This window comes from Harmonia axyridis, chromosome 1, assembly GCF_914767665.1.
Source record: "Harmonia axyridis chromosome 1, icHarAxyr1.1, whole genome shotgun sequence".
In the NCBI taxonomy this organism is placed as follows: Eukaryota; Metazoa; Arthropoda; class Insecta; order Coleoptera; family Coccinellidae; genus Harmonia; species Harmonia axyridis.
Window position 1 is genome coordinate 67,962,900 of NC_059501.1, and position 273,898 is coordinate 68,236,797.

The window sequence follows — 273,898 nt, forward strand, 5'->3', positions numbered from 1 at the left end:
TATGGCTGTTTTTATCCAAATGGGTACTTTTCTGACAAAATCAAGTTTGTCAATTCTGTTAAGAAATCTTCGATATTGCATTACTTAGTGAACAATGGCAATTGTTTACGTGCGAAAATATTACTCGCATAATTATTCACCTCAACGAAATTCAATTTTGCAGGCAAATTTTGAGAAAACATCATGCAGATCCAGATTTTTTCAATAAGATCATTTGGAGCGAAGAGTCTCCCTGTACCAAGGATGATAATAGCAATAATAGCAAAAAATTGATAACACAAGCGATCAAATGTGATTGTTGTTAGAAGGTTGAAAAAATATTCTGTCTTCTCCTAGGCTAGGAATAAGAGGTATGGTATGTGATTTATTGGTATATGTTGATAGTAAATGCGCGGACAAACCTAAACAAATAACTCACTGAGTTGTCATTCACCAAATAACTATTACAATCGAATATCGATGAATATTACCTAATATATTCGTGACTTTGAAGTTGAGATTTTGGGTATCTATGTTAAAAACAATTTCCAGCTATGTACATGCGTCAATTGCGAGAGTAAACATAATCCGACAGATTATCTTTCCAAATTAACACATCGATTTCTCCAGGACAAGAATTTATTAATTGACGTGTCATATTTAATATTATGAAGTTTCTGGTACTGTTGAAATACTTGACTGAACTGTATTGAGCTACTGTTGGAAAGTAGGTTGATAATAAATTAATTAAATTTATTAGATATATTATTTAATCATTTATTAACATATAAAACAATATACAATATTCAACATAATACAATTTAATACAAGATATGTTCATATATGAACATATATGTTCATAGTAGGATTAAAATTAAAAATTAAAACCAAAAACCCATCACTATGCCTGACTTACTCTAATGAATAATAGTTTTTTTCGTTTATTATCGTTATTTTTGGTTTTAATTTATTTATAATTTCTCCTACTTGTTTAATCAAATCCTCAGTTGGAATGCCCCTTGACCTAAATTTACGTAGTAAGTCAGGCATAGTGATGGGTTTTCTATTGAAATATTTTCGGACATCATCCATTGTAATGATTCTGGAAAAAAAAACAAATAATGAAGTGGAAATAATTTTCTCTTAAATGCTTCCACATTCTTTTAATGAATGTGCTATCATTTTCTTACCTTCTCTGATCTGATTGCGTCCCTGAATTTCCTGGCATTGTTGAAACCATGCTGAAAAATAATTACCGCTTATTAGATCTTTCAATAACCTTAATATGAATAATAATTTCTTCAATATTATGAAATTTGATGACTATGATGAAATAATTCTTCTATGCTGTTATTTTTGTAACTGTAGATATATTATATATTGTATGTCATACACCAGTTTGTTACTCGTTGGGAATCTTAGGCTGTTTGATTTTTGCGTGTGCAATTATCAACTTCCTGTGAAAAATAACCAAACTCAGAAGGTCTTCAAGCATTTCGAAACCTCATTTTTTGTAGGTACAACTGTTCTCTATATATCCATAAAGTTTCAGCGTAGTCATATTGGTTCTAACTTCTTATGGACGATTTGGTGATGTTCGCTGCAGACAGTGGTATTTTTCAGGATCGCGGAAATTCAGATATTCCGTAACAGACCCTTCCATAAACCAAAAAAGGCCTTTTTCTCGTCAATCCCATGGACTTAAAGACATATATTCTCTCATAAGTTATTCATTCTTCTTTTATAATTGTGAAACTGACGTTTTATTAGTACGTTTACCAAAATAAAACTGATTTTTTTCATCTTCTACGTGAGTAACTAGCAAAATCACAAGATCTTGTCATCGGCATTGCCAAATGCACCTAATATTAATGCAACTTTGTACATTGAGAACCACTCATTCGGTGCCTCGCGAATACATTTCAGATTATCTTTTCTAGCCAAAACTTTTTGATTTTTTTGGATGATATATTTTCGATTCTTGCTTCAAGTATTCTCCCAGCTCATGATAATTATGAACACTCATATTCGTATGTAACATCAAAGTCATCCTTAACATTAAATAGTTAGAATATAAAAAAATGTTTCAGAGAGATCTCTATCTGTGCTATCTGCGCTATCTGTGCTAGAGAGTATTTTGATGAGCCGTTCTCAACCAAATTCTACTGCTACTTCTCTATCTGTACTTTTGGGATAAGTATCCCAGAAGTACAGATAGAGAAGTAGCAGTAGAATTTGGTTGAGAACGGCTCATCAAAATACTCTCTATATGTATATTCTCAAATCGAATGAAATACTTTTTTTCCTGATTCTAAATATACGAATTAAGTAGTAATTAACTGGTATGACATACTTAAAAGTTTTATCACCTGGAGTATTAAGAGATGTTGATGCCCTCGTGCGATCTACAAACTCTCGGTTTTGCGAGTTGTCGCCTTCAGAACATTTATATCTGTTTAATACTCTGCTACATAAATAACTATTGAATCCTTCAGTGAATTATGAACAACATACCTTGTACTCGAAGATTCCTTATTATGAATTTTAGCCAAGCACATTTGAAGAACCTTTTCTTTAGCACTTAGCTGAACTTCTTCTTTCACAACTTTGAGTTCGATTTTTTTCTTACTGTAAATGAAAAAATTATTACATCAGTAATGTATATTGTGACCACGAACTGTCCAAAATACTATGCGATGGACTCACCCCTTAGAGTTTCCTTGTTTTTTTGGTTCTGTACCCTCCTTTTCTGTGCATTCCACTTTTTTATCCTTCCCTTCTTCTTCATCGTTAGAATCATCACTAAACATATCAAATATATCTGAAAATGAAAAAGATACATTCATTATTTTATTGATTGACTATTGGCGAAATTAAAAATATATTAAAATTATCTTCGAAAGTATCAAACACTCACCACCATGCTTTTTCTTTTTTTGTTTCTTTTTATTCTCTTTCTTTTCATTTTCCTTCTCTTCTTCCTTTTCATTTTCATCCTCTTCTTCCTTTTCATCTTCCTCCTCTTTCTTATTCTTCTCATCTCCAAATTCCTCGTCCGAAGATTCGGATTCAGATTCACTGGATAAGAGGTTTTTCAGACCCTTTTCCTCAGCGACACTAGTTAATTTATGGTCTTCAATTTCACTGTCCGAGCTATCGCTAATATATTCTTTCTCTCTACCTTCGTCATCTCCATCGTCAGAATCTTCTACCGCTTCTCCATCTCTTTCCCACTTCCTTTTTTTCTTTTTAGCTTTGTTTTTGTCGTTGCATTTTCCTAAAACAAGGTCAAATTTGTCACATAATATCTATATATAGGAATGTATACCTAGAGTTTTACTGATGACATGATTTTATTACCATTGATATATGAAGGAAAGGGAAGTATACCATTAAATAGTTTCTCTGTTTACCTACAATAAAAAATCTAGAAAAGTACAGTTTTCCTGTCAAAAGCTTTTGCGCACTTGTTCGGTAATAGTTCAACAAATTTCAATCATTAATTTGAAGAAAATGATAATTCTTATAATTAGCAACTTGCCAGAAATCGTGACAATTCTTATCCTTTTTTTGTATATACAGGGTGGGCAAATAAGCGAGGTAAGCGGCTATATCTCAGGATCCACTCATCGTAGAGACTTGCGATAAAAAATTTTAGCATTAAAGTGTACAAGAAAACACACTGGAAATTGTTTTGAAGTTTATACCTCTACCGCTAGGGGGCGTAATGACTATCGTCTAGTAGAAAAATGAATTTTACTCGAAAATATTTCATATAAAGTTGAAGAAAAAATATCAATCAAATCCTTGGAAAATTCTCTTTTTGAATCTTTTTGAATTGTCACTTTCGATTTTACGACATCAAACAAGGGTAGGGGGAAGTCGATAGTTTCAGCCGTTCTGAAGTTATGGCCGACAGAAGATATTCTTCAACTGATGCACTGAGAAACCAAATTGTGTCTTCTTTCGACCATAACTACAGAACGACTGATGCTATTGCTTTGCGATCTTCTGGGTTTTTCATACAAATTTGATGGGGCTTCTGTTTCTGTCCGAACTTAAAGACACAATTTGATTTTTCAGTGCATCAGTTGTAGAATATCTTCTTTCGGCCATAACTTCAGAACGGCTGAAACTATCGCTTTGCGACCTTCAGGTTTAATTTTTTATCAACCTGATGAAGAATCCAATTGTTAGCACCGAAATAAAAATGTAACTACATAACAGATGGTTGTTTGAATTGAATAGCCTTATTTCATACCATGTCCTCAAATTAAAGCTTGTTATTTTAGAATTTACGGCAATACACCTTATAGATATCTATAATCTGATTTATATATACTGTAATGAATATTCATATACGATTTTGACAAAAGTCTCCGGTAGGATTTTCTAAAGTGATTTAATAAACCTCAGTGGCGACAAGTGTGATCTCGTTTTTGATTGGCTGAGCCTAAATATGGCGGCTTTTTGTTTACATTTTCCATTTACCTGATTTCTGGAATTTATTCAAAAAGTCAGGGCGATTTTATTAAGTCACTGTAGTATTCTTCAGTTAAATGAATTTGTTCTATATACAATAAAATACTATCAGGCCTAATAATTTTTATTTGTGTGTCAGTTCAGTCCATTGTATTCTTGAGTTCTATGTCCCCATTAGCCATTTTTAGGCTCAATTTGAACGAATTGGCGCCAATATGTTTAATTAAGTCACTATAGGATTATCCACACTCGTGTCCCTACTCTCAAAGCTATGTTAGAAAGGTGATTGTTCAAATGACCTTGTCCTAATTTATTTAATCAACAATTCAACTAATAAAATTTTATCACTCTTTCCTCGCATTAGATATCTACTCTACGTATTCTTGCCAATACTTTACAACCTACTATTGAGTTACATATATCATCAAAAATATTGCTATTCAATTATTACTACTATTAAAATACCTCTCTTTTTATTTTTAGGCTTCTCGTCTAGATTATCTTGTTCCGTGTTGTCTTCCTCAGATGATTCATCGTCACTAATGATCCACTCGTCCATTTCAGTCACCTTTAAGTCCTTCTTTGGTCTAACATTTTTCTCCTCATCTTCTTCCGTGTTCACCTTTAGACTATTTTTTATTTTCAAAGCGAAATAATTGAACGTTTGATTTCTTTTTTCGTACTCTTTTTCTGCATCTTCAGATTCCATATGTTTAAAACGGTTGTGGGCGCTGAAATTGTGCCAGTCCTGTACTGGAAATGCCTCAATACTGCCGTCTTGATTTTGACTGAACAAATAATAATCAATTTTTTCCAAGGCCCCAGCTGTTCTTGTGCTCTTGAAATGCCTTTCTGTGTCGTCAGAACGGACTTTCATCAGAAACGGCTGGTTTTCCTCCTTATATTCAATTTTGCGGCTCCTCATGTTGGCGAGTTTCTTTTCTTCCCTTTCTTTTTTGAGGTATGCAGAACCGGCACCATAACTGGTCAGAAATAGAATAATAAAAAACATAACAAATTTCATACTACTGTTTTCTCCTATTCCAAAGATCAAGAGTAATATGATAAAAACAATTTTTTTTTCAATTTCTACAATTTTTACCATCCTGTATTTCAAAAGGTGGGACATTTAGGACATATGTTGATATGAAGTTTTTTTCTTAGAATGGGTCCAAAAATTACCCCTATAAATATTGACCTTCAATTAGGAACAACCCTGTATATACGCCTCGAACAAGCTAAGGAATCTGGAAACATTTAAAATATTTCTAGCCTTTCCTAGAATTTGCGTACTAACCCCTTAAATAATCACAAGATCAACAAAACTTTAACGTAAGAAATAATATAAATATGGCTATGTTCAATCTAGTCATGAATATTAAGGTCGCGCGTCGGCATGTGTGCTTACCCCTATTTTCACGTGTTTTTTGCACTTAATCAAGCTGCTTGTCGGTATTTCTTCTACCAACGGTACCATCTATTTTTGTGAAGTACGGCTTCTTTTTCTTTGATATAATATTATAACAATCGGTTTTTTAGATCTTCTGGAGTTATCTCTTTATATGTACAGGGTGGCCACTTTTTCAATGGGATTGTATTGGTAACTTTCAAACCATAAGAGTTAGAAGGTCGATCAAATGGAGAAAAAGTTGCATGCATAGAAGCATTATCAAGCAGTTAAAACAAATCGAAATTATCAGGGCCGGTTATTGAGATATCATAAGAAAAGTAAATTCCGTCATTATAATTTTTCTTTTTTTCTCACTTTATTTCAAATATTATCAAAAAATGTTACAGGAATTTTTCATTCGACAGTAAATTGTTCTCAGTTTGACGTAATCAGATTTCGTATCCATTGTTTCGTGCTCTCTGGGCCACCCTCAACCTCATTTTTTTCAATACGGACCTGTATATTTTATGAGACTTTTCGAAATAACTTTAAACGCTGAATTCAACGATATATCATACAATGTCATTCAAAGTTGATGTTCAGGTGATTTTGACCCTTATCCAAATTTCTTCGGGTCGGATCTGTATTACATTTCGGTACTCATTACTCATCTTGAACTAAATGGAACATATCAGAATCAAATCAAGAAACAAGTAATAATTATTTACATATTTCAATTCATAATAATTAAACGAATTATCATTTAATGAAAGAAAAATCGAATGATTATTCGAAAGTAAATGAAAATGAATGAAGTAAGTGTTCGAAATGTCCACCATTTTGTAAAATGCACTTAACGGTTCTGCAACCCATACTTCTTATACATTTGCATTTTCGTCTTCTTGAATACCTTCCGATACATTATCAATCTTCTCGCGAGAAATCACTATTGTTGGATTTGTCATTTGTTCCGTTGAAACAAATTACAGAATCGAACTTTATTTTGATATCATTACGATATAAGTTTTGCAAGGCTTGCTATTCAAATTTAAAATCATTGTATTCGCGTCTCTTGACTATTTTATTAACAGCAGTTTTTGATAAATTGCATTCACTACAGATCTGACCATAGTATAAGGAATTATACTATGATCTGACCAAAGAAAATTGGATAAGGGTCAAAATCGCCTGAAAATGACATTGTATGATATATCGTTGAATTCAGCGTTTAAAGTTATCTCGAAAAGTCTCATAAAATATACAGGTCCGTATTGAAAAAAATGAGGTTGAGGGTGGCCCAGAGAGCACGAAACGTTGGATACGAAATCTGATTACGTCAAATTGAGAACAATTTACTGTCGAATAAAAAATTCCTGTAACATTTTTTGATAATATTTGAAATAAAGTGAGAAAAAAAGAAAAATCATGATGACAGAATTTACTTTTCTTATGATATCTCAATAACCGGCCCTGATAATTTCGATTTGTTTTAACTGCTTGATAATGCTTCTATGCATGCAACTTTTTCTCTATTTGATCGACCTTCTAACTCTTATGGTTTAAAAGTTACCAATACAATCCCATTGAAAAAGTGGCCACCCTGTATATGAAATGTGTATTACAATGGTTCCAATAAATACCTATGAGAAAATATATACAAGGTGTTCATGAATAGTTCCGAAATAAATTAGGGGTTGATTCCTTGTCAAAAAATCGGGTGGGTCCTTCATATTACATTAATTTTTGAGCCCCCTTCCGCTTGTTAGAGCCTTCGGAACTCCCTCCTCCGAAATTTTTCAGAAATACAGGATTCTAATTTCAATGAAAATGATCTCCACTTTTTCTATTTTATTATTATTTTTTTTAGTTCAAGTCAACAAACACCCGAAATGTTTGTCTAGCTACGGCCTGACCGCAACTGCGAGTGAAATTTAGCAGCAATCAAAATAGTATCTTATAAATCAAGGTCGTGAACATAATTTCTTGAGTCTCAACTCGTAAGAAAAAATATTTGAAATTATCATCGAAAGAACTAATAATATAACAAAAATCTTTTGAGTTTTATAATATACATCCCCCTATCAACTATATCGCCTCGTGACCTAACAACGTCCGAGCATTTCGAATCACATATTATTCGAGTTGTACCAACAGCTATTTCGGTGATATTTTATAATGTTTTTTCTATTGTGCTCCATGCAGGCCTTTAGGAGAAATATTAACTGTACTCACCTTGGTTCTTCTTCTTTCTCCTTATATAACCTTTCATTATTTTCCCGGCATATTTGAACACTTTTCCATTGTTTATATTCAACATCTTTATGAAAGCTCAACATTGTGCACTTTTCATTTTTCCTTCTACGCAGTGTTATAGGGTAAACCTGAAAAAAATTATAATATTGATTAAATTATTATGAAAGGGATGAAGGTGGCTGGAATCTACTGGATATCATTTAAATTGCTTATGATCAAATAGACAGTTTACCAAATACTTCAAAGATCAAGAAAGATCTCCCTATTTCGCGGTTTACATATTCGATTTCAATTAGATCGATTTTGGGTAGGCGGGTCAATAAGTACATAAGTACTTTTAGGCAGCTCTCAGATAATTCCCTGCCAATCTCACTAAACACACAGCAAAACCTTTTCTTCACCGCGTTTCGACCACGACCGTTTTTGCTTGACGTTGTCATAAATAATTCACTTTTCATCACCAGGTACCAAGCGTTTCAAAAATGGGGCGATTTTATTGCGATTCTGCAATGATTCGCAGTGGAAATGCGGTCCATGCGGTTTTTTGCGTTAGCTCGTGTGGTATGCATACATCTAGCATGCATATAGTGTTCCAAAATAGTATATTCTAAAACAAGTTGCAGAATGGGCTCCTATTCCAACACGAATGCGAAATTCGAAAACGAGCGACGAAGGAGCGAGTTTTGGAACGCATGAGTATTGGAATTGCCTTCTGCAACGAGTATTAGACGATATTTTCTCTATTTCAGTCTAGTTTTATGAAATATTGTCGAAATTCAATGGAAAATTCAGATCATATATCCTAATGACATTTGTATTGTAGCTTGGAAGTTGGTGTGACAGTTACGAAAATTGACAGATTACAGAATTTCAATTTGAGTCGTACGTCTCGAATTTCGAAATAATTTATAATTACGCATTGAATTCGTGAATTATGTCTGACGAAATCGATTTAACACCAACAGAATTGAGAGAAATTGCGAATAATGTCGCGATTTTTCAGGATACATTTTTATATTCATAAGGTCTCGAGGAGGGGGCCATGGCCCCCATGCCCCTCCTCCCTGTATCTGCCCCTGTAGAAAACGAAGGACGAGGAAGCGTAGTGCCACACCCAATGGCATTGGCGAAACAACAGCGACGTTGTTGAAACCGCTACTTTTCAAATGCAGCAAAATCTCTCTTTCCAACAATCTTCTTCTCTACAAGTCCACCATTCGGCAGGTCACGTGAGGATACGCTACAAAGTTTTTTCTACAGAGACTTCAAATCGTGCAGAATGCAATCATGAGACGAGCTTAAGGGTGTAAACTGCCTTTCTCACTAGCCCCCGGTTTCTGAAAGACTGATTAAATCTTTGTTCAACTAATACATTTAACTTAACAGCGATGTCAAATCCATTTGGATTTCTGAAATATTGTACAGTGTAAAATTAACTAATCTATGTTATCTGGAGCTTTTCAATAAGATGGAATTTCCAATCCTTCAAGTAAAATTTTTATTTGTCGCTTCCCTATTTCGTAATATTTCCAGTTATTGCTATTCTGAATTATCAAATCGAGCTAGCCAATTGTGTGCGAGAGTCATAGGTGTGGAGAATCCTGATTTGATTGTTGAATGCTTCATCAGGAATCCTTTTCTCTTAATTTCACAATAGCTAAATCATTAAACTGAGAAAAACATTGACCTTTTTAAAACACGAAAGAATTTTTATGAATGAATCACATTGTTAACTATTTTTGAGCATGAATTGATAATTTAGAAGTTAATCTAATTATGTCACACTTCTGCTATAGTGTCCAGTCAGACAAGGAGTGACGAATGTTGGCATCAAAACAAATGCATTAGTGACAAGGCGATTTTCATTCCTCTTTTAATGTTCTAAGACGTGAGCTTATACATTTTTTTTTTTGAAGAACGATATAATTTTTTTTTTGCCATCAGAATATAAAATTCCAACAATTTTGAAATTCATCATTGAAATAATTTAGATCCGATTGAAAAACCTTTCATTGTCAAAGTGATATAAAACAAAATCTATATTTTTCTTTGCGAAAAAATCAATGATTTTTCTCTAAATTGGCATCCGACAGGAGTTTCTTCCCAAGATTGAAAGAATCGATAAAGCGATTTTCGGACAGAATAAAAATGAAATCACATTGAAGAACCTAGTCGGAAAGGAAGTATACGATCTGTCAATGCACTTTAGTACAGGGTCCTAAAATAGTGCGTTAGGCATCCATAATTGCCAAACCAGACGTTTTAGGAATTTAGTTGAAAAGCGCTTTGTACTTTCAATGCTGCATCTCAGGAAATTATTTCCTGATATACAAGGTGTTCCCAAATAAAATTATTCAACAAATGGATGATTATTTAAATGGAACACCCCTTACATTTTTGCATATTTAAGATGCTCTATCATGATGCAAAATATCAAGGATATTTTTCCAACGGTACGGATCTTATTCAGAAAAAACTGCAAAATTTCGACGAAACAGTAGTTCGGTAAAAGCCCTTTACCGATTTCCAGAAGCGATAGAAACACGAATTTGATCAGAATTTCTTTCAACTTGAGAATTTTCCTAGTCATCGTTCCTAAATGATCAACCTCTCTTACACAGGGTGTCCGTTATCAATGTCCAAATATGAAGAATTTCAAATTGTTTTTTCTCGATTTTTTCAAATTTAACACCTTGCTTTTTTTTCCATGATGATATACACAGTTCAAAACCTTACATTTTTTCGGAAGTAACCTTAGGATTATTTTCATTCCTGCGTCCAGCAGACACGAAAAATGACGAAAAATGAATTCAGATGGTTTTCAAAATCGCTATCGGTAAACACATGGTGCATCTGAATGTGGTAGGCATGATACCTATTATTTTTGAGGATTCTTTGATCTGAGCTCTCACTTATACTACAGGCTACACCAAACTTCCTTTGGCTTGTGTGTGGATTTTCAGTTACATGCAGTAAAGCCTCGAGCTCCCTGTCTTCGTTAGTGACCGATTTTATCCTCTCTTCTTTTTTATGGATATATGATATATGGATGTCTTCTTTTCGGATATTCGACAGCATAGGATCTACTGGCTATTAAACCGTTTCTGTGGCACTGCCCCAACATGAAAATCATATAAACCATTTCATCTTTACCAAAATTCATCTCAATTTATCGTATTAGGAAATCACTTTGAGCTCTGAATAACAATATTTTGATCAATACTTCAAAACAGTTTCTGTGGCACTGCTCCGACATGAAAATCATATGAACGATTTCATGAATAATATTTTTTTTTGGTGCCGATAAAACTGTAATCATTAGAATATACACGTTACCAATAATACCTATGTATGTGTTACTTATTCGGTCAAATATTATCATTTTCATGTCGAACTTCAAGAATTATGATTTTGGAAGGGTTTTGGAGGTTTTCAAGAATTGGTCATTCAGTTTGGTTTCATTGTGTGACTCATTTAAAATATCCGTTAGTTATTATGTTCATAATTCCTGAAATTTTTGGTTGGATTGTCATTTTTCGTGTCTGCTGGACACAGCAGTGAAAATAATCCTACGGTTATTTCCGTAAAAATGTTAATTGTGTATATCATCATGGAAAAAAATACAAGGTGTTACATTTGAAAAAATCTAGAAAAACAAAGATTTAACATCTGATATATAATTTTTTCATTCCATGCTTGGGCTACAGGTTTTTAGTCCTACCATTTTTTTTCCGAGTGGAGAGATATTTTACGTTAAATAAGAAAATCAAAAACATTGTAAACATGTAAAATTTGCAATGTTATTGTAACCAACTGCATCCAAACAGCTCAAATAATTTCCAAGAAAAGCTGTAGACAACACTTCCAAAGATTATTATTTATTACTTTGTAATAAAGGGAGGTTATTTCTCAATTATCTCTCAATGAAGAATAAATAGCTGTCATCTAATTACGATAATATATTATAGTCATCGCCATCCCCGGTTCATTAGACAATTCGAAATTTTATGGTTGTTACCTACTGAAATACACGATAATTAGAAATGAAATACAATAACAGACTGAGTCAACACAGTATGGTAAAAACTACCTAGAATTGGAAGACGTCTGACCCAAACAATCTACAATCAATTATTATCAGGTAGGTAGTTATTAACTTACCAAGACTGAATAATAGGTAAAGTACTTTCTCCAGTTCTGTTTAAGTACTTATCTTTCATCTTATATTTACTACAATATTATTTTCTCGGAAAACTATTCGGTAAGTATAGGTATAATAAAACGCTTTTGAATTCATATTTAATTACGGTTATTCTAATTCCACTTATTCCAAAAATTAAGGGAAAATTTCATGATTATATTCCATCAGGAGTATTTAGTAATCCGAAATGAAAAAATATGAAAGAGCGATTGTGTAGCGAAATAATCTCTAATAGATCTTCATTGGTGCATGTTTCAATCAAAATGACCCGCTTTATAAGACCACCATTGTGCACCTCTTAAAAAATACTCCTAGAACCGTCTGTGATATCTAACAATAATTATTATTTACCTACTGACAATACTGCGAATAGAAAAATCGTGATTTGATATTAAATTAATCAATATTTAATTTAATATTATTTTTAATAATTATTTGCCTTTTTCGGTAACAAGAAGTAAATGTGAATTTGAATAGATTTCCATTGCGTGAAGTGTGAAGACAGAGTCAATCAAATATTGGAAAAAGCTTCAGCTTCAAATGTAATGGATTCTGTTCAAACAAAATAATGATTTTTTTTAACCTAGGGAAATAGAAAAGCGGTCATTTAATAATTTTTAAGGACAACGGCGTTAAACTCTCAATAATAGAATATTATTTATTAAATATTCATTCAAAAGTTAAAAAAGTGGTTCAAATATATCTTATCAAATGTATACAGATGACACTATACTTCAGAATAACAATAAGAAGAGATTTTAATTGTCAAGAGCTCCGTCATCCACTATCTACAAACTATTAAAAAATCATAAACAGAAAACTAAAAGCAAATTCGATCCAAAAAAACCAAAAATAAAAAACAAAATTTGTCTCTCAGAATAAATATATCGCGGAAAAAAAATTTATTAAAAAAGATTACATTAATTATAACGCAATGGAGGATGCAGAATTTTTTTCCACTTACCTTTACATTTTGGCTTGACATTTTAAAACAATAGTATAACAGTCAATATTGAATACAATAATCGTTAGTAGATTCGAGCAAAAAACGTGTTCACTCACAGAACGTTATATTCATTCGCCAGTGGCTTATTCACTAATGAACAACATAATAACAAGGGTGGGCATAACATATTTGAATTTGAGAATCTATAGAGGTAAAATTTTTCTTCTTCTTCAGGATAAGACCACATTGTGGTTATAAAAATGAAGAATATATAATTAAAACGAGAAAATTTACGAACACTCAGATGTAGCCCCATCTTTATAGATTATATCCTCATTTTAGTAATTGCAATATCCTCATTTTAAGAGAAACTATAGCACTTTATATGATTTCAGTATACTGAAAAAAAATTGTTCATTGTACCAAAGAATGGCATCAACTTGATTTTATTGATACAATGTATTTTTTCATCAACGTAAAGAACTTCAGTCTCTAACGTGTATCCCTATTATTCATTGATATTATGATTCCCCTTTTCGCGAATATCACGATTCTGAAGTTCTTGAGTCAATTCAATTCAATATTTCTTTATATCAAATCAAATTACACTTTTACAATTATGAAATGAAAGGACGTCAAATTAGAATCCCACAACTATTTCCCATGAAAATAACCAATTCAACACTTATGACTACCTAATAAAAATCACAGTTTATATATTCTTCTATACTGTATGGTTCAAGTTTCATAAGTAACTGTTTTAATCTCTGCTTAAATTGTTTTTCTGTGTTAATATTTTTATAACTCTTAGAATAAATACCTATATCACGGAAAATTCATCTATGAACAAAGATTATATTAATTAGAACGCAATGGAGAACGCAGAATTTTTTTCGATTTACTCACCTTTACATTTTGGCTTGACATTTTGAAACAATTGTATATTCAATACACTAATTTTCAGTAGTGTCACGCAAAGGACTTTTTCACTCGTCGAACGTTATATTCATTCGCCAGTAGCTTATTCTCAACAACATAATAACAAGAGTGGGTATAGCACATTTGAATTTAAGAATCTATAGAAGTGAACATTTTTTTTTCTTCTTCTTCTTTAGGATAGACGAAATTGTGGTTATAAAAATGAAGAAAATATAAATAATATTTACTTCAACCTGTCCTTAGATCAATTTTTAAACGGTTTACTGAAAATAAATCGCCTAACTACTCCATTCGAATTGTTTTTTTTTTTAAATAATAATTCCTGGGAAAAGCTCTCACGAAAGAGTTTGGCAAATCCACACCGGCGCAGAGCATGCGGTGTAGTGTCCGTGAAGTTAGCTCCCACTTTTTCGAAAATGAAGATTTTTTTTTGCATTCGTTAGTAACTATTTGTAACACAGAAATTTCCGTTCGTACCTCAAGGATACTGGTAGAAAAATACCACATTCCGCTAGGGTGCCAACTTCACTTTTTTTTTCGATTTTTCTCGAAAATAAAATTTAGTTTGAAAGAACATCGTTAGTAACTGTTTGTAACACAAAAATTTCTGTTCGTAACCTAACCTATAATGAAAAAATATCGCTCCTAAAATGCGAAGTTAGCACCCACTTTTTAGAAAATCAAGTACATCTTTAGTAGTTAATTGTAACACGAAAATTTTGTTTGTAACCTAACCTATAATGAAAATATGACACCCCTAAAATGCGAAGTTGCCACCTACATCCTCTGAAACTCCCAATTTTCAATTTTTCGGCTCCCAATAGTTCTTCGTTTATAATACAAAAATTATGTTCCTCACAAAATCTGTAGGGGAGAGTGAACCATACGGGCCAAGTGCGTCTTTCACAATATCTCCCTTGACCGGCAATATATCCGGCAACAATTAATGCAGTTCACGAGTAAATCAATTACTTCGTGATGTCAATGAAAAAATTCATGAAAAATAGTGAAACTTCAATAGATATGGAGATTTTTGGTAATACAACTCTTGTCTTGTTATATTTCAGGTGAATTAAACAAGGATTTGTTAGCTTTATATATTTTTCTCAACTCAATAATAAAGTCTAATAAATTAAAAAGGTTTTATTCTCAACTCGCTATTCACATCTCAATAATCTCAACTACACAACAGCTTCTCCAACATTAGGATACCCTAATCTCACTTCCTCAACCATAGATTAATATTATACAAAACAAAAAAACTTATTCTTTCTTATTAGAATTTTCTATATAACACTCGGCCTATCCTGATGTTAATAAAAAATTTATTAAATGAAATAATCTTGCAAATATTTCGGTGGTCTTCTTCTTCTAACTTCTCGTCCTCTGTGTACGTCATCATTTGGTTCTTGGTCTTCATCTTGGTTTACTATAGGGTCTTCCTTCCGGTTTTCGTTCTTGTTCTCTTCTGGGTCTTCTGTCTTCTTTCTTCTTTCTTGGTTCTCGTTCGCTCTCTACGTCTTCTTCATCGTAGCATACATCTTCATCGCAGTCGTAGTTTTTCCATAATTTGAGCTGACTCACATGTGCTGTAGTTCTCGTCTGGTCTTGTTTGTCTTCTAAGTTTGTCACGCTATAGGTATCTGATGGTAATACTTGGGTAATCACTAGAGGTCCTTTGAATCTTCTTTGTAATTTCGTAGATTCTCCTGTACTGGCTCGATTTGCTTTCATATAAACAATATCTCCAACTTGGTATTTTATACCTGCATGTCTATGTTTGTCGTATCTGCCTTTGGTCTTGTTTTGTTCATTCCTAATCTTCTCTTGAATTTCTTCTTGGATTTCTTGCGGTGGTCTATAATGTTCATTTTCTTCTGTCAATGTTCTCATAAGTCCATCATTGAATCTAGGTAAGTATCCATATAATGTTTCAAAGGGAGTTTTATTTGTGGTCTTATTAACTGAAGTATTCATCTGTTTCTCGATTTTCTCAACCACTTGGTCCCAATCTCTACCTTCATTGTCTTCAACATTCATCTGTAACATAGGAATTAAATAATTATTAACTCGTTCTACCATACCGTTCGCTTGTGGGTGCCTGCTGGAGTTCAAGGTGTGTCTTGTGCCATGATTGTTACAAAATTCTTCAAATTTCTTGGATGTAAAGCAAGTTCCTCTATCCGTTACCAGTCTAATTGGTGCACCGAACTTATCAATGAACTTTCCGAGTCTTGTTATCGTAGTTGTTGTATTAACGTTTTTAGCAATCTCCAATTGTACATATTTTGTCAAGTTATCGATTATAACTAAAATATATTTGTTTCCTTTACTGCTGGTCACAAAAGGTCCCAAATGGTCCCAAATAGTCACAATGTACTACTTCAAATGGTCTCTTCCCGGGGGGTATTGGATTCAAGTAACCTTCCTGTTTTCCTACTTTATGTTTGGCTAAAATACATTCTAGACACATTCTCAAATGATTTGATACATACGTTCTCATTCCTGGGAAATAATAGTATCTCTGTATCTTTTCTAAAGTTCTGTCTAATCCTCCATGTCCATCTAAGTCGTGATACTTGATTAATATTGATTTTCTCATTGTCGCTGGTACAACATATAAGTGATTTTCTTCATCGTGTTTCTTCGCAATCTTGTATAATATCCTATTCTTCAAAATGTAGCTTTCAACTTCACCATTTTCTGCTTTGGTTCTTTCGTATGGTTTCATTTTTAAAATTCTGATTTTCCTACTCAAATTGTCATCAGTCCTTTGGGTCAACAGAATTTCTTCTTCTCTGGATATAATTGAATAAACTGAAAATTTATCATCAATTAGGTCTTCTACATCTCCATTTGGTTCTTCTGTTGGTGCTCGTGATAGTGCATCCACATGTTGCATTATTTCTCCTGGTTTGTATCTAATTTCGAAATCGTACTCACTAAGTGTATATTGCACCATCTGATTATCTGACTATTGTTGGTCTTATTCTTATTCAGGTAACATAGTGCTTGGCAATCTGTAATAACTGTAAATTTAATTGGCAACAATAGAAATCTAAGTCTTTCAATTGACCATATGATCGCTAACAGTTCTAATTTTGATGAATGATATGATTTCTCTGCGTCAGTTGTCTTTCGGCTAACTGCGTATACCATTTTCATTTTTCCTGTTTCATCAGATTGGAGTAAAATTGAAGCTAACCCATCCTTACAAGCATCAGTGTGTAATTCGGTTCTTCTAGCTTTTGGATTGAATATCTGTAACACAGGTTCTTTCATTAGAATTGATTTCACCTCTGTAAAACTTTTCTCCTGTTTCTCGTCCCAATGAAATCTGCTTTCCTTCTTCAATAATCTGCTCAATGGTTCGACTATCAAGGCGAACTTTGGAATGAATCTCCTAAAAAATCCAAAAAGTCCTAAAAATCTTTTAATTTCGTGGTTATTAAAAGGTCAACAAGGACAACATAACCATTGTCAAACAGAAGATTTGAAATTGTACTTCTTTTTCTTTTCATCATTCATTTCCAAATATCAGCCGTTTTATTTATTATATTTCGTGATGAATGTCGCTTAGGCTGAAAAACGGAAGATTTTCCTGGTTGACGTGGGAATCTGCTTTTTCGAGGTACCCGTGGAGGAAGTAGTTAGGTTTTTGTCCGCTGGGTGGCGCACCGCAGTAATCATACTGCGTTCAATAAGGTGCCTGCTATTTCGTTTGTTTGTCATCTTGGGTAGAGTTATGCGGTACTGATGATCCCTAATGAGGGTGAAACCGGTTTATTGCTATTCTCCCTCGATGACATGCATTGATGGCATTTTGCTGATACATTAACCAGATAGTTAATTAATGTCGTTTAATATTATTACACACTTGGAAATTGTACTTTTTTTTCTTTTCACGTTATTAAGCTTGATATTTAGAGCGTTTCCAAACATAAGCCTACTTCGCAAAACATGAATTTCACTTTTTATGGCACATTGGGACAAGTGAGTCTCGAGTTCTAAAATGATCACAGATGCATTCTATAAAGACCACCTCGAAGAAAAAGCAACAACAGCGAAAGCCCAAGCAGTCATAAGGACTTTGAGAAGGCTGGACCAAGTTTTTTCAATAAAAAAGAAAATTAACAATATCAGATGAAGAAGAAAACACAATATAACGAAAGATATTGCTGAAACTAAATTGGAAAACCAATACGTTAATAAACTGGGAGTATAATATATGTACAACTGAGCGCACGCAAATAGAGTTCAAAGCAGAAAAAGTAATAATACACGAGCTCTATCCAAAAAAGAACCCATATTACGACATTGCCCTAATTACCCTCAAAGAAGATGCTTTACAATTCACCCCCTTATGTCTACCTAAATATGGTGAGTAAAAATTACGTTCAGTTTTACTCTAACCTGATGGGAATTTATTTTCAACTAAACTTTTTATCCGCAAGTGTTCATTTTATTAAAATAGATATTGTTTCACCACAGTTGGAGAACATCTTCGACTTATTTTCGTATGAATTCATGAAAAAATTAGAGAGAAACAAAATAGCAGAAAACAAAAATGTATTTTTTCATTTTTGTCTGTCTGTACCTGACACCTGTACGTGGTTATCTCCGACAATACTGCATGATTTTCATTGCGAACTCTTGCACTAAGCTTGAAATTGTTATTTATACAGGGTGACTGGTGACGTAAAGGACAAAGGCTCAGTGGAGATAGAGGGCCTCAAACATAAGGATATTGGTTTCAGAGTACACAGGGTGTTCCAAATTAAGTCGGCACCATTGCCAACTCCATTATTATTGATGCTACGATGTCGGTTAAATGGGCAAACTGGTAGCAATTTTAGTGGCCTTCTCGATGCCGAAAACAAAACAAAAATGGACAGTCGCGTTGTCATGGCCCCCCCTCGCGGATCTTCTTAATAAAAAAGTGTATCCTGAATTACCGAAAAATATGCACTTATTTGGTTTTTAATATTTTTTTCCAATAAATAGCTTTAGTAATCTGCATTTCGTGTTTAATAAGTCCGATCGTGTTCCACTAAATGGCGTTTGAAAGATGAGATTTAGTACTTAATAATCTTTTGCGACAGTTTTATGATTAGTTTACTCAGTTAAGTTTGAGCGCGCGTTAAAGATGGACACTATAACAAAGAAAAAATACGTTATAATTGAATTTTTCTTCGATAAAGGCGAAAATGCAAGCCAAGCGGCTGAAAATTTAAATAATGTTCATGGTCTTGATACTGTAATAGCCAATCACGCGCTATTTTGGTTTCGTCGATTCCGTTTCGGTAATTTCTATGTCAAAGATGTATCACGCACTGGAGACCAATTGTCGGAAATATCGACAATATCATTGTCGAGTCCTGTTTCCATTGCTCAAGAGTTGAAGATTGCACAAAAAACCGTTTGGAACCATTTGCATAAGGCTAGTCTCAAGAAGAAGCTAGATGCATGGATACCACACGAGTTAACGCAGAAAACCTCATCAATCGCAACAAAATCACCCCAATTTCGAAACCGTTGGTGGCTGCTGATGAAATGAAAAGTGGATCACTTACGACAACGTCAAGCGAAAACGGTCGTGGTAAAAAAAGCGGTGAGCTGTCGTCAGGTTTTGCTCTATGTTTGGTGGGATTGGCAGGGAATTACCTACATGAGATGCTCCCCTAAGGCACAAATGTTGACTCGGAACTGTACTGTCAACATTTGGACCATCTGAAGGAAGCAATAGCCCAGAAGTGACAAATAGGAGAGGAATTGTGTTCTATGGGGACAACGTAAGGCCACACACATCGATAGGGACTGCATCCACCTTATAGTCCAGACCTGGTCCAAAGTGATTACCATCTCTTGCTGTCCATGGCAAACAATGTTGCTGGTAAAAAATTCGTTTCAACAGAGGCTTGTTAAAATCGACTGTCTCAATTTTTTACCAATAGCGACGAGGGTTTCTATGAGAAAAGCATACACACACCTTCAAAATGGCAACAAGTTATAGAAAAAAACGGTGTATATTCGACCTTAATCGGATCAACTGTGGTAATTGAAGTCTTGATTTTTATGCAAAAATAATATTTTTTTTTCTATACCTCATACTTCTTTGTGCCCGAGTTTCTGATGAAATAAATCTACATATATTCTTGAAATTGTTCGAACTTGTTTTTGTACCACAAAAATGTTTGAAACTGAATATGATATCAGTTACTAAAATACATCTTTCTATAAAAAAACACTTGACTCAGTAGGCACCAACAAAAATTCCGCTATTTTGCTAATCAATATGAGCCTTGACTTTCTATGCCCCCCCCCTCAGACATCGCCTGGATCCGCCCCTGGTCAGTGGAAGAATTACGAATATCCTTATAGCTGGCAAGTTTTTCACTAAATCAATTGAATTTTGGTTTGTGGTAGATATCATTTACCCAATAGTTGCTTTTGAATATTGATTATAAAATAACTTTTGAATATAACTTTTGGTTTAATTAAAACTTATTCTCAAAATTATATTTTGTTATAACATTATATTCAAATACTATACAAGAGCAGGTAGACGTCAAGCATCACTATTACTATCGACTATCTTAATTTTGTTGGTAATATCATTGTACAACTCTAGCGCACCAGCATATCTGCGGCAGATGGTAATGTAGATGGTATCAGGATGTATTCTACATAATGTCTTCATCCTGAAAGAAAATAATCCTGAAGATATTGTTGATGAACCACTTATCGAAGAAGTAGGAGATTTTGTAGACATCAAAAATATACATAGGTAATGAATGAGCGAACCAATTAGAAGAGAGTGAAAGGAATTTTATAATGTATTCCTTGAACATGGATGTAAGATTTATTCGCTGAGATACAGAAATTACAAGAGAACCTATTCATTAAGAATGAATCAAGCTATCCAGAACTGATTTTTTTATTGTAAAATATGAATATGGAAAAAGTTTCTTCCGAAATAAGGTTTGGGGATTGATTTTTCTACCCCTCTTGCAATCATAGAGAAACATCATTGAGTATGGATGCGTGGTCTGGAGCCCTAGGTATAATGTACACATCAGAGGTTTGGAAAATATAGGTACAGAGGCGATTCTTGAAGTACGTTAGTTTTAGGCTCGATGGTATTTATCCAAACCGTGGTGTACCACATGATCAGTTGTTGAGTAGATTCCTATCCAGGTTGATTCTTTAGAGCAGCGTCGTCGCTACTTACTCTTTCTTAGAAATATATTTCGCTCACTAATCGTCTGTCCCTATTTACTATCACTAGTTGATCTTCATGTTCCTAGACTGCCTGTACGCAGCCCAACTACATTTTATCTACATTTTCCACGCTTTAACGTCCTCCTTTTTCGCCTCTGTACCTATCGTATAACTCATGACATGACTACATGACCATCCCGCATTTTGTTGATATTTGCTTTGTTTTGGGTTTAATTATGTTTTTTGTTTTCAGTATATAACTTTTAAGTTTCATTTCTTGTATATTTGTTTTCCCATTCTGTAATTGGCCTAGGCTGTAGAATGGTGTAATTATTAAATAAAAAAAATAAATAAAGAAAAAATAAAAAAACATCACCAAAAATTTTTAAATGCTTTCTCAACCGCATAAAATGTCTGTTTTTCATTCTTTGTCGATGATTACACCCAGGGACCCATCAGGGCCCTACCAACCGATGTTTTGATCCAATCGAAACTTCACATTATTATATATATTATAGAAAAAAAATTTTTGTCGACATTGTTTACTCATATCTATAATGTGAGAAGAAGAGGTTTGAATCAAATTATTCGAAATTTTTTTTATTACCAATTGATTGTTCTTATCTTATACTGGGTGTTCCTGAATTGTAGTTACGACGCAAGATGAGAGATTCCTTGGATAATTTTAAAAATGAAATAGCCTATAAACATATGAGCCCGCAAACGCTTTGTTTTCGAGATACAGGGTGTTTCTTGTAGTCCTACTTTTTTGTGATGCTCAACCAGTTTATCGAATCTTCGCTACAGAGTTGGTAAATAAGTACCAAAACTTATAATTCATTTATTTATCGCAGCTACCTAACTGGATCCTTACATTCCTTACAATAATTTTATTTAGATTTTCCTGAGAATTCCTACTATATATATTCCTTACGTAAGGATTTCGAGAAAATAATTCAAACATTATAGTACTATAATGTTTGAATTTTTTCTCGAAATCGATTGCAGATACGACAAAACTACAGCAAATATAAAAAAAGTGTAGTACTGAGCCAGAGTTTAATTTTAAATGTTTCTAATTAGAAACATTTAAAATTAAACTTAAAGGTATTTAACTTGAATTGGCATAGATATTCCAATTTGAAGTTTTTATTATGTGATATCCTAATTTTGAATGCAAATCTACGGGCAGATCAAGAAGCGCGCCCGCTTCTTTCCTCCAGAATTATTTTTTTGTGAACCACTGGTAGTTTAAACTACCAGTGGTTCATTATTGGGTGGGAATTATTTTTTGTGTATTTTTTATTTTTTTGTGAACCACTGGTAGTTTAAACTACCAGTGGTTCACAAAAAAATAATTCTGGAGGAAAGAAGCGGGCGCGCTTCTTGATCTGCCGTAGATTTGCATTCAAAATTAGGATATCACATAATAAAAACTTCAAATTGGAATATCTATGCCAATTCAAGTTAAATACCTATCTTGTGAAGGGAAGGTGCAGCTATGAGAGAAAAACTTGAACTTAAACACCTCGCTATCTCAAAAACAATGCGTTTACTCATGTGTTATAGGACTTTTTTTCTTGAAATGATCCGAGAAATCTGTCATTTTCTTTAGTACCTCCAATTAAGGAACAGCCTGTAGATATAGTCAATTCAAAACTGATGTCATAAAAAAAATTGAAATTTGAATGAAACAAAATTTGAAAAAAACAATAAATTGTACAACACAGCCCAGACAATTTTTCGATGCGAATTACTCAGTGATCATCAGTTCTTTGATAACTACAGTATTGAAATTTTGTGACGAGAATGATACAAAAACCGAAAACTACGGGTAAGTGTATATCGATGACGAAGACGAATGCAAAAATCACAGATGGTAAATAAGGGGCGATATGGTGAGAAAGCGGATTGACGAAGGAAAATAATAAACCTTGCACAAAGACGAGCTCGTAGTACAACTCATCTTGAAAGCCATAATAAACTCCATAAACCATAAAGGGGTCTGATTTTTTACTGACATGTCGATTTAAAAGGAAAGTAAAATGATAATTATGGGTTCATTTTATGTAGAAATTTTCGTTCTTCGTTTTTGCGAGATTTTTTAAATTTTATATTTTGAAAATCTTGGGGGTAATTACCCTCAGTACCTCCTATTTCAACGCCCTTGAAATAACTTTTACCGAATTTCAATAAAAAGAATTCGTTCGTTTTCTTATGTATTTTCATGACTCATTATACTAAAATTCGATGTTTTTGATTTTCATTAAGTATTGAATGAGAGTTTATTGAAGCTCCCGTCCTTGAATGATTTTGCAGGAAGAATTTTGCGTTTCATGTTGAATCATATGAGATATCTCAGTCCTGTTTTTTTTTTCGAACTTTGTCCAATTTTAAAATTTCATAAGAAAAAAAATGTTAAATGTGACAATTAACTTTGATTGAAGCTGAATTTATATACTTATTGAACATATAAACAATGATTTTAAATTCGAAATACAAAGTGATATTTTTTACCTGAACACTTTAAATGAGAAATAATGAGTCCAGTCATGGAATATTGAAATGATTAATATCTCTCTGACTCGATCTCGGCATGTGTCAATAACATCCAAAGTTTCAATAAATTCCGCTGATAAATTTGGTTCTGATGATGATTTCATTATTTCCATGAATACGCAAACACACCCTGTAGCTTTCTGGGCAAAAGCAGAAATTAATTTTTTGCAGTCAATCTGTACTCACCTAGTCCTACCCTACCTCTAGTAAGAGTATGTACAGTTACCCCTGGGATACCTTTATACTTTATTGAGGTTATCTTTGTCAGTTTTCAAATCCAGAGAAAGAGCTCTACCGATTAGGGAAATAAAATAAAGAGTGTTCGGTTTAAAACATATACCAGTTCACATAAAATTTTTATGTTTATATTGCTTTTTCGCATTTCCTATTACTAAACCCCCTTAAAAAAACTTCATATTTGCCCATTTAAATGTTTTTGTAGAACCAATATTAACTGAGATAGCTATTGAGTAAAATATAAACAATCACCTGATACATACAAATTATAAAATATAAATTTCGTTTTTTATTTCACATTTTATCCAATGCATGCAATAAGTTTGGAAAAGCCATCAAATGGACCAATAAATATTTCCATATTCAACAGAAAGAATTTTAGATCATTACAAGCATAATACTATTACGAAAATAACCCTTATAAGCAACAAACCAAAAATATTGAAACAAAATTTTTATTTGTAATGATCTATATGTGAACACATAAAAACTTTGTAATATTTTCAATAATTGGTCTAACACTAAATGAAATATAACTTAAATATCACTTTTATTGAAGAAATGCAAACAATGTAAAAAGTGTTCACTCTTAACATAATTTAAATGTATTTACAATGATATTTTTTTTTGTCTGAAGCATAACTTGAATGAAATTTGATTTAATAAATCACATGGCTGGGGTTTTTGGTAACCGAAGATGAAATGGCTTCTTCAAGGTTGCTATCTAACTTGTGATAATTAGCAGAGTTTGGTCTTCTTGTACGTTGTGGCCTTCTTGAATTTCTACCTTCTAGAAGCAGTGCTAGAACCTTGAATTTAAAAAAAAAGGAAAGAAATTATTAATGTATTGATACAGAAAAATTTTAATACTAATTTATAAAAACTCTTGAGTATGTACAGTCTTGGCACTCTTTGATATTGTTAACATCATCAAAGATGAAATCCCATTAGTTAAATAGAGATAGTAGTTGTATTCTGACAATGTTGTTCACTGTTGAATTCGAGGATATAATACAACGAGAATTTTGAATAGCTCTAAAATATCATACAATAATATGAATTTTTTGTAGATAAATTTTTTTGAAATGACAATTCTTACTTTGCAAAAGGCTAAGTGGAAATTAAATTATGTGCTGCTACAAGTATTATGACAACATGTTAGCCTAAAGATTTGGAGAGATAGAAGATGTACTATTCTCTCCTTTCTAATTAAAATTTCACTATTTATGGAAGGGGAGAGAAATACATGTTATTTCTTTGTTTGACCCTTGGCATTCTTCATGCATTTCTTTCTAACACAATTATATTAACCTCCCAAGCTACCGTCTTACCAGCTTTATATATATAATTATTGGCAAAAATATGCAATACTTCTTATTTATTCTTTTTGACAACTTTTTATTTTGATGAAAACTACATACCTTCTGTTTGTTGTGATATAAAATATATCCAATCACAAAAACTATGCAGGTAAAGGAAAAATAACCAAAAAAATTGGAATTGCCATTTAAGTCACCATTATATTCGAAACGATCACTCAATTGGCCTAATTTTGGTGCTTTAACTGTAAAAAAAAAATATATAAATCTACAGTTTGTCTGAAGAAATCTGAATAAGTTTCATTGGAAATTATGTTAAGAATAAAAAGTCAAAAAAGATGATTTTTCAAACTTGCATCTATCTGGAATGCCATCATCGTCTTCTTCATTCACATTATCAGGATCGATCAGAGTGTTGGACTGTTTTGCTTCATTCTCTTCCACAGGTTTGTCTTGAGTTTCTATATCAGTCTCCTCATAATCACCTTCAAGAGCAGTATTTTGATTAATAATCTTAGGAGACACATTTTGATTGTTCAAAGAAGCGTTATTTTTATTATCTGTATTAGATTTTGGTTTTTCTTCTTGACTGTCTTGAATTAGGCTTACTTGGTTACTGGGTATCGAATTTGTTATATTATCAGGTGAATCTATTTCTTGATTTTTCTGTGCATGTTTTTTGTCACTTAGATTTTGAAGTAAAGCATTTTCTTTATTTTTTTCAATAGCTAAAGGGTATTTGTTTTGATTTAGATTTCCACTAAACTCATCTTTGTTCAATTTCTCTTCAACAGGAATGTTAGAGCGGGCATCTAAATTTTCATCATTTATTTCATTTACATTATCCTTATTTCCTTTAGGAGTTACCATGAGTTCCTCTTCACTTTTAATTCCACTAGTACTAAAATGGTTCTTTTTATTAATTTCTGGATGAGTTGTTTCCTCAAAGGAGTTTGGATTTTCTACTAAAGGAACTTGAGCTCTAAGCATTTCATTATTGAGAGAAGTTTGATTTTGTTCCATCTCTTTAGAAAATGTGATGAAATTGTAAGATTTAATACACATCATATCCAAAACAAGTGCTCCTTTTTGTAACTCTTGACATAGGTACTTACACTGCTCATAATTTTGAGTTAAGTTGTAGATAACTTGCGATTTTGTTTGCACATTTGGAAAAGAATTATTGCAAATATCTTTCAACGATCTGTTAGTAGGTGAATTACTTAACATATCATACATATCAATCTTTCGTTTTTTCAAATCTTTACACACAGAAACAAGTGATTCATGGTACAATAAACATCTTATATTATTTTTATTATCCTCAGATAATTGTTCTACTGATTTTATTGAGCTTATAGCAGCCCAATCCTGACATTTTTTGAATTCTGGCAGCTCTTTGAGAGAAGAAAGTTGAGATTCTTTGAGAACATCTTTGAAATCACATTTCTGCGAAATCTCACCGAACATGTCTTCACAAGATGCACTGCTTACAAGCAGACATAAAACTATAAGGAAATATTCGTAGTGATTCATCTTGTTTGAATCAGGTAGTGATTTTGATATCGAATATACACGAAGAGAAAATTCGTATATTCATCACTGAAAGACGCAATGTTAATAGTGTGTTGAAGAACATTAAATATTCGAATATGGTTAACAATATCTGTTTATGTGCAAAATACCAATTTTTCTTATTATTTTTTTAATCATAAAAATAAATATTTGACAAACAGTGTATAAAACTTAAGCAATTGAAATGGTGTCAGGTGTGACAATATGAGGGAAATAGGTACGAATAATTGTACCGTGATTGTGTTTTCGTCCTCACTCCAGAGACGTTCATATTTTTGGATTTACATCCAGGAATGTCATTTATTAAACCAATGATTAGAATTCATAAATTTTGATGATACACACTAGTTTAGTATTATGTGATCTTCTAGATATCGAAATAAACTGAAATCTCGCGCATAGGCATGGAGATGGTATAAAACATTATGAAAAAATACTCTGAGTAAAATATATATAGGCGCTTAGAACATTAATAATATTAATCTATCTATATTCTAAGTATAGACGTGTGCATATTTTTGAAATGAGACATCTGGTGGTGACTTTCAGCTAAATCATTAATAAAACATTGGAGACAGGTTATTTTAGGTGTAATTTTATAAAATGATGTGGAGTTTATTCAAAAAAGGAGGACTGGTTTCATTACTTCTAAATTATTTCTATACTAGAAAACTGAAGTCAGTGTCTGATGGCCAATTTTTATGAGAAACTCATTGGCAACAACCGCAACTTCACAGCTATCGCCTATCACCACTACAAAGTTGGTGTTTTTCGATAATGTTCATTTTCGAAATATTTTTATAACTTTCCTTCTGTTGAAAATTTTTACTATGAAAACATTTATGTAGCAATTCTTTTAAGCAAAATCAATGACGTTAATTGAATTTTCAGCAAACTGATATTTTATGAGATATCACTAAGCATTTTTTTCAAATGAGACACCCCGTATATTTCTACATATTTCGATGGAGCTCAAAATTACCATTCCAAAAATATATAACATACTTGATATTTTTCTGAAGTCATGTCCGAAGCCCCAACAGGTGACCGGTTCGGTTGCCTGACCTAACGTCTATGGACTTTTATCTTTGGGGAATATTAAAAGATATAATCTTCCCTATAGACGTTATATCAAACTACCTAACCGGCAACCTGTTGGGGCTTTTGTGTTAACAAACTACTCAGAAATCATTAATTTCGTGCAGTGAATGGTCCATACCTTCAGAATTATTTTTCAATATTATAAATCAGTTATTGAAGACAAATTCAATTCAGAAGTTCTTAGAATAGCCAAAAAAACATTCATTTTAAATTTCAACACCACTTGTTATCAGGCACGAAGTAAAAGTGTAATGCATAGTCAGAAGGTAGAGATAAGGAGAATAATCTTCCAGTTTCAAAAGTGTCCATTGAACTGACCAAAATTAGTGGTTCAAGTGTAGCTAAACAGTGAAATACTGAGAGTATGTTTTATGTTCTACAAATAAAATTTGCTAATTCTGGAATCATCTCATCCAAGGTATCATTTCTGAGAAAATTGTGTTAAGAGGGATCACCACCACGTATCAGTCAAACATACGTCACATATCAAACATACGTACCAGTACCCAATCATTTCCCCTCTGGCGCTCGTGCGATGACCAAACTTTGTACGGTGTACGAATTTGATCCTTCACTTAGTATATAAGTAGAGGCACTGTACGACGGTCGATTTTTTTTTTCACAGAATTATGGTTTTCCTTTTTCTTTGTTATGAGGTTTTTTAAAAATATATCAGTGCTTTGTACATTGAAAACATCATCGATTCTTTTTCGAAAAACGAAAAATTATCAACATTTTCTCATTCGCAAATTAAAAATATTGTCCTTCTACAATGTAAATTATTGTTAGAAAAAATTATGTGAAATTCCTATAAAGTCGGTGGTTGTACGAGGTGAAATCTATAATATCGTTTTGAACTGAGCAGTCACGTGGTGGTATCACAGATTAGTCTGTGGTGGTATTCCCTCTTAATATTTCCTGATAACGGTGTCATAATTGAAATTTCCAAATTACTACCCTCTTTTCAACAACATCAGGAGCTTGTTATAAAGAATGCTAATTGTTTCAGGTTTTTCTAGATCTTTATAAGTCCCCCAGAAGCTAAAGCTTCAGTTCATTGATGATATAATTATTATGATAAAACATTACACGTCGAATTCTAAAAAAAAATAATCTCTTTAAATAATTACATTTGATTCAGTTGAAATGAACATTTTATTGGTTACAATTGCTCAAACAATTACAATAATAATCCTAGTATAGCAGATAACTGATAGTATGTTCCAACATAAGTTAACAATAATATATGCGAAAGTTACACAAATCTGAATGAAAAACAAATGAAGATTGCAATGATAACATTGTAGACATAAAAATATCTCCAGTGATGTGAGTTGACATTCTTTTACAGATGTTTTGTGGATAATAAACTTTTTACATGGTTTAAGGAAAATACTTTTAGGCAGTTTTGGTTGCCATAACTGAATTAATTCAATGAAAAAATCTGCCGTAATTCTTAGAAACTATGAATACTGAATTGAATTGAACTTAACAAAAAAATTATTAATTTCTATTTGATAATAATCTTTCAAGTTTTATTTGATATAGTGATAAATCCGAAAAATTTCTTGCCTTTCCATTAGGTGAGTCCAATAAAAGACAAACTAGAATAAAAGAAAGAATGTAGTTCATCAGGAACTAGAAATAATTAATATTCTATATCTACATTATAATCACCAGAAATCGTTATCTCATGTTTCTGTGATATAATACAATCATCTTCAAAAAGTCCGGGAATTGGTCAATGAAACCAAAATATGTATTATTCATTCTAATTTATTTTATCCGCTTCAAAATAGACTAATTTAATAATCAGACAGTTTTTATTTGTCTTTTTAGAAAGGAATTAAATTACATGCCCTCAATTATCTGAAACAGTGGAAATTTGAGTTTTGAACAATGCAGTAGTTAGTTCCTGGATTGAAATTAGTTCATAATAATAGCTTTTTGAAGTGATATGTTATCATGGTATAAATTCCATGAGTTTTTTTCTACACATATTGTCTTTTTCAACGAATTTGCGTCCTCAAATTTCTAATAGAAACCAGATTATTTTCTTAAACACATAATATGAACAAACTGGTACAATTGAATACTATGAACAAACTGAATTATAGATGTTAAACTTTGTATGAGTGTAGAGGACAAGTATTGTGCCAATTTAACGCCAAAAATAATTTCAACAATTCGTTTAATTCCCGGTATGTTTTTTACTTAATGTGTTCCATCTTTCACTATTGTTAATATTGCTTAATGAATAAATTGTGTTTAGCTCTCATATGACTTCTGAGTGTATCTATTCTGCTGTAGGATGCTGGGCAATAAGGACATGCTGATCTCTGTGGAGTATGGGAATGGTAGTGATGCCACCTATTGGTCACCTGCTTTGAGCAACATTTACATCTCCATAGAAGCACACTGGAACCAGATGCTTCAAACATTCCATTGTACGATATTTGAAGGCTAGTTATTTCTGTGAACATCCAAACATGAAACCTTAAAGCTATTTCACGAGATAATCTAGTTACCTGACCATTTTTGAATGTGGATAATTCAAGAGCTATTACTACAGGTCTTCACAGAATTGCAATCATGCATAGCTCTACATAATTTGAAAAAAAATCAATTTTTTTCGTTCCAAAAAAGGACTAGAAAGAAGCAGAAAATTCCATTTTTCTTCAAATGTGTCTAAGTACTTACTGATTAGGAAAATCTTATAAGTTTTTGTCAGACGTTATCCACGCAGTATTATTATTATTGTAGTCAATATTATACAGATATAATTTTCTTATTACGAAAAGTGGTATTTACATAAGTGTCATTAATGTGAGTACAATAAATATTCTCTTCAACTACAGATCTTATATTTTAATAATTCCTAACTACCTGGGATTGAAAAAAGGTTCAAATAATCCACCAAATTTTTTTCAACTGCAACAGCGTTTATTATCAAAATATTGAAAAGTAGATAATATTGCCTTACTTATCCAAAACACAATCAATTAGTTTCGAAATTGATAATCTATAAATAAATATTTGATATATTCTTTCTTGACTATACAGTGAGTATATTAAAACCTATAATCGATGTAAAGTTTTGTTAAATTATTTACAGAACTCCCCACTACTAAAATCGAAGTTTCTGTGAAGTATAAAAATACATTCTTAATAATGGCACATATATTATATATACATGATCAGAGATTGTTTCAAAAAATTACACCATTTACAAATTGAAAAAAGCCTTGGTTTTCTAATATGGTATATAATTGGAGATTTGATGAGAAGGATAGGAAGGAACTTAAAAAACAGAAGATAGAATTTCATTACACTGCAGTGTTCTTTTCAATATTCTTACAACTGATCTCAATAATTTTATATTAGAAAACCTAGGTTATATAATGAATGAAAAGCTCTGAAAAATGTAAAGAAAAATCTAATTCACAGCCTATAAAATTGAAACTCGGGGATTAATATCAAAAAGATTTATATTAATGGTCATGCAAAATATGATCAGGAAAACTAAAGGCCTCTGAATTAGATTCTTACCATAAAATGTGATGAATTAAATCATCTGAAGACATGCAGATGTCTTTAACTTTGGCTCAATTGAAATATGGTTTAAATAAAGGTCAATCTGAACAATGTCTGCATGACTCCATCGCATGATCTAATTCCAATATATATATATATCTATATATTCTGTACAGAATGATATATGAATGTGAGGGATCTGCAACATACATAAATATGACTAGTAAGATTTGGTTTAACATTTTGGCAAAAACAGTACGGTTTGCTTTGGCAATTGCCTGACTTGGAAATCAAATTTTCCAGTCAGAAGAATTGTAGGAATTCACACTAAAAAAGTATGTACATTACCAATTCACAGAAAGATTAAGGTAAATAACTTATTTTTTAAAATATGGCAATAATCTTTGTACTCAATAAATGTTCATCTTAGGACTATATTACAAATTTGAGAGTATTTAGATCAGAAATTGCCCAACTTCAATCGCAATAAAATTACCCTTCAAATTTAAGATATAAATAAATTTGATGTATAAAAAAATTTTTATGCAATATATTTACGTATTTTGTTCAAGCTGAGTTTTAAAATTATATGTAACGAAATTATATAATGAAATGAAAAACTTAACTAATAAAATCTTATAAATATTATTTTTTTTTTATAATAAAAAATCATTTGACACTGAAATTCACTGGTTTTCATTTTCTATGTTTGAATAATTGAATTGCACACACTAATTGTAAAAAACGAGCAATTAACATTTGACTAGGTATCATTGCATAAACACAGATCCACAAGACTTTTATTTTCAAAAAGATACTCCGAATAAAACATATTAGGACTATTATTATCTTTCATCAATTTCATATTCATAGCTTCATATCATTCAAAATTGTTTTAATATGTTGAATTATTTAATTTGTAGATATGTGTTAACTTTGCAAAAACACAAATAAAGATTCTTCAGTTTTTGGAGAAACGATCATTGCACTTGAATCTAGATATAAAAGATAATCTAGAGAGAAATTCTAAAATAATTAAATTAATCATTTATGTGATTATTTTGTATTTCAATTTTTAATGGAAATCAGTTATAACATAAGCATCTATCTTTCAAATGTTCTTCAATGGAAGTGGTTCATGGTAAAACCGGTACTTTGAATTGTCAAGAGTATCAAGAAGGAGGTGATATCTAAGAGAATATTTTGTTCTTCAAGCTTGGCATTAAAAGTGATCTTCAGTTTCTCGAGATACAATAGAGATTTCTTCTTTATAAGATATCATAATTAGCTGCCTGCATGTTCTTTCCCTATTTTGACTTCTAAATCAATGTATATCTCCTCCTCCATTGTCCTCAATAACTTTTTTGTTTTTTGATGATTTTCCATATCTCAATTTTTCTCAAGAACCATTATAACGGAAATAATTATGATAAATTGGTTGGATTGAAATACCTACATTGGAAATTAAATCAAATATTTGAAAATTATAACTACTTGACGGCAATTTTTATGGACTTTTCTTGTAAAATTTCAGTATTTTGAATTCATATAATTGATAAAATATTGCATTCCCCAAGGTTTTAATGAATATTAAGTTGAAAGATTACAATCTTTTCACTTCGAAAAACTACTTCTTGTTAGAAATATTGTAATTTATAAGAAATATTTTTTGTTCAATCATTATTTTGTGATGTAAAATTCCCTTTGATAATTCGATAACATTCTCAATTTATCTTTTTTTTAAGATTTCACCCTGAATTAAGTTTCTAATGTTTTCTCCAGTTATATGAGTTTAGTAACGATAAAAATTATTTCTTTAAGTGAACTGTGAGGAAAACTCGAGAAAAAAATATTAGATTTATTAAAACAGGAATAACCCAGGTTTCAATTAAAAAACAATATCAAGAATCTGAAATATCGAAAAATCATGATATGGTCAAGAAGCTCATATTTACTAAGCTTAGTTCAGTGTCAAGTTCAATTTCCCATGCTGTTCAGTTACAATCACCGTTTTCATCTATCATAAAGTGGCATTCAATAAAGTTCAAACAATAACTGGAAATTTAATAAAAACAGCAACTTTAATGGGAGAAATTTTGGCAACTTTCCACATTTTGTAGGTTCAACCCCTATGATAGATTTAATAGGATAAATGCCTGGTGATGCATCATTGTAAAGCTTAATACATATTCTTCAAAAACGTAATGATTTATGAATGTAACGAAAATAATAATTTTTCACTATGTCCATATATTTTGGCGTCGTAACAAATTTTTACCATGTTTTGCACGTTATGAAACTTGAACTACTAATATCTTCAACCTTTACGAAGAGATTTAACAATAACTAGGTCTTCTGTTTCCAACATTGAAAGAAAATCCACTCATATCACATATAGTATTTAGAAATAGTTGATGATCCTGAATTCTAAAGGAGACAAAGTTTTTAGCTGCACATGAGAAGAAAACATTCATAAAAGTGCGAAAAGTATTGAAAAAGAATGTTTAACTGTTATGAGCTCTGAAAATGCCAATGTCGATATACTACCTCCGATATAATCTTCAATTGAGAAAAAATACCTAAGGAGTTAGCACTAAGTGTTCGAGAAAGGAGAATGGATGGATGATTGATTTAAAATTTTATTACTAGTATGTATCACTCGTGGTTGGTGAGCAAAGATCAAGCTGCCAGTAAGTATTTCTATTTATAGATCATCAATCTTCACATTTAACACTCCATGGCCGTCAATTTTGTAAAGAAAAAGGGGATCATTCTCATCGCTCACTTTCGAATGAACTCACGAAAAAGAAAATACTGAAAAAATAAAAAGTGCTCTCTGTGACAACGTCCAAATTTTGGCAACAATATCATTAAAAGAAAGAACAACAAAAAAAAAGTAAGAATACAAAAAATAAAAAGGCCTCAAGAAAAAAAAGCTAGTGAAATTTTAAAGAAACCTGTTTGCTGATGAGAAGAAATCAGCAGAAATTAGGGAACGGAAAACCATTTATTTGAAAACTACGTCAGAGGAAGCACCTTCTGGAAACAGTAGAAAGATATTAGTTGGTTCGATGTGGATAATAATAGTGTATTATGCAACAAGTGGGGAAAGTCCAACTTTTCTCGTGAGTGTGAAAGTTTGTGGCACGAGCCTGAAAGGCGAGTGCCGGAAACACACGAGCGAGAAAAGGACTTTCTCCACATGTTGCACACTATACTTTTCCTACAAATGCATAAATTTCAATAATTCAAGTAATGAACTTGATTCAAATCAAAATGGCCTTCGTTGACAGTATGTGCTAATTTATTGCGTTTCCATAGAAACGACTCAAAAGCCCAATTTCTTTGGTCTACCAAGCGGTGTGGGCAAAGTGCCGTGAGAAATAATATTTCCCACAGTATGAGCAATACATAGTTTTGAAATTGAATACGCTACTTTTCATAGCAGTTGTAGGAAAACAATGTTTACAATTTGCATGATTAGGTACATTCTGTTATTCAACTAAATTTTGTACCTCTATTAAATTAAAGTAGATATGTCTATTGACGGATACTTTCATGTCAATTAGTGGTTGTTCGCACCTCATGGAGAAAATCGTATCAAATATTCAAACTCAAATCACTGGAAACTCTTGGTAATTATAAAAAACGGTGAAAACCCTATGATTTCAAAGAATCTTTCAATTACGAAAATTAATGGTTTTATTAGGAAAATTTGTTTGTCATTATATATGTGTATCTTCGACAACAATTTCATTCCTTTCATTTCATGTGGTGCGTGGGTGATTTCTATGAAATAAAGTTTATTATTATTATTCATAATTTCCCAAAAAAAAAAAATTAATCTAGCTTCAATTTCCTTAACATACTTGGTTTGAGGCAAGATGTCAAGAATAGGAACCGTCCCTATTAAATTTCTTTATTCAAATAAATTATTTTTAAAGATTTACACTGGTTCCGATGGCAAATGATTAGGACATCCTGTATAATAAAAAAAAGGAATATTTATTACTATACTCATTTTGCAAGTGAATAGAATGTATTAAACTTAAACAACAATGCATCACTCGGAACATGTTTCCTATTCAAATTGTCGTAAGAGTTGAACCTACCAAATTGCGAGTAACAAAAATTGTTCCTCCTCGATTCTGAAGTCACGCTATTTTCTCAGAATATTCTAGTTATAGGACATGCATTGGAAATGCCATTCAATGTAATGGTATAAAAAACTCCAAAATCTATTAGAAGTATCTTTGACGAACTGAAAATAAAATTTGGGAGTTTTATGGTCTGGGATTGTTCATTTGTTGCATCAGAGAGGGATATAATCGGACCTCTACCACTTCCGGTTATACCGGAAATGGCTACCAATTTGTCATCAGGGTTTTTGTTAGCAAGATACCAGTGGCCACTAAGAAAGTATCTTCCTAGAAGGGTATTATTTCAAGTTTATGAATTGTCGCGTACTTATACCATATTTTTTGGTCCAACGCTAACTAGATCGTACCAAATGAATCATGAGAACGCCCATAACTTATAGCTGTTTAACCTATACGCCTGTGGCGCCATCTATAACCCCATAAATCTTCTCAAATTTTTCTCACAGTCATCACGACCCCCACTAGGCCGAGAGAACTAGCTAAGCCAGTCCCGGGTGTTTGGTCCGCATATGTAACAGCAAAGTGTCACTTCTGGTGTAAACCGCGGGACACTGAGTGCACGAGTACTGACCCGGAAAATGTACGTAATAGTGGTTCCTGGTATTGCTTACGATTTTGCCGCACAACACGCATCTGCGCCTCTCGTCCATGCTACCGACCCTCTCGAACAGCTGGGACACCTTGTAACATTTCATATCTGAAAAGAAAAATTGGTAGATTAGGCGTTTGAAGTGTTAGTAAACGGTTTCATTACCGTCATTTTATCGTGCAGTTTCGTTAAACGTCACTGCAAGCCGAGTGGTTAGCTCAGAATTTGAGGTATGAGTTACCTTGGAGAGTTTCCGTTTGAGCATTGAGCTCAATAGGAACTGCTCGAGAAGTGGTTAAATGATGAAAAAGATGTGAGCATGATGCTTAAAATACCCAATGCATCGGCTTGAAATAATGGTTTGAAATCCAAGAATTTGGATGAGATTGGTTTGTAAATGGATTTAACAAGTGGCACTCCAGAGAGTAATAAATGAATGGAACAAAACAGTAATAATGAAATTTTATACATTAATTTATTTCGTTTACTGCAGCATCAGAGAGAAGAAAAAGTTTATGTTTCATTGCTACGAATCTCTCATAAAATACAGAGCAAAATCACAGAGCTACCAATCGTTACATATTTTCTGATTTACAAAATTTGTCATACTGAGCAATATTAATATTATTCATAAATTCAAATGTTTTCAAGATATAAAAGAAAATTGGAAAATGGCTTGAAATGGAAAGTATTCATAAGTTCTTTATTACTGGTGCTATAAACATGAAATAAAAATATTCTAGAGGCATTTTTTTCAGTAGAATCCATTAGTGTAATAAGTTGGTTTTATTGCAATTAGTTCTGAAGTTATAACACATATTCGTGTTTTTAAAACATAAAAAATACAACCGCTTTCATTTCCCCTTAAAAAATATATAATATGATTTATAATTTCTTATCAAACAATAAAAATAATCAAAATTTTCAGATTCATACGCCACATCAAGCAAGTGCCTATCTATGATAATCTGTGAACTAATTAAAATTTTCGGTGGCCACCAAGGTCTCCGAAATTAACACTGTTAGATTTTTTCCTTTGGTTGCATTCAAAAAACAACATTTATCAGTTTGAAAATGTTGAAAAAAATCTAACAGTGTTAAATACGAAGACCTTGGTGGCGACCGAATATTTAAATTATCTGAAATTCACAGATTATCCTAGATATGCACTTTGAGTTGCCGTGTGAAATAGAAATATTTATGATTTTAACTGTTTGATAAGGAATTAATATATCATGTTATATTTTTTCTAAAAGGGAGAAAAAGCGATTTTATTTGTTATAAAAATTTTCATGGTTTACATCAAAAAAACACAAGTTCGTATTATAACTTCAAAACTAATTGCAATAAAACACATATGATTACACCAATGGATTCTACTGAAAAAAAGTGCCTGTAGAATATGTTAGTTTCATGTTTATAGCACCAATAATAAAGACGTTATGAGAATTTCTCATTTCAAGCCGTTTTCCAATTTTCTCTTATATCTTAAAAACAGTTGAATTTATGAGGTTGAAGTTTTCACCAAATTAATTCTCTCAAAAATCGAACCCAGAAATGTGCATCCATTTTTTTCTAGCTTAAAGGGATTCTGAGATCCATCACTAGACAATGAATTTGGGACAACCGATATATTTAGCACCTGGTATCCGTAAATTGACCGCCAGCCCAAATTATGTAGTATAATACATACAGGGTGGGTTTTTAAATATTTTCCATTGGAATGTCTCCGACGTTGTAAGAATTATGAAAAAGCAGTTTCAAGAGGAAACAATAATGATACCTGTAGGCACTCACCCCAACACAAGAAATTCTAATGGCAACCCCCTACTATTGACACATCATTCAAGAGGTAGTAAATGATACCTTAATATAAAATTAAAAATTGAAATGTAAGACCAATCATGAGTTTATTTCTCGGCGATTTATGAAAATAATAACTTCTATATATATTGTTCAAAATTAATGCCATTTTGTTCTAGGCAATAATAAAGCTTGTTCTCAATCTCTTCCCACACATATTTGAGTGTCTCGACAAGCCTCTGTAATTTTTGTCACAATTTAATGATTGTCTCTGATGGCTTTCGGTAGTTGACAGATTTCAAGTGTCTCCACAAAAAAATCGAGCAAAGAAAGATCAGGTGGCATTGGTGGCCATTGAATTCATACTCTGCTGGCAATCCATTGGTTAGTGTAGTGAGCATCTAACCATGGCCGAACGGGGAAGACACAGTAGGGGGAGCATCATCCAGTTGATAATTAATCAGATTTTCTGTAAATTCTGGGTTTCCTGTTCATCTTCTTAATTCTCCTCTAAAATTTGCAGATAACACCAAATTACCCTCAAGATAAAAGGGACTGATAATTTTATTACCGAATATTGCAGCCCAAAGGTTTATCTTTTCAGGGTATTGTGTATGGAAAACACCGCTCCAATAATGTCATTCAAATAAAAACGACATTGAAGCAAATATTAATGTGTTCTTCTGGAAGAGAGTTGAGAGTTTCTAATGAAACTATGGGATAGGCCGTCACAGCTCTTGTTTTTCTAGTTGACATATTGAGATCCATTACAAAATTATTGAGTATTTCAACATGTGTAGCTTCGTTGAGCAATCTTGGTTGTTTTTTTCTGTTAGAGATGAACTCTGTATCTCTAAATTTTTCGTTGTGCAAAACTCAATACTTAGAATATTACTAAAAAGAAAACATTACATGTGAATCTCCACAATGATAACTAGAAAGAAACAATGCGATCACATCTGGTGAAGATGATGAGATTACTTGTCCATGATCAATTAAATTTCCTGTAATTAATTACTGCAATACCTGGATGTGCACAACCTAAACAAATTGTCTGCCTTTTCGATTTATTTTCACGTGAATGCTTAAAATCCGTTATCTATGACATTAGACCAAAAACTATTCACTTGTACCACTGATGGCCTACTAATAAAGTGACGATTGATCATGCATTACCAATTTTACGAAATAATCAAAATCTTTTTCTAAGCTTTACCTTTCATCATTGTACAGAAATCTTTGAAAGCTCTTAAACGATGTATCACAAGTAGGAGTTTGCCATTATTGTTTTCTCTCTATACTATTTAAATATTTTAACTGTTCTCTCTTACCTTTTATAATTTGGCAGATATGCGAAATTTTTCAAAAACCCACCCTGTATATAATGATACTACTCTATACGACAAATTTTGTTGAACGTTTAGCAGCTCTTGAATATTGAACTAATTGGGTTTACACCACAAAATACTTTCGATACATGAAACTTTCATGAAAACTGAATACACATTCTAGCCAAAATCTACAGAAAAATATTTCAGAATCTAAAATAAATTGGGAACAAAACACAAGCAATAACTTCAATGAGTAAATTCCAATTGAAATATTATCATGCTGTCTCAACTTTCAAATTGAATATGATTCTCCAACGTCAGAAGAAAAAGTATTTGTATGATCTACGATAGCCATATAAGGTTCTACTAATACCAAATACATAAGACCATTGCACAAACCACTCATTCTATGATTTCATCATCTTTGGTTACTTCAAATCTACATAGTTATCAAAACATTTTTAGCAAGAATTAGCTAATTACTTCATAGGAAGCCACATATTTATTCATGACATTGTTCACTATAAATATAAAAGTTGAAGGTCCTCCAATAAAATTACAATTAAACACACCATTTTAATAAAAATTAATGAAGTACACACAAATAAGTTTTTGTTCATCCATAAATCAATAATCATAAAAACTTTTAATATTAATTGGTTAAAAATGCAGAAACAATAGTTCGTTACTTTGAATAGTAATTGAGCAGATAAAACAATTCATTGATTCGAAACAATTAACTTCGAAGAAAGTTTCGAAGCCATAGTAGATCCTTTGTGAAAGTTGAAAAGTTCGAAAATATATCATTCTATGCCTCATTTTTGCTTTCACAAAAGATCAATTAGTGTGATTAAACTCATGTAAACCCTATATGATCATCTCAATATGCTAACAACATTGATTTGGACAAACACTTCTATAATAAATCTTTCAATTTGCTGATTCTCCCCTAATTTTACGGAAATGCATTATTTTGAAATTTTAAAAATAAATAATAAAATCAAATACCAAATAACAAATATGATAAATAAACAAAGCTGATGATAACAATTAAAAAGGATATAAATATATCAAAACAAGGGGGAGATTTTTATAGTTTACCCAATTTTAACAAAGAAATAATTCAGAAATTCATTCGTCACATTTCAATTGTATATGTAATATTTACTGAAACCAATGATAATCCTTACCTACGATTATAAAATAGTTTTTGAATAATTAACTTGAAATATTGAAGAAATTCCCATAAACTTAAATTTTCAGAATTCTAGTTAATTTTAAATTACATCAAGAAGATGAAATGTTTTGATAGATATTTTGTAGGTAAGGAAAACAGAATTACTCTATTATTATTATTAAATTATTTGATGACTAACAGAGTGATGTTAGACTTTTTTACCTCTACGAATTGATGAAGAGAAATTTGTAGACAGTACAATGTTATGTTTATGTAGTATTTAAAAAACTTCAATTTGAACAGAAAAAATGGCTTTGATAGTGACTGAAGAATCAGAAATCATAATATCATTAATTATTTTTGAGAATCTTAATGCTCAACATCACCTTGTAGAGGTAAACAAAAAAACAGCTATTAGTCACTCTGAAAACAGTATCATAACAAAGATAAAACTAAATATTGCACATTTCAAATATGATAGAAAAAGTTGCTTAGCACCATCCCTATATTATCACAATCTTTTTTTAATTTTCTTGATCCATCGGATTTTTGAACCTTCTTAATGCCAATATATTATGATATAAATTTTTTTAGTATAGTAGTATATTAATATAAAAACTAACAACAAATGTATTTCAAAGTTCCTAAAATATACTTTATAGATCCATATTATGTAAATAAGTTTTTACAAATATATTAGAAGCTTCTTCTTCGTACGAAACATAATCTTATATGAAAGAACCACACCGTATCAACACCACAAATTACTTATTTACAATATATAAGGTACCAACATTGAATAAAACATATCACGCTCAAAAAATTAATAGAATTACAGGCAGCCATTGTCATGGACATTTCCATGACACAGTAAGCTAATTTGTTCCCAGAACAAAACAGTTTCAACTATATTGCTTGCTGGCAATAATAAATAGTAAGCTTTAATTTTATATATCGTTCCAAAACTTCCAAAGTTCCATATAAAATAAAACAAGATTCGAAAACGAAATTTTAGAAAAAATTTTATCAAAATTACGAAAAGATAAAAATAAAGGCAGCATATAAGTTAAAAATACTTTTAAACAGTAACAAGGAGAAAGATGAGGTATTACCAATGTGAAAAAATTGCACTTAACTTTACCATATTTTTCGTTATTAAATCTGATAGATTTAATATAAAAACAGACTTTTTACAGCATCAGTTGCCAATGATCATTATTCAAAATGCACTTTTGGACGGTTAACATAAACTACTCCAAGGTTTCTGAATAAATCCCAAAGACATCACAGACTCTTTTAGCTTATGATGCATAGATTTATCAAATGTGGTTCAATTATTGCACTTTGAATTACAAACTATATAGTAATAAAAACATTAAATTCAAAAATTTTCATTGAATAAATTGATAAGAGAATGATTAAATGCTTGGATTTGTGGTATAGTTAAAGACAATCTTGAACACTAAGAATTCAGATAATCTGGTTTTCTGATGTTGGCCTATTTGATAATAAGTACCATAAACAGTGCCAACGTGACTATTAAATTCTCCACTAACTCTCCAGATGTTGAACAATACAATAAAATGAGAACCATAGCAAAATATTAATACTTTTATCATTTCATTTTAGGACGGAAAGATTCAATTAAAACAGATCTATTGTTGCTTCTTTGTCGAATTCAAAGTACAATCAAAGCACATTCCATGCTTTCGAGAAAATAAGCATTTTGAGGAATTGACCTTGAAAGACTTGGACAACTATCAAATATAAAAAGAGCAGATAATGCGACCCCCTTTACAAGTAAATAATAAAACACGAGAAACAGCTACAACACAATCACTCAAAAAGTCAAAATAAGTTTTTAACCAAAAGTATCAAATTTACTGAAGAATACTGGGAGAAAACATTGGGGACTCAGTCTTTGATATTTCGATTTTTTTTTCAATGTGATGTATTGCAATGTCATTGGCTGGGGCTTGGTTTCATTTGAAGAGGCCACAAATTTTTTAGAATATATCGGCGATCGTCATAGTCGATTTTTCTCAATATCATCAAGGAATAATAATTAATTTGAGAATATTTTCATTGAAATTGTGTCTTGTATAGTTGCTAAACTATCTGGATACTACTAAACTAGTAACAAGAATGAAACACTACAAGAGGAAAAAGTATAAGTTCAATTTATTAGAATTTTCAAATTACTCCAATTTCCAGTCAATCTTATTATGATAGAATTATTTTTTCTAACAGCACGTTCTAAAAATTTGAAGATGTTGGTCAGATTAATCACTTTTTACACAACTTTAAATTACCAACAAATTCAAGTTGGTCCAACCTAACATGGAACTAGTAATAGAAACCAAAGAATTCATTCTAAACCGCATCATCGATTGATTGATTCTAAAGAAATAAGTTGAATAAAAACAAATCGGACACAATTTCACAGAATCTTAAATTAAATAGACTTCCTTCTGAACCTTTTTTAATAGGTGTTTTTTTTTAGGTTAGATCTAACCTCTTTATGGATGGAAATATCGACTAATACTCTCGCTCATTGAAAGGGGACCAGATTGAAGGGGGCCGCGAGCTAGGAGCACATGGCCCAATAGTGGAAATAATTATAGAGCAACAATCAGTCGGCCGCGGTCTCATTGACGATAGATGGCGTTGAACCGTCGAATTTCCTCGTGTCGGGATTATAACGCGGATGTTTGAATTTGCAGTGCGTGCGCAAGTTGTCGCTTCTCGTGTAAGTGGCTCGACACAGAGGGCACTCGAACCTGCCCGGGAAGTGCACATGATAGTGGTTTCTAATGTGCGTCACTATTTTTCCACACAATTTGCACCGGTGCAGATTGCAGGCGCCTGGCAGTTTGTCGAAAGTAAGTCGCATGTGCCAGGTTTTCGAACCTGCAAACGAAAACACTGTTTTAACTCTCATCTTGGACTCTCAAGGATAGGCAAAAAGGTGTTAATGTTGATAGTGACAGCATAGTAGTGAAAGTGCACCCCAGAGCAAGTATTAAATTCGAAGTACCACAGGTTAACCTCACACCTACATACAACAAGTGCTTCGTCTTCAACACATAGATAGATAAAATGTATCGATATCACAATATCAATAACTTTCAAATCGACGCTGTTTTATAACATAACCTCACCTTTTCAATAGTTACTTACGCAAAAGAGAATAACAGTATTGTAAGGCTCCGTTTCACATAGATGGCGCTTATTAAACATTCGTTCTCGATATGTAATGAAATCATTCTATTCTGACATCAAGCATAAAATCAGTTATTGTGTTACTCTTTCAAATGAAAAAATTATAAGAGATTAAATTGAATCTGTTGCAAAAATCATTCGATATCGGTGCTGATGAAATTAATTATAACTGTGTAACCGAAGAATGCTACAACATGTACTTCTTCGATTCTTATCAATGAAATTCAAAACACCGATTGAATATTCTAAAGGAAGGTTTCTACAAATAAACAAAAAATAACATATCACAAGCGAATTTTTTGATAACCTATATTATCGAATATAAGTAGGAGAGAACTGGAAAGGTCGCGAAAGTTTCAAGAAAACACTTCTACAATTTGGCCACCATTTCTGACTATTTATATGTCGAAACGTCGGACAAATTGAGAAAGCGTTTTCTTGCAACCTTTGCGACCCAAATATCCAATTATTCCCTACTTATAACATATTACCGGTATGAAACTTTGAAAGAGCGCTAGTCTGTACAAGAAGTGAGATAAACGTTCAACAAAAATATCACTCTCAAAACCGCAAATCAAAATCGAAACAAATAAAAAGAATATTATTCAGAATGAAATTCATGATTTATGGACAAAATTGAAATTATTGTCTCACAGACAGAAGCACTTGTAGGAGACTGTGCATTTGTGGCACCCGAACAAGATAAGCGGTCGAGCCAATTTGATTTTAGTCGTTTTAAAGTGGCAGAAAAATTGAAATTACCTTCTCACATGCAGAGGAAAAAGGTTATGGAAAATTGAAACCTGCACCAGCCAATGAGTTTTTTCAAGAAATAGAATAATTAAAGTACGTTATTCGTAAGTCGGGTTATTTACATGGTTTATAATACAGTATGCTCCTCTCCGAATTTTTATGGGTATTATTGGAGATTACACATCATGATGAGTTCCAGTTTTTCTGTAAGGGTGTAGTTAAAACTGTATGCAATTATTCTATCATAAAACAAAAAATGTCGAAGATGAGGAAAAGAAGAAAATATTAACTATAATCTCATTTGATACACATTAACTAAATAATAAACTATGTAACTTAATGTATTTTAAATTTTCACATAAATTTGTTCATCCCTAAATATATGTAAATTATTTGAAGTTAATTTCAATTGATGTATTTTAATTTTTTACAAAAATACATATATCCCTTAATATGTTTATTATTTAAAGTTAATTCGAATTATTTCTACTGCTTGAAAAATTTGAAGAAAATTCCAATGTGCTATTCGACCCTTTTTCCTTTTCAACTTAAAGGTTCCACTTATGTAAACTGACTTGTGCAATACATGTCTACAATATTTTGATTAGAAACCACAAGTTTTTTCATTCAGTTACCCTTTATTAGTAATAAGTAGGCTAAAATAAGAAATCGTCTAATAACTTTTGCTTGTTGATATAATTTGATGCAATATCTACTATTTTGTTCATCTTAATAAATTTAATTTATTTCAGATTAATAATTCAATAAAATCCTTAAGTATCTTTGTTGAATGAGCTTAGTTTCTTCATACAGAAAGAATTATTTCAATTATCTGATTATGGGTTTCATAAAACATGCATTATCACGATAAAAATATTTATGTGTTCAATTTGAGTTCATTTTAGTATCACCTTAGATTTTAAATAAAATGAATAAGATGATTGATCAATCAGTTTTGTGAAACCCGCGATGAAATTTTCAGGGAAAAAATTCAAAACCTCACAAATCGAGAGCATATTATTACCAAAATGATTTCAAAATATACTCACACTATGTAGCATCCTAGAAACGGCGACTGAAGTCAACAAGATCGTTTTTTGAATGACCCGAGCTTTAGATAAGTTTCACATGCGAACGGAAAAATAAAAAAAATTGGCACCAAAAAAATAATTGCTTAGTGAAATGAAGAAAGACTGAAGAGAAATTTCAAGAGGATTGAAGAAGAGAAGTTGCATCACATCTACTCATAATTAATTGTCTACTGAGAGCAAAGCTGAACATGCATGCACTATAAAGAAGGAACTCACCATCGATTGTATCGGCCATTTCTGGTGGAGGTATCGTTGGCACACCATCGTTATCTCCTTGGTCTGACAAACTTTGCAGTTTCATTTCTTCCGAATGAACACTTACACTGCCACCCTGAGAAAAAAGATGTGAACATTAATCCTTAAGTTTACGAGGTGATTGTGGGGCAGGTATAGATTTAATCCACACCTATCAGAGAAAATCTTTTTTGTAGCAAACTTTCCTCCTAAAATTAAGACATATTGAGTTTGAAGTAATCATATCTCATTAAATTAATTTGAAGATTAATTGGTAAGAGTAGTTTTTCCTCCATATACTAGTATACCTCAATAATTGATGATGTTAAAATTATTCCTAATAGTATCATCAAGCTACCAATGTTGTTCAATCTTGAGGTTAAAACTCTTATACTAACCGTTTGTAGTGTTTCCGACATCGAATGAAAAGAATCTACTAGAGGACTTGAATCTAGAGAAGGTTCCTGTTTTATATGAGGTGAAGTTACTCTCATATCCTCGGGCCCATAGCCATCTCTATCAGATGGTGATATAGGGTTTAACTTTGGTAGAGTGGGACTCGATTTAAAATTACTTTGAGGTTGGGCCTATAAACAAATATTTTCCTTTTTAAAATATTCAACAAAGATCAGCACAAAATGAGAGAATTGAAAGTCATATAAATTGAATTGACAAAGCATGCTAATAATCAAAATTCAAAAATGAAACTCACCTGAGACTCACTAAACCTGTCAGAAACTGAATTAGAGTTATCACAGCTTGCAGACTTTCGTTTTCGTTTTTCACTTGGGGGAGAGTACCTTTCTAATGATTTATCTTGTTCTTTTTCCCTCTTTGGCACAACACCTATTTCTTCACTCTTATTATTGAGGGAATTGTTATCCGTAAGACCCCTTATTTGTAAAGCTTCGGCCGTCTTTAGGAACATTGGCAATAGATTCTGCGACACATTTACTTCACCTTTATACATAAAATCTAACAGTGCTTTCATTTCGTTGTAATTGACATCTTTGAGGAAAACTATTGGATGTGGATGAGCATTTTCTATGAATATTGTTTCAAAATAAGGACTACATGCCGACAGTATTGTTCGGTGTGCTTTGAAGGTTTCTCCATCGCACGCTAATGTAACATCACATAATGCCTCTCTTCTTAATAAACTACTCAGCACATCAGTTAAATTTGTAGGATGATTGTTCCAACGCAAACAAAATTGTTGATCCATTGCTTTTTCAACCTGCTGAAAAATAAATTTGTTAAAATTCACCCAACAAACATCAAAATCAACAACTTAAAAAAGGTGACATGCTTTATGCAATTGGGATATTGTACAGCTACCTAGATTAAGTTGTTGACCTAAAACTGTATTGAGTATCTAAAATACAGTTATTTAATCTCTATGATTAATAGAGAATATAAAGAGATGACCAAACTCTTCATCTTGGAAAATAATAGGAATTATGCATTATTACTATAACAATTTTGTAAAATATTCTCAAAAGTTCACGTACTAAGTTCAAAATAAAATTAATTCTTTAATCCTCATAATTGTGTGGGTTACTTGTTTCTTATAAGAAGGGAATGACATTTGCCTTTGAATGGCCGATTTTTAGGAAATCGTACCTTTTGTTTTTCCGGTCATAATCAAGAAAAATAAATCAAATTTGTTGAATTCTTAAGGAAATTTGATAAGCGAGTCAAAATATCACCGCCATAGTGAATTTCAGCTGATAGACGATGATTGATAAATGAACAAATTAAAGGATTATCCCTAGATATTGTTACATAACAACGTGGAAATGGAATTTTCACAGCACCTTTTCCTCCATAACTGCCTAAGAAGCGAACCATTTCCACAGAAAAACTCACCTGTCATCACAACGCCACCCAATTTTTCACCTCCTGCATGTATAAAATGATTAGAATGGAATCTAATTGTACAGTTACTTTTGTTGGTTCTCTAATCGGTTGAGTAACTTTATAATTGTTCGAGATTTCGTTACTAATATTATACCGTATAAGTGTTACAAAATATCAATTTTTTGGATAAATTTGGATATACTTTTTTCCAAAAAGGGACCAAGGGCAGGGAATTTTGTTTTATTTATTTTGTGCTATATGTGTTGTTATGAATTGGAGAGCTGTTTTCTGTGGTCTAAAAAAAGAGGTCTATCAGTTTACTATTTCTATGAGTCAAGTACCATGAGGAGCAGATTTGGATTTTCACTGTCATAAGATTTAACAACTGTTTTCAGTGAATTTTGTTTAAATTGTACAAAATCGTTAATTTATATTTGTACTTTCCTTATTGCCAAATAATGAGAAACTTGAAAAGTCCTCTTTTAATTGACTATTTTGCTCCATTTAGTTTCGGTAGATGACATTTAAACAGAGTTGGGTTTATAGAGCCTTTACACTACAGGGCAGTATTTATGAAGTTTTTGAATGAAATTCAAGAAGTGATTAAAAACAAAATTTTTCCAGATTATTGATCAACGAATCATTCGTGTTCAATCAATGATTTATTTACTTCACTAACATATAAATAATTATCTATATCGAAAAAGAATAGATTTATTCATGTTGAGACCAAATGGTTTACACTGGTCATAACTTTAAAAAGATAAAATTAAATTTCACATCAAGAAAAAACGTATATGTGGAGATGAACTGAATTTTACATTAATCTGATGTTGTCCTCTGTTTTTCAAATGTTCGTTCAAATCTACCACATGATCCCCAAACAATATTTTACCCTGCATGGGATTCAAAAGGAGCAAAATAAGGCGTTTTAGCAGGGATAATGAACAGCGAATGACAAATTCCTAATAAACTAATATGCCTCCTCAACTTTTAACCAGAGCCCTAATCTGAGAAGACCATCTTTCTGTTATTAACACACAGAGTATTACCTTACTAGACTCCTACAACAAACTTAAATACTTCTTAATATAAACAGAAAAATAATTCATGAATAGAAGGCAGAATAACGGACCTAAGATAGAACCTTGTATGACATCCATTGCAACTGGTACTATTGCTAACCCACAAATATTCACTGAGATCATCTAATACCTGTTTGATAGAATAGATTGAATGAGTTGTGCACATAATATTTCAATTTTTGCAAAAGAATCTTATGAGATATCTAGTCAATGATCTTGTTCAAATTTAAACATTGAGTCAATGAACACTTGATGTTATGAAAAATTAGTTGAAGGCTACAAATTTCTTCATACTGTAATAGAAATGATTGAACTGAAATTGAAAAAATAATTTATTGACTAAACAAAACAAATTAATGCAATAATAAATATTCTTGAAATTATTAATATATTTACATAAGACTTGACATTTTAATTTTCTTCCTCACTGCATTACTATAACCTTCCTTATACTTATACCAAATATCTCCCTGCAGTTGTGGTCCTTTATTACTTTCTGTTGTAGTTTTGATAATTCTACCAAAAAAGTCTTTGGTAACAGCTGGTTCAATTTTTTTCAAGGATTTAATTTTCAACCTCTGCAAATGATTTGGAAGCTTCTGGTCTTCTGGAGATTCCTTAACAGGCCTATCTTTTTTTGTACTAGTTTTAGTAGTGGGAGTACCTGCATTTGTAGACTTTTGAATTTTCCGAATTTTTTCCATTTCTACTTCTCTAGACAATAATTGTTTGTTAAAATAGGATAAAACATTCCTACTCTCAGACACATTTGGAAACATGACTATTGGCATAATATCTGGATCTAACTTGAACTCGTAGATTCCAGCTGCATTCTTCTCTTGTATATAATTCAGGTTGTAATCTATCATTATATTGACCACCTTAAGAAACATACCTTTTTCTTCATTAGTGAATAAATGAAAGTTCACAGGGCGAAAAAATGGATTTATTATCCTAGTTAATAGTGGAAGAGTATCTAGTATCATATTTTTGGCATTAACAAAAACTCTTACTGTAGGTTGTACACCTTTAATTACTTCTTTTACAGTTCCCAGGTTATTGATTCGTTTTTGCCTCACTTCAAACCCTTCATTTGGATATTTAAGTTTTGGCCAAACTAAGGATGAAAACTGGAAGTGCCACACGACAAAAGCATATGGTAGATAGGAGCTTAAACTGAAGTTTTGTTGGCTCATTATGAATCGATTGATTTTATCAGTATAACAGAACCAATTCAGAGCATGACAAATTCCAACAAAAGACGCTTCTTTAATTTGCATATGGGGGAAATTCTCGAACACACCTTGGGCCAACCTCTCATAATCCCCAAAGGACTGAACCACATCTAGAACTTTCTGCATTCGAGCTCTGAAACTCATATCATAGTTCTTAGAATTATTTTCTTTATCATTTTGAATACCAGAAAATTTCATTTTAGCCCTCTCTATGCTGAATATGTCTGACCATACAGAGAAAAGACCTTTTTGCATGTCCTTTTGGCCAACACTGGATTGATAAATGTCAGCTAGAGTTATGGTTTTCCTTTTTGTCTTGAAAAAATGAAGGATACTCAAACAGGATCTGATATCATTGTTAGATTTTTCTGCCAAGGCAAGCATTGAACCAGCATCAGTTTGTAACAGTTGTTTTTTACATATTTCCATAAGTCTCTCTGATAATCTTCCTGAAGAAGTAGGGGGAAAGTTTATAATGAAAGCAATTTGTCTCAAACTTCTCAAAGCTGGGACATAAGCATCATTACAAATGCAAATGATTGGTCTTTTCAATATGGAATTACCCTTCTCCTTCTTCTTCTTTTTTGCCACAGTTCCACTGACAAACTTGACTAAAAATTCAACAGAATTTACAGGGGCTCCATCAATTTCATCGAAGATTACACAGTTAGGACGTTTTTCTTCACCTATTACTGATCTCATTTGTGTTGAATTCTCCAAAGAAGTCTTGAAACTTTCTAAGCTCCGGTCATCTGATGCATTTATCTCTACAACATTGTAGCCAGCATGTTTGGCAACCACATGAGCTAATGTTGTTTTTCCTAGACCTGGTCTTCCACAAAGCAGTGCCACCTTATACAGAGGTCTACCATCTTCATCTAATTTCAATTGATTGTCTATAATATTGAAAAAATTAAATTTGGAACGTCCTTTATTGACAATATCAAGAGTTTCAGGTCTTACTTTAGGTTTGCGATTGAAAACAACATTATCCCAGAGCTTTAACCACTTCAATAAAACTCTGTTTGTTGCTTCATCACTAAGGAGCTCCAAATATCTTCTGGGTTTATACAAATCAACCCAAAGATTATTATTTTCTTCAATTTCTTCCTCTATATCCATTGGAACATCTTCATTTTTTTTGTTATCATCCATATCTCTATTCAGAATTTGTTGTGCTTTTTCCCAGGTTTCTTTAAACATGTCTCCCATTACACCTACTAAATTTATATCATTTATTACTCTGGTCACATCTTCTTTTTCATAATCATCTGAATGGCATCTTATAAAAAATGTTTCTTTATCAGGTCTGGTTACTTTGATGAAAGGATATGTAGGTACACGCCATGATAAATTTAATTTATCCCTATCAACTGATGAGATTCTAATATTTTTGCGGAAAAGTATATTATCACTTTCCTCTCTCTGCTTTCTGAGTTCAAGAATTTTATCGATCATTTCCATTTGTTGTTCTAATTTGGTATCAGGTTTGATTTTCTTAGCTTTACGTTCATTTTCAAACAGGAGATCATCTATGTCACCAAATAATTCTTCAATCGTACGTTTTTTTGTAAGTGGCTCAGTAGTAACATCGAGAGATGTTGATAAAGCTTGGCTTTGGGAAGCAGCACTTTCTGGAACATCTCTAGTGATCTCAGCATTTTTATCGGTTATAGGATGAAAATCGTTATCGAAGGAATTGTTTAAATTGATTTCAGCGCTGTTACTTTGTTGTGTTTGAGAAGAGAATAAATCTGATTGTGTATTAGATTTAGATGTAACTGGTAAGCCATAATCTAAGCTTTTTCGGGATTTATTGTTTCCCGCTCTTTCAACAATAGGTTCATCGAAGCTTTCTGCTTCGTTCAACAGTTCAAGTTCATCTCCATACTGAAGTTCAAACTCCTCATCGGAATTTGGATAATCACTCATTTTGGAGTTGAATGAAAATACATTTATATATTTATATTCATTACAAAAATCGCATTGAAATTTGTTTTGGACACATAACCTCTAAATTTGACAACAGTTTGAATCTTGAAACTTTTTGATATCCCATTCATCAGTGTCTCCAATAGTTGAATAATTATCTGGTAATATATAACCACAGTATAGAAACTATAGTTCCTCTACTGTGATATTACTTTCTGAATTGAAACATAGATTATTTTGCAGATATAAAAACCTAAGTAGAGAAATAATTGGCATAGACTATAAATTTGTCTTTTAACAGTTTTCCAAAACAATTATAATAATTCATTGTTAGAATTAAAGTAATCATTAATTGTTCCTTTTTTTAACATTACCTAAATCACATCCAAGTATATATTTTATTATCGGAAAATTGATCATCTTCAATAATTTATTAATGGTTTTTTTAAGTTATATGTAAGTGAAGGGTACTGTTCTTGAGGACCTATATTTCATCGAATTTTCACGGTTTGCGTAAGTGTTTGCAAACACTACATTTCTGAAAAACTCATCAACTTCATTGTCATTTTCGTTTGAGTTTAAGTGCAGACGAAAATCCAACAGAATTCGAAATAAAACCAGCGACAACATCCCTATGTGATCTTCTTAGATAGATTGTAAAAACGGCCCGAATGCCTATAAAACCCGATATTTTAGGGCCTAGAAGTAATGGTATATTGAACAGAGGAAAAAGCCGAAGCTTTCGCAGATAACCTTGAAAGCCAATGCAGTTCTAATTACAACAATGCGGATTTGGACTATATCGAGGACATCAACCGCAAAGTTAGAAGAGACTTGGAAAAAGAAGCAATGGAAGCTATCGGTTTCACAACCGTTCACGAAACCCAGAACAATATAATGTCACTAACTTGATGTTTCGAAACCTCCCTCGGAAAGCTTTAGTTACACGGACGAATATAGTCACTGCTATGCTACGACTAAAGTACCTATTCCCCTATGGACTGGGAAAAAACCCAGGCCGTCAAAGTCGCCAAATTCCCGCAGAACTACCGCCCGATCAGTCTTCTCACCCGCATAGGAAAGATAATGGAAACGGTAATTCTGAAAAGATAGAAGGCAATATTGGAAAAACAGAATATCATACAGTTGAAACAGTTCGGTTTTCAAAGCCAACATTCCACTGTGCAACGAGGGCTCCGAGTAGTGGAACAAACCTCGCAAGGATTTAACCGAAAACAAGTTACAGGAGCTGTGTTCTTGGACGTTGCCAAAACGTTGCTATACAAACAGCTTTACAGTTACACAAACATTTTTCATTGGCTTATTGTCAGCTGCTAGAGCAGAACCCAATACTTCACCAGAGGTGAATTACATTGAGAAGAAGCAGTAAAAGGTTAATGGCCTAACTGAAAAAAAGAAAGAAGTTGAAACTTCCAAGAAGTAAGTCAGTTAGGTCTGTTCAATACCTCTGAATTTCGACAGTAACTCACCTCGAGCTTTCTACAACCATCTGCTGTACCTGTACCTACATAACTATCTCCGACAACGAGAGGATCGAATATTTAAACATCTGTTTTATTTCCCTTATTTGCCTTTCGATGTGTACTTATCGTTAGTAATAGTTCAAGAATACTCAACCCACAATCAATAACAATTTGCTGTTGTTTTTCATTCTTCTCCCAATATATTGCTGTTGGTTTCTATGTTAACTCCTAGATATTTAAGATATTCCACCTTTTTAATTTCTTAACCATCAATCTCCAACTTCAACCCCTTCCCGGCCCTCCCAGGGTTGTCATTATCATTATGACTGTCATATCCATTTTTTTTCATTTAAAAATAAGATCAAATTTATTCAGCTTTCGTAGCTTGGGCGGGGTTCATAAACTGAGCTCTTTTTAAGCAATTCCAGATGTCTTTCTTTGAAATCCTTGAAGGAATTCTTACAAAGTAACTCTAGCATGTTTATTGTTAGTTATGCTTGATATTATTGGATATGGAAAATTTATAAAGAAACCGTAGAGAATTTATTATGTCGAAAGCAATTCCACTTCAGAAAACCTCATAATTCTTAATTATAATATCTGCTTCCTGCCTAGGCCTAGTGTACAAAATTGGATAAGCTATCTGCCCAAGGGTGTCCAGGTGTCGGCCAACAATTTCTAAGACTTGAATCAACTTCTTGATTTGAAAATCAAGCTCGTAAAAAATTACATACTTGAACTTGACTTGATTTGAGATATATTGCTTGACTTGATATCAAGCTACTTGATATTACTTGAGCTTGATAGCTCCTGCGTGCTTCGACAAAATAAGGGGGTTCCCCGAGCACTGAGATGACTGAAGCGATCGCCAGCAGTGGCGTAACTAGAGTAGACTCATGGGGCACTTTGAAGAAGCAAAATCTTAAAAATTTTTATAATTTTTTTTTAAATTTCACAATTTTTTTTAAAATTTCTTCTGATTGGGCGATTATGTCCCCAATAACCCCCCTCGTTAAGATAATGGTAGTCAGTGTGACTTTTTTAGTATTTCGATTTTGGAGATGTTTTGATTGAAGTATGATATTGTCATACTCATAATCAGGAAAACAAAATATTAAATGAAATCTCTATTCAGATTTTGTCCATCAACGAACTTAACCGAGAACCGAAGCTACCCTGAAAATTCCAAGTTTCTAGGTGTTTCCGTTCTAGAGTTATCGTGTTTTCGACTAACCGGACAGAAATGAATTTGACAACGGATTCGTCTTCAGTGATTCCTACGTTATTGAAACCATTTACGGCTCAAAATGTCGAAACAATAAGCGCTCTCTTCAAGGAACGAGCTCTCAAAAATCATAAAATTATCTCTCAATGGGTGTGGCACTATGTTTATTGTCTTTTGTTCCTAAAAAGTCAAGCATTTACAGTATAGTTATTTCGGTTTTTAACACTATTCCCTGAAAATATCTAATTTGCTCCACCAAAATTTCACCGAAATCAGATGAGTATAAAGCGAAAAATAAGTATTCTGGGTAACTGTCCAGTCGTAAACACAATAACTATCGTATGAAAAAATCACCAAAATTTTAAATTTTCCGGGTAGGTTCTAATCTCGAATGCTGCAGTTTTTTTTCAATATCCTTTTTGAATTTTTCTTTGTTCTACTTACGCGTTCAACATGAAATTTGTTGGAAGTAACTAGTTAGTTACTTCCAACAAAGAACAAAGAAAAATTCAAAAAGGATATTAAAAAAAAATATAGTCCATATTTCGTTGACAATATATACGACCGAAATATGAAGTAGCAATTCAAGTTTCATGCGAAATTTTTCGTTGATTGCTTCATCAGAACCAAAAAAATCCAAGAAAAAAAATGGAAAAACCTAATATTTCAGTGGAAACAAATCTAATCGGGTTGAAATAAAATGTGTAAAAATAATTTCCAGCTTTTTGCAAAATTTATATTGATCGCGTCACTAGAATCATAAAAAATTCAAGGAATCTAAAAAATGTCAAATTCTTCTGCAAATACGACGAACTTAAAAATCAATAATAATAAATAATAATGAAATTATTATTCCACTATTTATGGTAAATTTCATGGGGGAACTTATCATTTAGATGAAAATAATGGACAACGATGACATCATAATAAATTAGGGGCCTAATGTACCAACCTACTTTGCAACTTTTCACTTTGCATTTGTTAAATTTGAAAAGTAAAAAATATAATTTATTAGTCAATTGAAAATAAATATTGCAGAACAATATGCGTTAAGCTATGCTATAGGTCTTATTGCAGCAAAATACTTTGAAACTTTTCCATAACTTTTCACTTCACACTTTTCAATTTTGATTGTTTTTCGTACATTATTTGAATAGTGAAAAGTTGTAAAGTAATTTGGTCCAACAGGCCTCATATCACATATAATATTTATATTACTGTTCTCTGGTTTACAATAGGTATAGAAATTGAGAAGGGCTCCTTTGGTTCTTTTCTGAAATTTTACTATGCGAATCCATGACCAAAAAAATGATTTGAATCTACGTGAATTTTGCGGCGTTTTCAGAACAAATATTTTTAACTATTAATATCATGTAGAATATTTTTCTGTCGTACTTGCAATATGCAGGATGATGATGATTATAATGAAGTATTAATTTCCATTTCAAAAAAATGTATTTGTCTGATACCTATTATTTCAATTTACCTGAATTTTAGTTCTTTACGCTTGAAATTTTCACAGAACTTACCATGACCTTCTCCTAATTCTTTTCGTCTTCATTCTTCTTTTTCTTCTTTTCTTCATCTCTAAATATTTTAATTTTATTTTGCTTCCAATTTAAACAGCAGTGAATCTAACAAAACTAAAATTAATTTTTCAAGTGAATTTCGCATGCATTTTCAATCTACCAGTGAGATACTACGTCAAAGACAAAAAAAAAGATAATAGAGTTACATCAACCACAGAATAAAGGCATGCAAAGTATTGCGTGATCTTTTGATCTTTTCCGCCAGCTGCTTTTCCAACTTTTCCGAGTTTACCCCATTTGAGGCACCATCGATTTTCTTTTACCTTGAACTTGAGCGGTGAGACACGTGCGGGCGACCTGTTGAGCCGAGTTCAAACCCGTGTGGGATCGGGCCTGAAAAATTCCCGAAAAAACCGGCCGTTTTCGAATAGGCAACTTCGGGGACACGGAGGACTCTTGCGGTTCGGGTTCAAGAAGTCGGTCAGAGGTTTTCCGGCTAGATGTTCTCTCGATGTCTGTCACTAAGAAACTAATGAAGTAATTTTGAAATTGTTTCAACCCCCGTTGCCGACGCAGGAGCATGTGCAGTGGAAATTATGCAATTTCACACCTATTCGTCCTGCATAACAGTGGTGCAACTGTTAACATTAATCCCTCCCGCTGATGGGACTGTCAACAGCATCGGCTGAAACTGACCGATTGGGGTGGGGGTTGTCGGATGGGGTTTGTCCGTTTTATTGCCCTAGTGAGAATCGCAAAAAAAAATTGATTAAAACTGTAATTCGGGAAGGAGAGGCATTTTTTTCGATTCGATTATCAATCGATTGAGTTTTTATACAGGGTGGCCACTTTTTCAATGGGATTGTGTTGGTAACTTTTAAACCATAAGTGAGAAGGTCGGTCAAATGAAGAAAAAGTTGCATGCATAGAAGCATTATCAAGCAGTTCAAACAAATCGAGATTATCAGGGCCGGTTATTGAGATATCATAAGAAAAGTAAATTCTGTCATTTTGATATTTCTTTTTTTTCCACTTTATTTCAAATATTATCAAAAAATGTTACAGGAATTTTTTATTCAACAGTAAATTGTTCTCAATTTGACGTAATCAGATTTCGTATCCAACGTTTCGTGCTCTCTGGGCCACCCTCAACCTCATTTTTTTCAATACGGACCTGTATATTTTATGACACTTTTCGAAACAACTTTTAACGCTGAATTCAACGATATATCATACAATGTCATTTAAAGTTGATTTTCAGGTGATTTTGACCCTTATCCAAATTTCTTTGTGTCGGATCTGTATTACATTTCGGTACCTTTAGTTTAATTAACAACAAGCAATACATTTCGATGAGAAAATCAACTTACTCATCTCGAACTAAATGGAACATATCAGAATCAAATCAAGAAACAAGTAATAATTATTTACATATTTCAATTCATAATAATTAAACGAATTATCATTTAATGAAAGAAAAATCGAATGATTATTCGAAAGTAAATGAAAATGAATGAAGTGAGTGTTCGAAATGTCCATCATTTTGTAAAATGCATTTAACGGTTCTGGAACCCATACTTCTTATACATTTGCTTATTTCGTCTTCTTGAATACCTTCCAATACATTCTCAATCTTCTCGCGAGAAATCACTATTGTTGGATTTGTCATTTGTTCCAGAATCGAACTTTATTTTGATATCATTACGATATAAGTTTTGCAAGGCTTGGTATTCAAATTTAAAATCATTGTATTCTCGTCGCTTGACTATTTTATTATCAGCAGTTTTTGATAAATTGCATTCACTACAGATCCGACTCAAAGCAAATTGGATAAGGGTCAAAATCACCTGAAAATCAACTTTGAATGACATTGTATGATATATCGTTGAATTCAGCGTTAAGAGTTATTTCGAAAAGTGTCATAAAATATACAGGTCCGTATTGAAAAAAATGAGGTTGAGGGTGGCCCAGAGAGCACGAAACGTTGGATACGAAATCTGATTACGTCAAATTGAGAACAATTTATTGTCGAATAAAAAATTCCTGTAACATTTTTTGATAATATTTGAAATAAAGTGGGAAAAAAAGAAAAATCAAAATGACAGATTTTACTTTTTTTATGATTTCTTAATAACCGGCCCTGATAATCTCGATTTGTTTAAACTGCTTGATAATGCTTCTATGCATGCAACTTTTTCTCCATTTGACCGACCTTCTAACTCTTATGGTTTAAAAGTTACCAATACAATCCCATTGAAAAAGTGGCCACCCTGTATGATTGTAATTCAATTTTGTTTATGATTTTTAATGATAAAAAAATTCAAGAAGAGCACTGGTTTATCGTCAGATGCTTTTAAACGGCTGTTCATTCCTGCGGTTATTGCGTCCTTTGAAACCAAAGTCTTAAATATACAGGGTAAGTCAAATATGAATACCGAGCTTTCTCAGGGCCGTCGCAAGCCAAACTGCCGCCCTGGGCAGAGACCCATTTTGCCGCCCTAACAGAAGCTTACTCTGCAGAATGCTATAAATTAATTATGGATAATCGGGGTCCTATCACCCCGGCTAAAATACAAAACGAAACCCATTCAGGTTTGGGATTTTGTACTAAGCAAAAGAGGGGGGGGAGTTTGGGCTGGATGTTGGTTTGGTGAATTTGTTTTCAAAGATTCAGGGTGGAAGTGTGAAAAACTCCACACTTTTCCATAAAAAGTATTTTAGGAAGGAAAAAATGTATTTTGAGTATAATTATTTTTTATGGATTCAAATTTTAATCCAATAGATGATTTAGGATGAGTGGAATGCAATAAAAAATACAAGTGCTCAACTGAATTCTGATGAATAAATGATAAAATATATTAATTGATTTCAGGTTTCAGATCCTTCTGCTGAAAATTTCGTTTTTTTTTATATGATTGAATTAAACAACCGGATTATGCGAATGAATGATTATTTTAAATTCGAATAGATGTTATAGATATTCACGATGCAAAGACAGTGCCGTATCTAGGGCGTGGAAAAGGTAGCACTTGCCACAGGCGCAAGGTCTGCAGGGGCGCCCCAAAATATCAAGAGAAAAAAATATTGGATCACCAGACAAAATAATTCGAAAGATTACAACTAGGTTCATGTATACACCTCGCAAGGAGCAATGCCGAGGAATCTGGAAACCAAGGACGGAAATCTTTTTTTTTTCTTGAGGGGGGGGTTCTTGAAAAAACAACGTTTACTCATATCTGTAATGTGAGAAACAGAGGTTTGATAACGAAGTTGGAACTTAATTACTCTTTTTTTTATTACCAATCGATTGTTCTCACCTTATACTGGGTTTTCCTAAAACGGAGTTACGAAGGAAAATATTCTTTGGATAATTTTAAGAAAAAAAAGACCCTTAAACATGAGCCCGCAAACGCTTTGTTTTCGAGGTACAGGGTGTTTCTTGTATAGTCATACTTTTTAGTGATGCTTATATTTATTAGTTTATCGAATCTTTATTAATCTTCACTACAGAATTTGTTTATAAGTACCATAAGTTATAATTAATTTATTCATCACAGTTTGCTAAATGGACTTTTATAATAATTTGGATTTTCCTGAGGATTACCAGAGAGCTGTTTGAATTTTTTTTTCCAAATCGACAGCAAATACGACAAAACTACAACAAACCAAAAAGTGTTGTACTAGACCAGAGTTTCTTTTCACATTTTTCTATAGAACCAGTGCTAAACCAAAAAATAGTTCTGGTGGAAAGAAGCAGGTTCCCTTCCAGAAAAAATATCACCAGGTAGATTTGCATACAAAATAAGCATTTCACAAGATGAAAACTTTAAATCGGAAGATCTATGCCAATTCAAGTTGAATATCTTGTGAAGGGAAGGTGCTATGAGACACCGGTATCTCAAAACCAAAGCGTTTGCAGATTCATGTTATAGGACTTTTTTCTCAAAATGATCCGAGAAATCTGTCATTTTCATTTGTAGACATTAGGAACACCGTTTAGATATAATCAATTCCAAACTGATATCTGCACAATTAAATTGTAATTTGAATGAATCACAATAAATTGTATAACACGGTCCAGACAATTTTTCGATGCGAATTACTCAGTTCAGTACTTTGATAACTACAGTATTGAAATGTTGTGACGAGAATGACACAAAAACCGAAAATAACCAGTAAGTGCATACCGATTACGAATGCAAAACTTACAGATGGCAAATAAGGGACGACACCGACAATGCTGATAGATAAAGGAATAATCCTCGGACATAGATGTGCTCGTAGTGCAGTAAAAATACTCATCTTCAAAGCGATAATAAACTCATAAACCGTAAAGGGGTCCGATTTTGTACTCAGTGTCGATTTCCGAGGAAAGTAAAATGATTATTGGTTCTTTTTATGGAAAAATTTTCGTTTTCCGTCTTTGCGAGAATTCTGAAATTTTATATTTTGGAAATATTGGGGGGGTTTAATTACCACTCATTTCTACTCCTTTGCTGAAAACATTGAAAATTTTGCTAGCGCTTTCCTAGAATTTGCGTACTAAGCATAAAATAATTACAAAATTTATGACTTAAGTTATGAACAAAAAATACCATAAGAAAATATAATCGATGAAAAAAAAATCTTTGAAAATGGGGGGCGCTGTTTCAGATATTGCCACGGGCGTAATAGTACTTATATACGGCTCTGTGCAAATATGTTTAAGATTAGTCAATTTGATAAGAATATTCATTTGTGAAATTTGTTTGAATAAAAAAAATATTAATTCGTTCTTCCAGTAATCCAGATTTACCAGAAAAAGTAGATAATGCCGCTCCTCTAGAGAGGGCCCTGAAGTTTCAAGCTCTCAGCTCAGTTTCGCTTTTAGAAAAAGCTTGAGAATTTGTTTTTTTTTTGTTTAAGATTATCGAGTTAAACAATCGGATGATGCGGATGTACCATTATTTAATTCGACTAACACTGGATAAAAAATGAAGAATATTATAAAATAATGAAATGTGGTATGAAATAAATGAAACTTCTAATATTTCTTAAGAAGGATCAGTTGGAAATGATGAAATGGAATTGTTTTCTTATATTTTCCATTCCATTCTGAGGAACCACCATTGAAAAGAAAATGATCCAGAACCCCAAGTGGCAATAAAATTCGGCAACGTAAAGCAAACGCCGACAAGCCTGATGAGTGCACGTGTTTTTTTTTTAGCGTCAATAACTCGTAAACAGCACTATGAGGGGATCACGCCACATCTGGATATTTATGAGTATAATGTATAATGCGGCACCTTTCATGGTTTTTGATGTTAATTAAATTTGTCGGTATTCCGTCGTGTTGTTGCTGACTGTATTAAATCTCGTTCGGTCTTTTGAATTTCTACTCCTGTAATTTTTGTTGATCAAGCTTGAAATGCCGCCCTTGAATTTTGCCGCCCTTGAATTTTGCCGCCCTAGGCGACCGCCTACCCTGCCTACCTCCTAGCGACGGCCCTGAGCTTCTGGGGTTGAGAGTACATTAAAAAATGAGTATAGTTTGATGGATGACCTAAAAGTTATATTATGGGAGATATATCCTTCCAAAGTTGATAAAATTTTAAAAAACTCTCCGCATCACTTCTTAAACGGTGAATGCCATTAGATTGAAATTTCGTGCATAAATGTATGTTATTAAAACACATTTTTTTATTACACTTCTACATTTCCGATATTGTTATAAAGAGTGAGTCATGATTTTTTTGTGACAACTTCTTTCGTTGTATTCGTTTTGGGAAAAAATGTAAGCAGTCGATGGAGCGAAGAAAATTACATGAAATATGTACTCTTGTCTAAATACAAACAATTGAACCATTTTCGAGATTTGAGTTTCTGTAGTCTCATGATGTCAGCAGATTCATTTATCGCGAGATTCATATTTGACGATATTTTAGCAGGCCATAAACAATTCTGTTCTTAATTTTGTCGATGATTTATCTTTTGTGTGCCGTTGATAAACAATAGGTAAGTACATACATTTATGCACGAAATTTCAATCTTGTGACATTCACCGTTTAGAAGTTATGCGGAGAAATTTTTTAATTTTATTAATTTTTGAAGGATATATCTCCCTTAATTTGTATTTTGAACCATAAATTTATTCATCGAACAATACTGATTTTTCAATGTACTATCACCGCCAGAAAGTTCGGTACCCATTTTTGACTCACCCTGTATGTATACCGGGTGCTGAAAATAAAGTTTGGGAGCTGATTATAGACCTCAAAATAAGTAAAAATTGCATTTAAACATGGGTTAGCAAATGAGTCATGTTGGAGATATAAGCAATTTTCGGTTTTCAAATTAAGTACTATCCCAACCAAATATTATATTCGATTTATTTTCATCGTTCAGATGTCTTGTTTACTAAACTTACAATTAAAATGTTTTTCAGTTGGTACCTTGAAAAAATACAGGTGGCATCAAACATTTGGTTTTCATATGACATTTATGTTCTTTTATTTAGTATTTTGCATCCGATTCGAGTAGTTTACTTTCTTTCATCTTGTTGTTAGGAGGGATTACCACCACATGACTTTCGGCGTACCGGTCAAACATTAGGATCCATTCATTTCTCCTCTGGCGCTCCTGCGATGACCAAACTTTGTACGTTGTACGAAGTTGTACATTCACTTTATCTTCTTTCTCTTTACGAATCATATAAGTAATACGACGTTCGATTATTTTTTTTTTCACAAAACTTTAGTTTTACCTCTTTCACTGTAATGATTTTTTGTAGATATTTCCAGGAATATTTTGAAAATATCAGTACTTTGTATATTGAACATATCATCAATTTTTTTTGCGGAAAACTAGGTATTACCAATATTTTTTTTTCATTCGCAAATTAAAAATATTGTTATTCTACAATGTATATCAATGTTTATTGTTATGTAAAGAACCCTTCAACATCGTTAGTTGTAAGAGGAAATATCTCTAATTTCGTTTGAACTGAGCAGTCACGTGGTGGTATCCCTCTTAAGAAAAAGTTAATATTCCTGAATTTGAAATGCCTTATTTTTTAATTGAAGTGAGTGATATGGTTTCCTTGTATGGCCTTGCCAACGGAAGTGATCCTGAAGCACGTCGCTTTTATGAAGATCTGGACACAACCAGGTCTTTTCAAAAGAGTAGGTACTGTTAGGGAATATTTAGATCAAACATTTCCCAGAAGATGGCTAGGTAGGGGCGCCGCCAGGAGCGGCATATCGGACATTTTACCGGGGCACCAAATTGTAGGGGCGCAAAGTCCGTTAATAAAACAAGACTTTTGCACCTTTAAGAACTACGTCGTCTTCTTACTATAGCCTTTAAATAGAGCGTCTTACAAAATGTCGTTTGATAAGTTTGACATAATGATTTTAAGTTAAAAAATAAGATTTCATATGAAATCGAAAAGATGTCTCAGAGGAATAACAGAGGCTCCTTTGAGAGTGGTCTTTACCGTCTCAGCGATCATTTGAAAAATTAGAACGATTCATTTTACACTAGAGACCATCGATTTATTTAAGGTTTTCACTATTATTGATTTTAAACAGTTTGTCATCGCAGAAAGTACTTATTTATTAACTTTTTTCGGAACGAAAAAAAATATTTCCATTATGAAAATCGTGAAGAATTTTAAGAATACATTTGAGCGGTCCTTCTACATGATCAATTGCCGGTTGCATACTTTATACTTACCTCACCCTTCGAGGAAGATATCAGAGGAAGTTGATTTTCCTAAAGTTTCCTCAGTATCTAACTGTAAGTTTAAGATTCAGATGGAAAAAAATGATTACATAAACAAATTTCAAAATTGAACTTTGAATATTGTTATGAAATTTATGTTTGATGAAAAAATATGGACCAATCTGGATTAACACCTTTTCAAAGAAAAAATACTTCTTATCAATATATATTTACACAATTCAACCAATTCTGTCACTCTCGCATTCACATCTTACACTATTCCACATAACTTCTACACCACTGTAATGTCCAAAACATAAATAAATAGTAATAACAAAAATAAATGGAACTAGGATTACACTTCAATCACAAAGTCAAGTTGTACATTATTCGATGGTGCGGTGGTTTCAAATCGGTTTTTCTGTATTCGCTTCCGTAGATTCTTCCGTTGCTTCTTCAGAAGAAGAGTCTTCTTCGCTCTTATCTTTTCCTTTGCGTTCCTTCTTCATTTTCTCCTCCATTTCCATAAATTTGATGGCCAAATATCTAATAAGAAACAAACAATAAATAAATGATAAATAAATGATAATAGGTATAGTAAGACATTGTTTACATTAAAAACATATTAGGCTTATACAACCAGGCCTGCAATTTTTTTTGCCATTCCTTTTTTTCTAGTTTTTCTATATACATAGATTTGACAATTCATGCAAACAATTTAGTTCAAACTCCTTATTGAAGAATTTTGTATAATTTGTGATAATGAATCTTTGGAAACATTTGTATGTCTGATCAAATTTCTCTCATGATTCACAAATTAGCAGTGATTTTGCTCAACAATTTTTGAATGTTGTGGAAGCATCTTTCCATGTTTGAAAGACAAAACCTATTCAACACAAATGACATACAACAAAAATAATTTTAAATAATAATGAGAATAATTCATAATTATAAAAAATAACACGATAACAGTGAATTTCAAATGTTCAGTGATATTTCTTGGAATAAGAATTTTATTATTCAAGGTTACAAAGAGACGTTTTTCGCATAATATGCTTCTTTTATTTTTGGTATTCGCAAATGGGTAGTTATCAAAAGGTCAATTACCGCTTTTTGTTCAAATTTTTTTGAAAAATTCTTACTGAAATAGTAGTCTGAAGTTTATTCTTGAAAAAAGATACTCTTGATATATTCAAAAATTAAGTAATTAATGGATTAAGTTATAACAAATGATATTCGTAACAAATTTCATCGGAGAAGGAGATCTAAACATGGTTTACATATAATGGCAGATATTCTGATACTTTGTGCCAATTTGTCACTAAGTAATAATTGCGTTTCTATAACTTACTTGTCCACCAATGGGCCAGTGTAATCCTCTGGAAATTTAGGTGCAAAAGGTAAGATGTATTTGTACAGCCTCTCATTCAAGACATACAACTGTGGTGTCGATGAACACTTCACATTGTACCACCAATCACAAGTCAGTGCTACCTGACTGAATATTGTCCCATTTGGACACAAGAAAGATGCTTGTCCACCATTCAGATCGCAGTAATGCCAGACCTTAAAAAAGTGTGAAATTTTAAAGTTGAATTGATGAATAATTCTAAAGAAGCAATTTAGAAAACATTTTGATACTAGACTCACCTGACAATTTGTATCTGGATCACCAAAGAAGCCCTTATACCTTTGCGTCTTACAATTGAAGCTGGTAGGAGGAATCGACGACAGAGCAGGATAATCAACCCCTGGAGTGCCAGGAGTACCACCTTCTTCAGTATAAGAATGGGAAATGGAAACTGGATCCACAGGAACAGGTTCTATTGGTTCGATAACATTAGGATGTTCTGATGATATTTCTTTACTGCTGTCATTCTCAACACTTGAATATTCTTCATTTTCATCTGCCACAACTATTGGTTTGAAAGAGGTACGATGTTTCTTCAGGGAGTCCAGAATTTTTACCAAAGTTTTAATGCTATTGTCGATGTTGTCAACTGTAAGAGTCTGAGGTAGAGCATTCGCATCTTGGAGCTTTTTCAAAAGGATACCAAGCGACCTTGGGTCTTCATGGCTGAGAAGATTTTGCTCGATATGTATTGGTTCCGTAGACGTAGGAACTGGAGATGGTGTTATGGGCTGGATTGGGTACTCTGGTTCGTATTGGTAATAATCAGGTTGGTATGTTTGAGGTCTGGAAGGAACTTCTTCATATTTAGGGTAGTTTAGGTACTTTTGAGCTACATAGTTTTCTTGAACAACAGGTGCAGAGTATGGTCTGTAATTTTGTTGAGGCCTGGCTTGAACGTAGATCACAGGGTTTGTTTCTGGTCGTTTTCCACCTTCATCATCGTAGTACACTGGAGGTTTCTGAAGTATTATAACTGGTTTCCTGTAACTGTTCTGTTTCTGCTTAGGCCTGGAGGTGTAAAGGTTTTGAGGCAATTCCAACGCCACTTGTTTGTTGCCATATGGTTGCTGTATGTGTTTCAACTCATTTCTATAAGTTGATATTGAAATTTCTGGGCTATAGTTATTAGAGTATTTATCGCTGGAAGGGTTTATATCAATCTGGGTTGGTGTGTACGTCTGAACAACCGTTTTACTGTTGTGGTACTTGTAGCTCGTTGGATGTTGCTGGGGCCTTGCCTTGTATTTAATAGGGTTCTCGTAGTTCTCCACCTGAATCGGTTGTCGGTGTTGTTCTTTGGTTTTCAAAGCGTATAGTTTTCCATAAATTGAACTGAAATCTATTGTTGGTTTCTGAGTTTGCGGTTTAGTTTGAAGGGTTATGTAATGGATTTTTATGTTCTTGGGTGGGTTTCTAGATACCATTGGTACGAATGGTCCGGGTAAAGCATTGGTTTCCAAGAAAGGAGTGTAAAGATTTTTATCCTCGGGAAAATAGTTAGTTTGTGAGTCACTCAAAGGGTTATTTTGCACGTATACATGATATCTTCTGGGTTTTCCAGAGCTGGGACGTGTGTAGGTTTTGTTTTGTGCTACGTAGTAGTTGAGGTATGGTAATAACCTCTTATGTCTTTCGGGCGTTGATAGGGTAACGTCTTTACTGGCATTTTCAGTTGGTGTAACCACAGTAGTTATTTCTGCTGACGTTCCAACGGTGCTTGCTTGTTTTGGTTCGCTATGGATTGTGATGGAGATGCAGAATATGGGTGATAATACTGAAAAAAAAAAGAAATTATGAGTAAAAATTAGACTTGACCGTCTCTCTGGAGAAATACATTCATGTGAGCTGTATTATTATTGTAATGATAATAATGAATTGAATTCGAAAAAGTATTTTTCAACTCTTTCAAATTATCAAAATGAAACCAAAGAAGTTTAGTGCTTCGATTTATTCGAAATATTTTTCATGAATTTTTTGGTATAATTTCTTATAATTTCAATTATTTGACCTTCCTTATTATTCTGTTCAAGATGTTATAACTATTAACCAATTGAAATTGCATCATTCACGTTTAGAGGAGAGTATAAAATAGAAATCGAATACAAATACTCAAAAAAATGTCTGTCAATACTCGATATACAACACCAATTATGGATTCGTGAAAAATTTTTCGTACAAAACTTTTGTATTTTTTTCCGTAGCATACGAATTTGTAAAAGAAAAACAGGGATTTCTATTTGGGATGCCAAAGTTGACCCCTGTCCTCCCGTAAGGAAGAGGTAAATGGAGGTTTTAGTATAAGTAGACTTTCCAGGGCCGTCGCTAGGGGGTAGGCAGGGTAGGCGGTCGCCTATGGCATCAATTCAAGGGCGGCATTTCAAGTTTGATCAACAAAAATTACATATGGAGAAATGAAAATTAATTCAGTCAGCAACAACAGGAAGGAATACCGACAAATTTAAATAACATCAAAAACCATAAAAGGTCCGCATTATACATTATACTCATAAATATCCAGATGTGGAGTGATCCCCTCATTGTGCTGTTTACGAGTTATTGACGCTAAAAAACGCACATGCACTCATCAGTCTTGTCGCCGTTCCCTTTACGTTGCCGAATTTTATGGCCACTTGGGGTCCTGGATTATTTTCTTTTCAATTCCCTAATCACAATGTTGATTCCTCAGAATGAAATGCAAAATAGAAAAAAACGATTTCATTTCATCACTTCCAACTGATAGTTTTCAAGAAATATAAGAAGTTCTATTATTTCATACGACATTCCATTATTTTTTATTCTTCATTTTTTATATCAAATTAACTAGTGTTGGGCATAGGCGCTTTCTAATTAGATAATGGTTCATCAGCATCATCCGATTGTTTTACTCGATAATCTTGAAAAAAACAAATTTTCCAGCTTTTTTTAAAATCGAAACTGAGGTAGGAACCTGAAACTGAAGGCCCACTCTAGTGGGGCGGCAAATAATGGATTTTTTTTTATTTAAACGAATTTCACTGATTTTCTTTTATCAAATTTACTAATCTTTAACATCTTAGTATCGTGAATACATATTCATCATATCAAAGAAAAAAAAAGAAGGATCTAAAACCTGAACTCAATTCATATATTTCATTATTTATTCATTAGAATTCAGTTGAGCACATTTTATGTTTATTATATTCCACTTATCCTAAATCTATTGGATTAAAAATTGAACCCCAAAAAAATAGAACGGTAAAAATGCTTGAGCAGGCGCTGGACCTCGATTATCCAATATTAATGTTAAGCATTCTGCAGAGTAAGCTTCTGTTAGGGCGGCAAAATGGGTCTCTGTCTAGGGCGGCAAAATGAGTTTCTGTCTAGGGCGGTAAAATGGGTCTCTGCCTAGAGCGGCAGTTTGGCTAACGACAATGTTTCATTTTCAAGATTTTTGATTGATCCAACTAGAAAACTTCACTTGGTATACCTACTTATATTCACTTCTATGTTCTCCAACTGTGCATTAATGAACGAGTGTTCAAAATCTCCTGATCCAAGAGTAGGCTTGAAAATATCACGAAAAGAAGATGAAGTAGGACATAAGATCGATCAATATCAACCAGTTTAGAAAAATTTATTTTAAATAACCAAACACACACATCGGCAACATCCTTCATAATAATGAAAATATCACAAAAATACATGGTCAGATGCTAGCCCCCACATGATGGTTGATAGGTACAACAAACTGACTGAGGAAATTTTAGGTTTTCCTAAAATATGTGTGGTCTGCCGTCCACTGGCTCTTAGACTATACCATCAGAATAGCCAAAACGTTTAAATTATTATTCAGGTACCAATAGCTCTACACCGGCAAATCGTGATCTGTGTTCTCACGACTACCTCTTGTTCACGAATAAAATCACACGGCTTTAACCTTGCTATAGATATGCATTTCTTTCATGAGAGTCCAATTTGAGATGAATTAAGATTAGCTTTGTTAACTTCATTTGTACGGAACCGGTGTTGCATTTGACATTGACACTAATTGCAATACAATTTTAGCGGGTGCTGCTTTGGCAATCTGGTGAGAGAGAGTTTCGTTGAATTCAATGTTAATTTTTTTTATTGAATTTTTTTGTGACGTGGCTAACTAATTTGAATAATAAATCTTCAGGTTCGGCCAAGGAGAAATATTTTTTACTCCACATAAACTTGCATTTTATTCTTTGGAATGTCTGAAATCCTAAATACTAATAAGAAGAAACCGTTTGTCTAACAGGACAATTGAAAAGTCCCCGGTCTACCATAGTAAAACACATTTTTTCTCCAACCATCAAGAAATGTTGACATTTTTATACTATTATCAGGTGCAGAAGCCATCAATTCCCTTACCGTACAAAACTTTGCTCGTTGCTTGGCAACACTTTTAATCCTAGGATTAAAAACGCTACTTTTAATCCTAGGACTAAAAGTAATTGCATTTGAGCTCTCTAATTGAAATTTGTAGAAAAAAACATTGTCTCTTACAAATTAGTAAAACAAACTAATTGCTATCGCTGTTATAATTAATAGGTGTTCAAATTTATTACCAAATTATTGACGATTTATGAATAAAACTAAATTTATTTTAATTTTGACTTAGTTGGAGAAATAGTTATTTATTATACAAGGGAAAAAAGTATTAGATTTTAGCTCGAGGTTATGTTGACAAAAAACCGAGAGCTAAAATCTAATATTTTTCCCGTGTATAATACACTATTTTTTTCTGTGACAGGAAAAACGACAATTTAATAGTGAAAGAACATATTATTACAATATATTGAAGTCAGAATGTTATCGATATGAAATTTGAATTTTTAAACTAGTAAGCTGCAATTAGACCTGCGTTGCTAAGGGAAACTTCAAAGTAATCAAATATCTGTCAATTTAATTTTGTGATTTGTTTCAAAAATTGCGAACTCAGTAATAATTATTTAGTAGTTATTTTGTTGAATAATATGAAGTTAAAAAATGTCTGATTCCGAGTTTTCTCTGACTCCACTGGAGTTGATAGAAGCAGCGCGAGTAGCGTCACGAAAATTATTGCCAGCTAAATCACGGAAAATTTACGAAACCGCGTATTCAAGATTTATGGAATGGAAAATGAAAAAGACATGCAGTTCTTTCTCGGAAACAGTGTTATTGGCTTATTTTCCGGAACTGGCACAACAACAAAAGCCATCAACAGTGTGGTCGAATTATTATTATTCCTTTATATACATGTGGATAAATATATATCCGGGAAAAAAGTACTCACTTTTTTCCCGGGGAAAAAAGTAATTTCGTGAAAAGTCATATTTTGTTACCTGTCAACAGAGATAAAATGTCAAATTTTTTTCCCGTCACAGAGAAAAAATTGTATATATCATACGGACTGAAAGTGCCTATTTTTACTCGCAATTTTGCATTCGCTCGGTTGCGCTGCGCTTCGCCTCACAACTGCAAATATTGCTCGTAAAAAAAATATGCACTTTTAATCCTCATAATATAATATACTATTGTTTGGCAAAATTCGATTTTATTATTCAACATAGTTGCCTTCGAGGGCGATACAGTGATTATAGCGATCTTGCAACCTTTCGATACCATTATTGTAGTACGATTTGTCTTTCGCTTCAGAATAGGCCACAGTTTCGGCGATTACTTCTTCATTGGCGTTAATAGTAATTTACGTAACAAGTCCGGAAAAGAGGGTTTTTTTGGACGAATAGACAAAATTGTCTGTGAGTCCAAAAAAACCATTTTCGGGCGTGTTGCGTACAATATTTTTTCGGCAACCATTTAAAATAACACTATCGCTGCTGCTTTCCATATTTTATTGCAATTGCGATCAAAAAACATGCAAATTTTTGACAACTAATTTCATATGAACTATCAGCCGTTATCTCGGCTGCTATGGATTGGGGGAAATGCTACTTTCTCAGAGAAAAAGCGCCCGGGAAGTTCTTTTGGGGTCTGAGAGCAGGAAAAAGTCGCTGAGCCAGATCTGGCGAATACAGTAGACGCAGAAGCAATTCGAAGCCCAATTCATAGGATTTTGCCATTGTTTTCATTGATTTGTGACACGGCGCATTGTCTTCATGAAACATCACCTTTTTTTTCTTCAAATGGGGCAGTTTTTCAACGATTTCATCCTTTAAACGATCCAATAACGCTATATAATAATCGCTGTTGATAGTCTGGCCCTTTTGGAGGTAATCAATGAATATAATACCTTGCGCATCCCAGAGTACTGATGCCATAACCTTGCCAGCTGACTGTTGTGTTTTTCCTCGCTTTGGATTCAGTTCATCGTGTGCAGTACACTCAGCTGAACGTCGATTGGACTCTGTAGTGAAATGATGGAGCCATGTTTCATTCATTGTCACATATCGACGCAAAAATTCAGGTTTATTGCACTTAAACAGCTTGAAACACTACTCAGAATCATAAATACGTTGTTGCTTTTGATCGATCGCGGCACCTATTTTGCACACAGCTTTCTCATGTACAAATATTCGTGAATGATATGATGTACACGTTCAGATAATATCTTCACAATGTCTGCTGTCTCGATCAACTTCACTTTACGGTCATTCGAAATTATTTTGTGAACTTTTTTGATTTTTTCGTCGGTGACAGCCTCTTTTAGGCACCTACTTCGGTGCTCATTTCACCACGTTTAATCTTCAGCATACTGGTGCAGACCCCGGAAACTCTTCATCAAGCCAAAATTTTGCTTCAACTGTATTTTTTCCCTTCAAAAGGCAATATTTTCATCAACACACGAAATTCTTTTCTTCAATCTTTTTTCAAATAAGAAAAGTAGCTATACTGACAACGCAATATCTCACAAACTAATGGTCGGACTGCTGTCCAATTTTGATACGTATCGTTTGAAGGGTGGTACTAACTGAAAATCATATCTGTATCATATGTGCATCAGACCGAGGACTTTTCAATTGGCCTAATATTATATATGAGATATTCTACAAGAAGGAACATTAAAAATAAATAAATAACTGTATTCAAGAGAATTGACCTAAGTCCATCAGCCCAAGTAGTTCAAATTACAACTATCAGGTTACAAAAAAAAAATATGAACATATAGATTGAATCAATAGGTTCTGAGTTTTTCTAGCAGGTTGCAGGTAGGAAAATTTCTATGTAGCTGGCTTACTGGATAACAATGGAACTGCACAAGAACATTATCTGCATCCTCCAATCTCCTCCTAATCTTCCATTTAACTTCTTGATGCGTCCTCTGATTGGTCCCACTTTTGTTAACTTATAGAGGAGATTATTGAATGGATGTAGGTGGTTTCTTGGATTTCTTAACTTGGTTATTACCAAGTAAAGAAATCTCATCGCTTAGGACTATTGTCCTAAGCGATGAGATATCAGGCACATCTATTATCTTCCATATGAATTCTTTGCAGTTTGCGAAAATGGGATGACCATATTCAATTATTGGCCTACATATTGTTTTATATATTTTTGTTGCCGTTTTCTTATCACGTCCTAGTATGATAGTTATTTGAATTGTTTAGCTCTATCGATGGATTTTTTCTTCATGATTTTGGCGTGAAGTATCAGGCTTGCTCTGTTGTCCAAATGGATTTCCAGGTATTTTATGGATGATGAAAGGTTTAACTTTTTTATTGTTTATGGTAATAGATGGAGTATTATAAGTTGTAATTTTGCTGGGTTAACTTAAAGTCTTGATCTGGCCAACCATGCTGTGATGTCATTTATATGAGTTTGCAGGTTCCACAAGCAGCATTTAAGTGTTTTCTTATATGAGAAAGAGGAATAGCTATTGTGTCATCTGCATATTGTAGGATAGTTAGGATTTTCTCTGAGGGTATTTAACACCGAACGTCATGAGAGAATTCAGGTAACCAAAAATAGAAGAAATATTAACTTCTGATTTTTCATTATTGGATAACTTCCTCAACTTGCCACATCAGATGATTCTACCATCTCATTTCCTACTCAAAACCAAATAAAACGACTTCTGCAATTGCATTCTTACACGAATCCAATCAGAAAAACAAATAATGAATCAATCAAGACCACTCGCCTTCAAATACCCCGCTACGCACCAGCGGCGGCGCTTGGCCGGGGGGTTACGTAAAACCCAATCAAGCCAACGTTTAATGTGTGTGTTTTGAAAGTTATTCCTTACGTTATAATCTTGATAGCTCAACGTCTCATCAAGCAAATGCTGCGAATGCGTGTGCTGGGTTCAGTTTTCGCAATCGGCCATCGATTTCATTTCCAATCAGCGGAAATGCACCGGCATCTTGTGGACTTGGCCGTGTCGTTTCGATCTAATCGCAGTAAGCGGACCGGGCTGTGAAATTTGCATGATGGGATTGCATGGTTTGTAAAGAAGAGAGAGAAAGAGAGAGATTTAGAATGCAAGGTTTCAATTAGAACTCTCCTTCTTTGCTAAAAGCCAGTTTGGGGAAATGAGTTTCGTAAGTAGGCGCTTGTGAAAAAAAGGTGTTTAAATTTTTCATCTCGAGGATTTTATGGAGTACTGAAGTGGTGATATCTGTTATAATTTTAGGGTTATAGAACGATGAAGGCTCCTTTTAAATTTTGTTTAACTCTGTTTTGTACATAGGGGTACAACTTTGAATCTGCCGTTTTTTTTCGAAATGTCCATCGCTGGCCACTACTTTCTCCCATCTTTCGGGCAGCGTACGAATCCCGCGTTGGAAAAACTGGTCATCTTTTGAAGCGATCCACGAATCGATCCAATTTTTACTTCTTCATAAGACCGGAAGTGCTGGTCCCATTTCAACGCTAACTATGTGGAAGCATGGCCAGGATATCCCCATGATTTTCTGCGCTTGGGATTATAGTAATGAACCCGTTTTTCGTCTCCAGTCACAATGCGATGCAGAAATCCCTTCCGTCTTTGCCTTGCAAGCAGCTGTTCACAAGCAAACAAACGCCTTTCAACATCGCTCGGCTTCAACTCGTACGGCACCCAATTTCCTTGTTTCTGAATCATTTTCATGACTTTCAGGAGTTTTATTATGGCCTGTTGAGTCACTCCTAATAATCTTGATCAAGTAATGCCTCCAATTTTGTATCTTCGAAAACCTTCTCTCTTCCACCGCCATGCTGATCTTCGACATCAAAATCACCGTCCTTGATGCGTTCCTTCTTTTACTAATAGCGGCCTCACCATAGGTATATGAGAGCATGCGATGAGCCTCGGACGCAGATTTCTTCAAATTAAAGCAGAAAATTGAAAGCTCCCGCAAAGGATAAGAATTTGGCTCGTAAGCTGACATGTTCAATCAAGAATAACTTTATGATACAGACACAAATCGACTAATATTTCGATGGCGTTATGTTTACAAATTCGTAAACTTATTGTATTTATTTCGACTACCAATTACCGCTACAACCATCTACTGAAGAAGAAGAAGAAGAACCATCTATTGCAAAACGGCGGAAGCAAAGTTGTACAGCTAATATACCAGTAAAAGAACATTATTATTCGAAAATTAAACAAAATAACTTCGAAAGACCGAGAGCCAAAAAAAGGATAGGACAGAGATATTTCAGATATACCTATTGGGTCGAGTTTGTACACTTACAGAACACGAAAAATAGGGAAATGAACATGAATTAAAAAGGGAATTGAAAAACTACACAAAAGCCTCTAAGGCAAAAATACATATCAAAACAATACGACAAGATTTGACATTTTATTTTTTACGCGATATAATATTGGATTGGAATTTGAAGAAAAATTAGCGGTTAGAACTCCATGTTTTTTGGTTTGGTTTATTGACCTTGTTAATGATGCATTGTTGCATGAACTCATTATTATTAGATATTATATGATGTCAGATATTCTGTAGATTTAGGAGAATAATATTTAATCGTTCTTTAAACTGTGAAATACGCTACTTTTTTATTCAAATAATCATAGTACTAGCAGTTTCTTCAGACAATCGTGTACTCTTCTTAGATGACTTAACTCTGTACCGAAAATAATATTTCGAAAGATAAAGATCATTTGCTCATCATTCATAAAGCTAATAAGTCCAATCCAAAATCCCTTCAGGAGTTATTATGATAAGACAACTCTAATCCAGACTCCTGGCTAATTAGAACATCAATGGCTCCAACGCCCACTTGATTACCGATCGTGAAAAGCACAGGCATTAAAAGGTTAATTAACACATACATGTCTTTTTGTAATTCCCTATGATTGACTCGAACCAGTCAGAACACTCCTCTTTTTTTCCTTTTACCTGAGTTCTTTGTGCAATGAAGAGGGAAGTTTCAGAACGTTTGAACAATGCGTTCTCATATTTCAATTGAATTGGTTCTACTCTCGATGAAGTGAATTCCTACATCTCGAGTATCCAAGAAAAATGCGGATACTCGATGAAAAGGAAAAAAGATCAAAAGAGATTGGTTATCTAATCGCATCTCAATTCAGGGAAGAAATTACCAGAAATTGCTAATTGAAAGAATAATATTTGAAGGAAATGGAAAAATTCCTTATTTTACTGAATTGCTTCAAATTAAGCAGTCACTTTGTATCAAATTGAACGTGCTTTACTATATGCTGAATAGATGCAATTATCGAAAAAAATAGTTGTGCAGTTTATATTGGGAATGAATTTTACACCAGAAAAACAGTACCAGAATCTAGCCAAAATCATCGAACAATCATCTTATTCCCTGATATGACACCAGATTACTCATTTTCAATGAAAATTTTCCAGATTCCTTTGTAGAATTTATATGATCTTTCAGAACGAATTAGGAACCTACATTTTTTAGCATTTTTCTATAAATGGGAAGAATATTCTATTTTCGTATTTTCTTCTACTTCTAATGGTTTCCATGTCAAATCCTTGCCTAATAATAAAACTGTACGAAATTCACATGAGGAAAGCTATTTGAGTTAAGCCAGGGCTGTCGCTAGGGGGGTAGGTAGGGTAGGCGGTCGCCTAGGGCGGCAAAATTCAAGGGCGGTATTTCAAGCTTGATCAACAAAAATTACATGTGTAGAAATTCAAAGTACCAAATGAGATTTAATTCAGTCAGCAACAACAGGAAGGAATACCGACAAATTTAATCAACATTAAAAACCCTCAAAGACCGCATTATACATTATACTCATAAATATCTAGATGTGGCGTGATCCCCTCATAGTGCTGTTTTCGAGTTATTGACGTTAGAAAAAACACATGCACTCTTCAGGATTGTCGGCGTTCGTTATACGTTGCCGAATTATATTGTTACTTGGAGTTCTGGATTATTTTCTTTTCAATTCTCTAATCAGAATGTTGATTCCTCAGAATGGAATGCAAAATATAAGAAAACAATTCCATTTCATCACTTCCAACTGGTACTTCTTAAAAAATACATTTAAGAGGTTTTATTATTTCATACCACATTCCATTATTTTATAATATTCTTTATTTTTTATATCAAATTATCTAGTGTTAACCAAAAAAAAAACCAGTTTTCAAGCGTTTCCTAAAATCGAAACTGAGCTAGGAACCTAAAACTGCCCCTCTAAAGGGGCGGTAAATAATGGAGGGCGGCATTATCCACTTTTTTTTTCAAATCTGGATTACTGGAAGAACGAATTAAATAATTTTTTTTGATCTAAACGAATTTCACTAATGTTTTTTTTTTTATCAAATTCACTAATCTTAAACATCTTTGCATTGTGAATATCCGTAACATCTATTCGAATTTAAAATAATTGTTGATTCGCATCATCCGGTTGTTTAATTCAATCATATCAAAGAAAAAAAACGAAATGTTCGAGCGTTATATATGAAGTCAAAACTCAGTAGAAGGATCTGAAACCTGAATTCAAATTCATATATTTTATCATTTATTCATTGGAATTCAGTTGAGCATCTTTATTGTTCATTGCATTCCACTTATTTTAAACCATCTATTGGATTAAAAATTGAATCCATAACAAATAATTTTACTTAAAATACATTTCTTCCTTCCTAAAATACTTTTCATGAAAAAGTGTGGAATTTTTCACATTTCCAAACTGAATCTTTGAAAATAAATTCACCAAACCAATATCCAAGCCAAACCCCCGCCCCCTTTTTTGTTAAGTACAAAATCCCAAACCTGAATCCCAAACCTGAAAGGGTTCCGATTTGTATATTATTTTTGCCGGGGCGGTAGAAACGCTTGAACATTTTAGCTATTTAGCATTCTGAAGAGTTGGCTTTCTGATAGGGCGACAAAATGGGTCTCTGGCTAGCGACGGCCCTGAGTTAAGCCAAAGTCACTATTAGAATACCCATATTTTAAGAAAATGAAATTATTCTTCATCGTTTCTAACGAAACCTACTATTTTTTTGGTATTCCAATTAGAATGGAATCTAAAATCAGTATAAATCAGATAAATTACATCTCAATATTCATGGATCCACTTCTGGGCAAGGAAATGATTTGAACCTAAGGTAATTTTGCAACGTTTTTCATTGTATAAATAAAATCATAGCTAATTTATTTTCTTATAAGGGACATTTAGATTAAGAGTACAGAATCATTGATTCTAGATTGTAATTCACCTAATAATGTTTGTTGTCAATTTCTTGATATAGAAGAATAAAACCTTTTTTCGTAAGCAATTTGATTGTATTTCATCACATTAATTGATATGAAAAATTTTTTTCTGAAATATCCTTATTAACATTCTCATATTTTATTACGTGATTTTCATTTTGAAATAGTTTATTATCTACTGTTCCTTAAAAATGTATATATTTCTCATCATGTTATCTACTTTGAAGTAAAAGTTAAAAATAGATGTTGGCTCGCTGGATTATAATATGATCACAGCCGTTCGAGCCAATGCGCATCCTCTAATTTTATAATAATGTGCAAAATCTGATCTACCGCAAATTCAACCTCATTATTCATGGATCTGACAACGTTCATTCTGATAAATAATGAAATTCATAGAACTTCTATTTTCACATTGAATTAGTTCTGCGTTATATACCTAGGTGGTGTAGGTAAACATCGAAAGGACAGGAATGCATTAGTCCATTGTAAAACAAATGAATGCTTATATATTTTTACCAGAGCTGAATCTGGGATAATGGAAATGCAAAAAGTGTTTAATTTGATTAGAGGAATCTATAGTTGAATTTATTGTATAACTTTAAGACTGACCCTGTATTATGACATATATTGAAAGAACAAAAGTTGGTTTATTATGTTTATATGCGTTTTTGTTTTCTCAAGAAAATCGTTCCTTGAAAGTGATAATTCACATTGTATTGTCATCCTATGTTTTCATGGAATGTCAACATAGACAAGAAAGTGTTGACCTCAGATCTGCATTTTAAATTTTAAGACTGAATCAAGTTATACTGCTGAAAAATTTGAACGCAAAAATTCGTGCAAAAATTATATAAATCATTTGAAATTGATCAAGTGCGTTAAAGCTCCTAACTTTCACGTCAGTGCTTATTGTTGAAAACATCAATTCTCCCCTAAATCTCTAAAACGGCAATTGATTTCTATGATCAGTTATGAGTATTTACGTTTTAGATATTTTCGAATATTTAGAACAGAAATCAAGAAGTCGAGGTCTGAATCTGGTTTCTGATTTATATTATTATTTCAAAAATAGTTATTTTCCTAACAAGTGCGGAAAGTGGTACTTTCCTGCACGAAACTGTCGTTACCATAGTTATGTCACTTTTGACATTAATTAGGCGTTCGGTGCATAGAGGCATTACAGAATTTAAGTTATTTTTCAATACTTGAGTGCGAGAAAATCCCCTGCTATTTATTTCCCGCACGCAGTGCAGAAAAGAAATTGCACAGGATTTTTTCCCGCACTGTGTGGGAAAGCGACCCTTTCTGACTCAAAATGCGTGTGGAAAATGAGTTGAAAGCGCACGCTTGTAGAAAATAGTTATTTTCCTAACAAGTGCAGAAAGTGGTACTTTACGCAAGAGTTAGGAACGATATTTTTCTACAAGCTTGAAATAAATTGAAACTCGAAACATTTGATTCATTATTCCTATGCACATGAATGACAGACGTAATTCTGCATGTCGTTACCATAGTTATGACCTCCTTGACGTTAATTGGGTGTTCGGTACATAGAGTCATGACAGAATTTGATTTATTCTTTGATACTTGCATGCGGAAAAAACCCCTGCTATACCTTTCCCGCACGCATATGCGTGCGGAAAAGAAATAGCAGGAGTTTTTACCGCATTGTGTGGGAAAGTTACTCTTTGTGACTTAAAATGCGAGTGGAAAATGAGTTGAGAGCGCTCGCTTGTAGAAAAAAGAGATTTTTTTTTAAGTCTTACAGTTCTCAAGAGGCTTTCAGTGAGCTTCGAATTTGACCCTGTTCTTGTCGAAATTTGATGAAAGTTGGTATGGATTTTTGAATTGTAAGTGATCCTTTTGGATAAACCTAATGCTTTACCAATACATAAATTGTGAAAAATCCGGGATATTTCGATGAAATTTGATACTGTATTTAGTATTCCGGTTGGGATGTTAAACGTTAGGAATTTTAACCTCTTTTGAGTGAAGGGTGTGCGTCCTGCATGTGTAAATTAGAACTTTTAGGGAGACAATAGTGTTGCAATACCGAAAGAACGGAAATACTGTTGTGTACCGACTTTGTAGAAGCGAAGGACGAATAAGCATTGTACACACGCATTAGCACAGTTTTTTTCATGTGCTAGGTAATTCTATATTGGAATCAATTAAACGATTATTGGTTTCAGATCAATCTAGATCGTTGCGTAACAACCTTCAATATCTTAAGGATGAATGCCACTACCACAATCATTTTCGTCACTTAAGTCTAAATCGGACAGACTCTCAGATCAGGTACATCTACAAGGTTGGCTACATACCTCATCTATATCCGTGAATTAGAATGGTAATCACGTTTTGCAGTCTCGTTACCGTCACCTACCCCATTTTTATTTTCAAGCCGGTAAATCCAGCAGCGTTCGACCAAGCAGTAAAGCTAACGTAACACATTACGGGAATAATTGTAACATAACGAAGGACAAACGTTGCACAGTGAAAGTATATCGCCTTCTTAAAAGAACAGATCATGTTTCACCTCTCAAGCGTGCCTCGTATGGTATTGTTTCCTTATTTTATGAATCACGGATGGAATTGGGTTTGTTGTATGGTCGTTATGGTCTACATGAACCGCATAGCTGATGGCGATTATGAAATGCGTAAAAGAACACTTTGGTGATGCTAGTTGGATAGAGAGAATGGTCGTGCCTCAGCTAAAAAAATCGAATAGGAGGGTAAGTGAACGTAGAAGTCTTCAGGCCATACTTATTGGTCAAAAAAGATAATTAGGCAGGGTGAATCACGAGATCCTACCACGTAAAGAGGTTACCAAATTGAACAACAAATTATCAGTAGTAATATCTCTAGGACATTGATAAGGCGAGAGATAATTTCAAGATAATGAAAGCTCTTCCTCAGCCTTCAGCTTATTATAGAGATGTTACCAAGATACGAGCTTGAAAAATTTGTCATAAAATTTTGAGGCATTGTCAATGCCCGAGGGATATTCGGAGGAAATCGGATGAAAATATTTATAACTTTATTTAAATTTAAGTAAACATTAGATGCGTTTCTGTTCTCTACTATATAATATGATCTATTACCATTGCATCGTGGACATCTCGGGCTGATTTAAATACTATATTGTTAAACGGGTCAATCAAAATGTTATAGTCATTATAGTACTTTTTTGTAAGAGTTTCCACAAAACGTTTCACTTTGTCTTCACAGTTGCTTTTTTATATTCGGTCCTGTTTTTCTTTCTCGTATTGACCACCCAATCTTTCTTCTAAGCTCCAATGTTTATTCAATTCATATTCTCGTTCGCAGCAAAAATCCATAAATATTCCCCATTTATACTTTGTTATACTTTGAAAATACGCGTTGCCAAAACGTAATGTTTTGAAATTCATTTGGAATGAAGTTGTCAAACTCAATCGTGTTGTCATAGTGATTGATAATTGACTGAATGCAATTTCAGTGTAATGTTGATATGATTGGGTGAAATTAATTCATATGACACAAAATGACAAAAGTTAATTGCTGTTAGAACTGTTAAAAATTTTCATATAAGAAAACTGCCAAAAAATTCTTCCTAATATTTTGCAACATGACAATGCTCGCCCACATGTTGCACAGCCGGTGAAAACATACTTAGAAACGCTCAAATGGGAAGTCCTACCCCACCCGCCGTATAGTCCAGACATTGCTCCGTCTGATTACCATCTCTTCAGATCGATGACGCATGGCCTGGCTGACCAGCACTTCCATTCCTACGAGGAAGCCAAAAAATGGGTGGATGACTGGATAGAGGCCAAACCGGTCGAATTTTTTCGCAACGGGATTCGTATGTTGCCAGAAAGATGGGGAAAAGTTGTAGCTAGCGATGGCCAATACTTTCAATAATTCATTTGTAACCATTTTTTCACAATAAAGGTTCAAAATTTGAAAAAAAACGGGAAAGACTTATTCACACACCTTATACATTTGTAGGATTTTCAATTAAATAATTATATTCAGTTTTTCCTTTCCTTTAACTTAAACTGATGGAAGTAAGTGCCATCTCTACACATCATACAGCATTTTTATTTTTGTTATGTATCCAGGATAGAGCTATGAAATTTTCCCATGTTGAATTTGTTCTTAGGATTGGAACATCCTGTTTGGCGGTTTAGTTGGAACTCTGAATTTATTTCAATTGAATTGCTATTAATGATTTATATTCACAAGATGGATGCATGAACAAAATTATATATTCTTCGGAATTCCTTTTAGTCTTTTACTATCTTGAGAGAACATTCAGGTCGTTGAATTTTTTATTTGAACCGTAATGAGCGACATGAAATATTCAATTATTGGCTTCAAAGAATATTTTCAATTTTTTTCTAACTTTTGAAACATAACGAATGAAAGCCATGAATAAAAATATTGTATTGTTCTTATTTTTTGAATTTAGGAAGAAATCTGATATTTAAGTCGAGAGCTATTGAGAAAACTTATGAATATAAAATATTTTTCTCAATTTTTCAAACATTTTCTTCGAAAATAGTCATGATTCTATCGTTGATACGGTTCTTCCTGATTTCAACGAGAAATAGAAAAACATAATATGTAATTAAAAATTATACATATTCTGTGCCTGTTGGGGAATATCTCCGAATACCCAATCTCCAAACGTTCAAATCGTTGTTTAATTCTTCGAAAGAAAATGCATCCAAGATAAAATTGAATTCTAGAAAATTGTTATTTGAATTGTAAACTGATGATTTGCATATCTATTCCACAGAAGAGTAAGAAAGAAGATGTATGACTTCATCTGTTGATATCGCTTTCTCTTTAAAATGATCGAAGAACCTACAGAATCAATATAGAGGAAAGTCGCCTTATTTTGGATAGTTGCCTAATTTTGGATACTGCATTATCTCAATATCCGTTTACAATTTCCTTTGATTGAATACACAGAACGAAGCACCCCTAACATAAAATGATCCCGTGTGAAGCACATACTACTACTATTCAATACTAGGTGGCACACTAATATTATGTGTTTATTTGTAACAACGAGTTTTTTGTTTCACCTCGTATAAACAGTTATAAAAAGGTAAGTACTTAGCGTAGGATAGCGTAAGTTTACGGGGATGTATAAGAATAGCGGTAGAATAAGCCTGTGTATTTGAAATAAGAATTACTCTTATGGACATTTCGATTTTAATCACCTAACCTAGAGTCCAGTGGTTGCCTAATTTTGGATAGGAGAGGCTTCCTAAAATTGGATATCTAAAATCAGGATTTTCTTATAGAAAGACAGTAGAAAAGAATCCCTTAAAAAAAGGAAAGTCGCCAAAACTATAATCCTTTGGAAAAACTAAAAACAAGACGATTGTTAAAACTAAAAAGATAAAGAAGAGTCAAAAGGTTGAAGAAGAAAGTGACTCCTTACAAAATCTTGTTTATGACGATGACTCAGACGTGTATTTTCTGCACTGGAAACTTTTCAGCAGACCAACATGGAAAAGGCTGGATACAGTGTTCAGTTTGTTTCCGATGGACACACGAAGACTGTGCTGGTAGTGAGAAAACGAACGCTTATGTGTGTGATTTTTGCTCGGAAAAATAGGTTCCCAATTTTGGATAGGGTATCCAATTTTGGGAACCCTTTTTTTTTATTTGAAAAAGTGCTATATTTTACTTTGGTCCATTTATTATGTTCTTTTGAGTTAATATAAATATTTTTGTGAGCGTATACTGTTTTAATTGAGTTGATAACATATATTAGGCACAAAAAAAATAATAAAATATCTTTTTTTCACACAAAAGAAGTTGAATAAAAAAAGCTATCCAAAATTAGGCGACCTTCTTCTAAGTATTGGAATTTTCAAGGAAAGATTCGACGTTATTCAAAAAGACAATAAAAAACAAACAATATAAGATAAGTTGAGATAAGTATGATACTTAGTTAAAGTAAGGTTTGTTGTTCTGTTAAAAAATATAGTTCCAAATTTTGAATTTGTGACTAGATCCCAGCCCAAATCTCGAAATTTTCGAAAAACTGATAGAAATCATATAATAAGACACAACATATAGAAAAAATAAAAAAAAATTACCCACTAAGGGGTTAATTAAGTTATTCAATGCATTAGTCGTTTACTGAATTGTAAAGTTTTGTATAATTTAATTTTTATTGATTGGTTTTAATATAATGTCAGTTGGAATTATATTTGTTAATAAAAAGAATATACATATTACAAAGATGTATTGTAATCTGGATATTTAAATTACAGACTTCGTGACGAATTGATTCAGCGCTCTGTTTGGTGACGAGCACTAAAAACGAGATATTTGGTTGAAATTATATGTGATTCTTTTTGTTTTGATGGCTCACGACTGAGCTTTAGTATTATTTAAGATCGTTTTTAAAATCTGATAACAACATCGTATAACCAATTCATCTCCAGAGCGATTTGCTACAGTTGTCACAATCAACGACAAAATCGCAGGTACACACTACACAATCGCAATTCGGGAAAATCCGGAAAAGCGTCGTCATGACTACCTATTCCGTACCTCTCGATTAGCCAAATCAAATGTATTATTATGCTTGTCAAATAGATGAGCCATTTTAGATAGAAATGTTTGAAGATCAGACCGACGTGCCAGACACTGTAGAAAGCATTTTAAATGATAAAATATTTTTCTCAATCTTGTAAAATTTGTGAAACAGAAAATATACATTATATGATAGGTGTTTCCCATTTCGATTCCTGTCAAGAAATACTTTCCATCATCTTCATATTTTTTTCGTGGAGAATTTGAGGCGAGAATTCTTTAAACATTTTTTTTATGGATATATACGTACCTAAGACACAACTTATGAAAATAATTCTAAAAAAATGACCCGGTGTGGGGTAAGTTTAGTTATTCAATTTAGACGTTTACTAAATTGTTCAGTTTTGTATAATTTCCTTTTTTTTTTGGTTGGTTTTAATATTACGTCAGTTGGAATCATATCCCAAAAGAGTTATATATTACAAAGAAATATCATAATTTGGATATTCAAATAATAATAATAATAGGCCTTTATTGACAATAAAAAGAAATATTTGATTCACATTTTATCAAAACAAAATTTTTATATATATTTCATTTCAATCACAGGGCGGAGTTCAGGTGGGTGTGAACCCTCTGTTCTTCCACTCAAACCCTGAAGAAGATAATAGCTATTGAGTATTATTGTGCTTTAGGTAAAAAAAAAGTACAAGTACTCTGAAGAAGAAAAAATTAAGAATTAAAAAAATGGTGAAAATAAGAAATAATGGTGAAAATAAGAAATAATGGTGAAAATAAGAAATAATGGTGAAAATAAGAAATAATGATTTAGAGGAACCATAAACTTATCTCACAGGTGTACACTGTTCACTGAACAATATGTCCCAGACACGTTTTCTGAATTAATTTACTGATAATGATTTCAGATGGATGAATTGATAGTAAAATTTGTATACGCAAATAAATCTTTCGAAGAGGGTAAGCCTATGAGGAGGCTGATATAAGTCCACGAGTTCTGATATTCAAATTGTGAATATCAGATCTGTATTTGATCTTCCTGTGAAGATATGAAGGAGTTGCTGTGGTGACTATACGATGGTAAAGAACTAGAGCTGATAATTTAAACCTGTTCACCATATTGAGCCATCCAGCTTCCGGCAATTTATGACTTATCCTTTCCAACTTTCTTATACCGTAAATAAACCTCAAACAAGGGTTTTGAATTTTTTGAACTTTTCTAACTGCTTCCTGGTCTAAACAAGCGGAAAAAACTGGCGAACAATAAGTAAAATTCGACAATACTAGTGAGTTGCAGAGCAATGTTTTAATTTTCAATTACAGACGAATTGATTCAGCGCTCAGTTCGTTGAACGAGCTTTCAAAAACGAGATATTTGGTTGAAATTATATGTTTTGATGGCTCACGAAACGACTGAGCTCTGATCTTATTTGATTTGACCATAAAATCGTTTTTCTACATTCATGCAGAAAGCAAAACTTTATTTATACTATATTCAGTGGAAATAGAAATTGTTTATTGCACTAGTGCAATAAAGTTTTTATTGCACTCATCTGTCATACTGAAGTAGTATGACAGATGAGTGCAATAAAAACTTTATTACGTGCTGTCACAAATTGTTCATTCACTTTCAACATTGAGGGTAAAAATAAAGTTTGAGTTAAATTGTTCGTAACGTATTAGTTCCTGTTTCAATGCAAATCGATATTAATAATAAAGTATTCAAGTTGCGCTTTTAATTTTCCTACACCTAGTGCCGCACCTCAATAAATCATTTTTTGCTTTTTGCATGAACATAGAAAAAATGTTGTATGCAACTCGTGCAAAAATTGTTTATTGCACTCGCCGTGAAATTGTCCGACGAGGCCGTTAGGCCGAGTTGGACAACACGTCGTAGAAAAAATGTTGTATGCAACTCGTGCAAAAATTCACTTTTTGCATAAATAACTATTTTAAAATCTGATAACAACATCATATGACCAATTCATCTCCAGTGCGATTTGCTACAGTCGTCACAATAGCTCCCGTTATAAACCCAATAAAGCCCAGGACGATTCACAATCAACGACAAAACCGCAGGTACACACTGCACAATCGCAATCCCGGAAAATCCGGAAAAGCGTCATCGTGACTACCTATTCCGTACCTCCCGATTATCCAAATCAAATAGACGGAAAAGCTCGGTTTCGATAATTGAACGAAACTGTGTCCCTGCCGACACAAAATCGATGGTTGAGGAAACCGCGTCGTCTAATTCCCAACTTTGTTTAATGGATTTACAACGCAACGGGCGTCCCGACGCAACAGGCCCGAAATTAGACGATTAACGAACTGAGCGTTTAATTAATAAGTTGCAGCCCCAACGAGTCCTACGACCGTCTGGGACAGGCCTGTCCCGTTGGCCGACGCAGTCGGGGCTTTAGGAGTTTTCGGACGGGGGGTGGAGAAGGGGCCTTAGGACGGCACGTGGTTCGAATTACCGCCGGAGACGGGGGCAGGAGGATCTGGAAGTAATTGTGTCCTATCTTCGGATGCTGGTTTTTTTTTTCGTTTTATGTGGTGCAGTAGAGATGTTTGCATGAGAGTGGTTGATTTGATTCCGTTTGGTATTTTTCAAGGGTGAAGGGTGAAAATGCAAACAGTGAATTTTATGCTTTGTCTTTATTTATGTCTCTTCAATCCTTAATAATGTCGTATATATACAAGGTGTCAACCTTGGAGACATGACACCGTCAGCGTCAGGATTCGATTTTACAAATTATTTTCAACAAAATGAATCTATGTAAGATAATTTCAATGTTAAATTTACTTTTTTACAAAGAAGCGGACGACAGGTTGTGATATATCTCAAATAATATTTCGTATTAGGATTGTGAATTAGTTAATTATATATATAAGCTTTTCTGTTTCAAAAATGAATTTAATAATTCCGAATAATAATAAATAAAACAATTTTCAATGCAGATCCAAAGAGTATATGTCCTGTCAATGAAATGATGATGGTAACTGATGAAATACTTGAGAGATCCAAATACATTTGTTATTTATTTTCAAATGGCTGATTTTTATATATTTTGTAGAATATTATTCCGAAGTTATATCAAAAGTGTCAGACGCTTTCCATGGGCCAAAACTTCAATCAGACGTAAAGTTCATGCTTTTTTCTTAGAGCTTTAAAGCTTCTGACTAAAGTTTTTGTCATGGAAAGTGCCTGACGCTTTCTATATAACTTTAGAGTTATATTCTACAATATAAACAGGATGTTTCCAAATAACACGTTAACCTTGGAGGACGTATTAGTCTCAGTGTTAGTATGCTGTCGTTTGAGCTATATACCTATGTGATAACCAAAAATCAACCTTTTACGGGATATTTGAGTTCTTGTGATTTTTACCTTACTTCGTTTTTCTTCAATTTCTTCCACGTTGATCAAATTTGATTATAATTTTGGATTATTTTCATGGCCAGGGAGAAGTCCGGATTAAACACTGTTAGAATAGACGAAACAGCGAGAAAATTGACAGTAAATATCAGGCGGAATGTAACAATTGATGAAATAAGAAAGATGGCATGCGCTTGTATAAGGAGGTCATTTCAAACATAACTTATGAATACATTTTCTAATGAATTTTTGAGTTTAATTGCAATAAAAAAATTCAATTCATTATTTTCCATTTCTTTGCTTCTTTCTCTTTTCAAATCAAAATCTGCTCAAACAAATCTAGTGACTGCATTTTAACGAAAACTTTTTCAGGAAATAAAGAAAGAGTTTGGCAAGTTACTAAAATAATTTTGTCATACATAAATTCCAACTGATCGTTTAGTTAATAAGTTGCTGCCCCAACGAGTCCTACGACCGTCTGGGACAGGCCTGTCCCGTTGGCCGACGTAGTCGGGGCTTTAGGAGTTTTCGGACGGGGGGTGGAGAAGGGGCCTTAGGACGGCACGTGGTTCGAATTACCGCCGGAGACGGGGGCAGGAGGATCTGGAAGTAATTGTGTCCTATCTTCGGATGCTGGTTTTTTTTTTTCTTTTTATGTGGTGCAGTAGAGATGTTTGCATGAGAGTGGTTGATTTGATTCCGTTCGGTCTTTTTCAAGGGTGAAGGGTGAAACTGGAAGCAGTGAATTTTACGTTTTGTCTTTATTTATGTCTCTTCAATCCTTGAAAATGTGGAACATATACAGGTTGTGCCAGTTATACAAATTATTTTCAATCAAATAAATCTATGTTGGATGATTTTAATGTTGAATCTCTTTTACAAAGAAGAGGACAAAAAGTTGTGATATATCTCAAATAGTTTTTCGTATAAGGTTTATAAATTAGTTAATTATATATATAAGCTTTTCTGTTTCAAAGATAAATTTAATAATTCCGAATAATAATGAAAAATAAAATTTTTAGTGCAGATCCAAAGAGTATATGTCCTTTCAATGAAATGATGACGGTAACTAATGAAATACTCGATGAGATCCAAATAAATTTGTTATTTATTTTCAAACGGCTGGTTTTTATTTATATATTTTGTAGAATATTAACCTGAAGTTATATCAAAAGCGTCAGACGCTTTCATGGGCCAAAACTTCAATCAGACGTAAAGTTCATGCTTTTTTCTTAGAGCTTTAAAGCGCCTGATAAAAGTTTTGATCCATGAATAGTGCCTGACGCTTTTGATATAACTTCAGAGTAATATTCTACAATAGATACAGGGTGTTTCCAAATTGAACGTGAATTTTTGAGGACGTGGTAGTCTCGATGTTAGTATGACTCATTTGCTGTCGTTTGAGCCATATTTAGTCATAACCAAAAATCAACAGTTTACGGGATATTTGTGTTCTTGTGATTTTTGCAAGATTTCTTACCTTACTTCATTTTTCGTCAATTTTTTCTACGTTGATCAAATTTGATTATAATTATGGATGATTTTCGTGGACAGCGAGTAGTCCGGATCTAACACCATTAAAAGAGACGAAGCAGAGAGAAGATTGAGAGTAAATTTCAGGTGGAAAGTAACAACTGAAGACATAAGGAAGAAGGCACGTGCTTGTATAAAAAGGTCATTTCAAACATAATTTATGAATACATTTTCTATTGAAATTTTGAGTTTGATTGCAATAAAAAAAAATTAATTCATTATTTTCCTTTTCTTTGCTTCATTCTCTTTACAAATCAAAATCTGCTCAAACAAAACTAGTGAATGCATTCTAACGAAAACTTTTTCAGGAAATAATGAAGGAATTTGGCAAGTTACTAAAATAATTTTGTCATACATAAATTGTGGAATTCGAAAGTTGCAGGAAAATGTATATTAGAAATTTTCGAATCATTCTAATTCTTATTCAACATCAAATACAGCATTGTTTTGATTTTATCAAACATATCATATCCTTTTTAGATGAAAATAATCAAAAATTCATCAAACTTAGTCAATGCAGAAAAAATCGACGAAAAATGAAATAAGGTGACAAACGTTTAAAAAACTCAAGAACTCAAATATCTCGGAAACCTTTGATTTTCGGTTATCAATAAATATGGCTGAATCGACAGCAAAGGAGTGATACTAACACCTCCTTCAAGGTTCACGTCTAATTTGGAAACATCCTGTATATATAAAAATCTGACGCTTTTGATATAACTTCAGTTCAGATCAATATATACTTCAGATTAATATATACATATCTACAAATTATTTATACATATATAAAAATCAGCCATTTAAAAACAAGAGCAGTTAATGTTTTTTTAAGTTACCTTTCTCACCTGGTATCTATCCAGTTGTCATTGTGCGAACTTCACTAACTCAAATGTAGGTATTACAAGAACATAGAACTCTAATCAGAGGTTTTATCCTTCAGAAAATAGGTTATGTCTTACGGCTCTGGGATTTTGCTCTACATTGTGACGAAATAATGGGAGAATGAGAGCTCCAAAAGTCGTCCCAAACGAAGCCCTCTTTAGTATATTTAGAATGTTTTAGGTTATTATTTCTGTAAGGCAAAATTAATTTTTGAGCCAAATTTGTCGTCGCCTAAAATTTATCGCCATAATTTCCAACCTACTCAGCCTGTTGGTGAATCCGCCACTGGTCCTAAGAGATAAATTTCAAACTGAGACACCTCAAAAGCCAAAAGCCTTGAACAATGACTGTGAAACTTCGATACCATAATTTCGGAATTGTTCAAAAGCAAGACTAGAAACGGCTTATGTAAAAGATGAAAATTCCGACAAGTAGGCGAATTACGAAAATGACCTTTGAACTATCGCAAGCAGCAATGCGTAAAATAGAGGTGAAAACGGAATTCCATAGACGTCTCTATAACAAAAGAATTTTTCTTCGCCGAGGTTCCGAATAATTAAGAAAAAGAGAAGCATAACAACATCCTACTCGAATTCCGGTACGTTGTTACGGGAAACTTTCGAAATATTCCGAAAGGTAGATTGTGAGACTGATAAAAAGACGCGCTCGATTGATGTTTCTCCGTGTGAATTATGCAGATAGGACGTCATTTGCATTTAAACTACTTTTTTTACGCGGCCCCGCAGAATAACAAGAGTTCGAATCGAATTTGATGCACTATCGCTCTCCTATGTTGTGTGGAAGAAATTTCACGAAAATTTTGATGGTATTGAAAGTTTTCAATTACAGTTCAGCCACGCTAATTGGAATTCGTATGCTTGTCCTTTCAACTTAGTAGGTACATTGTTGATTATTTTTAGGGCTCGATATTTTTTAGTGAAATCTTTTCGTTTTTGTTCACTTTGTGAAATAGTAGAAATTCTAACAATGGTTTGAAGATTTATTTATTAGAATGGAATGCATGATAAAACCAACCCAGGTTATGCATTTATTGATGGATTACTACTACTACCAGTAGCTTGATATTTCAACTAACTATCATATAATCGACTTGAAAATCAAGTCCAGTTCCATGGGCGCCCGCAGAAATTTTTCTCAGGGGGGGCAAAATGAAAATTATTGAAAACGATAAGGTGTCCATAATTGTCATTGAAAATCGGGAAATTGTAGAGAATCCATTACTTCCCTTTTTTCCATGTCCTTTGGATTGAGAAAGTAATATTGAGGGTGTTGTGCTGAAAAATCAGGCAATCAAAATCTCAGGGGGGGGGCATGGCCCCCCCTGGCACCCCCCCCTGCGGGCGCCCATGTCCAGTTCGAGTATGAAATTTAACACGGGCTTGATTTTCAAGTCGGTTATAGTTAGTTGAAATATCAAGCTACTGGGCTAGTAGTCTTGATTTGAGATATTTATTGCTTAACTTGATATCAAGCTTCTAGATTTTGCTTGAGCTTGATATGCACTAATATTTCTGCAAGCTCGTGTGCGCTCAAAAAAAAAAGGGGCTTCGAGATGACTGAAGCAATCGCCAGTGTGACTTTTTTAGTATTTTTCTCGCATTTCTATGAAATTTTCAGTTGGCAGAAATCTGTTGGTAGATAGATTATGGTAGTTTTAGAAATCTAACTTTTTGAGTATTAGCTCCAGCGACGGAGAAACGAAGGTACAGAGACGGTTGGGAATTGGTACGCCCAAACTGTTCCCATGAATCACTTCATTGAGGTTCTGCGTGTTTCTAACGGGTGTTTTTTTCGAGGTATATCACTTTAAGTAGGCATTACTGTTCGAGATGACGACCGATTTCACAGCTGTCAAGTGATTTATTCTCAGTTTGGTTTGGCAATTCATCATGAATAGACTCACGCCTGAACAACGCTTGCAAATAGTACAATTTTATTTCGAAAATGATGGTTCTGTGCGAAATACGTATAGCGCACTACGTCCATTTTATCGTCGACAAAATCGTCCATCATAGCTACGTCAACAAACGAAACTGCCGCATTTGGAGTGAAGCTAATCCTCAAGTGTATATCGAAACACCGTTACATCCAGAAAAACTGACTGTTTGGTGCGCTTTATGGGCTGGTGGAATCATGGGTCCGTACTTCTTCAAAAACGATGATGGCCAGAACGTTACAGTCAATTGTGATCGGTATAGAGAAATGATTACTAACTTTTTCATTCCTGAATTGAACAACCATGATGTCCAGGAGCTGTGGCTCCAACAAGACGGCGCAACATGTCACACAGCTTGTGCCACAATCGATTTATTGAAAGACACGTTTGATGACCGCCTAATTTCACGTTTTGGACCTGTGAATTGGCCTCCAAGATCTTGTGATTTAACACCGCTAGACTATTTTCTGTGGGGCTATGTGAAGTCATTGGTCTATGCGGATAAGCCACAAACCCTTTGACCATTTGGAAGACAACATTCGCCGTGTTATTGCCGATATACGGCCACAAATGTTGGAAAAGTCATCGAAAATTGGACGTCCAGATTGGACTACATTCGAGCCAGCCGTGGCGGTTATATGCCAGAAATCATATTTAAAATGTATTGCCACAAGATTATCTTGCGGATACATAAAATTCATGTCGATTGAATAATCCATTGTTGTTTTATAGCAATTTAAAGTTTTATAGCTCTAAAAGAACCCCTTTAGAAGATAGTACGCATAATATAATAACATAACATAATAAAATCGATAAAACTTTTTTGGTGGCTCAGCTGCCTATTTTCGATCACATGTGGACAACAGAACCTAAAATTCGGCAATTCTGAAGATAAACAAATCCATCAAGGAGAAAATTGGCTTCGTCGCCAAGCTTTCATTATTCTTGAAATATTGTTCAAAAACGAAACCGTTGTTCTTTCGTGTAATGCTCCATATTTTGAATTGTACTTTACTGCATACATGGCGGCTAACGACAAATATCATATTTTTCCTATAACGAGATATCTATAAGTCCAGTAAAATACTTTAGTGGTAATTTATATCGAGGTGAATATTCAACCGAATATCGATCGCTTTTGAATACTCTGAGTCACATGGGCACATTTAAACCTTATGCAACATTTTCAACACAAAAAATTATATTTTCAATGAAAAATTTGAGAATACAAAATCTATAATGTATATCCATTGTGAAAATCGTGAAACACACTCGAAATTACTTTTCCTTGCGCCTCAGTTGTAGTTAGTTGTGTAGTTAATTTTTTTCTGGTTCAGCTCGTCGAGTAGGTGAGGAATAACTTGGTCTTCCTCTGTTCATTGACCACTCGCCAGAATACAAGTGTTTTCTTTGGTTCCAATCAAGGCCTTTATAATATATAGGGTTAATCTAGATGTACCAACTCAAGGAGGAAACTATCGATAATAATTATTTGGATCTTTATCATTTACAAGGGATGAACGGCTTATCTTGATATTGAAGCTGCTTGAGTTGGCTTAACTTGAAATCAACTCAAGTTCAAGTAAAGTAGCAGTTTTTCAATGTCAGGTCAAGTAAGTGCTTTTTTTAGAGCTATAGAACTTTGAATTGCAATAAAACAACGATGGATTATTCGATTGACATGAATTTTATTTATTCGCAAGATGATCTTGTGGCATTACATTTTAAATATGATTTCTGGCATATGACCGCCACGGCTGACTCGGATGTAGTCCAATCTGGACGTCCAATTTTCGATGACTTTTTCCAACATTTGTGGCCGTATATCGGCAATAACACGGCGAATGTTGAATTCCAAATGGTCAAGGGTTTGTGGCTTATCCGCATAGACCAATGACTTTACATAGCCCCACAGAAAGTAGTCTAGCGGTGTTAAATGACAAGATCTTGGAGGCCAATTCACAGGTCCAAAACGTGAAATTAGGCGGTTACCAAACGTGTCTTTCAAAAAATCGATTGTGGGACGAGCTGTGTGACATGTTGCGCCGGCTTGTTGGAACCACAGCTCCTAGACATCATGGTTGTTCAATTCAGGAATGAAAAAGTTAGTAATCATGGCTCTATACCAATCACCATTGACTGTAACGTTCTGGCCATCATCGTTTTCGAAGAAGTACGGACCAATGATTCCACCAGCTCATAGAGCGCACCAAACAGTCAGTTTTTCTGGATGTAACAGTGTTTCGACATACCCTTGAGGATTAGCTTCACTCCAAATGCGGCAGTTTTGTTTGTTGACGTAGCCATTCAACCAGAAGTGCGCTTCATCGCTTAACAAAATTCGCTTATGAGAATCGGGAACAACGGCAATCTTATTTTGGGCCCATTGCAAGCGTTGTTCAGGCGTGAGTCTATTCATGATGAATTGACAAACCAAACAAGAATAAATCACCTGACAGCTGTTAAATCGGTCGCCATTTTGAACAGTAATGCCAACTTAAAGTTATTTACCTCGATAAAAAACACCCATTATTTATTTATCAGGTATGTACTTCCAGTCAGATAGCTAGAATATCAAGTGAAGCAGTGAATCCTATTGATCTATTCAGCTCTATTCATCAGTTAGGTCGATCATCTGGTTTCCTAGAATTATCATTATTTCATAACAAGATTTGAATATTTTGGTTTCATTTCATATGAATTTTCACGTTCGTTAAATCCAAGTTATTAGGTTGATAATCGAAAATAATAGGTGTCCATTTCCTCCTGAACGTTTTATAAGTCCTTACATTTTTAAGACACCATCAACGTTGAGATTATTTTGCGAAAAAACCCTATTTCTCGAACTTCTCTAGGTATAAATGCGTTCTGGATAATTCTTTCCATTCAATTAATACCAGAGATCGAAATTGTGGATTCGAATCTAAGCAAGTTCATTCCGAATGTGTTCATATGATTCGATATTACTCTGCACTCTCCTGTAGAGGTTAGTTAACTGAACTTCACGTACTCAATATGAGTAGTGCATTTGTGCGGTACATTCAGAACTTTCCACCATCTATGCCTAGATGACGAACCTAAGCTGACAATGCGAGCAGAGACATAATCAAACTTCTTGCTTCCACAGGACTCATTTTCCTCCAAAACTTTCCAGAACGACTACCAATAACAAACACTTCCATATCGTCATTATTCAGATAACGATCTACGATCTACAAAGGCCAATGTTGCAGGTAGTGCCTCGAAATTTATTAGCACGAAACTTTCCCAAGCAGGGTCTCTTCATTCGAACTTAAAATGCAGGAAATGTAGCTTCCTAACTGCCAATTAGACGGCTGGAACTTAATGCTTTAAACACGATTCAGGCGTCAAAAAATACTCATTAAATCTGCAAGAGGAAGTAATCGGTCTTGTGCGTTGAAAATTTCTTACTTTTGCTATGGAAACGATTCATGGCTGCTGTTTGATTCAATCGGGTCTTCCAAGTTTCAAAATATGACAACAAGTTGACTTTACGAAGCTATGGCGGAAATAAATAAATCAATATTATAATGCGAAGACCCTTCAAAAATCACGCAATTCATATTTATAGTGTTACAGCACGATAAAGAATCATGATGGTGAAAAAAGTTCGAAAAAATGAAGAAATCGAAGCGAATTCAAAAATTTTAAACGCTTGTTCATACATGCGCTCTCGAATTAACGTCAGTGCTTTCCAAATTTTTTTTTATATTCCGGTTGAGTTTTCTATGATTATTATGACGTGATTCTTCTTCTTCGGGTGCCTATTCGTTCCGAATATTGGCGATCATCCTGGATATGATAACTTTATTCACGGCCGCTCTGAATAACTCGGTAGTAGTTTTCGAGAACCATGTCCTTAAATTTTTAAGCCATGATATACGTCTTCTTCCTGGTCCTCTCTTACCATAGACTTTCCCTTGGAGAACGGATTTTAAGAGGCCATATTTATTATCATTCCTCATGATATGTCCTAGGTATTCCAGTTTTCTTTTCTTGATGGTGTTCATTACTTCCAGGCTTTTGTTCATTCGTTCCAGTACTGATTTGTTGGTCACTTTATCCATCCATGAGATTCTCAATATCCGCCTATAGAGCCACATTTCGAAAGCCTCGAGTCTTCTCTCCGTTGCTTCTGTTAGTGTCCATGATTCCATTCCGTAAAAAAGAATTGAGAAGATGTAGCATCGGAGTAGTCTGATTTTAATGCCTATGTTTAGACTATGACTCTTAAATACCTTAGCCATCTGATTGAACGCGGCTCTTGCCTTCTCTATTCGAATTCTAATCTCCTGTGAATGATCCCAATCCTCATTGATCATGGTACCTAGGTAGGAGAACTGTGTTACCCTCTCTATAGGTTTATTATTAATTATCAGGTTGTACCTCCCACCTGTTTCCTTACTAATCACCATGAACTTAGTTTTGTTGATGTTAATTTTTAAGCCGTATTGATTGCTAACGTCATTTATCCGGTTGATTAGCTGCTGCAAGCTGTTCATGTTGTCAGCAAATATCACAGTATCGTCTGCATATCGAATGTTGTTCAATCGTTCCCCGTTCAGAAGGATTCCCATGTCGGCACTATCAAAGGCTTCTTTGAAAACTTCTTCTGAGTAGAGATTGAATATAAGCGGTGAAAGGATGCAGCCTTGTCTAACGCCTCGAAGAATATTGAGTTCGTTGGTTTGTTCCTCCACATTGATCTTTACCGTCGCTGTTTGGTTCCAGTAAAGGTTCCTGATAATTCTTAGATCTTTGTCATCCATTCCTGTGTTTCTCAGAACTTCCATCATCTTCTCATGCTGCACCCTGTCGAACGCTTTCTCATAATCGATAAAACAAGCGAATATATTACAATTCATATCTCTACAGCGTTGGAACAATACTTGCAGACAAAATAGGGCATCCCTTGTGCCGACACCCTTCATAAATCCAAATTGTGTATTCGTCACCCTTTCTTCACATACCTTGTAGATTCTTCGGTGAATGATCTTAAGAAACAGCTTCAGCATATGGCTCATAAGGCTAATAGTTCTATAGTCACCACACGCTTTGGCACCCTGTTTTTTTGGTAATATTAGGAATTCAGACATGAGCCATTCTTTTGGGATGTTTCCTGTATTGTAGACGGTATTAAAAATGCGTGTTAAGAATTTCACAGACTCATCATCAAGGAGTTTGAAGAATTCTGAATTCACCCCGTCTGGTCCCGTAGCCTTTCCGTCTTTAAGCGTGTTAATAGCGGCTTGGACTTCATCTGTCATAATTGTAGGTCCAGATTCAGTTGGGATGGAAGGTGGATTTCCTCTTTCATCAAAAAATATTAATTAATACGTAATTATGACGTGATAAACACGAAATTTTGCGCAAAGCTAAGCGCCAGTAGAATGGCGCTGAAGAATGGCACTGTACTCGGTAGAAAGTCACCGCTCGAAATATATTCTATTCACCACTACACAGGTTTGGAAGGTGTATAAGGAAGGGGCCACAAATTTGATTTGCAAATGAATCTTGGATTCCATTAAATTTGGCAACCAATATTATATACATGCAAAGGAACTGTAACACTCAGAAGGAGATGTTTAAAATTCAAATTTTTTTGGTAAAACATAGATAGTATAGCAAGGAATAAATGATCCAATTTGGGGCAAAAAATGTTGAAGGTTTTTTCATGAAAACAGTTTTTGTTACTTAAATATTGTAGTCGTTTTTTGCAAGTTTTTTAAATTTTACAAGAAACTAGCTGTTCGAGCAGATTCAAAGTCGATGTTTAGTTGTTTTTAAAATGCCTAGAGCACGTGTACGCGTAATTTATCGCCAGCTAAGTGAATTTGAAAGAGATCGAAATATTGGTCTACGGGAGGCGGGGTTGCCATTTCGAGAAATCGCTAACCGTACGAACAGAACTACTATTATGAGATGTTGTCAAGAATGGTTTGATAATGCCCAAAATCGAAGAGTAGAAACCGGACGTCGAAGGAGACAAAAGAAGTTGAAGATCGACGTCTAAGACTTATGGCCATTAGAGACCGATTTGCGACAACTCGATCTTTGGCTGATGAGTGGTTAGGAGAACAAGGCCATCCTGTAACTGTCCGAACGGTTTACCGACGGATAAGGTCTTTTGGACTGCAGCATTATCGACCCCATTTTATGTTGAACGTCATGTACACCAGACAGTAGGCGTTATGGTATAGGGTGCTATTACATATGCAACTAGGTCAACATGACAGAGGTAACATGACAGCACTGCGTTATTTTCAAGAAAGAGTGGAGTTCTCCCCTACATCAACCGGCTCGAGAATCCAATATTTCAGCAAGATAATGCCCGACCTCATGTTGCCAGAGTTAGCTTAAACTTTTTCGAAGCGACCCTTGTACACATTTTGCCATGGCCGCCCAGATTCCCCGATCTTTCGCCCATAGAGCATGTTTGGGACATCATGGGTAGAAGGCTTGGAAATTTACCCCAGCCCCCACGGACATTGGCGGCTCTGAGACATGAAGTACAGGTAGCTTGGGGTAGTATCCCTCAAGAAGAAATAGACCATCTTATTGCATCAATGTTGGGGAGTGTATAGATAATCACTTTGGACAAACACATTATTAACAAATTTATTAAAGAAAAATTGTAAAACCTTCGATTTTTCTATGAATTTCAATCATTCACTCCTAGCTATACTATGTATGTTTTATCAAAAAAAAATTAAAAATTTAACAGCTCTTTTTGGGTGTTGCAGTGTCTTTTATTTGCTAAACTAGTTGATAAAGATTGCCAAATTCTGTATCAATAGATATAGGTTTCATAAGAAATGAATGGGAATTCAGAGGTTGGATCCACAAATGCAATGTTATTCAAAATTCCCACCTGTCCTCACCAATATCCATATGTTCTCAACTGTTATTGTGAATAGCATACTTCATACTTGAACGATTTCAGATAGCAATAAAAATATAGGTAGATAAGTTTACCTAAAATGTTCTCATTTGAAATATGAAGATTTCTCCAAAATAATGAGACCATTCTCACAAATTCATAAAAGAGCTAACCTTGTACGCTTCAACTGTGTTCAAGAGCTATTGTGCCATCTACGCAAGTCGTGCAGAACGATTGTGTGGAATGTTTTTGTCTCTCGAGTTCGATATTATGAAAACTCATTACAAGTGTGTATGTCTAATTAGCGCTCCTGGTTGTTAGCGCTTTTGCAGATTGTTACGTTGGTTCGTTTGAGATCACGATTACGAAGTTTTCAATGTTCATAAAGTAGGTACATTTTATGTTGTATGTCCAACTTTGAAAATAATGAAACAATGACTTTTTCGTACCTAATTTGCGCGTATTTTCAAGGCAATTTCATCTAAATTGTTATTATGTTGAAGTTTCTTTCACGTTTGTTTCAGGTCGTCATTTCAGAGCTGAAATTAACATCAAATTAATTTAGAGGTTTGTGAGCGCTTATTCTCTGAAAAAATTGCTCTATTATATTAGGTATGTAATTTTGCTATCGCCGTTTTGCAATAGAAGTCTAGAGCGGTAAGTCGAAATGAACAGATCGTAGATGTCATACAATAAGCTTAGATATTTTTAAACATAACGCCATCGAAATATTAGTCGATTTGTGTCTGCATCATAAAATTATTTTCAGATGTCAGATTACGAGCCAAATTCTGGTCATTTGCGGAAGGGTTTTAATTTTCTGCTTTTATATTAAGAAATCAGCGGCTGAGGCTCATCGAATGCTCTCAAATACCTACGGTGAGGTCGATATTGATGAAAGAACGTGGCAAGAGTGTTTCAACGTTTCAAGAACAGTGATTTTGACGTCGAAGATCAGCATGGGGGTGGAAGAGAGAAGGTTTTCGAAGATGTAGAATTGGAGGCATTACATCATCAAGACTCGTGTCAAACGCAACAAGAATCATTGAGAGTGAAGCAACAAGCCATTTCAAAATGTCTAAAAGTCATGGGAATAATTCAGAAACAAGGAAATCGGGTGCGTACGAGTTGAAGCCGAGAGATGTTGAACGGCGTTTGTTTGCTTGTGAAAAGCTGCTTGCAAGGCAAAGGCGGAAGGGATTTCTGCATCGCATGGTAATTGGAGACGAAAAATGGGTTCATTACAATAATCCCAAAATCAGGGGGATTGATCCCGGCCATGCTTTCATCCCGACGACCAAACCGAATATTCACAGTTTTTGGTGGGACCAGCTCGTCGTAGTGTAATATGAGTTGTTAAAACCGACTGAAACAATCACAGGCGGTCATTATTGAATGTTATTAATGCGTTTGAGCTGAGCATTGAAAGACAAACGGCCGCAACACAACGAGAGACATAATGAAGTGATTTTACAGCATGACAATGCTCGACCCCATGTTGCAAAAGTGGTAAGACATACTTGGAAACGTTGAAATGGAAAGTCCTACCCCACCCGCCGTATTCTCCAGACATTGCTCTTTCGGACGATCACCTGTTTCGATCAATGGCACTTGGCCTGACTGACCAGCACTTCCGGTCTCATGAAGAAGTGAAAAATTGTATCGATTCGTGGATCGATGCAAAAGATGATCAGTTTTTGTACCAATAACCAGTTTTCACAAAAGAGCCTCGAATTTTGTAAAAAACGGCGGTAGCAAAGTTGTACGTCTATATATTTCGTCACAATGTCTGTAGTTTTGGGATTTGGAGATGTGAATGGTCTCAAACGATAAGATTAGATTAACTGATGACGTCTTCGTCCTCACAATCGGTTCTGTCGGCCACTCCATTAACACTAAAACTCTTGAACCGTTGAACGGAAAGACCTAAAACTAAAAATGTCTAGAATATGTTTCTAGGATATTCATAAAGGACATGTGGTGCTAAAGATTTGAACTATATAATCAATCTACATAACCTTAGACTATATAAGTCTAAGACCATAACCCATAATATAGGTACATAATAATACCCCATAATAAGCAAGAACCAACATATTTCAAATACCAATTTAAAAAAAAATATAAAATTATCTTTGTCGACGGCCTTACTTCCTATCTACAATTGAAGAAAGTAACTTATTTTATGCTTATTTGCAGAAAATGAGCTATTACATACACTAGGAAACAGATTGACCATATTCAGTGACTAATGGAATTGTTTTTCATAATCTCCACTAGAGAACGCTCGAAGTCAAATGTTTAACCGAAACATTGGATAACATAGCTTATAATCATAATGCAATACAGCTTCAGGACAACTCTGTGGTCGGTCGATTATCAATGCCGTTTCATAATGCAATGCATTAAAATATTTATGGATCTACCTTTATCTATTTTAGAGGATGGATTCTTTTAATTTATTCATGTCCTACCAGTTTGTGAATTTGATTTTATTGCTTAGTTACTAACCTCCACATTCGAACTTCATTTCTGCCCAGCGCATGAGTTTGAAAATACAAAGAAGTCACACGGTGCCAAATCTGAAAATGTTGTCTTCAATTTTTTTCATTCACAACAAAAGCAACCGAATCGAATAATTCATTTTAACCAATTCTTTGAAATTCCTACGTTTTGAAGATTCATTGGATTCATCGTGTCCCCTAAAAGGTAACTCTTGCATACAGAGGTGCATCGTAATATCTATCTTCTTTTTAGAACTTGTCGATTGTGACTCTATCATTAAAATTTTGAATCTCTATTTGACTCGAATTGTCTATTGCTGTGGTAATACAGGGTGGCCATTTGAAAACGAAACAGACGAGATTACAGACGAAATAAAGTTTTTCGATAGAAATGCTCGGACAGGTCGATTTCTGTTTCGAGGGGGACAACTTAAGATGTAGGTTACGGACGCATAACGCTTCAACCCTTGCTACTACAACCCTCACCCCCAAATTTTGAATAGGGAAGATGGGGTGAGTGATACCTCATTTGAAAGGTATTTTTATACTGATTTCAGCACAGTAATTGTTTTTTCATTTTATGCATTAGTTCTCGAAATAATCTTAACTAAGTATTTGAAAATGAAGTGGTGTTTTCATGGCACTTGTAGTGTTTTGTGAAAAATCGACATTTTGAGCTTCAAAACAACCATGACTGTGGCTTCCTTCCTAACTAACTAACGCATGAATATTTCGAGAACTAATGCATAAAATGAAAAAACAATTACTGTGCTGAAATCAGTATAAAAATACCTTTAAATTGAGGTATCACTCACCCCATCTTCCCTATTCAAAAATTGGGGGTGGGGGTTGTAGCAGCAAGGGTTGAAGCGCTATGCGTCCGTAACCTACATCTTAAGTTGTCCGACCTGTCCGAGCATTTCTAAAACTTTATTTCGTCTGTAATCTCGTCTGTTTCGTTTTCAAAAGGCCACCCTGTATATTGCTGTGGTAAGCTTGCAATTCGATGATAAACGTTGAGCAATTTTATTGTGTTATTGTATTTTATTGTAGACCCCTTGACAAATTTTAGAAACTTATAGAAGTGAGGAATTAGCCTCCTTGCAGCCATCCCAGATATTGGAGTTCATCAGAACTCTGGAACTGGAAGGCAAGCTGTAAATCACGTCATGGAGAGAATAGCTCTAATGGGGGTACAATAGATCATTAGGTCGCAGTGAAACGTTACCTCCTTAATTGAATATAAATCTAAGCCAGTCTTACTTTTCATACCATATATTTTGAAATACCCAATTTGATTTTCTGACCCAATCCATAGTCACAACACAAGAAATATACTTAGATCTTGAACAGATCGCTTTACTTCTTCAATGATGTATAATTTATCCTCATAGGAATGAAGGAAAATGTTGCTGATTCATCAAAAAATTCATGAAATCACAAGTACTTCGAATATTTTCATTTACCTTGGGAACTTGAGACGACTCATTCGGTCCCGCTATATCCATTTTGCCATCTGTTAGTAATCAAGTCGACTAATAAAATAAAAAGTTTTTTCTCAAACATTTCACTCGAACACATAGACAAACTTATACGAGACAGTCGAGACACGCTACCACCAAATCACAACAAAGCAAGAACCAACCCAATTTTCTGCTTCCCAAAGGACCCGAATAGGGCAGAATAATTACAGTCCGCCTTTAGCCCTCTCGAGGAGACGACCGCGGATCGAGGCATGCCTCAAATCTACCATCAGAAGCCGTCGTAGAGGCCTAGAAATATTCTCGATTTCTCATCCCATTGATCTAGATAACGCGTTAGACAAGGAAGCGCGTGAGGCACGAACTATTTACTTCTTAAAGAGGTAGTGAGATGAATAAATAAGAATCGCGAGATTAAGCATGGATATTATGGAAGAAAGACCCAGTGCCGTACCGAATGCTGTGAAATTGAGGTTGAAATTAGGGATTCACGGCTTGTTTTGATTTTCAAGTTACTTTTAGTAGTTTTTCAATCTCAAGTCAAGTGGATTATATATATATCAAGCTACTTGATTTTTAGCAGTTTTATTGTGTAGTGTCACATAAATAAAAAAATGATGAAATGAGAAGGAACCTTGCAAAAACACTTTGCTTTATTAAACTTTTTGTATAAAAGAAACAAAAATATCTACTTTTTTTAATAGAAACAAATTAAATCACTATAAATCATAACAAAATAAAACATAGATAATAAAAAATAAAGTTTCTCAATATTGAGAAACCTCCAGGCCTTGTTTGATTTCATAATTTTCTATCCAGTATCTAAGACACATGAAGCATCTTATAGATTTGTCGCCTAACCTATTGCGGGTTTTTGTAACTGTAAGAGCAGCTCTAGAAAATTGTCTTTCAACAGGAGCTGAAGATGCTGGCGTTGATAAAAAATCCTTGGCCATTTTGGCCAATTTTGAACAGATATTTCTGAAACCACCAAAATCTCTCAATAGATTTCATAGAAATGTGAGAAAACCACTAATAAAGTCACACTGGTGAATGCTTTAGTCTCTCGGCGCTCGAGGAATCTCCTTATTTAGTCTAAGCGCGCACGAGTTTGCAGAAATATATGCCGTGTGTTCATATCGAGCTCAAGTAATAACAAGAAGCTTGATATCAAGTCAAGCAATAAATATCTAAAATCAAGTCAAGCCAAGCTCAAGTATGTAATTTCACACGAGCTCGATTTTCAAGTCAGGTAGTGGGTTAAAATGTCAAGCTACCGGGCTTGATGAATCCCTAGTTGAAAAGGATTAATGAAATATTCGATTAATAGATGTATCTTCTAGAATTTATTTGGTGGGACACTTCCTCATCTGCCTCATAAGACCAGCCGCCCCTGATGTATTAGTGTGTACAGGGTGGCGAATAAGCGAGGTACGCGGCTATATCTCAGGATCCACTCATCGTAGAGACTTGCGGTAAAAAGAAAACACACTGAAAATTGTTTTGAAGTTCATACCTCTACCGCTAGGAGGCGTAATAGCAATCGTCGAGTAAAAAAATTAATTTTACTAGAAAATATTTGATATAAAGTTGAAGAAAAAATATCATCACTGTAATCCTTGGAAAAGTCTTTATGTTTTTGAATTATCAGTTTCGATTTTACGACATCAAATATGGATAGGGGAAAGGGAGAAATCTGACTGATTGAAATGTCTGTAACTTCAGTTTGGCTTAACATTTTTCAGCAAATTAGATCTCGTCTGAGAGATAATATCTTGTTGATCGAGGACAAAATATACTCATGATAAATTTGTTTTTGCTGCTTTCGATAGGGGGCGCTGAGTCAGAAGGTCATTGTTTTGTTCATTTTACTCCGAAGTTTCAAATGTAATGATAGGATTTTCTTGACAGAAAGAGAAGTTTCTGCATGAAAAAATCGGAAGGTCGCAAAGCGATAGTTATTATCGCTTATTTGGCCACCCTGTACATCATGTATGTATTAGTTCAGGTGAGGGAGGTTAAAAAGTGGCTATTAATTACAATTACAATTACATGAAGCCTATTAATTCAATCCATTCAGTGATGTTTATTGGCGCTTCGATTGTGGATTTTCATCAAGTGTGACCTCCCAATCCGAAGCTTATTGTTTGTTCACAGTTTGTTCCTGTTAACAACTTACCCACCCAATCCAGCCAGAAGTTCCAGGTTTACACTAATCGGGAACACGTATTCCAGCCGTCGCACAAACGTTATTTTGCATCGTACGCAAATAATAAACAATTTGTGTGTGCCGCAAATCATGATTTGGGGATTTCAATAACAATAATTACGTGTCCGTTATTCCCGCTGTTGGATATCGACGATAAGGAAGTCCGGTATAATTAAACAGGAAACTGACCGCGATTTCCGATTGAAACTAATCGAAATCAGAGTTAGGAAGATGTCAAATACAAGGCTCTGAAGAGTCTTAGGGTCTCACTGTTTGTTCGACGGAGGAAATGAGTCAATAGGTTTGACATGCGGAAAAGATTAAGTTATTATGGCCAAGGTGTTTTGGTTCATTTTCGCTTGATATTCAGATCCATTCATTTCGAAGGCTAAAAATAGGGGATCGATGAATTTCGATATCTTTGAATCTATCGTTCAGATTTCATTGGAATTCAATGTGATGGATATCACGTCATCAATAAATCCCGGGCCTGGTTCACTTTTTTCTTGTTAGTTCCAAGTAAGATGTCTAAAACACTGGTGTACTCACTAACTCTTAACCTTAAGATTGAATTGGCTACTTTTGAAGGGAGCAGCCTTCTTTGATTTCATTGGTATTGGTCCCTTTCCACTTGATTTCCGCATCTTTTTTTAAGGCGGCGCTCACGTCGTATTTCTGTCACTACCGTTTTGAGGTTGAATCAATAATAAACTACTTTTAACAGAAAAAAATTTGAAAAAAGGAAGTGACCGAAGTTGCCTTGCCACTTCAAAAATCCCTTCGTGAGGATTGAGATATCCTTCAAAATGATCAATACTGACAACTTTCCAATGACTGTGTTAGGAGAAAGAATATTCAAACCATTCGGTTCCGACAATCAAAGAAGAAGACCAAATGGTATCTTAACCTTACCAGAAGGGTTGACTTGAGTAGCCAACAAATCAATCAACAGAAACATTTGACCAAATCTAATGGACATCTCAATATACTGCAAAGCCTTCAACCAACAACTCTAACTTTCGCAAGTTGAGTATTTTTCTGTACCCTTCACTCTTCCCACATTCTCAAATTTTTATAAAATATCATAGTTCATCCGAATTAAGTGTAAGAACTCTATTCTCATTGTATCTCTTGTAATTTCTTGACTTTTTGCCAAACACGTAGTATGGAATCTGGCTCCACGTATTCTTCCATCGATTTTGGGGGAAGTAGATTAGCTATCTCGTAATTTACGATATTTCGCAGCCATAACTTCCTGGAAATTGTGCACTCCAATTACAGGGTGCTTCAGTTTTTTCCATAACCCTTAGGATTAATTTTCATCAGTGAAAAAGAGAATCAGGAAATCAATAACCAAAAAAACAGGGTAGTGGCAGAGAATTAACCTGAATCCAGGAGCTTTTGTCTGCTTGTGCATCTTCTCATTTTTACTCAAAATATAATAGGAGAAAAACATATATGTTATTCTTCAAAATAATCATATATAAACAATAGAATTTCCAGCATTGCAATATCAGAATAAATCCATTTTATTTTCATGAAAAATACTTATTCGCTTGAATCTTTGTATAACTCTGTTGATGACTAAAATTCCAGCAAAATTTGGTAAATAGTTTCTGAGGTAATAAAATAAATTTATGCCTCATATCATACGATATCCTAAAAATTTTGAATGGAATGTTATTGAACGAAATCGACATTTGGCCTTGTTTCATAAAAATGTTTCAAGGATGCTAGTGAACATACATTTAGGATCTGGTTTTTCCTCAAAGAAACTCAATAGTGAGACAATGCAACAATAAACAACTTTTACTGCATGTAATCTAAATATCACTGAAAGCATTCGAATTCCAAGATTAATGTAAACTCCACCAAAGAATGGTAGTATTACACCTGAGATTACACCGTTTAAGATAATATTGTGTATTATCTTTCATTGCTTGAATTTCTATTTTATATCTATATGAATCATCTCAAAAATATTCCTGTAGACCAAAAATAATTCGACTTCTTTCTAATTCACTTAGCTCTAGGCTTTTTATCAACAACTAAACATCGACTTTGGATCTATTCGAACAGATCTCAAAAAACGACAACAATATTTGAATAACAAAAATTGTTTACATGAAAAACCTTCACGATTTTATTCTCCAAATTCAGTTTACACCTTGCTCTACTATCTATGTTTTACCAAAAAAAAAATTAAAATTTTAACAGCTCCTTCTGGGTGTTTCTTGTCAGTTAGTATATACCTATCTGATAACTAAGCAGAGATTGCAGAAGAGATGAACGACTATAAAATGAAATTTCTCTTAAAATTTTTCTTTTCCTGAGAAGATTTTCGCACGACATCGTAACTATCTTCAACTTTCATGATAAGTAAAGAAAATAAAAAAAGAGATTCCTCTAATAAACATAATGACTGCATTTAAACGCTCCAGAGATTGTCAAACCGACACCCCAACTCTATTACACGCTATATCGAACAAATTGCACCGATTCCAAAAACAACTAAACAAAACCAACATTTAATTCAGCGGTTTCCCAAAATGAACGATTGTATGTAATGACCCTTGGCGGAAGATCAAACCCCAATAGACGAGAAATTGAATAAAAGCATACTTTCACTAATATGCACCGCATCGAAAGCGATATTGAATTTCTCTAATCAGCTATTATGGAGTTGGAAACCTTGAACTTGATCTTGATCGATCTCTATCGCTTTTATAGAGGTGTGGTCATGTCTATTAAGATGGATTAATTCGGTATAATTTGTGGTCATCTCGAATTTTGATTGCTTTGTTTTATTGTTGGCAAAGAGGAAGAGAGATATTACGGGTCAGAAGTCAGATAGAAACCGACAATTTTTTAACTGCTCTTGGGCAATTTTGGTAGAAGACAAAAAAAAACATCTAGTAGATTTCGTCTATCTGATGCGGCTTCTAATAATGTCTATATTTATGTTATGTTGCTTTTGAGTATGCCGGTGGTAGAAGAGCTTTATTATCAATTTCAGAATGAAAATCATTCTTTCTACGATCTTTTCATTTTATTCACTTTCCCGTATTCACACATTTGGATTTTGAAAGTGTCACTTTTCCGCACTTGTGCAGGTTAGTGAGAATGTGTCAAGTCAACGGTAAATTCCAATTCATTGATAATACTTCTGTTATTTCACATTAATGATTCTATATTTTATCTAAACGGGTCATTTTTATTTATTTCATTGAAATAGAACTTAACATTTATTGTGTAGATTTTATATCTTTAGTTAATAATCAATTCAAATTACAACTGAAATTGGACATCAGATAGTTTGATTTCGCGACAAAATATTTGGAAACTAAGGTATGTCAGTTTTCGATGCGTTGCATCGGTGGTTGAATTCTGCATTGTTTAAATCAGTGAATTAATAATATTTCTTATTGGTTCGTGGACGGAGAGGACCTTGATAATATTTTGCAGACCGTAAATGAGGGCAATTCAGACATATTACGAAAACAGGTACATTAAGCAATACAACCATTTTAGGATCTGGAGTACGGAAAAAGAAGTACCTAAATAGCATCAAAGAATGTCTTATTTTGACTGACAAGAACAAGAACATAAAAAAGTTTTACTTTTCCTCCGACGGAAGGTAGAGTGTTGCTATGGTAACGATGAATTACTTTTCCGTCCACCGAAGGGAAAAGCTTAGCCTAGCAATGATAACAATTAACTATTATACCGAATGTCAGTCAAAATAATTTAGCATGACAACCGTAACTAACCAAATTTTCCATTGATCAACTAATAATAACGATCGTTAATATAGATTTTATTCAAAGGTGAATCTACAGATTTTTATGTACTTCGAAACGTTTGAAAAAAAATGATATATTTTATGGCTTTACGCACAATTCATATTTAACCCGTCACTCAATAAATCTCAAGCCTGGCGCACACACTGCAGTACCAAGCTTCAAAGGATTTCGAAACATAGAGTTAAGTCTGGATCGTATTGAAGTGGCTCTACATTTGTTGTTGTTTGAAAAATGAATAAAAACTAGTTTCATATAATGACAAAATACTGTTTTTTGATGAAAAAAGTAATGTGCAAGCAAAGCTTGATGAGTGTTATTCGGACTCTGCTTTCTCGACAACAATGGTTTAAAAGAGTTCCAGGGAAAGGAATTTGGCTCTAACGATGAAGTGATTTCCGAGGTTGAAGCCTATTTCGAGAGCAAAGACGAATATTTCTACATAAAAGGTATAGAAGTGGAGCATTGAAGAACATGTATCACTCTTGAAGGTAATTATATTGATGAATAAAGTCGATTATTTAAAAAAAAATTGGTTTTTACTGGCTGGGCACGAGATTCATTGAGTGAAGTATTAAATAATCTATTTGGCTATTTGACTGCCTCTAGAACGGGAGTAAAGTGGGTGTTTTATCTTTTGAGAAAAAAAAATAGCCAAGTCAACTCGCAACTTAAATAGTGATTTTCCATTTCCCAAAGTTTTCCAACAAATATCTGCTTAGCAATACCTAATCTTTTTTTTTATCAATGAATTTTCAACATAACACTGTGCAACATTGCTAGATTTCCAGCCATCAAATTATGACGCTAATATGAGCACATACAGGGTGATTTACAGGGATGGTCTATTAGACGTTTATTGAAAACTAATCATAATTTGGAGCTGAAATTTTTCATATTGGGGTTTGAGGCAATGATCTTTCTCCCTGAATATTTTCAGATCTCTACAACTTCCGGTTATACCGGAAACAGACTACTACTTCCTTTTTTCAAATGACACACCCAGTATTATATTATTGCATCATTAGGTAGCTCTTTTTATGGCAATTTCGGGAATATCCATACCTTGGGTAAAAACTCAACGGTTCATGAGTTATTGGAATTCTTATTAAAAAAAATTGTAACGATGATCACTCACATTTTTTTTTATTTCAGCAGAAGAAGCTTTTTTCTGAATTTTTTTTTTCCTTTTCGATTCCGGAAATACGTAGTATTATAAGATTGTTTGCGGCTTTTACTAAAAGTGTACAGGGTGTTTATAAGAGGATTATGAACTTGGACAACTCAAATTCATCAAAACTCAAGATTTTCAAATTAGAACCTATATTTTTTATTATTTCAGTCGATTCTACGTAGAAAAATAGTGGGGGTTACTTAAGCGAACCCTATACCTAAAATGAATACTTTGAGAGTTATCGAGGAAGAACTTTAAATGAGGATAAACCGCTATTTATTACTGTGTTAATAACTGTCTGTGACTTCTGGAAAACACAGAAAGAAACTAAAATTATTATTAAAGTTATGACCTAAAAAACTAAAGAAAATAGGCGACATTTGAATCAAAATAAAACATAGAATTAGTTCTTGATAATGAAATCAACTTCACTTTCCTTATCAGGAAACAAAATGTCAATAAATCAAGGAAACATAAAACAACAAATGAAAGCAAATTAGTTGAATTTCTTGAACACTTGGTTTGATACTATTTCTTGTGAAACGTCTCAACAAAACCTCCAGATTTTTCAACATGAGACAATTCCTTCAATTCCCATCAACTTCATATAAATTTCAGAGGTAACAAAAACCTGTTGTTCTGCAGAAAAGTTTCTTCTCTTTTTCAAACACGAGCCCGCGGAAAAATACAATCACTTTCGTGGACATTAACATTTGCCACGGTATTAATTATTTCCATCATCATGCTAGAAACCAGCTTATCTGCAGAATGTAATCGATATAAATTACATCAGTACAGATAAATCCTCGTGTTAAGAGAAACGTAGGAAACAGACCCGGCAATATTTAATGTATAATAGGAAATATAGTTTATTTTAATAGCAACACAAGAACACGTTTAAAAAAGCGCATGCACCAGCATAGCGTTGGATAACAAGACTTATAATCAAAATGCAATATAGCTTGGGGACTACTCTGTGGTTAAGTAGCAATGCCGTATCTTTTTCATAACAGATTGATTTAAAATACTTGATGTTGGAGACTGGACGAACGTAAACAGTTATCATTAACACACTTATTATTGATGTTGGAAATGCTGCAAGTTCCTTCTTCAGATTCAAGATAATCGCTATGATTCAGAAGGAGGTATAGAAAAGGTGTTTACGATGTTGAGGTTGAAGTATTGCTAATGTTTATTTGTTTATTCATTTTTGAGATTATTGATCGACATAATTTTTTTTATTTGCCTGTGTCGAAAATCACAGGCAATAAGAAAGTCTATAGGTTTAACTCAATCCTTTGACTAGTTTTCGAGATACAGGGTGTCGACGTTGGAAAATGTTATTTCTTGTAGGAGAACATTTTGAATGAAACACTTTTGCGCGATAAATATTGGTTACCCGTCACCCGTCAGGAAATAACTCTAGACTGGATAGACAACGGGTGAGTCAAACATTCAAAATCAAATTCGTTTAGTTCATAATTCGCCCTGTAATTAAAAAAGGCGTCCGTTGAATTTTCCGATTTTTTGTCATTACTCTCAGCTCGAGTACACTATTATAATGGCAAACTGTTAAACAATATTTGCTTTGCTATGACCAGTTTTTTAGATACAGGGGGTAATATATTAAGAGATGCGACCGTTATTATGAAAAAACTGTCGAAAAGTTGTATGCAATAAAATTTCATAAAGAGTAACGGTAAGTGACACGATGGCGTTAACTTATTGTTATTTTGTAATTGTTATTGTGCAATGAAAGACATTGTACCGGGTTTTTCACCATAATTTGACCCCCCCTTTAACTTTGTTACTAGAAGAGGTACAAAAAAATGTTTTTTACAAAAGTTTCACGAAATCGACTAGTATTTTTTAAAATGATTTCACAAAACGAAATATATACAGAGTGGGCAACATATTGATTGCAACTTCATTTTTTCAAATGGAACATCTTGTATATTTTTCTATATTTACTAGCTCTTTTTCCCTTGATTTCGAATATATAACATATGTGTGGCCTATCTCTTTTATTATGAGTACTACAGAGTTTCAAATTTTAAGAACCACCTGACAATCTGAGTAATCAGTTTTCAAGTGGAAGGCTGCGATAACTCAAAATGCCGTTTTTTGAGTTCTCTCATAAGCAGCGATATACAATATTTGTTTGTCATATTCATATTCATCGAATATTCACTACCCAGAAGCGGAAAAATTTGAAATATTTATGTGAAGAACAATAAAAATAAGAAAGCTACAAGTAGAGAATATATGGAGTTGCATCCAAATCATCCCATTCCAATTTATAGTGAAAAACGTAGATCATATCGTTGCTTACGAGATAACTCAAAAAAGCATTTTGTATTATCGCAGCCTTCCACTTGAAAATTGATTGCTTAGGTTGCCAGGTGGTTCTTAAAATTTGAAACTCTGTGGTTCTCACAATAAAAGAGTTAGACCAAACATATCTTATATATTCGAAATCAGGGGAAAAGAGCAAGTCAAATATAGAAAAATATACAGGATGTTCCATTTGAAGAAATGAATTTGCCATCAATATGTTGCTCACTAGGTATATATTACATTTTGTGAAATTATTTTAAAAAAACACTAGTCGATTTCGTGAAACTTTTGTAGAAAACATTTTTTTGTACCTCTTCCAGTAACAAAGTTAAAGGGGGGGACAAATTATGGTGAAAAACCCGGTACATGGTGTCCCAAATTTCATGCTATATATTCAGCGGGTTGAACATTATTATTTGAGATTATTTCGATCCGAAAATTCAATAATCATAAAATTGTGACACAATAATTGAGAATCATTCGGCTGAAAGAGCGCTGTATTTATGAGGTTGTGATTTTCACCTTATTAATTCTGTAAAATCAAGTACGAAAATGTGTCATTCATTTTTTTCTAACTCAAAGGATTCTGAGATCCTCTCACTAGACAACGAATTTGGGACACCTTGTACAGTACAAAATTTTAACAGTTATCAGGGGACCCAGCCCAATTGTTTCGCAGGTTTTCCCTCAGAATAAATCTGCATGATAATCACAAGTAAATTTCCATTCACATGTCGCTGTCTCCTTGATCAAAATATAATAAACAACATCAAATCCCATATTCCAACTTTCAACACAAACGATTAGGTAAATAATCACACGGTATTAAAGAGCGTTAATAGCCTGTTTAAACTATTCATCATCATCTCATTTTTTCCATTTGGCCCTAGAACAATGGCGACCCACGCTCTTACACGTTGTCTGCAAAACAATGAAATTGTACTGTTTGATACCATTTTGAATCAGACATGTTTTGCAAGTTCTCTGGCTTATTAGATTGCAGGTTTCGTTTCGCAAAGTATGTAGTTGAGAAGTGTAAGTTTCATGGAACTACTACATGGAGTAATCTACTTAGTACAGCATATAAAACTCTCCCCAAAAAATAAAAAACAATAGAAATTTCGTGCAGGCCCACCACCAGACATTTTGGCGCCTCGGAAAAATTTTATTTTGCCGCCCTACTTTGCCTAATTTCGATCAATATTCGATGAAGGAGCCTCTGTAATTCCCCTCAGGCATCATTCAATTTCATATGAAATCATATTTTTTGAGTTAAACTTCCCTTGTCAAATTTATTAAAGGACGTTTTGTCGATTCCATCGAAAAACGTCCTGCACTGTTTAAAAGTATGACGCTCTATTATATAACTCTATAGTAAACAGACGACGTTGTTCTCAAAGGTGTATTTAAGTACCTATTTGTATTTTCATAACAATAGTTAGAGCGCCTATTCGATTAAAAAAAATTGGCTCCAGGTAATTTTATAATTTTACTACAAAAAGTGGAATTTTCACTAATTTTCCCTAAAATTTGGCGCCCCGGCAAAATGTCCGGTTTGCTGGTCCTGGCGACGGCCCTGAATTTGTGACGTCATCAAAATCTGTGAGTGCATTTGAAGGGTGATAAATTCTTTGTCCTTCTCAACCGTTTGGTCTCTGTTTTAATATACCAACTACTAAGTTTGAGAAGAAGATTTATTTGTGATTGATAACCTCGAAAGAAGCATTGACGTTTCTTTTTGACTGGATTAAAAGCACAAGGTATTTATAAATTGGAAATAAAAAAGGAAATCTTGGATAATTTGAAGAAAAAAAGCCATATAAACATGGGCACGCAAACGCTTTGTTTTCGAGATACAGGGAGTTTCTTGTTGTCCTACCTTTTTGTGATGATTATATCAGTTTTTCGAACTTTTATTAATCTTCGCTACAGATTTGGTAGATGAAAACAAAAACTTATAATTAATTTATTCATCACAGCTTATTAACTGGATTTTTATAATCATTCTCGTGATTCTCGTGAAGATCACTAAATAATTATTTGTTTTTTTTTTCAAAATCGGTATTAGATACAAAATTACAAGAAAACAAAAAGTGTAGTACTGGACCAAGGTTTTGTCCACATTTTTTTGAAGATTACTTATCCAACAAAAAAATTTCTGTTTCAGCAAAAAGCATCACTCTGTAGATTAGCATTCAAAAATCATGTTGAATAAGGTGCTAAGAGAAAGAGGCTTGAAACAGTATCAATCTCTAACATCTTGTATCTCGAGAACAAAGCTTACAGAACTTTCTTTTAAATGATCTGAGGAATCTGTCATTTTCGTTTGTAACTTCTATTAAGGAACGCTCTTGAAAATGGTTGTACAATTTAACGACAATTGTCAACCTATAATACACAAATTGGTGCTGGAATGAGTACAGCACCAATCTTGCATGAAAATTAAACATATTCTTGTATATCTTGATTTTGCAATGCTTTTATCATATTGTTTCATTTTTGATAGTTATTGCTCTTTGAAAAGTATATAAAATAAATCTTGTGAACTTTGCTTTTGAGTTGATTCGACTCAGTTCATCTTAATCTAGTTCATACTTATTACCATCATTATTGTGGTATGTATGACCTCAGTTGACAAATACATCCTTTTCTGAATCAACTCAATTTTCTTAGAATTCCTGTGCAAAACCAAAAAACCAAATGACTTATCTCACGAGACAGATAAAATTCTCAAATTAGACCTGAAATTGAATCGAAAGATTATATAAATTGTTTGTTCATGATCATAAAATAAAGAGTCTAAAACCAGTTGGAACAGAAAGAGAGTATGTGCAATTATATAAATATGAAATCAAGATTTGTGCAAAATCTTGACGGTGATTGGTCGTCATGATTTCTGGATTTTTTCAACCTTTAACCGGGTTAGTACAACAAACGGATTGAGTGGAATCTTACAGCGAAAATTACTTTCATTTTTTTTGTTCATCCGCATATTACAATTCCCTTCATCGTCTGAAGTCTGAAGACTCCATCTTCATGATCATCAATCTTTATAAGTTCAACCAACTGGCGTCTGTAAAAACCAAATAGATAAATATGACCACTATCGATAACGCAACTTGTAGTACCACTAGTGAAAGCAATATGAATGTAGAAGAATCTCTGAAAAATCGTCGCCAGATGTCTGATACTCCATTGACACGATTTTTTCCATTACAATATATCACTTCTTGGACTTCACTTTCTCCCATAGATAAAAGATCAATCTGATCAAAAATAACTTAATTGAATACCTCGAGTGATTTATTGTGTATAAATCGAGAAAGAACCGTCTTTCATAAAATGTCTTATGTTGATTATGGAAAACCATAAAGCAATGAGCGAGTTTCAGAATTATGTTGAAACGTTCTGGTCCAAGAAGCTAAGAGTGCTAGTTGTTGACTGTTGCATCAAACGAAGTGAGAATGTTTCTGCTCATAGTAGTCAATATCAATTTATTTGATTGATTTATGAAAGATATGATCTTCTAATGGATAGATGATATTCACAACGAATGAGTTATAATTATAATGATTTATATAGAAAATTCTATTTTCAACTGATAATCATATAACCTATTGGCTATATGCTAAAAGGAAACTTAGAATGGTGGAAGAAACAAAAAACATGTATTGTCCTTCCTTATTCATTGTATCAACAACAAATAATGCAATAATCAAAACTGTAAATATTCAGTAATCAATACTTGCTAAAAATTATTTGAATGGGAGTTTCTTTGGGATAATGATGGGAATCCTAAGATATACAGGGAGTTTCATCGATCTGCCGATTAATCTTCATCAAAAAAATCAGGTCTGTATTAGAAAATATGGGACTTTCAACAAGCTAAGAATTTGATGGGAATATTCGTAAGTATTTTCCAGAAACACATGGCTTATGTTGTGACAAATTAGCAACAATGAATGAATAACTAAACATAAATAAATGAATAAAAAATTTCAAAGAATCATAGATGTTGCTTGAAAGGAGCATCGTTTTGTTTGATACACATTTTCGCCCTTTTCAAATTATGCCTAATAGCCTTGTTTATTACGTCTGGATTATTACGGATCTTATTACATGCAACTTTGAAACGTTTTAAGAGAATTTCCTCATTTTTTTATGGGTATAACTTTGAAATTACTCGTCGACGACTGAAAATAGAAATCCTAGAATAATTCATTGAAAAAATCTATAGTCAATTTATTAGCAATTAATAAGTTCTATGTCAATTTCCTTCGAAAAAGTTATACATTTCAGTCGAAGGCTAATACAGAAATGGATATTGTTTCTATCATTGCACAGGTATGTGGACGAGGTTTAATTTCGAAACATCCTTAAAACAATGGGAAATACCAACCTTTCCGATAAAATATGGTTTCAAAATGGTTAAATCCTATGGTTTCTCTAGTTCCGTTTAGTTTTTTGAAACTCGGTTGAGTGTAATGTGATATATGATAGAGTTGAAATGACAATGGTATTGTTTTGTTATACATTAAAGCACAAGAGCTTCTTTTATTGGGTAAACTTTTATTTTTTACGAAAACAAGATTGGATATAATGGATAAAAATATCATAGCTTCCCAGTCGTGTGTTTTATCAGATTTGTTGTCAGAGTTATATTAATTAAAGTTTCTACAACCTCAAAAAAAAAAAAGAAAGTACTGCCGTGAAGTCTTCAGTTTAAGAGCACTTATTCATTCATGCGTCATCTGCACTTTTGGAGACCACATAACTGTACTCTCTTGCATTCATCCTGCGAATTCACAAAACAGCTAATCTCTTCTTGTAGAAGGATTTCAAGGTCTAAGGTGCAGTGCTACCGGTTTGTTGAATGTCAACATGAACCCTATGGTTAATATATAATTATGAGACTTTCCTATTTATGGAAACCTCAACTAGTGATATATCTAAGGAATCTAAAAAAAATATTTTTTTGAGTCTCTTTTTTATTCCATCAGTCAACATTCAGGTCCTTGATTGGGAACTTATGAAAATAAAACGTCATTTTTGTAATCAATGATTGTGATGTTTTTATTATATAATCTTAGTGTCCTGAGGAAGGTGCGAACCAAGAACAGGAACATCGTGTGATGGAATAAAAAGAAAACAACCAAAAGTTATTCTACACTTCTTGAACATTTCACTGTTTCAACATAATGAAGAGTCTAGATACTTTGTAAATTATGGGTTCCTTTGTTGAGACTTCTACAATTCAGGATTATAAGGACTTCATTATTCGATACGGTAGCGGTAGGTACAGGATCCGAAAACTTTATGTAGGACCCTCGTAGATTAGGGTTGAACAAAATACTGAAAATGCGGTATATTTTTGTTCATTTATATGATCTCTGAGTTTTTCAATTATTCATCAATGTCTAGAATTAGATACTTTTTTTTCATATTGAAAATAAATATTCATTTTCTTGTTAAATCTAATAATTCAGCTGAAAACGATAGGAAAACTAATGAAATTTAACTCCATGAGGAACTTTTTCCATTATTTATTTTGGATTCTGAAGGAGAATTTACAAAATGCAATTAGAAATTATTAGGATTTGGACTTTGTAGTCAACGAAATAGTATCAATGAACCTTATAGATTCTATTGTTTTCGACTTATTCTTTATTGTCCGAATATCTGTAATTTTCGGAGCCGAGTAGGGACTCATATGATTCTGTTCATCTCGCAGATGAGGTTCAAATCGATTTTGCCGGCCGCCTTATATACGATAACTCTCGAACGGAATGCTATAAAATTGAAATTTCCTTCAGGGATAATCCCGGGTCCGAATATCTCGGCTAGGTTTGATAATTAGTTAAGTTTGTAAGATGGTTTCAAAGTTATTAAACCCATATGAAATTTTTTTTTTCAAGAATTGAAAAAATTATCAACCATATGAGACCAGTTGCAAAATAGTGGAAAGGTTCAATTTCATGAGGATTGTGCCAGCTGTTCATCTTCTACACAGAAAAAAAAAGTGGATTTATTCACTCGTGCCTTACAATTCATATTTTTTTGGACTTGTCCGAAATTCTGCAAAAGGAAAAATAAAAAATATTTGTTAACAATAAGAGGTAAAAACCAGCTCACAACGAGCCCAAACTGATCTTACATCACAGTTCAAAAACTCATCAATAGCATAAAAAGCCTATTGAAGTAGCAGTCTCTTAATTATTTGCTTGGACTTACTTATATGAGGGGAAGTACTGAAAAGCCGAAGGATCCTATTAAGAAGCTTTATACACAAATAGGAAGCACCACTTTGAGTTTTACTTAGGCGACATTTTTCAATTCTAAATTGATGTCTTTCTCGCGTACAATAATTATGATAAGACTCGATAATATCGAAGTTACCCCTATTCTTGTGCGCAAATATAAACACTATATCAAGAGGGGAATGCCAGAATTCTCCTATCTATGGACATGGGCATTATATCATCGTGATAACCTGCAGCAGAAACTATCCTAAAGGCTCTCGTCTGCATCGCAAAAATTCGGTGGCGAGAGGAGCAGTTACCCCCGCCAATATGCCATATTTTAGATATGATTCTATGAGTGCGAAATAGGCCACCCTCAGGACATTCTTTTCAACAGAAAAACACCCTTGCACAGCTTCTTCGTAAGCTGATCAACTTGGACATCGTAACGACGAGTCAAGTACGACCCCCAAAAATTTTACACCACCAACATATTCTCATCACTAACGTGCGCTAGCATAGAAAGTTAGCTGTTTATAACGAGTCTATTACAGGTATTGAAGAAGTGTCAAAATTTAAGTGAATACAAAAAAGACGAAATTTTTATAGATACGATGTCTAGTTCAAGACAAAAAGTTGCAGTCTGTTTATTCCAAAAATGGATTGAGAGTTGATTATTTTCGAGTGATGTACAGGATTTTGACAATAATTCGTTCAGAAGCATTAAAAAATTTCTTGAAAAATTCATATCATTTATTTGAATTGATTTATTAGGCCAGAAAACATGAAACGATGGAAAAATGATTGCATCTTTGAATTAAAAGGTCCCATCAACCTAGATCTTATATACCATTCAATATCTACATATTTATTGTGTTAGTATTAGAAATTGAATATTAATTCTAATTCGTACGACATGAAAACTTGTACCTATTACCCTAAAAGCCTATTTTGAATCAGTTACCCCATCAATTTATGTCAAATGAACTAGTTTTTTTTTATTACACACCTATGTATATATACGTTATTGAAATTTGATTTTGAAATGGAGCAGCAAAACCTCAGAGTAATAAACATAAATAGAGGGGGCATATGTCATTTTCAGTAAAAAAATTTTGTCCCCAACATGATCTATCAACTTTGACATGAAGAGCGCGTAAATGAAAACATATCAGTGATACGATATTTCACTCAATTCTCGAGTTTCTCCACAAAGAACGCATTTCTTATGTCCCATAGTGAATAAACATTTCATATTTACTCGAAATATATCGAAATAAATAACTAAATATATCAGAAAATAAACTTCAAGCGCGCCAAACGATGGGAAACAACCGATGACAATAGGAGAGCAAAAGTTGGCAAACCTTGGATTTCAGCAGGTAGATACAGAGAATAATTAATATTCTGCTTATTATGAATTTAACAATTAGGAAAAATATCGGATTCTAAATATTCAAATTTGTATATTTGATCGGGAATCACTCAAATAAATATATTTTTTTCTGATCGAACCAATATTGAGCTATATCGCCTTAGTTACCATGTGTCATAACACACTCATATTTCCCAAGGGAAATATGAAACGTCAGTTCATATTTCCCTAGGGAAATATGAAACTATTTCTTTATTTAGTAACAAAATGGAAACTGCAATTGTTGAAATTTCCACTAAAAGTATTTCCACCAGATACAAAGGAAGAAGAAATATCTTGTTCATAATTATTCGACGACGAGACTACAGTTTTCTTGAGAACATTCCTTGCAGCAGCAGTCTCGGACGATTCTCCCAAAACGGTCTTCAAAGATTGTGATGCTGCAGATGGCTCACCCTCCACACCTGCTATCATCTTCGCTACCTTATTTTTGTGCAGCATACTGTCCGCCAGATAGCCTTCTGCAACAGACGAACTTTTCCAACCACCATGTCTCTTGAGTGTTGTCATTGAGGCTCCCGCATCGGCAACCAATGTCGCGGATGTTCGTCTTCCACAATGACCTGTATAGGTTTTCGGATTATCTAAACCCAACCATTCAGCAACCTTACTCGGAATTTTTCCGAAGGTATTTTTGCCGACAGGCTGAAGAGTACACTTCTTATTCCTATAAGCTACGAAGAACCTAAGAACGCCTTGCGGGCGCAACGCTGAATACTCCCTCACCAAACGAGCAGCACCCAGATCTTCTTCATCAATTATAGTGAATATTCTGTTTATATCATTCTTAGTCTTTGAGACTTTGATTATGATTACCGAACCACGATCTTCGATATCTGAAGATAGCATATTCACCAACTCTCGTGTTCTGCAGGCGCCAAAGATTTCCATTATTAAAACAACCTTCAAAATTATGAATGTAAAAATCTTATCAACAGAGGAAATCAAAATGAAACTTTTACCTTATACATCAAAAAAACGTCATTAGGAGCTTCACTCAAGAATGTCTTGAGCTGCTCCCGGGACAACACTGATGATTTTTTAGGAACGTATCCTTTATTTTTGTTCTTAACAAATGCTTCGACTTCATCGAATAATTTGACATCAGTTTTTTCCTTCAAATGTAGCATTGATCTTAACATCGATAGTTTCGGCCATAACGTGTTTGGAGAATATTTCTGGGACTGGGGATCGAATGAATTAATCATACATCAAGAATAACAAGAATCAGAGCAACATACCAAATCTTGGAAATATGCTAACAAAATACTATCGCTCACACCGTCCACCAATTTTTTTCTTTTCCACTCCTGAAAGCATTCGTACTCTTTACTGTAGGCAGCTTGAGATTTGGCTGGAACCAAAGATTCACGGGCCTTTGCCGCTTGAGTTTCGACGTAGTTCGACATTTTTTCATTAATTTTATTTTTGACAAGACGTCAAAATGAAACCAGTCAACCAAGATTCTCAGAAACATGGCCCATAGCAACGTTAAAAATTTAATTATTACAAAAATATACAATCTAATAATAATTTTTCCTTATCAGATTGTTTCAATCAGAAAAAAACTATTGATTACACCACGGGAAATATGAATACATTTCCCTCGGTTGTCTATACATCCCTCGGGCTCCGCCCTCGGGATGTAACTTTGACAACCTCGGGAAATATACTATTCATATTTCCCTAGTTGTAATAATAGCTATTCATTCAATATAATATACATTCATAATGATATAGTAAAATTGTGGATTTGAAAATATATCACAATCCGACAACGTAATCTCACTATGTTGGGGACATGTAAAAATTGCGTATACTCCATCTATCTAAGCTTATTACTCCATGTGAAAAAGCAACCAATATACTTCAGTTATTGAATTATTAGTTTTAGTTCCTAATTTCAGGGACTTGATTTTTAATGTTGATGTTTAATCCCTATGTATCCAAAGTGATTGACATCCCGTTACTAGGGTAATATCAATTCTAATTTGAAACGTTTTTGACAAATTAATTATTTGTTATGGAAGGTGTTATTTTTAATTTAATCATAATCCATATGATATTATATATTTCAAATAGTTTTCCAAAGTAGTTTTTCCATCCCTCGGCGAATTTTCTCCTTAGGATTGAAAATACCACTTCAGTCCCTAGGTTTATATATAATATATTATAACTCACTCTCATCAAATTCATTAAGTTCTGTAAATCTATCAGAAATACCAAATATACGCCAAAAAAATATGAAACTTTTCAGAACTCACCGGCTAAAATCACCAGTGCGACAAGAAAACCCCTTGTCTGTTCCATAGAATTGGCCATCTCATTCGTTGTATTTCCAACAAGCAAACAACCAACTTTCACATAAACAAACTAAGCTTATATCCGCATAAAACTATACGAGTTCATATCACTTTCATGTGCCCGCTAGAAAAACCGATTTGTAGCTATTTCCTCAAGTACCATAGTAGTCTATACGTCGTACTCTTCAACTAACCCCTCCAAGCAACTATCCCTCCACGATACCAGGCAATGTCAATGATAGTGCTTCTCGTTCTTGTCCAATTTCGAGTGCTTTAATTTGCCAATTCTCCTTGTGAAGGACGCCGGTATCTTGGCAATGAGGAACTCGGACATTTCAGAGGAGCATCCATGTATGAAGAATGAAGAAACGATAGGTTTGAACACCCACTGATCTTGATTTGCTATGAATTATGTTATTTAGTTGTAGAAGAACATCTTTATTGGATGTCTTAACGTCTTCATTCATATTTCTCGAAACCACTAATTCAACTGAAATTCGTAAACTTTTATGAACGTCGTTATTTTTTGAAATTGAATTTAAGAATGCCTATACTTTCTCGAAGTGAATTGGAACCACAAAATCGAGTATTCTAAATCATCGCCAAGCAAAGAACTTTTCGATGCCTAAAAGTTATTCTATCTAGGCCGTCAACCTTTATCACTACTGTCTTTTAATATACAGATACAAAGTTTCACTTTGGAAAATAGGAAAATTCACGCTCAAAACAATGAGGATTTTCATTCCTCATTCCTATTTGAAGCATTTAAACCTATTAGCGCAGCATTGACCGAAATTGTTCCTAATGACCGACAGAAACAATATCTTGTTTATTTATGCCTGAAAAATATTTAAAAAAGTTGCAACAACTAGTTAACAACTTGTCCCAATTTCAAAATTTTCCGGACAGCATTCTGTAAAGTGGCATACAAGTTGCGTTCATTACAAAAACTTCGAAATCATTCAAATTCTCTTTATTTCGGGTGGTCCAACGAAAACTGAACAACTCGATTTTCCGACTTTAAAATGAAAATGTGGAAAATCGCTCGGACCCGTCAATTTCTGATTCAAGAGGGAACAACTTTTCCGCATTTTTTATCCCCGTAACTTCAACCCCCTAACGGCGATGAGCACAACCCTTTGATTTTTTGTCTTAGAGTATTAATTTTTTTAATATAATTATTCAATGTAGGTAAATCATGTTATTGTGTTTTTTCTACTCGGGGGATTAAGTTGAATAGCATTGCTAGACTTCGCCCCTGAGTAGAATGCATCTATCCAATAAAGGCGTTTATTATTTTGAAAAGGTATGAGGGGCCCTGTAGTAGCTACCCCTAACTTTTTATATTCAAATGACACCCCCTGTATATTGTCAGTGAAAATTGCGTGTCATTCTAAAAAACTTCACCATTTTGTGAAGTATGAATTGTAACCAAAATATCTTCTATGCAATTGAAAAACGAAGAAACATTTAAAGCAAGTGTATAATAGTTATTTATAATACAAGTGCAGAAGGCATTGATATTCTTCCACGAGTTCAAAATTCAAAAACGAGCCACGAAGTGGCGAGTTTTGGAATGAACGAGTGGTAGAATGAGCCTTCTGTACGAGTATTATACATTATTTTCTCTAATTCATTGCATTTTCATTGAAATTAATGAAATATTTCCATAAATATATTTTAGTGATTTTTGCATTGAAAAATGTTGGTTGGCAGAACTGATTTCTTCAAGGCAAATTGATGAATTGACAGATAAAGCCGTGGCGGAAAGTTCGGAGTACCAACATAGAATAATAAAATATAACCATGAAAACTGTGCGTTTCTGATATATTCTCGCACGATTTTGTTCTACAAGATGTGGAAGAATGAACGGAATAACCACAGAATTAGAGAAAATTATTTATCATCTTATCTTTTTTGAAACAAAAAATTCATCTACTTCTCATATGTGAAGTTTGTACAAACCTGGGTGGAGGCATTTCATTTTTATAAGGATAAATAAATAACGTAAAAGAAGACACAAAATATATTTTGTTTTTATTAACGAAAACATATTTTGTGTCTTCTTCTTTTTTGTTTGTTTTTACAAACTTCACACACTTAAAAGAGCTACTATATGAGAGCTAGATGATTTTTTTGTTTCGAAAAACCGAGAAATAATAAAATAATACAAGATAATAATAATAAGATACCAGATAATTTTGTACACTTGCTTTAAATGTTTCTCCGTTTTTTGTATTGCATAGTAGGTATTTTGGATGCAAGTGATACTTCACAAAATGATCAAGTTTTCATTATTTTTAATTAAAAATACCAAGTATGTGCAATCGTTGTATTCCAAATAGAATGACAATATACAGGGGGTGCCATTTGAAAATAAAAAGTTAGGGGTTGCTACCACAGGACTGTCAAATGTAAGAATTTTTTTTATACATCATTGTGAAGGTACTTTGATGTTATTCAAAGCAATTTTTTCATTTTTGTATTATCTTGTCAAATAATCTAGATATCGCCTGTATACGATAACTTGGGACATTCGGTATGACCCTAAAATTTCGCTACAAAATATCTGTCGATAATGAAATAACACAATGAAAAAATAAATTTTAAGGTCGCAAGCCGGGAAATCGAGGTGTTAAGTTTTCGTTGGATCACACTGTATAATTCATCACGGCGACATGCAATACCAAATTTTAAGGCAACTTAAAAAGTGAACCATACATAAATATGTAGGTAACTTCTAAATACAGGGTGATTTAGTAGCTCAACGACAAACTTTTGCATAAGAAAGGTCAAGTAATTTTAACAAAAAAAAAAACATTATGGGAACATATGACCGATTCCTATTCATTTAAGTGAATGAATGTCTCCAAAAGTTTCATTCATGTCTATTGATATGATTTATTAATAACGAAAAAGTATGCTTACAAAAAATATTGTGAGCGTATTCATATTTATTCGGTAACAAATTCAAGATGACATTGTCTGCAGCATTCAACAACTCTAGTGATGTCCCGGCTATCTGAACATTAAATTGTCAAATTTTGTAAAATTCACATAACTTTTTCCATATTTCATTCAACGCCCTGAAGGATATACAGATTTCATCACGATATAGCGAAATTAACTGAATTTCCTTGAAATAGATGTTTTCACAGATATTCGAAGAAATTTGGCACTATCTTTTGATCATTCTTGAATAGAATTTGCTTTCAAAAGAGGTTTATTAAAATTATAGAGAAAAAATTGAAAACCTTTAATTTTTCGAAAAAAACACTGTTTTAAGAAAAATCAGTGAATTTCACCTTTTTTTATGGAATATGAATCCGAAATTTATTTAAAGGGTACAAAGACTAATACACTATTGCAGTGGGTAGGTATTGAAACTGATAAAACAAGATGAGAGTGTAAGTCTTGAGAAGAGGAAGAGTAATCTATCTCATGAATTTATATCAGGAACTCCTAACAAAGAAACCATTTTCTTCCGATATCTAGGAGAAACACCGGAATATGGAAACAATACACATTATAAGTTTCCTAAGTAGTTGGTACCAACTCACTTCCACTATTCTTTGCTCTAACGTGTATTTAAGCTGATCACGGAACTCCAGAGCAGTTTCGATATCTTGTGAACGTAAAAAAATCATATTACTGACTAATTCGTGATCATAGAGACCGATCGAATCGAAAGAACTGTTATTTTATTCATTATACTTGAAGAACCAATTGTGTTTAGAATTTGCTATGTGGGAGTGTTATTAAAGTGTACCTAATAATTGCTTCCTTACATTTAGGAGATTATTTGAACTCGAAATCATCGTAAGCTGATTGGAAATTGTACCGGTAGATCAAAGATTTACTATTATTGCTTTGTTAATTGAATTATTTGCGATCCATTACATTCACCTCACAAATGCGTGAAGTGTTGTTGATTTTTCAGATTCGTTACTGATGAGGTACCTATTGCAGTTATACAACTCGACTTTCTTAAATTACGTTCACCGTTTATTTGAGTGAATTGTGAATTCATGTTCGGAAATGATAAATAGAGTGTAGAAAATATATCAACACCTGAATTTAAGCTTCTATTGACTTTATTTCTCACTTTCACACCCTTTTGTTATTAGGTATTTATATACGGAGTGATTCATCGGTAAATGGGCGAAAGCTAAGGGTAGTTAGAGGACACTGAGGCGAGTCAGAATAACCTATATTTGAAGGGTCTATCTATCTTATAATCGAGAAACAGAGTGTTTTATTGATTTTGTCAATTTCTTTCATCCACTCTTTATATTTTCATGATATTTGTTACGTTTATTCTCTGCAACAACTGCTTCATTCAGGTAAAGCAACTGAATTTTTACTCAGATCCGGTCTAGGAAAAATGATAAATAAGATTCAACCCAACCCAGGTTCCTAGGCCGGACCTGAAGAAAAATTCACGACAGTTTGAAAGTTATTGTTACTTGAAGAAATTGATAAAACATTAATAAAACACTCTGTATCTTAATTATAAATACAGAATGTCTCTTCTCTGTCTACCCTTAGCTTCCGCCCATTTATCAGAATCACCCTGTATAATGAATCCCTACTCCTTATTTTCAATTGACCCACCATTATGGTGAGTTTCATAAAACTTTGATCGTGGTGATTTGCTCAATCAAATCTGAGTTCAATTTCAGTTCATTTTTGACTATCAACGAGTTGACAGGTCAATTAAAGTTTTATGGTGTACAACTTTGCTTCCGCCGTTTTGAAATAAATGGTTATATCGGTGAGTGGTAGTCGAAATAAATAGATCGTAGATGTCATACAATAAGTTTAGCTATTTGGGAACATAACGCCATCGAAATATTAGTCGATTTGTGTCTGCATCATACAGTTATTCACGATTAAACATTTCAGCTTACGAGCCAAATTCTCGTCATTTGCGGAAGGTTTTAATTTTCTCCCTTACTATGAAGAAATCTGCGCCTGAGGCTCATCTTGAAATACCTATAATGAGGCCGCTATTCGTGAAAAAACGTGCCGAGAGTAGTTCCAAAGCTTCAAGAATGATGATTTTGACGTCGAAGACCAGCATGGCGGTGGGAGAGAGAAGGTTTTCGAAGATGCAGAATTGGAGGCAATACTTGATCAAGACTCGTTTCAAACGCAACAAGAATAGGCAGGATTATTGGAAGTGACCCAACAAGTCATTTCAAAACGCCTGGAAGTCATTGGAATGATTCAGAAACAAGGAAATTGGGAGCCGTACTAGTTGAAGCCGACGTTTGTTTGCTTGTGAACAGCTGCTTACAAGGCAGAGACGAAATGGATTTCTGCATCGCATTGTGACTGAAGACGAAAAATGGGTTCATTACGATAATCCCAAGCGTAGAAAATCATGAGGATATCCCGGCCATGCTTCCACGTCAACGGCCAAACCGAATATTCACGATTCCAAGATCATGCTCAGTATTTGGTAGGACCAGCTCGGTTTAGTGCATTATGAGTTGTTAGAACCGACTGAACACACACAGGGTTTGTGGATCGCTTTCAAATATTACCAGTTTATTTCAACGTGTGATTCGTACGCTGCTCGAAAAATGGGAGAAAGTAGTGGCCAACGATGGACAATACTTTGAATCATAAATGTAAAGCTATAGAACTTTAAATTGCAATAAAACAACGATGTATTATTCGATTGACAAGCCGTCTTGTTGGAACCACCTCTCCTGGACATCATGGTTGTTCAATTCAGGAATGAAAAAGTTAGTAATCATGGCTCTATACCGATCACCATTGACTGTAACGTTCTGGCCATCATCGTTTTTGAAGAAGTACGGACCAATTATTCCACCAGCCCATAAAGCGCAACAAACAGTCAGTTTTTCTGGATGTAACGGTGTTTCGACATACACTTGAGGATTAGCTTCACTCCAAATTCGGCAATTTTGTTTGTTGACGTAGCCATTCAACCAGAAGTGCGCTTCATCGCAAAACAAAATAAAATGGACGTAGTGCGCGATACGTATTCCGTACAGAACCATTATTTTCGAAATCAAATTGCACTATTTGCAAGCGTTGTTCAGGCGTGAGTCTATTCATGATGAATTGCCAAACCAAACTGAGAATAAATCACTTGACAGCTGTTAAATCGGTCGCCATCTTGAACAGTAATGCCAACTTAAAGTTATATACCTCGAAAAAAAAACACCCGTTATAACCAGTTTATTATAATAAAGCCTCGAATTTTGGAAAAAAAAACAGTGGAAGCAAGTTGTATGAAACATGAATTCAGTCTCTTTTTGTATCACTTCGATGGCACGTGTTTTTTTTTCCAATTTTAATGCACAGATTTGAAAAGGATGAGTTGGTAGACCAAAAATAGTCTCAACCCACCTTTATACCGCACAGGAAACCCCCCGAACAAACAGGCTCATCGACATAATTAATACGATAGAATGATACGAGCGCAATAGAACGAAACCGTCAATTGCATAATTATAACTTGATTTCATTATTCGAATGCTACCCTTCGGGAAAATGTAACCCGATGTATTGCGATCTATAAATTTACATGATATATCAATTTTCAGCTGGTTGTTCGTTTTGTCGCGGATGAATACGTTATTTAGCGGACCTTTTCGTAAAAACTGATAATATGCATAATAATTTGCTCTAATTTATTATTCGGTACGCCGCTTTGTTTAATTTTGGTGGGAAAAAACTGGTGTGCGGTTTGAAAAATTCAATTATATATTGATAATCGCGTGTTGAATTGTTGCCGACTACATTACTGCAGGTTCTAGTTGCATCAAAAAATTTATAATTTAATGTATACAATGAATATTCGTTCAATAGAGTCGATATGAACCGAAAGCAAAATTGAATTTTTAAATTCATTTAAATCTGGATAATGTTAATGTTTTTTCAATAGCTAAATGTTATTATAGCAACTCTTTTGAGTAGATAAAATATCACTTCAACCACAAGGGTAGATAATGTTAGGGCTGGCGTTAGGGGTGAAACAGTGAAGCGACCGTTTCAGGCGCCTTTATTTGAGGGACGGCAATTCGGCCCAGTGTTCATATTTCATAGCTAGTTCTTTATGGGGTGCTGATGCCAGCACTCTTCGTACGGCAGCTTTGGGATTGGTTTTTTTCTTCTGCTGAATACTGTTGTTCTGTTTGGTTCAATAGTGCTCATGTTCTTAAAATTGATGCAAAACTTAACGTTTCTATAGAAATTAGCAGTATTAGATCAACACCTTTACATTGGTTACCAGGGTATCCAGGACCGGCTTGCCCATGTGAATGGTTCTTAGGCCAGCCAGCTCTGGACACTTGCCTATCAAGTGTTCAGAAGTTTCTACTTCCGATCCACAGAGCCTGCAAATCTCGTCTGCTGACTTACCCATACGGTACAAATGATGTTTGTACCGACAGTGCCCCGTAAGCAGTCCCACCATCACCCGAAGCTCCGCTCGTGACAGCTTCAGGTTTTTTCTGGTGTAAGTAGGTGAAATCTTCACGAATTTCTTTGCCTGAGCAAGTCTAGGAGTGTTAGTCCAGTGGATTGTCCTACTGTTCAACTCCCATAGCTGGACCGCAGCTTTGTATTGGTCTTTTCCTATCCCACAGAAAGGCTCAGGTCCAGCAGGTCTTAACCTTGATGCACTTTTTGCAAGCTCGTCCGCTCTCTCATTTCCTTCAACCCCACAGTACCCTGGTACCCATAGTAGAGTCACCTTATTTCCTCTGGCCAGTTGCTTTATGGTGTTACGGCACTCCCAAGTCAGCAGAGACCCCTGACAGCACGATTCCAGGGATCTCAGCGTGGCTTGGCTGTCCGTGGTGATGTAGATATGCGCCCCTTTGAGGTTCATTCTGAGACACTCCTGGGCGCATACATAAACAGCCATTATCTCGGTCTGTAGAATCGAGGGCTCACTTCCCAGGGCTTTAGAGATCCTCAGTCTAGGTCCATATATCCCAATGCCGGTGCCCTTCTCTGTTTTTGATCCATCTGTAAACCATATAGATGACTTTTTGTCCAGACGATTTATGAAACTTATTGCACTGTGACGGTCATTTATAACCGTTTCAAAGGGCGTTTCAAAATCGTAGGTGGTTGGCATAATATCTGATGGTTTTGCGAGGAGGTTTGAATCTAGTTGATTCAGTATCCTCATATGTCCAACCCAGTTCCCAGGAAGGAGCTTTCCATTATGGGAAATCCTTATTGCTTCGAGCAGGCTACATTTCCTTACATGTAGGTAGCGCTGCCGTAGGAGCTGTGCACATAGCTCCTGTGACACCAATACACGCCCTGTGACACCAATTGGTTACCAGGGTTAGTTGGAGTCAAGAAATCTTGGGATAAATTTCATTTCTACCCGAACTTATTTTCAATTGTATCTAAGTTCCCAGATATTAGAACTGCTGGATTGAAGCCACGCAAACCTTTATGGATTAATACTTTTCTTCAATCTCATGAAAGTGACAAGGAAATTCGACGTTTGTAATATCTTCAACAAAGGTCCAATCATTGATCCTTCAGAGTTCCAGTTTTCAATCTTCCTAGGAAAATTTGGTGTATTTTGAATCGACTTAGGACTGGTCATGGTCGTTGCAATGGTATGCTCTTCAAATGGCATTCTATTGAAAGCCCACTATGTCAGTGTGGACAGTGTGTTGTAGAAGAGACCATTGACCACTTGGTGAATACTTATCCAATTTATAAATTTCATGGTGATTTCCAAGCTATCTATGTTATCGATGGAGAAGAGTCTGAATAAATGTTATCAAATAATTGCTCTGTTTGAAGGCTTGCATAGTAATTTTCCCGTAAAAAATGAAATATAAGAGTCTGAAATGTAGAAATGATAGAGAACAATCAGTTTTTGTGTTATTCTATTCGTTGAAATGACGAGTTCCGCTTGAAAAATGCATTTTAGACCATTCCGAACAACTTACTCAGTTAAATTCGTGGATGTATGTCTGTGTGTCCGCAATTCCTTGTGAGAAAGCTTTAACTGATACAATTCTTATCCGATATGATGTATCAATTTGACATGAGAAGATATTCAATGCTTATCGTATATGGTACCATTTAAAACTCAGTTTTTAATTGAAAAAGGTGCATCCAGGTTTGAGTATGAGCAAATGTTCCGTTGATACAATTTTGATGATAATTGGTGTAGCTATTCGGATTGGTTTGTGAATTAACGGGACCTGAATGAACGTTTTTCATTTATGAAATTGTATTTCCAGGTACATACAGGGTGGCCATTTGAAAACGAAACAGACGAGATTACAGACGAAATAAAGTTTTTCGATAGAAATGCTCGGACAGGTCGATTTCTGTTTCGAGGGGGACAACTTAAGATGTAGGTTACGGACGCATAGCGCTTCAACCCTTGCTGCTACAACCCTAACCCCCAATTTTTGAATAGGGAAGATGGGGTGAGTGATACCTCAATTTAAAGGTATTTTTATACTGATTTCAGCACAGTAATTGTTTTTTCATTTTATGCATTAGTTCTCGAAATATTCATGCGTTAGTTAGTTAGGAAGGAAGCCACAGTCATGGTTGTTTTGAAGCTCAAAATGTCGATTTTTCACAAAACACTACAAGTGCCATGAAAACACTACTTCATTTTCAAATACTTAGTTAAGAATATTTCGAGAACTAATGCATAAAATGAAAAAACAATTACTGTGCTGAAATCAGTATAAAAATACCTTTCAAATGAGGTATCACTCACCCCATCTTCCCTATTCAAAATTTGGGGGTGAGGGTTGTAGTAGCAAGGGTTGAAGCGCTATGCGTCCGTAACCTACATCTTAAGTTGTCCCCCTCGAAACAGAAATCGACCTGTCCGAGCATTTCTATCGAAAAACTTTATTTCGTCTGTAATCTCGTCTGTTTCGTTTTCAAATGGCCACCCTGTATATGAAAATGTATACCTGTGTTACGAAAGATTAAGATGTAGGAATATCAGAGTTCATACAGACTTTTCGTGCTACGGTAGAGTGGTGTGGCTTTGTCAATGGAGGTGACTTTGCCGTAATGCCTAATATTTTAAGTTTCATTTTGTTTTCGTAAAGTTGGCAACATCTTATAGAAATCACGAATCGGAACCTTTAACCACACTATATACCCACATGTTTGTTTGTGTCATCTACTTATTATTATTATTAGGCACAATTATGAGTCGTCTATACAAAAAGAAGTTGGATGCAAGGAAATATAGTAATTATAAAAACAAAATTGAACAGGTGTAATGCAATGGGACTATAATAGTCTTCACCATGCAGAATGAGAACTTCAGGACTACCTTCATGAAATGAGCAAATTTTTTTCATCAGCCGAAAAAAAAATGCATTGAAGATAAAGAGCATTCAAGTTCACAGTTATACATAAATAGATTTTCTTATTATATTCATAGTAGAGGCAATTACAATACCATCAATCATTAACTGTTATTTAGTTGTATCACTTGAACAGATTGATTGAATGAATTCCATGGCAATGAAGCGCAATTACGAGCATTATCAATTTTCCTAATACATTTATTGATGATTCTAGTTTATTGAATTAATTTTTTGCGGTAAGATCTGATCGCATAATATAAAGGAATAAGGTGTGAATGTGTGAATTAAGATATCAGAAAGTGGATTTGAAAATATTCTCCACAACACCGGAACCAAATCATTTGGAAAACAAATCGTTCATTAATTAATCTGATCGACAACCATCACTATTTCTATGCTTTCAGCCTTATCACTGTGAAAATGAAGGTGAAATGTAGGTATCAACTGTTTTCAACTATCGCTTTTCAACATTGTGGTTTTTATAGAAACGGATGAAAGTACACCGTAATTTGGGTTTATTATTTTTAGTAAAAGGCTTCGCGATAGACTAGGTATCGCTCATAGAGTAATAAACATGGATAGGCGGAGTATACGCAATTTTCACATGTCCCCAACATGGTTAGTTAACGTTGTCGGATTGTGATATATTTTCAAATCCACCATTTTACTATATCGTTATGAATGCATATAATATTGAATGAAATATAGTTATTTGAGTGATTCCCGATAAAACATGCAAATTTGATTATTTGGAATGCGATATTTTTCCTAATTGTCGATTTTATAATAAGCAGAATATTTATTATTTTCTGTATCTACCTGCTGAAATCCAAGGTTTGACAACTATTGCTCTCCTAGTGTAACCGATTGTTTCACGTCGTTTGGTGCGCTTGAAGTTTGTTTTCTGAATGACAGATATATTTAGCCATTTATTTCAATATATTTTGAGTTAATATGAAACATTGATTCACTATGGGAGATAAGAAGTGCGTTTTTTGTGGAGAAACTCGCGAATTGAGTGAAATATCGTATTATTGATATGCTTTCATTTCCGCGAGCTTCATGTCAAATTTGATAGTTCATGTTGGGGACAAAATTTGCTTACTGAAAATGACATATGCTCCCTCTATCTATGTTTATCACTTTGAGGTATCGTCGTAGAAAAACATGTTTGCAAATTCATGATTGAAATAATTTTTTTTATTTGGTTTCTAAATTTTTAGCTCTTTTCATTCCTCAACATATTCACCTTTGAAGGTGTATCTCTCTTGGAAGTGATACATGTACTACAACTGTTCCTCAAAGTTTTTAATATCTTTTCAGCTTAAAAAATGGCAGTTTGCTATATTACTTTTGGTTTTGTTGTTCAAATTTTGCTTCATATTTCGAAATAGAGTTCTTTTTGTGGAGTGACTATTTATTTTTTGCTCTCAATTTTTTGAAAGAATAAAAATTGTTCGTCACTTCAGTTTGGTTAAAAAAATAACTAAAGACTTTTTTCGTATGCAATTTTTGTTTGAGAATTGTCAAGCAATAAGACAAGGCAGAATTATTGATGGAAATTTTTATTACTACAGTCTGGTAGATAATTTCATGACATTCATTTTTTGAATTTGGTTTCCTTCATATATTCCCGCTGCTACGAGTTACATCATTCGATCAAATTTTTTACTTTCTTTCAATAAATCTGGTCGTATGGCGTTATTGGGGCTTGAATATTGGCTTTCAATGCTTCAAGAGTTGCTGGTTTGTAGGTATAAATCAATGACTTAACTTAACATAGCCCCATAAAAATAATCGAGTGGCGTTAAGTCACATGAACGAGGGGTCCAGTTAACAGGAGCACTTCTGGAAATAGTCACCAAATTGATTTCGTCAGCGTGTAAACCACACCAAACAGTCAATTCTGAAAGATGCAGTGGTTATTCGTTATAGGCTTGAATATTGGTTTTGCTCCATTTACAGCAATTTTGCCTATTAACGAAGTCAATTAACCAGAAATGAGCGTCATCACTGAACATGCTTATCTTCGGCCAGTTTCTATTTAGCCCAATCTGCAAAAATGCGGCATAAACGATGATCATTTGAAATCTTTCTTGTAGTCGAAATATAAAGGCCAACAAGTTGAGAACGGCGACGTATCGAAATTTTGACGTCTTCTTCATCAGTTCTCGCTACAGCAGTTATATTCTCTTCGGTAAGCACATTTCTTTGTCTTGTTGATGGTTTTGAATCGGGAAGTGTAAAATTAGTGAAAAAACTACACGAATTGTTTGCTCACTAGGCTGATTATGTTCACCTTAAAATTAGACGAAGTGCTTTATAAACTTCGCGAACGGATTTTTTATTCACGATTACCAAATACAGTTTGACATTCTCATCTGATTTCATACCATTAACAACAATCCTCAAATTTGCTAATGCAAAAAATGCATTACAATTACAATTACCCAATAATTGATGATTCACTAAGGAATTAAAAATATGCGTGTTTTCATAAAAATGGCGGCTTAGATGAAGAACGGCATGAGATTCTTTTGACATCAACTGAACGAGGAATACATATTCTCCTTAAAAAAAAGCGAGATTAATATCAAATTCTTAGTTACATGTCAATTAAAACGATATAACTACCTCTCGATACCAAACCAATTTCATTTGAATATATCTTCCTGTTTCAGAGCAATAGATAAATGATCGGTTTTAACGAAGAACTCCAACAAGCCGTATATGCCTTGGAATACGGAGTATTTCAGACAGAGAAAATTTTTAAGTGTATTTATTTTTTCATACAGAATCATCTCCTTGAATTTGTCACTCTTATTCACTAACACCCTGTATACTGACTTTCTTCAAATTATTCCTTTCTTATAACATGAAAATGAAATAATCAAGAGTTATGAGCCAGATTATAAGTAACCTTTTCTGAATCAATTCATTATATCTACCATTCAATTCATTCATTCTTAAATTACCACCTTGAACAAACAAAATATTTGAGAACGACTATTCAATGCAGCCGTTCTTACGCGGAAACGCATCAAAAACGATCGTTTTGTGAAAGGACAATTAGAACGTATCCAATTTCGTTGTCAAAAACCAGCCTCAAGATATATCAAGTACCTACCAACAGCAGTTGGACCAAGGACGCGTATAAGCTATTAAGCCCGTTTTACAATCTTTCCGAATCATTTTTCAAATTAGTGAACGTACCGTTTCGCAAGATGGTCTCGATTCATTAAAATCTTTCGCAAAACGAGAATGACCGTTTAGTATACAAGAGATTGTATCGGGACCAGGAAATAGAGGAATTGGTGCTTGTTTCATCTGAACGTCTTCATATGTGTGCGTGATCATTTCTCACGATGGTACTTAGTGTTATCTCCGATCGAATTGGGAGAAGATCGTTATCAGAATAATTACTTTCATCTTTTTGTTATTGTTTCTCTGGAATTCAATCGGACATAATTGATAGCTTCCTATAGTAATGCTTCAAAATCAATTGCCCAATTTGTAACTTTCCGACAACTTCTTTGTATAATAGTTCAGTATTCCAGTATTTTCACATCTTTCAGAAGTTCAAACTCGAGATTAGTTTCACTAAATTCGAATGGAATCACCAAAAATGCGTAAGATTCAACGAAGACACGTTTTCATCAATTGGAGATAAATCCAATGTATGATGGGTAAAATCTTGTTAGTTCCAAATTCTTTAGGAGAATAAACAAAACTAAGAAAAAAAATTGGATTTGAACTTCATAGCTACTTCTTCATCTACGAATTCCATCATGTACTATTCAACATCTAGCGATCTGGTACTCTAAATTTAATAAAATTTAGTATGAGTTGGGGATACAAGTGGTCTCCGTTAGGCCTTCTCTAGTTGTTTTTGAAGAATAAAAGGACGAGAAAACATTATTTCACACCCCATTGTCAGAGTAATTCACATTGTATTCGGTTTTTTTGGGTGCTATTACAATATTCTTTATTAGATGTCAACGTATTAAGTCCTTTGAAATTGTCGTTCGGTACGGTGGATATTTTGCACATCCTTGGAATATTTACTGACAGCACTCGATGCTCGGTCAGCCTTTTTTTTATACAGATTATGGTTGTTGCGTGAAACATGGACTTTATACAACTCAATCAACACGGTATTTATTATCGAAAATTATTTATTCAAATTTATTTAATCGCCTAGGCGGATTGAGTTGACAGTTATCAAGTCAAAATTGGAAAAATCTTGTAGAGGTAGGTATGTTTTTTATCGCATTTGGAGTGAGAGAACGTGAATGCCCCATTGGCTAAACACCTTTGGTACAGTACAACTGAAGTGTGCAGGGTTTTTCCCCCGAATAGAAGATTATTGAGATTAGAGGAGCAGTATCCAAAGAGTCTTCGACTCCAGGAATAGAATTTGTTATTTGACCTGCGAGGTATTGTGGACGTTATTTCTTACATAGAAACACAACGAGTTCAAATTCAAGTTAGGAGTAGAAACCGTTAGTAATTTTTCATCTAATAAGTATAAACTATAAATTCTCCCATACTATTACTTGGTACAAACATCTGTAAAATTCGATCAGATCTGACTGAATTTGTGGCGGTTTCTCATAAAGCCAACATAGCAACAATAAACACAGCACTCGGTGGCCTAGAGGCTTAGACTGTAGACCCACTCTCCGAGATGCGACAAGGTGCCGGGTTCGAGTCCCGGCGGCTCCCGATAATAATAAATTTCCCAAGCATCTGTGACACGGCACACACAAATATACCAAAGTCACACTGATGAGTCCGGTGTGTGTGCCAGGGACGAAACGCATAAGTAGGCATATGTGAAATCCTACAAATTATTAAACAGTATACCTACATTGTTCTTTTTTCATCAACACATAGGTTACCACAGTAAAGAACAATAATATTTCCCTGCTACCTTTATTTTTATTTTGAGGAGCTCGTTAAATTCCACTGTATATAAAAAATAATATATATTTGTTGGTTAGTTATAAAATTATAAGTCCAGAAAAAGAAGAAGATAGTTTGAGTGTTTGAGATCCACCTTCATATCCCATCCTGCTCGACCCTTGTAGCATTTCAGGTTCCGATTTACCAGAACCCACCCCCTGACGTACTTCTTAAATCGGTGGCTGCCTTTTAGATCTCTCCCGAGCTAGCTAGCGGCCTCTGAGGGTCGGTGAAAAAGGACGGTGATTTAGATTGAAAGAATGTTCCAATAAAATTCCATGACTCAAAACAAACGACTGGGCTCGGGCATTTTGGGTTGCAACAAAGAGGTTACAATATATTTTGTTTGTCAACAAAAGGGTTACCAAAATTTCAGTGACATGAAAATTAGGTTTTGAAGCTCCTTTACCAGAAAGGAAAAAGGATAATGGTGTCTGTATTAAATTAATGGAATGATAATATCTAACTCACTAACTAGTTTCAAATAATGAATTAAATCACATTTAATCAGGTGAATTCGTAAATATAGGTATTAACCATTGAGTAATAAACATCGATAGAGGGAGTATAGATAATTTTTACATATTCCCAACATGGTTAGATGACGTTGTCGGATTGTGATATGTTTTTAAATACCCAATTTTACTATATCATTATCAATGTATATTATATTGAGTGAAATACAGGGTGTTTCCTAAACATGCGGCAAAAATTCAGGGGGTTGTTCCTTGGACTATTTTAAGCATGTTTTGTCCTTGGATGATTTTTGAAAAACCTCTTTGTTTCGAAGATACAGGGCGAACAACATTTTTCATATTTTTAAAATTAATAATAGTTTAAATAAAAATGCGTACAGCACTGTGTTTACTAAGTAGGTACAATTTATTTTTAAATTTGTTTAACAACATTCCAATTACTAAAAACGGCCAGTTTTTTGACTAAAAATTGATAAGTGCAGATGGTAAAGGAATACAGATTAAACACGGTTTTCATTTGAATTCGTTTTGTGATGTATTAGCAATTTTTAGTCAAAAAACTGGCCGTTTTTAGTAATTGGAATGTTGTTAAACAAATTTAAAAATAAATTGTACCTACTTAGTAAACACAGTGCGGTACGCATTTTTATTTAAACTATTATTAATTTTAAAAATATGAAAAATGTTGTTCGCCCTGTATCTTCGAAACAAAGAGGTTTTTCAAAAATCATCCAAGGACAAAACATGCTTAAAATAGTCCAAGGAACAACCCCCTGAATTTTTGCCGCATGTTTAGGAAACACCCTGTATATTTATTTGCGGGATTCTCAATTGAATATGCAAATTTGAATATTTGCAATCCGATATTTTTCCTAATTGTCGAATTGTAAGTATGCAGAATATTTATTATTTTCTGTATCTACCTGCTGAAACCTAAGGTTTGGCAACTATTGCTCTCCTAGTGTCATCCGTTGTTTCACGTCGTTTGAGGCGCTTGAAGTTTGTTTTCTGAATTTCTGACCTATTTAGGTAATCATCTCAATATATTTCGTTGAAACGATGATTCCCAATGGACAGAAGAAGTGCGTTATTTGTGGAGAAATTCGCGAATTGAGTGGAATATCATATTTTGATATGTTTCATTTCCGCGCGCTTCATGTCAAATTTGATAGTTCATGTTGAGGACAAAAAATGCTTACTGAAAAAGATATATGCTCTATCTATATTTATTACTCTGAGGTATTAATAGAATCATTTGTGAATCAGTTGTCAGTTTATATCCTACACATAAATGAAATGAAGAAAAAAATACAATTGACACTTAAAGTAACCACATTTACTGCAAACGTCATACGTTCAGAAGGTAACCTCCTGTCACTAAACAACCGCACAAAAACTTGTAACCTAGCGTCATAAAAAAATGGACCTAAAGCCAGACGTAAACCTTGACATTCTCAAAAAGACAACCTTAAACTTGTAATTATTCCTTGAATATTCAACGACGTCGCAGCAACAATCCTTCGCAAGGAAAATCTCCGTAAAATCGACGGCGACATGAATAATCATCCGCTAGATCCTGCCGAGATATAAATTCATTCCATCCAACCCTACCAACCCCCCACCCCTCGCTTCAGCGGCACATGAATACATTACAATTGATATTATATCAGGGATAGTCGTCCTATTCTCGTTTCTAGGATCAGATCGGGGTTTGTCATGATTTCCCCGGAGCCGAAAGTTTCCGCGGTTCCTTCTCCATCGAAATGCAACGGACGCCACTGTGCACGCGCGCAGCGTATTGTTTCACACCGAATTTTAAATTTGATCCGGGGACGGCGACACATATGAAATCATCGATGCAAATTGATAGGGCCCCATGGATGATGGTGTTGAAATAAATTTGGGGTATTGGCGATGTTTTTGATTAAACTAGACGGGCGGTAATTGTTGTTTGTTCTCCTTTTAAAGTTTAATCATACTGTGACGCCAGTCCTGGATAATATTTGCAATTTATTTCAACTGGAGTTATGTGGGAATAATTTGAGAAACGCACTGAAGGAGCTCTTGTTAATCAGTACAATTTATTGAAATATTGCTTCTGAATCTACTGAAGTTTAGGAGTGGCTTTTAGGATTATTATTTGTTTCTTGCCTCAGATTGCTAAATTGATCTATCGATTCTGTGGATCTATGAGCTACAGTGCTTTGTAGATGATATAGATCTATAGACTATTTGATATTTCAAATTGATATCAAATTCGAAACGGATTATGCATGATTGAAATATAATACAGGCAGAGCCACAAAGAACTCCCCGATTTGAGAACCAGTTACAATGTCATGGTTATGGTAATGCAGTGCTATACCAATTGCTAGCGCCCAGATGTCCACTTTCTATGGCAGTCTCTTACCTATGTTCTCGCAGGCTTAGAGCTAGAGTTAAGTCTTCAGAGAGTCTACCCTTAGCCGGAGTCCCACAGGGATCTCTACTGCCACCGTTATTATTAATATTATAATACATAGGCCTACAACTTTGCTTCCGCCTTTTTTCCGAAATTCGAGGCTTTATTTTAAAAAACTAGTTATACATTTCTGATTCAAAGTATTGTCCATCGTTACCCACTACTTTTTTCCATCTTTCGGGCAAAGTCCGGGTCTCACGTTGAAAAAATTGATCCAATTTTTTTCTTTTTCATAAGACCGGGAGTGCTGATCAGCCAGGCCTTGAGCCATTGATAGAAAAAAGTGATGGTCCGAGGGAGCAACGTCTGGAGAATACGGCGGATGGACCATTTCAACATTTTCAAGTATGTCTTGATCACTTTCCAACATAGGGTCGAGCATTGTCATGCTGTAAAATCAATTCATCGTGTCTCTCGTTGTATTGAGGCTGTTTGTCTTTCAATGGTCGGCTCGAACGCATTAATTGCGTTCAACAACGATCACCTGTGATCAGTTGGTTTCAACAACTCATAATACGCTGAACTGGTTCCAACAAATACTGAGCATGATTTTGAAACCGTGAATATTCGGTTTGGCCGTCGACGTGGAAGCATGGCCGGGATATCACCATGATTTTCTGCGCTTGTGATTATCGTAATGAACCCATTTTTCGACTTCAGTCACAATGCGATGCGATTCTTTCGTTTTTGCCTTGCAAGCAGCTGTTCACAAGCAAACAAACGCCGTTCAATATCTCTCGACTTCAACTCGTATGGCACCCAATTTCCTTATTCCTGAATCATTTTTATGACTTTCAGGCGTTTTGAAATGGCTTGTTGCGTCACTCCCAATGATCCTGCCAATTCTCTAGCCTATTTCTTCCCTAATAGCGGCCCCACCATAGGTATTTGAGTTCATTCGATGAGTCTCAGCCGCAGATTTTTTCAAACCAAAGCAGAAAATTAAAGCCTCCCGCAAATGAGGAGAATTTTTCAAATGAGAATAACTTTATGATTCAAACACAAATATTTCGATAGCATTATGTTTACAAATACTTAAGCTTATTACATCTACGATTTATTTATTTCGACAACAGTCATCTGTTACAAAACGGCGTGGATGCAAAGTTGTGCACCAATATAAAAGTTCAGAATCCTCAGCAAGATGAATAATGAAAATTTTCGCATAAAAATGAACCAATAATTCTTTTACTTTGTAAAATTGAATGCGTTTTATTTAAAGTGCAATTTTAAATAGAAAGGAAATATGATTCTGATTGCAGACATATTTAAACGGAATCTCAGAAAATATTATCGGTTCTAGTTTGATTGAAACAGTATTAGAATTGTGAAAAATGCACTAGTGAAACTGAAAATCTGCCAGATGCAACATTGACTGCACCAAAATTTTGCGATAAGCCAATATATCGGAATTTATACCTAGCGACTATATTTGATCTCTGTAATGACTGTGGTGAGCTCTGAGGAGAGTTTTTCAACATTGAAAAGGTTGAAAATTTGGCTCAGTTCAACAAAAGGTCCGGAAAGATTGGCAGGTTTGGCATTATTTTATGCTGTGATAGGAAGCTTTTCAGATATAAAGAGAAGATTCTTGGAATTGGAATCATAAAAAACACGAAGGACAAACTATATTACGAGTAAATGATTTTGTTTCCCCTTCACTGCAATTGTTTTTGTAATTGTAATTTTTAGGCATGTTATATTTTTATTTGTTATTGTTCCTTGTTGTGTATATACGTTACATATTACATGTGTTTATTTTGTTGAAATAATTGATGTGTACCATACAATGTATTTCAACAATATCTACCTCCTTGACATGCGATCTTTTCTTTAGGACGACCTTAAGGAAAAAGTGCATCAATATGGCCCCCATCTTGGAGCTCATCGTGAGGCGAATCCAGGAAATTGCTGTTATTCTTCCTGAAATGGTCCTCAAAGTGATGGAAAACTAAAGGAGGGACTTACTCAATGTGATAACAATGGTGATGCATTTTGCAAAATTGATTAAAAATGATATGATGCATGTTTATTGATAAACACAATAAAGTTTTTCTTCTCATCTTGCTTGAATTAGTTTTTATTAGCTTTACAAATCGGGGAAGTATTTTTGATATACCATGTATAATGTATATCACAGGTTTCTGCTCTTTACAATACTTTCTGAATCTAATTGAAGGCACCAAAAAGATTTAATATTTGGTGCCTCTTCTTGGACGATTCTGAACTATCCTGTAATGCATATATTTCAAATTAGATATTCATCGATAGACATGAAAAATCAATGATGTTGAGCACAACATTGAACTTTCAAAATAGAAACAAGCAGAACATATGTAATTGATCGACAGCCGCTATATAATGCACACACATGCACTGTTCACTCCTGGGCATTGAAAACTTGAAACTAATATACCTGCATCATTCAAACTTGGCGATTATACCATTTTAAATTCACCTCATTAACTTTGTTGACATGATTTATTTATGTGAATCCTTTGGGAAAAGCAGCGATAGAAAACCCGATAGGGACTCGTTTGCACAAAATATCAACCGGCTGCAGTTATTCACCCTTTGAACTGTGTGATGCAATCAACTAGCCACAGGCTGTAAAAACGAATTTATCATCATATCCGTTGTTAATGAGAACTTTATGAATTTTTATAATTTTCAGAATGGGCGGAGCAGGTAGGTATAGGTGATTGAGCTTTTTACTGCCGTGAATTCTACATGGCTTCACCAAATTGGAGGTACAAATGAAATTGAGAGATTCCTTGTTTAATTTTTATACAAAAGGGCCAGCAAACGCTTTGTTTTCGAGATAAAGAATGTTTCTTGTAGCCTTCCTTTTTTGTGTTGATTATACCAGTTTATTGGAACTTTATTAATATTATTTACAGATTGGGTAAATCAGTACCAAACCTTATAATCAATATTCATCACAGTTTAATTACTGGATCTTGGAATGGAATTTGGATTTTCCTGAGGATTACTTGAGAATTGTTTGAAATTTTTTTTTCGAAATTGGTAGCAGATACGACAAAACAACAAGAAACCAAAAAGTTCAGCACCTACTGAACCAAAGTTTTTTTTACTATTTCTAAACTACCATTGGTCCATTGGAAGAAGGTTCTGTTGGAAAGAAGCATTAATATTACGCTACAGCTCCAGCTCTGTTAGCCTTCCGGGAACTGCGACCGAATTGATCCATTGTTTTTAACCTAACCTATTCATACAAACCCATAGGAGGTCGTCGATACTGTTAACGCAACCGACGACATCCTTAGGGGCCTTGGCTATTACTTCGTGAGTATCCAGATTTGCATTTGCCATGTGAGTGGTTCTTAGTTGACTTGATCCGGTCATTTGAACACAATAGGTGCTTTCCAGCCAACGTCAGGAGCTCCTCGGTACAGGTCCGAAGCGTACCGAAGCGCACTTGTAGTGTCTCAGTAAACAGGGCGTCGAGCCCCCGCGTTACCTTCCCCCTTCCCCTGAAGCACCCCCCGCATTTGCGGGGCTTCGAGCCCTGACAGGCGTGAGAGAGAAAGAAGACCGTTACTTCGCATAAAGTACGAGACAGCTGTAGAATTTGACAGTTTCGTTTTGGCGCGTTCCACTCATAGCAAGGGCTCGAAGCTCTAATGCGCCGAGCCCCGGGGTGACATGCACCTGATTGGAAAGCAGCTTATGTGTTCGGCTGTTTCTATCTCCTTTCCACAGAGCCTGCATGTCTCATCTGCTGACTTACTTATGCGGTACGACAGGTATTTGCACCAACAATGTTCTGTCAGTAGTTCCACCATTACTCGAAGCTCAGCTCGTGGTAGCTTCAAGAGCTTCCTAGTATAGGTCGGTGAAAGCACCACTAATTTCTTTGTCTGACGAAGACCTGGAGTGTCCCTTCAGATAGTTTTTTTTCCTACTACCATTGTTGGACAGCTGCCTTATATTTGTTTTTCCATGCCCACAGGATTAACAAGTGTTTACCTCGATGCCGTTTTTGCAAGTTCGCCAGCTTCTTCGTTTCCTTGAATACCACAATCACCCGGTGGAGTTACTTTATTGCCCCTGGGCAGTTTCTTCAAAGTATTACGGCACTTTCATGTCATTAGAGACCTCTGCGTGACCTGGCTGACCGTAGTGATGTAAATACTCGCCTCTTTGAGGTTTGTTTTGAGATACTCTTGGGCGTAAGTATAGACAGCTAGTGTCTTGGTTTGCAAGATAGAGAGCTCACTTCCCAGGGATCTAGAGAGCCCCGATTTAGGCCCACATACCCCAATACCTGTGCTTCCCTCTGATTTTGATCCATCGGTATACCATATGCAGGACTTTTTGTCCAAGCGATTCACAAAGTTCATGGCACTGAGAAATATCATCCTGAAGATTTGCATTCGAAATTAGCATGTCACATGATAAAATCTTTAAAGTGGAATATCTATACCAAATATCAGTTATATTATATATTGTAGAGGGAAGGTATGAGCAAAAAAATGTTGAACTTTAACATCCAGTATCTTGAGAACAAAGCGTTTATGGGTCCATGTAAATAGGACTCTCTTTCTTAAAATGATCTGACGAATCTAAACGAGAACCATCCCGGACAAACTCACATTACTACTGGAAACAACCATTCCAAATGAAAAAATAATTTCTGGAAAGTTATAGATAAATTTTGGACAATTCGGAAATTTAGAACATAATGAATAAGATTGATTTTCGAAATTTTTTACATCATTTCGTTTTGTATAATGCATTCAAAAGTTAAACGTAATCATTCCTGGTTCTAGCTTCACTCTATATTTATAATTGAGATTATCTGATCTAATCACCACTCTTGAGGGGCTCTTCCTTCTGAGATTTCTTCAGATTTGCACTTGTTTTACTCATAAAAATACACGGAATTAAAAAATATATATTTACAGTTAAAATTTTCAGGAGAATTATCCGACAAATCTCGAGAGAAGAGCGAAATCTAATTTTATTTACAGAGCCACTTAAAATAACTTAAACACATATTTGGACTTATCATTTCAAGTCCTCAGAAAATTTTTGTTCGAAGGTTGGATTTTCTTGAAGTATTTTATTTTCTCTCTTCATCATTGAATATATTTTCCAACAGTTGTTTTGTTATGGATCGGTGAGGAAGTGTTGGATCAAGTTTTGGTCTACCATACAACCTACTGTTGATGACATACAATCTGAAACAAAAAATATATCAAAGAAATATCATAAGCATTACAATTAATTTAATATAATAAAAAAATTATTTCGCAGTTATAAACAGATTATTAATTAATCGAAAATATGAATTCAGTAAAGAATTTTCGACAAATGCTAACCACCCACTATCAGGTAAACCTGACAGGGTAACTGTTCAGGCCTGTCAGGTGTCAGAAATTATATATTCTATACTGAATACATGTTTCCTACTGTTCTGCTGACAGACGAGTAGACTTGATAAGGGTGTGGTCATAAGGTGTATCTAAACAGGACTCAGTTCCTTAGTAGTTCTTAACTAAGTTCGTAAATTTCATGTACATATTGAAAAATGTCGCAATGAAATAATGAAGTTCTTGGTGATTTAATTGAAAAAGTGAACTTTGGTTGAGGAAAGTAAAAGATAATCACTTTCAAAACAAAGACAAGAGACAAAGAAAACTAGTGAATAGTGAATTAGTGAAGGAAGGAAATAGAGAATGATGCAAACGATATCATGGTTAGGAAAAAATCAACAGTTTGAGATTTAATGTTCGAAACGAGGAAGAATATTGACCCCTCAATGAAATTTAGCGCCACACAGACTACATCAGGAAGAGAAATTTGGCTCTAATGAAAGAGAAAAAATTTTTTCTAGAAAAATGGTATTGGAAAATTATAGGTATCACCCTTGAAGAAGAAGAAGAAGAAAAAAGTTTATTTTATAAACTATATTATATTATATTTCATAAACTAATTACATCGCTGAGGTATATAATATTATAACCAGTGACTATCTTGACTAATAACGTATAATTTTAAAGAAAAATGAGTTTTTACTATTTAGGCTCGGGTCTTAAATTATAGGTACCTATTCTTCTTTTTTGTGAATAAATTGTATTTTCATTTACTGCATGCAATTTTTTTAAGATTTAATTTGATGAGTATCCAGACTCCGTTGAAACACTATCGACCATTTAGAACTCGAGGGGACAGGGATGTAGACATATGACAATCAGATCTACTGAAACCATTAAAATTCTTATTTAAGGTACCCTTCAGGAAGCTGAATAAAAACATGATGAATATAATACCTTCCTCAATAATTAGTACTACTAGTACTACTAACTAATAGTACGAGTAACTAATCTACAAATAAGACTTACTTCGAACTCAGGTCGCATCTAACATTGAACCACCAATCACAAACGAAAACAGCTTGGCTAAACTGGGTTCCGTTCGGACACAGAAACGTCGTTTGCCTTCCGTCGATGTCACAGTAATGCCAACTTTGACACCTTGCTTCCTCGTCAGCATAGAATCCAGGATAGGCTTGGTCGTCGCAGTAAAAATTGGTGTAAGGTACTGTACCTAGGACTGGATAGTCAGTGCCTGGCCTGCCTTTGAAGGAATACAAAAAATATTAATGATTTTTTCAAATTTTCAAAGCCCCAAGCTGAATTTTGGGGAATTATGGAAGTTGAATGAATGAGCAGTTGAAAGTGGAAATAGCGGAAGCTACGTAAGCTTATTTATACTCTAGCGATTTTTCTATCCCCATTCTATTACCCCTATGTGATATCTCTAAGAATCTAAGAGTTCCTACAAGTGCTATGCAAAAAGGCCTTTACTCCCTAGGCTGCACCCTCATCTTTCAGATTTTTTCAATGAGAATAGGAGTCATGTGATATCTTGTTGAACATTTTCTCTATACATCAGGGTGTTCTCGAAGGAAGTTGAGCAGAAAATTTTTAAGAAAGACTCAAGATAAACACTTGAAGTTTGTCGGGAGAAATCAATAACCAAATTGAAGCAGTATTTTACGAATGTATTACACTTAAACACTACTTTTTGAGGTAACTTTCATCTAACTAATCAAAAAATAGGTTCTCCTGGTTCTCATTTGAAAAAAATGAGTTTCTTAGTTTTTTGTCATGACTGACCTTGACATTTAAATCGGAACACACTGTATGTTCGTTTGAATTTTTGATTTACGGAGGAGAAGCATTGGCATGTCTTCTGATAGAAGTTTAGAAATTTTCCTGCAAAACTCTGAAAGTTATCAACATTATAATTGAGTTCTATTCGAGAAAATAAGAAGATTTCAGATAACTTTTCTGGAAAAAAATGGAAATGATACATTAAAGCAATGAGTGATTTGATTATGACTAAAAACACTGGGTGTCAAATTTAAAAACGAAAGTTGGTATCATTTTGGGTAAACCGGAGGGTTTTTTGAGAACCCACCTTTCCCAACAAAGCCCAACTATAAAATTCCAAGTGTTTATCTCGAGTTTCTTCGAAATATTCTTATCAACGGTTTTGGTGGAACACCCTGTATTAATTTTCATTTTTGAAATTGAACAACTTGACCGAATATAAGGACTATATCTTTGCCTTTAAATCATGTGAATTCGTAATGATGTTATGGTTGTAAATTTTGTTTTTTATATAGTATTAACCTTACATAAAAAATTACCAATTTATTCATATGTCTCCTGTGATCAATGATCTAACAATACATAGATACGTCCTCAGTCGATCGTGCAGTGCCGAGCATTGACTCCAACATTAAAGAGAGAAAATTGGAGACTCCAGTCACGTGACGATCACAGAAAATATGGAGTTTGAAATTTAAATTTCAACCGATGATTTAATGATATTGATCTAGTTATTATGTATGTATTTAAACTATTTTGTGATTCGGGTCAGCTGATGCATACATTATGCGTGTCACTTTGATGTTGCAGTCGATTCCTCTATTTCCACGCCATCTATTATTAGATATCATATTATTAGATCATTGCATGAGATATTGTTCGATACATATTCCCTTTGAAAATCGAAAAACACTAATCGAATAACGTTTCATATCTTGTATTTATATCACTCGATAAGACGAACACAATATGTTTGATAAGGTGTCCATGTCGCATAAAGCACACCTACTAGATATGTTGTAACATTTCTGGAAACAAAGAGAGATATTATAATAATTATGTTTAAATTCATACAACTCTCATTAAGATCCGAAATGAATAATTCACGATTTCAGACTTAAACGTAACAGAATCATACCTTGACAAAGCCAAGGTTTCATTCGCTGACCCAAATTTGATTGGGTACCTACTACAGAACAATGAGAAATCTCACTGAAAATGCACTTAAATGGTTGTCGTGTTTGGTTATATTTATCTTGGTTCTTGGTGAATGTTACAAGGACCGAAGTGATTGATAAAAACGTGGTAGGTTTACTCAACGGTTAATGAATCCTTCTATCTTATATTATCTCCCAACTCATTAACAAAAAAAGTAACAATGAGTATTATACCGCGCGAGCCTTCAAAGTAGGAGGCGAATATTTCTAACGAAACGTCTGAAATATTTGAAGCTGTCATCTTTTGACATTTGACAAGTACGAGGGTTACTATTTATGTATTGAAAATACAAAAAATAAAAAAAACGATTTGATGCAAGATATTTTTATTGCTTTTCAAAATAATTGCCTTTTAGGATTTATGCACTTTCGTATGCGATTGAACCATCATTCGAAAAATTTTTTCCGATCAGAAGATAGTAAATCTAAAACATGGGTTTTGAAGGCCTCAACCGCATCTTCGGCCGATGAAAATCGTTGTCCACGAAGTTTATTTTTAGTTTCTAGGAAGAAGAAGAAGTCATTCGGTGCCGAGTCGGGGCTGTAAATTTGATTTTTTGTGCGTCCAAATACTCATTCGTTGCATTTGATGTGTGTGAGCGAGCATTGTCATGATACAAGATGATTAATCGTTTTAGGTTTGTGTCTTTGAATTTACCGAAAACTTCAGACAAACAAATGGTTCCATACCAGAAGAATAGATAGTTCAAGGAGAATATAAAAAAAATTGCCCAATATTTCCGTGTCCACAAACCGAGGGAGTTGAAATTTTGGGTGTTGATATGAAAAAACAGTTTCAAGATCCGTGCCCAGGCTCAAGCGGATCACATCAAAGAAAATCCAAGGAGAATATTGAAAAATACCACAGATCCGATAGGATTGAGATTGTGGGTGGATATAGAAAATAACAATTTCAGGTTTCCTTTGGAATTTTTGTTCAATATTTGCGTCATAACCATAGAAAATCAAATGGAATAAAGGAAATCATTAGGAAAGCACTGAAGTGAAAGTTAGAGGCTTTTGAACGCTCGTTCATTCATGCGTACATAGTACACAGTAGACCTACAAAGGATTTTATGAATTTGCCTATTTGCCCTATTTCTATTTACCTTTATAACGCTTACGCCATTGAGTTCATGCTCTCGAAATAAACTCATCTTCAGGGCACTTTTTTGCTGTTTTCTACTTCCTAACGTCAACAAAAAAGTCAGTGTTGAAAACAGATGTTCGCGTCAGAAAACCTGAAGTAGCGAATATGTTTATGCATGAATAAACTATTCAAATAACACCTTGTGGGCGTGTATCTTCTTCAGAATTTCTAGACTTCCCAGCCATTTTTATGACTTTGACATTGGTATTTGAATATGTCAAATTCACGAGATGAAAAAACATGTTTTGATAATTGAGAAAGCGTGATGATATTCAACTAGAATGATTTGTTCAGATTAATTGGTAAGTTGAACAATGAAATTGTAGGGGTCATGGTGTTGTAACTGAGGGAAATAAATCTTGTAGATCGTGAATTATAAGAATAGATTACTAGTTATGAGTAGCCGTAACTTTCGGTTCGTTATTTTCATTAATAGACATCCGGAATTGTTTGAAAATATAATTTTTTCACGACAGAACGACTTTTGTTAGTTACCGCGTTCGTTGCTAGATCGGTAGATTATTTTTACTGGTTGCTAAGATAAAAATAACAGTAAGTGAATCACTTACCGTTCAGCGAACGGTTAGTTAAAATGACCTAATATTCATTGACATAATGAAATAATACAAAAACAATTTGAATTTCAATAACTGCAGAACAGCCGATTTCATAGGTTTTTAGAAATAATTTTTCTTCAGAAGATTCGCTTTTGCTCATTTTTTAATTATATTATAAGTAAATTCAGTTAATTATTGTCACTTTGACAATCTACAATCGATAAGCTTTCATCACCAAGACAATGCCTTCTATTATATTCCTACACATCATCGACTTTAAACCCACGAATGACTCTTATTATTTTGGGTAATTATTTTGTAGTTTATGTAGAAAGTGTGTCTTTCATGCAAAAAACGCTATGAGTATCTCAAACTTCTGATTTCAGGCAATAATTGGAGTCGTCGCTGCGCTCCTCTTCCAAACTATTGTCTTCGATTGGTAAACTGTCCTTACCGTTCTCGATACTTAATAATACCATTTCATACTCTGAATTTTTCCCGATTGATGTTAGGAAATGTATAATACAAAAATTGGAGAAAAAGGTCTAGTTCTCCACTTTCCTGAACAGTTTTCTGTTGTGAAATTATTCATATAGATCAAAAAATATTTTTCTGATAACTATAAGTTGTCATACGTCCCCCAGGAGTATCATATACAATTCGATTCATATATGTACCCCAACTTTTCTCTAACTTTTCAATACATTATTTGTCTTTGTTTTCGAAGTAGGCTTCGACCTCGGCCATCACTTCTTTATTATAGCTAAATTTCTTTCTCTGGAGCAATCTTTAGTGGTCTGCAAAAAGCCAGTTTGCACTGGGGGCCAGATCTGGAGAATAAGCTAGGTGGTAAAGCAGTTGCAAGCGCAATTTTTCAATTTGACCATGCTGTTCATCGCTTTGTGATTAGGTCCATTGTCTTGGAGAAAGGGAGTTTTTTCTTTTGAATTTGAGGACGTTTTTTCTTAATTTCTGCACTCAATCGATCCAATATCGTTCTCTTATATTCACTGTTTATGGTTTTACCTTTGTTAAGATATTCTGAATTTAGAAGTTACTGTGATACATTGTTGTACTGAAGTTTCTATTATTAGGTATAAGAGATTGTCTCAGTGTTGATGTTGTGGTTGTAACTTTGACTTGTTTCCCCTTCTTAGTATTTTGCTCTTTTGTAATCATCAAGTATTTGGGAAATAAAATCATATTCAATTTAACCATAATCTTGCCATTTAATGTTTTGAGATTTTGGTCGCTTTGGACGGCTTTCACAGACTGCTTTCGAATTAGCTGACACTCTCTTCGACTCTGGAGTGAAGTGGTGAATCCAATATTCATCGATGTTAAATATGGAAATAAAATTCCTGTTATTTCCACTTGAGAGCTCCAAAGAGCGGTTGAAGCAAAGCTTTCTCATGGTCAAAATGTACTCTAAAAATATGACTACACTGGCTACTGATATCTTCAACTCCACCTCTATCACTTGCAACTTCAATTTGCCATTAAAACCATTTTTCTCGTTTTCTGAAACCACTGCCGAATTCGAGCTACTAGAGGACTTAGCATCGTCGATCATGTTCAAAGTCAGTAAACCACCTTATGACCGTTTTTGTGGCTGGAGCAGAGTCTGAATATCACGTATCAAGCCAATGCTTTGCTTGCACAGTATTTTTATCATTGAAAAGTAGTGTTTCATCAATACTCTTAACTAATTTCTATTCATTTTTTTTTAAATAATAAATGTAGCATCTTTAATATACTGATCCAGAGTCACACATCAATGAATCTTTTGGGGCTTTTTACTAACTGAAAAAAAGTGGTGCGCTAGGCCTGGGTCTCATTGACTTAATTAGTGGGCAAGAGAAATAAACCAGCGAATCTTATTTTTTTCAGAAGAGTTTAATTCGTAGGATAAGATGAGAATTATGTTGTTTTCATATCGGAAATGTAGGTAACGTTTGATTCGATAATTATCTATAAGAATAACTTTACTATACGTTAGTTTTTTTCGACTCCACCATAATTATTACTATGAACATAAATAGTTCTACACTGATGGTCACAGGACTCAAAGTTTTCCGAATCATCCTCAAAACCTGTATTGTTAACTAGTTTTTGCAATAAATATTCAAAGAAATAAAAGGTCAACAATATTCTTTCCACTAAATGGACCAATACAGTAAAACAAATCAGTCAATGGAAATTATTCATTACGATTTTCTTGGTAAACTTGGCAAACGCTTGACTGCCTTGCTATCAAGGTTTCAATATCAATTTTCGCTATTTCTTTGAATCTGTCATCTCGTTTTGTTTACATTTGAACATATGGCGTGATCGAAAAGGAATACATGAATGAATAATGACAATTGATTTATGTAATATGTAGGTATAATATAGGTTTCGAAGGTGTTTATCATATGGTTCGGAAGTTGATACGTAATCTAACAATTCACATTGTATTTCTATTAAGTTTAAAGCATTAAAAATCCTTCGGTATGAATACCTTCTTCCTTTGATATCTGAATAACAGATGATTTAGCGAATGTTTTGCGTGCTTTTTCTAGTGGACAAATGTTTGTGATTATCGAATTTGTTTGTCGAAAAAAAAAGACGATTAAATTTTTTCTCTTCGCCCTCAAAGACGATAACTTACGAAAAAAATATCTAGACGCAAACAAAAAGAATAACAATTTATTGCATAGCCTTCAATGTAAGGTTTTTTATTTTTTCGATCTCTCCATGGTTTCTTCACAATATTCATATTCATTCAATATTTCCGTTACCACAAAATCGACGGTGTTGAGATTTTGGGTGTTACAATTAAATGAAAATTTAAAATTCTATGGAAAAATTTAAAATAACTGCATCAACCATAGAAACCATAGAAAATTAAAGAAAAAACTAATACTTCAGTGACAACAGATCGAACCTAGTTTGAATTTTGCACAGGTTTGAAATAAGGAGTTTTTGAGAGCTTTGCGCTGAAACCGCCTTTGGAGACAACATATAGCTATGTAATGTACAATAATCCAAGTCTCATTGGTGGTAATAATTCATAAATTAAAAGGTAATCAATAATTCAATGATATGAATTTGTCTATCAAGATTTGGGTAGTTGCTGTTTTTCCACCGATGTCCATCATTTTACTATTCGATGAAGATTCTTGTTTTGCGACAATTTCATCGGAATGTATTATCACCAATTAAGTCTTGTGTAACTAAATTCTACATTCAATTTCATTATTGTGACACCCCGTAGTATTCACAATGCTACTTGCACAATTGGAACATATGAATTAGAAGTAATTATTCTTCCTCATTGTTATGGTGAGCCATGTGTCGCTGATTGCCAACTCACTTCATTATTTAATTATTGCAGAATACTCACGAACTTCTCAAGAATGTGAGTTCAGAACAAGACTCAGCAACGTATTTTGAGTTGAGGTGGAATTATAATCACTGACTATACGCGTAGCAAATTCCATTCAGATATCTATAATTAAAGTATGTACAGGGTGATTGTTTATATTTTATTCAATAGCTATTTCAGTCAATATTGGTCTTACAAAAACGTTTAAATCGGAAAATATGAAGTATTTTTCATTTTTTCAGAATTCAGCACTAGGAAATACAAAATAGCATTTTAAACCTGAAAATTTTATGTGAACTGGTATTTTTTGAATGGAACACCCTGTATTTCATTTTTCTAATCGGCAAAGCTCTTTCTCCTGATTTCAAATATATCTATATACTTTATTCAGTTTATCTTTGTCAGTTATCGAAAAATATAGATTTTTCGTCTAAATCTAACGTAGATGTAGAATACCACATGACAATGTTCCGATTCCCCCATGTCTTTAAGAATTGCATATACACGTATACCTGTATCTAATTAATTGAAATGAGTAAAACAAGAGCAAACATTCAGTTTTCAGTATTCAAGGTGTAATTATACTGATCGAGTAAACCTACAAACTCAAGATGTCACAAAATTGTGCATGTAGATTTTTGTTTCAATTATACTTTATTCAGTCGTTTTGCTTTGCGTCTGCGTGAGTCAGAACTTTTCGTGAGAAAAGTATCACTGGTTTTTCATATTATATTTTTTTTTTTCGATGAGCGAGTTAATAAATTTCAGTTACTAATTACTGAGATGGTTCACAGCAAGTACTTTATGAAGTAGAGAGGTCCAATTGAATGGCCTCCAAGTTCTTTTGATTTGACACCTCTTGAATTTTAGTGGGCCACTTAAAGATTGTCGTGTTTAGACAATACCTAGATCTTTGCCAGAGAATAGTGTTAACATCTAATGAAATAATACTTAGAATATTACAGCAAATCAAAATTCGATCAGATACTCACTTAATACAATCAACCCTTTACGACCAACGAGTTTTTTACACTGAGACGAACGTTGTTCGTCATGTTGCCATTTGAGAGTCCTAAGGGAATTTTCATCCCGTTTGAGTTTATAATCCTACTAATTTGTAATCGCAAGATGTCCCCTGCCAAATATAACCTCATAGGTACCTATACAAAATTAATAGTGTCCTTAGAGGGCAACATCGTCTATAGGAACGCGATTTATTTGTTTAAAACCAGGATTGTCTAACATTAGCCTCAAATATTGTCGATCCTCATATTGAACGGTTCAACGAACCATGATTCGAAGACTTTCTCATATCTTGTCGCTTCTTCGTTAACATGAACTACTTGTCTTGATATCGGTACTACTCACAAACATCGATTTGTGCGTAATCCAATGACAGTTATGAAATAAGAATGAGAGCAACTGATATTTTAATCACTAGGTAGTCTAGTGTAATCATCATCGATGAGAGTTGACTAACTCCAAGCAATTAGTTTGCAGGATAAAGAATACCGAGTGTACAGGACCTTCTAACCTCAATAGATTGATTTAGTTCAAACATACCTGGGATGGATTTCCCTAGCTCCAGATATTCGATCACAGAGGGACTTATAAAACCAGGAGGAACGTAATTGGCCTGTAATTGATTGTTCCTTTCATCCAGTTCGCTATCTACGTCATTTCCAGCATCCGATGGTCTGGTCCTCTTTATTCTTGGCCCTTCCTGCGATCCACCTAGAAAACCAATAGGATAATCAGTCACCGAAACGGAATATATAGAATTTACAGCATGAGAATCTGAATCAGGAATGAAAGTTTGAATGATGAATACACTCTAACGTCTATTCACATCCTATTAAGAGGCGATCAGCTCAAAAATTAATGAGCTTTATTTTACGCTAGAGACCATCGGTTTATATGAGGTTTTCTTTTCAATATTATTCATTTTAATGTGTTCATCATTGCAGAAAGTTCTTATACCTGTATTAATTTTTTTGGAATGGAAAAAAAACAATAATGTTAATATTTATTGAAGAATAAATATAAGTTTCCGAACAAATATTTAGTTTTTCATGAATTTTCAATTTAAAAAATATTATACAAAAATTCATGTCAAAGGCAGAAAATTCCTATTTCTGAAATTTAAAATGAAGATGTTTAAATGGTTTTTTGAAATTTTGCCTGTGGTAGGAGAGGACGGTAAATCAGAGAAATGTTTGAGATTGCTTAATCCTGAAAAATGGTGGAAATTCAAAAACGCTGAGGAGTAGTTGAGCAGATCACGAGAATGCCACGTGATATAAACCCCTCTCAAGGATCAGTATCATTACTCCTTTTGATTTTCATATTTTTAAACTTTTTTCATTATTTTTAAATTTTTCCGATCGAACATCAACGGAAGAAAGAAGCAAAATTCTTGTATCAACATTAAAATTCAGTTTATTATTTCTTATAAAAAACATTTGGGAAAACAATGAGGAGGGGTTTGGAGTGCTCGTTCATTTTTGCGCCAATTGCGCCCTCGGAGATCATAATATTCTCTCTGATATTATTCTGATGAAGCTATCAGCACGAAATGTTGTAAGAGGCTTTGAATTGTTATTCTCTATATGTATAGAAGCAACATTTTAAATTACTCTCCCATTGGCTGAAGCTAAGCGCTTCAGGTGATTTTTCCTTCAAACGGTCCAATATATGACAGTACAGTTCCGAGTTAACAGTTGTGCTATAGGAAAGCAGCTCATAGTAGATTTCAACTACTTCCGTTTTCGCTTGACGTTGTCGTAAGTGATCCACTTTTCATCACCAGTCACCAACCATTTCGAAAATGGGTCGATTTGTTGCGATTCAGAAGCATTTCGCTGATGGAAATTCGATCCAAGAGTTTTTTTGCGTATTGTACCCTCACATAGAGCTGAGACCAGCCTTATGCTAATGGTTCTGAACGGTTTTTTGTGTAATCTTTAGCACTTGGGCAGTCGAAATAGTGCTTACATGACGGTCAGATTCGACAATGTCATTGAATTTATCGACATTTTCGACAATTTACCTTCCAGTGTGCACGATGATCGTATTTGGCTGTTACATTATCAGGACCATGAACACTTCCTACATTTTCATCTTTCTAACACCATCTAGTTTCTAGTAGAACCCGATCGGACAATTAAAACTGGACAATTAGAATTAGAAAAATAATGGATTTCTTTTCACTACACCTATTATTTGCATTTCTAATTTTCAAAACGCGACGTAATCAATTAGTAATTAAAAAATTAAAGTGATTTTTCTTAATTTATGGTAGGTATAGCGTTCTAAAAGCTTGAAAAAGTAGGAAATCCATACGGCCAGATGGACAGAATAAAATTTGACGACGAATTTTTGTCAGTATCGTTAATGACCGTTCCCGGCTCAAATTTGAAAACTACAAGCATTGCGATGAAATGATTACTATATATCGAATTATCTCTTTTTACGCGCAATCCATATTTCATTAGATCATTGTTTTGACAATTTAACGATGTCAGACAGGCGCAGATTTGAGTTCCGTGTGGCACATAAATATTTCCATTCAACAGTAACCCAGCTACCATGAAGTAAAATGTATTTGTTTGAGCGAAAACCATACGTCGATCGAAATAAAATTTGCTCATAAAGGAATGAGAATTTCAAAAACAATTATTCTAAACGCAATAAGTATTTTTTGCTCTGAAAATTATCAATGCGAAACTATTTTTGCCACTGGCAAAATAATAATATTTTTTATGCATTATGCACTTCTATGCATTGAAGAAGTGTAGAAAATTGTTCTCTCAAAAGTTAGTACCTACCTATGTTCACGCTTTTCCTTCACATGTTTTTTTTTTAAATGGCAATAATCGTCCCCTTAATTATCAGCATTCCTTCAAGGAGCAACCTGTATATGCAGGTGTACCTACCTACAAACAATTAATTTGTTTCCATACATCCTAAACGCAAAACACTTCTTCCGTAAGTTCTGACTAGGTTTGGTAGACTGCAAGCTTCCAATTATAGTTTAATTCGAAAGTTTGGAATCTGCAACTTCACCGCCTATTGTGGTATCCAGTTCAAAGGCAAGCGCCTCTTTATGCTGAAATTCCATTTGTTACATCCACAAAGTAGCGGATTACTCTTTCCGAAAATAAAACCTTCCTATGGCTCAATTAATACAGGGAATTAGGAAGAATACTTTCGTAATTAATTGAAAAGTATTCGGTTAAGATTTATTAGAGATCTGCGAAGAACTGGTAATCAGTCATTTAAGAAGTTATTGTATTAGATATAATGACTTTTTAACTTGACTTCCCGAGGTACCTAATCTTAGATCGAGTTCAATTCGACAAGGTGTGCTATGGCTTGCTCCCACATCTTAAAGGTCTCCGAATATAACTGTAAAACATATTATACAAAATCTTAATTTGACAAAATATTGCGGGTTATTCATACATGATGAATCTTTAACTCATACATAAACATACATAGGCGTACAATTTTGCTTCCTTCGTTTTTTTCCGAAATTCTGAGTTTTATATAAAAACTGCTGATACATTTATGATTCAAATTTTGTCCATCGCTGGCCACTACTTTCTCCCATCTTTCGGGCAGCGTATGAATCCCGCGTTGAAAAAACATCTTTTGAAGCGAACCACGAATCGGAAGTTCTGGTCAGCCAGGTCATTGGTCAAAACAAGTGATAATCCGAGGGAGCAACGTCTGGAGAAAACGGCAGTTTAGGTATGACTTCCCATTCCAACGTTTCCAAGTATGTCTTGACCACTTTCGCAACATGGGGTCTAACATTGTCATGCTGTAAAATCACTTTACCATGTCTCCCGTTGTAATGCGACCATTTGTCTTTCAATGCTCGGCTCTAAAGCATTAATCGCGTTAAATAACGATCACCTGTGATTGTTTCAGTCAGTTTTAACAACTTATAATACATCACGCCGAGCTGGATCCACCAAATACTGAGCATGACCTTGCAACCGTGAATATCCGGTTTGGCCTTCGATGTGGAAGCATGGCCAGGATATCCCCATAATTTTCTGCAGTTGGGATTATCGTAATGAACCATTTTTCGTCTCCAGTCACAATGCAATGCAAAAATACCTTCCTTCTCTGCCTTGCAAGCAGCTGTTCACAAGCAAACAAACGCCGTTCCATATATCTTGGCTTCAACTCGTACGGCACCCAATTTCCCATGACTCTCAGGCTTTTTGAAATGGCTTTTTGCGTCACTTCCAATGATCCTGCTGATTCTTGTTGCGTTTGACAATAGTATTGATCAAGTAATGCCTCCAATTCTGCATATTCGAAAACCTTTCTCTTCCACCGCCATGCTGGTCTTCCATTCCTGAAGCGTTCAAACCACTCTCGGCATATTTTTTCATTAATAGCGGCCTTACTTTAGGTATTTCAGAGTATTCGATGAGCCTCAGCTGCAAATTAATTTATATTGAAGTAGACAATTAAAACCTCCCGCAAATGACGAGAATTTGGCTCGTAAGCTGACATGTTTAATTTAGAATAAATTTGTGATACAGACACAAAGCAACTAATATTTCGATGAGTGATTCTACAAATACCTAAGCTTATTGTACGACATCTTCGATATATCTATTTCGATTACCACTTACCGTTGCAGCCATCCATTGAAAAACGGCAGAAGCAAAGTTGTACACATAATATTTTAACAGTACAGAAGAACACTTTTTTTCCTCAGCTTTTTTTTCTGATTAGACTCAGATGAGAAGATTTATCCATTTCATAATGAGCTATGCCACCCTTTATTCTTCCTCAAGTGCCTTTTCCGAGACAATAGTTGGCAGTCATCATTGCTATCTTTACTTTAGACGTTGCTGTCTTAAAAGGTTGGTTAGAAGTGCATCCGAACCACTCTTCCAGGATTCGTAACCACGACATACTTCTTCTACCTATATAACGTTTTTCCTTAATCTTGCCTTGAATTATGAGCTGCAAAAGATCATATTTCTTCCTTCTAATGATGTGACCTAGATATTCCAATTTTCGTCTTTTGATCGTGTTAACAAGCTCTCTATCCTTGCCTACGCGTCTCAGTACCTCCACATTTTTAATTTCTCCGTCCTTGACATTCAGAGGATCCTTCTGGGTACAATTTTTCCAAGCATAAGATATACCTAACCTAACCTTGGAAATGAGCTACTACCTAAGAAAAACCAACATGAACTTACTTTCTCGATTCCATTTGGTGAACGAAGTAGTATTTATAATACAATAAATGAGTTAACGCAATTTCGTGTTCCCATTTTCTCCGCTTATTACTGATAATCAATAGGTAAATCTAAATTCGTCCAAAGGGAAACTATTTAAACTTCGAATGAATTAAATAAGTTGAGAATATGGCTAAATATGTACCTATTCGAAAATCGAGATGACACATACACAAGAAATTTTATCTCTTTCAAAACCAAAGCTGGAATTTCAGGTGCTTAATAAATTCTTCTTAAACAGAAGAAAATGATATTTTCAACTATTTATCCGTATGTTTTAGTTAGATACTAGATGTTGAATTGATTTCTACAGGAGAAGTAAATATTTCAATGAAGTTCATATCGACGTGTTTTACAAGGACGCATAAAAATTTCACTGAAGGAATTTTAATACTATTTGATTCTAAAATATTGAGATCATAGCAGGTTGTGAGATATTAAATATTTTATAATATTTTCGATGAGAAATTACTTCTGGATGATCGATAATTATTTAAATTACTTTTACTTCCTGACTGGAATATCGGATGGTTACAATCGGAATTTTCCGATCAAATGGAACAACCAAGGTTGAGGAAGATAAATGAATGAAGACTTGAAAATATGTATAATGTTACAAATCGATATTGACGTCATTTTTATTATTCTGAAGAGGATAAGTATCTTTATTGTGTTTGGACTCGAAATTCGATGTATGACAAATTACCCAGTTATTTTTGTTTATTATACGTTGGAATATATTCTATAAGATAGAAGAATATATTACACAGCAACAATTAGCTTATTCGATATTCCCGAATCAACTTGCATCCAACTAAAAAATTAATTACAGTTTCAATAACAAAAGGAGATATCTCTACTCAAATAGGTACGACTTTTGAGTCGTTCTCAGCAGATAAATCACCACAGGAAAAACTTATTGAGAAGGAGTTTGAGATTTGACAGTAATGAATCAAGGATTTCCAACCAATTGCAATAAATATTAGCATGAAAACTTTTCATTTGATTAGTTCAACGTCGAAAACGTGTTTGTTAATGAATTCTTGGAAATATAGGGAAATGCTCATGAGGAATAGTTAAGAATCACCTGTTGAATAGAAACAATTCAAGAAAAGCTCTTTACATAGCGTCATGCGCGTTTGAGTGCCCGTTGTTTTACACCTATTGCACCGTTGGAATGGTCCAGATTTTGGTAAAAAAAAAAAACAATAAATATGCACGATTACAATAACGACAAGCCCATTTCCACTATAACCCCTAAAGCAGGAATTTCTAGTGTTGATTTGCTTCAAATAACAGCAAAAGTGATTTCGACTTAAGCCAAAAATGTAATTCCTTTTCCATGTGTGTTATAGGTGGGGTAATTCAAGAATTAGAGCAAAACGCTAGCTCTCTTCGAGCCGGTCCTGGTTGGAGAACGCAGAACTCTAACTATACCGGATGATCTTTTAAGAATGTCCAATCTATGAGTTTCTATACCTCGAAATAATATGGTGATTCTGTCCAACATGCCTCATAAAAATATTGCTAGTTAGTAGTTTCCAAGATACTCTTATCGTTTGGGATCATTGCCGGTTCGATATTCGAAAAAACAGACATTGTGACGATATTATATGGGTTGCGCTGTTAAGGGTTGAAAAAAAGTAAGGCCACAGAAAAGAAATTCTTATTTTGCTTATTTTGTTCACGTGAGGTAAAAATTTTGACCATAACATTTTCCACTTTCATCTGATTTGAATCAATCGAAGCCTAAACGTTCAAGCTGAGCTTAATCTTTTTACGAAAACTGCAAGAGAATATATTCTCCAATTTCAATAACTAGCATGAAGGTACATAATAGGTGCAGCGAGATAAACAAACGCTTAAAAATAATACTTTGTTCGGTTCTTCTATAATCGATTAGATTAATTGTCGATTGGTAACTACTTTTCGGAAATACCAGACGAAGATGTTTTGCTTCCTATTTACCTAAATATTCAATTTGAACTGAAAGAAAATACTGAAGAAATTCCCAAAACAATTGATTTCATGAAGAATTCAATCTCGAAACATGCACTTCAATCGTTTTACCATTATATTTAACCTATTGAGGCATTCCTGAATGTTTTTCGAATGTCAGTAAAATTTCATTAATCAGACTCACCTAAAGTAGTTAAATAACCCAAGATGATGATCAAACCATGCGCGTAAAACATTTTAGAAAGTGAAACTAAGCCGGTTACAGTGTTATTGTAAAGACATCTCGTGAGGTACTACTGGTGCTGCCTAGCCTTTGCAAAGATGTCAGTTCTCAGTCATCTTCTCCCCAAACAAACATAAGAAGCAAGGACTCAACTTTGTGTTTCGTGCTAGTTGGATATTTCGCGTGGTGTCATTTTGTTGTTGTATGGAAACAATGGACTTGAAGTAGGTATGTGTGTCTTTGAGGTCGCTGTCTGAATTTATATTACAATGAATGACCAGAGTAGTAGTAGTCAGAAGTTTTTGCGCTCTTGTTCAAAATTGTATAGATGTATTTTTTTTTATGAAATTGCGAATGAACCTTCTACCTCACTTAGTCTTCTGAATACAATAACTCAATTGAGTAAAGTGTATATAATGTCATGAAAATTTACCTGATACCTTCAAAACAATGTTATTCACCACTTTCGAAGAACGTATTTCTTGAGAAAATCAAAATCATAAAAATATACTACTGCATTCTAAGAAGGTTCGATTTTTCCCCATTCGACCTATGGTCTTCCATATCGGAAGCAAATGCGGGAGAACATTTTCAAATTATATATATTGCAAAGAATCGATATTTTTAATGAAGTTAAATGAATTTTTTCGCATTGTGATTGAATGTCCTCTTGCAACGATAATTATGTCCTTCTGGTATCCAAGAAGATAGCAGGAGGTATCAAATCGAAGAAATGCTAAATGCAAGAACATTTAGCATTGAACTGAAAAAATTCGAAATGAAACAGATTGATCTTCCAGAGATATTCTGTGGTTCAAACGGTTATCTTATCAGAAAATCTGGCAGAATTTTTGGATAACTCACTGAATCGATTAAATATATTATATAAAAATAAAAATTCGAAAAAATCTGATCGACAGATCCTGAGAGATTGAAATCTTACGAAAATACTTTTTAATCTCTCTTTGATATAAAATACACACAAAATTAGCATGAACATTCGATCCAATATTTTTCTACTGATTTCAAAATTCAATGAAGGCTCAATTCTGAAATCATAATTCCAATATTTTTGGAATAGAATTCTTCATAGATGTAATAGTTGTTTTTTGAATCAAGTTTCTGAGATGAAATTTAAAAATGGAGTAGATTCCTTTGTGCCATCTATGAATTCATAAATAGACCAAAATTTAACTCCTGTCTTGCGATCTGTTCACGATTAGTTCTCTTCAATATATCCATGAGTTACGGATCTCCTAACAAAACGAATGTTAGTTCAATATTTCATTCATAGAGGTCGCCGTGAGCCTGCAACCATTAATATGTTTGTAGCGAATGACGGGTTATCTGCCTACTTCGTCCAGGGTGGAATTTAGCCTACAAGGAAACAATTTTCCGATATCGATAGTATTTTGAAGATAACTTTGGTTGTGCTACTTCGGTAATGTGGATATGCTTTATCGAGGAATTCTATTACTTCAAAAATAATATCATCATCTCTTCATGAAAATTAATTCAATTTTTTTCTATCTAGTATAAATTTCAATTACTTTTAATATGCCAAATAATTAATTATCAGATATGAATGAGAATGAGAAATTCTAGAACTGATTTCGGTTTATTATTTCCAATAATAGAAATGAATTAAAGAGAAAACAATGTTTTCTCTTGAAATTTTCACAGTTTACGTTTTGGAAGTAGAAGTTAGAATTTAGAATTCGAATACCTACAAAAACAATGTAAATTTTTCACTTTGATTTGTCATTGCAAATACATATCGACAAATACAGAAAACATTGAAGTTGTGAAAAAATTTTAGTTTCTTTCTGTGTTTTCCGGAAGTCACAGACTAGGTACTCCGAACAGTTAGAATTTGCGGTTTTTCCTCATTTGAAGTTCTTCCTCGATAACTCTTAAATTATTCATTTTAGGTATAGGGTTTGCTGGAGTTATCTCCACTCTTTTTATGTGTAGAATCGACTGAAATAAAAAAATATATAGGTTCCAATTTGAAAATCTTGAGTTTTGATGAATTTGAGTTGTCCGAGTTCATGATCTTCTGATAAACACATAAACACATTTTTCGTCCAAACCGCGAAATGGTTTATAATAATACGTATTTGCAGAATCAAAAATGATGAAGGTTTTTTCGAAAAAAAATTTTCTGCAGAACTATTGAAAAAATGTGACTCCTTGTCGGCACCATTTTTTTCATGAGAATCCCATTAACTCATGAACCATTGAGTTTATACCCAAGGCATATTGCTGAAATTGTTATCAAAAAAGCTATCTAATGATGCAATAATAAACTGGGTGTGTCATTCGAAATAAGGTAGTAGTAGACTCTTTTCGGTATAACCGGAAGTTATAGAGATCTGAAAATATTTTACAGAGAAAGAAAATTGTCTCAAACTTCAACATGCAAATTTTCAGTACAGTATTGTGATCAGTTTTCCATGAACGTCTAATAGGCCATCGCGGTGAATCACCCTGTATAAAAAATAAACGATTATCTACCCGTTCACACTTATTCAATGAAACACTAAAATTCTTGATGACTGTCTGATGCTTGTGTTTCGGATTACTTGTTCTGTTAAATGAACTTTAATCAACCTTTTCAGTAGCCTAGCTAGAATACCATAGTTTACTAAAAAATAAGGTATTCTGGAATAATATGCTAGTAGGGAATGATTGAAATCGATAGTTCTTGAATCAGCGAAGAAAGAGGTATTGAACTTTATATCTTCTCTTCAATTTCGATATGATGGAATAGTTTCTTTATCGATAACACTCGATAAAATAATTATTGAAATTAATTTATGTCTTATCAGTTCGGTAAAATTTCTTTCCATCTTTGATATTTATCAGTGGAATATTTGTGTTGACATTTCTCAAGACTGTATGGACCCCCTTCTTTGATGATATTGCTTTTATCATCGAATTTGTCAGTGGTTTTCAAACAATTCCAATATTTGATTTTTCAACATACCTTCTTATTGGTGTTGAAAATTGAAGAAAGCACTGACGTGAGGTCAGAAGTTTTTGAGAGCTAGTTCATTTTTGCGCAAATTTCACCTTCGAAGACCATATAACCAAGGTACCATTGACGCATGAATGAAGGAGCGATAAAAAGTTCCCGACTTTAAGTGATAAGTTTTTTTTCTCGTAATTCTTTTCCAATATTATCAGGTATAAAAAGAAATCCATTATTTTTGCATGACAAACAAGGCTTTGATTACCATAGTTAGAATGTTCCGATTTAGGTCAAATATGCGCCGTTTCATTTAACAACTTGAAGGTGATATAATAATACTATGAGGTGGATGCATAAGAACCTCCCAGAGCTTCTGGCGAGTAACTATCGATGTGATGCCTGGCATTGTGGAACACAAATTCTCTCAAAAGCTGGCCGTCCTTCAGGCGGTCCAATTGTTGACAGTAAAGTTCCGAGTTAACAGTCGTACTGTAGGGGATCAGCTTATAATAGATAATTCACCGCCAATCCCACCAAATACACAGCAAAACCTTCCTGGCCGTCAAACCAAGCTTGGGCACCGTTACCGTCGACTCACCGCATTTCGACCACGACCGTTTTCGCTTGACGTTGTTGTAAGTGGTCCACTTTTCACCAGTAACCAACCGCTTCAAAAATGGCTCGATTTTGTTGCTTCTTCTTGGAACCAACTCTATACAAATGATTTCAAACGGTTTTTTGTGCAATCTTAAGCTCTTGGGTAATCGAAACAATGCTTACATGATGGTCGGACTCATGAATGTCCATGATTTCATCGACATTTTCGACAATAACTGACCTTCCTGTGTGTGTTGCATCTTTGAGATCGAAATTACTGGAACGGAATCGACTAAACCAAAATATCGAAAATCTGAAAATATAATGAAATCATGAACCCGTAGATACTTTCCAGAGAAACTTCATCACAAAAGCGACGTCGAAATAGAATCGTCTAAAGAATCGACAGACACAGATGCAAGGACGTTGTTGGGAACTGCTGTAGAAGCGTGGCAAGATTGACTTAGGCAATTATTACTATATCCCAAATAATAGGTTTATCTCGTTTTACCAGCTAAATATTCCGTTATGAGAGACTACGAACGCTATTGACTTCACCAACCTTCAAATTACTCGTTTAGCACAGCTCACCTTGAGCCTCTGATGCATCTTGTCAAAGTAGGAATCTCTGCAAACACACGCACGAGCCGCTATATTGAACAGTTCTCTTTAAAAATTCCGTCATTTAGGTTGAAAAACAATATTTGGATTTCGTAAGGCTTGTTTGTTTGGATCGGAATTGTTGTTTTACGGATACGAGATCAAGGATGCCATAAACAACCAATGCATAATTACAGTGTTCTCTCTTTTAACGAATCGTGTTAAAAATTCAAAGGTTTCAGTTCTGATGGAGGAATTTTGTTCTTTTGTACCTGTTTATAGTGAGGAGCAGAGGAAGTTGATTGACGGCGAGTTTGGAAGGATCAAAGGTGGGTGGAAATGAAAATGAGTTATTTCCGAGTGCTCATGGTATGTTCGAGTTGGCGGGGGTTCAATGAGAAAAGTTTTTTTTGCGAGCGCGCTCGATACGCGACGTTTCTGTGAACCTGTACTCATTTTTATTACTGTTTTATTATATTAAAAAAGTATTTATGAACGATCTAGTCCAGTCAATATGTATTTTTCACAGGATTGTTTTGGAGTAGTTTTGATATCTTCGATTCAATATTTTTTTTGGGGTTCGAACGATAGTTAAAAATTGGAGAGTTTTATCTGTCTGCAGAATCCTTATTTTAGGGTGTTATTGATTTCATCGATCTTATATGTTGGGTGTTAAATCCGAATCTGAGGTTTGCCATCACAATTACGTGATGGAATTTTAAAAAAAATTGCAGAAAGATGTTTTTTTTTATATAACTTGGAAAATATCAATTTTCTGAATAACATTTTTATACAAAACAAAGTAAATAAAATTTTCTATAAATTTCATTCATTAAGGTTTTAGTTTATTTCTTTCTTAATTGAGAAATTAAGCACTGACTTGGTGTCAGGAGTTTCGAATGCTAATTTATTTATGTTCCTAGTGGAGGTGGAGACTTTGTTGTAACACAAGATGTTGAAGTAAATAAATACAACAAATTGCAGGGGTTGATTCTGCATGAAAAAATAATGTCAGTGTGCTTTATTTATAATTTCGTTTACAAATGCTTCGTATTCCGAGATTCGGGGTGTTAAAGTGTCTCTTGACAACTGACTATTGCTTTCTGGGATATTTCACACAAAACAATTATTTTTAAATTACTCTCATCCTTTTTTTTTCTATAGGGCGCCGTTTTTATGTAAAAACAACATCTTGATTTTTGACTTTAATATATCATGAAAAAACCATGAAATATGTAAATGTAATACAAAGATAATTTATTTAGGAAATGAAGAATATGTTTTAATATTTTTAATTTAAAAAAAAAGGCGTCGCTAACAAAAAAGACATTGAAGTTTTTTCAGTACAAAGTGAACAAGTGATGCATTAATGATTTGTAGCTTGAATTATATCAGTGACGTACTTCAGGTTCATGGAAAATACTTAGTTTTATTCAAATTATTATGAATTCCCATCAAGTAAGGACAAAATCTATTAGAATTTTTTTCTTTTTTCTTGAGACACCTTTGATTCATATCTTTATAATGAATCATTGGAATAATTCATAAGTGTCCCATATAATAATAATATTGAAATATTACAATGTAGATTATCGTTTGAACAAATTATGTAATATCCCCATAAAAATGATTTGTAAGAAGAAATATCTCTCATTTTGTTTTCAACTGGGCAGTCACGTTGTGGTGTTTCCTCTGAATTCAAAGTAGATAAGAAATGAACACACTGGCAAAATTGGGGGAACCTACAAAATCTCAACGAAGTTTGTAGTTAATTTTCTCTTGAAATCCTCGGCCGATCAGCAATTCTTTTTTTGAATTGTAGATTAACTCCTCTGAAACATAACTATTCAGATGCCATCCTCATTTGCTTTTTTTTCTGTTATATACAGAGTTAAAAAAAATTAAAAGTGAGGATTTCTTCAGAACACCCTGTTGAGTGATTCGTTGCCACGATATTGTTCACCAACACGCAGGTTTTCACCAACACGCATCTTTTCTGAACATTTCCTCTTTTTTCATTGCCATAACTCAATTTTGAGAGTCACTAAGTAACTGAGTAACGCCATTTGAACTGTTATGATATGGAAAAAGAACTTTTGGCGAGTCGTTCACAAGATGAATTGACATAGGTGCACCCTCTCCCAGGGGATTACGGTGTTTTGTCAAGAGATCGCTGGTGGGCTCTTCAGTTAGGCAGCGTTCTCTGCCTAAGACATCCTCGCACACCATCCTGGAGAAGTGACTCTGCTCCAACGCTGCGGCTCCCTTAAACCCGCCGGGGCCGCATTAAAGTGTGATGCAACGCCCATAACACCACCTCTCGGGCAGATAGAGACAACAGACTACATTGATTCAGAAGAAGTGCATATAATTTAACGAATATCGGTTCTACAGTAATTCAATTCAACTGGCGATTGTGTGTGCGAGCCATGGGCGGGGAGAATCCTGATTTGATTTTTGAATGCTAGATCAGGAATCCTTTTTTCATAACTCCACAATAGCTCAATTATTGAACTGAGAAAAACATTGACCCTTTTGAAACACGAAAGAATTTTTATGAATAAGTCACAATGTAAACAAACTATTTCTGAGCATCAATTGATAATTTCGACATTAATAAAATTATATTACGCTACTGCTATAGTGTCACGTTAGACAAGGAGTGACGAATGTTGGCATCAAAACAAATGCATTAGTTACAAGGCGATACCCGTTCCTCTTATTAATGTTCTAATGAAAAAATATAACTTGACAGGCCAATCTGAATCACGAGTCGTGTTCGAATTCTCGATAACGCGAAACTGACTAGAGTTTGTGATTAGCTCATTTATACCTTCAACAAGGCCGTAGAACAGTTAATGAAATACTAATTATTGGATTAGTGGGAATCATTTTGTTTTTTCCATCCATTATGAATTTCCATCGAATAAATATCGAATCTAATAAATACTAACTTCATTGTATTCACAATCTATGACATCATACTACCTATATCTTTTATTTGAACTATTATATCAATTTGAATTTGTATTATGAGAATTAGAAAGCATAATAAACCTAATTTTATTTTCATTTACATTACTTTCAATTAAAATCTATATTTGTCGGACCAACATTCAAAATAATACTCGAATTTACAAAGTATTCATCAGATCTGAAAGAAATTTGATTCTCATAATGAATTAATTCATATTATTTTCGATTTTCATAAACATACTTGACATTCTAAATGTTTGTAAGCGATAATATCGCAGAACCAATAATCAATTCATGCAAAAGCAATTTTTTTGAAAGTTTTCTTTTTTTTAATTATGTGTGATTTCGGAAAGATAGGGTGATATATTAAGTCATACTGCAAAATTTACAATGCTTTTACTCTGGCTCAGGTAGATTTCTGAATAATAAATCGCCCATCTTGATAACTTAGAGAACAAAATACGATAATTTAGTTTCTCATCGAAGAAACTTGCTAGAATTAAACTGATAAATTTCTTATGGGTGTTTCCAACAACTCTTCTAGCCGAAAGTACAAACCACGAATCCAATCTTCCGAGGAATCAGATTTTGTCCTCTTACTCTCCCAAAAAAAAAACAAATAACGAAATTTCGTTGAGAAAAGCCACGAAAAGTTTCGAACTACCCAACATTAGATCCTAGAATTTTCCAAATCTAATTTGCTTATGCGCGAACCCTTAATTGTCGAAACACATCCGATGACAAGGAATAATTCAGTTTGGAATTGAAACAAGAGAAAACGTGTTCCATACTCGAAATCTCATTATGAAACCATCGTGAACAACACGGACAGATTGGAAATCATCTTAGGAAGCAGCTGAACGAGGAGAGGAACAAACTTTTTAATTTCGTTACTTACCCACTGTGTCTGATGCTTTCAGTGTTCCTTTTAGTTTCTCTGTTTTAGCACCGTCGTGATTTTATACTTTACTGGAACTTTTATGGATGCGTATTCCATTTAAAGGTTTATTATTATCCAGTTGAGTTTTCCTTCATGAAGCTCGCTATATACCGGATGTTTCATTATAAACTGGACAAACATATATAGTAGTATAGATGACACCGGCAGAATCATTTTTGACACTTCAATTTTTTTCGAAATTAGAGCCTTTTTTGTAAAAACTGGTTTTACACGTACAGGCTCACGCCTCTGTGATTATATGTTTATACCCTGTAGCTTACAGAATAAACCATTTTATTATTATTATTATTATTTATGATCCAAAGTATTGTCTATCGCTGGCCACTACTTTATCCCATCTTTCCCAAAAAAATTTCCGAAATTTGAGCCTTTTTTGTAAAAACTGGTTATACATTTATGATTCGAAGTATTGTCCATCGTTTGCCACTACTTTATCCTATCTTTCGGGCAGCATACGAATCTCGCGTTGAAAAAACTGGTCATCTTTTGAAGCCATCCAAGAATCGATCAAATTTTATACTTCTCTATAAGACGGAAGTGCTGGTCAGCCAGGTCGTGTGCCATTGTTCGAAACAAGTGATATTCCGAGAGAACAACGTCTGGAGAATACGTCGGGTTGGGTAGGACTTCAACATTTTCAAGTATGTCTTGACCACACTCTCAACATGGGATCGCGCATTGTCATGCTGTAAAATCTCTTTATCATGCCTCTCGTTGTATTGGGGCCGTTTGTCTTTCAATTCTCGGCTCAAATGCATTTATTGCGTTCGATAACAATCGTCTGTGATTGTTTTAACAACTCATGATACACTACGTCGAGCTGATCCTACCAAATACTGAGCATGATCTCGGAACCGTTAATATTCGGTTTGACAGTCGACGTGGAAGCATGACCGGGATATCTCCATGATTTTTTGCACTTGGGAATATCGTAATGAACCCATTTTCGTCTCCAGTCACAATGCGATGCAGAAATACCTTCTGTCTTTGTCTTGCAAGCAGCTATTCACAAGCAAACAAACGCCTTTCAACACCTCTTGGCTTCTAATCGTACGGCTCCCAAATTCCTTGTTTCTGAATAATTTCCATGACTTTCAGGCGTTTTGATTTGGCTTGTTGCATTACTCCCAATGATCCTGCCAATTTTTATTGCGTTTGACACGAGTCTTGATCAAGGAATGCCTCAAATTCTGCATCTTCAAAAACCTTCTCTCTTCCACTGACATGCTGGTCTTCGATGGAAAATCACCGTTCTTGAAGCTTTGAAACCACTCGGTCCATTCTTTCACTAATAGCGGTCTCACCATAGGTATTTTAGATCATTTCATGAGCCTCAGCCGCGGATTTCTTCATATTGAAGCAGAAAATTAAAACCTCCCTCAAATGACAAGAATTTGGCTCGAAAGCTGACATGTTTAATCGAGAATAACTTTATGATGCAAACACAAATCGACAAATTTTTCGATGGCGTTTTGTTTATAAATATCTGAGCTTATTGTATGATATCTGCGATCTATTCATTTCGAATACTACTTACTGCTACACTTCTACAGTCATCAATTGCAAAACGGCGGAAGCAAAGTTGTACACCTGTATTATATTTTGGATGCTATTATATTTTACATATTGAGGATGTGAACGGTAAATATAGCAGAGGGTCATGAGTTTGTTCTTGATGAATGCCTAAGATTCATTATTGAAAATAATAATCTAAAGCTGCGTTGTTCCCTGTCAGTGAGGCAGATAAACAAACCTGGTCAACAAAGCGAAGGAAAATTTCGTTTACAGAACTTAAAAATTTCGTCCGTTTCATTATATCTTATGAATCTCCAATCGAGTAATTATTTGATGAATCTCCCCCCTTTGAACGAAATTTCAAATTAATTTTCATTCCAGTTCATAACTTTCGATATTCCTTTATCGCTTTCTTAAGCCTGTTCATTTCTAAATATTCTGAGGAAAAAATACACTGAACATATTTCTGAATCACCTCCAGCCCCATCGGAAACACATGTTGAAAAAAGGGAATGCCCCTCCCCTATGTTTTTTTTGCCCCGGGTCGTATCTGAGGTCTCCTTTTTGATTAAATTTTCATGAAACGAAAATTGGAGACTTCGAAGAAAATTATTTCGTAGTATCCGCATCATGTTGCCGGAACTTGGGAAAAGTTAGCTGGGGTAATTATCGAGTTGAATGTTGCACAAAATTTGATATACCTTCGCATATCAGGTAAACTTTTGTAATGTAGGAAAAAGTGATACTTAGAGGTAGAGTCATTCGATATTCATGTAATGGAATTTTCTGTTATAATCAACTCGAATTAAGAAAAGGAGATAAGAAGTGGATTGCAAAAGAATTTATTTCTAGTTCTTCCATCGAATATCTTCGTATCAAGTAGTAAAATGTTAATAAAAATAAAAATATTGCATATTTCAGATTATCGTTAATGATTTTCTCCTATCACATAAAATATTCTTATATTAAAAAAAGCGGACAATAAATCATTTGAAATAAATTGGTTTGGAATTTCTTTTTTATTGATTTATTCATTTAATATACAGGGTGTCCCAACGAAAATTTGACCCCACACAGAACTAAGAAATGAAGAAGTTCAATAAAACAAGTCAACTTCTGTTTTGAGGGGTACGAATTTTCATCATTAGTTTGTTCCGAAAAAGAACTCTCATGAAGGGGGCATCAACCCCAACATTTTTTGAATAGGGAAGTTTTGTACCTACATACATAATTTCAAGAAAATGAAGATAATTGCATTTTTTTTATATCTAGAGGTGAGATAAAAGAATCGTGTTCAAACCAGTGTTCAATTCACATTCAGTCAGAATAAACATTATCAGTGAGAAGTAAATGAAATTTTAGGGAATAGCGAGCTAGTGAAAGGATACTTGTTTTGAATAAAGACTGAGTTTTCTACACAGTAAGCTGAAAAATTAAAAAGCAGCTTCATGAATTGATTCATGTGGAAGGCAGAATCACCAGAGGTAATTCAAGAATGGAGAAAATTCCGATTTTATATTCTTGATAATAAAAGTAATATGATAAGTCAGGTAATTTACTTCACAAGTAGTCATATGGATTAATGTTCATTCAGATCGAAAGCAATTACTTAATAAAATGGAGAGCATTTGCTCTGTAACAACTATCAACTATCCCATAGGAAACTATTGATTTGCATTCAATATTTATCTTTGAATACATCGGTATGAAAATGTAGGTATAAATAGAAATAATGTTATGACTATGTATTCAACGTATAATGGATAAGTTAGACTCTATCAAATTTGTTCAATAATGTGTACCTACCTACACTTGAACTGTAATTATATCGAAAATTAATCCAATTCATCTTTGTAGAGTAATTATGATTTTCTGATGTAACAGGGTGGGACTGTAATTATTATTTCTCTATATCAGTATCGTATTGAGTTCATTACAGTTCTAAAAACAGTGCTGTAATGATCTCATTACAGCATCGTTTTCAGTTATATTTTTCGGTTTGTGGTTGTCTATGCTGACTTCCAATCCTATCAAATTTCAACAAACGTCAATAATTGTCAAAATAATATAATTCGGATATAGTGAAATGATTTGCAACATTAATCGCAATTTCTCTTAATTCTGGTGGTGTTAAATCGATTTCGTCAGACATAACCAACGAATTTAATAAGTAATTGTAAATTATTTCAAAATTCTAAACGTACGATTCATATCCAAATTCCGTAATCTGTCAATGTTCGTAACAGTCACACCAACTGCAATGATACAATACAAATGTCACTAGAATATTCAATTCAAAATTTTCATTTAATTTGGACAATAATTCACAAAACTTGACTGAAATAGAGAAAATATCGTCTAACACTCGTTGCAGAAGGCAATTCCAACACTCATGCGTTCGAAAACTCGCTCCTTCGTCGCTCGTTTTCGAATTTCACATTCGTGTTAGAATATAAGCCCATTCTGCAACTTGTTTTAGAATATACTATTTTGCAATTGGCGTTGAATATTTTATTTTACAGCTTCTTCTCAATTTCATGTTTTAGTCAACTCTACCATACTGATATGTGAAATTTCCAGAAAAAAATATTTTTTTTTATTCGTTTTTACACTGAAAGTATTTCAATCATGAGTAGGATCTACGATGGAATTAACGAAAAGCTATTGAACCGAAGTATCACAATCACATGAAAATGTAATTTTAGTATGTACCTACTGGTATATTTTGATGTAGCTTGAATGACCTGAAGAAGAATACAGTATTGAATTTTGGGCTAGGAATGGTCTCAAATTATGACGTGTTCGTGCTCAAAGCCTCAAATCCAATTACTTCCGTCTGTAAACAGTATTAATATCGAAAGACCTATAAATTTGAAATTTTCTGGGTATATTCTGGCTAAACATTTTTCAATAAAAATACTGGACAAAGCGTTACGTACTAATGACTGATCTAATATTTTTATCCTGTTAACTTCACAACTAGCAATTAGATTGGAATAAAATGATGCATTCAAAATTCAAAAATCAAATTTAATTCTTTATATAACGATTTCCGAGTCTACTTTTATTTATTCCAGATATTACCCATTTTCAATGAAAAAACTTGCAAAAACTTATAAGGATGATTTGATAAATTATTATTTTATTGTTTTCAATTGCGAGGAAAGAGGTGGAGAATTAATTAAAGTTTTTTTTTTCACAAAAAAGGATAAGAATTCTGAGAATTCAATAATTGGAAGCTGGCGATATAAATTTATATTTTGACATAAATTTCCTGCAAGTCCTGATAATTAATTTTCTTGATCAAAGATTGTATATAAATGAAATTGCATCAGCTTATTTTCGATACATTCTGAATGAATTGAATGCTAAATATTAAGTCCCGAATTCACGGAAATTTACGTGTTCAATCATCAGGACCCTTCTTGCCTTTGATTTCCCAAGGCATAGCGATTTTAAACTCAAATCTTTTCCAATATTGATTCTACATTCCAATATCGAACTTCGTGATTTAAAATGAAATTTATTCAATATTTTCGGAGTATCCAGAGGTTTTTGAGTGATTTGAGTGCTTCAGCGGGAATCCGGCTGAATATATTTGAAATTGTGAAAACAAAAGCGATGAATTAATGGAATTCCATTAACGTATTTCCCTACAAAAAATAGACAGGTTTTCTCACCGTTCCATTCAGTTTCATGAAAGTATTTTAATGACTAAAAAATAAGCGAGAACTATTGATTAAAAACTTATTAATAACGGAAGTAGAAATCCAATGATATTAATAAATTTTAAATCATTTTCCGGGAGAGAAGGATGAGAGTTACAGGATTCTGTTGATGTGGTATTGAAAGAAACAAAAAAGCCGATGAACAGGCAAAAAGAGCACCAAGGTTAACACCTGTTCGTTCTGAGCCCTTCTGTGGACTTGGAAAGGACCAATAACAATAACAATAATATTTATCAATCTCAAAAATTATTCACACCATCAAAATCAATGCTAACGAATAAAATAGAGCTTAAAAGAGCTTATTTTCTACAAAATGAAATAAACTCATCAACTGAATAAGGTTCACAATACAAAATAAAATTGTAAATGCGCCTTCTAAACAAGGTTATATCTTCAACAACCTGTAATTGCTTAGGAAGCAAATTGAATAAACGCATGGCCATATAAAGTGGTCCCCTTTCAAACCTAGTAGTACTGTGAATAGAAAGAAGGAAAGGATAAACTTGACGAGTATTATTTCTATTAACTTAAGGCGATAAATGTAAAGACCAAAGACGGTTTGGATTCCATTGGATCTGAAAACTCCGCGACAGGACTCACGAAAGCGCAACCTATTCATTATTCTCATCACTCTTTTCTGGATGAGAAAAATTCCATCGGCACCAGACGAACTGCCCCAAAAAATAATTCCATATGCTAGCACAGACTTGAAACTAGCAAAGTAGAGATCTCTCACCACAGCACTCTCCAACTTGTCCCTCATCATGAAAATCAAGTACGCCGAAGAGTTGAGAGACTTTACCAACTTAGACACCTGATGATCCCACCGCAGGTGTTTATCTAGAGCAACTCCCAGAAAATTTACAGAATCCTCCAATTTAATTTGACCATTACTATGACACAAAAAAGGAGGATAGTTCTTCACCGACTGGCTGCCATAAAAGAAAATACCTTGAGTCTTGCTATGATTTAGAATAAGACCACTTTCATTACACCATCTATCAACAGACAAAACCGTATCCATTCCAGCCCTGCTACAGGATTCGACATCTCCTGATATAATCAAAAAATTGCTGTCATCAGCATAAAGAATCGACTTACAAATAGCAGAGGTCTTAATATAACAAAGGGAATTCACAAAAACAATAAAAAGCAAAGGGCCCAGTACACTTCCCTGAGGAACGCCCCTAGTAAGAGATCGTTCCCCAGAGAAGTGGACTGCACCATCTAGAGCGAGGGCAACCCTCTGACGTCGAATTTCAAAGAGATATCCCTAATCCCACATAACTCCAGTCTAGCCAATAAGGTTCTATGCTCGATGGAATCAAAAGCCTTGGTCAAATCAAACATCAAAGTCAATGGAACTTCATCACTCTCAAGCGCCAAAAGAACAGAATTTAGCAACTCAAATAAAGCAGTCTCGGTACCTCTATCTTTCGTGAAACCATGCTGACTATCAGCAAGAACATTAAATTTTCGAGAAAATAAGGCTGTGGTCTAGCAATAGGAGTGGGACAAAAGAAAATCCCTCTGGAGAAACACTCCGAGTCTTGCCCCAGCAAAGAGATTTTTTTTCACCGACCTACATATACCAGGAAGCTCCTGAAGCTACCACGAGCTGAGCTTCGGGTAATGGTGGGGTTGCTGACAGGACACTGTCGGTGCAGATACCTTTAGTACCGCAACCGCATGGGTAAGCCAGCAGATTTGCAGGATCTGTGAAACGAAAATAGAAACAGCCGAACACATCGTATGCAAATGTCCGGGGCTGACTGTCCCAAGAACCACTCAAATGTGAAAGTCAGTACTGGATACTAACGAAGTGATAGCCACGGCTCCTTAGGATGTTGTTGGTTATATTGACAGTATCGACGGCCTGGCTGGGTTTGAATGAATAGGTAGGGTTAAAAACAAAAGATCAATTTGGTCGCAGTTCCCGAAAGGCTAACAGAGCCGCAACGACTCCGATTCAGTGAATAATAATAATACTACATTATACTGATTGATGATATTGTAGCGACCCTGTGCTTGCCCGAGAGATATCATTGCATCACTATCCTAATCGGCACCACTGGGTATATGCATAAACTTACCGCAAACGACAGTGTATGATATTTTACTAGTTGTCTTCAGAATAAACACAGATTTTAAAATATCATTTAATAACAAGATTATTCAAAATATTAGAATAGCTTACAAGCGCCAACATCTAACATTTACCTCTGTTAACTTAACATAACATTGTCTATGCTTCTTAGAACACTGGATCATCATTTCAACTATATATAATACATCCCCCTTTTCTACCATGAAATTACAAATTTAGTTTGTCTGGTTTCTTAATCAATTGGCCAGACCTATTCATTTTTTGTGATTGATGTGGAGTAGTCTCGTTCTCTTTATTTTTAAACTCCTCCATTTCGGTGAGACTATCATCTATGACTTTAGTTTCAAAATTATTACTTGATGATTTCAAATCAAACCTGTTTCTACGTACACTTTTTCCTACCCCAACTTCAACAACATAAGATCCAGGACTTTCATGATTTTCAATGATTTTTGTAGGTTTCCATGTCTTATTCACATGGTTATACATAATTACATTATCATTTGGGTTCAACAATGGCAAGTTATATAGTTATACTTCAGGTATATCTAGTTGAGATACAAGTAGTTCTGAACTACATATAATATAGACAGAGGCACCAATCACCATACTCCATCATGGATATGGAAGGTGTGTTTGGTAGAGCTGATCACTGAGTGTCAAACTGATGATCAGTGACCTCAGGATGAAACACCGCAATCCTTCGAAATTGGCAAGATAACGCCTCGCCAAAATATTAAAGTAAATAAACTCTATTTTCGATTGAAGCCTATGATTATTTTTACTACTTTAATAATTACTGATGTACTGCTGAACCTGGATCTAGTCGACATTGCTGTGTCGAACTATCTGCTCACATCAGGTCAAATGTATTCAGAAACGAAAGGCCTTCTTCTAGCCATTCAGGATCAAATCATTTCAACGAGAAGTTACTGCCAACATATCATAAAGGATCGAATTATTACGGACGTTCGATGACATTGGTGTCTAATAAAACAAATAATCTAACATATCATAGGTGACAGGTGGATATAAATGTTTGAAGGTAATGAATAAAAAGAGAGACACGATTGCGGTAGGAAAGATACTTCACCAAAAATTGGCAGACATATTAGTAATACACGCTTTGAAATTCACTAGAATCGTATGGTTTTCATAGATATTACAGTTCCTGGCATAAGGCATGATATATTATTAATCTAATAACATCAGCAGACAGCAATACTCATCGACTTAGCAATCCCGAAATAACAATAACATGGGTCAAAATATAGGGGTCTAGAATTTCAGGCTTTAGTGTGGACAACAGTTGTTTCAACCAGAACTCTCGCAATTATCATCTCACACATAAATAGTACCTGAAAATCTTAAGAGAAATATCAAAGAACTAAGGGTCGAAATATAATGTAGAAGGCGGTTCTTTTAGCTAAAGCGCTAAGAAAATTCTTAGGAGGCGACGGACAGGCCCAAGAACCTACAGGACTACAAGGACGAGGATGACTAGAGCGGCTCTAGAAATATAGGTGCAACAAGGACTGGGTAGAACTGAGCTGCAGCCTGATATTTTAAATATCTAGAATTGAGTGAATCCTCCTCTTAGTGAAGAGTGAGAAACCGACAGCTAGGAGAGTTTTATCTAAAGTCGAGAAAAGAGAGAGAGTACTAACTCCGAAGTCAGAAGGAGACACATGATGACATCACGTGACAGGAGACCCAATCGATATCCCGGTTGGTTTGAATTTGAACTCTTTCTATTAGTATCTACGAGCAGCAGAGTAACGTGAATAGAGGATCAATCTTTCTGTTTCTTGATTTAAATTCAGAACTTTACATATCTGATAGCAGTTTGGTTTTCTCTATAAAATGAAATTTTTGAACAGAATTATAACGAAAATATAATTCCCCGATTTCATTAACTATGTGGTCTTGAGAAAACATTTATAATTAACTAGAATATTAATCACTGAATTCTGACTTCGGCCAATATTCGCTCTCAACAATGATATAGTTGGAAAATTTGTACATATACATGGAAATAGTTCGAATAAAGAGAGCTGCTCATTTTCAGGAATGAGTTTTTCAAATCTGTTCATGATTATTTGAAATACTACTCAAATCGAAACTGAAACTCATTGTTAACACCTATAGAAGAACCTGAATATATTTGTTTATAGTATTAGTATTATACTGATAAATATTCATTTGATAACGAAACATAACAATGAAAATATTTTTTAATTCCAGACGAACATTTTTTGGATCATGCCGGTGGCACTTTATATTCTGAGAGACAAATTGAGAACATTGCAGCAGAATTGAAAAACACTCTTTTATGCAATCCACATGGAAAGAATGCTCCCAGTCAAAAAACCGAAGATGCTATCGATATTCTTCGTTACAGGTTAGATATAATTATATCAATAATTGCATAATGCAGCAATTCTTCTTTAAAAACACTTCAAATTTTACTCATTTGCAATAATGCTTTATGACGTTGTTGAGTTAATCCAAATCGAAAATTATAAAAATCATTGCACGAAAATTAGTCAATTCCATTTCTTTGGTGGAACGAATATTTCTGGTCACTCTGAAAAAATTAATTATATTTCAATATATCCTCAGGATACTCCAACATTTTCACACGAACTCAGAGGAATACACCGTTATATTCACCGCCAACTCTACAGCCTCCATAAAACTCATAGCTGAAACTTTCGAATTCACCAATCAGAATGGAAAAGAAGGAGGGCTCTTTTACCTGGAGGACAATCATACCTCAGTGCTGGGGATGAGATCCTACAGTCCTATTTCCAAAGTACTCACCGTGCCAGAAGCTTTTGAAATATTGGGATCGCCATCCGAAGACGACCTCCACCACCTCCCAAACACCAGCTCCCTTTTCGTCTACCCCGCCCAATGTAATTTCTCCGGCACTAAATATCCCCTTGATTGGATCAAGAGGGTTCACAGCGGTGGTCTCAATGGAGCGAAAGGATTGAAAGCAAGGAAGTGGTATGTCCTGCTCGATGCAGCTAATTTTGCGGCCACTAACAACTTGGATCTGTCCATATACAAGCCAGATTTTGTCCCGTTCTCCTTCTATAAGTTATTCGGGTATCCTACGGGAGTGGGGGCGCTTTTGGTGAGGAATTGTAGCCAGCAAGTATTACAAAAGAAGTATTATGGAGGAGGCACAGTACTGATGGCTCTGGCTCTTGAGGACGAGGCTGTGTTGAAGAGCTCTCTCGCTGAAAGGTATGTGCTTGTTGATATAAAATATGACGATAAACTTCAATTTCCATAATTTTATGATGCTGGAAATAGAGCTATCGAAAATACTTCTGAAGAGATAAAAGGTTACTCTTTGAATAAGTATCTGAAGTTGATTGGATATCTTCAATGTTTTATGTATCTACAGTTTTGTTCGAATAATATCAGAGATGCGCGAATAGTATTTGATAAGACTATTTCATGAGACCATAATTACTTGTTATCAAAGGTATTATAATTTTTTTCTACTAGCGTTTCGAAAGTATTACTTTTCAGTTTTCACACGCATTGACGTTTGGAAACTAGTACTTTTCCAAATTCGTGCGAAAAAAGCCATGCTCTTCACTTTCCGCACGCATATGCATGCGGAAAGTGAATAACAAGGTTATTTTCCGCACGCAAATATTAAAGAGTCGCAGCAATGATAAAATTTTGGCATGTCCAATCATAAAATTCAAACGTTGCTCTATGCGGTGAGCGCATTAAAAAGCCAGTCGGTACCAAGACGAAAATTCATCGTGAAAGTGTTTCATTTAAGCTAGTTGGAAAAATATTGTTCCTAACTCATGTGGAAAGTGCCTTTTCCGCACTGCAGTCTCTTGCGGAGAAGTATCACTTTCCACACTTGTTAGGAAAATAACTATTGGTGACAACTGCTGTCAAGTTTTGCCGTGGGTTAACTGGAAAAAAATTGCTGACACCAGTTTTTCTATATAGAAATCATTTGTAATTCACAATTGAGCGTTCGTGATTGGTGTAAGAGTGCGGAATTTTTATTAGGGCACTTTTGAGTCAAATTGTAATTTCAGTTCAAACGTTTGAAATAGAGGTCGTAAGAAGTTGAATCAGCTACAATGCCGCATATTTGTTAAACTTAGATAGAATACCAATTGTGTGAGTAAAATTAATCGAATAAAAGATATCTGAGTTCCAGAGTAGTTATACTCCTAGTGTCAAAACTTCAACTCTCTCAAAATATTTCGATGAATAAATTAGATATCTTTGCGAGAACTACAGCAAATGTTTAAACTGATGACCATCAACTTTCAAACAATAGTAAAGACTCTTAACTTTTTCTCCTTGTTTGTTCGGCGCTATATTCCAGGTGTTTCCTCGACCCTAGATATCAAAGACAAAAATCAAGTGGATTTACATCTGGTAACCTAGGTCGACATTCTGTCCATAAATTACTCAGCAAACTATAAAATTAATCAGTTTCAGTTCAACACGGCAATTCAACGATGATAATAATCTGTGATAATTGAAATATTCAGTGGCCACCAAGGTCTCCAGCTTTAACACCGTTAGATTTTTTCTTTTAGTTAATGTAAAATTAATTTGAAATTATTGTACTCAGGGACTTATGATGTACCTCACCGAATTTTGTCATTTCAGATTTTTATTGGATGAAATAAAGAATAATTTTATTTTCATTAATGAGAGAATTGGTGATTGAGATGAAGAAAAAGGCGAATTACATTGATTTATGTTAAATGTTATACTGGCTTCTCAAATAGTATTCCTGAAACCGGTACACTTCAGGGAAGAAAGACTTTTTTCACATTTAACTGGTCAAGGATTGAAATTCTCTAGAGCTCTATGAAGTGAAATTTTCCATAAAGAGAAAGACCATTCAGCACCCAATCCCACACCCCTGTCACCCCTACTTCTTACTTACGGTTCTGCAATGAATTTAAATTGATATATTTTAGATGAAGAACTATACATAACAATGTATCTTTCATATGATATTTCAGATTTGAAGATGGTACTCTTCCGTATCTTTCAATTTGTACCTTGAATGAAGGGTTTAACACATTGAAAAGACTAGATCTTACTATGAAATCGATTTCTAAACATACATTCAACTTGGCCAAATACCTTCATTCGAATTTAGTCACTTTGCATCATGCCAATGGAAAACAGGCTGTGATCCTCTATCATGACACCACCTTCGAAAATAATCAACATCAGGGAGGAATAGTAAACTTTAATTTGGTCAGAGAGAATGGTCAACATATTGGATATGCTGAAGTAAGTATTTTTTATTCTCATTATTGAGTTTTATTGGGAAATCTTAATATTAAAATATATATTTGAAATATAAGAGCTAAAGAAAATAAAATTCCAAGAGAAAAGTTGCCAGTGGATTTCTCAATGTTTTCCATCTTGACTTTCCTAGGCCTCTGTGAGGCCTTTCAGAAGCTTAGAGCTGGAAGGAGTGTGTTCTGTGTAGATTTTATATCTTTGTATCTCTCTTAGTTATTTTTTGGTGATATGTATTTGGAGAACTGTTGAATTATTTGAAGAATATGACATTTTTTATTAATATAAATTACATTCAGTTTGAATATCGAGAAGTGAAGAATATCTGATCAATTATAATATACCTTCAGTTTTGAAAGCTGTTTTATTATTTTATCGAAGACATTTTTCTTGATGAACATTTCGTTCAGTTTGAGTTCTAATCGTTAAATTATCATAGTTTCTTCCAACACAAATATTTGGTTTTTATTTGCTCTAAGCTATCCACATACATCGTTTTCAATTGTCTATCGTTGTCTTCTTGCTGAAAAAAAGCACTATTCAAAAATGCATGAATAATGAATAGAAATTACAAACCACAAACCTCAATTCAAACCTCTCGTATATGAACGATAGAAACGAGGATGTGAGAAGCTATTTCCTTTCAGAATTTATCTTACAAAACAAATAGTTACAATTTCATTTTGATGCTTAAAAGTATGTTTACAATCAATCAGGAACCACTTTGATGCTTTTCGTCGATTGTCCAAGGGGTGAAAATATCCGTACCTGTTTGTGAGAGCTCGTCAGTTCTGGAGTTTCATCTTCCAGAGAACAGTCACAAATGTTGGAGCCCTCACTATCACCACTTCCTTTGCTTGATCTCACAGAATCCTTCGAGCTGTCCCCACTGCCTTTAGAACAATTTGACATACCTTCCCAAGGTGAATCTCCAATTCTTGAGTACCCTGTCACTACTGGTTCTTTCCTCCTATGTTTTTGCTTCTTTGCCCTACATTCGTTTTGGCCTGAATAGTAAATAACTAGAAGGAGGACTTGTAGAGCAACGTTTATCAGATAAAGGGTGAATAGCATCCATAGATAATGCTTGGTGAGTATTTTAATAGCTTTACCGCAACCGTTCTTGTGAATGCTGCAGGTTCCGTATGTTCTCAAGTCGTAATGACCACAAGGCATGGCCGAGAACTTGTTGCAGCAAGAATATGGTACAGCATCTGCATTATCTTCTTCTACAACGTCATCATCGTTACTAATTTCATACATCCGCCAGTTTATTGTTAACCAGTCTTTATAACACATAGCTCCGCAACAGTCCATGCTCAGTTGTATCATATTCACAAGACCTCTGGCAGGTGTGTGGCAGTGATATACCTAAAAAATAAGATGATTACTGTGATTATATATTATGGCGAAAAAGCTTTGGAAATTTATAAATTAGAAAGGAAAAATTCAGTTTTCATATTTTTAAGTGGACCCTCACCTTCATCAACCTCCCAAATTCAAACATGAAGTTCTTTAATTTCAAAAGGCCGATAACTGTGAGCGTCGCAGCTATAAGATTCAAGATGAGAGAAACAAATAGGGTGAGTTTCTTGAAGAAAGAAGTGTGTCCATGTAGTTTTTCAAGATCTGGACTACTTTCGTTGAATTTCAATCTGATGCTGGCCGGTAATGTGACCAATCCAGCGACGAGTCCGCAGACAGCAGCCAAATGCGTCCCTGTGAAGCGCAATGCATCCCCCATCAAGAGTAGTGGTAGTAGAGTAATCATTATTTCCAAAATGGCTAGTATGAGTAAAAATATGCTTATAGCGCTACTACAGGCTTCATATGAATTTACCATTAAAATACATATAAGATGTGAAATTTAGATTTAAAATAGCATGACATCTATCTGAAATAGCGTGCTATCTGTCAACGCTTCGCATATTCACAGAATGTTGTTGATTCAGGTTCGGACTACAGATCTTGAAATGAGTTCACAAAAAGTTTCGACTTCAATGTCAGGAAATAATTCTGAAAGTTCTGAAATAATTTAAGAGTGCCTACTTCCTTAGAGCAAATTGAGACCACAAAATAATTCAGAATTCTGAATCTGGGAATTGGAGAGAATGAAAAGGCCCACACACTTGCCCGAAAAAGTTAACAAACTCATTTATTTGGCCCGCGACCTTTCTGTGTTATAGGCAAATGTACCCATAAGAAAGAGTTTCAGGAGAAAGGAAAAGCCGAAAGAGAAACACTCTGGTGGAACCTTCCTGGGTCTTATCATTCCAAAAAGTATCTTTGAAACTTTGACACTTCGAGATCCAAGAAATATCTGGATCTTATCAAGAATATACTTCAACTCCTCACTGGATTCCTCACAGGGCATTGTCGCCTTAGGTTAAGACCTCATAGGTCTAGCAGAAAATGACGAGTGCAGATTTTGTGCGAAGAAAGAAATTCCACCATCACTAGCCAACGCAAAATCTGCTTCGGACAAGAAACTTGTAGAAGTGTGAAAGTAGCCTTATTGAAGCCATCCCAGATACTGGAACTGGAGGGCGAGCTATATATCACGTTATGGCGAGAATATCTCTGATGCACAAAAGAGCATTAGGTCGCAGAACTCCCTCAAATCGAATCTAATCTATTGACAATTTTTTTTTTTTTCGTTTCAAAGATATCATTTTATATTGAAATATCAACATCTTATTTTGGACTGAATTCAGCGTGTAGCATGTTATTTGACCATAAGATAGGCCTATGTGAGAAGTATGCAATCATTAGCATACTCTTACTACTAGAACTAGAAGGATACTATGATGTAGATAGTAATAATTGAATGTTTTATATTTACAAAAAAGTATATAATATATCATATAAACTAAGAAATCTATACAAGTGTGGGGTTTTGTCACTTTAGAAACTTGCGCTTACTTCATGGCAACCTCAAAATTAATTTCTTTTCTTCGAAAGACCTTCTCGATATCCGTTTCAGAGGACGCAGATTCATTATTATAAATCATAGTGTTTGTTTAACGCTTGGTTGTGACTACACTATAGACCATTATTTCGAAAGTACTATCCTTAGTGCTTAAAAGACATTTGAAAGTGTTGTGCAGAATGGATTAAAATATTATTCAGAATTCAACAGGTCCGTATTTATCCAATGATTTAAAATGTATTAGATGTTTAATTCTCCTAAAATGTGAATATGTTCTGCCAAGTCCTGCCTGATTAGTTATATTTTATTTATAGTAGTTTATAAGCGTAATTTTGGTTTTGAAAAAACTTGTGTACTGGGCTAATAGGTGTTATATCAATATCAACCATATAATTTTTTCAGTTCGATCCTGCTTCAGTGATTATTGAATATAATTGAATATTGGTCATGATTTTCAAGAGTTAGTTATAGAGGCTGACAATTCTGTTGAAATTTGTGAAACAATCCTTAATTTCTTCATTGATTTCAACACTGATTCCGACTATCAAAATTATTAAGCACTCACACTGAAAACATGTTCAGTTACTCATGCAACATTCATTTGAATACAGCTATTCCAACTGAATTGAGAATAATTTTATTAGTCTGAATTAAAATGGGTTCTTCAAAAATTTGTCTTCCAGGATTCATTCACTATATTTGAAGATACAGATCAAAAAAGATGAAGGATAAAGTCAAGGACGCCATTCTCAAAAAATTTTTTGTTTATGAAGAACGACACTTGTTGATAAAATTAGATTTTTCCACACAGAACATACCCAATGATTGTAGTGTGCACAATCTTAAAGCTGCCGAGGGATGATTCAACATGAAAACATTGAATTATTTTTCAGTGCATAAATTTCAAATTTTCTCATATAAGCACCATTGATCCTATACGTATATAATTCTAAATTATTCTTTAAGGTGATGAACATGGCGAGTTTGAACAAAATCCACTTACGGACAGGTTGTTCGTGCAACCCAGGAGCTTGCCAAAGGCATTTGAAACTCAGTTCCAACGATGTCAGGAAGCATTTTAACGTTAGTACAATTTTCTCGTGATCCATTCAATCAATAAATTTTCTTTACATTTCACAGGCAGGACACGTTTGTGGAGACCTCAACGATTTAGTTGATGGGATTCCTACTGGCTCATTGAGGGTTTCGTTCGGTTATATGTCAAGAAAAGCTGATGTTGACGCTCTTCTCAGGATGATAAAGGATTGTTTCATCCAAAAACCCATTTTGATAAAGTTTCCAGAAAATTGGAAGATATTGCAAGAGAATTACATAAATAGATTTAAGGGACATCATACAAAAAATAATAATATGTACAGGAATCTAGTAAAACCTACGGAATTCAAGCAAGAAGTTATTATCCGAAATACTCTTTCATTTGATGCTGTAGATAAAGAATTTGCCGGAGGTATACTCAAATATATATTCCTCTATCCAGTTAAATCTTGTGGAGCGTTCGCTCCACCGAAAAGCTGGAAGGTATCCAATTCTGGATTGGAATACGACAGAAAATGGATGATTGTGAATAGTAATGGTTCCTGCCTATCTCAAAAGCAGAATCCGAATATGTGTCTCGTTAGGCCAGTTATCGACCTAGAACAAACAACACTTGAATTAACTTTTCCAGGTAAGAACAATCTTGTCTCAAATAAAATTGCAGTTACAATATGATGTTCAGATAGCTTCGACGGTCTTTCATTTAGGTGATATTCAATATTTTTGTATACTTGAGCAAGGTCGGCTCATCAGAGAAGGCAGAAAAAAATTGACGGTTGCAACTTGGAATAGAGGCGAAAAAAATTGGCCTTAATATGGTAGAATAATTAAGGTATATTGCTTCAGAATTATAAGTTTCCACCCGAATGATTTCATTTTTCTTTTTTTTTCGGAGATGTCCCATAATTATACACATTTTTCTCCAATTCTTTTGTAGAATGAGCTATTTGAATTGTCTACCTGAATCTCTAGACTAGACTATGGAAAAGGGTGTTTTTTTTAGAGCTATAGAACTTTAAATTGCCATAAAACAACGACGGATTATTCGATTGACATGCATTTTATTTATCCGCAAGATAATCTTGTGGCATTACATTTTGAATATGATTTCCGGCATATGACCGCCACGGCTTGCTCGGATGTAGTCCAATCTGGACGTCTAATTTTCGATGACTTTTTCCAACATTTGGGGCCGTATATCGGCAATAACACGGCGAATGTTGTCTTCCAAATGGTCAAGGGTTTGTGACTTATCTGCATAGACCAATGACTTTACATAGCCCCACAGTCTAGCGGTGTTAAATCACAAGATCTTGGAGGCCAATTCACAGATCCAAAACGTGAAATTAGGCGGTCACCAAACGTGTCTTTCAATAAATCGATTGTGGCACGAGCTGTGTGACATCATGGTTGTTCAATTCAGGAATGAAAAAGTTAGTAATCATGGCTCTATATTGATCACCATTGACTGTAACGTTCTGGCCATCATCGTTTTTGAAGAAGTACGAACTAATGATTCCACCAGCCCATAAAGCGCACCAAACAGTCAGTTTTTCTGGATGTAACGGTTTTTCGACATACACTTGAGGATTAGCTTCACTCCATATGCGGCAGTTTTGTTTGTTGACCTAGCCATTCAACCAGAACTGCGTTTCATCGCTAATGGACGTAGTGCGCGATACGTATTCCGCACAGAACCATTATTTTCGAAATAAAATTGCACTATTTACAAACGTTGTTCAGGCGTGAGTCTATTCATGATGAATTGCCAAACCAAAGTGAGAATAAATCACTTGACAGCTGTTAAATCGGTCGCCATCTTGAACAGTAATGCCAATCGAAAAAAACACCCTTTATAAGGCAGCAGTTTAAAACTTTTTCAGCTAAATGAAGTATTGACTCATTCATTCATGATGCAAGTAGAAATTTTATAATTTTGTCAATGAACATGAATTCCATTCAATGAATTTCTTCTTCAGAGAATAGAATAATTCTGAAATATATGCCTTGTCTCAAAATGAGACACTCGATACAGAATTATTCGGTGAATCTAAGAGATTCGGTCCTCAAAATATCCTCTGCATAGTCAACTAAAGAAAAGCACTAGTGACAGTGACTCGACTAGTGTATTCCCAAAGCAAGCTAGCATTTGGCAATAATTGCACTATCTTGGGGATAACTGGTGTACATATGGCAAGTTCAATGACTGCTAGTACTTCATGCCCGAAAACATACTAAATGTGAACGATTCTTTAATTCATGAATTGTCTATGTACCTCAGAGCATTCGAAAACGGTACCTCAATCAGTTCAGCATAATATTAAATGAGGTATATGCACGAGCTTTCACCAAAAACTTCTTCATTTTAAATAATAGATTAAGGCGATAAGCTGATATTTTTTTATGAAATTATTTTAATCCAAGAAGCAAGACAGCACAAATTATTTCAATTCGAATCTTCCTTAATAGAGTGAAAGGTATTTATTGTCTATAATAAGCCTGATTTCTCTGCAATCTGATCGAGACTTGTTCGTTTGAGTTATTATTGAAAAGGTAGTAATAGCCAGAAGAGATAAATAAAAAGAAAAAAATTCAATGCTTGTCTTACTTCGACTGCTACTCAATATTCAGAACATAATGTTTTTTTTCTCTTCCCCTTGAGATTCAAAAACGAATCCAACTTCCACCCGGAAGGAGAAAAATAATATTATAAAGTTATTAGAGATTTTCAGACCTCTTGCTATTCTTTCAGAAAGAAGAGATTTAAAAACATGAATAGAACAAGAAATTTTTGAACTCGGAGAAAAAACTTTCACGAGTCACGAACTCTGAAGCAGGATTGGATTCCTCATCTTTATCTTTTTCTGTCTGAACGTTGAATACAGTTGATCGGAAAATACTTATTATAAACCATAATTACGTCACTACACATTTAAATCCATTTTTTTCAAATTAGTTTTTTCTCTTTTATCCTTTTGCACTAAAAAATTACGGTGTCTGTAGTTTGTGCAAACGATAAGGTTCGACTCACTGATGACAAATCCATGGTCAAATTCAATTTGGTCTGTCCAACCGTCGGTAAAATTTATAACTTTTGAACGGAAGAACCTAGACACTTGAAATTGTCAGAGAACGTATGTGCCGTGGTTGAATTTGTTCTTCTCTAATGAGAATTTTAAGCCTAGCGCAAAATTTTATGCTGCTGCGTCCCAAAAATCATTATATACTAACTGACAAAGTAACTGCAACACCCAGAAGGAGCTGTTTACATTTTAAATTTTTTTTTGGTAAAACATAGATAGTATAGCAAGGAGTACTTGACTGAATTTGAAGAATGAAATCGTGAAGGTTTTTTCATGTAAACAAGATTTATGGCCATTAAAGGCGACAACTCAATCTTTGCCTGATGAGTGGAGAACAAGGCCATACTCAGCTCAGCTCAGCAGTGCAAAAAGTAGTTCATGAGCAGTGCTCCTCACTACGCTTAGGCACATTCACATCATTGCTGTCCGGGGAAGAATGTCAGATTAGGCCGAATGCCAGGGGCCGTACTCTCGACAAGTGATCTTTCAAAACGTATACGTTCTTTCAGTGCTAAGAACACTGAATGAACGTATACGTTTTGAAAGATCACTTGTCGAGAATACGGTCCCAAGAGTTGAGGCGATATATAGCATATAGCGAATGCAGATAAAGGGCCGAAATTATTTCGAGATGAACAAAAATCGGCTAATTCAACCTCAAATGACCCTGAGGTCACTACACAAGGGATAGTTTCTAAGGATGTGGTCGCTGAACTGTGGGCGACCACACGGACAATGTTCCTCTTCGACTAGATCCAGCCTGAACAGATTACCTTTGAAAGGACCATGGCCTGAAATAAATCAGGACAGAGGGAAACTTAGGCGAAACCAAGGGTTTTTGGAGATAAAATAAACAGAGAGGATCCAGTCGAAGGTACAACGACTCGAGTCAGATGTCTCCCAGTCCGACTGCCAACAAGAAGAGAAATGGCGCAGTGAAAATCCATGGACCGACGGATGCAGAGGACCTACCAGGGTCGTCCAAGGACACGGATGGAATGTAGAGCTCTCCGGAATGAAATTCAAATCCTCTCCTCAGAAAATAAGCTGCAGCCCGATGAACGACGTAATAGTGTGCGGGTAAACTACCCGTCACAACTTCAAGAGTAGATGTGGCTGCAGTTCGATACGAAGGAAAAATAAGGAGGAGGAAATGCCGCTGAGTCGACAGAATGACCCGTCGGACATGGGAATGACCCAGGCGGTGATAACATGCGGAGGCGCAATAAGAAATTATTGGCAGAAAAAAACCTTTAAAGAAGATGATCAGAGACCGAACCTGATCACCTCATAGTGCTCGTGGAAGACGAAACAGCCCGAAAGCCACCACCTGGGCCTTTTGACGCAAAGCCTCAGCGTGAGGAATAAAAGTCAGGCCAGAGTCAACCACCACGCCAAGGTTTCTATACTCCGATGACCAGTGAAACGAGCCCATAGGGGATCGAATGGTTTACTGCCTAATAAGGTCTTTTGGACAGCAGTATTATCGACCCCATCTTGTGTTACCTCTGACGGTTGAGCATCGCCAGCAACGATTACAGTGGTGCAGAGAACGTCAACATTGGAATGTGGAATTGCATCAGGTCATCATTTTCTGATGAACCTCGATTCTCCTTGTGTGCACATGATAGCCGAAGAAGAGTTAGACGACGTCGGGGAGAAAGACGTGAACCTCAGTTTGATGCTGAGCGTCATGTACACCGGACAGTAGGCTATATGGTATGGGGTGCTATTCCACATGCAAGTAGGTCACTTTGAGTCTTTATTCGAGGTAACATGACAGCGCTGCGTTACCTCCAAGGAACAGGGGAGCCATATGTTCTCCCTTACCTTAACCGGCTCGAGAACCCAAAATTTTAGCAAGATTATGCCATACACACAGATTTAGTTTAACCTTTTTCGAAGAGACTCATGTGAATGTTTTGCTATGGCCGCCCAGATCTATCGATCTTTCACCCATAAAGCATGTTTGGGACATCATGGGTAGAAGGCTTTGAAATTTACCTCAGCCCTCACGGACTTTGGCGGCTTTGAGACATGAAGTACAGGTAGCTGAGATAGTTTCCCTCAAGAAGAGATAGACCATCTTATTGCATCAATGCCTAGACGTGTTGGGGAGTGTATAGGTAATCGCGGTGAACTAACACATTATTAACAATTTCATTGAAAAAATCGTTTTTTTCTTCCGATTTCAATCATTTACTCCTTGCTATACTATATATGTGTTACCAAAAAAAAATTCGAATTCAAACAGCTCCTTCTGGGTGTATCATTTTCTTTCTCAGTTAGTATATTATTTTCATTCAACAGAATTTTATCTAAGTTTCTCGCATTGGATATCTAAATTTTCGGCACTTATCCTTGCCAATACTGTATATCAAATATTCGAAGCTAGGCCAACCCTGTTCTCGGAACAAAATTTAAGGCGAACGACCAAACCGACAGAACGTTTGAAAAATTAATCGAGAATTGTTATTGCACGGGAGCTTTCCGCTAGTGGGGAAGGCATTATTCTTTTCATATTTGCCTCGGTTATTTGCTTAACATTGGTGATGCGGAAAGCGAACGTGCAAAAGTCGAGCTTAAATATGGCGCAAGGATAAAGAACTTCAAGTTTAATCGTACTCGGAAACCTCAGGAAGTGGGAGCTTGTGTGTGATGTTTTCTTTGTGGACTTTGCCGCGAATGCCACTGTTTGCAAACGGAATTAGTTTTAATGATTTCTGAACACACACATCGGACGGAATTTCATTGTGTCTATTGTCCTTGAGGGGATTTAATCTGGATGGAAAAGAAAGTTTATGAAATAAAATAAACAGAAATATCGATGAGCTACAGCTGAGGACATTTTACAGGTTGTAGATGAATAAGGTGAGTCTTTCATATCAACTTCTTTTTTGAGCCTCCCCCTGCTTAGTTACAACCCCCTGATGAAAGTGCCCGAAAAGTAGTCTTCAATTTGTGAAAAGTTTATAACTGTTTCTTTTTGTTACATTTACTTTATATTTGTACCAGTTCTCAATGAAAATATCGGTTCGACATCAGTCCATTGGATGAATTTAAGGTCGAAAATATTTCCAGCCTCCACAACTCAGGTGTATTATGTGCTGGAAATTTTTTTTCCTCAGAAAGAGGAACACCACCAAAAAATTTTCTGAATAACTTCTCGTCCGCATAAAATGTCACCTTGATTTTCATTTTTGTGAGCTTTTCGGTTTTCAAGAAAAAAATTGGAAACTATTTCTCTGGCGCCATCTTTAGGGTGCTGTATAAAGGGTGACTCGAAAAAAAGTTTATAAGGAAGATCCCACTCCATTTTTTGGCAAGCAATCATCTCCTAAATTTTTTCCAACCATTCATACCTTGAGTATACCTTGTATACTCAGCGACATTGAGTGTTACATATATAGGGACCATTTTCACCAATTTGATTTATTGATGGTATGATCATTCATCTATCAATGCATCTTAATTTCAGTTCGTAAAAGAATCAAACCATGCCCTAACCTCTTTCCAATGTGAAGACCAAAAACTTGTATCTTTCTGAATGTGATGATAAAGTAAAATGAGAGAAAAGAGCAGAATATCGAAATAAAAAAATGAGAAAAGCACTGACATGAAATCAAGATCACCATTTATGCGCTAATTTCAATCTTGGTAACCAGATATAAACGTTTATTATGTAATTATGTGAACACCAAGAGTATAATAGGAGCATGAATAAACAATAAACGAGTGCTCAATAGCTCTTTACATGTCAGTGCTTCCACCCTTTTTTTTCGATATTCTTCTTGAATGTTTTGTGTTCTGAAGCCGCTGTTAACATGAAAGTTTTCGAGAAGCTTGGAATTCTGATTTTATATATACATTGAACATTCCATGGTTCTGATAACACGATCAAGTTTCAAATGAACACGAGAACAACATTTTGAACGGCCCTATTTACGGAATTCCTTTTAGGTTTTGTTCATAAACTAACTCAAATGTTGTAAGGGTGGATTGACAAATACAGGTATTTTGTACAATTTAATCGAGGATTTAACAAACTTGGAAACACAAATATAAACAACTTCAACAAATGTGGTATTCGATATGAAAACCTCTTCTTCAAAAGTTCAAGTTCTAGGTCATTCCGCTCGAAAATTTTGTATTCTGCTGGACCGAAAAACAGAATTGAGTTATTGAGTCGAACCTCATTGCTTGAAATCATACCTCAATTTCTCTGTGAGCACTAGTGACTTAACCAAAATCATCTCATCAAATTTTATCGAAATTGGACTAGTGGGTTGTGATATTTTGAGATCTCGGGAATTTCACGTTAGCACTTGAGCAATTCACATCGTCTATTTGGAAGAGTAAAAATTTCTACAGCCACTCGAGACCAACTATAAAACCCATACAAAATTTCAGAACTATCGGAAAAGTAAAAGCCAAGATATGGAACCATGGGGTGAATGAACCCAAACTAAATACCCATCGAAATGGGCTAAGAATTATAAAAATTAATGCTCGAACCCACATACAGACAGGTACAACGCTAAATTTCTTCAGAATTGACAAAAAAATGTTTTCATCTCAATAGTTATCACAACTTAGAGTAGACTCTGAAGTACTTTCCAAGAATTGTTATCAGCACTTAATCCAGAACGTACGTCGACACCATGGGGCACTAGGCATCAACAAAATGATGTACTTGGGGTCTGCATGTGGCATTTTGTTCTGAGCATAGATTGAACATAATAATATTCATGGAATAATGTGACATCCTGCTCTTTTTAGTATCCCACATTTTATTGATGAAATTCAAATCCAGTGAATCTTTACATGTTGGATGGACCGAACACCATAATCACTTGGGTCTAACAATCTCAGGCGATCTCACTTGGTCGATTCATGTTCAAAATATAATAGATAAAGCGGGTATATTATATGATCTCCAAGATCGTTCATAACTGTAACTGCGACGTTTGCTGCAAAATTCACAAATAATATGTTAGACCTACCAATGAATTTGCGGGACCGCTGTGGTGTCCTAATCACAAGAGTATATATGTTCACAGTCAAAAGAAACATTAGTCGTAGGTTGTACGAAAAAAAAAACAAAGGCTGGAATATGCCCAAATAGTGTATGCAGGTCTATCGTTCTTCTGCAAACAATTGGTTGGGGTTCCATGTGTAGTACTTATGGGTTCTAGTAGAGCTTCTTTTTAGGACGCTATCTTGACGCTTCTTGATACGTCTTGATTAGCTGGTTGGTATTTCTAGTATTTGTTTTTTTTTTATATTAATGACAAATAAGGGCTACCGTTATTGTACTGAAATTCATACAATTTCTTAATTATAACTCATCATAGATGTTAAGATGATGATTTATTTGGTTTATTTTTACTCAACTCCAGTGAATGGATGAGCAATAAAAAAGCTTTCAAAGCAAAAAATTCATCAAGCTAATATGTATGCGTTCAATTATATCATAGTTTTGATACAAAAAATGGGGGGTGAATGAATTATTCCTGCTTGACTCTTCTGATGTCACCGAGTATATTTACGGGCGCTATAGATAATAATTCTGCAGTGTGTCCACTCGATGATCGAAAATTTTGTTTCAGATGAAGGTAGCATCGTTATACCCTTACACGATCCTAACCGTAAAACCCTTAGTCTATGTGAGAGTAAGATATGTCGAGATAGAGTCATAGGCTTTGATTGTGGAGATGCAGTCAGTACTTGGTTGAGCAGATGCTTGAGATGTGAAGGCTTGAGACTGATTCAACAGATTGATCATGATGTTGCCAGGGTTAATAGACAAGGTGAGTTTTTTAAGATATTGATATACAGGGTGTTACATGAGTGGTTGGCCATAGCCTGGTGGTAAATTCAGGTCATCTAGGTATTTCAGAAACTAACAGTATCAGGGTACAAAGTAAGCTACTTTTCTGGAAGCCTTGGATGACCTGCATTCATCACTAGTCTATGACCAATCACTTATGTTACACCCTGTATATCTGCATTAAGTCTACAACTCATCCTAGATAATGGAAAAGCATTAATAAATGTACCTGCATTAGTGTAACAGTGGTCTTTCGTAGTACTTGTGCATACAAATTTTTCATTCATAGAGTTCTCAGAAAGTACAATAGAGAATATCTTTTCCGTACCCTAATTAGTGTGCAGGCACCATGATACCATTGCGCAGGCATACAACTTAGAGAATAAGAAAAGGAAGAAGAAATTCACGGTGTACAATATGATTTTATGTTTGTAACCCAGGTATAAAAACTGGGAAAAAGGGAATTCAGGAAGTAAGGTACGAGGTGATGATCAGTTGATTTAGTAGAGTGTTCATGTTCAAAATGAAGTTCTTGTCTGTCGTCCATCAGTGTTTTAAAAGACCCCATGAAAACGCGATACTCCAAATTTCCATTTCCTCAAGAAGAAAATAACAAGAAATCTTCTTTTTCGTACACATCCAGTTTTTGTGATACACAATGCGCATTCGTTAAAGACAAATTCATGTGTGTGGAAAGTAGGTTTCGTGTACATAATTGAATATTCAAGAATTTTCTATTGAAAGCGGTATCGCCTCACATAAAAAAGTCGAGTATAGAAAAAAACATAAAAATTATGAATAGGTTTGTGCATTGAACGACTACTGTCTGTAATCACAATCGCGATCTTTCTTTCATCTCCACAAGAGGGGAATAACGAAAAATATTCTTTTTCGTACTCATCTAGTGTTTGCCATACACAATGCGTCTTCTCGGACGACAAATCTATCCGTGTGGAAACCTACATGTCGATACCAAGCACCACTTGAAAGTAAGAGTTCCCTCATCATGGTCACCGAAAAGTTTTGCGATTATTTCTTCAAGATTTAGCAGATATAATTGAAATGCATTATATGGTATCGTTTGATGAGATAATTGAGGTGACTTTCATGAAGTTACTTTCAATCCCAGAGCTGATAATTTGATTGAAATGGTATTAAGAAATGAATTTCGCTAAAAGTTTTCAGAAAAAAAAGTTGCACTTCCTTGTTACATATCATTCACCTCGAAAAAATAAAATATCTCTATTAAAGTCTGATGATTTTGACAGAGCTTCTCTATTATTATTTTCAAACTGAATTTCATTCGTATTTGTAAATTTTGACACAATAATTTTTTTGTGGTCATGATCGAGGAACTCTTAGCGTTCTTTTTAATTTGAGGTTTTTTATATTTCGACCTCTGAAGTTCGCATTCGTGAAAGACAAAATTCATCTGTGTGAAAAGAAGATTTCAAGTAATTGAATATTGAAGAATTTTCTATTGAAAGCAGTATCGCCTGACATAAAAAAGTCGTGTATAAAAAAACACAACACCACAATTATAAATAGGTTTGAGCAATTTATTTATTTATTTAACATAAACAGGAATCCTAACAGGAATAACCCAATTACAAGGATTCACCACAAAAAAGAAGATATTTACAATTGAGAATGAACATAAACTATAAGATAAAACATATCAACAATATCAAAAAAAATAAACAATTCAGTAATTTCTACATAGATACAAATATAATTCTTCTCTAAAAGCAACTTGAGAGATATTGAAAATGTCAATAAAAAAAATGTGCCAGTTATAAAACCGCATGATTCTCAAAAAAATGGAGTTATAAAACAACGACGTGCGCGCTCTTGGGACAAAAAAACAGTTCTCTTCGACGTCCGGTGAAAGTACGAGTGTTCAAATAAACCTCATTAATGAGAGGGAAATCGAAGTGGCCATTCATTATCCGATATAAAAAAGTTTGATCGAATACTGCTCCAGAGTAGTCAATCTATAAAGCCTCAACCTTGCATCAATAGGACACTTAACTATTCCCGAACCTGTAGTATAAGACTCTAGTGAACTTTCTTTGTACCCTTTCGATCCGATTAATATATTTGTGATAAAAGGGATTCCAAATTGGTGTTGCATATTCAACTATACTGCGAACAAGCGAAAAGTAAAGAACCTTTAGCGTTTCCTCACTTCTAAATGAACGCGAAATTCTCAGAATGAAACCGAGCATTCTGAAAGCTCTGGAAACAATATCATCTATGTGGCGTTCAAATGATAATTTCGAATCCAGATATATTCCCAAGTCCTTGACTACTTTCACTTTCTCCAGAATCTTATTGCTCAGAGATAGAGAAGTGCTTACGATGTTGACGTTTTTAGTGAATGTTATGTGTTTGCACTTGTTAATATTCAAGGACAGGTAGTGTAGGGAACTAAATTCATCAAATCTGTTCAAATCATCCTGAAACTTCCGGGCATCACCCGAATCCTTCACTGCAAAGTACATCTTAATGTCATCCGCGTAAAGATCGAAATTTATGTTATGAAAACATTTGCAGATATCGTTGACATATAAAATAAAAAGGAGTGGTCCCAAATGAAAACCCTGAGGTACTCCCGATTCGACCCTGTAAAGGGATGAAAATGCGTCATTTATAATAACGAACTGAGATCTTTCCCACAGGTATGACCTGTGGGTCAACAGATTCGATCCCACGCCATAATCCGAGAGGACTTGTAAAAGTGTCGCATGATGAACTTTGTCAACAGCTTTGGATAAATCGGTGTAAACAGCGTCCACCTGGGTACCCTGGTCCATATTTTCAGATAAATAACTAATGTATGGCGATAGATTAGTGAGAACAGATGAACAATGAACGACTACTGTCAGTAATCACAATCGCGATCTTTTTTCCATCTCCTCGAGAAGGAAATAACGCAAAATCTTCTTTGTCGTACTCATCCAGTGTTTGCCATACACAATGCGTCTTCTCGGACGACAAATCTATCCGTGTGGAAACCTATATGTCGATACATCAGTAGTATAATTGAATTCGGGAAGGCCTGACCTTTTGTGTTTTCGTTTCTCGATATTAAATGGCAACCTGGGGCCATTTTATCACTCCTTCCTCCTGGCCGCTTATCGGATTCTGGCTCTGAAATCCAGTCGACGTTAATACGGGAGGAAACAGAGCAGGAGGGGAAAATTGTGCGGCCATTCGATAGGTCACGTTACGTGAAATGAGCCCTTGTGGTCAGGGTGGCTCTTAAATTCGGTATTATTTATCGAGTGAGACTCCTGGATCAAGAAGAAGAATTTTCATGCTGTTTTTTACTTCTGTGTTCCTTTTGGGTGGAAGCCTTTTTTGAGTTCTGAGTGTTCATTAATTGGTATGGTACAAACCGACCAGGGGTTCCGTGAATTTGACCGTTCGAAATGTTGTTTTCCTTATATTTTCAAAGCTATGAATTTTATCTAGACAAAATTCATCATTTGAATGTGAATTGATAATTAATGATGAAATAAGAAAAACAACGAAAGCAAAGTGAAGCACAAAATACCACCTATATAACTATACACGGTGTTTCATCATAAACTTGACAAACATATTTGGTAATGTACTTCATCCCATTTTGGGTGAGACAGCCAGGTTTCTCGCTTGTTATTTAAGATAGAGCCTTGCGGTTTTCACGTTCCTGTCCTACTTTTTCGTGAAACTCAAGTTGGTCCAATCAGATTGTGCATAACTGTTTCCGTTCAAAAGATATAGGGTGATTTTGGAAATTGACACTTTTCGGACCCCTTCTTTATCGCCGAAGTTATTAGAAATAATGCTGAGGTAAAAACTACGTCTGAATCAGAATTGTGCGTAGAATCCAGTGGCGTACTCAATATTTTTTTTTGGGGTATGGTTTTGAAGATTCAACACAAACTTATGTTTTTTTCAATGGAACACCATGTGTATCATTACTTCCTTGAATTCGTTATTTTTTTCCCTTCAAAATGATATATGACACTATGTAGGTAGGATGTTCAGAAATGTTTAAAAACACTAAAATATCAAATAATGATGATTTTTTTGTTAATGGGCAATGGATTTTCCATAGAAAAGAAGAATCAATAATGATAACAATAATTTATAGCGATGACAGCTAGATCAGATTGGTTTTTTCCCTCCAATGCCTACTTGATAAAACAATGCTCCCAAATGCATAGTAGCCATAATAACAACAAGAATGTTTGTGTCATCAATGACCTACTACTTTTAAAAATCGGAAGTAATAATCCTCTTATTGAAACATAGAAAATTCATGGCTGATTTACAAAAAATCATCATTTTTTGACGTTTTAGTGTTTTTTCAACATTTCTGAACATCCTACCTACATAGTATCATATATCATTTTGAAGGGAAAGAAATAACGAATTCAACGAAGTAATGATATATAGGGTGTTCCAATAAAAAAAATATAGGTTTGTGTTGAATCTTCAAAACCATACCCCGAAAAAAAATATTGAGTACGCCACTGGATTCTACGCAGAATTCTGATTCAGACGTAGTTTTCAGCTCAGCATTATTTCTAATAATTTCGGAGATAAAGGAGGGGTCCGAAAAGTGTCAATTTCCAAAATCACCCTGTATCTTTTTAAAGGAAACAGTTATGCAGAATCTGATTAGACCAACTTGAGTTTCACGAAAAAGTAGGACAGGAACGTGAAAACCGCAAGGCTCTATCTTAAATAACAAGCGAGAAACCTGGCTGTCTCACCCAAAATGGGATGCACTGTACATGACACCAGGAGAATCATTTTTGCCTTATGACATAACAGGCCAATTGAAAAGTCCTCGGGGTACCATAGTAAAACACTCTTTCTTGGCAAAATTCGATTTTTTTATTCAACATAGATGCCTTCGAGGGTGATACGGCGATTATAGCAATCTTCCAACATTTCGATACCATTTTTGTACGATTTGTCTCTTCCTTCAAAATAGGCCTCAGTTTCGGCGATTACTTCTTCATTGGCGCTGAATTTCTTTCCAGCGAGCATTCTTTTGAAGTCTGAGAACAGGAAACAGTCGCTGGGGGCCAGATCTGGCGAATACGGTGGATGCAGAAGCAATTCGAAGCCCAATTAATGCAATTTTGCCATTGATTTAGGGCACGGCGCATGGTCTTGATGAAACAACACCTTTTTTCTTCAAATAGGGCCGGTTTTTAACGATTTTATTCTTCAAAAGATCCAATAATGCTATATAATAATCAATGTCAATGGTATGGACCTTTTGGAGGTAATCAATGATTATTATACCTTGCACATCCCAGAATACTGATGCCATAACCTTTCCAGCTGATTTGTGTTTTTCCTCGCTTTGGATTCGGTTCACCGTATGCAGTCCACTCTGCTGATTATCGATCAAACTCCGGAGTGAAATGATGGAGCCTTGTTTCATCCATTGTCACATATCGACGCAAAAATTCGGGTTTATTTCGAACAGCTTCAAACACTGCTCAGAATCATTAACTTGTTAATGCTTTCTCATTAACAAATATTCGTGAATGATATGATGTACACGTTCACATGATATCTTCACAATGTCTGATATCTAGCTTCGGGTGATGGTGGGACTGCTGACGGGGCACTGTCGTTACAAATATCATTTGTACCGTATGGGTAAGTCATCAGATGAGATTTGCAGGCTCCGTGGATCAGAAGCAGAAACAGCCGAACACATGGTTTGCAAGTGTTCGGAGCTGGCTGGCTTAAGAACCGTTCATATGGGTCCTGGATACCAGAGAGGTAACGGCCAAGGCACCTAAGGAGGTTGTCAGTTTTATCAACGTCATTGAGGACCTCCTTGGGCTTCCATGAATGAATAGGGTAGAGAACAAAAGATCTACATGGTGGCAGTTCCCGAATAGCTTACCGAACCAAAATGACCCCAATTCAAATAATAATAATGTCTGATATCTCCATCAACTTCACTTTACGATCATTCAATATTATTTTATGAACTTTTTTGAATTTTCCATGGGTAACAGCCTCTTTTGGGCGTCCACTGCATTCGCCGTCTTCGGTGCGCATTTCACCACGTTTAAACTTAGCATACCAATCAATGATGGTTGATTTTCCAGGTGCAGACTCCGGAAACTCTTCATCAAGCCAAAATTTGCTTCGACTGTATTTTTTCCTTTCAAAAAGCAATATTTTATCAGCACACGAAATTCTTTTTTTTTCCATCTCTTTCAAACAAATAACAAAAGTAGCTACAATCACAACGCAATATCTCACAAACTAATGGTCGCACTGCTGTCAAGTTTTGACAGGTATCGTTTGAAGATTGGTACTACCTGAAAATGATATGGATTTAATACCAGCACAGCCATCTGTGCATCAGACCGGGGGCTTTTCAATTGTCCCAATATCTGTTTGTTCATTTTATGATGAAACACCTTGTATTTATAATGTCATAAACTTCTAACAAATAATCGTACTTTAAATAGTAGGTTTGCTCTTGTAGATAATGTAGTCAAAGCCATGATGTATAACATAAATCAAAATCCACTCGAACAAGTGTGAAAGATACAAAAAAAAACTGATAAATCACCCCTAGGAACTGAGGAAATCATATACAATACTCAACAATTCGAAGAAGGAAAGATGGTTATACTTGGATAGCACCACTCGCACCTTCACCTCAATTCAGGCAGGAGCTTGGGAAGATGTCTTATAGCAAGAAATATTATCAACGTCAAGGATACAGCAAGTAAAGAACTAAATTCATTGCACTTGAATCCCCAAACAAACAATACAGGAATATTCAACATAGAATTTCTGAGATACGTTAAAATCAAAGTAAGTCCACCAAAATTTGAGGAGAACCTCATTCTATGCCTGTGGAATCAAGAATATGGATTTAGCAGAACATACGACAAGAAACTCTTCGACAGGTGGAGCACCTAGGTTCGTAACGAACTAAGTAAACCCTGCAAAATGATTTGAGGATAACATCTACAAAGATACAGTCAGAAAATACAGAAACAGAACAAAAGTCCATGAGGATATGAAAGGATGGGTTATTAACCCAGTTCCTCAGTTGCACCTAGGTAGAATACAAGACTAAATATTGAAAGGACGAGGAAGCCTAGAGCCTTATCTATTGAAAACTTATTTTATGCATTCTCAGTTGAACACCCTGAATAAGTAGATCCCATGAATTTTCTTTGTTGTATCCGGTGAAACAGGAATATTGTGGTGTTCATTGTTTGCCTTTTGAATTTGCTAACTATTAACAACCCTCGAATTGAAGACTTGAGGGTCTAACAATCTGTCCGGGCTTTCGAGTTAACAGGTTATCCAATCACCTCACTTCTATGCTGATTGTAAGTAAACCTCTTGAGCCTCTTGCTGAATTGAAACTGAACCCTTTCTCTTCTGAATTGGAACAATATTTACAGATGTGTAGGAGTTGCTTCAGTAAATATTCCGTTTGGGTCGTTGACGTATTCGTTTAGATCCGTTGAATTTACCCTAATGAAAAGAATATTGAATTTAGATGGATAATGAACGAAGAATGATTCTTACTTCATTACGGTATGAATTGTATATTTCATTGAATTGGATAACAAATGAAGAAAGATCATTTCATCTCCAACACAGAAAAGAAGAGCAGAGGAATATAGATATTCGAATTGATTTTGTCATGTAGTTTCAGAATTGATTTTGACAAAAGATGAATTAGGGTTGCAAAACTATATTTTCCATCTAATAATTTAATTTTGAACATTGCTTCATACAATCAAAATCACCCTATACTGGAAGTTTTGTGCATATAATTATTGAGAATTTTATTTATACCAACTGACAAAGAAACTGCAACACCCAGAAGGAGCTGTTCAAATTTTGATATTTGTTGAAACATATACAGGGTGTTTCCTAAACATGCGGCAAAAATTCAGGGGGTTGTTCCTTTTTTGAAAAACCTCTTTGTTTCGAAGATACAGGGCGAACAACATTTTTTATATTTTTAAAATTAATAATAGTTTAAATAAAAATGCGTACCGCACTGTGTTTACTAAGTAGGTACAATTTATTTTTAAATTTGTTTAACAACATTCCAATTACTAAAAACGGCCAGTTTTTTGACTAAAAATTGATAAGTGCAGATGGTAAAGGAATACAGATTAAACACGGTTATCATTTGAATTCGTTTTGTGATGTATTAGAAATTAACATTTTATCTTTGACTATTATGAATTGATTGGATGCTTGTATGCTGGCTAGAGGTGGTCATTTTCAACAGTTTTTGTAGGTTGAGTTGAATTTTCATGTAATTTTTCATAATAAAATGTTATTATCTGAAATTTTGTTTCCCCTATATCTTCGAAACAAATAGGTTTTTCAAAAATCATCAGAGGACAAAATATTCTTAGAATAGTCCAAGGAACAACCCCCCTGAATTTTTGCCGCATGTTTAGGAAACACCCTGTATATTATAGCAAGGAGATTCGAAGTCGATGTTTAATTGTTGGTAAAATGCCTAGAACACACGAGAATTTATCGCCAGCTAAGTGAATTTGAAAGAGGTCGAATTATTGGTCTTCGGGAGCTAGGGTTGTCATTTCGAGAAATCGCTAACCGTACGAACAGAAATTCAAGTACTGTTATGAGATGTTGCCAAGCGTGGTTTGATAATGCTCAAAATTCAAGATCGATGTCTAAGACTTATGGCCATTAGAGACCGATTTGCGACAACTCGATATTTGGCTGATGAGTGGTTAGGAGAACAAGGCCATCCGAACGGTTTACCGCCGGAATAAGGTCTTTTGGACTGCAGCATTATCGACCCCATCTTTTGATACCTCTGACGGTTGAGCAACGCCGGCAACGATCACAGTGGAGCAGAGAACGTCAACAATGGTATGTGGAATGTCATCAGGGACCGTATTCTCGACAAGTGATCTTTCAAAACGTATACGTACATTCAGTGTTCAGAGCACTGAAAGTACGTATACGTTTCGAAAGATCATCTAGGTCGTCATTTTCTGATGAATCTAGATTCTCCTTGGGTGCACATGATGGCCGAAAAGGCTTAGACGACGTCAGGGGAAAGACGTGAACCTCAGTTTGATGTTGAGCGTCATGTACACCGGACAGTAGGCGTTATGGTATGGGGTGCTATTGCAAATTCAAGTAGGTCACCTTTAGTTTGTATTCAAGGTAACATAACAGCGCTGCGTTACCTTCAAGAAATAGTGGAGCCATATGTTGTCACTTACCTTAACCGGCTCGAGAATCCAATATTTCAGCAAGATAATGCCCGACTTCATGTTGCCAGAGTTAGTTTAAACTTTTTCGAAGAGACCCATGTGAATCTTTAGCCATGGCCGCCCAGATCCCCCGATCTTCCGTTCATAGAAACTTCAGAGTAGAAGGCTTGGAAAGTTACCTCAGCCCACACGGACTCTGGCGGCTCTGAGACATGAAATATAGGTAGCTTGGGATAGTATCCCTCAAGAAGAAATAGATCATCTTTCATCTTTCATTAATGCCAAGACGTGTTGAGGAGTGTATAAATAATTGCGGTGGAAATTGTAACTCCTTCGTTTTTTCTCCAAATTTCAATCATATACTCCTTGCTATACTATCTTTGTTTCACCAAAAAAATTCAAACAGCTTTTTCTGGGTGTTGCAGTTACTTTGTCAGTTAGTATATATTATAATAATGATGATTTTCTCTTGACAGAATAAAATTGATTTTTGAGTTATATTACTACGAAATCTTATTGAGAAGAGTAGGCATATTGAGAGGTATGGAAAAATATTGAATGAATAAATAACATTTTCTTGAGTAATTCCAGAGAACTCCAAGTGTTGAATTCACTAGTCTATGAGTTGAAGATTAATATGTAGAAAAAATAGTAGTCTCGAAATCATATGAATTTTTTTCATCATCTAAATGAGGAACTTATGTTGACCTGTAATTCTAACTTCTAATATTTCATTTCTCAGGACAACATCTTCAGCTATCTTTTGCCAATGAATGCCAATATCTCATGGTCAACCTGGCCAGTGTCAAGTGGTTGAGAGATCGTGTGCGAGAAAAAGAAAATGGATATTCGGAGAGCTTAGAGTCGATGGTTCTCAGATTCAGACCGAATATCGTCATAGATTTTGAAGAACCCTTCATAGAAAATGAATTGGAGGCTATAGATATCGATGAAATTACCTTTCAAGTGAGTATGATTTGAACCATATTTTAAGGCAGTCGAATTGAAAATTTGCGTAAATTTCACTGGATGAAACTTGTTCGAAAAAAATTATAGTGCAAGTTTCTAAAATAGAATAGATTTTCTTGATGAAGAAGGAATATTCTGGTTCAATTTCTATCCTCGAATATTCAAACTACTAAATTTTTTACCAGTTTCACTATTGCCGGGCGAAAAAGTTACTACTCGATGACCCAAAAATGCTTTAGTTTTATGAACTGTGACTACAAAATTTCCATCATGTTTGTAGTGAATTTTAACAATTTCATTGAATTGTAAGAATTGTTGAAGCAGATGTCGTTCTCTTCTTAGTAATGGCGTAGTTTTTATTTTTCAAATGTCAAAAGATGACTACCTCGAAATTGACAGCTGGCTATTCAAAATGACACCTCTTATTGAAAAACCAAATATACAGGGTTAGAACTAATTAGGGGGGCCACTACAGGGATATCGAAAACCGTTAGGAAGACAGGGTGGCTTGAATTACAAAAAAGTTGTGTTATTTAGGGATGAGTGTGTTGGTGTGAACAGATCCGAAATATCTCCATTGGTTCCTGAGATATCTCGGAAAAACTGAAAATTGAGATTTTATTTTTTTTCTGTATAACTCATTTGTTTTTGAAGATAACTTCATGAAATTTGGTTTATAGCCATTATCCAATATGGAGATACTAATGGTGTCTTCAGATTTTTTCTGTTTTTCATTGTTTCAGAGATGCGATAGTCAAGTGATGATTTCACATAACAACTTTGCGTAGCTAGGTTCGATATTTGACTATCGCGTCCCTGAAACAATGGAATACAAAAAAAATCTGACGGCACCATTAGAATCTCTATATTGGATAATGATAACAAACCAAATTTCGTGAAGTTATATCCAAAAACAAATGAGTTATACAAAAAACAAGAAAATCTCAAGTTTCAGTTTTTTCGAGATATCTCGGAAACCATTGGAGATATTTTGGATATGTTAACACCAACACACTAATCCCTCAATAACGCAACTTGCAATAAAAAGATGTGTAGAAATTAACATAGCGAGAAACTATCGGAAATGTGACATAGCGATACATTCCGATAGTCAGGCTGCAATTAAAGCACTGAGCTCACATATCATCGATTCTAAGTTGATATTGGAGTGCCGAAGGAAACTTAATGAAATGGATAAGAATAACAGGGTCTTTTAAGTCTGGGTTCCCGGCCACTCGGGAATTAGAGGGAGTGAGAGGGAGAACACACTTTCCAGAAAAGTAGTAAAAACTCCTTTCATCGGCCCGGAACCTTTCTGTGGCGTAGACAAATGTACCTACAAGAAAGAGTTTCATAAAAAGGAGGTAACCGAAAGAGAAAACCTCTGGCGGAATCTTCCTGGTTTGGATCACTCCAAAAAGTTTCTTCGAAACTTTGACTCTACAAGATTCAAAAAGTATCTGGATCTTAGTAAGAAAATGCTACACCTCCCCACTGGATTCCTCACTGAGCAATTGAGCATTGCCGCCTTAGGAAACACCTCATGAGAATGGGTCTAACAGAAAACGACGAGTGCAGATTCTGTAGGAAAAAGAAACTCCGGATCACCTGGTGACGGAATGCCTCACCATCGCTAGCTAACGCAGATGCTGTGGACACGAAACTTATAGAAGTGAGGAATTAATTTCCTTGAAGCCACCGACGACACCGTGGCGGTGACGACACCGCCATTCTAGCAAATAGCATAGAAGATCTGCAGATTCTACTCAACAAGCTTAACGAGGTAGGCACTGCATATGGTTTGAACATTAATATCAAGAAAACGAAAATGATGATTGTCAGCCGAAAAGATATCAAAGACGCTACTCTATCATTAAATGGCGAAGATATCGAACGAGTTGTTCGATTTGAATACTTGGGCGCCGTGGTTAACGAAAAATGGGACTGCGATGAGGAGGTCAAGCTAAGAATTGGAATGGCAAAGGAAACTTTTTCAACACTTAAGAACCTCCTGCTTCAGAGAACGCTACCACTTGAACTACGTCTGCGAGTTGTTCATTGCTACGTGTGGCCAGTGCTCCTATATGAGTCGGAAACATGGTCTCGGAAAGTCAAATCCCTTAACCGCATAGAAGCATTTGAGATGTGGACGTTGCGCAGATTGTTACGAATACCTTGGACTAACCATCTGACAAATCAGGAGGTATTGAGACGAGCCGGAGTGAAAAGACAACTGCTGAACATCGTAAGGCAGAAAAAGGTGTCTTACTTGGGACATATCCTACGAGGAGACAGTTACTCTATCCCTAAACTTATTATCCAGGGTAAAATAGAGGGAAGGAGAGGCCCCGGAAGAAAACAACACTCTTGGAGTGCAGGATGCAGAGACGTTATTCCGAATGGCGGAGAACAACATGCTTACTTTAGCAGCCATTAATTGAAGAGATGGGACATTGACCCCAACGTACAAGTTGTATATGGGACCGGAAGAAGAAGAAGAAGCCATCCCAGATATTGGAGTTCATTAGAAATCTGGAACTGGAAAGCGAGGTGTAGATCACGTTATGGAGAGAATAGCTCTGATGGGAGCACAATAGACCATAAGGTCGCAGTGAAACGAAACCTCCTTAATTAAATCCAAATCTAACGCAACTTTTTTGTAATTTGAGCCACCCTGTATCTCTAACGGTTTTCGATATCCTTGAGTGCCCTTTAAAATAGTTCTAACCTTGTATATTAATTTCAAATTCGGGGGTATGACGATTTTTTCCTCGAATGATTTTAAAGGTTTATTATGAGAAATAATAAGCCGAGGAGAGAGGGGGAAAACTCTCCAATCTTCCGGTTTTCATCAGCCGCGACCACGTCGGATCAAACGAAAAAATTCTGGAATTTATGCTCATAAATATTCAGACCGGAAAGTTCGGCTCTCATTCGATTTCACGCGCATAAAAATCATTCAACATCCCCGTTCGGTCGAGAACGCCGGATAGATTTATAAAACTCAGGATATAATATATTCCCGAACTTTCCCTCGCCCCTTATCACATCATTTTCCGACCAGATACCGTCGAAAATAAAATAAATCACGATCGAAACTCGTAATATACGATTTTCCGACGGATGAATTATCAATAATATTTTATTTGGTTGCAGACTGCCGGCGGTTGTACAAGATGTCAAATGATCTGTATAAATCAAGTGAACGCCCAGAAAACAAAGGAACCGCTGATAACCCTGGCCAGGGAATTTGGGGGAAAGGTCAAATTCGGGGTGTATCTGGGTAACGGAGGTACAAGGTGGGGCAAGGACACTCTGGTCTTGGGAAGTGATGTGCAGGCTAGGAAGAAGACGTCAACAGAATGAACTTCATTTACATATAATTGGTGTTCAATTTAATATCATTTTTTTAATTTTGTCTTATAAATACTACATCTCAAACAACAAATCAGAAAGTCATAACTACAATAGGAGAAGAAAGAAACTACAGATTGAGAAGAAACAGACATCTAAAAGATTGAAAAATCTAAAGAAATTAAAGGAAAAAATGTTTCATTCTTATGTTTGTATTCAAACAGATTAATGTTCGATATTGAGAAAGTACAGTGCATACGTCATTGGAAATGGACGCTTTTGTAATAAGTAGTACTAGACCGAAAGAGGAGAGATAGGAAATCAAGGCCGTTGGCGCCTTTTTCTGACCTTACAGTTTGTTATTATCATTATTATATGTTATTGTTTTATTTGTATTTTTTTAACATGCCACAGCAGTATTGCGTTGAATGATGAGCGACGAATGTGTTGAGCAAGTTCGGTTCCTCTAAGTTGGTGACAGTTATAGTATATCCAAAGTCACTTGGAGGAAGCCAGAATATTTAGATTATGCAAGGGTTCTCCAAGTTTCCAGAAATTCCTTTGGGGCCAGTGAATTTATTGCCCAAAAATAGTCCCAATTAAACCCCGGTAAATAGCAGATCGCGGTATCCACTTCAATAGGACATCTGTTCAAGCGTTTTTATGGACTAGTTCAAGTGACTTTGGATATACTTCAACTAGTTTGAATTAGCATAAATTTACTTTCTGATCAATTAGAAACTGTATAGGCGAACAGTAAATTCTTGGTCTAACCTAACCTAACCTCAAAGGAAACTTTGTTTTTGGCTAATTCCTAACCTAACCTAATCTTGAAGTAATTTTTTTTAGTTTTTTGTTGTCCCTATGAATTGAACTCTTTTCGAACCTTAGAGAATGTATATGAATTAACTAAGATTGAGAATATCAATAAAATGGATTCCAAGAAGTATTAGTATTCATTATATACTAAACTAACAGGAAGTCAATTCAGTGAATGAAATGATTATTTGTTAATTTATTCAAAACATTATTTCTATGAAACCCTATCGACCGAAATCATATCTGATATTTTATGCATCGAAATTCGGGTTTAACAACGATTTTGATATTCTTGAATTGATTAGTGCCAAATATTTATTCATTGTACTGTTTCCTTAAAAGAGTAACTATTTTAGAGTGGAGCAAAATAAATTGAACCACGACATTTTTTCCAAATTATTATTTCTTTGAATCCTGAAGATTTTCAGTTAATAAATTAAGAGTTATGTCATAAGATTCATGTTTTGTCTATCATTATATTTTAATAAATTTGTTCATTGTTGGTAAAAAATTGTTGTATCATTTAACGTTTTGAATATTAAATGAATTTTTACATAAAATGCTCGTTATTTAAAATTTTGATACTTTCAAAGCCAATCAAATCAATATCGATATTTTAAGAGCGTCGTGAATACTTTTCGAAGTATCGTCCAAGGCTAAATGAAAATAGTCTAAGAGCTAGCAACGTTTTCGAGATAGAATTTCAGGTAGGCCAGTTTTTAGATGTGCTATCTCTCTCACTCCCCCGGACATCATACGGGCTATCTGGCTGGCGGTAGTGGTTGCGTTCATCAGTGCGCATCCTACCTGTACAGGTAAAATATCGATTTTTCAAATCATTTTAAGAAGTTTTTTTTTTTTTTATTATTTTTATTGAATTTTTCGCAACATGAATATATTATTGCCAGATATTTTTATCGTTGTTTGAATTGTGCCAGACGCTAATTTTGAATTGAAAAAAAAATTTTTTTCAAAATATTTCAGTATGGCTGAAATTTTTATATGATGTTATTTGAGTATCTAAAAACCGAAAATTAATTTGCCAAATAATAATTCGATTGTTAAACCTTCAGCCAGACCGATCTAAAAGTGAAAAGTGATTGGGCATGTTGGAAGAGTACAGACAATCACGTGTTAGTTGCGCAAGCGAGATAGACGACAGCAGCTGTTTGTAATCAAGATGGCGTCAGTTTAGTCACATTGGTGTATTCGTTGCTGTTATTTTTAATGTTTTTAACGAAATTGCGTTACAATGGCTAGCGAAAAATTAAAATGTGTTTTTTGTAAAGACAGAAATGGAAAAATAATAACTTTTGTTGAAGATAAATTAAAAAAGTGTAAAGAAGTTCTACAAATACGTGTAAATTTTAAACTGAAATATAATAGTGTACAGTTACCGGAGCAAGTTAATGACACTGATGGATATCACAGAAATTGTTACAGCAGTTTTACAGCTCTAATGACAAAATATCGTAATTTATCTGAAATTAATTTCTCGTCAAAGTTTTGGAGAAATGCTCATTTACAACTCCCAACATCTCTATCACCTCAAGCTTCTGGCTGGACCATAAATGACGATAAATATGATTTTATCTGGTTTGTTGGAGAGCAGTTACCATCATTAGTTGCCGACATTATCATTAAAGGTAAAAATTGAAAATAAAATACTAATAAATTTCTTTGCCGAAAGATTATAAAATTTTTCATTCTTTTACAGATAATAGCTTATTACAAGACGATGATAATCCAAAAGACGACGATGGCAATGAAAATGACAGTAGTGATGAAGATGATGATAATTATCAAGATGCCTCCGTTTTTTGTGACACAATTATGGATTAAAAAATATAATTTTTGTTTACTTTCATCCTTGAGATAGATTATTACCTTAATTTTGCACAAAAATAAATAATTATTTTAATGCTATCTTAATCCACAATTAATTCAATAGTTTTTAATTTTTTCTCTGTAATTTATTCGACAACTATTCCTATACCATGCAAATTGGTACCACATCACTTTTTACTTTTAGATCGGTCTGGCTGAAGGTTTAACAATCGAATTATTGTTTGGCAAATTAATTTTAGGTTTTTAGATACTTAAATAACATCATATAAAAATTTCAGCCATACTGAAATATTTTGAACAAAATTTTTTTTTCAATTCAAAATTAGCGTCTGGCACAATTTAAACAACGATAAAAATATCTGGCAATCATATATTCATGTTGCGAAAAATTCAATAAAAATAATAAAAAAAAAAAAAAATTCTTAAAATGATTTGAAAAATCGATATTTTACCTGTACAGGTAGGATGCGCACTGATGAACGCAACCACTACCGCCAGCCAGATAGCCCGTATGACGTCCGGGGGAGTGAGAGAGATAGCATATCTAAAAACTAGCCTACCTGAAATGCTTGTTTTCCCGACGTTGCTAGCTCTCGTACTAAAAGGTTATATTCAGACAATCTTATTTTGGTTTTAATCGTCACAAAACACATATACTAAGAGTTTCATGGAAAATTACTTCAAAACTGCCTGATAACACACTAGACTATCATAGATCTAGTTCAAATGAACATAAATCGCTGTAAGAATGATTTTGAATTGTTTTATTTCTAACCCTCTGCTAGGGCCTTTGTAGGACCACTCAGTTCAGAGCTTGTGAGTGAGAATTGGTTATAAATTATTTTTCATTGAGAGGTTTCATTTCATTTCAAAGAGGAAGGTATGCCATTAATAATGGAAAACGTTATAAGTCTAATGGCCGCCATGGCTACCGTTGCAGTACCATTCATGAAATTTTTCATGACCAATTTGTAAGGGCCCAATAACTTCACGAATTCCATTTTTAAGGCCTTGAATCGATTGCAGAATTGGCGAAGACCTCATTTTTCACCGAAAAAAAAGACTAATCCTTTTAAATCAGAAGATCTCGATGGCCAATTATGATCTCCTCATCCAGAAATAACATGGCCAGGAAACTTTCGCAGAATTGCGATTGTTTCGTTGCATGCTTGGCACGTAGCGACCTCTAGTTGAAAATAAACGTCATCCATATCGATATCTTTCAATTCCGACCATAAAAAATCATTGAATATAGCTCGGTAGAGCAATCCATTTACCGTAACAGTTGCACCAGTCTCATTTTCGAATGAGTGAGATCCAATAACACCACCAGCCTAAAAGCCGCATCAAACAGTGACAAGTTGAGGATGGAGAGGCTTTTCAACAATCCATCTTCGATTTTCCTAGCCCCAAGTGAGGCAATTCTTCTTATCTACTAACATGGGCTTCGAGGTGAAAATGAGCCAGATCACTGAAGCTGATTTTTCGATGAAAACACGGTTTATTTTGATGCATTTCAGTGCATCGACTGGCTTGAGTTCTTGTGATAACTGAACTTTGAAAGCCTTGAGCTTTCATGCAAAATATGGTGTCATGCCCATTATGGAATGCCTAATTCATAAGATCGAAGAGGAATCGACAAACTTGGGTTTTTGTCAAAACTATGGGCTACAGCACCAACATTCTCAGGTGTTCTTGAGCACATCACTAACTTGCTCGAACAGCTCAAATTTACCGCCAGTATTTCAGGATGATTCAAGTGTGGTTTAGTTTTGCGAACTGTAACTCCAAACATTTTTGTAACGAATCTCAACTATTTCAATGCCTTTTTGAAGCGTGTATCGTTCCATCTCTAGTAATGAGATTAGTCATGTCAAATGTTAATAGATCACATCTTAAAAAGTGACAGCTGCCCAGATAGCGGACAAAATGAAAGCTGATATTGGAGATTCCTATATACATACATCGTCAAAAGTTTTGGACCCCCTAGGTTTCTCAAGAAATGAACAATTTATGTTCTGGAAATGAAATTAACATTTCCCTCTTTTCAATTATTCCTCAACTGAATCTTAATTCAATAGTCAGTATCACCAACTCTTCTTTCAATCAACTGCGCAATCCACCTAGGCATTCCACGAAGTCATTAATAAATTTTCAGGCATATCAATTCCTGAAAAATTGAAAGTGGGTTTTGGCGATTGGATATTGCTCTCCCAAAGTTATCCCCTACTTGCTCAATTGGATTCATGTCTGGTGAGTTTGCTGTCCAGTTCATTTTCTGGATATTGTTGTCTTGAAGAATGTTTTGAACCCTTCGTGTGCGGTGTGGGGTATTATCATCCTAAAAAATGAAATTATCCCAAATTCATTGCGCAGCGAAGCGATGATTGGTTCGATGATGTTTTCAGGTAGATGTCACCAGTCATTGATCGTTCAACAATAATAAGAGGGGGACGACAACCGAACATTATACCCAACACCATATTAATGGTGTTGTTTCGAAAGGGAACAACTTCCCGGGCGAAACTGAGTCGCTCTAGTCGGCCTAGATCTCTACAAAGCCTTTCTCGTCGACTATCACTATGAGAATCGAATCCTGAGTCGTCCGAAAAAAGTACGTAGAGCTGTTGTGATAAAAGCCATTCTTGTTGATGTTCTGCCCATTTCCGACGGTCCAGGTGATAGCCGAGGTACTCTTAAAGGTGTCTTGCCCTTAAATTTGGAAATGCTATCATCTCTTTATGGTACTGGTTGAGACTTCCTGTCTATAGGTCCTCAAAAAATGACTTCGGAGGTCTGTAACAGATACCGTTCGATTCCTTCGAGTAAAATTTGCGATAAAATGGTCTTCCAGACCAGATGTTACCCTGGGTCGACACTGGTCTCCGGGCAACGCTGCTGGTTTCCAGGAAAATGACCACTGTGCGCTCTACTGAGGTCTGTGGAATATTCAAACGTTACAGAATCTGGTGGTTCAATGAAGCTTCTTGATGTAGAGCTAATATTCTTGCCTGGTCAAATTGCGAAATTGGATGTCCCGGCCTATTCCACGGAGTATTCTCGATATTACAACTCTCGTTATTCGTTAAAAACTGATAAACTTCGAATTCAATTCTCCCGAAAAATAAACATTAATTGCTGATAAATTGTTTTCATCTAAGTAATGAGATCTACACACTAAAAATTATCATGTTACATTCAACAAGTTTAGGGGTGTTTATAGGGGAGGCCAAGACTTTTGACGATGTCTGTATGTGTAACTTGTGTGCTTTGTTACTGTGGTGTCTCATTGCCACTTCTGATTCAGCATTGTTCAACAAATTGCAAGTGATTGGAAAGTCCGTAGAAAATAAAATTTTCCCGCGCAGAGTTCAAACTCACAGACGTAATGGTTACGAGTTCGAGTCTCAATCACTAGTTCAATCGTCCATGGGAATGCTTCATTAGTCGCTTGATTGTTCGCATAAACTTTCAAGGAATCCTACAGTTAAAATTCAAACAGGCCAAATCGATAAGATAACGCGTTGGATTTTCAGGAATCATTCTTGGAATTTTCGAAAAATAAATGCAGCATTATTGTCAGTTAATGAAGAAATCGGAATGCAAATAATGAGGTCCATTTCTGAAATTCATGTGGTTCAAAGCTTCAATTGGTTGTATTGTTATATCGTGAGACTCCCTGTTTACTGAATTCCATAATATGTCATCTATCGAGTTGATGCGACATACCTAAGCAATGTGTCTATAAAAACTCAATTCAAAACTCCATTGAAAAACCTTTATGTTGTTGGATTAACGCAATATATCTGCCTCTAAAAGGGGCAAATTTCAAGGGGAGATCATACAAATTATTAGCAATCAAAAATGTCATATATACTTGGTCGAAATTTGATGGTTATTCTTCAATTTAATATTTCTTGATTTCGAGAATATTTCAAGTTTTTCCATAAAATCAATTATATTTTAGTTATCCTTCTAGCACATCAAATTTGACTGCATATCTGGAAACGGCATTGAATTTGCTACAAAATGAGTTCTATGAGCCAAAAATATTACGAGTCTGAAGTGAACAAAATCAGTCATACTGACAGGGTAGGTAATTTAAAACTGTTCAGAACAAATATTCGTTAAATAATAAGCACTGCTCGTGAAGCGATAGATCAAACTTCTTATTTCTCAGGAGATCCTTAAAAATTATTTTTATTTTTTTGTGAATTTCATTCATGTACCTACATCATCATCTCAAGCAGTGGCTACGCTAAGGAGGGTGGCGTAAATGTTTGGTGACCCCCTCCTAAAATTTGACATACTGAATGAAATGAAGTAATTACAAGATCAGCAGAAATATAATTTTCGCGTATTATTTCGATTTACTTTTGCCCCCCCCAAAAAAATCCGCCCCCCCTTGGCTACCCTGCATTTGAAAGCTGGCGTCGCCACAGCTCTGAAGTGATATTAATGTCGATTAACCAAATCCAAAATTTTATTATTAGAAATCGAAAGTAATCTACTCATCAACAGGGCTGGCGAAAGGATGAACTATTGAACCAATGTGGAAACAATGCATTTTTACAAATTCACTACTATTAGGGAGTTTTGATCAACAATTGTATTGATCAAATAACTACAACAAGCATGTAATCATCAATGTGAATTTTTCAGACATTGTTGTGAATTAAGTTGAACATGCAAGTTTATAATGCAAAATTGAAATTTTTTCAATCCGAGAACAATTTGGTATAGTATTATCTGACCTTGCGGATAGAGTAATCTCGACATAAAAAACTCTTTCTGAATATGATATAATTATTTCCAACAATTGATTTCCATTGTGAATTATTCTAATTTACACATAGTTCACATGGAATTTTTTGCGTGAAGTAACAACAAAAACTAAAACATTGAAGGCTTTGTCATACTCATTTTCTTTGGTTTTCTTTTGTTCCTCAAATAACTTTGAATTAAACAGATAGTAGGTACTCTTTCATATGGCGAATAAAATCATTATTATCAAGAAACATGAAAAAAACAGGAATTTTCAATAATAATTTCAATTGCCAAACTTGTAATTATAATCCTTGTCCCTTTTGCTCTCTGCAAATGGACCCGTCCCAGAGTCTGCAAGACGCGTTATCCTATTAATTTCACCATTATTATGTTCTTCACTTTTGCATTTCCAAAGTTGGCTACATAACTGTTAGGGGAGGGCACTTATAAACTTTTATCTTCCCGCATTTCATCATTCAATTTTAGGGGTATTGTTCCTGATGAAAAGAATTTTTTATTAAGAATTCCACTCAAGTCTTTTCTTCCAGCTGGATTTAAGTTGAGGCATAAGCGAAATTAATGATTGATAAATTTAAATTTTGAGCAGATAGATATTGCAAGACGTTGAAAAGAATACACGATGTGACAACAGACCTTCCAACAATTAATAAAAATCATTTCATATTTTTTGTGCAATTTTCAGAAATGAGAGTTCTTTATCCAACTAATCAAAATAAATAATGGAATATACCCTCTTTTTTCGATTCTAACCGGCAGGACAGAATAATATGAAGTCTTGCATTAATCTATGTTACGCTGAGCATCTATTCTTTTATCGTACAGAGTACGCTACTGCTTGCTCCTACAATAAAAAACTGATTGTAGAGGAACGGTGTAATTGATATCGTTTCAAGAAGTAGACTAGGGCGCCTTAAATTTTGTGGGGGTCACCGTTATGGGCTTCAAGTTTTTTGGACGTATATTATCTGCATATTACGCAAAAGTGTAAGGTGGATTCATTTGGGTCATGACCCCCCTTTAACATCCCCCCCCCCTTGGACCGCGCTTGGAAGTAGGTACTGTTGTAGAGTTTTTTTATCAAAAAGTCAGTTATAAAACATGGTATAGATAACATCACTTAAATCAAGTTATCAGATATTAAATAAGAAAATATTATTATATTTGTTATCGGATCGAAATATCAAATTTTGAATTAAATGTTCTATTCTAAAATAAAAAATAATATAGACGATCCATAACCATTGTCGCCCAACGCGTGGCCAATAATATTTTTATTACAGCATGATTTTGAAAAATTCAAATCAAATATTGATACATAATCATTGAAATCATTTCATCAATCCATTCAAAAATGGGAACAAGAAGTGAAACAAAGATTGGAGAGAATAGAGATGAAGAAGAATGTATGAGAAATCCATGCTAATGACAATGAGGAAAGAAATGGGAGAGAATAACAATAACATTAACAATGACAAAAGGAATTAAGCAAAAGATAGAAAGTTTGGAGAATAAAATGGAAGAGAATTTACAAAAAATGGAAAGGAGAATGGTTAAAAAAATATTGCTCTAAATGAACACGATGAAAAGTTAGAAAAAAGAAATAATACTGAACTGAAAATTGAACAAACACAAGATTAGTTAAAAAATATTGATTGAACGAAGGAAAAATTGGAGAATGAAATGAAGACAGAATAAAGAAAGAAACCTATGAAGGACGCAGCTTATATGAAAAAAATATGAACAAAATTCTCAATAATCAACCGAAACGTAGAAATCACAAAAAAAATATCAATTATATATCACTAAACAAAATCAATCATTATAAAGTCCAAGAAGATCTAACCTATTCTTAAACACATTGACACTATTCAGGTGAGTTCACTACTTCATTCGAAAATGCACTCCAATCTTGGAAAACTCGGTTGGTAGAAAAATGCTGTTTTAACGCGAACAAAAAAATTTATCTATGTCTTTATTAAATATAAAATTATCTACTACTTGTAAATTTCGACTAACAATTTATAATTTGAAACAGAAAGGTTATCGGGTATGTAATCAAACTTGAACAATTTTAGCTCTTTATTGCTTCAGCCAAGCTTTCACACAATAACTTGTCCTTCTTCAGGGCTACTGAAAATTACTTAAAGTTGTGAAAAACACACAGAAATCAATACAGCAGAACTTACATCACTGTGAGTCTTAAATGTTAAAATTATCTCAATGTCCATATATAATATGTAACTTGCAAGGATTGTTGTTAAGATTGAGAAAAGTATAGTTATTCCTTGCAAGTTACATAATATTATATATGGACATGAAATAATTTTAACATTTAAGACTCACATTGATGTAAGTTCTGCTGTATTGATTTCTGTGTGTTTTTACAACTTTATGTAATTTTCAGTAGCCCTGAAGAAGGACAAGTTATTGTCCGAAAGCTTGGCTGAAGCAATAAAGAGCTAAAATTGTTCAAGTTTGACTACATATCCGATAACCTTTCTGTTTCAAATTATGAAATTATCATCGAGTTCCAAAATGGTCGTTACGCCAAGATGATTACATTTCCTTGGGTCCCAATGGGTCCAAATATGAGTGTTGTTCAAGAATTTTTGTATAGTTTGAAGAATAAGATGGAAGGTTATATTTGTATAGTGCAAACTGTTGAAATGAGTTTGTGATTGTTGTTAAAAACTTTTATAAAGTTTGAGACTGGGTACATAACCTCCGTTGAGGCCATATCCCCATGTTGGGATCTGGTAGATAGATAGATATATAAAATTATCATCATAAAATATTATATTCCTTTGATACCAGAAATTTATAACATAAACAGGAAAATAAAAGCTTGTTTGATTTATTGAATATAAAAGTTGAGATGATATTATATTGAATGTTTCACATTGTCCTATTCGTCAATAGTCTAATAACGTTTTATAATAATTTAAGGTAAGTTATTCAGATACATGAATGATGTATGATTGGACTCAAATATGAAACTGTTAATTTCGTTTGATTTCACGTTTCTTCAATGCTATTATATGAAAACTCTGAGAAATAACATTCGTTGTAAAAATTCTGGGTGCAATATAAATCTGTTTGTGATTCCTATGAGATATTCAAAAGGACGTTTTTTTTTTAATTTTCAGATTCCTACTATCATCGATGAATTTATTGAACCATTCAGAAGTTAATAACATATGCCTGAAACTTCAGGAAATCTATATCCTAGAAGAGTTATCGTATCGAAAGGTTTATCATTAGCAGGAATAAACATATTGTAGAATGGCAATTCTCGCTGCTTACATTAAGAACTTGGGTAAACCTCATTGTATTCTTGACATCAAGTTCAGTACCCTCTTATGCGAGCTTGCATAATCCCTTAAATCTCTAGGTAAGACGCCTTGTTGGAAGCGAAACGTTCCGCTCAACGCCTCCAAAATGATAATCTTTACGTGCAGGTGTCTGTCGACAACGGTGTTGAGGAAACGCGCCTGATATGCAGATTAATTGGTGGAGAATAAGATGGCAACTTTTGGTTTCCTGATGGAATATAAAGATTGTAAAGAAAGACATTGCAAATTTTTCACAATGGTATTTCGAAGAATATTCAAAAGCTAATGATGGAGATCACATATTGTCCGTATATCTACAGGGTAAGTCTTTGACTTCTAGATTTTTTTAACGGTAGATTCATGCAGTCAAAAAAAATATTTTTCGCTATTACCTTTTTTTCCGATTCGGCTCGATTAAAAAGATACAGGCTGTTGAAAATCCACAAAAAATTTATTTCTTAGGTTATGGCTCTCAAATGGTCCTACCCAAATCTTCCAGTTTCTTCATTATGCCCATAACATTCCATAAAAATACCAACAATTCAAAGAACCCAAGTAATTTTAACGCCAATAAGAGCATGAAAAAAGAATATCTCTGAAATTCTTCTTTTTCTTCCACTTTGGCCTAATGCAACTCTGTTGAGAAAAACCCACAGAAATGAATATTTGCTATGTTGTCATAGAATTGAGCTACTAGCCAACTTAGTTCGACATTGAAGTTATTTAAATAAGCTCATCTCAACTCCTACAATTTGATTACAAATTATTGAGCTTTGGCACAGCTTTGACAATACGAAGATACTCTATTAAAGTTAGCATTCTGTTTTGAAGAATTCAGATTACTCTCGCAACTCATGTTCACAAAAGTATCCACAAAATAGTCACGTTATAAAATGACACCTATCAAGATATGAGAATCTCACCAAAAACTGCCAACGAACATTACTGTATCCTTCTTGAGACCATTCAAGCGTACATTGAAACATACCACTACATATGAAACACAATTTTATGTAATTGAATAGTTCCATTCATTTGCTATTCGATAATTTCATGTTCAAATTTCATAAAAAAAGAATGTAAGATGTGTCAACTTTGAGTGATGCCGCGTATTGAAGCTGAATTTATGTACTTTATGAAAATATGAACAACGAGTTGGAATTCGAAATACAAAGTGATATTTTCAACCTGAACACTTCAAATGGGAAATAATGAGTCCGGTATCTCTGACTCAACCTCGACATGTGTCAATTACATCCTAAGTTTCAATGAATCCCGCCTATAAGTTTGTTTCTCTAATTCTGTGGTTATTCCGTTCATTCTTCCACATCTTGTAGAACAAAATCGTGCGAGAATATATCAGAAACGCACAGTTTTCATGGTTATATTTTATTATTCTATGTTGGTACTCCGAACTTTCCGCCACGGCTTTATCTGTCAATTCATCAATTTGACTTAAAGAAATCAGTTCTGCCAACCAACATTTTTCAATGCAAAAATCACTAAAATATATTTATGGAAATATTTCATTAATTTCAATGAAAATGCAATGAATTAGAGAAAATAATGTATAATACTCGTACAGAAGGCTCATTCTACCACTCGTTCATTCCAAAACTCGCCACTTTGTGGCTCGTTTTTGAATTTTGAACTCGTGGAAGAATATCAATGCCTTCTGCACTTGTATTATAAATAACTATTCTAAGGATGATTTAATTATTTCCATGAATATGCAAACTAACCCTGCAGCTCTCTTAGGAAAGGCAGAAATTAATTTTTTGCGGTCAATCCGTACTCAACTAGTCCTACTCTACCTCTGGTAAGAGTATGTACAGGGTGGGCAAATTTCGATGTTTTAGCACTACAACTTTTAACCCAGAGGAGATAGACAAAATCTGATACCCCATTCTCTGGCACAGAAATCTAGTGTTCCCATTTGAAAAAACATAACTTTGGGTCATAGCTTCGTAATCAAAGACCCTTTTGAAAAGACAAGAACTCCACTGGATTCAACGTAAAAAAGTGCCTGTATAATGTTTTAATTTCAGAGCTCTATCATCAGTATTAGTGGAGATATGAACGTTTTTCGATATCGCTATTTTTGAAATTTTCGCTTATTACTCGAAAACAAAAGAAGGTGGCCAAAAATGAATACTACTCTTGTTAGTTTCTCTGGAAAAGAGACCGAGAATGGGGTATTAGATTTTGTCTATCTCCTCTGGTTTAAAAGTTGTAGTGCTAAAACATCGAAATTTGCTCACCCTGTACAGTTACTCCTGTATAAGTGTATACTATATAAAAACTCAAAAACCCTCCAAATTCGTTAGGACACCTATAGACACCTCTGAAATCACATCCGGCAATGCTAATAGTAATATAACCGACCGTCTCAATAATTATTATATTTGATATACAGGGTTTGATTTAATAGGCACCCTCTTAGGTTGATTAGTCTTTTCAAAATCTATATAATTCAGAAATGATATCAAACTTCCAGAGTGGCATCTATTTAGGATATTTCTGTTATTAAATTAATAATCATACATAGATATCTAAATAACTTCCTTCCACATTTCAAGCTTTTAACCATTTTCGATTTCTTCAATTTCATATTGAGAAATGCTTCATCATCATAATTAGTTCAATAATTGAAACTGACTACTTCACCAATAGGTACATTAATGAAGTGAAATCAAATAATATATTAAACTAGAAAACAAACTCACTCAAATTAGGGAAGTATCTTCTTTGAAGAAATGTTCAAAACTTATGACGCAAGTTCATTATTATGAAAAAATGTTGAAGCTCTGGCGTTTGCTAGTCTTCTGGGTCAGAGTTGGTGGCCTCAGGCATTAGATATACCGAATATCTGATACATCCTATAATGGTGAAACCACTTTTAATAAAGGTAGAGGCAGATCTGATGACTCATTTGTTTTTTCCTTTTTGTTATCCTGTTCCGAACGAGAACGTGTGCAATATCGAAAAATTGCGCTTAGAAAAGGTCACCAATTATTTCGGAATTTTTTCAGAGAATTTCTTCAGTTCAACTTATGGATTCAGCCATTCTACCTATTGATAAATGGGGTTATTCTGTTGGTATGTTTACCGTTCGAAAGAACTAGTCATTTCCAGGAACAGGCGTATATTCGCACATTTGATCCTTCTTCTTATTTTGCTTTCCAAGAGCCATAAAGAAATAATATACAGGGTGATTCCGGAGGAGACCGTCAGATTTTGGGAGAAGTTTACACTAGTCAAGGCAATTTCGAAACAATAATTGGTTTATGGTTGGGGGCCTTGATTGAGAGGCTACAGGGTGATTTGTCCGATTCGACCGATTTTTCTTTCATTCATTACTTTGGTATGGCTTGTTCAATATTGATTAAATTTTCAGTGTAGAACACCATGATTGTCTTCTTTCAATGATTCCAACACTTTCTCAGAAATACAGGATGGGAGTTATGATAAGTTCAGATAGAGAGCCTGTGGAATGGATAACGAATAATGGCATACCTATTGTACGAGTTTTTGAGATGATTGAGCTATTCTAAAGTAATAAATTACGAATATGAATTTAAAAAAATCTTTTCGAAGATTGCAAAATCATATAAAAAACGAGTAGTGTCAAAGGTTTTTGACCGATAGTTACAGTGTTTGAATTAATAAAATGGAAAACATTTTATTACAGTTATCATCAACAAGTCTTTACGAAAAGATGCAAATTACACTTATTATAGCAGGATTTGCATGAGTTGAATGAAATAATACAAGTGTTACATTCGAACAATAGGATTGTCAAACAAATGAGTAAGAATTAGTTTAAGTAGTGATTAACAAGGATAATCGGGTAATTTAGTGATATATGGATGGTTTTGTCAGACTGTGCGCCTGTTCAGTAGCAGATTAACGTAATATTGTTCAAGAAATAATTAAAAAAAATTTATGGAATTTGTGTCAAATATTCAAATGAATGAAAATATAAGTTGAAATAATGAGCATAAAGCTTCCTAGAAAGTACATACTGTGATAGTTTCCAGTGGACAGTGCTTTCTATCTCCGTCAACATTTACTATGAACTGTAATTTATCATAAATAACTAGATACATACATATATTAAAATTGTGCCATCTAAGTTGATTTTGGGTGAATCCTACAATACGTTTGCATCCTGTTCTTTTTGAAGCTGATTTTCATTATTCTCATTCGAATTCTATTGAATAATATCTTGGTCCAGTGGCCGACATCAAGTACAATCGTGTCATATGCAGATATGAGATTTGATTTGGGTACAGTCGTGACAATCTGACATAATAATTCTATGGTAATTTCTAATATGTAGAGTTCTAGGTATTAGAGCACACAATCGGTTAAATGGCAATCAAAGTTTTCTTCCATAATGGTTTGTTCTTTATCTTTCATTTTCAGAATTCTTGGCGACAGATTATTTGTTATTTTTGAAGTCTTGAGAAACAGATTCACCAATCAGTGTCCGGGGTGAGTCAATATTTTGTCCCAGAAATTATCCATTATACATTGACGATGAAAAAGATCCTACATGAAGCTCATATTAAAAAAATATTTTTGAGATTTTATCTCGGATAAAACTTTTGGCCCGAATTATATGTTCATCTAGCCATTTATTGAACGAGTCATAAGAACGAAGTCTTCATAATGACAACTATAAGAAACTTTCCAATAGGTGGAAAAGACTTCATATATTGTATACCAGTCAATTTGTGAAGTATATTCATCACTGCAGGGTGCATATGTATGCCGACGACTTTCAGCTCTTCATTGATTTCTTCATTGATGAGCTAAATAATGCAACCATCCGAATCAATGAGGATTTACGTCGGTTATGGGACATTGCTAGGAGACATGGCTTGTCCTTAAATGCAAAAAAATCATTTGCTCTTGCATTCGGCTCCAAAAACAATAGACAACTCGTTAAGGATAATATCAAAATCGTTCGTTGATAGTGCACGTAATTTGGGGTTGATTATGGATGAGTCGCTGAGGTTTCGCGAGCATGTAGAGGATACGGTTGGTAGAGCTTATGGAGCGTTAAGAATCTTATATCCGCATAGATCGTATTTACCTATCTATACTAAAAAACTTGTGTGTGAGAGTCTGGTATTATCGAAGTTCAATTACTGCTCCCCTGTGTTTAGCTTCTGCTTGGACCAGGACTCTCTTGGTCGAATTCAACGGGTACAGAACAACTGTATAAGATTTATCTTCGGTATTAGAAAATTTGAACATGTATCCCATAAGCTGGTGGAGTTGGGTTGGCTTCCTATGAGACTTCGTTTCAACTAACATACTCTCTGTACTTTTCATAAAATAGTTGTGAAGAGAAGACCACCTTATCTCTTCAATAAGTTGCTATACAGAGCTGATGTTCATAATGTTAATATCAGACATAGAAATTTGCTTACATGTCCTCATCATAGAACCTCAACTTTTCAAAGAAGTTTTGGATACAACATCTGTAAATTGTACAGGGTGGGCAAATTTCGATGTTTTAGCACTACAACTTTTGAACCAGAGGAGATAGACAAAATCTGATACCCACTTCTCGATCTCTTTTTCTGAGAAACTAACAAGGGTAGTATTCATTTTTGGGCACCTTCTTTTGTTTTCGAGTTATATGCGAAAATTGGAAAAATGGCGATATCGCAAAACATTTATATCTCCGCTAATACTGATGATAGAGCTCTGAAATTTCAACATTATACAGGCACTTTTTCACGTAGAATCCAGTGGGGTGCTCGTTTTTCTGATTCAAAAGTTGTAGTGCTAAAACATCGAAATTTGCCCACCCTGTACAATGTTATACCTTATGAATTGAAACAACTTAATGATCACAGATTCAGGAACAAAATCAGAGAATACCTGCTCAGTTCCTCCTAGCTCACCTTTTATCTCCGAGAGGGTAAAAAAGGAAATTATTTTTTTTTTTCAATTCTTTATGCTCTATTATTGTTTATTTATCAATGTTATTGAATGGATTGCACACAATGTATGTATGTATTCAAAATTTTTTTTTCTTTCATGTATCAACAAGGGTTAAGGGGTAGAACACCTATGGGTGAACTTCCCCTTGAGATTTCTATAAAGAAATAAAGGCCTTATTATAAAGATCGTCCGATTTCTTAAATTCACCATCATTCATGGGTTCCTCCGTGTCGTGGGGGAGACGGCCTTTGATCGCTTTTTACGATCCGCAGAGCTACGGTGGGAGAATTCTTGAGCTGCTTTCCACACGGCTTCGTCCGTTACCCTGGACAGGGACCCTTCGACAGGTTTCAGCTTCCCGGGTCAGAGAGCTCCTGGAATCTGCGGTGGGCAGGAGTCGATTCAACTCTCCTGATAGGTGAATCGCTAGAGATTCACCTACCGCTACCGCTATTATTATTATTATTATTATTATATAGAGAAAACTGCAAAAGAACTAGAAGATTTAAAGTGAAAAATCAATCTAATGGTAAAAACGGAGACTTAATAAATAAATATAGATGGATAAAAGATGAAATGGAAGAATTAAGTAGAATATCTAGGTGTAACGTTATACAAAGGAATTACATGGCAAAATCATATAAAATACGCAGTGGATATAAAACTCAATAATGAGCAGAATTCACCCACTTATTGAAAAACAGAGCCAAATGAACCAAAATGCGAAGTTGATAATATCAGTTAATCGCAATACAAGAGGCTTTTTGCCTCTTGTATTGTTGTGTAAACTGTTGAAAGCTGCACTGGTCATTGTCATAAGAAAACAACAAAGCCACTACTTAGAATGGGATTTTCTGACGAGAAAGTCCGAGAAGATTTTTGATGAAGCAAGCCAGCAGCCAAATAATGAGGTTGAAAGACTAGTTGACTACAACCCTTTTGAACATCTGATTAGGATGTCAAACATATGGGTAACTTTCTTCCCTTTTATAAAATACTATTGCCATCAATTTAAAGGTCTCGCAAAGTGTTTCGCGAGGGAAATCTCGAACATCCTCCAGCAGAGCTAGGGTATTTCATGGTCAGTTCATTACTTGCATATTTCAGAAACTATAAATGCTTGTTATATGAGCTCAGGTTCTCAACGTTCTGGTTCCTGTTAGGCATGCACAGTTGAAACCTTCAACTGGATCTGCGATTTCGTCTTCTTCGATGTCATGATTTGGCCTGTACTTTATCTATAGATGAAAGTTTGTTCGCATATTTACCCTACTACTATAGTTATTGATTTTCTTGACACCAAATCTCATTAATTCTGTTCCTTGTGTATGTACTTGCATAATTTATCTTGCTGCTAATACAAATCTGTCTCATCTTATGCCATCAAGAGATTCTGTGAACGATCAAATGAACATCGAAATACATAATTACAAGTGAGAGTTGCCAGATTAGATTCGGTTAAAACGGAGGTTAAAACATAAGCCGTAGTCTGCACTGAAAACTGAATTTATATACCGTGTTCAGTTTGGAATATGTAATTGGATTATGGAACGCATTAGGTTCTAATTGCTACAAGAGACCATTTCTGGACGATTTGTTCCACCTAAAATTTAATCTGAAACTAGAATAGAAAATAAGCAAAGCAAGGACACGAAGTCAGAAGTTCTTGAGCGCTAGTGATTCATTCGCATTTTGTAGTGTTCAATACTACATAACTGTATATGGGTATATATGTGGTCTCTAAGGGTGCAATCGTCGCATTCATGAACGAGCGGCAAAAATCTTCTGACTCCACATCAGTGCTTTCTTGTTTTTTCAATATCAACCACAAGCAATATCTGGGAAAAGGCAGGAATGAATCCTGAAAAAATTTTCTGATTATTTCAGACAATGTTATTTCATAACGCTATCTGTATTTTATATGCAGCAATATTATGTAATAGACTAGATTTCCTAGAATTGAACTTTGAGGCACTCCTGCTTTGACTTTTCCTGTGGTAGATACTTTGTTTTTTTTTTTGACGTAAAAATTTCTGTCTTTCAGGTAGTTTTCCATTAGGTTTTGGTAGTTGAGTGTGCTATCCTCATTTTTCAGCCTTGTCCGACTTGCCAAACTCGGTCGAAGGTTCCCCAACATCTACTAGTACCTATTCTGTGACTTGTTTGTTCTGAAAACCTTCAGTAACATATCCCTACGCGGGAGTAACTGTACATACTCGTATCAGAGGTAGAATAGAACTAGGAGAGTGGAGGGGATACTATAAAAAATTAATTTTTGTTTTTTCTGAGAAAGGTGAGTTTTCAGATTCATGGAAATATTAAAATCATCATCAGCCTCAACAGAACCAGACTTATCGGCAGAATTTGTTGAAACTCGGGATGGTATCAGTTTCATCGTTTAATCTCCTTGCAATGATAGGCAAAACTATTATTTCGAGGGCAGACAGTAGACTTACTGGCCTATAGTTTGGTAGGAATATTTTGCCTTCCTCTGGTTTATTGAACACAATATGATAATGTTCTGTTTTTATCACTCAGTTGATTATATTGGTAAAGCACTGCTACTCATTTGATGGACATCTTCTGCAGAATAAAATCTGTTATTTTGACCTTATCGGGAGATTTTCTGGTTTTCAATTTCTTGATAAGTTCATTGACCACTGTTGGAGTTGGTGGAATAAGGATGGTATCGCAATCGATTGTTTCAAATATTAATTCTTCTTTTTTTGCCACTTTTTCTTCTGGCCTTCTGTTTCTGTTAATGATCTCCTCGTAGGCATATCTTATTTTCTTTTTTAGTTTTTTCTTCGTCCTGTAGTTTCAAAAGATTTCTTATTTAGTTGATTTTCATAATGATTGCTTCTAATTCAGCATTGCGGTTTCATGTATTTTATTATATTATAATAAATACATACCATGGGGTATGGTGAGATTAAAAATGTTTTTATGGTGTTTCTTGTTGAAGATATTCCTCATTGAAATTCGTCTCGGGTACACCACGGATCGAAACATTGTGGGATCTTCGAAGACGATCAAGCAGTTTGGATGGTTGCATGCTTGGATTAGGACAGGTACTAGATTACTACTAGATTAGTTGAGTCAACAACGTCTTTGAGGGATCTGTGGCTCTCAGTCAAGAGATCAATCCTGGAGGAGCAAGAGGCAATATCCAAGCCATGCTGATCAATGGTTTGAGAATGGATGGCCAAAGTATCGCTGTGGCGAAGTATTTCAGACGAGTGCTTCTCGAGTATGGATTTAAACTCAAACAGATCTGACTGAGGGATTTGTTGATTAGATTTAATTATGGAAATATCAGTAGATATCTCATTCAGTTTTCTCATGAGTAAAGCAAACTGATCCGAGCTCAGAGAAGCCGACTTTAATTGTTGAGAATTGACCTGCGCCGACGAGGAGGATGATTTACCACGAAGAGATCTAGGTTAGTAAGAGTCTCGAACTGTCCGACCTTTCAAAAATTAATTCGTTCATGAGGATTCAGCCGGTTTCGACAAAAAAGAGCTGAAAATCCAAAGAGTGCAATTCGAAACTGAAATCATTGTTTCTTAACACAAATGGATGTTTTTATTTTTATTTCGATACACTTATGCCTGAAATAATAGAATTTCCAAACTCAAACGTATATGTATAATATTCCCAATCGATTTCACGGAAATTGAATTTCCCTAGCGGAGAGAATCCTGATGACCAGCCTGTATAAAATCGCTTGTTCCCGGAAAACAATAAGCCCCATCGAGTCTCCCCCGCGGGGCGGCAATAAAGCACCATTAATTTATTTACTGGAAAAAATCAGGCCGAAAAAATGTTCCAGAAGCAGAGATGATGTTAGCCGGCAGCAACTCATTGTTGTTTCTGCTGCATCCTAACACAAAGACGGTGATAAATGACAGGGGTGTTGATGGACACCTCGGGACCGTGCAATCAATAGCTGCTACGAACAGACCACTATCTGTTCTATTATTCTCGCATCATGTTGTCGCTAGAACACCGTGTAGATGAATGTTCTCAAATCGAACACGCTTGGCATATCTGCAATCAGTGTCAGGTGATTGGAGGGCAAATTTGTCTTACTTGTTCTGGTTTGGTTTCGAAGTTGATGAAGGACGCGGTTGAGGTTTGGCTCAGGATTTCGGGATTCCATCTTTGGAGATCAAGAGCAGACGGCAGAGCAATATGGTCGAGATCAGATTCCCTATCTAAGACTAGTAAATAATATTAATACATTTGATGATGAATTCGGTCTCCATTTGAAGAAAAAAAAAACTATTGTTTCCCATCAATTTCGATATTACCACTAGCTAGTGAATTTCAGACCATCTCGAACAACTTTGGATACGTGTTTGTCTATTGATGTGTTGCTTTGATCATCCGCATATTATTGTAACATTGAGTTCTACAATTATTCATTTCTGAATTTGATGCAATTTGCTGTGGTTATTTAGTTCGATCCGTGGGTAGTTAGATGAAAAAATTAGGTATTCCAGATAAAGTAGTGCCTTGAGCACGCGCAAAAGTGAAATTGTGGGGTTCTATAAATCTGATTTCAAACTTCATGAGCTCAAAATCTCTTGAGATCTATAGTCAGTGCTGTCCCGAAAAGTTTTTAACTTGAAATTCGACTCAAAAAAGTTTTTCCTGAACGATAGCTTTAAAAGGATCTATCTTTGTTCAAAACCGCTCATTCATTTTGTTACATTTCGGTATCCAGCCACAGATGAATGAGCTTCATACTGTGGTTATTCCATATTTACTGCTTACCACAAATATATCAAATAATTCTGCCAAATATAAATAAATCATTATTATTTAATTCGTAACATATTATTTTAAACACTTCCTTATTTACGCAATTACGCACTTATCTGTGAGAGGCCCAAGGTGAACAATTATTCAATAAGGCTTATCATTCAATAACCTGTGAAATTTTCCTGTTTTGTGTTTTCCTGAAAATTTTTCTCAAAATTGTACTAACCTACATAGCTGAAATCGTCACTTTCACTTCGTCATCAAGGTAGGTTCGTTATAGAACACAACTGCAGCTTTTATGGATCGATTCCATCTCCCTTTGAAAATCACAAATTTTGCAAGAAACACCATATTTTATAAAATGCTGAAATATTCATGATAAGTTGATGATGCTTATATTTATTATTACTATTAAATTTCGATTGAAGTTTAGGCAATGCCTATAAACTCACAGAATTTCATTTTTGAAAAGAGAACAAAGTGAAAGTGCTTGAAGAGCGATAAATAACAAAGATCATCTGGAAAAAAATTATAAAATAAAATCACACACTTCCACTTGAATGCCAAGATGTTGAAAGCTGGAGCGAGAAGGAATTCAAGATAGTATCAGCCACATAAATACATACACCACCATGACCAATCGTACTTGTGCTGTTGTACCTCAGGTATTCATAGCTGAAGCTAGGATTCAGCCACAAGAATGAAAGTCGGACGGTAGAATTCAACATAGGCCATCAGTTCAGGGTATTTGAACAGCAAAGACTGTGCGTTCGTATAGACGCTAGATCACTCACAAGTCACAAGGCTCATTTAGTTTTTTGGCTATTTGGTATCTGTTATTTCAGTGATAATATGAGTACCGGATAGATATTTTATGTTAATATTAGATTCTCATGCATTTATCCTGCGCTCGAGCTGTTCACGTAAATCCCTCCCTCTAAGTTCTTTGATTTGAATATCTTGTCGTCTGAGATGCTGAAATTTCGGCAATCAGGTTTATATTTGATCATAGTTTTATTCTTCAGGATCTTAGTAGCAATCATTGGGTTAGTGAATGAAACTTTAGAAATCCTAGGACGATTGGTGGAATTCTTGCAACTGAGATTCGGTCTGAGTTTGCATCAGGAACTACACAGCTCCTACAGCTTTTTCAGGACAGTGTAGTTACATTCAGGACGAGAATTATTACTTGATACTCGACTATCTTGTTTTTAACCTGTTTTTTTGTTTCCTTTAATAGGTTTCATACATTGTTTCTTTTTTTTTCAGTGTTATGGTATTCAATTCAGGAACTCAAATATTCCATTATTTTATGAGATTAAGTTAATGTTCATTTCGAAAATGCTATTATGAGTGTGAAATCCACATGTTTTTACCAGAAAATCAATATTATTTATGATACGAGTGCAGTCGTCATTGATATATCCCACGAGTTCGAAATCCAAAAACTCGAATCGAAATGGCTTTTAATTGATGAATTCTAGAAAGAGTTCTCTGTACGATTATCATACATTTTACAGAAATCAAATATCCGTGACAGAAAAGTTACTGGTACCAACATATAATATGAAAAAAAGAGTGGGCCACGGTCAATAGTACCCCAGACTTTTACTGAGAACGGATGGTAGAAACCACTGCTCTATCGATCTAAAATATTTGCAGTGATGCGCTGTTGCCGCTTATATCAAAGAATACTTATATCTTCGATATTTCAAATAGTACCTGTTCATTATTACTTTTTTCGGTTTGCCGTAGGTAAGTTATAATATACAGGGTGTTGCATTTCAAATATCGAAGTTGCATTTTCAAATATGAAGTTCTCCGTAAAAGTCTAGGGTACCATCGATCGTGACCCATCCTATATATCCATGAAATCTGTGTAAAACTGAAATATTCTCGAAAGATTTTGTTCTTCAAGATGCTGGAATGAACGGATTCTCCACAGAGATATATGTAAATTGAGACTAGCCTGGAAACGATTGGAAAAAAATTCATATCAAAAAGCAAACTAATTCCATTAATCCATCTCCCAAAGACCAAGACCAAGTTATTTTTTTCTGGGAATTGTCGCAGGCCATATAATTTCCTAATGCTGAAGCGTCCGAGATTGATGAAACCACATAGGAAAGTCGCCCTGATCCTCTATTCATTTCCCAGTCCTAATCCTGGAAAAGTTCCTAGAGCGGCAATAAATTAACACTTTCGTTTAGAGGAATATACGGCCCGTGAAAGAACGGAATGAGCATGGAATTATTCATTCTCGGAAACATAACACGTCGAGCGTCGTATACATAGAAAAGTTTCGGTATTCATTCGCAAGTAGGACAAGCAGGAGAAAAAGGAGAACATCCAGAGAGTCTGGGAAAAAAAAAACAGGCCGGAGAAAACGAGTTATATTACGCGCAACACAAGCCCAGTGTCCTGGAAAATACGCCTTTATAGGGAATTTATTATTTGATTCCGGGGTCGTCTATCACAGAAGTTTGGGAGGAATGTCTGTCGCACACAGGGGGAGGATCGCAGGAGATGACTGCCGTCCGACCTCCACAAAAGCTGCCCCCATTTTCATTACCTCATTTTGACCGGCGACCGGTTCGGACATTCGTTTGCCAAATTCACTATTCAGGATTTTAACTGTTTGATTATTTCGCTCATTGTAAAATGGACCAATTAGAAACCATCATAATTTGAATAAGATTTCTTCACTACTGTTTAACGTTCAAAATGGGACTTTGATTAACTGTTTCGGATATTGTCGTCTGGTAATAATAATAAAAATAACAATAATTCTTATTGGTCCCTCAAGTCACCCTAGTATATGTGTTGCGTCAAGTGAATTTCACACAAACTTTACGGGCAGTTGAATATTCAGAGATACGCATTTAGGTCGAAAAACCAACCCCAGCAGGTACAGCGAGGGCTAAAAATAGAACAGGAACATCCTTGGCGCTACATATGGTCATCCTGAAGTGACATCTAAGGGCAAGGAATGAAGACGTGGACCAATCAAGGACGTGGATTGCGCTTTGGTATGCAAAATCCAAAGCGATGCTTAACATCCCCAGGAAATCGGGATACAATAACCAGTACGCTCGTAGCTGTTACCTTGTAAACACATAACTTGTACAGCCAAATTCAATATATTAATTAAGAAATCCGGTGTTTCATTATCCCAATTTAATAGAATTACAGTTGATCGATTCAACCAAAAACAATATGGGACAAGTTAAATCAAATACATAGATATACATTATGATTTTTATCAACTATATGAGGACAATCCTGTTAAAATTCTTGTACAGAGTAATAACACTTAGATAACAATGTCTCAACCTTGCTCTTCAAAGCTAAGAAGTTGAGAGATTTCAGAAATTTAGGAAGAGAATTATTCATTTTTATGCACTGGTACATTGGGGATTTTTCAAACTTTTGACTTCTGTATTCAGGCACAAGTAAAATATCTTGGTTCCTAGTTCCATATTCATGGTTATTAGACAATCTGGTCCACCTTTTTTCGTTTTCTTTGGCATACAGCAAACATTTAAATACGCAGATACATGGCAGAGATAAAATATTATTCGCGAAAAAAGTTGGCCTACAGGATGTACGAGAAGATAGGTTGAATATTCGACGAATGATGCGTTTCTGAGCGATAAAAGCTCTATTGATGTCGGCACAGTTACCCCAGAGTAAGATGTTATAGGAAAGTAAACTATAAACAGTGTACCTATAGTTATACACCTGAATCAATGAGCTAAGTGGTAGCATATCCCTTACTCTACTGATGGCAAAAAATGAGCTATTGAGTTTTTTGCAAAACATATCAATATGCGTGGACCAGCTAAGGTTTCTATCAATATATATACCCAAGAATTTACTGCTTACGCCAGATTTTATCAAGAAGTTCAAATGATGAATTTCAAAAGTATCAACAGGATTATTTTTGATGCCGAAGTAAATGCAAACTATTTCATTAGCATTTACTATCACTCTATTTGACTGGCACCAAGCAACGAACTGGCGTATAATCGCCTGTCACGCGTAACGATATACAGGGTGTTCCTAAATTGAACGTACAAACGAAAAGGGGAGATTCCTTAAGTGAGTTTAAAAAAAAAAGTCCCATAAACATGGGGTCGCAAACGTTTCGTTTTCGAGATACAGAGTGTTTCTTGTTGTAATACATTTTTTGTGTTGATTATACGAGTTTATCGAATCTTTATGAATCATCGCTACAGATCAGGAAAATTTCCATAAAAACTGACTCTGAATTCATTCACCACAGCTTACAAAGTGGCCTTCCCATCATAATTTGGATTTTCACGAGGATTTCGAGAAAATCGTTCAAAATTTTTTTTCTCGAAATCGTTGGTAGATACGACAAAACTGCAAGAGACCGAAAAGTTTAGTATAAGAACAAAGCTTCTTTTTACATTTTTTCAAATTTACAGTTGCTCACCAAAAAAAAGTTCTGCAGAAGAACAGGTGGCAGTGTTCCAGAAAAAAATATCACCCTGTAGATCTTCTATCAAAATTGCCATGTCACGTGGTGAGAACTCTCAAATGTAATATCTATGCCAAATTTCAGTTGAATATCTTGTGAAGTGTAGATACTATGAGAAAAAAACTTGAAAAAAATTCAAACTTCAACACTCTGTATCTCGAAAACGAAACGTTTGCGACCCCTAGTTTATGGGACTTTTTTTTCTTAAACTCACTTAAGAAATCTCCCCTTTTCGTTTGTACGTTCAATTTAGGAACACCCTGTATTTCTTATTGGAGGGAAAAATTTGTGAGATTCTCTATCTTTGGGTGTACGTCCTGGAACGGAGATTTTCGAGTGTTTTTTTTTTGTAAGTTTATGGTTGTGTTTTAACTGTTAGAACAGCCCTTCATTTGATAATTCGTTAGGTAGATGACGTCATGGGCGCCCGCAGAAATTTTTCTCAGGGGGGGCAGAATGAAAATTATTGAAAAACGATAAGGCGTCCATGATTATCATTGAAAACCGGAAAATTGTTGTGAATCCATTACTTTCCTTTTTACCTTGCCCTTTGGATTGAGAAAGTTATATTTAGGTTGTTGTGCCGAAAAATGAGACAATCAAAATCAGGGGGGCCATATTCTTTCAGTTTCGGGAACTAAAATGGTTTGACGTTCGTACTACTTAACTTTTATATCTCATAGGAGTTCTTCTTTACGATATTTCAATCCCAATGGAGATTTCTATTGTTTAATCCCGAGGGAGGTTGTACTTCTTGATATTTTTCAATGAAAGAGAGGTTTCTTCTGCTCCAATACTACGGGAGGTGCTTTGAAAAAATGAACAACGATATTACAATAAGTTAACCTGAGTTTACAACTCCTACTCGGATTTCTAATCAAGAAATTATAAAAAAAAATTATTACATTCATCATAAAATGACATTAGAAGGAGTTTTGCTGAAATTATTTGACACAAAAAGAATTCTACCAAATCTGAAATACGTTTCCACAGATGGATGGCTCTAAAGAAAAACTACTGTTTCAAAATTAATCAATTCTTCCTGGTGAGATTATTACTTGTTGAATGCAAATATTCATGTCAACACTTACCGAGAATCTCGACACAATTCTCACCGATAAATTAACTTCTAAATCTCAAATTGAAATTCAACTGGACATTCATATAGACTACGGGAGTGAAAAATCGTGTTTTCCAAATTAATAATCAATTCCTTGAAGCATTTTTAACTATGAACTCCTCAACACCTCGAATTGTTGAGAGTGTTTTGAGTTATTTTTGTTGTTGTTTTGTCTTGCTAAATATATAATATTTCAGCTCCCTGAAGATGGTCATAATGATGACCGAAAGCTAGGATAGATAGATATGTTTTTTTTTATTCTCATTGAAATAAACAGAAACAAGTCACAGAGATACAGATGATACAATAAATGACATAGATCTTATAGAGCTTGACTACCACAACCGATATCCCCGAATTATGAACTAGTAATGGCTGAAATCTAAAACAAGGTAGGTACGTATCTTTCCTGAAATCTCGATAGTTAATGAAAATCTTTCAGAAAATTCTCTCCGTTTCTTTCTCTAGATACGCGCATCCGTTGGCGCTTCATCGGCGACCAATCACACACGACGAATCTACAAATTACCGCGAAAATTCCATTAGGGTAACACGAATTGAATCGTGCGAAATCGTTGCAAGTTTTAGATGCCTGTAGATGGTTGTGACGTTGCATTATTTGATTTTATTCAAATGATATTAAAAATTTGTGGAACTTCAAAGCCAGTTATAAGTGCATGTAAAGAGTAATCGATATTTAGTTACTTGATTGTTGAGACATTGTGAAATTACAAGTCAGTTTTAAATACTTAGATAGTTACTGATGGTTCATTGTTTTATTTTCTTGAATTATTCAGTTGAACCTCGTGTACTTCCCAGCGAGTTATAGTTTCTTTAGATCGTTATTGATAGTGTTGATTTTCTTATATTAAGATTTAGTATATTATTGGTTTGTGTAATATTTTGGTAGAACGGTGGTGCGGATATTCTTCGCGATTATGTTTGTGATTGTTTCAGTTGACAACTATCTACGTATGCGCCTGAATTCTCTATGTACGCCATAGTGTTTTTTTGTCTACTATTCATTTCATTGAAATTGAATTCCTTTAAAATAATGCAATTTCCTTTGTTGATAAAAAAAACAGATATTTATTTTATTCAAGCTCGTGGAATAAGCCAGACGATTATCATTCATGAGAAAATTTTCTGTCAAGTTATCCCATAGTTTCATTCAAATGAATTGCTCTTCTGTATTTTTGGTACATTTGTTTCGAAGAAATCATTCATCCAACATTATCAACGAATTTCATTCGAGAAATTGTCAAAACTACAACCTTTTATAGCAATCACCAACAATTTCGGTGTGTTGTTTTGGTAAAAACCTTCTCTATTCATGTTTGATTCATTGATCGAATTTAATATTTTCTTACGTTGAATCCAGAACAAGGGACGATTTTGAATATTATGAGGATTCGTTAGTACCTAAAGTTATGTTCGTGTCTTCATTTTCTCGGTCAAACATACGACCAAGTTATTCAAGGAAGAAAATAAGAAATGTTTTCATTTAATCATGTGACATTTTCATCTTCATGATGAAATATTATGTGAAAATTTAGTCCGAATTGAAGTTCCAAAAGTAAGTATCAATTGAGGTTATTCGAACAATCAAGATATGAATGTTATTCATGAACTATTGGCGAGAATCATGAATATATCTGATAGACGACAAAATGAAAACCGCTACGGAGGAAAAAAAATATTAGAAAAATAGTGGTCTCTGATTGGTTCATTTCGTAATGAGGGCAATAATCACATAAATATTATTATGATATGAATACGATTTTGAAAGGTTAACGTCCAATTTTGGTCACATGGCTTTTCGAATATCTGGATATTCACCGGATCTATTAATTTTAATTGATTGAACAATTAAACCTGTTCTGCATGATTATTTGGAAGATAAATTAATATAAATCAATTTTGAATTTTAAAACTTTCGGTTCAAGTTTAGAAATGATTTTATCATGGTTTTGCTTGAAAATGGTTAGTTACATGTAGGTACAAAAATTTCAATTCATTAAAAATCATTCTAAGCTCAACTATTTTCCTTTTCCAAGCAGAATCATGTTAAAACTATTCAACTATCATAGTTCAATATATTCAATTTAGAAGTCATCTCAAATAACCTATGACTAATATAAACTCTTGCCATGTTTTCTTGATATCTCGACTATTTTAAACTGCATTTCTGTAGACAATTTTAAGATTGTAGGTATACAATTATGTATTATTATTTTCGATATTTCAAGTTCAGAGCCTCTACTGATTACTATGTCTAATTAGACAATATTATGCATATTAGACATAATATTGTCTAATTAGACAAAGTAATCAGTAGAGGCTCTGAACTCGAAATATCGAAAATAACGACGAATTTATTGCCAGGACATTGCATTACAATGAAATGAATTTTACCTCCTATATCGAATAAGGTAATTATAAGGATACGATGAAATGAAAACCAGAAGGGGCATAAAAATTAAAAATCGTCATGAAAAGTTCCTGTGCAATATTGAGCGAAATTTATTCGAAAAATGGGCCCTCTGATTGGTCCATCTCAAAAAAAATCGAGTGAGCATTTATTGGATCATGAATTCATAATGAAGTAATCATTCATATTTCCAGAGCATATTGCTAAAGGAGGGGAGTTGATACCCCCTCTGTATCCCAGTACAAAGTATGTGAAGGAAGTGAAGAATTGAGTAATCTCCAAAACATAACGTTCTAGAGATATGTGTAACCATTGCTACAAATTGTTTTGGATTCATTCGAAGAAGTGGTTCAAGGAAACTCTTGCTAGAATTGATGATGATTATCCTATTAGAATTGTGGATTGCGAAGGGTCAAAATGTAGGTTATGACTCCATGCATTAACATATCAGTCATATTGCCACTTATTGAAAGTAAAGAGATCTCTTTCCTTCACCAATCCATCCCAATATTTCGGTACCCATTTCTTTCTACATAGCACAGGCCACACAAAATGATTTCGCCATTTAGTTTTCTTTTAGGCAAGATCTTTGGCAGGTTGTTATTTTGTAGAATAAGTTTCAAAGATTTGTTTTGACAAGAAATACAAAATAAGTTTATGTTCATGCCTCGAGATAGACGACTCACAAACCAGAAGGCATCTATTCAGAGAAGTTAGTAATTTTACTAATACCTACTCGTGGTGTATAAAAACTGTCATACCTTACTACATCCACGAATTTGAGGATTCAATATAATTGACTTTTATCAAAGTGAACGAATTTAAGGTGTAGTCAAGAGAAATCCATTATTTTTCTAATAGATGGATTTAAGTATTTTCAAGTCTGATCAGGTTCCACTGGATGGGGTTTCGTACTACAAAAAGTTTTGTAACAGTTTTGTGATTAGTTGATTTTGTTCAGTTTGAGCGCACGTCAAAGATGGACACTAGCAAAGAGAAAATAAGCTATATTTCACAGTTTTATTTAAAAGCGCAAATGCAAGCCAGGCGGCTGAAAATGTAAATAGTGTTTCTGGTCCTTATACTGTAACAGCGGATCGAGCGCAATTCAGTTCCGGTATTCTCGATGTCAAAGATGCACCAATTTTCGAAAATGTTGATAAAATCAAGGACATTTTCAAGGCCGACCGTCATGTTTCGATTTCCCAAGAGCTAAAGATTGCACGAAAAACCGGTCGGAACCATTTGCATTAGGCTGGTCTCAAGAAGAAGCTCAATGTATGGGTGCAACACGAGTTAACGCAAAAAAACCTCATGGACCGAATTTCTATCTGCGAATCGCAACGACATCAACCCATTTTGAAGCGGTCGGTGACTTGTGATGAAAAGTGGACTTACGATAACGTCAAGCAAAAACGGTCGTGGTGGAAACGCGGTGTGCCAGCTGACACGGTGGCCATGCTAGGATTGACAGCCAGGAAGGTTTTGCTGTGAATTTGATGGGATTGACAGGCAATTATCTACTATGAGCTGCTGCTACTCGGAACTGTACTGTCAACAATTGGACCGTCTGAAGGAACCAATCGTCCAGAACCCAAAGCGGAGAGGAATTGTGTTCCATCAGGACAACGCCAGGTCACACACATCGATAGTGACTCGCCAGAAGCTCCGGGAGCTTGGTTGGGAGGTTCTTATGATTCCATCTTATAGTCCGGACCTGGCAGCAAGTGATTACCATCTGTTCCTTTCCATGGCGAAAAATTTTGGTGGTGGATGATTCGCTTCAACATAGGCTTGTGAAAATCCTCCAAAAGGGAGGAGGGCTTCTATGAAAGAGGCATAATGATATAAACTTCAAAATGGCAACAAGTTATCGAACAAAACAGCGTATATTTGACCTAAATTGAATCAGTCTATCCATGGCAATTGAAGCCTTGTTTGTTGCTACGGAAAAACTGTCAAAACAAATAGATATAACCGTTGACGATGTGAAAAAAAGAGAAGATTAGGAAAGCCATAAAAAACTTATTGCCAAAAAGTCACGAAACTTTTGTTACAGAATGAATTAAAATTTTGTGCAGTGGATTGCGAAAACTGATTGGCATTGATGTAATTGTGGTAGTCGGATACTTCACCGATCTCTCTACAATATTTTCTTCATATTCTTCATGGTACAAATATCCAATGGTAAAGAAAAAGAAGTTCCTTACCAGCAAGTTGTTTGATTCTTTTCACTGTGAAAACAGTTCGAGATAGTTTTCCTTTCATTTTCTCAATATGGCAACTAAATCGAAGATCTGGTTCTAAGGTCACACTAATCAGCTTCAGGTTAGTTTTAACTGTTCATCTCCATCAAGTTATGAATGGTATTTATGTTCCTACCTTTGGCCGACAAATTATTCATATAGTCCAAGAACAGAGAAGCTTAAAGTATCGACTCCTGAGGCACACCACATTATATGAATACCACATTTGAGAGTATCATCTGAAGAACTGAAGATTTTAATAAAATATCAATCGAATTCTATTATGCAATAATTGAAGGATCAAGATCTATACATTATAGAATAATTTGAAGGAATTCGAAAGAAAAAAAATATTTCTAGAGAACTATTAATATTTTAATGAAAAATAAACGCGTATAATAACACGGTGTGACATTAATCAATACCACTTATCCAAGGTCCCTGTCCTTATAATCCAGAAGTTATGAAATTTTGATAATTCTATTATGAATTCGAAACAAATACTTTGGAGTTCAAAGCACGCAAAACATATTTCTTATCTGAATAAGTCAAGATATATTCTGAGATAGAAAATAATAGGTGAACCATTGAGTGAAATTTGAAGTTTACTTCGACCATGAAAATCTCCAAGGTCTGTAAGTCTCTAAGAGTGTAATTGGCACATGAATGAGCAAGTGCTCAAAAGCTCTTGACTCAAGTATCTTGGAATGCAATAGGGACACGTAAATTTGACTCATAATTTGAAGATTTTGCAATTATTTTTATTAAATGATAAAAAATTATTTTCGGCCCTTGTTTCAGTGTAAATACATTTCCAGGGCTTGATATTTTCTGAATGATAATTTTCAGGAGAATTGGATTGGGAGGAGAAGTTGTACTCAATGACATCTAAAATCTCTGGATTTTCACCTCCAGACCCAGACTTATTACATTGATGAAAGAGACAAAAGTTTTTTCCTACAATGAACGGTTGGCAATTTGAACATCTTTCAAATTGAAATTCTTTAGGCTGTTAAGGGGATAATTGTTCACCCAGAAATTTGCAATTATAAGATGTTTACTTAGATACCGGTCTTGGCACACTCACAGAGATATCTACAGAACTATTCTTTGTGTGCCACCGCGTGTATATATATTGATGAAATAATAACGTCATTTGCATCCATTCTTTCTTGTTGCGTTTCATAAAACCTTCTGAATCAGATGGAAGTTATCAGTTTCAGAACATTGCACCAATAGATACCGTGTTTCCTGTGATGTCATCTTACAGAAACAATCAGGGGCTATAACATTCATGTGATATATAGAATTGACTACATTGCTAAACTTCACTTTGAGAATAAGTTTGTTACAACAAACTAGAATCGCTATTGAATTGGGACGAGAGTGAGCAGATCGAAATTGGAGTTTCATCAAAACTCTCCAACTCCAACTTTGAGATTACTATCATCTAACGATTCTAGAACAGTGTAATCAGTACTTCATTTTGTTCTAGATATACAGGGTGTTCCGGGAGTAACTGTACATACTCTTATCAGAGGTAGAGTAGGATTACAGATTGACCATAAAAAATTAATTTCTGTCTTTCTTCAGAATGCTACAGGATGAGTTTTTTTCATATTCATGGAAATGTTGAAACCATTATCCAAAAATTCAGCTTCGATAGGCGGCATCACATCTAACATTATACTTTTATGAATTGTTGAACAAAGTTCAAAAATTTGATTTATTCAGAATTGAGATATCTCGTGAGGGTCGTGAAAAAGATTGAAAATCTTCTTGAAAATACAGTGAACGTCTAGTAAATGATCAGAATTGGCTAATATATGAAATAATCCATTATTGAAACATGCTGACAACTGAAAATTTAGATATTTATCAATTATTGGTTGTGTTCCCTATTGTTATCAAATTCTGGAATTATCAAAATGACCATTGACCAAATAGAGAATATGCATCAGCATATTCTCTATTATGTTCGTATATTTGTTATGTGTTAGGGAAATAGACGAGGATCAGTTCACCAAAGATGGTGTCTTTACTTCTTACAAAATATTTTACCTGGCATACTACAAGGCATTATCACAGGAATATATTTTCAACATGATGGTGGACCTCATTTTGGTTTGACATGTTGACATGAGCCTTCACTTAAATGCTCATTTTCACGGTGATAGTACTATCACGCTAGTTTGATAGTGATAGTAACTATCGCAGCAACTGTCACCATGTAAACTAGTCGGTAGTTACTATCGTGATAGTGCGAAAGTGCTGTAGCACTATCACGATAAAACCATCGTGATAGAATATAGTACCGTGAAAATGAGCCTTTATTATTGATAAATATATGCGATTGTCCACACTCAATTAAGGGATTCAAAATCAATCGAAAATAAAGTTTAAAGCACAGGACGATTCCCTTCAAACTATACAATCTTACAACTATACCTACTGAAATATTGTGGATCTCTACGCTAGTAAGCAGATTCGCCGGAATTCGGAATCGTGGAATGTTAGGGATAGGAAGGTCAATCTGGTTTTTTTGCATAACACCAGTAACTGGAGAACTAATTATTGTTTGGCTCTCCTGCCAGATTGGCACTCATTTCTAGAACTGTGGATTTTCAGTTTGTACGTCAGTATGCAGCACTAATGAGATATCGAGTGTGAATAGAAAGTTTCTCTCATACCGAATTTGAGAATGGGAAAAACTTTTTATAAATCAAATACATATAGGTATAAACAAATAATTTATGCACTCTGCATTTCGGCAAGGTAACTTGCCATCATGAGGTGCTCGAGGCTGTTGTTAGGACGTCAACGATGTAACATGATGTTACATCGTTGACTCCATTAACCCCACCGATGGACCATTACCAGAATTCAAATACATATGTTATTTGCGGTTTTTTGTTCAAAATGAAAAGCTTCAGCCCTTGCTCTTATTTCGGCGAAGTTGTTTTTCTCTTCTGTCTTGAGACAATTGAATTTGAGATTTAATCCTATGACTGTAGTTGCAAATATTAGTAACTGATTATGCGAGAACTAGGCGGTTGAAATTTGTTCCAAATATTTTGGTTAAAAATGTTTTATTAACATTTTTTTTGTCGGCATTATTTTGAGTTATATTCAGTGATCAAGACACATATCTCTGTACTCTTCCTCAGAGAATAATCAGTCTCGCAAGTTCTGATCTCCGATATAGAATATTTGTACCGGGTTTTTCACTATAATTTGACCCCCCCTTCAACTCTGTTAATAAAAGAAAATAATAATAATAAAAAAAATGTTTTCTACAAAAGTTTCACGAAATCGACTAGTGTTTTTTAAAATGATTTCACAAAACGAAATTTATATAGAGTGAGCAACATATTGATAGCAACTTCATTTTTTCAAATGGACCACCCTGTATATTTTTCTATATTTGACTAGCTCTTTTTCCCCTGATTTCGAATATATAACATATGTTTGGCCTATTTCTCTTATTCTGTGTACCACCACAGAGTTTCAAATTTTAAGAACCACCTGGCATGCTCAGTAATCAGTTTTCAAGGGGTAGGCTGCGATAACGCAAATTGCCCTTTTTTGAGTTATCTCGTTGGCAACGATATGACATACGTTTTTCACTATAAATAGGAATTGAATCATTTGGATGCAACTCCATATATTCTCTCCTTGTAGCTTTCTTATTTTTATTGTTCTCCACATAAAGCGAAAATATTTCAAATTTTTCCGCTTCTGTGTAGTGCATATTCGATGAATAGTTTTATTCAATGACAATGTGGTATATATCCTTGCCAACGAGATAACTCAAAAAAGGGCATTCTGAATTATCGCAGCCTTAAAATTTGAAACTCTGTGGTACTCAGAATAAGAAAGATAGGCCGAACATATGTTATATATTCGAAATTAGGGGAAAAAGAGCTAGTCAAATATAGAAAACTATACAGGGTGTTCCATTTGAAAAAATAAAGTTGCTATCAATATGTTACCCACTCTGTATATATTCCGTTTTGTGAAGTCATTTTAAAAAACACTAGTTGATTTCGTGAAATTTTTGTAGAAAACATTTTTTTGTACCTCTTCTAGTTACAAAGTTAAAGGGGGGGTCAAATTATGGTGAAAAACCCGGTACATGAGAAAGCTGTGTGCAAAATGGTTGCCGCGAGAGCTCACAATCGATCAAAAGCAACAACGTGTTATGAGCAGTGTTTGAAGATGTTTAAGTGCAATAAACCTGAATATTTGCGTCGATTTGTGACAACGGATAAAACATGGCTCCATCATTTCACTGCTGAGTGGATTGCACACGATGAACCGAATCCAAAGCTAGGAAAAACACAACAGTCAGCTGGTAAAGTTATGGCACCAGTATTCTTGGATGCGCAAGGTATATTATTCATTGACTACCTCCAAAAGGCCAGACCATCAACAGCAATTATTAAATATCATTATTGGATCGTGTAAAGGATGAAATCGTTAAAAAACGACACCATTTGAAGAAAAAGTGCTGTGTCATCAAGACAATGCGCCGTATCATAAATCAATGAAAACAATGGCAAAATTGCACGAATTGGGCTTCGACTTACTTCTGCATCCACCGTATTCGCCAGATCTGGCCCCTAGCGACTTTTTCCTGTTCTCAAACTTCAAAATAATGCTCGCTGGAAAGAAATTTAGCGCCAATGAAGAAGTAATCGCCGAAACTGAGGCCTATCTTGAAGCGAAATACAAATCGTACTACAAAAATGGTATCGAAAAGTTGGAAGAACGCTATAATCGCTGTATCGCCCTCGTAAACAACTATGTATGTTGAATAATAAAATCGAATTTTGCCAAAAAAATGTGTTTTACTATGATAGCCGGGACTTTTCAATTGGCTCGTTAAATGGTTCGAGAATGTCTTCCCTATAGCGATCTGCTCTTGATGTTCCAATGGAGAAAATTGGGCCAATAATTCGCCTCCGATTCACAGCGCATCAAACTCCAACATTTCGAGAATGAAGGGGTGTCTCAATAAAAAATATTTCTGGTTTTTCACTTATCTTGTATAGTTTTCCATTAAATAAGTTTCTTCAGAATTTATGCTTAGCACAGCTATATATCGTTACTATGCATATTATGAACATCATTTTCCTTCATATTTTCGAAAAATGTGTGAAGGATTGTGTAAGTATAATACGATTCTAGGGATAAAATGAATCGTCGCATTTGTATTCAGTGGAAAAATTGGCATATACAAATATCCAGTCAATAGATGTAGCTTCCCAGAATATTGCATGTATTTTTCGGGAAGTGTATTTCTCTCGAGTCGATGATTTCCATATTCCTTTTTTCCTGGCTTCAATTGATCTGAAAGCAGACTGTAAAAAAAGTGACATGTAGGACCGATATTTCAGTTAGGTATATTTGATCTTTCTATTACAGCTTCCGATTGCTTTACGTATGGAAGTGCCTTTTTAGTCGATTCCCTTCTAGAGATCTACTAAAAATGTCCTCTTTCTGCAAACCCGTTCCACAGAGTGCATCTTTCCAGTCTTCAGTGAAAAAACATCGAAAACATCAAAAGGTAACTGGATTGCTGGAGTAACCGCCCTGGATTCAAAGACAATAGTTGAAATTTGTTTGACATTCAAAAGACGGTCTCCATTTATGCGAATTGAACAGGAAGTTATTCTGTAGAATAAGTTGAAAGGATTTTGTGTGTTAATTCGAATATTCTTATTCATTAAAGATTTGGGTTTCAAAGAATAAGCTGGAACTTTGCAAAGTTTCCATGAGCAAACAAACGTTTATTAATAGACAATCCAAACAGAAATATTCAACTAATTTTGAGGAATATTTTACGAATTTGTTCAAGGAACTATAATTGATTTCAAAGCCTGTAACTTTTGAATTTTAAATTCCAAATGGTTTCAACCAATATTGCTGAAATCACAGAAGAAAATTTCGTAGACATGTTCAATCCTCTTCCGCTAAAACAATAAATTTTGTGAAAGAATTGAAAGCACTGAGTTGGTGTAAGAAGCTTTAAAGCTCTCGTTGAGTCATTGCGCTTTGCTGTCCAGATAACTGTTTACCAAATATATAGGGTGATTCACCGGGTGGCTCATTAGACATTTATGGAAAACTTATTTTAATTTTTGCTGAAAATTTGCATATTGGAGTTTGCGACAATGATCTTTCTCTTCAAAATATTTTCAGATCTCTACAACTTCCGGTTATACCAGAAACAGACTACTTCTTCCTTATTTCAAATGGCACACCCAGTATATTATTGCACCATTAGATAACCTTTTTGACGACAATTTCGGCATTATGGTATACAATGGGTAAAAACTTAACTGTTCATGAGTTTATAGGATGCTAATGAAAAAATTGGTGGCAATGAAGACACGTATTTTTTCTAATATTTCGACAGAAAGAGCATTCTTCGAAATTTTTGTTTCTTTTTCGATTCTGCAAATACGTGATATTATAAGACTGTCGTCGGTTTGGACCAAAAACCTACAGGGTGTTCATACGAAGATCATGAACTTGGGCAACTCAAATTCATCAAAACTCAAGATTTTCAAACTTATATTTTTATGATTTCAGTCGATTCTACCTACGAAAATAGTGGGGTTTACTTAAGCAAACCCTATACCTTAAATGAATACCTTAAGAGTTATAGAGGAAGAACTTCAAATGATGAGAAACCTCAATTTCTAACTGTGTGGAGTAGTCTGTGACCGGAAAACACAGATAGAAACTAAAATTTGATGTTTGGATAACTAAATTTCACATTTCATGAATTATAATAAATTTTTTGTTGGGATTGTTGAAAATCTATAAACCAACACAATTTTCAATTACGAATAAATCATTACAATTCAAATGTCGAATTTAGTTATGAAACCATCGAATTTTAGTTTCTTTTTGTGTTTTCCGGAAGTCGTAGACTGCTCTACACAGTGAGGAATTGCGGTTTTTTCTCATTTATAGTTCTAAAGAGGTTATGTTAACAAGATCCTCTTGATTTTCGGCATGAATATTGGAGTGATTATTTCACATATTCATTTATTTATTATTGACCTCAAATAGGTACACAGTACTGGTGACTAGGCCTGTTTAAATTTTATAAGTCCTACAACGTAAAAAAGTATCACACACACACATTCATATGCACACTAAATTTCAACCAAGTCGAATATTTCCGAGATAACAATTGAAATCGGTTCAATACTTTGCCCAGAATTACGTTTTCAAGCTTCGTGCAAAATTTGATGTTGATAGCGAAAGCAGAACCATGGAAAATTCAAGTAGAATATTATACTATTGCGATATTCCAATTTTCCAATTATTCTATGATTTAAATAGGAATGCTTGGAATGTATATTCAATTTATAATCGCAAAATCGCAATCTGATCGTATCTGCGGTCAAGGATGTATTGTTTTTTTTTAAATCTTTTTTTCAGCAGATATTTTTTCAATATTCCTTCTGAATTTTCGATGGTTCTCATGATGTGATCAGCATAAAATTCAAGCTCGAAATTGTTATTCATCAACATCCTAAATCTCAACTCCGACGGTTCTGTGGTGATGGTGATATTGGGTAATATTTTTTCTATATTCTTCTTGAATTTTCTATGGTTCAAAGTTCAAAATTAGAGATATTGTGACGAAATGATAAAGTCATCCTGTACAAAACGTGCTTTCAAACATAATTAAGACAATCACATACTTATGAACCATTTCAAATATGAAACTGATCAATTATGAACAAATGCAATAAAACTCTTTCAAGTGGCACTTACACATTGCAAAATGATATTTCACTACAATGCATTTCCGAGATATTATTGATTAAAAAACTGGAATTGAATGTTTTGCATATCAGTCTGGTAATTATACCGATTGATATTAAAAGTGAACACATATATTTAGAAAATTTCCTCCTCTTTAGCGTTTTTCTAGCCACCTTTTCATTTTTAGATAAAATAAATTCCTTTCTAAAAAGGAAAGTACCTACTTAAAACTATTGATTGAAATATTCGACTTTTATATAGCTTGTTGTACAAAACTTCGAAATGTGAATTGGTCGGGTGGTCAAAGAGTTTTAAGATCTGTCCAATATTATTTTGAGCGCTCGTTCCCCGAGCACAGAGTTATTTTATGAGGATGTCTTTAATTTCATTTTTTTGGTCTGGCAAAAGTCTCGACGGTAAAATTCGACACAATAATGCAGAATCTTTGGTGAGATTCAATTCTGTTTCGGTTTGAAAACACGATAACTGTCGAACTGAAAAATCTGCACACTTGTTATTTTCTAGGTGATTTTAGTTCTAGAATGCAGGGATGAAATTCGTTAATGGGCAAAATCAGACAAAGGGATCCTTGAATATGAATGTTGATTATATTTGTGGTAATCACGTCATCCGAACCAAAGAAAATTCAAACAGAGTATCGAAAAAAAATTTATATTTCGTCGACAACATAACTGCCCAAGTTCAAGTTCAGGTTGTAGATGTATCCTTAATAACAATTCAAGTCTTAATGCCGCATTTTCTGTTGTTCGCTACACCAGAACCATAGAGAATATCAATAAAAGTGACCCAAATATTTCCGTGAAAGCAGATTGAAGTTTGAAATTCAGTATGTATAAGTAAAATAGATACTTGAATAATCAACTCAAATTCAAGTTGAACATTGTGAAATATCAGAAGGATCGTATCATCAGAATCCCTCAGCTAGCTGAGTTGATGGCACCAAATAAGTGCTTTTCTGGTTTTTTTGAGGTAGATACAAACCAGAAATGAAAAATCTGTGAATCAGTGATAATAGCATATTAGTAAGTTATTTAACTGATATCCTACTAATTATATTGAATAAACATCTCTAAGGAACAAATGAAACTTCTGTTAACGCAAAAGTAGAGATATTGTGTCCATTACGTTATCGAAGTGTGTCAGATATACATTCTCAATCGAAATTTCGAAAAGCTTTTGGCTCCAAAAATCTCAAGTGACTGATACCGATATAGGGACCATGTTTTCATATGAAATCAGTCTGTTTGAACGGAAGATCTTCCTATGAAACAGCATCATATCAGTGAATTCGATACATCTGATATTTTAAATCATCGTTCGACAATATTTCTGGCTCAAGCGCTCAAAAATTGCAGAATGAAACACAGCGAATTTCTAGTTTAATTTTTTCTCTTGCCGAAACTCAATCTACCACTTCAAGGCAACTATTTCCAGAGAAAGATAAATGAAAGATACATTCGCGACGAATTCTACAATAAATAAATATCACAACTATGCATATCAGAAATATTTTGATGATTGGTCTTGGTATACTATTAAGTTGTATCATTTTATTGAGACGATACAATAAATTGAATGAATCATACATGTTTTATGTTACATTGACGAATTCTAGGTACAGTACAGATGACAAAGCAGTTTGTCTTATCATAAATTGTTATGTTGAAATAATTCTAGTATAAGATGTTTGGAATTTGAGTTAACTTCAATAGATTATACATTACACAAAATATAAAAATATTAATTGAAAGAAAAGGAATATATTCGAATTAATTCAATAACACGAACATTCGTCAGATGAAGGATAATATAGGGTGATTCATCGGGATGGCCTATTAGACGTTTATGGAAATCTAATCATAATTTTGAGCTGAAAATTTGCATATTGGGGTTTGAGACAATGATCTTTCTCCCTAAAATATTTTCAGATCTCTACAACTTCCGGGTATACCGGAAACAGACTACTACTTCCTTATTTCAAATGGCAAAACCCAGTATAATATTGCATCATTAGATAGTTTTTTTGATGGAAATTTCGGCAATATGCCATACCTTGGGTAAAAACTCAACGGTTCATGAGTTATTGGGATTCTTATAAAAAAAATGATGGCGATGAGGTATCACATTTTTTTTTAATAGTTCAGCAGAAAAAGGTTTTTTCGAAATTTTTTTTCTTTTTCGATTCCGCAAATACGTAGTTTTATTAGATTGTTTGCGGCTTGGATAAAAAATGTACAGGGTGTTTATAAGAGGATCATGAACTTGGACAACTCAAATTAATCAAAACTCAAAAATTGTATTATTAAATACAAAAATTCCGAAACGTACGTCTGTCTTTATGTTGATGTAGTTGTTCAATTAGTTAACCGTTTACTTAATTGATACATTTTTAGTCATTTTGAATTTTCTTTTGGTTGATTATTAAATTTGTCATTTTTAGAATTGGAATATATTCCAAGACAAAAATAAACTAAATATATCATATAGTCATATTATTGTGAAGGATTAGACACAAAGCCCAGCAAACACTGGGAGGTAACTGTGAAGTACCATGGAAGTAACTTTGCAACTAAAAGCTCGCATGCGATGTATTAAAAACATTGCCTCCCGCTCGCATTTGCAGCGAAATGTCCGCGACATCATGTACGCATTTCAAGTCGTTGTGTTGTTCAAATTGAGACATGAAAAAATATCCCCAAAAAAACATCCATTTGTTGTCACTTTTATGGAAGTTTTTGAGTCAATAAATGTCTTTTTAATAACCACATTGGGTCGATTCATGCGAGGTCTCTTTGATATCTCTATATTCCGTTCCCTTTTTCACCACACATAGAGAACATTATATCAATTTCAATAGGAAGTTCGATTATGATTTCATTATTAGACTTCTCAATTCTATTCTTTTTTTCACTACACATAGAGTACACATACTGACTTCCATATAAGATAAAATTTTGAACTTTATTAAATAAAACTTTTGGGACAGCGTGACGACTTGGTCGATGGTGGGGTTTATTCAGGCCTTAATCTGCCAACTCCTGATTAACCTCGGGATAACTATAACGGGACATGCGCTAAACTAGGTCTCAATCTGCCTACTCCTAGTTAACGGGAAAAATAAATGGTTTTCTAACTAGGCCTCTATATGCCTACTCCTAGTTAGACGGTTATAAAACATTAAAAATAAAATATAGAACAGACACAAAATGCTCGGCTTATCTCCGTTTAAGATGCTTACTTCGAGGCTTAAGTAGATTGTTGCGCCCTCTGTTGGGGGAAGCGTTAACCTTGTTGGCAACGCCACCATGACCGTAACGCAGGAATCTGTAATCCCCACAAAACATTACTTTTGTGATATTCATAAAAAAGTCCCTTTGGCACTATACAGTGTGTTTCCAAATTGTATGTATGACTTTGTACAAGATATTCTACCCATTGAATAAATGATATTTGATATAGGTCAAATGCCTTGTATTGTTCAAATTCGGACAAGGATTCCTATATAGAATATCATTTATTTAATGTGTAGAATATCTTGTACAAAGTCATACATACAATTTGGAAACACACTGTATAGTGCCAAAGGGACTATTTTATGAATATCACAAAAGTAATCCTGTAGAAATTTGTACATACAATTTGGAAATGGGAAATGAAGTAATGAAACATCCATATAATAAATAATTATTCAATCTAATATAAAAAAACAAACGTCACAAAAAAGTGAAATTATCTCTCATAAAATAATAAAATTAACAAACAGAGCCGGTCTTCATTTGACCACTTATAAAAAAATACTATATATATTTTAATTTATTGGTTTTTTGGTGATATAGCTATATCACCAGCCACATGGCAGACACCAACGCACAAATAAAACTGAAAAAACGGGAAGCCTATAGCTATTGTAGTTTTCGAAATATCGCTCGATCAGCCAGAAAACGGACCAAGTGAATACGTAATCTGTATTTTGTTGCAAAAATGCTTCTATTAGGATCACGTTCTGGTCTCACCGACGACCTCTCGGATTGCTCTGAATCGTTTGTTTTTGTTTATTACATCCAGATGAAGGAGAATAAATAAATATTCGTCGGACTCTTTGAGGGCTGGATATTTCAGTGCCACAGATGGATAATTGAAAATAATAATGTGCAAAGTATTACTATTACATTCACCAGAATAAACAGCCACATTGGGAACATAAAGTGACCCACTCAAAAAGGATTTGAAATATCATCCAATTCATGTTAACATTGTGTAGTTCTAAAAAAGACTTCGTTGCGAAGTCGCTCGATGGTAAACTTTTTAACTACTAATTTACCACTTTCTATGGGGATGGCATTGTGGTTATTTATTAATATCCTCAAATTATTATCACTGCATCTTCGAATTGTTGTTAACAAAGCAATGTCGCAAAATAAATATGTTTAGAACAAGTATGCGTAATCGCAATGAAGATATCTGTCAATGTGCAATTTGAGACTTCGCGAAACTGCCAAGTGATGTAACGTGTTTGCTGGGAGTTGTCAAATTATTTGATTTATATTGAATAGCCTTCAACAAGTAGACTCATTAAACTTTTATAGAATATTTCATATTCAAATTTGTCTATTTCAGTTAAAATCGAGCTCCCTTTTGACAGAAACATATGTATTTGTCATCAACTTAGATAATAAACCGCGATAAATTTTTTGCATTTTGGCATTTCTTCGACTCTCTCTTCAAATACATACTATCATATACATATTATACATATATGTCGCTGAATTTTTGGGAAACTCAACTTATCGATCAAGTGAAAACTATAAAACGGATTTTAATCAGTCACTACTTCAATCATAACATTAGGAACCTGAGGAAATGCGAAAATTCCAACTCTCTAGCACATTATGTCGAAAGTTATTGTGTATGGCCAGACGGTGGAATTAATTTTGACCTTGAATTCTTGATCAGTGAATCGAACTTATGCATCAAGATCATTTTCGGCACAAAATTCAAAAATACAGACATATGCGAGGAATGATAACCAGCTATTCCCCTGGACGTGTAGAAGATAAATTTTCATGAATACAATATATTGTACAAGCAAGAAATATGTAAGTAAGTAATACCATGCTGCAAGTACACTGCTCAACAATTGATAGGGATCACTTACTTGTTCTAAATTTATTTCTGAAATATTCGCTCCAAGATTATAAATTTAGTCAGATATCAGAGTATTTTCAGTTGATAATATGGTTCACTTGAGAAAAGAATGAAAAAATGGAAAGTTGGAGAGAAAAAAAGACTTTATTAGGAACACTCAAAATTCTGTGTTTGAATAACATAAAAATTTTATGATGAAACCACAAGAAGGCTGAAGTTTCGGTTAAGCTAGTACCTAGTTGGTCCCCCACGAGCTCGTCTCAAGCATTCTACCCTACGAGGCATACTTTGGATCAAACGATTTATGAAATTTTGGGGCAAATTCGTCCAAATATCCCGTAAAGCGTTAGAAAGGTCCTCCAGGTTATTGATCGGTTGTTCTAAGGTTGACAATTGTCTAGACATCTCAGACCAGACATGTTCGATGCAATTCATGTCTGGAGAGCGAGCTGGCCAGTCCATCCTATCAATAGCATAAGTTTCTAGCGCTTCATTAACCAGACGACTACGGTGTGGACGGGCATTATCGTCAATTAAAATGAAATTCTCGACCACGGCAGCCGCAAACGGAACAATTATGGGTTCAATAATCATATCGTGATATCTCTGGCTGGTCATGGTGGTGTTCTGCAGAACAACCAACTCTGTGCGTTGGTTCAAACAAATGCCTCCCCATACACATATAGAACCTCCGCCAAAAGCTGTTGTGGGTACCATAAACTGTTCTGCATACCTTCGACCTCTTTCCCTCCAAGCAAGAATACGTCCATCGGAGTTGACCAAACGAAATCTAGACTCATCCGTAAATAAACATCGGCTCCAATCTTCAAGTGTCCAATTGCGGTGCTCCTCAGCCCATATAGTATATGTATAACTTTGACAAATATTCACTTCCTTTCGAATGTGTGAAATGCCAATAACAGTTTCTTATGAATAACCTTTTATTTTTACGAACACTAGATAGCTTAGCATTTCAACAATTAAGAACAGAAGAATCGGAATCGTTTGTTCGAGATTTTTCCTAGTATAAGTAGGTTTACATGCAGTGTGCGTTACCCTTTAGTTTGTTCGAATTGAATTGCTAAAATAAGATCTAGTTTGAGTTGAAAAATTTTAGGTTTATCCTTTCTTTAAAAAAAAAATCGAGTGCTTGTCGGTATGACAAATCAAAGTAAGTCAATCCGAGTAGAAACAATAAATTATGTTGGTCGTCAACGTAAAACAGAGCTACATACTTAAATTTGAGCTGGAGAGGTTTTTATCGCCATAAAAAAGGTGCACCTTCATGATCGATGTTATAGTGACAAAACCGCAAGATTTAGTTGACGTTTTTGTTATTCCAGTGAGTTTATTGCGACAAAACTATCAAGTTAGTTGTCTAACAACACTTATTTCATCGTGTCAAAATGACTATCGTAATGGAAACTAACTAGGTGGTTAGTTTCCATAACAAAGTTAGTTAGGTTTGTTATTATTATTCTATTTTTATTCTCATTGCAAATTATTATGCATATTATGCAAGTTTTGTATTCTTCATAAAACTTCAGACAAATTTCATGCACTGATAATGTGAAATTAGCACCTTGCTGTCCGATTTACCGTAATTCATAATAATACCATATTTTTTTAAAATTTTGAATAGGATGTGACTATTTCAACTCAAATTAAAAGTATCAAAACATTCCTACAATCGTTCTTCGTCAGGTGAATTCGGAGATAATTATTTTTCCCTTCGTTGCTATGGAAGTATCGTAAGTGTCATATTTCGTAATTTTTATAGTATTTGCTTATGATTTTGATTGTCAAAAAAAGTGGAAAATAATAATATACTGGTCACTGTTTTCGTAGGTCATCGACTACCCTCCATGCGAATTCTGGAGCTGATTTACTGAAAATCAAACAGCATAGGGTATGGAAGTATAATATACAGTTGCTGAAGGTTACGTGGAGAATTCCATAATTAATAAACAGAAGATAGCGACAAACATCTTACGAGAAAATTACATGGATAATACGCAAATGCTACACAGAAAACTATACGATGTCAGCTGGGTTCAATATCACTAATTGCTCAAATAGGATATCAAATTAAAAGTATCAAAACGTCCTTACGTTGCCAACGAGATAACTCAAAAAAGAGCATTTTGAATTATCGCAGCCTTCCACTTGAAAACTGATTACTTAACTTGCCAGGTGGATCTTAAAATTTGAAACACTGTGGTACTCAGAATAAGAGAGATAGGCCAAACAAATGTTATATATTCGAAATCAGGGGAAAAAGAGCTAGTCAAATATAGAAAAATATACAGGGTGTTCTATTTGAAAAAATGGAGTTGCAATCAATATGTTGCCCACTCTGTATATTTTTTGTTTTGTGAAATCATTTTTGAAAACACTAGTCGATTTCGTGAAACTTTTATAGAAAACATTTTTTGTACCTCTATTAGTAACAAAGTTAAAGGGGGGGTCAAATTATGGTGAAAAACCCGGTACAACAAAATTAGAAAAAAATCATTTACTGAACCAGCTTAACTTCTAGTGCCTAAGTTCGTAGCTTAATTAAAGAAATTTCATATTCGAAAGTTTTTCCAAACAGATTGCGCTTGAAAAAAAATCGAAAAAAACAAAATACGAAATCCGAAAAAAATGCGATGGTAAATTCGGATGGAAATCCGCAGATTTTCAACAACTGGTTTAATGCCCTGTATATTTAGGTAGGATCTGCCTCAAAAATGTTGGAAATAAAGGTTTTTAGCAGTTGGTCCACATGGTTGAATGTCAAGGACTAAGCCGATAGGGGGTGCAAGCTGCAACGGTCTTTATACCTGGTCCTGGTAGTGCACGTTATCTATTATCTTGTAACTTACGCTCGAGATTCGAGCGGTCGAAAAATATTTCTGTCGCAACTAGGAGTTCGGCGACTTCGCAACTCGTCTTTCCACCGTTCGGTCGAACGAATTTAACGAAATCTATTATATTCCCCCCTAATTAAATCTAAGACCACAACCTCACGCATTAGATAACCGCCAGTAATCTCTTTTATCTTGACTGTTCCAAATGAATACGAATACGGAATGACATTGAAATCGAACAAACTGAGTAATCGGCCGTAGAACTTCGTCGGATACAAGCCACCAGTATATTCATTCAAATCCTCGGCATCGGGCCACAGTGTGTTGGAAATGGAAAGTTGTAGCAGTGTGCAAGTGTTGACTCCGGACGATACGATCAAACTCTACAAGTACAGATGGGTCGTAATCTTTATCTTCGGCCTGTATGCTGCGATAAATTTCTCGCAGTTTTTGCAGTTCACGATCATTGCCGATATTTTGAAAAAGTAAGTAGAATCAACACGAAGTTCACGCTTGTTATCGAACGGATTGTCCTTGTTCATTACTCATCAATTTTCATAAATATTTATGTCGGTCAATCTTATCGCGAATATTTTTCGCAATGAGAACAGAACGGCGAAATTCGGATGTTTTGGAAATTATGTTTATGTATTTGAATAGTGACATTAGAGATAATGCTTTCTGTTTACATTAATTGAAGAACAACCTAAACAAAAGATTCCTCATTTCCTGCTTTTGATTCAGTACTTTGATAGCTACTTGATATTCGCAATGAAAATAATTTTTATCAGATAAACTACTTGTTAATCTGAATCTGCAATTAATGTTACTCATAATTTATTAACTTTCTATTTTATGTAAATATCTTTTGTTAATAGTGACAACAAATTAGATAGTTGATTCCCAATGATAATGAATCAACTTAAACACCTTTTATATTATATTTGTATATAACCTAGTGTTCGAAAGGAAAATTTACTGGGGTTTTGTTTATGTTTTATAATTTACATTCGATTTTTTTGAGATGACCAAGGATGAATTATTTTCAATTCCTTGACGTTATTTTCAATGCCATGATGAGAACTGCTGTTATCGTTGACTACCTACGTTTAATATAATGATTTGTTTATCTTTCAAGTATCGAAAATTGTTTCGTGCAATTTTCTATCATACAATTAAATTTTTAACTGATTTCTTTTTTATCACTTAGGTATTCATTTTTTATATTCCTTGACATGGCAATAACTTGAAGTAGGAGAGAATGGGTTTTTTATAATTTTCATGAGTGATACCTATTTGAATATTTTGAGAGAGTGATAACAGATAATCTGTTTCTATCTGTTAATCTATTATATCTATTAGTTTCCTATTGAATCTGATATTTCGGATAATTATTCCGATTCAAAATTTTGAAATATTTCAGTAATTACAAAAGCCATGTGATTCATATGAAATATATAATACCTATTTATATTTACATTCGTATAAGAACCTTTTTTCAAGATTATAAGTCGTGGTCTTCGTTTCACTCACATTGATTCTTGAATAAAAATCAATAGTTAGTCAATTAAACACTGAAAATAGTTCAAATAAATAAACTCAGAAAATTATGGAAGCTTATTCATGATTAGAGATTAAGACGCCATGTATGGAAGATATTGGTGCCAAATCAATGTAATAAATGTCATCAGATCTCGTGTAGGAGTAGATATTCCTATTGAAGTTTTAAGTTTGATTTGATTACAATTTTCGACATTATTTATTAGATTTTTCATCGCTTTTTGTAACACCTTTTCACAAAAAAACATATAATAGCTCTTTGAATGAAAATCCAAAACTATGTCGAAAGAGAATTTCTTAGAAAAATTCAACTATGAAGTTTGAAGTAAATGTTAATTTTGGATTGAAATAGGTTTAGAAAAATTTTATTTTGTAGGGTTCATAATAACTCAAAATGGATAATGATTAAATATTTTTTTAATGTAAAGTTGTGGTCCCATGTAGTTTCGGTTATAAAATATTGTATATTTTCTCGGAAATTATATACAAGAAGACGCATGTTTACACTAGCAATACAATATTTATTATCAGATTCTTTTTGAGTTATTTGAGACATTCTATGAGTGTGAGTATGTTTCACGGTTTTATATTGAATAACTTTGCTAGCATCATTCCTTTCAATTTCAAATAGTGATTATCAGGCTCTTAAATTGATAACCACACTCTTTTTCATGGAGTTTTGATGCCGATTTGTCATATCGGGAGACTAAAGATTCGTTAGCAACTAAAAATATTTGGAATTCTTCGGATAGTGTAACTATTCCAGAAAGAAAACGCTCGATAAAGTTATTTTAATAAGCATTTTCAGACTAGCGCAGTTATTTCCCAAATGTATGGAATGTACACATTTCTAGCATGAAATCTTGTCAAACGATAACGTTTGATTGACTTATTCAGGAGAAATATTAAATTATATGTATACGTCCGTGAACGGAATAATTTTCATAAAAGAGGCTTTAAAACATTCTAGGATGAATGAGCTCACTAGCTTCGAAAATTTAAAGTAAAATAATAGCAGGTTTGAGCCAAAATTGGCAAGGATTTAAAACAATTAATTTTTATTATTCGGTTAAAATCTGCTGTGAAGCAACATTTAATAAGTAATACAAAAGATAAGTCATACCTTCAGACTATGCTTTATGGAAAAGAATACAAATTCGCTGATACAATTTGGACAAAAAACATAATATAAAGTTACAATATTATGGGATATTATGTAAATGGATTATTCTAAGTAGGTATATAATTTCCGTACGATTTTTGTCATGAGAATTATTTCCGATTACGAAAAACACAGTTGATGAGATGAGAGAATTCACGTCATATTTCCGTCCTTTTTTTACAAGGTCAGCATTGAGCAGGGTCAGCGTTGAACAAGGTGAAGTTCAATATCCTGAATTCACTTGAGAATATATTTTGATTCGATGGTCTTTTTTCTGGAACCTAAATATTGACTGAATGAAGTAATTTCATTTTTGTGGGTTTGTTACCTGAATTGACATTTCACTACGATGTCCGTCATTTTCGAATTTTGATCCGGGAATGATATCAAAAGATAATAATGTGATGAATTAGTGGTGAAATTCCATTTTGTACGACTCACGATAACTCTCGAATAGAAAAAACTTAAAGACTTCAATTTAACATGATAGGTACGAGTCTCGAATATTAATGATGGGTTTCGAAAATGTGGAAATTTTGTTTCACTAATAATTTCGAAACTACGTAAGAATTTCACACAATCGTATTTGGAAAATACAGAAATGCAAAATTTCAAGTTGACCAAGTTGAGATTTTGCGTATGGATAACTTGACAGGCACTATTGAAAATTCAGCAGAATATCTATATCTATCTGAATAATTGAATAATATTTCGATTATAACAGATACAGCCAAGTTTAAATTTCGCTTATAGATATAGAGGGTTTTCCAGAAAGAAGTTTTATTTTCAATAGCCCCCGTTATCTGTGCAGCTGTCACTTCCGATGCTATTATCTTTTGGCACTTGAAAAATGGCACATACGCCATTACTCAAAGTGCAACGCTTCAACAAAGCACTGAAAATATAAAAATTCACTACAAAAATGGTGAAGATTGTGCAGTCAAGGTTGGCAAAACAGTGAAGCACTTTTGGATCGTGAAGCACCTTGACCTCTGGAGATCTTATGATTTTTCTTCATGCAAAGATCTATGGCAATGATCCGCAATCGATTCAAGTTTTAAAAATGAAATTCCTGAACTTATCGAGCACATACAGCCGAAAATATGCAAATTGTTCATTATTTTAATATCAAAATGAGACCTTTTATAGAAAAACCATATATCTCTGATTATTATTTGAATGTTCATCCCAATTTCAAGAGGATCTCATCAGCGGAAAACCTTATCTAGATAAACTAAATATGCAGTTCTGCACCATCCGAGGGAGCTCTTGGTGTGTTCTGTTCTGTTCTGTCTCGAGTTTTTTCCATTTAGTTCATCTTCACTTGAGATTAATTCGTTACTTTTTGAACTCAAAGCGAACATGTTTCACAATTGTTTTCGAGTCTATCGACAATAGTGCAAGCATTGTGATCACTTTTTGGATGAAAATATGGGTATTTGTGTTATGAAATAACCAATCTTTAAAAAGCGCCCTCTCTTGGGGACTGCGGTGTTTCATCCCGGGATGATGAAATCATTACTAAGGCAACTCAGTGGTTCCTGCCATGTACACCTTTACCTTTATAATGGAACTTCATGATTTTACCTCGGACTTCAACGCAGAACGGTTGATATGATGTGTTTCAAAAACGAAAGAACTTGGAGTGAAGTATTAATTTTTGATGCGCGAAAAGAGCAGTGCCACACCCTTTGGCAGAGAACGTTTCATGAGATAAGGGAGATTGAATATCGTTCAAGATACTCAAGAAAGATTAATTATGTAATTTCCAAAATAAACAGACGGTGACATGCGATTACATCAAATTTAATAATTATCACTTGCACCTTCATGGATTCTATATAGATATAGGTATATCTAGAAGATATACCACAGATTAAAAACGACAATATGAATCGAAAAATGATAACGGTATAGGCTTATATGATTTTCCCTATTGTTTATTAAATAATTGACTATTTATCGTTCAAGGATGAACATTTTCTGCGGATTCTTCCTAGATAAAATGCAAGGAATGACGGAAAAGATTGACATGTTTTCTAGGTCATAGTCTATATAATAATTCTGGGGAATATTTGTTTGATTCTTGGAATGTGAGATTCTGAAAGTTCCTCTGTCCTCTGTTTAATGCTTTTCTGGGATACTATCATAAATATTTTCATGAAATTGTCCACAAAATTGGTTGCTATACCGCATTGATCCTTTCAGCTTAAGAATATGGTTTTTGAATTTTGAAAATTATAAATTTTTGAAATTTCCATTCAAGTTTCGGAATAACTGCAGTTTCAAATCCGTCTGCAGCATATTCATTGAAATTTTCTCACATTCTGTGTGTAGATATCTTGCATTGAAAGTGGAAATAATATACCATAGTGTGAAATTCATAGTTCAGAACAATGGTTGGGTATATATTTCAGATTCTCCGTCTATGAGCTCATTTGTTAGTTTAGTAATAAACCTTCGAAACTGTTTGAAAATGAATCTGAATTTCAGTAGCGTACCCAACAGGGAGGATAGGGGGATATATCCCCCCACAAGAGGAATATATTCGTTATAAAGCACAACGCTCAATAATTGCAATAATAATGCAAAAATTGAACGGATTCCTCAATCAGCGGTTATATCAAAGTACTCGATGTGATCCGACTGTCATCGGCACAATAATTGTTTACCTATGGGTTATAAATGCCATCTTGATGATAAACAATCACCTAAAAATTAATGAGATCCTGAAGTAAAAGCTCGGAACAGTCTCGAATTGAATCAGTGGAACCCCTGATAGCAAATTCCCTAATTTTGAATGACCCCATAATAGTACATCGAGTAGTAAATAAGTAATATCATATTATATCTAATTATCCTTTTGTTGCAAAGGATCTCTTACTTTGGATTCCATTACCTACTTACTGCGTTAACATTTTCATTCTCAAATATAGGTCAGTAGGTTTAGTATACATATTCTGTTGATTAGTTTGGGGTGGATGACGTGAAATTTTTCTATTATAGTCTCTATTATATTCCATTTTGAACTTTTCATGTATGTTGTATGATCTCAAAACTAATAAAAATCTTATTGTGAGTAAACAAACTTCTTTGGGAAACGTCTTCAAAATAACGAAAATTGATGCAGTCGAATCTTCAAGTTCTTCGCGTTTGAATACAACAGCTGACACTTCGACAGGTGGAAATGAATCTCAAGACGTAATTTCAAAGGACATTGGAAACGAATAACCAAAATTGTTTTCGTTCATAACTCTTTACCCCCCTAAGGCTAATGTCTGGATACACCACTGCTGAATTTTATGTACCTTCGACATTTTTATATTCAACTTTTTGTAATATTTAAGACATGAAAGCTCTCCCATTTGACTCAACTGTTTATTTTAATACTCCTAATAACCTACCGAATTCTTGAAAATATTTTAAAAATCGAATAACTAATTTTGTAATGTAGAATATTATTCTAGGTTATTTCGAATTGTGAATCAAGAATGTTGGTGTTCAATATTAATGTAGATAACACTGTGATTTCAATTGTAATTTTATAGCAATTTTTTTTATAAATGCATCCTTTTTTGATCATAAATCAAATTCCTGAATCTAAGTTTTTGTTTATTATGACTTTTATGAGTGTTAAAAACCTACGGAATTTAATCTTTCCCTATAACAAATATATATTTATATCTTTCTCTTTCAATTCGACAGAAATGAAAATTTTTTCTTTGATTGATTCATGTTATCGAAATTATTTCATTCAGAAGAATTTGATTGTAAAGACAATAGTTAATTTCATATACCTACCTACTTCTGTGGAATTTCCTAAAATAATTGGATGTTAATTTGATTGTTTTCAGTAGTCGACAGTTAAATGAAGTCATTATTATTATTCAGAGGCCTAAGATAATTGGGAACTTATTTGCTTTATTTATTTTCGTTAACGTATTTTTTAAAAAAAGGTGTAAGATGAAAATAATTGAATATTTAATTTAATTTCTTGAATTTTGAATCATCCTTAATTCAGAAAATTTTTGAATTCATTTAATAGTTTCACGGTCGTGTTCAAGTACATTTTTTCTGAATGACAATTTCCAGTTTCTTGAAATATTAAATTTTTCCTACATATTGTTATGAGAAGAAGTTTAAATTGTCGTATTGCAGGTTTCACAAAACTTCCATCGCTATGATTGTCACGATCGAACCATTTTTGTGTTCATTTTGGGATACACCATATTTTTCAAACTATAACTAACGAGTCGATTGATCGCTCGATCGGAAACTCCACATTTTTCAAACATTTTTCAATTTCAAGTTTCCTTCGAATCCAACCTAAACCACAGATAAATTTGTGTGTTCTATAGATTTAAAGGAGAACGACTTTTCAAAATAAAAATATTGCGTTTTTTGTAGGTTTATAGAATGAAAAAAGAATGTTCATGTCGAATCAGTGGAAACAATGAAAGAGATGAAATATTCCCAGTTTTTTTTTTTGAAGACTGAGATTCTGCAAATAAAAAGAATATTCCTTAATCATAAAATATACTTGACCTTGAACTCAAACTCCTAGGTCACATTGAATGTCTGTATTCCGTGTACCCCTAAAGGCTAAGAAACTTTCATTTGATACATTTTTTGATCCTGACTCTCCCCATGTAGTTATTTCAGCGGATCTTTTAAAATGGGTCATCCTGTTTTGATTGTCGGATAAGATTGTCAACAACAATAGGAAGGTCCATCATCATTTATCATGATCTGAAATTTTTTTCCGGCATTCTTATTGATGTTATGATGCCGCTATAATCAAGAATAGTCAATGATACATGCTAATTTGTATCTTCCAAATACAACAAATGGAAGAGCACCTCGTCGTTCCACAATATCTTTACGCATGCTTGAAAGGTTACAGCGTACTGAGCGTACACAAAGATTATTTCGTTGAACGATGCCTAAGGTTTTTATTGAAGATAATAAGCCAATAATAGTACTATCTGCTGATCTTGCCCTTTCCAATCCTTCATTCATCTATACTGGTATGAATGAATGAAACTTCTATTTACTATCTCGCTACAGGCGGTGTCCAATGTTAATGGTCACAGTTGAGCTGCGGTATCTATCTTCTGGGTAGGGTGACGTTTCTATCACGTGCAATACGATGTATTTATTGGTTTTCAACAGTCCATTGGAGGGTATTATTGGCGTATTAAAGTAGATTTCAAAATCAACACGGCGGAAAAAAATTCGCTTGGATTGAATCTTGAATAACTTAGAGTTTTCTTTACCAAGCTTGATGATTTTTTGAAAAAATGCTGATGCTTCCATCTTCATCATAAACTTATATCGATTTCAAGAACAAGATGGATGAAAACTTTGTTTTATATAGAGTAGCACAAAAGATTGCATTTTTTTGTTATTTCTTAGTTCGACATTTTCAAGCTCCATTTTTCTTAAAAAATATTTATACCGATGAAGAACCAATACAAGTTTGAAGAAAATAATGCAATAATCAAAACAATAACATGACTGACAGTGATGTTGTGATATATTCATTAACATCGAGTATTTCCTCTACGAGCCTGAACAACAGCTCTCATTATTTCTTGTATAAATTCAATAAAAGCAAAAACCTCCTCTTCGTATATCTGATTCCACTCATTCCACATTGCTAGTGCTTATGCGACTGAAGTTTTAAATTCGCTGTAGTTTTTCATAATTCACTACCATCGTGTATCCCAAACATGTTCAATAGGCTTGGCCTCGTCTTAATAAATATTGTCTGGTTATTTGTTCTATGTACGATCGGGAATTGTCGTGCATAAGCAGGACATTTTTTCCTATAAAAGAGTTATTTCGCACCCTCTAATGTATCTATCAGTATTAACACCTTTCTGAAGAGTAACGAGTCCTGTTCGGGCTCTCAAAGCAAGACCGGCCCACATCATCACATCTTCGCCACCAAATTGCACTCAGGTGGAAAAAACTATGTCAGTATGGTTTTCCAGGCCTCCGCCAGTTTTTTGAGGCCCTTCAGGCGTATATCGCGTAAAACACTATTCGTATGCGAAGAAAACGGTTCGTCAGTTGTTTATGCCCCAATCTGCATGAGCTCGAGCAAATTCCTGGCGATGTTTTCGATGACCTGCATTCAGTAGCAAGTACACGACATATTAAATTCTGTTCTCTCAACCGTCAGTGTTCGATATCAGGTGAACCTGAAGTACCATGCACATCTGCCAATTTTGTAGATGAAGCTGGAGCAGAGGCTGTTTGTTCTCGAAAAACCTAGAGGCAAAAAAATCGATCTTCCATTTTGTAAGTGGCTGTTCGTCTTCCTTGCCTAGGTTTTCTTATGTATGAACAGGTTTCTCTAAATCTTTGTATCGCATCGGCTGCGTACTGAGAGGATGGCTGAAGTTATCTGCGATATACCGAATTGGACGACTATATCATCTTGTGAAACAACTGCTTGTGCCAATTCTTCTGGTCTCATCTTTTATTTGATTGCACTTATCGTTCATGTAACAATTTCAAAATACGAAAAAGGCAATACAGGGAAGAAGAAACATTGAAAGAAGATGGATCTCCTGGTTAAACAACCTGAGACAATGGTACAAGTGCAGTTCTGTTTAGTTATTTAGGGCTGCAGTGTCGAAGATGAATTTTGATGGCCAATCTTCTGAGAGGAGATGACACCTGAAGAAGAAGTACAACTATTAATTAATATGTAATTCGATCACAAAAATCTTCTCGACAATTATATTGTTATGGAAACTGCTTATCATCATAGCAGAAAGACATAGCCAAATTCTTAAATTATTTTTTCAAAGACAAAGAATTATTGCATTGTTACATTAAAACCCGTCTTTTGTGATTTTTCTTCAAGAATATAGATATTTTTATAAATAAAAAACCAATTGTTCTGAAAAGCGAAGGCGTGGAAATGTCGTAGCAAGAAATCATTCAGGTCATAAATTTTTTCACAGGATATTCAGAAATTGAAGCAAAATTCAATTCTTTGTTCTTTTATGTCAATGTAACCATCTACCTGCTCGTAAAATCTATATCAGAATATGATGAAGATGAAATCGTCAGTAATCTGTCGAAAAAATTATCGAAATTGGTAAAATTTTCCCATTTCCTCAATATACTTTTTGTTTTTGAATATTCAATGCTTACTTTTCATCACATGGTGCTTGTATTTGATCAATCACTTGTATCCTTCTAGTGATTTCTTAATGGTCATCGATATTTCTCAAATGTTCCTACAAAAAAAATGATTCAAGCATATGAGGTTTGGGGATTTTGCTGGCCGGTTTTCTCTATTTTTTGTCTACATTTGATAGAATTTTTATTCGAATGAGGCTAAAAAACCATCTTTACTCTAAGGAACAACAATTGGATTTTCAGAATTTGTGTAAAATAAGATATGGAGTTCATTTTTACTTCTACTTAAACATTAAATTACTAATTATTCTCATACAGTTTGAGAAGAAGTAAAAATGCATTCCATATCTCATTTTATCAAATACACAAGTTCTCAGGCACCAGATATAGTTATATCTAGGCTATTTACAATGGTTAGAAATACATTCCGCTATTTCGTACAAATTAAAAAATGGAAGTGACACTTCTGCCAATAGGCTTGTTCCAAAGAATATTCAATGTAGTTTATTAGAGGGAATTCGTTAATTAAACGAATTTTGAAAAAACTTTGATTTATAGAGGATATTTCAAAAGATGTCCAAGCTATTAATTCTTTTGAGTACTGAATATTGGTCTTATATATGTAACCTTGAATCCTTGAAAATTTCATCGATAACAGCATTCAAGAATCATACCTGTTGGGAATGTTTGATAAACTGCATCATTAAGAACCCCTTATCCTATTAAAGAATTAATTTAATACACATATTTCAACACTAATTCAGACTATGAAACTTGTCCTGTATCTTTGTACTAAAAGCATGTTCTTCTTATGTTTTCTCATGGAAATTTTTAATTTTCAGGTATTATGGCGTAGATTCGTTACTCATTGACATGAGTGCGATGGTCTTCATGGCTGCCTTCATAATATTCTTCGCTCCTGTGGGATATATTGTTGAGAATACCGTGAGTATGAATATCAGCCAAGAACTCCATACCATTCATGAACTTCTGAACAATATATAAAACGCCAACCTGAAAAGAATGCTTTTTTAGAGTTTGAAGACCACCGCCATTATAAGTGCAACCTTAACAGTTCTTGGAAACTGCTTAAAGGTTTTTGCTACACTGCCTGACAGATATTATGTCGTCCTGATCTCTCAGTCTATAATAGCGATATCTCAGATTTTTATGCTTATAATTCCTTCAAAAGTTGCCTCCTCCTGGTTTGGTGCCGATGAAGTGTCCACAGCATGTGCAATCGGCTTGTTCGGTACACAAATAGGTAAGATTGAGTTGAATTATTTATGCTACTGATACCTATACATATACATTATGCATTTAAGATTGATTGAATTTCGTGAGTAGCATTTTAAATTACATTGTTCAGTGAATTTACATGTAGTGGTAGAGAAATTCCAAATATTTTCTCTATAATTAACTATCATTTACTGACAGTAAGACCAAATATTTCTTCATTCAATGTGAATATATTTTTTCTGTGAAATTATTTCGATATTTGATCTCCTTTCAAGACAACACTCAAAAAGTAGAAGGATAAGGATAAATACTGGATAGTAGAAGAGGAGATCTTCTGTGGGAATGCACTAGTTGCAAGCTTGCGAACGATTTTTGTACACAAGAGGCATTATGTGTTCTGAACCGAAAGGTTTTATCCATATTAGGCCTGATGATGCACAGATGGCGGTGCTAGTATTGAATCCATATGATTTTAGTTAGTAGGTACCAATCTTCAAACAATAATTTTCAAAATTTGACAGAAGTCTGACCATTAGTTTGTGAGATATTGCGTTGTGAGTGAGCTACTCTTGTTATTTGGAAGAAGATGGAAAAAATAATTTCGTGGCTGTCATCGACGAAAAAATCAAAAAATTTCACAAAATTATTTTGAATGACCGTAAAGTGAAGTTGATCGAGGTAGCGGACATTGTGAAGATATCATCTGAACGTGTACACCATATCATTCACGAATATCTGTACATGAGAAAGCTGTGTGCAAATTGGGTGCCGCAAGAGCTCACAATCGATCAAAAGCAACAACGTGTTAGTGATTCTGAGCAGTGTTTGAAGCTGTTTAAGTGAAATAAATCTGAATTTTTGCGTCGATATGTGACAATGGATGAAACATGACTCCATCATTTCACTCCGGAGTCCAATCGACAGTCAGCTGAGTGGACTGCACACGATGAACCGCATCCAAAGCGAATGAAAACACAACAGTCAGCTAGCAAGGTTATGGTATCAGTATTTTGGGATGCGCAAGGTATAATCTTCATTGATTACCGTCAAAAAAACCAGACCATCAACAGCAATTATTATATAACGTTATTGGATCGGTTAAAGGATGAATTTGTTCAAAAATGGCCCCATTTGAAGAAAAAAAGGTGCTGTTTCATCAGGACAATGCGCCGTGTCACAAATCAATGAAAACAATGTCAAAATTGCATGAATTCTGCATCCACCGTATTCGCTAGATCTGGCCTTAGCGTCTTTTTCCTGTTCTCAGAACTCAAAAAAATGCTCGCTGGAAAGAAATTTAGCGCCAATGAAGAAGTACTCGCCGAAACTGATGCCTATTATGAAGCGAAAGACAAATCGTACTGGTACTACAAAAATGGTATCGAAAAGTTGAAAGATCGCCAAAAACCGCTGTATCGCCCTCGAAGGCAACTATGTTGAATGATAAAATCAAATCTTGCCAAAAAAATGGGTTCTACTATGGTATACTTTTCAATTGGCCTGTTACATAGTCCTAGATTTCTTACACCACTCTGTATCGAAATCAGCTCGTCCCCAAGTTTGGATTGAGCACTTGCAGATAACTTCATTTCAAAAAAAAAAAAAATCTTGACGAACTCTCATCACGTTTAAAAAAAAATCCTAAAAAGAAACAAGAAATATTCTCCAAGTTCACTTCACAGCCATCAAAAATCATTTCTTATCTAACCTAACCTAATATCTGTAAGGTTGGGTTAGGCGAGGGTTTTTTTGAGGTTTTAGGTGAATATTTGTTGTTTTTTTTTTTGGGAATTTTTTAAATAATGCGATCAGAGTTTATCGACTTGGGATTCGTAATCAACACTACTATATTGGTAGGACTGGAAAATTTCATCACGTTCAGAGCAGTTTGGCATAAAGTAAATAATTAATTTATTCCATTCAACTAGCTCCGAACAGCTCTCAAAATAAACATTGCTTTTGATCAACCGAAATCATTTCGAGCGATGCTTTCTCATGGACAAATGTTCACGCAAAATGATGCCTCAAATATCTTCAACTTCACTGCTTTCTTACACAATTTCAGTCAATATTTTAGACAGAGTGAGATTTACAAAAAAATGTTTTGTCAAATTTTTCTTTTTGGGTTGTAGAACTTAGTAGCAATAATTACAGTATTGAGTCAAATGAAATTTAATTTCATAATAAATTCATTAAATTCAATATTGGTATAAACATATACGAAGAGGAATCCCATTCCGGAAATGTGAAATTATATATTTCCTTGAAAAGTTCAAACAAATAACTATGTATCCTTGGGTTCAAATTCCACGAGACAATATTTATTGTTGGATAGTTAGGATGTTCCGTGAGATAAAGAGAATAATCATTATGTGAATATGTGATGTTTAATTCAAATTGCTTCAGTTCCAAATTTCAATTTATTATTCATTCAATATTCTGATGAATTCTGATTTTTAAGATATGCCATTTCGTAGAACAATTTAAAAAGAATATCGAAAAATTATTAATAATAGAAGTCATGTTATAATTGATCTGCTCCAGTTCAGAACCATAGAAATAATCCATCAGAATATCTATCGAAAAAAATTCATTTAAATTCGATCAACTTCACATTATTTGTTTAGAGGTAATATAAAAATTTGAATTTTCGTATATATTTAATAAAATTCGTGTTGATTGCGCAAATCAGAACCATAGAAAATTTCAACAGAATATGGAAAAATTTTCCTAATATTTCCATAATAACAACTATTCAACTAGGTTCAAAGTTAGTTCTTATGTGAAATGATCACTCATGTCAAATTTCATTATTATCAAATTTTAACGAATTTTTTTGGTATGGATATCTGATGCTTTTGAGCAGAAGGGGTTATGGTTTCAGCTTCCCCTTATTATGGGGATTATGGGGTCCAGATTTTAAGCCATAAGATGGTAACAAATTTTTTGGTTTCCAAATATATCAAGACTAACACGAATACACTGCTCAGTACCATCTTGACACTATTAATAACTTTTTTATGACCTTCAAAATTAATTACTTTCGTACTTAGACTAGGAAATTGATGCGAATCAGAGACAAATACCGTCATATTGTTATGAAACAAATTATATCATCAAGTTCTCACAATTTTTTTCACTAAGAATGACTGGACCGTTGCAATTTTACATCAAAGTGACACAAACAACATAAATTGTTCGTGTCAGCTTTGTGAAAATAATTTTGAGAATTCGGTAAATTATCGTCTTTAATCCTATATTTATGTTGAGTTTTGACTTCCTAGAAATCTCGAAATTTCCATTTCACGTTTTGATGCGAGTTTTTGTAGATAACAATGAAAACTGATCGCATAAAATTTCGTTCAAGTTATAATAATTGATATATTGCATTCACTTTTCAGAATCTAGAATCGGATTCATAAATTTGAAATATTTTTCTAAATTGCGGACTAGGATGATCTTAAATGATAAAGTTTGACTCACTGAAGACGAAACCATCGAATTTAATTCTGTCCGGCCATAAACATGATCACTTTCGAACGGAAAGTTCGAAAAATACTAGAAACTATTTTCAGGTTTCGTTCGGATCTCGAATGACACAATTAAGTTCGTTGATACACAAATCCGACTAGATGTTGCGTAAAAATAGTCCTTGGATATTTTTTGTAGATTATTATGTATAGATGAAATTGCATTTAGATGTGGAATAACAGATTCATGGAAAATTTCATGTTGATTGCAGCACCAGAAACAGGGAAAATTTTAAAAAAATATCCAACAAAAAACATAAATTGGTGTCTAGGTGATAAATTTTTCATTCAGTGTTTCTCCATCTGAATGTTTTTCTTTGCACCTGACTACTGCGCGAAGTGAATGAAAAATTCCATGTGAAATTAATCGAAGTTTTGTTTAAAATCTCTTCAATTTACTTGTAGTGTCACTACATTTTACTAATTTTCAAATATTTTTCAAAATATATTTAAATATATTTTTAAATACATATTTCAGTTTGGATCGAGTATTTATTGGTGTAAACGCGGATGATCGAGCAAATAAGTAAAATATGAAGTAGCTGTCCTCGTTCTATATCGAATAAATATTTCAATCAGTTAAAAAAGTTGGTTGATAAATAATAATAATTGTCTGTTAGCCATCAAAATATTATACTATTTCAATCAATTTATATTCTTGAGTGGGCTGAAATGATTCCAAGAAAGTCCACATACCTACTATCATAACAGTGAAAGTCTCTTCAAAGAAATCTTTCGCAAATCTACATCAAGTAACATTCAATTTTGTGCGACTTTCTACGTTTTCTGCGAAACAATCTGGTTTTTTTGTTGCCTAATATCAACGATCGATGCAAATGTTGATTCATCGGATTTTATGATTGTTGTACGGTATAATTATCTCAACTAATATATTTTCGAAAAAAATTGAATTTACCGATGAAAATCATTTGTCTGGAATTCATAGGTATACATTATGATGATTGCTATTCCCTCAAAAATTTCAACCTATCACATCAACGCATATGATACAACGATCACTTAGCAACGAACCAATATTTTTGAATATCAACGTAGCGTGAAATTATCCGGGTATTTTCACTTGTGCTTAAGGTGAATATTTTGAATAGTTTTGAAACATCGGAAATTAGGGATGATTGTCAAAAAGATTTCATCCATTCTTAAATTACAGTTAGTAATGGTATTTATTGAATATTTCTGAAAGACAATCAAGGCAAAAAAATTTTGTGAATATTTCTGTCTGATGAATTTCAATTGAAATGTTGAATTGAATACAATCTGAAAGCGCTGTTGATTTCAGAAATGAAACAGTTCTCTCAAAATTGACAGTGGTGTATATTTTTATTAAGAAAGGGATCATCACAC

General features: G+C 34.3%; 9 protein-coding genes and 2 long non-coding RNA genes across 24 annotated transcripts in view; 4 read left to right on the forward strand and 7 right to left on the reverse strand.

Annotated features, from left to right (window-relative positions):
* Positions 1–744: 744 nt before the first annotated feature.
* LOC123675716 (general transcription factor IIF subunit 1-like) lies at positions 745–14,283 on the reverse strand. 2 transcript variants are annotated; one of them, XM_045611195.1, is made up of 8 exons: positions 14,158–14,283; positions 8,084–8,232; positions 4,927–5,444; positions 2,897–3,256; positions 2,686–2,800; positions 2,494–2,607; positions 1,170–1,220; positions 745–1,081 (listed from the first exon to the last, which is right to left on the reverse strand). In XM_045611195.1, exons 1-8 carry the CDS (start codon positions 14,176–14,178, stop codon positions 892–894), a joined length of 1,518 nt encoding a protein of 505 aa, XP_045467151.1. In that variant the 5' UTR covers positions 14,179–14,283; the 3' UTR covers positions 745–891. The 2 variants fall into 2 exon arrangements, with proteins under 2 accessions (XP_045467151.1, XP_045467141.1); XM_045611185.1 differs by lacking the exon at positions 14,158–14,283 and adding an exon at positions 13,270–13,421.
* Positions 14,284–24,740: 10,457 nt separating this feature from the next.
* On the reverse strand, positions 24,741–27,277 carry LOC123675740 (suppressor of Mek1-like). The gene is made up of 3 exons (XM_045611233.1): positions 25,883–27,277; positions 25,629–25,771; positions 24,741–25,016 (listed from the first exon to the last, which is right to left on the reverse strand). Exons 1-3 carry the CDS (start codon positions 27,060–27,062, stop codon positions 24,867–24,869), a joined length of 1,473 nt encoding a protein of 490 aa, XP_045467189.1. The 5' UTR covers positions 27,063–27,277; the 3' UTR covers positions 24,741–24,866.
* Positions 27,278–28,846: 1,569 nt separating this feature from the next.
* On the forward strand, positions 28,847–31,978 carry LOC123675820. Its single transcript, XR_006746813.1, has 2 exons — positions 28,847–29,531; positions 30,513–31,978. It is a non-coding gene; the product is annotated as an uncharacterized LOC123675820 (long non-coding RNA).
* LOC123675750 (sex determination protein fruitless) lies at positions 29,679–48,705 on the reverse strand. Of its 13 annotated transcripts, none has more exons than XM_045611326.1 (6): positions 47,914–47,968; positions 46,809–47,336; positions 46,495–46,683; positions 46,079–46,193; positions 36,508–36,593; positions 29,679–29,806 (listed from the first exon to the last, which is right to left on the reverse strand). In XM_045611326.1, exons 1-6 carry the CDS (start codon positions 47,923–47,925, stop codon positions 29,738–29,740), a joined length of 999 nt encoding a protein of 332 aa, XP_045467282.1. In that variant the 5' UTR covers positions 47,926–47,968; the 3' UTR covers positions 29,679–29,737. The 13 variants fall into 13 exon arrangements, with proteins under 13 accessions (XP_045467282.1, XP_045467261.1, XP_045467298.1 ...); XM_045611342.1 differs by lacking the exon at positions 29,679–29,806 and adding an exon at positions 30,566–30,675; XM_045611334.1 differs by lacking the exon at positions 29,679–29,806 and adding an exon at positions 32,260–33,188.
* A 655-nt stretch (positions 48,706–49,360) lies between these two features.
* On the reverse strand, positions 49,361–52,360 carry LOC123675725 (chromosome transmission fidelity protein 18 homolog). Its single transcript, XM_045611207.1, has one exon. It carries the CDS (start codon positions 52,206–52,208, stop codon positions 49,434–49,436), a length of 2,775 nt encoding a protein of 924 aa, XP_045467163.1. The 5' UTR covers positions 52,209–52,360; the 3' UTR covers positions 49,361–49,433.
* Positions 52,361–64,357: 11,997 nt separating this feature from the next.
* LOC123675735 (tight junction protein ZO-1) lies at positions 64,358–123,018 on the reverse strand. The gene is made up of 4 exons (XM_045611220.1): positions 122,815–123,018; positions 65,798–67,335; positions 65,499–65,713; positions 64,358–64,693 (listed from the first exon to the last, which is right to left on the reverse strand). Exons 1-4 carry the CDS (start codon positions 122,870–122,872, stop codon positions 64,555–64,557), a joined length of 1,950 nt encoding a protein of 649 aa, XP_045467176.1. The 5' UTR covers positions 122,873–123,018; the 3' UTR covers positions 64,358–64,554.
* A 23,001-nt stretch (positions 123,019–146,019) lies between these two features.
* LOC123681770 lies at positions 146,020–163,167 on the reverse strand. The gene is made up of 4 exons (XM_045620061.1): positions 162,963–163,167; positions 156,114–156,284; positions 147,486–147,720; positions 146,020–146,321 (listed from the first exon to the last, which is right to left on the reverse strand). Exons 1-4 carry the CDS (start codon positions 163,012–163,014, stop codon positions 146,204–146,206), a joined length of 576 nt encoding a protein of 191 aa, XP_045476017.1. The 5' UTR covers positions 163,015–163,167; the 3' UTR covers positions 146,020–146,203.
* Positions 163,168–167,131: 3,964 nt separating this feature from the next.
* On the forward strand, positions 167,132–211,639 carry LOC123681756 (molybdenum cofactor sulfurase 3). Its single transcript, XM_045620034.1, has 9 exons — positions 167,132–167,501; positions 180,704–180,860; positions 181,082–181,714; positions 183,487–183,763; positions 187,671–187,787; positions 187,845–188,391; positions 196,453–196,653; positions 206,682–206,905; positions 210,065–211,639. Exons 1-9 carry the CDS (start codon positions 167,420–167,422, stop codon positions 210,272–210,274), a joined length of 2,448 nt encoding a protein of 815 aa, XP_045475990.1. The 5' UTR covers positions 167,132–167,419; the 3' UTR covers positions 210,275–211,639.
* On the reverse strand, positions 183,982–185,704 carry LOC123681762. Its single transcript, XM_045620048.1, has 3 exons — positions 185,256–185,704; positions 184,544–185,146; positions 183,982–184,298 (listed from the first exon to the last, which is right to left on the reverse strand). Exons 1-3 carry the CDS (start codon positions 185,616–185,618, stop codon positions 184,209–184,211), a joined length of 1,056 nt encoding a protein of 351 aa, XP_045476004.1. The 5' UTR covers positions 185,619–185,704; the 3' UTR covers positions 183,982–184,208.
* Positions 211,640–212,611: 972 nt separating the features above from the next.
* LOC123688868 lies at positions 212,612–213,007 on the forward strand. The gene is made up of 2 exons (XR_006750127.1): positions 212,612–212,727; positions 212,799–213,007. It is a non-coding gene; the product is annotated as an uncharacterized LOC123688868 (long non-coding RNA).
* Positions 213,008–257,931: 44,924 nt separating this feature from the next.
* LOC123686629 (uncharacterized MFS-type transporter C09D4.1-like) overlaps positions 257,932–273,898 on the forward strand; it is a 26,696-nt gene continuing 10,729 nt past the window's right edge. Inside the window, exons 1-3 of the mRNA XM_045626859.1 lie at positions 257,932–258,369; positions 268,607–268,709; positions 268,800–269,028. Coding sequence (XP_045482815.1) covers positions 258,215–258,369; positions 268,607–268,709; positions 268,800–269,028 — 487 coding nt within the window. The 5' untranslated portion in view covers positions 257,932–258,214. The remainder of the gene's footprint in view (positions 258,370–268,606; positions 268,710–268,799; positions 269,029–273,898) is intronic.

Excerpts from the sequence above, each read along its gene's own strand:
- LOC123675725 (XM_045611207.1), bottom strand. The coding sequence starts at position 52,208 with ATGAGTGATTATCCAAATTCCGATGAGGAGTTTGAACTTCAGTATGGA.
- LOC123681770 (XM_045620061.1), bottom strand. The coding sequence starts at position 163,014 with ATGTTTTACGCGCATGGTTTGATCATCATCTTGGGTTATTTAACTACT. Across the intron at positions 156,285-162,962 it reads GGGTTATTTAACTACTTTAG|GTGGATCGCAGGAAGGGCCA; the intron begins GTGAGTCTGATT and ends TTGGTTTTCTAG. Across the intron at positions 146,322-147,485 it reads AGATGCGACCTGAGTTCGAA|ATTGTATGTCATCAACAGTA; the intron begins GTAAGTCTTATT and ends TTTTTGTTTCAG.
- LOC123675740 (XM_045611233.1), bottom strand. The coding sequence starts at position 27,062 with ATGAATCACTACGAATATTTCCTTATAGTTTTATGTCTGCTTGTAAGC. Across the intron at positions 25,772-25,882 it reads TGATGGCATTCCAGATAGAT|TTAAAGCACCAAAATTAGGC; the intron begins GCAAGTTTGAAA and ends TTTTTTTTACAG. Across the intron at positions 25,017-25,628 it reads TATATCACAACAAACAGAAG|GTTCTAGCACTGCTTCTAGA; the intron begins GTATGTAGTTTT and ends TTTAAATTCAAG.
- LOC123681762 (XM_045620048.1), bottom strand. The coding sequence starts at position 185,618 with ATGGTAAATTCATATGAAGCCTGTAGTAGCGCTATAAGCATATTTTTA. Across the intron at positions 185,147-185,255 it reads AATTTGGGAGGTTGATGAAG|GTATATCACTGCCACACACC; the intron begins GTGAGGGTCCAC and ends CTTATTTTTTAG. Across the intron at positions 184,299-184,543 it reads TGACGAGCTCTCACAAACAG|CAAGAAGACAACGATAGACA; the intron begins GTACGGATATTT and ends GCTTTTTTTCAG.
- LOC123675716 (XM_045611195.1), bottom strand. The coding sequence starts at position 14,178 with ATGTCAAGCCAAAATGTAAAG. Across the intron at positions 3,257-4,926 it reads GCCTAAAAATAAAAAGAGAG|GAAAATGCAACGACAAAAAC; the intron begins GTATTTTAATAG and ends ACCTTGTTTTAG. Across the intron at positions 1,082-1,169 it reads ACGCAATCAGATCAGAGAAG|AATCATTACAATGGATGATG; the intron begins GTAAGAAAATGA and ends TTTTTTTTCCAG.
- LOC123675735 (XM_045611220.1), bottom strand. The coding sequence starts at position 122,872 with ATGGCCAATTCTATGGAACAGACAAGGGGTTTTCTTGTCGCACTGGTG. Across the intron at positions 67,336-122,814 it reads CGCACTGGTGATTTTAGCCG|TATTATCACCCATATTCTGC; the intron begins GTGAGTTCTGAA and ends TTTTTTTTTCAG. Across the intron at positions 65,714-65,797 it reads ATCCAGATACAAATTGTCAG|GTCTGGCATTACTGCGATCT; the intron begins GTGAGTCTAGTA and ends CACTTTTTTAAG.
- LOC123681756 (XM_045620034.1), top strand. The coding sequence starts at position 167,420 with ATGGAGGAATTTTGTTCTTTTGTACCTGTTTATAGTGAGGAGCAGAGG. Across the intron at positions 167,502-180,703 it reads CGAGTTTGGAAGGATCAAAG|ACGAACATTTTTTGGATCAT; the intron begins GTGGGTGGAAAT and ends TTTTAATTCCAG. Across the intron at positions 180,861-181,081 it reads ATCGATATTCTTCGTTACAG|GATACTCCAACATTTTCACA; the intron begins GTTAGATATAAT and ends ATATATCCTCAG.
- LOC123675750 (XM_045611246.1), bottom strand. Across the intron at positions 46,194-46,494 it reads TGTCGGAAACACTACAAACG|GGTGGCAGTGTAAGTGTTCA; the intron begins GTTAGTATAAGA and ends CTTTTTTCTCAG. Across the intron at positions 43,707-46,078 it reads AATGGCCGATACAATCGATG|GTTCGAAAACCTGGCACATG; the intron begins GTGAGTTCCTTC and ends TTTCGTTTGCAG.